The following is a 288,358-nucleotide window of genomic DNA, read 5'->3' on the forward strand; positions in this document are numbered from 1 at the left end:
TGATCCTATACATACATCTATCAGCATAATATTTGCAGAGTGTGCAAGCTAGTCCTCCAATGGAACCACAATGACCAGTGTGTAACCTGCAAGCGGGAGGCCACCCCAAGCAATGAAGCCTAAAGTGTGGAATATGCAGCAGTATTGGGTGCATGAGGCCTGGCTGAAACCAGACTTTGATATGTAGATGGGGATAGCAGCACAATGTTGGGGCATTACTAGGCTACACACGGTTTGTACAAGTTAAAACCTAAAAACGTCTGTACTTTTGTTTCCACTCCATCACCGTTCTGCTGAGCATTGTGCTGCTTATGTTTTCCCTGTTCTCTCATAGATACCGTATATGTCAAGCAATGCGAGCGTATCACGCAAGCAGGAATAAAAGCAGAATTCCCTGTAAGCACCAGAAAAACCCTGCTGTCGTTTGGAAAGCACAGGAAAAAACCCACCAGAATTCACAACAAAGAAACACTAAAAAACTAGACACCTTAAATACATTGAAACAGGCTAACAACTAAAGTAATTTATTGCAGGGAAGATATATTTCATTTTGGCAGCCTTTTCCCCCAGTAGGAGGAGAAAGAGGTGTAGCAGTTTGAAGGGGTGACGGAGTGTGGCGCGTTCCAGGTACCACATGAAGCAGCCTATCACGATCCTCCTGTCATTTTCATGGTCACTCCTGCATGCTCTCACAACTGGGCTCTCCGAGGCCACGGAACCAGATCTCGTTGTGGCGGTTGAAGAGTTTCATGGCACTGCGGAGAGAAAAGTAGACAGAGCGGAGCTCAGCGATCACTGGTGTCCGAACAGAAGAGGATTGGCCAACACACAGACACCGCCATCTTTACAGTCTAAGTGGTGGAAGTGGGTTAGAGTGAGTGAGTCAGATGTTACTGCTTCCTGATGCCTTTGACACTTGTAATCCTGTTCCTTTCTGTGAGTGATAACAATGAAACAAGAAATCCAGCCTGTGTGTAAAAAACTGTAAACTTCATACTTGTATAGCACACTTATACCCTGAGGCCTCTAGGCGCTGCACGCATACCGCTGTGGAATCCTTCCTGGCTTTTCCCTGTGAAATGCCCACTCCTGGGTGAAGCCAGGCATCCCAGCGCTGTTGGGGCCGTTGTTGAGATTAAGCAAGCTATTGCCCAGAGTTGCAGCGTGGGGCCCGTGATTAGAATAGGCAGGGAAGCGAGAATTATCAGGTCCGGGGAGATTGAGCCCAAGACCCGCCGAGGCGGGGAATTGAACCCTGGTCCCGGGCTAGACCTCTGCATCAGGGTCTGCCGCTCTAACCATTGAGCCACGCTTCTCCACTGTGTCTGAGAAAAACTGTTGCTCTGGTGGGCATCTTCCTCATGTAACATGAGTGATTCTATTGTAACGTTGTGCAAGTGATGGATATTTAAATACGTGTTTTCATCTGAATGATCATAACGTAACATTTAAGCCTGTCACCCTGTGTACGTTTTTATGATGTCACAGGTAAACATGTTTCCTGGTGCAAAATATCAGTGTTTTATGAAAACTCATAACTTTGGGTGAGTGTTACGAGTGTTAAATGTACATTCACTCCACTTTCATGGGTGTTGGAGGTGTAACGTGCTAATGAAGGACTCTTTTCAGTTTGAAGGGTGGACCACCGGTCTGCCAGGCCAGGGCCACCCCCACCATGGAGGGCCGCCCGTCATAGTGAGAGATTCTTTGCCTGCCGGGGGTGATCTCTGTACCTGTATGTTACTTTTCCAATGTTAAAAATGACGCAAAAGTGGTGCAAGAGGCTTGTAAATAAGCCACTAGATTTTATCTGTCTGCACGTCAGGGCTAGTGTTTGTTTTTCCTGCTATGCCTGGGACCTCTATGCCTTGTGTGGCTGCCCCTCGCCATGTGGCCAGCCTTTGGTGGTTGGGTCACCACCTTTGGCTCCAGTGGTGGTCCGTCAGTGTTTCCCTCACTGTATATGAGGCCCGAGACCGCGGCTTTAGCAAGATGGAGAGCATTCCATTTACAGTTGTTCTCTCATCTTCTTTAACTGTAAATGACTCACATACCTGAACAATGACCTCTCCTTCCACGTGCCCAAAAGACACCTCCAATCAGCCGATCTCTCTCTGGCCAGAGTCTCACGTATCTACAAGACCAGAACGGGAGGAAAGTCCGTCCCCTACCTCTCCGCCAAAGCCTGGGACGACCTGACCCTCCACCCCCCGGCAAGCTCCCACACTGCCCCATTTCAGGAAGAACCTCAAGACCTGGTTTTTCGAATAACCCCAGCACTCAACGGAGCCGCCACCCTGCCCCCCAGCGCCTTGAGACCCTCACGGGTGAATAGTTGCGCTGAGGATTGATAGTCCTCTGCAAGTGTGGCAACACAGAGCTCCGATGTCCATACCCATGACCAGGCGTGACGCTCCATGCTCTCACAAGGATCCTGTGCTTACCTGTTGTATCCCGCAGTGTAATAGTAGGTGGGGTTGAAGCTTTCAGCGTTCTGCTCAAGTGACGCAGCAAGGGCCTGAAAGTTTGAGTCTCGATTGCTGTTCATGATCCAGCCGCCAAAGGAACGAACGTAGAGCACCATATGAGGGAAGCTGGACAGGAAGACCTGGGGACGGAAAGGATGTGGCATATTACTCGCCAAGACACTGTCACAAACCCCTCCGCCGGCCATTAAAACATATCAGTCATTCCTGTTAATGGAGCCCATTCTCTGAAGTACACCACGATACAGACTAAGGGCCCAATTGAATTCTTGGAGGTAAGGATCCTCACCATCAAGAATGCGGTATGTCCATCGCATACAGGTGCGAGTGGATCTTCGGGTAAATTGCAGCGGCGACCACTCTGTCTCCGCTGTGTTTAATCCCCTCGGACAACCCTGAGGAGTAATGGCCGTCGGAGAAATGTATTCATGTCCACCCACCCAATCTGTATGGGCAGACATGTGGTCATTTATTACTGTTCCTTACTGTCAGGTAAAGCCTGACGGTATGGAACATTAAAAACATTTGAATGATCCCTGCCTCCCATGGTGAGGGAAGCATTATTTTTTTTCTTTACCAAAAGAAACTCCTGTTTCAGGATTTCCTTTTTGAAAAGAAAAGAAGATTAGTGCTTGTAACAGGGTGGCGACGCAGCCCGGCAGCAAAGAGTAAAATGCATTGGCAGGAACTGCTGTGACACTGATGCCTTTATAAAAGACTGCCTTCTATTTGGTGGATTGAGTAGGCACGGCCGGACGGATGTAAAAGCCCATGGTGACTACTCAGTCCGTCAAAAATTAAATGGGGCCCCAACACTTAAATGTAAATTGTGCAAAGTAAATTATCCAAATGATTGAGTGAGCAACCAGAACCAACCCTTATTACCTTCAATGAAATTGGCGCTACTAGGCCCACACTGTGGGGCGGTGAGGCGGGGGAGGGGCAGGGTGGGGGGTAGTAAACACGGACATACGACAGAACGGAGGAACGTAATAATTACTTTCCTCCGTTCCGTCTTATGTCCGAGTTTACTACCCCCTCCAACCTGACCCTCAGCAGCACGCCCTATACGAGCCGCCACGGCCCGCACATTGGGCTATCCATTCTTGATGCTGACATCCCCACCCCATTAGCTAAAACAGGATTGGAGGCACGGGGCATCTGTAGTGAAAGCTTATGTATATAATACAATACAATAGGATTCCTAAAGCATGCGGCTGCCTCCGAGGAGGTGTTACGACGCTTGCGGTTCTATGGTGCACTAAAGGATTGATCCAGAACCGATGCGGGGAGCCTACTGATCAAACAGGTATGTTTTCAAGAGTTTACGGAAAACTGATTCAGAGGGTGCAAAGCGGAGGGTTGAAGACCAAGAGTTACAAAGTTTGGCAGTTAAATAGGAAAATGAGTGACCGCCTCTTCTTGCCTTACTGACCCTCAGGACATTTGGAACTTTTTTTCCATTGGAGCGAAGTGCTGTCAGATAGACGAGCTTTTATTTATTTATTTATTAATTTATTATTTAGGCTTGTAGAGCGCGACAGCTACCTATAAGGGTCTCCCGGCGCTAAAATACTGCAGCTAACAAGGGATGGTTGGCCAAATAGTTATAGGTCGAAAAGCCAGGTCTTGACGGCTTTACGAAAACAAATAAGGCTGTCCTCAGACCGAATGGCCAAAGGAAGATAGTTCCATAACTTGGGCCCTAAATAAGAAAAGGAGCGACCTCCCATTCTGGAGAGCTTGATCCTAGGAACTGAGAAGAGGCATTGGGAGGAAGAGCGGAGAGAACGTGAAGGTGAATAGGATTTTACTAGGGTCTGTAAGTAACTAGGTGCCACCTTGTGCCTGATCTTGTGCATGTAGGTGAGAGCCTTAAACTTCACTCGGTTTTCCACCTTCAACCAGTGAAGATCACGGAGGCGGCTGGATATGTGGTCGGTTTTGCAGCAACCGCTGAGAAGACGCGCTGCAGCGTTTTGAACTAGCTGCAGGCGTCGCGTGACGGCCTTGGCCGCCCCCAGGTAGAGTATGTTGCCATAGTCCAACCGGGAGATGACCAAGGCACTCACCACCTTCCTCCTTGTGTCATCAGGCAACATCCACAGGATCTTTCTAAGCCAACGTATAATGGTGAAACACATGGCTGATACTTTACTGACTTGACATTGCATTGTCAGGCCCCTGTCAATGGCAACGCCCAAATTTCGTACCTGCTCCACTGGTACCGGAAGGGGACCTAGGTTTGCTGGCCAGTGTCTCGAAGTCCACAGGTTAGGCTTCTGTCCTAGGACAAGGACCTCCGTCTTCTCGCCATTCAGCTTGAGAAGATTGTAATTCATCCATTTTGCTATTTCTCCGAGACCCAACTGAAGGCGGGAGGAGGAGGCCTTGTCAGAGTTGGTAAGTGAAAAGATAACCTGGGAGTGGTCGGCGTATGTGAATAACGTGAGACCGACGTTATCAGCTATGTGAGCCAAAGGGGTAACATAAAGATTAAAGAGTAGGGGACTGAGGATAGAACCCTGAGGAACACCATGGGACTGTGAATAGGTAAAGGAAGTGGCGGAATGGGAAAACATTTGAAAGGTGCGCTTAGAAAGAAAGGAGGCCAGCCAGTCCAAAGCTAATCCTTCCACGCCCATGGTGGCTAAGGCGGCAAGAAGGATTTTGTGTGAGATGGTGTCAAACGCCGCGCGGAGATCAAGTAATATCCCCGCGGCCGTTTCGCCTTTGTCGAGCAGGGACAGTAGGTTGTCTGTGACGCCCAGGAGTGTGGTCTCCGTCGAGAAACCAGGCCGGAAACCAGACTGCGAGGGATGAAGTAAGTTGTTGGAGCTCACATACTGAGTAAGATGAAGATGGATGTGACGCCCGAGGACCTTGGAAAAAGCAGGCAACAGTGAAATGGGGCGGTAGTTGGCGAGAAGCTCCGGGTCAGCAGTTGGCTTTTTCAAAAGTGGCGTGACCATAGCATGTTTCCAGATGGCAGGGACCGTGGCAGTCTTTAGTGATAGATTCAGAATGGAACAGATTGTAGACAAATGCGGGGGATCGAGCGCCCTAAGTACAGAAATAGGGAGGGGATCCAAAGGGGAACCAGATTTTACATTGCAGAGCAATTCATGAAGACATTCAGGCTGTAGTACAGGCCAAGCTAGGAGCGGGTGGAGAAAGGAGGTCTCGGGCCGGGGTGCTTTCTCTACTAGAGTGGGTTGGACTATGGTCTTGTTATTAGAGTTGCAGGTGGAGATATTTCCTGTATGTCAGAGGAGGAGATTTAGCTAATGTGGAAGAGCCTGCGAGATTTTTCACTAAGCCGAACAAGGCTTTGGAATTGTCGACGGCATCTGTTACGGACTTCGTCACAAAGCTAGCTCTAGTAGAGGCACACGCTTTGTGGTAAGATTTTAAGGCGATTCTGTAGGTCAGAGCTGCATGCTGAGAACAATCTTTGTGCCAAATGCGCTCAAGCTTCTTACACCGAGACTTCTCAACTTTTAATGCCTCGGTGTACCAAGGAGCGGGCATCTTGTGAGATACATCCTGTTTTAGAGAAGCAGGGAGGACGGTGTCAATGGCGTTTTTTAGCCAGGAGTCGATCAGCATAGCAGAAATTTCCACATCAGCTGGTGTGGACAGTTCCAAAGGGAGGTGAGAGGCAAGAGCTTTATGCTCGCTTGCTCTGTAGGCAAGAGTTAGGGTGTTATATCTTATATCTATTCTGTGTCACTAATATGTTTTTTTATACACTGTTTCTTTAATCTCAATTTGCATACTTTCCAGCATGTGCTTTGCATAGTTTCATTTGGTATCCCACATTCCAATGCATTGTCAGTTTGCCTGCATTCTACCTTGTTGGTCAGTTGTTACTGAAGACCAACCTGAGCAGATGTGAGCCCTGCTGCTTTCAATAAACTCATTTATAATCATTTATTGGTTCAGCTTTACAACATAGGGCTTTAGATTTGATGTAGCTAACCTAGGGCAGCCATTGAAGCGCCAGGACACCTCCGGGTAACAGTGCACTCTAGAAATGTTATAAATAAAATAAATAAATAAAATAAGACTGCACAAGGGCGCAGTGACAGAGGCGCAAGCAGGTAACTTCAAGGCCCGCCGGGCTGACACCTTCTGGATGACCTGCAGGCGGTGGAGCAGAGAGGACGATAAACCTACCTACTGGCAATTCGCATAGTCTCGTTTCGATGTTACCAGAGCGCGAATGACAGATTTGAGGCTCTCCTCCGGGATCAAGTGAACCATCTTCCTAACCGATTTCAACATAAGAAAAAAGCTGTCGGAGCAGATCTAAACTGAGCTTCGAAGGGTAGATTGGGGTCAAATTTGACCCCAAGGTTTACACCACCGTGGCAGGGGAATCCGAGAACCAGAGGGGACCACCGAGCCTTCTGCCCTGAAAGGCCGGGAGCCACCATGAGATCGAGTTCCGCTCTAACACGGCCCTGCTAGCATTAACTTAGGGGCACATGCTCTAAATTGAAAATTGCAAATACCTAATTTCTGAGAATCGCAATTAGGTAATCGCAATTTACAGTCCATGAACTCAAAGAGGTCAGGATTGCGATTCCTACGGGGTCGCAAATCGCTCTACCTCATTAATAATAATGAGGTAGATCGCAATTTGCGACCCCCTAGGAATCGCAAAAATCACGGGGCTGGTGGCCTGCTGAGGTCATGTCCATGATTGCTTTTAAATAAAGCAATATTTTTTTTGTAAAGCAGCCCGTTTTTGTTAAAGGAAAACAAGATGCTTTACAAAAAGTAAAATAAAAAGTTCTCTTTTCATTTTTTAACACCGGCAGTGCTTTTACAACCATTCACAAAGGGGAAGGGGTCCCTGGGGAACCCCTTCCCATTTGCGAATGGGTTACCGCCTACTTGAAGTAGGGGGTAATATGCAAATGTTTTGCAACCGCATTCACGGTCACAAAAAATTCATGCATACTGTTATGATTCGGTATTTGAAAGGGACGCCCTAAACACGCCCTTCCAAATACCGAATCGCAAACTCATTTTGCATTTCGGTAACAGGTTACCGAATCGCAAACTCATTTTGCATTTCGGTAACAGGTTACCGAATCGCAAACTAATTTTGCATTTCGGTAACAGGTTACCGAATCGCAAACTCATTTTGCATTTCGGTAACAGGTTACCGAATCGCAAACTCATTTAGCATTTCGGTAACAGGTTACCGAATCGCAAATTGGGGTTTGCTGCATCTGTAAAGCATTTTTTGCGTTTGCGAACGGGCCGAATCCGCCCGTTTGGGAAGGCAAAAATGCTTTATGCATGTCATTAAGCTTCTCCTCTGTTCTGAAAGGAGAATAGATTATTGTGTTGAATTAGAGAGAAACCACAGGTTCCCTGTCATGTCCACATACAGTACCCTTTAATCGCACAATATACCCTCTGGGTATATCAGTAGCACAAAACCAATGTAGGAATCAGAAATACCCCCTTGCAGTTACCACAGACGTAGGAAGCAGGTGCATTATATCCTGTCCTCTGGCCTCCCCTCTGAAGAAGCTCCCACCCATCCCCCCCATCCCCCCCACCCCTGGGGAGAGGAGAAAGCTGAGTGTGACTCACATCAGAACTGGTGGGCACAGGCGGGGCTTGGTGAAAGGCCTGAGGAAGCAGGAAGTAGATGGTATATTCTTTTTCCACATCATGGCCCAGTGGCACCTTGGTGATGACTGGAGCTGTCATTTCAAGTTTCACACCTGTGCAGACAAAGAAGAGAGAGCCTCAAAAATAAAACATGATGAAGAAAGGAGAGAGATGCAGCCCTTCTCAGGCAAGGTACCGTTCACAACTCCCTGCTCAAATAGTGTCACTTCTCCTGGTCCTGCGTCTCTTCCCTCAGCCCAGCCTCTCTTCTCCAGTTCCTGCGCCTCTTCCCTCAGCCCAGCCTCTCTCCTCCTGGTCCTGCGTCTCTTCCATCAGCCCAAGCTCTGTTCTCCTGCCCTGCCTCTCTTCCATCAGCCCAAGCTCTGTTCTCCTGCCCTGCCTCTCTTCTACGGGTTCTATCTCTACCCTCAGCCCAACCTCTCTTCACCATGTCCTGTCTTTCTTCCCTTAGCCCTAGGGTGACCGACTGACATGGATGCAAATTCTGGACAGGACTTTAAACAATTCAGGACAAAGGGTCAAAATTCAGGACATAAACTCAGGACAAAAGATCCATTTTGCAGACACACCCAAGGAGAGGCCATGCCCCACTATTCTATCAATGCATTTATGTACTATTTTCCACATAGCACTATATATTCACTATGGTCTTTATGTGATTGCCTCTGGGTATGATGCATTCAGGTGGCACATTAAGTCCTTGTTCAGTAGTGAATTAATGCCCTTGAGCATGGTGTCACGTACATCTCTCATATCCAGATTTACCCAAACTTTCTTGGAGAGAAAGCAACAGCAACATTCTGATTTTGTTTCTAAGCATTTTAAAACTTATGGCCAACAGTGTGGGAAACATTAAGGTAAGTGGCTGTCGGCTAGTTTAGACAAGTTGAACAAAAGCATCTGCCTCACCTCAACCTCCAGACAACGTTAAACCTAAAAAAACAATTAACGAGGCTGAGCAGATGGTGTGTGCGATAGTCTCACACCTAATGCCAGATGTGAGGTACCCGCAGCTTGTCTGTCGTCTCACAGCACTAAGACTAGAGTCCCGGACTGTACATTTATCTCAGAACTGGGAGCCCGGACTACCAATCAAAGAGAATTAAAGAGCAGGATGAAATCGAGATCAGAGGAAGATCAAAGGTTTCTTGCTTAGAACCGGACAAATAAGGAAGATAAGAACAAGGTGGGACAATTCCTAAAATCAGACAAGATGGGTCCCCCACGAGCACTGGAATGCATTGCGTACCTGGGGTGTTGTCTCAGCAGAGAGGAGAGAAACAGAAGAGGCGCAGTCAAGTGGGTGAACAAGCAGCACCCCTCACCCTGGCAAACTCCACTGGTGCAATGGTCTGCTGGTCGTGCTTGTGAAGGGTGAGCAGGGTCCAGACCCCTTTGACGGTTGTGCCCGGGGCAATTGCCCTCTCTGTGCTGCACCTCTGAATGTGTTTTTATGCGCCATGTGCCTTGTTCTTACACCGCTGAATATATGTTATGCATCATGTGTTTTCCTTCCCTACACCTCTGAATGTGTTGTGATGCATCATGTGTAATGTGCCTATACCCCTACATGTATTGTTATACTTAGGTGGTTGTTCTTGCTAGTACAGGTGTTGCTAGTGAGGTCCTGGTTCCCTGCGTGACATTTTCCTAAGGTGGTTAGGGTTGCATAGGTGGTACTTACAGGTTACCAGTGATTACTGGTTGTGTGCTTTGTATCCTATTTTGTGCTAAAGTGATTATTATTCTATGTACCAAGTGCTATTTTCAAAAAGTATCCTAAATCTAAAAGTGCATATTCCTGACAGTGGTCCAGGTGGCCCTGTCTTGTACATATCCCCTGTAAATTCTGCCTATGCCTGTTGGCACATTGTAAGTGTGTGTTTTTATCTAATGTGTTTGGTATAATACAATGGCTATTTTTATACATAACCTTGTGTGGAGTTTCCTTTGTTGTGGGCCTTGGGTGTTGTTGCTGGGTGCGCGCGCAAACACTTAACTCACATTGCCTCTGAGTTTAGCCAAGCTGCTCGCGTCACGTTACCAAGGGGGTGAGCAGGGGTTATCTTGGTGTGTAACTCCCTTGCCCTGACATGGAAGTGGTGGTCTCTGACTGACTTTGGCGCAAGCCCTGGCCAGCCAGGGATCCCATTTCTAACATATTGTAAGAAGTGTTTCTTTAACATATGATAGGGTTTTCCCCTTTCTGTATAATTAGGCCCCGGATTGAACAGGGAATCAGTTACCTTTCGATACGTAGCACAGTTTGCTTTTTGATCTTCTCTTCCATTTCAGTAATGAGCCACGTGTCGCTAGTGAAGATGGTGGTGCTACCCACGTTATTGTATTATTTTGAAAACCTTCACCTGCTCATCCTTCGGTTCTTCTTCAGACATCTCAACATGTCCCACGTCTGATTTGGGGATGAGGGAGCCACTGGGTAGCTGCTACCACTTTAAAGCTACCTGTGACTGCTGGTGGATTAGTCCATCTGGACTTAGGATGCTAATATTTAGCTACACAGCTCTTTTGATGGTTTGCTGGCTGTCTGGCCGCCCCCTGTATGAGAACAGGGTTTACCCGTAAAAAAACGTAAGGAGGGCTTACTGCACTTCTCATTGTTTCCTACTGATCATTCCACCCAACACCACCTAAGGTTGACCCACACAGATTTCTCTTGCCCTACTAGAACCCATAAACTCACTTACACAAAGAAACTCTACGCTCTTCCAATACCTTTGCTAGGCCTCTGTCGGTAGCATGCCGCAGGCCTCTCAAAAGTGGTGTATTTGTTTGTTGAGAGTGAGCTACCAGATTTTCAAACCCTTATGGCAGGGCTAAATCTTCACTCAGGTCAATTCCTTTCTTGCAAACACCTTAAACAATCATTAACTGTCCTTTTTCATGTCCACCCCTTAGCGCACCCCCACAAGTCTACCAGACGCTCTACACCACAGGGACTGGAACCAAACTGATAAGATGGGTGTACGAGCTTTCATGCAACATGGGGACCGCTGCAGGTCTTCTCTCCGTACTAAATGAGAGACCTACACGGGCAAACCTCTGCACGACATGGACTGGGTAAAATATGGAAGCAACCCACAAAGTATCCCACAGATCTCGTGTTAAGTACATTCAATTTCATATTCTGACCGAGCCTACTTTAAATCTGCCTGAATTAACAAAATATATACGAGAGCTGCAGCTGTATATACTCAAGGTATGTGATTAGATGCCAACTTGTTTCATATGCTTTGGTCTCGCCCACAATCCTTTCATACTTGCAGAGAGTTCCGACAGTGCTGTTGCCCGCGATGGGCCGTGTACTAACAAATTCTCCAGAAACAGTCTTATTGGGTGTATTCCCCTGCCTTAAGTTTGAGAAACCCTCGACCAAGTTCCTTGACCTGGCTCTTCTGCTACCAAAACGCAATATAACAGTTTCCTAGAAGGATTCACTTCCTCCGACTATCGTACGTTGGACCAAGGTCTCGCTCTCTTGGTTTCGATCACAGGCGTGGAAAAGTTTGGTGGAGGGCTTTAAAAACTGCACCAAGGATGATACTCTCCCTACGTAACCCACCCAACACACGCACTCCCGGTTTGTATACAGTAGTTGTTCTTGCCACATAAAGACGACTACTCAAGGCAGTGGATTAAGGACGCCTATCTCTGACACACTGTCATGATTTCCCCTCTACAACACTTTCTTCTAAGCAGCACAGGCGTCATTTCTCTGCTTCCCCACAGTAATAGTTGAAGCATCGGCAACTGGGCAGGGGAGTGGGGTCAGACAGTTTATTTGAGGTCCGTTTGTTACAAAGAAAAATGTAAAAATTGTATGCTCACTATTCATACACTTGGTAGTTTGGTCTGCCCTGTTCCCATGATGCACTGGGCCAGGGACAGACTAATTTGCAAATAGCCAGGTTCTGAGCTGGGATGGGGCAGTGAGATAAATAACGGTGATGGATCAAGCCCTGATCTTTGGACTGGGTAAGAGTGGTCTGCTTAATTCAGACACTGTTCATCACCACCCCCTTTTCTGAATCGTTTTTGGCCACTATAGGTGTGGCAGGGTATACTCAGACATGAGTCCCTTTCTCACTGCTCCATCAGGATTCAAGCAAGCCGGGCCGACGAGGCTGAAATGCCAGAAACCGGTCCCCGGTAGCTTGTCTCCTTTCTGGTGAAGAATTGGCTTGGTAGTTTGGTCTGCCCTGTTCCCATGATGCACCAGGCCAGGGACAGACTAATTTGCATATAGCCAGGTTCTGAGCTGGGATGGGGCAGTGAGATAAATAACGGCGATGGATCAAGCCCTGATCTTTGGACTGGGTAAGAGTGGTCTGCTTAATTCAGACACTCTGTTCATCACCACCCCCTTTTCTGAATCACTATTCATACACAGCACATCATGGTTTTTCTGTTTGTGCATGATGGAATCTATTGCTACTTACCCTGACAATTATCATGCTATGTAACCACAGGGGTGTGGAATTTAATAAAATATCTATTTGTCCATGGGGCCGGTTGTTTTATAAATCTACAAGACTTGTAAAAAAATCAACGTGTCCGTTTGGTGCCACGTACTGTAGCGACAAATTATGGCAGTAATGTTATGATCTAATGCACTAAACTGAAACACTGCCATATGTTTTTTAAAAAGATTTTATTATTGTATGTGAAAAGAGATTACTAACCATAGGGGTGTGGAATTCCTATAGCCCGACTCTCAGGACATATTGTTTGGGGCAGGGGCGGCTTCTCCATAGGTGCCAAAAGGGCGGCAACCCCCACGACAATCATGTTGCACTGTTACCTTATTACTCAAAATGTTTACAGCTTTTATATGTAACGTAACGATCTTACCGATCATTTCCTTACATGTAAAAGCTGTAATATCACCCTGCACTAGAAGAGGGCTCCCAGAGCTGTACTGTGCATGTGTCAGGCGTGAGCTGTTACAGCCTGCCCTTTCACAGATGCAATACATATCTTTTTTTTTTTTTAAACCTTTATTTTGAATTTTTCAATACAGTAAGGTACTACAAATGGGGCAACTCAGGTATATCATCATCATATCCAGGAAAATCAGTACATGGGTATAACAACAAATAATTAAGGTACAGAGCGAAGGGCATACTAAGTGACATCCTAGTAATGTATCATATCTCGTTATTTCTTCCATATACATATTAAACTGTATGTAGCATATCAACAGGCGCACATATGACACATAGAGCGACATTGTCCAGGGTTGGATACTTCAATGCCAATCTCCGTTGGCAACAGGTCTCATTCTTTGCAAACCCCTCAGTCCTATTTAACTGACTAATGTTTCGCACCGTCCTTAAGCGGGTATTACTGTTTGTCTGCTGGTACCGTGTCCATTGCGTGACTGTCTTCAGCAAGTGGGTCTCCCCCTCGCTCCCGTGGGTAATTAAATACGCGGTCAAAGGCCCCGTATGTCTCGAGGTCTATTGGATATCGGTTGTGTTTCAGCAAAAATAGCAGCTTGCTCCTGAGAGTAAATCGCATCTGTGAGCCAGTCCCTAAACTTTGGGGCCCTACCGCGACCCCACCTGCATGCTACACGTCTCTTCGCTAGTAGTAAAGCTATGTCTATGAGCTTTCTACAGGTCTTTGGAATGTGTGGCGTGTGTCCCAGGAGCATCATTAAAGGATCTGGGGGTGCAGGCTCACCGATCATCGCCACTATAGCATCATGCACCTGATGCCAGAAAGCCTGAACTGGAGGACATTTCCCAGAAGAGATGCAGGAAGCCTGGGTGTTCAGCAGCGTTCACATCTATCATCGTCAGCCAGATGAAATCTATATTTCTTCACCGGTGTATAGTATAGTCTTTGTAGAAACTTATAATGGAACATTATTAGTCTACAGCTAGCAGAGATTCTTGCCGTAATGTCGCAGCAGTATAACCACTGCTCGTCAGTAATTTCCACTGCTCGTCAGTAATTTCCACTGCTAAGTCAGTAGCCCATTGTACATGAGAGGCATTGGTCAGTCCGGATCTGGAGCCCCCAAGATGTCGATAAAGTCCGGACACCAAATGTGCACCGTCCTGTGAGCACAGCATAAAGTGCAATGGCGTAAGGGTTTCAGGTTCCTGGGGGAAGTCTGGTAGGATCTCCTTCATCCCTTGGCGCAGTCTAATATAATAGAAGGTATCAAGTGGTGTGGGGCCGTGCGTCTTAAAGAATTGATCGATTGACTGCAATCGGCCATCGGTAAAGAGGTCTCCCCAGGTATTCACCTGCAGCCGCTGGCAAAGTACCTGAAATCCCTTTTCTTGTAACAGTGTCAGTTTGGGGTGGTATGACAGCGGCATCCGCGCCGAATACAGCAGGGTATGATCTAGTATTTTGGCGATACGACGCCATGCATCTATGGTACACGTAACCGTGGAATCCGGTGTGTCTATGGAGGTTAAGGGACAAAGTATAAAACCATTCAGAGGGAGAGGATAAGCAATCTCAGATGCAATACATAGCTCACATGCTGCAGTAGCCTCAGGCTCTGCAGCATGTCAGATAGTGGTGAATTGGGGCCTGTCAGTCATGCGCCCTTATTCCCTATCAGAAGCCACGATAAACAAAAAAGGACAGCCTTCCGTCCTATCTGAGCTTCTGATTGGCGATAAGGGGGTGAGCCTCGTTCTGGCACCGTGTTTGTTCATTGTGAAAGTCAGGAATCGATGTGGAGAGGAAACTGCGCTGAGGACTTTCCCAGGTAAGTTTCCTTGTTGTGTGTATGAGTGAGAATATGTTTATGTGCCTGTCTGCAAGCATGTACCAGTGTGTGTGTTTATGTGAGCGTGTGTGTGACTGTTTGTATGTATGTTTCCTTACTAATTTTATATGACCTATCATTTGATTGATAGCCCCACTGGTTTGAGGTCAAGGGCAGCAGGTTTTCATGTTAATTTTGTCCTTGGGACAAGTAGGCCCAACACCCTGCAGCACAAACTCTTTGGCTGCCAGTTTACTGTACCACATTATGGCAGGGAAGGGCATTGTCTGCAGTTAAGGTAATATTGTTGTTCATATGTTAGTGCTGTTTGAACTTGTATTTATGGTTCATTAATACCAAGTCTTTCTTATTGGAGTGAGCGCTCTAAGGAAATGTAAGCTCGGACTGCACTTCTGACAGTGGTTCAAGTGTAAAAATATGTGCACACGTTGGCAAAGTTTAGCAATATGAGGCTACATACAATGCTCCCAGAATTCTCTCTGATTAGTTGCAAATATCCTCAGAAGCTTGAAAGCAAGATTGCTGATCCTTTGCTTTCAAAATAAAACGTTCACGAAAAAATACAACTCGGAAAATAAACTTTTTGCTTCACTACTGTGAAATTTTAGGTGACATTTCTTTGAAGCATCATTTAGTAAAATGTCTTGATGCATGCTAGTATTTCCCCAAAATATTCAGAATTGAAAATCAGTGCAACCAGTTTCAACAAGACAATGGAAAACATAAATACAAGCATTGGCAACGCCAATAGGTCTGATATTGGTGGTCAGACTTTTGGTTTTGTCAGTGCATGTCTTGTTTTGATATGCTTTTTGTAAAACTTTGTGGGAACTACCAGGCCCTCACCATTATAACAAACATTGTGCAAAAAGCAATAAAGACGTTTGATATCAAAAAGCGCACATTGCCATAGTAGTCCCTGGCACTTAACAAAACTGCTGTGTGTGCCGATATGTTCTTTTTGAAAGAGCTGCAGCCAGCCAATAGAAAGAGAGAGACAGACAGAGAGGGAGAGAACTTAAATAAAAACAAACTGTCTTGGTTAATTCCAGACCTAATTAGGGGCCCAATTCTTTAACCCCTTCCCTTGCGGGGCATATTCCCCTGCTGTGCTGGTGAGCGGGGGGCGCGCGCAGCGGGCCGGTGCTCATGACGAGGTCAGCTCATCATGAGCCACGGTGGTCGTGTGTTCATGACGAGCTGAGCTCGTCATGACCACACCCGTTTCTTTAGAACGCTCGCACAGCAGGGGAAGTTGCCCAGCATGCGAGCGTTCTAACGGTCATGACGAGCTCAGCTCGTCATGAGCACACGAGCACCGTGAGCATGGAAGGTGTTAAGCGAGTCACACAATTGCACCCATTGTATATGTCCTTGCATTAATGCAGATTAACAGCTTTCGTGAATTAACAGGAATTTACAGCAGTAGGCCAGGAAACTGTATTCTTACTAAGTATTTGTGAACTGTTTCTTAGCACGAGCAAATATGCAGGGGTAGATTCGCTCATGTGAAAATCTGCTGAGCGATTGCAAGTTCACTATCCCTCCAACCACTTTTTTCCCAACCCTGGAAGAAGTATTATTTCTGCCACTGTTGTCAGGAGTACATTCCCAACCTTTCTTAATATGGGAAAAGATTAGAGAAGAGCTGGTGAAAAAGCCTAAAACGTGAAATTTAGCAGGTTTGCACAGGCTCAAAAGGGCATTCCAACCAGGCCTAGGCATAGTTCGCAGAGTTCCGCTATGCGAAACTCGGCGAAGTGGGCCAATATTATTGTTATGGATGGTGGAACATTCCAGGCTTATAAAACATATAAGTGATTTTTTGTAGACAGTCTATCTAACTAATTTACTTGGAAGTGCTCTCAAATGTCACTATCAAGTACATTAGACACATGGAGTAAATTGATTTGACTAAGATCACACAACTTAGCTATGCAGTAAATCCGGGATTTGAACCCAGGTTTCCCTTAATACATAATGAATTTGCAACACTGACTAGATTAATGTGTTAATTAAATACAGTCCAGAGGTTAATCCAACACAATACCTAAAAGAAAAAGGTCCATAATATAGGTATGGAAGGTATGGGAAGGGAGGGCACAATAGGCTTGTATCATTGACTTTTTAGACATTTTAGACATTATAGAGCTATTCTAGATGTGACAAACCTTTGAAACGTCGAGCCAGACTTGAGCTTGGAGCCCGGCTCTAGCTCAGCTTAAGGTCCTGTTGGAACCTCGAGCCCATGACGAGCCGAGCTTTCATGTAGCGTCTTCCTGCCTCCTTCCCTCTACCTAGGATGTGGCGTTAGGGACAGGGCTGCTGATTTTGGAATCGAGGAACCAGGTTCAAATCTTGACATCGACTTAACATCCTGTGATTCTAGGCAAACTTAGGGGAGAGGGTGTGGCCTAACAGCTTCACCATGTCCACTCTCTGCTCCCTTCACCATGCCCAGCCTCTGCCCCTTTGCCATGCCCAGCCTCTGCCCCTTCGCCATGCCCAACCTCTGCCCCTTCACCATGCCCAGACTCAGCCCCTTCACCATGCCCAGCCTCTGCCCCTTTGCCATGCCCAGCCTCAGCCCCTTCACCATGCCTAGCCTCTGCCCCTTTGCCATGCCCAGCCTCTGCCCCTTTGCCATGCCCAGCCTCTGTCCCTTCACCATGCCCAGACTCAGCCCCTTCACCATGCCCAGACTCTGCCCCTTTGCCATGCCCAGCCTCTGCCCCTTCACAATGCCCAGCCTCTGACCCTTCATCATGCCCAGACTCTGCCCCTTCACCATGCCCAGCCTCTACCCCTTCACCATGCCCAGCGTCTGCCCCTTTGCCATGCCCAGCCTCTGCCCCTTCGTCATGCCCAGACTCTGCCCCTTCACCATGCCCAGCCTCTGCCCCTTCACAATGCCCAGCCTCTGCCCCTTCGTCATGCCCAGACTCTGCCCCTTCACCATGCCCAGCCTCTACCCCTTCACCATGCCCAGCGTCTGCCCCTTCGCCATGCCCAGCGTCTGCCCCTTCGCCATGCCCAGCCTGTGCCCCCTTCACCATGCCCAGGCTCTGCCCCTTTGACAAGCCAAGCATCTGCCCCTTCACCATGGCCAGCCTCTGCCCCTTCACCATGCCCAGCCTCTGCCCCTTCACCATGCCCAGCCTCTGCCCCTTTGCCATGCCCAGCCTCTGCCCCTTTGCCATGCCCAGCCTCTGCCCCTTCGCCATGTCCAGCCTCTGCCCCTTTGCCATGCCCAGCCTCTGCCCCTTCGCCATGCCCAGCCTCTGCCCCTTCGCCATGCCCAGCCTCTGCCCGTTCACCATGCCCAGACTCTGCCCCCTTCACGATGCCCATGCCCTGCCCCCTTCGCCATGCCCAGCCTCTGCCCCCTTCGCCATGCCCCGCCTTTGCCATGCGTCCTTACCGTCTTCATTTTGGCCCTGGATGTAGCTGAGGAGACGCCAGAAACCAGTCAGCCTGGCACGGGTGTACGAGGCTGTCACATGAGTGCCCACCCAGACGGAAGGTGGGTAGAGTCGAGCCTAGGAAGGGAAACAAGAGCACTTAAGTCCTCTGGGTCACACCTCTCTCTCTCGGGCAAAGAACTAGAACTGTCTCACAGGTCACAGCACCCACGGTGTCTCACAGGTCACACCACCCACGGTGTCTCACAGGTCACTGTACCACAGTGTCTCACAGGTCACAGAATCCACGGTGTCTCACAGGTCACAGCACCCACGGTGTCTCACAGGTCACAGCACCCACGGTGTCTCACAGGTCACAGCACCCGCGGTGTCTCACAGGTCACAGCACCCACGGTGTCTCACAGGTCACGGCACCCACGGTGTCTCACAGGTCACAGCACCCACGGTGTCTCACAGGTCACAGCACCCACGGTGTCTCACAGGTCAAAGCACTGACGGTATCTCACAGGTCACAGCACCCGTGGTGTCTCACAGGTCACAGCACCCACGGTGTCTCACAGGTCACAGCACCCACGGTGTCTCACAGGTCACAGCACCCACAGTGTCTCACAGGTCACAGCACCCACGGTGTCTCACAGGTCACAGCACCCGCGGTGTCTCACAGGTCACAGCACCCACGGTGTCTCACAGGTCACAGCACCCACGGTGTCTCACAGGTCACAGCACCCACGGTGTCTCACAGGTCACAGCACCCACGGTGTCTCACAGGTCACAGCACCCACGGTGTCTCACAGGTCACAGCACCCACGGTGTCTCACAGGTCACAGCACCACTGTGTTTCACAGGTCACAGCACCCACGGTGTCTCACAGGTCACAGCACCACTGTGTCTCACAGGTCACAGCACCCACGGTGTCTCACAGGTCACAGCACCCACAGTGTCTCACAGGTCACAGCACCCACGGTGTCTCACAGGTCACAGCACCACGGTGTCTCACAGGTCACAGCACCCACGGTGTCTCACTGGTCACAGCACCCACTGTGTCTCAAAGGTCACAGCACCCACGGTGTCTCACAGGTCACAGCACCCACGGTGTCTCAAAGGTCACAGCACCCACAGTGTCTCACAGGTCACAGCACTCGTGGTGTCTCACAGGTCACAGCACCCACGGTGTCTCAAAGGTCACAGCACCCATGTGTCTCAAAGGTCACAGCACCCACGGTGTCTCACAGGTCACAGCACCCACGGTGTCTCACAGGTCACAGCACCCACGGTGTCTCACAGGTCACAGCACCCGCGGTGTCTCACTGGTCACAGCACCCACGGTGTCTCACAGGTCACAGCATCCACGGTGTCTCAGAGGTCACAGCACCCACGGTATCTCACAGGTCACAGCACCTGCGGTGTCTCACAGGTCACAGCACCCACGGTGTGTCACAGGTCACAGTACCCACTGTGTCACAGGTCACAGCACCCATGGTGTCTCATAGGTCACAGCACCCACGGTGTCTCACAGGTTACAGCACCCACTGTGTCTCAAAGGTCACAGCACCCACGGTGTCTCACAGGTCACAGCACCCATGTGTCTCACAGGTCACAGCACCCGTGGTGTCTCACAGGTCACAGCACCCACGGTGTCCCACAGGTCACAGCACCCGTGGTGTCTCACAGGTCACAGCACCCACGGTGTCTCACAGGTCACAGCACCCACGGTGTCTCACAGGTCACAGCATCCACGGTGTCTCACAGGTCACAGCACCCACGGTGTCTCACAGGTCACAGCACCCACGGTGTCTCACAGGTCACAGCACCCACGGTGCCTCACAGGTCACAGCACCCACGGTGTCTCACAGGTCACAGCACCCACGGTGTCTCACAGGTCACAGCACCCACGGTGTCTCACAGGTCACAGCACCCACGGTGTCTCACAGGTCACAGCACCCACGGTGTCTCACAGGTCACAGCACCCACGGTGTCTCACAGGTCACAGCACCCACGGTGCCTCAGTACCCACGGTGTCTCACAGGTCACAGCACCCACGGTGTCTCACAGGTCACAGCACCCACTGTGTCTCAAAGGTCACAGCACCCACGGTGTCTCAAAGGTCACAACACCCACGGTGTCTCACAGGTCACAGCACCCACGGTGTCTCACAGGTCACAGCACCCACGGTGTCTCAAAGGTCACAGCACCCAAGGTGTCTCACAGGTCACAGCACCCGCGGTGTCTCAAAGGTCACAGCACCCACGGTGTCTCACAGGTCACAGCACCCACGGTGTCTCACAGGTCACAGCAACCACAGTGTCTCACAGGTCACAGCACCGGCGGTGTCTCACAGGTCACAGCACCGGCGGTGTCTCACAGGTCACAGCACCCAAGGTGTCTCACAGGTCACAACACCCACGGTGTCTCACAGGTCACAGCACCCACAGTGTCTCACAGGTCACAGCACCGGCGGTGTCTCACAGGTCACAGCACCCGCGGTGTCTCACAGGTCACAGCACCCACGGTGTCTCAAAGGTCACAACACCCACGGTGTCTCACAGGTCACAGCACCCACGGTGTCTCGAAGGTCACAGCACCCACGGTGTCTCACAGGTCACAGCACCCACGGTGTCTCACAGGTCACAGCACCCACTGTGTCTCACAGGTCACAGCACCCACGGTGTCTCACAGGTCACAGCACCCACGGTGCCTCACAGGTCACAGCACTCGTGGTGTCTCACAGGTCACAGCACCCACGGTGTCTCACAGGTCACAGCACCCACGGTGTCTCATAGGTCACAGCACCCACGGTGTCTCACAGGTCACAGCACCCACGGTGTGTCACAGGTCACAGCACCCACGGTGTCTCACAGGTCACAGCACCCACGGTGTCTCACAGGTCACAGCACCGGCGGTGTCTCACAGGTCACAGCACCCACGGTGTCTCACAGGTCACAGCACCCACGGTGTCTCATAGGTCACAGCACCCACGGTGTCTCACAGGTCACAGCACCCACGGTGTCTCACAGGTCACAGCACCCGCGGTGTCTCACAGGTCACATGTTGGAAATGGGATCCCCGGCTGGCCAGGGCTTTCGCCAAAGTCAGTCAGAGACCACCACCCCCAAGTCAGGGCAAGGGAGTTACACACCAAGATAACCCCTACTCACCCTCTAGGTAACGTGGCGCGAGCAGCAAGGCTAAACTTGGAGGCGATGTAGGCTAAGTATTTGCGCACGCACCCCAGCAACAACACCCAAAGGCCCACCACAAAGGAAACTCCACACAAGGTTATATAAAAATAGCCTTTGTATTACACCAAAAACACATTAGATAAAACACACACTTTACAATGTGCCAGAGGCACGGGCAGAATTTACAGGGGGATATTTACAAGACAGGGCCACCTGGACCACTGTCAGGAATCAGAAGTAGCACTTTCAGAAATAGCACTTAGAACATAGAATATAGCACAAAATAGCACACAACCAGTAATCACTGGTAACCAGGACCTCACTAGCACCACCTGTACTAGGGAGAAAACAACCACCTATGTATTACAATACCTGTAGGGGTGTAAGAGGAAAACACATGATGCAATGCATAACATTCATTCAGAGGTGTAAAGAGGAAAACACATGATGCATCACAATACATTCAGAGGTGTAAAGTCACATGACGCATAATCAATACATTCAGAGGTGCATAGAAAGTACAACTGCGCCAAACTCACGTAAGTCACCACCTGTGACTGTCCCTAGGCCAACTGGCCTCTCTGGGGCTAGGACGCCCTGTGTCCAATGTCAGGGGGGGCCTAAACGTAGCAGTTGCCCACAAAGTGCTGGGCAACTGGTGCAGGGAAATTAGGGCAACGTTGGAGCCTCTCTGGCTCAAGAACCACCACTGTGGCACTGCAGAGCCTCTCTGGGCTCACAAAACGAATGGCCCTCTCAGAGCCTCTCTGGGCTCTTAAAGCAAGAAAATGTCCCCTCTGAGCCTCTCAGGCTCAAACACAACTGTGGCACCTTTTTGTGGTAGTCCCCCCTCTGGGGGACTCGAGGACAATGGCCCACGCTAGCTAGGAGCCCCGCTCGGCAGACTCGCTGTGCCTAAAATGCCCCTGGAGCCTCGTGGCTCTACACAACTATAGCGCTTCGTTGGAATCCCTCACGGGGGACTCTGCACTTAAAGGACACTGCCCCCAGACTGGTGGAGCCTCGACAGGCTCAAAAACGATCTAGATGCCCCAGGAGCCTCTCAGGGGCTTTAGCACCCCAAGGCCATAAAGCTAGCACAGCACAGGGGGGGCGCGACCTCGCTCCCCCCTCCCGCTCCCCCAGCCGGTTTTCCACTCACCGGCTCTCTGTGGACAGGTGCTGCAGCTCCTCCTCGAGGGCTCCCGCTCCTCGGCTTCCTCAGAACGGGCGGGGCTCTCCTCTTCACACAGGAGCCTCGCTCCCTGCAGCACTTCTCCCGGGGCTCTCCCTTCACATGGGAGCCCCGGCAGGCAGCAGCTTCCGCCTGCCTCTCTGTCCTGCCCCCGGCCTGCCTGACTTCCGGGTCGCGGCTGTGGGGGCGGGACTTCCGTCGGCCTGCTTTCTGATTGGCCGGCCAGAGAGGTGCTTCCGGGTCGCCGTGGGCAGAGCGGCGGCCCGAGGGAAGCTCGTCTTGTAGTGGCAATCCGGGGGTGATAAATCACGCAAATATGCGGCGTGGGCAGCCGCTAGAGCAGCAAGAATGCAGGGTGGGCACCTGCCTTACGAAAGCGCTCCCAAGCGCCTCGGGGTCAATATAAAGCGCTCTCCAGCGCTAGTGGGCACAAACCCCAGCGCTCCCAGCGCTAGGACGAAACAAAGCGCTCTCAAGCGCTAGAGGGAAAAGCCAAGCGCTCCTAGCGCTATAAATCAGGAAAGGACCCAGCAAAAGTCCTTGTAGGCAGGTAAGGGGCAAGGCTGGGCCCAGAGCCAGCTCACTGGGTCTCCAGGCAGGGAGACACCCCAAGTGGCGGTCCTCTGGCCCAGCAGCAACAGCCCCCTCAGGATCCTGGCAGAGAACAACTTCAGTGGGGACACAGCCCCATTTTTATACAGTGCATTCCTTTGTTCAAGGGTGTAGAGTGGGGGCGGAACCAGTCGCAGCTGGTTCTTGAGTACTCTGTTTACCTCAACCACCCTCTCTAGTCACTGGCAGGGCTTGGGTCATTAGACACACCACAGGGGGGCGGAGCCAGCATTGTGTGGGGAAAACCCAGCCCATCCAGGACACAGGTACACTCCTCCCACACATCACTCATGCTAATCTCCCACTCACCACCGGGCAGACCCATCCAGACTTCCTGGAGCCTGGCATGCCAGCCAGCTCCAGCCAATCACACGCCAGCACCCTCACAGCACACGTACAGCCATGTCTAGAAATGGCGCTTCGCTACTAGACACATACATGCTGCATACACCGTTGCGCAGCATTCACTCTCACGAGTTCACACATACCAGACTCAAGCCTGTACACCCCACGCATCAGGAACTACCAGGGACACATACATTCCCCATGCATTCCTATGGGCGGGCAGGCCTAGCTCAGCACATGCACTCAGAGTGCGCACGCACTTTCCCCTGGGACACAGTGAAAGTGCGCAGAATCCCAAAATCACCATCTCCAGGTCACCCTTTTCCAGCAAAAAGTCTAGGGGTGAACCTGCCCTAAGGGCCAAAGTCCAACATAACCCCCTTCCAGCCAAAACGCAGGGGAGACCAATCACCACCGTGATGGACTTCCCTGCTTGGGGCGATAGAACACGGACGCGGGCCCACAACTGCAGGGACACCCTCCTGTTCTACGCCATGGTGAACCCAGGGTATTCCTTCTAAACACACTGTCTGGACCAACTGGGCTACCCCACTGGTACTCCCAAGTTGTCCGCGGCCAGGACCAGGCCCTGGGCCACCCAGGTGCCACTGGTCCATGCCAATTCGCAGAGCGGGGGGTAGTAACCCCTGGCACATAGGAGCCATTTTCCACTCTTCCTGTCTGCAAGACAGGACTAGACTGCCACTGGTACTCCAGCCTAGGGCCTACAACCTCAGGCGGACCAGGAGTCTCAGGGAAGGCTCTCCTCCCCCTACCTCTTCTCCTAGGGTTCCTCCTCCCTCTGCGAGGGGTACCCCTAGAACGCCATTCCAACCCAGGACTTATCCACTCAGGTTGCACCGTGGTCAGAGGTGGGCTCTCCCACCCTCTGCACCCCCTTCCAGAGGTCTGCCCTCTCCCACCTGGAGAAGTTCCTCTGGAAGAAGAACCGGTCAGGACACTGGTTACAGTCGTCCTACCCTTCAGGTCAGGCTGACCCTGAACCTGGCCTTCCAACCTCTGGTCTAAAACCTTCGGTGGAACAATTGCCTGGCACTCCAGGACTTCTGGGGACTTACACTCCATCCCCCTGAGGCTAACAAATGTCACATCTGTTGTGTGACTGTCTGTCTGGCGCAGATCTCCCGCCCTCTGTCCACCTGACAGTGCGTGACGATCCCCCAGACCAGAAGTGTTGTTACCATGGTCACTACACGGGAACCTAGCCCAACTGGGTAGTCCCTGACCCACTGGTCCTTCCACTGGGGAACTCCCCCAATCACTCCTCACTCTGGACTCCTGTACCCTCCCTACCGGAGCGGTACTGCCAGACTCTAGAACCATAGGAGCTCTGGTTACAGACGCTCCAGGTCCTCTACTCACTAGGAGATCTTCCTCAAGTGGACTAACAGGACAGCCTAGGTCCCCAACCTGGTGTTCCCTCAAGAAACCATCCAAGTCCTGAGGCAGGGCTTCGGGCGTCTGGGGAACCTCGGTCTCCCCCTCACTCCTGCTCCACTGAGCCAGGCAGTGAGCCCCTACACCCTCCTCGCTATCCTGGGACCTAGCTGGGCTACACTGAGCCTCTTCCACCACGCTGGGCTGGAAGATCCCTGAACCACTACTTTTGGAGTCACTCACCAATGACCCTAGAGAACCTCTGGCCCTTTCCCAGCGGTCGGCTTCCCTTGCCAGTAACTCTGTATCAGTAAATCCAACTTGCAACAGGTGTTGGCGCAACTCTGGCGAACAACCACTGAGCACCTGCTCTTTGACTATAAGATCAAACAAGACTTCAAAATCAGAGTCAGTGTGAACCTCTACCCAAGCCCACAGTGTTCCACAACAGTCATCCTCAAAGTCTACCCAAGACTGGTGAGACGGTTTCCTAAGGTTCCTAAACCTCAACCTATTCTCCTCCTCTGGGGAAACAGGAACCATACTCTGGGAACTGGGAATTTCTACACTGTGATTTAAATAGCTGCCACCACTGGACCCAACCCTCCCTGGGGGATCCAGACACTCAACACTGCGCGCAGGGGATAGTCTATCCTCCAGAGCTACTTTGCCTCTGGTGGCGGCCCTCTCAGCCTCCTCTATCCTGTCCTGCGCTAAGACCCTCTCGGTCTCCAGCTGTTGCTTCTTAACCTCCAGCTGTTGCTTTCTAATGCCCAGCTGTGCCATAGCCTGGGCATGCTCCAACCTGAGCTTCTCTAAAGCCAGCTGGTGCTCCCTTTCTCTCCTCCTATCTTCCAGCTCCTCTGGGGACAGGGAAAGGGATGAGGCGCTGCCTCCTAAACTGGACCCAGCAAGGGACTCCCTATCTATGGGGTCCTCACTCTCTGCTGGCGTCCCTGTGCTATCATCTTCTCCCTCCTCCTCAGACTCTTCAGGGCTCCCCTCTGACCCACCACCCTCATGGTGTGAGACCCGGGCCCTCTCCGCACTGTGCTCACGCTCCCAGTCATCCTTCTGCCATTGGATCAGGTTACCCCTAAGTTGGGACTGGGTGTCTGACTCATTCACTTCAATGTCTCTCTCTTCGCAAAACTCTCTCAGTTCATGCAAAAACAGACCCCAGACATTAAAAGCAGACTCCATCTTGGCAAGATGCTCACAGACACGTGCAACACAGGGGACTTAACAATCTGAAGTAAGAGGACACAATCCCAAAACTTCAACAATCTCCTTATCAAAGAGAACTCATACTCATGCGTCCAGGAAAACACACCATTCATCCACACACACCCTCCCCTCGGATCGGTAAGGCAGTTTCTACCACCCCTGACTTCTCAACCTGACCAAAAGCGACACAGGTACCAAACTCTGGAAGCAGGGTGGGGGACAAATGTACTGAACACAATCAAATGACACTCTTCAGGAGAAGAAACAATGGAATTTCAAAACAATACAATCCCCTAAAAATGTGGTCATCTAAAATGCAGAGTTTTGTGGTGCAGCCAGCTGCTACTAAGGTACAAGGCAAACACAAATCCTTATCCCACCGCTTGCCGCCAATGTTGGAAATGGGATCCCCGGCTGGCCAGGGCTTTCGCCAAAGTCAGTCAGAGACCACCACCCCCAAGTCAGGGCAAGGGAGTTACACACCAAGATAACCCCTACTCACCCTCTAGGTAACGTGGCGCGAGCAGCAAGGCTAAACTTGGAGGCGATGTAGGCTAAGTATTTGCGCACGCACCCCAGCAACAACACCCAAAGGCCCACCACAAAGGAAACTCCACACAAGGTTATATAAAAATAGCCTTTGTATTACACCAAAAACACATTAGATAAAACACACACTTTACAATGTGCCAGAGGCACGGGCAGAATTTACAGGGGGATATTTACAAGACAGGGCCACCTGGACCACTGTCAGGAATCAGAAGTAGCACTTTCAGAAATAGCACTTAGAACATAGAATATAGCACAAAATAGCACACAACCAGTAATCACTGGTAACCAGGACCTCACTAGCACCACCTGTACTAGGGAGAAAACAACCACCTATGTATTACAATACCTGTAGGGGTGTAAGAGGAAAACACATGATGCAATGCATAACATTCATTCAGAGGTGTAAAGAGGAAAACACATGATGCATCACAATACATTCAGAGGTGTAAAGTCACATGACGCATAATCAATACATTCAGAGGTGCATAGAAAGTACAACTGCGCCAAACTCACGTAAGTCACCACCTGTGACTGTCCCTAGGCCAACTGGCCTCTCTGGGGCTAGGACGCCCTGTGTCCAATGTCAGGGGGGGCCTAAACGTAGCAGTTGCCCACAAAGTGCTGGGCAACTGGTGCAGGGAAATTAGGGCAACGTTGGAGCCTCTCTGGCTCAAGAACCACCACTGTGGCACTGCAGAGCCTCTCTGGGCTCACAAAACGAATGGCCCTCTCAGAGCCTCTCTGGGCTCTTAAAGCAAGAAAATGTCCCCTCTGAGCCTCTCAGGCTCAAACACAACTGTGGCACCTTTTTGTGGTAGTCCCCCCTCTGGGGGACTCGAGGACAATGGCCCACGCTAGCTAGGAGCCCCGCTCGGCAGACTCGCTGTGCCTAAAATGCCCCTGGAGCCTCGTGGCTCTACACAACTATAGCGCTTCGTTGGAATCCCTCACGGGGGACTCTGCACTTAAAGGACACTGCCCCCAGACTGGTGGAGCCTCGACAGGCTCAAAAACGATCTAGATGCCCCAGGAGCCTCTCAGGGGCTTTAGCACCCCAAGGCCATAAAGCTAGCACAGCACAGGGGGGGCGCGACCTCGCTCCCCCCTCCCGCTCCCCCAGCCGGTTTTCCACTCACCGGCTCTCTGTGGACAGGTGCTGCAGCTCCTCCTCGAGGGCTCCCGCTCCTCGGCTTCCTCAGAACGGGCGGGGCTCTCCTCTTCACACAGGAGCCTCGCTCCCTGCAGCACTTCTCCCGGGGCTCTCCCTTCACATGGGAGCCCCGGCAGGCAGCAGCTTCCGCCTGCCTCTCTGTCCTGCCCCCGGCCTGCCTGACTTCCGGGTCGCGGCTGTGGGGGCGGGACTTCCGTCGGCCTGCTTTCTGATTGGCCGGCCAGAGAGGTGCTTCCGGGTCGCCGTGGGCAGAGCGGCGGCCCGAGGGAAGCTCGTCTTGTAGTGGCAATCCGGGGGTGATAAATCACGCAAATATGCGGCGTGGGCAGCCGCTAGAGCAGCAAGAATGCAGGGTGGGCACCTGCCTTACGAAAGCGCTCCCAAGCGCCTCGGGGTCAATATAAAGCGCTCTCCAGCGCTAGTGGGCACAAACCCCAGCGCTCCCAGCGCTAGGACGAAACAAAGCGCTCTCAAGCGCTAGAGGGAAAAGCCAAGCGCTCCTAGCGCTATAAATCAGGAAAGGACCCAGCAAAAGTCCTTGTAGGCAGGTAAGGGGCAAGGCTGGGCCCAGAGCCAGCTCACTGGGTCTCCAGGCAGGGAGACACCCCAAGTGGCGGTCCTCTGGCCCAGCAGCAACAGCCCCCTCAGGATCCTGGCAGAGAACAACTTCAGTGGGGACACAGCCCCATTTTTATACAGTGCATTCCTTTGTTCAAGGGTGTAGAGTGGGGGCGGAACCAGTCGCAGCTGGTTCTTGAGTACTCTGTTTACCTCAACCACCCTCTCTAGTCACTGGCAGGGCTTGGGTCATTAGACACACCACAGGGGGGCGGAGCCAGCATTGTGTGGGGAAAACCCAGCCCATCCAGGACACAGGTACACTCCTCCCACACATCACTCATGCTAATCTCCCACTCACCACCGGGCAGACCCATCCAGACTTCCTGGAGCCTGGCATGCCAGCCAGCTCCAGCCAATCACACGCCAGCACCCTCACAGCACACGTACAGCCATGTCTAGAAATGGCGCTTCGCTACTAGACACATACATGCTGCATACACCGTTGCGCAGCATTCACTCTCACGAGTTCACACATACCAGACTCAAGCCTGTACACCCCACGCATCAGGAACTACCAGGGACACATACATTCCCCATGCATTCCTATGGGCGGGCAGGCCTAGCTCAGCACATGCACTCAGAGTGCGCACGCACTTTCCCCTGGGACACAGTGAAAGTGCGCAGAATCCCAAAATCACCATCTCCAGGTCACCCTTTTCCAGCAAAAAGTCTAGGGGTGAACCTGCCCTAAGGGCCAAAGTCCAACATCACAGTACCCACGGAGTCTCACAGGTCACAGCACCCACGGTGTTTCACAGGTCACAGAACCCACGGTGTCTCACAGGTCACAGCACCCACGGTGTCTCACTGGTCACAGCACCCACGGTGTCTCACAGGTCACGGTACCCACTGTGTCTCAAAGGTCACAGCACCCACGGTGTCTCACAGGTCACGGTACCCGCGGTGTCTCAAAGGTCACAGCACCCACGGTGTCTCACAGGTCACAGCACCCACGGTGTCTCACAGGTCACCGCACCCACTGTGTCTCACAGGTCACAGCACCCACGGTGTCTCACAGGTCACAGCACCCACGGTGCCTCACAGGTCACAGCACTCGTGGTGTCTCACAGGTCACAGCACCCATGGTGTCTCACAGGTCACAGCACTCGTGGTGTCTCACAGGTCACAGCATCCATGTGTCTCACAGGTCACAGCACCCACGGTGTCTCATAGGTCACAGCACCCACGGTGTCTCACAGGTCACAGCACCCACGGTGCCTCACAGGTCACAGCACTCGTGGTGTCTCACAGGTCACAACACCCACGGTGTCTCACAGGTCACAGCACCCACGGTGCCTCACAGGTCACAGCACTCGTGGTGTCTCACAGGTCACAGCACCCACGGTGTGTCACAGGTCACAGCACCCACGGTGTCTCACAGGTCACAGCACCCACGGTGTCTCACAGGTCACAGCACCCACGGTGTCTCACAGGTCACAGCACCCACGGTGCCTCACAGGTCACAGCACTCGTGGTGTCTCACAGGTCACAGCACTCGTGGTGTCTCACAGGTCACGGTACCCACAGTGTCTCACAGGTCACAGCACCCACGGTGTGTCACAGGTCACAACACCCACGGTGCCTCACAGGTCACAGCACTCGTGGTGTCTCACAGGTCACGGTACCCACAGTGTCTCACAGGTCACAGCACCCACGGTGTGTCACAGGTCACAGCACCCACGGTGTCTCACAGGTCACAGCACCGGCGGTGTCTCACAGGTCACAGCACCGGCGGTGTCTCACAGGTCACAGCACCCACGGTGTCTCATAGGTCACAGCACCCACGGTGTGTCACAGGTCACAGCACCCACGGTGTCTCACAGGTCACAGCACCCACGTGTCTCAAAGGTCACAGCACCCGCGGTGTCTCACAGGTCACAGCACCCACGGTGTCTCAAAGGTCACAGCACCCACGGTGTCTCACAGGTCACAGCACCCACGGTGTCTCACAGGTCACAGCACCCACTGTGTCTCACAGGTCACAGCACCCACGGTGTCTCACAGGTCACAGCACCCACGGTGTCTCAAAGTTCACAGCACCCACGGTGTCTCACAGGTCACAGCACCCACGGTGTCTCACGGGTCACAGCACCCACTGTGTCTCACAGGTCACAGCACCCACGGTGTCTCACAGGTCACAGCACCCACGGTGCCTCACAGGTCACAGCACTCGTGGTGTCTCACAGGTCACAGCACCCACGGTGTCTCACAGGTCACAGCACCCACGGTGTCTCATAGGTCACAGCACCCACGGTGTCTCACAGGTCACAGCACCCACGGTGTGTCACAGGTCACAGCACCCACGGTGTCTCACAGGTCACAGCACCCACGGTGTCTCACAGGTCACAGCACCGGCGGTGTCTCACAGGTCACAGCACCCACGGTGTCTCACAGGTCACAGCACCCACGGTGTCTCATAGGTCACAGCACCCACGGTGTCTCACAGGTCACAGCACCCACGGTGTCTCACAGGTCACAGCACCCGCGGTGTCTCACAGGTCACAGTACCCACGGAGTCTCACAGGTCACAGCACCCACGGTGTTTCACAGGTCACAGAACCCACGGTGTCTCACAGGTCACAGCACCCACGGTGTCTCACTGGTCACAGCACCCACGGTGTCTCACAGGTCACGGTACCCACTGTGTCTCAAAGGTCACAGCACCCACGGTGTCTCACAGGTCACGGTACCCGCGGTGTCTCAAAGGTCACAGCACCCACGGTGTCTCACAGGTCACAGCACCCACGGTGTCTCACAGGTCACCGCACCCACTGTGTCTCACAGGTCACAGCACCCACGGTGTCTCACAGGTCACAGCACCCACGGTGCCTCACAGGTCACAGCACTCGTGGTGTCTCACAGGTCACAGCACCCACGGTGACTCACAGGTCACAGCACTCGTGGTGTCTCACAGGTCACAGCATCCATGTGTCTCACAGGTCACAGCACCCACGGTGTCTCATAGGTCACAGCACCCACGGTGTCTCACAGGTCACAGCACCCACGGTGCCTCACAGGTCACAGCACTCGTGGTGTCTCACAGGTCACAACACCCACGGTGTCTCACAGGTCACAGCACCCACGGTGCCTCACAGGTCACAGCACTCGTGGTGTCTCACAGGTCACAGCACCCACGGTGTGTCACAGGTCACAGCACCCACGGTGTCTCACAGGTCACAGCACCCACGGTGTCTCACAGGTCACAGCACCCACGGTGTCTCACAGGTCACAGCACCCACGGTGCCTCACAGGTCACAGCACTCGTGGTGTCTCACAGGTCACGGTACCCACAGTGTCTCACAGGTCACAGCACCCACGGTGTGTCACAGGTCACAACACCCACGGTGCCTCACAGGTCACAGCAGTCGTGGTGTCTCACAGGTCACGGTACCCACAGTGTCTCACAGGTCACAGCACCCACGGTGTGTCACAGGTCACAGCACCCACGGTGTCTCACAGGTCACAGCACCGGCGGTGTCTCACAGGTCACAGCACCGGCGGTGTCTCACAGGTCACAGCACCCACGGTGTCTCATAGGTCACAGCACCCACGGTGTGTCACAGGTCACAGCACCCACGGTGTCTCACAGGTCACAGCACCCACGTGTCTCAAAGGTCACAGCACCCGCGGTGTCTCACTGGTCACAGCACCCGCGGTGTCTCACAGGTCACAGCACCCACGGTGTCTCACAGGTCACAGCACCCACGGTGTCTCACAGGTCACGACATCCGTCATGTCTCACAGGTCACAGCACCCACGGTGTCTCACAGGTCACAGCACCCACGGTGTCTCACAGGTCACAGCACCCACGGTGTCTCACAGGTCACAGCACCCACGGTCTCACAGGTCACAGCACCCACGGTGTCTCACAGGTCACCGCACCCACGGTGTCTCACTGGTCACAGCACCCGCGGTGTCTCACTGGTCACAGCACCCACGGTGTCTCACTGGTCACAGCACCCACGGTGTCTCACAGGTCACAGCACCCGCGGTGTCTCACAGGTCACAGTACCCGCGGTGTCTCACAGGTCACAGCACCCGCGGTGTCACACAGGTCACAGCACCCACAGTGTCTCACAGGTCACAGCATCCACGGTGTCTCACAGGTCACAGCACCCACAGTGTCTCACAGGTCACAGCATCCACAGTGTCTCACAGGTCACAGCACCCACGGTGTCACACAGGTCACAGCACCCACAGTGTCTCACAGGTCACAGCATCCACGGTGTCTCACAGGTCACAGCACCCACGGTGTCTCACAGGTCACAGCACCCACGGTGTCTCACAGGTCACAGCACCCATGGTGTCTCACAGGTCACAGCACCCACGGTGTCTCACAGGTCACAGCACCCACGGTGTCTCACAGGTCACAGCACCCACGGTGTCTCACAGGTCACCGCACCCACTGTGTCTCACAGGTCACAGCACCAACGGTGTCTCACAGGTCACAGCATCCACGGTGTCTCAGAGGTCACAGCACCCACGGTGTCTCACAGGTCACAGCACCCAAGGTGTCTCACAGGTCACAGTACCCACGGTGTCTCACAGGTCACAGCACCCACGGTGTCTCACAGGTCACAGCACCCGCGGTGTCTCACAGGTCACAGCACCCACGGTGTCCCACAGGTAACAGCATCCACGGTGTCTCAGAGGTCACAGCACCCACGATGTCTCAAAGGTCACAGCACCCACGGTGTCTCACAGGTCACAGCACCCGCGGTGTCTCACAGGTCACAGCACCCGCGGTGTCTCACTGGTCACAGCACCCACGGTGTCTCACAGGTCACAGCACCCACTGTGTCTCACAGGTCACGGCACCCACGGTGTCTCTCAGGTCACAGCACCCACGGTGTCTCACCGGTCACAGCACCCACGGTGTCTCACAGGTCACGGCACCCGCGGTGTCTCACAGGTCACAGCACCCGTGATGTCTCACAGGTCACAGCACCCACGGTGTCTCACAGGTCACAGCACCCATGGTGTCTCACAGGTCACAGCACCCATGGTGTCTCACAGGTCACAGCACCCGTGGTGTCTCACAGGTCACAGCACCCATGGTGTCTCACAGGTCACAGCACCCACGGTGTCTCACAGGTCACAGCATCCACGGTGTATCACAGGTCACAGCACCCACGGTGTCTCAAAGGTCACAGCACCCACGGTGTCTCACCGGTCACAGCACCCACGGTGTCTCACAGGTCACAGCACCCACTGTGTCTCACAGGTCACAGCACCCACGGTGTCTCACAGGTCACAGCACCCACGGTGTCTCACAGGTCACAGCACCCACGGTGTCTCACAGGTCACAGCACCCACTGTGTCTCACAGGTCACAGCACCCGCGGTGTCTCACAGGTCACAGCACCCACGGTGTCTCACAGGTCAAAGTACCCACGGGGTCTCACAGGTCACAGCACCCACGGTGTCTCACAGGTCACTGCACCCACGGTGTCTCACAGGTCACAGCACCCACGGTGTCTCACAGGTCACAGTACCCACAGTGTCTCACAGGTCACAGCACCCACGGTGTCTCACAGGTCACAGCACCCACGGTGTCTCACAGGTCACAGCACCCACGGTGTCTCACAGGTCACAGCACCCACGGTGTCTCACAGGTCACAGCACCCACGGTGTCTCACAGGTCACAGCACCCACGGTGTCTCACAGGTCACAGCACCCACGGTGTCTCACAGGTCACAGCACCCACGGTGTCTCACAGGTCACAGCACCCACAGGTCACAGCACCCACGGTGTCTCACAGGTCACAGCACCCACGGTGTCTCACAGGTCACAGCACCCGTGGTTCTCACAGGTCACAGCACCCACGGTGTCTCACAGGTCACAGCACCCATGTGCCTCACAGGTCACAGCACCCACGGTATCTCACAGGTCACAGCACCCACGGTGTCTCACAGGTCACAGCACCCACGGTGTCTCACAGGTCAAAGTACCAACGGTGTCTCACAGGTCACAGCACCCACGGTGTCACACAGGTCACAGCTCCCACGGTGTCTCACTGGTCACAGCACCCACGGTGTCTCACAGGTCAAAGTACCCACGGTGTCTCACAGGTCACAGCACCCACGGTGTCTCACAGGTCACAGCACCGGCGGTGTCTCACAGGTCACAGCACCCGCGGTGTCTCACAGGTCACAGCAACCACGGTGTCTCACAGGTCACAGCACCCACGGTGCATCACAGGTCACAGCACCCACGGTGTCTCACAGGTCACAGCACCCGCGGTGTCTCACTGGTCACAGCACCCGCGGTGTCTCACAGGTCACAGCACCCACGGTGTCTCACAGGTCACAGCACCCACGGTGTCTCACAGGTCACAGCACCCACTGTGTCTCACAGGTCACAGCACCCACGGTGTCTCACTGGTCACAGCACCCACGGTGTCTCACAGGTCACAGCAGCCACTGTGTCACACAGGTCACAGCACCCACAGTGTCTCACAGGTCACAGCACCCACGGTGTCTCACAGGTCACAGCACCCACTGTGTCTCACAGGTCACAGCACCCGCGGTGTCTCACAGGTCAAAGTACCCACGGTGTCTCACAGGTCATAGCACCCACGGTGTCTCACAGGTCACTGCACCCACGGTGTCTCACAGGTCACAGCACCCACGGTGTCTCACAGGTCACAGCACCCACGGTGTCTCACAGGTCACAGCACCCACGGTGTCTCACAGGTCACAGCACCCACGGTGTCTCACAGGTCACAGCACCCATGTGCCTCACAGGTCACAGCACCCACGGTATCTCACAGGTCACAGCACCCACGGTGTCTCACAGGTCACAGCACCCACGGTGTCTCACAGGTCAAAGTACCAACGGTGTCTCACAGGTCACAGCACCCACGGTGTCACACAGGTCACAGCTCCCACGGTGTCTCACTGGTCACAGCACCCACGGTGTCTCACAGGTCAAAGTACCCACGGTGTCTCACAGGTCACAGCACCCACGGTGTCTCACAGGTCACAGCACCGGCGGTGTCTCACAGGTCACAGCACCCGCGGTGTCTCACAGGTCACAGCACCCGCGGTGTCTCACAGGTCACAGCACCCACGGTGTCTCACAGGTCACAGCACCGGCGGTGTCTCACAGGTCACAGCACCCACGGTGTCTCACAGGTCACAGCACCCACGGTGTCTCACAGGTCACAGCACCCACGGTGTCTCACAGGTCACAGCACCCACGGTGTCTCACAGGTCACAGCACCCACAGTGTCTCACAGGTCACAGCACCCACGGTGCCTCACAGGTCACAGCCCCCCAGTGTCTCAAAGGTCACAGCACCCACGGTGTCTCACAGGTCACAGCACCCACGGTGTCTCACAGGTCACGGTACCCGCGGTGTCTCACGGGTCACAGCACCCACGGTGTCTCACAGGTCACGGCACCCGCGGTGTCTCACAGGTCACAGCACCGGCGGTGTCTCACAGGTCACAGCACCCACGGTGTCTCAAAGGTCACAGCACCCACAGTGTCTCACAGGTCACAGCACCCACGGTGTCTCACAGGTCACAGCACCCACGGTGTCTCACAGGTCACAGCACCCACGGTGTCTCACAGGTCACAGCACCCGCGGTGTCTCACAGGTCACAGCACCCACGGTGTCTCACAGGTCACAGCACCCACGGTGTCTCACAGGTCACTGTACCACAGTGTCTCACAGGTCACAGCACCCACGGTGTCTCACAGGTCACGGCACCCGCGGTGTCTCACAGGTCACAGCACCCACGGTGTCTCACAGGTCACAGCACCCACGGTGTCTCACAGGTCACGGCACCCACGGTGTCTCACAGGTCACAGCACCCACGGTGTCTCACAGGTCACAGCACCCACGGTGTCTCACAGGTCACAGCACCCACTGTGTCTCACAGGTCACAGCACCCACGGTGTCTCACAGGTCACAGCACCCACTGTGTCTCACAGGTCACAGCACTCACGGTGTCTCACAGGTCACAGCACCCACGGTGTCTCACAGGTCACAGCACCCACGGTGTCTCACAGGTCACAGTACCCACGGTGTCTCACAGGTCACAGCACCCACGGTGTCTCACAGGTCACAGCACCCACGGTGTCTCACAGGTCACAGCACCCGCGGTGTCTCACAGGTCACAGCACCCACGGTGTCTCAAAGGTCACAGCACCCACTGTGTCTCACAGGTCACAGCACCCACGGTGTCTCACAGGTCACAGCACCCACGGTGTCTCACAGGTCACAGCACCCACGGTGTCTCAAAGGTCACAGCACCCGCGGTGTCTCACAGGTCACAGTACCCACAGTGTCTCACAGGTCACAGCACCCGCGGTGTCTCACAGGTCACAGCACCCAAGGTGTCTCAAAGGTCACAGCACCCACGGTGTCTCAAAGGTCACAGCACCCACTGTGTCTCACAGGTCACAGTACCACGGTGTCTCACAGGTCACAGCACCCGCGGTGTCTCACAGGTCACAGCACCCGCGGTGTCTCACAGGTCACAGCACCCGTGGTGTCTCACAGGTCACAGCACCCACGGTGTCTCACAGGTCACTGCACCCACGGTGTCTCACAGGTCACAGCACCCACGGTGTCTCACAGGTCACAGCACCCACGGTGTCTCACAGGTCACAGCACCCACGGTGTCTCACAGGTCACTGCACCCACGGTGTCTCACAGGTCACAGCAACCACGGTGTCTCACAGGTCACTGCACCCACGGTGTCTCACAGGTCACTGCACCCACGGTGTCTCACAGGTCACAGCACCCACGGTGTCTCACAGGTCACAGCACCCACGGTGTCTCACAGGTCACAGCACCCACGGTGTCTCACAGGTCACAGCACCCACGGTGTCTCACAGGTCACTGCACCCAAGGTGTCTCACAGGTCACAGCACCCACGGTGTCTCACAGGTCACAGCACCCTCGGTGTCTCACAGGTCACGGCATCCACGGTGTCTCATAGGTCACAGCACCCACGGTGTCTCACAGGTCACAGCACCCGTGGTGTCTCACAGGTCACAGCACCCATGGTGTCTCACAGGTCACAGCACCCGTGGTGTCTCACAGGTCACAGCACCCACGGTGTCTCACAGGTCACAGCACCCACGGTGTCTCACAGGTCACAGCACCCACGGTGTCTCACAGGTCACAGCACCCATGGTGTCTCACAGGTCACAGCACCGGCAGTGTCTCACAGGTCACAGCACCCACGGTATCTCACAGGTCACAGCACCCACGGGGTCTCACAGGTCACAGCACCCACTGTGTCTCAAAGGTCACAGCACCCACTGTGTCTCACAGGTCACAGCACCCACTGTGTCTCAAAGGTCACAGCACCCACTGTGTCTCACAGGTCACAGCACCCACGGTGTCTGTTGGAAATGGGATCCCCGGCTGGCCAGGGCTTTCGCCAAAGTCAGTCAGAGACCACCACTCCCAAGTCAGGGCAAGGGAGTTACACGCCAAGATAACCCCTGCTCACCCTCTAGGTAACGTGGCGCGAGCAGCAAGGCTAAACTTGGAGGCGATGTAAGTTAAGTATTTGCGCACGCACCCCCAGCAACACACCCAAGACCCACCACAAAGGAAACTCCACACAAGGTTATATAAAAATAGCCTTTGTATTACACCAAAACACATTTAGATAAAACACACGCTTTACAATGTGCCAGAGGCACGGGCAGAATTTACAGGGGATATGTACAAGACAGGGCCACCTGGACCACTGTCAGGAATCAGAAGTAGCACTTTCAGAAATAGCACTTAGAAGGTAAAATATAAATTTACTTTAGCACAAAATAACACACTACCAGTAACTACTGGTAACAGGACCTCACTAGCACCACCTGTACTAGGGAGAAAACGACCACCTACATATCACAATACCTGTAGGGGTGTAAGAACATAACACATGATGCAATGCATAACATTCATTCAAAGGTGTAAGGAACATGGCACATGACGCATAAATAACACATTCAGAGGTGCAGGGGAGGAAAACACATGATGCATCCACAATACATTCAGAGGTGTAAAAACAATAATAATTGCGCCAATCTCACAAGTCACCACCTGTGACTGTCCATGTGTCCCAATGTCAGGGGGCCTAAACGTGGCAGTTGCCCACAAAGTGCTGGGCAACTGGGAAGCACAATGATGGGGCCAACACGCTGGGGGAGCCTCACAGGCTCTGCAGAATGACTGTCCTCTTGGAGCCTCGCTGGGCTCTAAATACACAAATGGCCCCTGAGCCTCTTGGGGCTCTTAAACAACAATGGGGTCGCCTGAGCCTCTCGGGGCTCTTAACTCATGATGTGCCCCTCAAGAGCCTCTCTGGGCTCTAAAACCAAAAAGATGCAGCCTCACTGGGCTGTTGGGGTCCCTCACAGGGGACCCGGGAACACTGGGGGTGCCTCGAGCCTCTCCTAGGCTCTAAACACACATGGCCCCCAAAGAGCCTCTCTAGGCTCTAAAACAAAAGGGGGCACCTTGAGCCTTCTCTGGGCTCGTAAACCAAATGGGTCGGGGGGTCCCTCTCAGGGAACCCGGCGGAACAGGGAGGCACTAGAGCCCTCGTGGCTCTATGCACAAAGGTGCCGCCTGCAGGTTGGAGCCTCGACCGGCTCAACAGAAATGCCCTCAAGAGCCTCTCAGGCTCACATACGACATGAAGGGAGAAGAGGGCCCAGGTCACGGGGGCGGCACCGAAAGCGTGCCCGACACACCCCCCAACCGCCTCACTCAAAGCCCCACTCACCGGTCTGGCAGGCGGCTGCTTCACGAGAGCTCCCGCTCCTCGGGGCTCGCAGCAGACTTCTTCCCTCTCTCCTGGGCTCTCCCTCGCTTTGGGAGCCCGGGGGGGGGGGGGACAAGGGAAGACGCCGGCTTCTCTCCTCGCTTACCGGATCCCGGGGTCGGCTCCCGGCAGCTTCTGGCTTCCTCCTTCCTGTCCCGGGCCGGCAGCCAATCAGAGCGCGGCCCGGGGAACTACGTCCGCTTCCTGGTGTCCCGCTCGTCCCGCCCCCGGCCTGCCTGACTTCCGGCCGGGCGGCGGCGGCGATACTGGCAAAGGAAAGTACGGCAAGGTGCGGGGCAATGCCGGGTGGGCACCGGCTGAAGCACACAGAGCGCTACCAAGCGCCAAATACAGGCACAGCGCTTCCAGGCGCTCTCGGAAAGAAAGTAAGCGCTCTTAAGCGCTAGGGGGCACAAACCACAGCGCTCCCAGCGCTAGGACGAAATAAAGCGCTCTCAAGCGCTAGAGGGAAAAGCCAAGCGCTCCTAGCGCTATAAATCAGGAAAGGACCCAGCAAAGTCCTTGTAGGCAGGCAAGGGGCAAAGCTGGGCCCAGAGCCAGCACACTGGGTCTCCAGGCAGGGAGACACTCCAAGTGGCGGTCCTCTGGCCCAGCAGCAGCAACAGCCCCCTCTGGATCCTGGAAGAGAACAAACTCTGTGGGGACACAGCCCCATTTTTATACACCATTTTCCTTTGTCTGAAGGTGCAGGGTTGGGGGCGGAACCAGTCGCAGCTGGTTCTTGAGTACTCTGTTTACCTCAACCACCCTCTCTATTCACTGGCAGGGCTTGGGTCATTAGACACACCACAGGGGGGCGGAGCCAGCATTGTGTGGGGAAAACCCAGCCCATCCAGGACACAGGTACACTCCTCCCACACATCACTCATGCTAATCTCCCACTCACCACCGGGGCAGACCCATCCAGACTTCCTGGAGTCTGGCATGCCAGCCAGCTCCAGCCAATCACACGCCAGCACCCTCACAGCACACGTACAGCCATGTCTAGAAATGGCGCTTCCCTACTAGACACATACATGCTGCATACACCATCTCGCAGCATTCACTCTCACGAGTTCACACATACCAGACTCAAGCCTGTACACCCCACGCATCAGGAACTACCAGGGACACATACATTCCCCATGCATTCCTATGGGCGGGCAGGCCTAGCTCAGCACATGCACTCACAGTGCGCACGCACTTTCCACTGGGACACAGTGAAAGTGCGCAGAAACCAAAAATCACCATCACCAGGTCCCAATTTAAAGGCAAAAAGTCTAGGGGTGAACCTGCCCTAAGGGCCAAAGTCCAACACAACCCCCTTCCAGCCAAAACGCAGGGGAGACCAATCACCACCGTGATGGACTTCCCTGCTTGGGGCGATAGAACACGGACGCAGGCCCGCAACTGCAGGGACACCCTCCTGTTCTACGCCACGGTGAACCCATGGGATTCCTTCTAAACACACTGTCTGGACCAACTGGGCTATCCCACTGGTACTCCCAAGTTGTCCGCGGCCAGGACCAGGCCCTGGGCCACCCAGGTGCCACTGGTCCATGCCAATTCGCAGAGCGGGGGGTAGTAACCCCTGGCACATAGGAGCCATTCTCCACTCTTCCTGTCTGCCAGACAGGACTAGACTGCCACTGGTACTCCAGCCTAGGGCCTACAACCTCAGGCGGACCAGGAGTCTCAGGGAAGGCTCTCCTCCCCTTACCTCTTCTTCTAGGGTTCCTCCTCCTCCGGCGAGGGGTACACCTAGAACGCCATTCCAACCCAGGGCTTATCCACTCAGGTTGCACCGGGGTCAGATGTGGGCTCTCCCACCCTCTGCACCCCCTTCCAGAGGTCTGCCCTCTCCCACCTGGAGAAGTTCCTCTGGAAGAAGAACCGGTCAGGACACTGGTTACAGTCGTCCTACCCTTCAGGTCAGGCTGATCCTGAACCTGGCCTTCCAACCTCCGGTCTAAAACCTTTGGTGGAACAATTGCCTGGCACTCCAGGACTTCTGGGGACTCACACACAATCCCCCTGAGGCTAACAAATGACACATATGTTGCGTGACTGTCTGTCTGGCGCAGATCTCCCGCCCTCTGTCCACCTGACAGTGCGTGACGATCCCCCAGACCAGAAGTGGCGCCACCCGGGTCCCCCCAAGAAGATCTAGCCCAACTGGCTAGTCCCTGGTCCACTGGTGCATCCACTGGGAAACTCATCCCCCAATCACTCCTCACGCTGGACTCCTGTACCCTCCCTACCGGAGCGGTACTGCCAGCCTCTAGAACCACAGGAGCTCTGGTTACAGACGCTCCAGGTCCTCTACTCACTAGGAGATCCTCCTCAAGTGGACTAACAGGACAGCCTAGGTCCCCAACCTGGTGTTCCCTACAGAAACCATCCAAGTCCTGAGGCAGGGCTTCGGGCGTCTGGGGAACCTCGGTCTCCCCCTCACTCCTGCTCCACTGAGCCAGGCAGTGAGCCCCTACACCCTCCTCGCTATCCTGGGACCTAGCTGGGCTACACTGAACCTCTTCCACCACGCTGGGCTGGAAGATCCCTGAACCACTACTTTTGGAGTCACTCACCAATGACTCTAGAGAACCTCTGGCACTTTCCCAGCGGTCTGCTTCATCTGCAAGCTCACATGCGTCAGACAATCCACACCCCAACAGGTGTGTGCGCAACCCTGGTGAACAACAACTGAGCAGATGCTCTTTGACAATCAGATCAAACAATACGTCAAAATCATCTTTTGTGTGAACTTGCACCCAAGCCCACAGTGTATCACAACATTCATCCTCAAATTCCTCCCAAGACTGGTGAGACAGTTTCCTACTGTCCCTGAACTTCACCCTTAACTCCTCCTCTGGGGAAACAGGTTCCAGACTGGGGGAACTGGGACTGGGACTGCTCGCACTGGGCTCTATATAGCTGCCACCACTGGACTCAACCCTCCATGGGGAATCCAGACACTCAACACTGCGCGCAGGGGATAGTCTACCCTCCAGAGCTACTTTGCCTCTGGTGGAGGCCTTCTCAGCCTCCTCTATCCTTTCCTGCGCTAAGACCCTTTCGGTCTCTAGCTGTTGCTTTCTAACACCCAGCTGTGCCATAGCCTGGGCATGCTCCGACCTGAGCTTTTCTAAAGCCAGCTGGTGCTCCCTTTCTCTCCTCCTATCTTCCAGCACCTCTGGGGACAGGGAAAGAGATGAGGCACTGCCTCCTACGCTGGACCCAGCAAGGGACTCCCTATCTATGGGGTCCTCACTATCTGCTGGCGTCCCTGTGCTGTCATCTTCTTCCTCCTCTTCTGAATCTTCAGGGCTCCCCACAGACCCACCACCCTCCTGGTGTGAAGCCCGGGCCCTTTCCTCACTGCGCTCAAGATCCCATTGATCCTCTTGCCATTTGACCATGCATCTCCTAAGTGCATACCAGCCTGACTGATCCGCCCCTATGCCTCTCTCTTCACAGAACTTTCTCAGCTCCCACATACCGTATGTGGCTAGATCATTGAAATCAAAAACCAGCTCCATCTTGGCAAGACGGTCTAGAGACAAGATCACACAGGAAACCTTGGGGTCTGAGCTAACACAGGAGTACACAATTCACAAGGTATCAGCAAGCTCTCTACCCCAGAGAACTCACACTCACTTGCCTAGTGCCACACACCATTCATCCACACACAACCCTCCCCTCGGACTGGTAAGGCAGTTTCTACCACCACTGATTCCTCAACCTGACCACACGTGACACAGGTACCGACTCTGGGCGCAGGGTGGGGGACAAATGTACTGACACAATTACACAATGATACCTTCAGGAGAAGAAAATATGAAACTTCAAAAAAAACAATCCCCTAAAATGTGGTCATCTAAAATGCAGAGTTTTGTGGTGCAGCCAGCTGCTACTAAGGTACAAGGCAAACACAAATCCTTATCCTCACCGCTTGCCGCCAATGTTGGAAATGGGATCCCCTCCTGGCCAGGGCTTTCGCCAAAGTCAGTCAGAGACCACCACTCCCAAGTCAGGGCAAGGGAGTTACACGCCAAGATAACCCCTGCTCACCCTCTAGGTAACGTGGCGCGAGCAGCAAGGCTAAACTTGGAGGCGATGTAAGTTAAGTAATTGCGCACGCACCCCCAGCAACAACACCCAGGCCCACCACAAAGGAAACTCCACACAAGGTTATATAAAAATAGCCTTTGTATTACACCAAAACACATTTAGATAAAAAACACGCTTTACAATGTGCCAGAGGCACGGGCAGAATTTACAGGGGATATGTACAAGACAGGGCCACCTGGACCACTGTCAGGAATCAGAAGTAGCACTTTCAGAAATAGCACTTAGAAGGTAAAATATAAATTTACTTTAGCACAAAATAGCACACTACCAGTAACTACTGGTAACAGGACCTCACTAGCACCACCTGTACTAGGGAGAAAACGACCACCTACATATCACAATACCTGTAGGGGTGTAAGAACATAACACATGATGCAATGCATCACATTCATTCAAAGGTGTAAGGAACATGGCACATGACGCATAAATAACACATTCAGAGGTGCAGGGGAGGAAAACACATGATGCATCCACAATACATTCAGAGGTGTAAAAACAATAATAATTGCGCCAATCTCACAAGTCACCACCTGTGACTGTCCATGTGTCCCAATGTCAGGGGGCCTAAACGTGGCAGTTGCCCACAAAGTGCTGGGCAACTGGGAAGCACAATGATGGGGCCAACACGCTGGGGGAGCCTCACAGGCTCTGCAGAATGACTGTCCTCTTGGAGCCTCGCTGGGCTCTAAATACACAAATGGCCCCTGAGCCTCTCGGGGCTCTTAAACAACAATGGGGTCGCCTGAGCCTCTCGGGGCTCTTAACTCATGATGTGCCCCTCAAGAGCCTCTCTGGGCTCTAAAACCAAAAAGATGCAGCCTCACTGGGCTGTTGGGGTCCCTCACGGGGGACCCGGGAACACTGGGGGTGCCTCGAGCCTCTCCTAGGCTCTAAACACACATGGCCCCCAAAGAGCCTCTCTAGGCTCTAAAACGAAAGGGGGCACCTTGAGCCTTCTCTGGGCTCGTAAACCAAATGGGTCGGGGGGTCCCTCTCAGGGAACCCGGCGGAACAGGGAGGCACTAGAGCCCTCGTGGCTCTATGCACAACGGTGCCGCCTGCAGGTTGGAGCCTCGACCGGCTCAACAGAAATGCCCTTGAGAGCCTCTCAGGCTCACATACGACATGAAGGGAGAAGAGGGCCCAGGTCACGGGGCGGCACCGAAAGCGTGCCCGACACACCCCCCAACCGCCTCACTCAAAGCCCCACTCACCGGTCTGGCAGGCGGCTGCTTCACGAGAGCTCCCGCTCCTCGGGGCTCGCAGCAGACTTCTTCCCTCTCTCCTGGGCTCTCCCTCGCTTTGGGAGCCCGGGGGGGGGGGGGGGGGGACAAGGGAAGACGCCGGCTTCTCTCCTCGCTTACCGGATCCCGGGGTCGGCTCCCGGCAGCTTCTGGCTTCCTCCTTCCTGTCCCGGGCCGGCAGCCAATCAGAGCGTGGCCCGGGGAACTACGTCCGCTTCCTGGTGTCCCGCTCGTCCCGCCCCCAGCCTGCCTGACTTCCGGCCGGGCGGCGGCGGCGATACTGGCAAAGGAAAGTACGGCAAGGTGCGGGGCAATGCCGGGTGGGCACCGGCTGAAGCACACAGAGCGCTACCAAGCGCCAAATACAGGCACAGCGCTTCCAGGCGCTCTAGGAAAGAAAGTAAGCGCTCTTAAGCGCTAGGGGGCACAAACCACAGCGCTCCCAGCGCTAGGACGAAATAAAGCGCTCTCAAGCGCTAGAGGGAAAAGCCAAGCGCTCTTAGCGCTATAAATCAGGAAAGGACCCAGCAAAGTCCTTGTAGGCAGGCAAGGGGCAAAGCTGGGCCCAGAGCCAGCACACTGGGTCTCCAGGCAGGGAGACACTCCAAGTGGCGGTCCTCCGGCCCAGCAGCAGCAACAGCCCCCTCTGGATCCTGGAAGAGAACAAACTCTGTGGGGACACAGCCCCATTTTTATACACCATTTTCCTTTGTCTGAAGGTGCAGGGTGGGGGCGGAACCAGTCGCAGCTGGTTCTTGAGTACTCTGTTTACCTCAACCACCCTCTCTATTCACTGGCAGGGCTTGGGTCATTAGACACACCACAGGGGGGCGGAGCCAGCATTGTGTGGGGAAAACCCAGCCCATCCAGGACACAGGTACACTCCTCCCACACATCACTCATGCTAATCTCCCACTCACCACCGGGCAGACCCATCCAGACTTCCTGGAGCCTGGCATGCCAGCCAGCTCCAGCCAATCACACGCCAGCACCCTCACAGCACACGTACAGCCATGTCTAGAAATGGCACTTCCCTACTAGACACATACATGCTGCATACACCATCTCGCAGCATTCACTCTCACGAGTTCACACATACCAGACTCAAGCCTGTACACCTAACGCATCAGGAACTACCAGGGACACATACATTCCCCATGCATTCCTATGGGCGGGCAGGCCTAGCTCAGCACATGCACTCACAGTGCGCACGCACTTTCCACTGGGACACAGTGAAAGTGCGCAGAAATCAAAAATCACCATCACCAGTTCCCAATTTAAAGGCAAAAAGTCTAGGGGTGAACATGCCCTAAGGGCCAAAGTCCAACACAACCCCCTTCAAGCCAAAACGCAGGGGAGACCAATCACCACCGTGATGGACTTCCCTGCTTGGGGCGATAGAGCACGGACGCGGGCCCGCAACTGCAGGGACACCCTCCTGTTCTACGCCACGGTGAACCCATGGGATTCCTTCTAAACACACTGTCTGGACCAACTGGGCTACCCCACTGGTACTCCCAAGTTGTCCGCGGCCAGGACCAGGCCCTGGGCCACCCAGGTGCCACTGGTCCATGCCAATTCGCAGAGCGGGGGGTAGTAACCCCTGGCACATAGGAGCCATTCTCCACTCTTCCTGTCTGCCAGACAGGACTAGACTGCCACTGGTACTCCAGCCTAGGGCCTACAACCTCAGGCGGACCAGGAGTCTCAGGGAAGGCTCTCCTCCCCTTACCTCTTCTTCTAGGGTTCCTCCTCCTCCGGCGAGGGGTACACCTAGAACGCCATTCCAATCCAGGGCTTATCCACTCAGGTTGCACCGGGGTCAGATGTGGGCTCTCCCACCCTCTGCACCCCCTTCCAGAGGTCTGCCCTCTCCCACCTGGAGAAGTTCCTCTGGAAGAAGAACCGGTCAGGACACTGGTTACAGTCGTCCTACCCTTCAGGTCAGGCTGATCCTGAACCTGGCCTTCCAACCTCCGGTCTAAAACCTTTGGTGGAACAATTGCCTGGCACTCCAGGACTTCTGGGGACTCACACACAATCCCCCTGAGGCTAACAAATGACACATATGTTGCGTGACTGTCTGTCTGGCGCAGATCTCCCGCCCTCTGTCCACCTGACAGTGCGTGACGATCCCCCAGACCAGAAGTGGCGCCACCCGGGTCCCCCCAAGAAGATCTAGCCCAACTGGCTAGTCCCTGGTCCACTGGTGCATCCACTGGGAAACTCATCCCCCAATCACTCCTCACGCTGGACTCCTGTACCCTCCCTACCGGAGCGGTACTGCCAGCCTCTAGAACCACAGGAGCTCTGGTTACAGACGCTCCAGGTCCTCTACTCACTAGGAGATCCTCCTCAAGTGGACTAACAGGACAGCCTAGGTCCCCAACCTGGTGTTCCCTACAGAAACCATCCAAGTCCTGAGGCAGGGCTTCGGGCGTCTGGGGAACCTCGGTCTCCCCCTCACTCCTGCTCCACTGAGCCAGGCAGTGAGCCCCTACACCCTCCTCGCTATCCTGGGACCTAGCTGGGCTACACTGAACCTCTTCCACCACGCTGGGCTGGAAGATCCCTGAACCACTACTTTTGGAGTCACTCACCAATGACTCTAGAGAACCTCTGGCACTTTCCCAGCGGTCTGCTTCATCTGCAAGCTCACATGCGTCAGACAATCCACACCCCAACAGGTGTGTGCGCAACCCTGGTGAACAACAACTGAGCAGATGCTCTTTGACAATCAGACCAAACAATACGTCAAAATCATCTTTTGTGTGAACTTGCACCCAAGCCCACAGTGTATCACAACATTCATCCTCAAATTCCTCCCAAGACTGGTGAGACAGTTTCCTACTGTCCCTGAACTTCACCCTTAACTCCTCCTCTGGGGAAACAGGTTCCAGACTGGGGGAACTGGGACTGGGACTGCTCGCACTGGGCTCTATATAGCTGCCACCACTGGACTCAACCCTCCCTGGGGAATCCAGACACTCAACACTGCGCGCAGGGGATAGTCTACCCTCCAGAGCTACTTTGCCTCTGGTGGAGGCCTTCTCAGCCTCCTCTATCCTTTCCTGCGCTAAGACCCTTTCGGTCTCTAGCTGTTGCTTTCTAACACCCAGCTGTGCCATAGCCTGGGCATGCTCCGACCTGAGCTTTTCTAAAGCCAGCTGGTGCTCCCTTTCTCTCCTCCTATCTTCCAGCACCTCTGGGGACAGGGAAAGAGATGAGGCACTGCCTCCTACGCTGGACCCAGCAAGGGACTCCCTATCTATGGGGTCCTCACTATCTGCTGGCGTCCCTGTGCTGTCATCTTCTTCCTCCTCTTCTGAATCTTCAGGGCTCCCCACAGACCCACCACCCTCCTGGTGTGAAGCCCGGGCCCTTTCCTCACTGCGCTCAAGATCCCATTGATCCTCTTGCCATTTGACCATGCATCTCCTAAGTGCATACCAGCCTGACTGATCCGCCCCTATGCCTCTCTCTTCACAGAACTTTCTCAGCTCCCACATACCGTATGTGGCTAGATCATTGAAATCAAAAACCAGCTCCATCTTGGCAAGACGGTCTAGAGACAAGATCACACAGGAAACCTTGGGGTCTGAGCTAACACAGGAGTACACAATTCACAAGGTATCAGCAAGCTCTCTACCCCAGAGAACTCACACTCACTTGCCTAGTGCCACACACCATTCATCCACACACAACCCTCCCCTCGGACTGGTAAGGCAGTTTCTACCACCCCTGATTCCTCAACCTGACCACACGTGACACAGGTACCGACTCTGGGCGCAGGGTGGGGGACAAATGTACTGACACAATTACACAATGATACCTTCAGGAGAAGAAAATATGAAACTTCAAAAAAAACAATCCCCTAAAATGTGGTCATCTAAAATGCAGAGTTTTGTGGTGCAGCCAGCTGCTACTAAGGTACAAGGCAAACACAAATCCTTATCCTCACCGCTTGCCGCCAATGTTGGAAATGGGATCCCCTCCTGGCCAGGGCTTTCGCCAAAGTCAGTCAGAGACCACCACTCCCAAGTCAGGGCAAGGGAGTTACACGCCAAGATAACCCCTGCTCACCCTCTAGGTAACGTGGCGCGAGCAGCAAGGCTAAACTTGGAGGCGATGTAAGTTAAGTATTTGCGCACGCACCCCCAGCAACAACACCCAGGCCCACCACAAAGGAAACTCCACACAAGGTTATATAAAAATAGCCTTTGTATTACACCAAAACACATTTAGATAAAACACACGCTTTACAATGTGCCAGAGGCACGGGCAGAATTTACAGGGGATATGTACAAGACAGGGCCACCTGGACCACTGTCAGGAATCAGAAGTAGCACTTTCAGAAATAGCACTTAGAAGGTAAAATATAAATTTACTTTAGCACAAAATAGCACACTACCAGTAACTACTGGTAACAGGACCTCACTAGCACCACCTGTACTAGGGAGAAAACGACCACCTACATATCACAATACCTGTAGGGGTGTAAGAACATAACACATGATGCAATGCATAACATTCATTCAGAGGTGTAAGAAACATGGCACATGACGCATAAATAACACATTCAGAGGTGCAGGGGAGGAAAACACATGATGCATCCACAATACATTCAGAGGTGTAAAAACAATAATAATTGCGCCAATCTCACAAGTCACCACCTGTGACTGTCCATGTGTCCCAATGTCAGGGGGCCTAAACGTGGCAGTTGCCCACAAAGTGCTGGGCAACTGGGAAGCACAATGATGGGGCCAACACGCTGGGGGAGCCTCACAGGCTCTGCAGAATGACTGTCCTCTTGGAGCCTCGCTGGGCTCTAAATACACAAATGGCCCCTGAGCCTCTTGGGGCTCTTAAACAACAATGGGGTCGCCTGAGCCTCTCGGGGCTCTTAACTCATGATGTGCCCCTCAATAGCCTCTCTGGGCTCTAAAACCAAAAAGATGCAGCCTCACTGGGCTGTTGGGGTCCCTCACAGGGGACCCGGGAACACTGGGGGTGCCTCGAGCCTCTCCTAGGCTCTAAACACACATGGCCCCCAAAGAGCCTCTCTAGGCTCTAAAACAAAAGGGGGCACCTTGAGCCTTCTCTGGGCTTGTAAACCAAATGGGCCGGGGGGTCCCTCTCAGGGGACCCGGCGGAACAGGGAGGCACTAGAGCCCTCGTGGCTCTATGCACAACGGTGCCGCCTGCAGGTTGGAGCCTCGACCGGCTCAACAGAAATGCCCTCAAGAGCCTCTCAGGCTCACATACGACATGAAGGGAGAAGAGGGCCCAGGTCACGGGGGCGGCACCGAAAGCGTGCCCGACACACCCCCCAACCGCCTCACTCAAAGCCCCACTCACCGGTCTGGCAGGCGGCTGCTTCACGAGAGCTCCCGCTCCTCGGGGCTCGCAGCAGACTTCTTCCCTCTCTCCTGGGCTCTCCCTCGCTTTGGGAGCCCGGGGGGGGGGGGGACAAGGGAAGACGCCGGCTTCTCTCCTCGCTTACCGGATCCCGGGGTCGGCTCCCGGCAGCTTCTGGCTTCCTCCTTCCTGTCCCGGGCCGGCAGCCAATCAGAGCGCGGCCCGGGGAACTACGTCCGCTTCCTGGTGTCCCGCTCGTCCCGCCCCCGGCCTGCCTGACTTCCAGCCGGGCGGCGGCGGCGATACTGGCAAAGGAAAGTACGGCAAGGTGCGGGGCAATGCCGGGTGGGCACCGGCTGAAGCACACAGAGCGCTACCAAGCGCCAAATACAGGCACAGCGCTTCCAGGCGCTCTAGGAAAGAAAGTAAGCGCTCTTAAGCGCTAGGGGGCACAAACCACAGCGCTCCCAGCGCTAGGACGAAATAAAGCGCTCTCAAGCGCTAGAGGGAAAAGCCAAGCGCTCCTAGCGCTATAAATCAGGAAAGGACCCAGCAAAGTCCTTGTAGGCAGGCAAGGGGCAAAGCTGGGCCCAGAGCCAGCACACTGGGTCTCCAGGCAGGGAGACACTCCAAGTGGCGGTCCTCTGGCCCAGCAGCAGCAACAGCCCCCTCTGGATCCTGGAAGAGAACAAACTCTGTGGGGACACAGCCCCATTTTTATACACCATTTCCCTTTGTCTGAAGGTGCAGGGTGGGGGCGGAACCAGTCGCAGCTGGTTCTTGAGTACTCTGTTTACCTCAACCACCCTCTCTATTCACTGGCAGGGCTTGGGTCATTAGACACACCACAGGGGGGTGGAGCCAGCATTGTGTGGGGAAAACCCAGCCCATCCAGGACACAGGTACACTCCTCCCACACATCACTCATGCTAATCTCCCACTCACCACCGGGCAGACCCATCCAGACTTCCTGGAGCCTGGCATGCCAGCCAGCTCCAGCCAATCACACGCCAGCACCCTCACAGCACACGTACAGCCATGTCTAGAAATGGCGCTTCCCTACAAGACACATACATGCTGCATACACCATCTCGCAGCATTCACTCTCACGAGTTCACACATACCAGACTCAAGCCTGTACACCCCACGCATCAGGAACTACCAGGGACACATACATTCCCCATGCATTCCTATGGGCGGGCAGGCCTAGCTCAGCACATGCACTCACAGTGCGCACGCACTTTCCACTGGGACACAGTGAAAGTGCGCAGAAACCAAAAATCACCATCACCAGGTCCCAATTTAAAGGCAAAAAGTCTAGGGGTGAACCTGCCCTAAAGGCCAAAGTCCAACAGTGTCTCACAGGTCACAGCACCCACGGTGTCTCACAGGTCACAGTACCCACGGTGTCTCACAGGTCACAGCACCCGCGGTGTCTCACAGGTCACAGCACCCATGTGCCTCACAGGTCACAGCACCCACGGTGTCTCACAGGTCAAGACATCCGTCATGTCTCACAGGTCACAGCACCCACGGAGTCTCACAGGTCACAGCACCCGCGGTGTCTCACAGGTCACAGCACCTGTGGTGTCTCACAGGTCACAGCACCCACGGTGTCTCACAGGTCACAGCACCCACGGTGTCTCACAGGTCACAGCACCCACAGTGTCTCACAGGTCACAGCACCCACGGTGTCTCACAGGTCACAGCACCCACGGTGTCTCACTGGTCACAGCACCCACGGTGTCTCACAGGTCACAGCACCCACGGTGTCTCACAGGTCACAGCACCCACGGTGTCTCACAGGTCACAGCACCCACGGTGTCTCACAGGTCACAGCACCCGCGGTGTCTCACAGGTCACAGCACCCGCGGTGTCTCACAGGTCACAGCACCCACGGTGTCTCACAGGTCACAGCACCCACGGTGTCTCACAGGTCACAGCACCCACGGTGTCTCACAGGTCACAGCACCCGTGGTGTCTCACAGGTCACAGCACCCACGGTGTCTCACAGGTCACAGCACCCACGGTGTCTCACAGGTCACAGCACCCACGGTGCCTCACAGGTCACAGCACCCGCGGTGTCTCACAGGTCACAGCACCCACGGTGTCTCACAGGTCACAGCACCCACGGTGTCTCACAGGTCACAGCACCCACGGTGTCTCACTGGTCACAGCACCCACGGTGTCTCACAGGTCACAGCACCCACGGAGTCTCACAGGTCACAGCACCCGCGGTGTCTCACAGGTCACAGCACCCGCGGTGTCTCACAGGTCACAGTACCCACGGTGTCTCACAGGTCACAGCACCCGCGGTGTCTCACAGGTCACAGCACCCGCGGTGTCTCACAGGTCACAGCACCCACGGTGTCTCACAGGTCACAGCACCCACGGTGTCTCACAGGTCACAGCACCCACGGTGTCTCACAGGTCACAGGACCCGTGGTGTCTCACAGGTCACAGCACCCACGGTGTCTCACAGGTCACAGCACCCACAGTGTCTCACAGGTCACAGCACCCACAGTGTCTCACAGGTCACAGCACCCACGGTGTCTCACAGGTCACAGCACCCACGGTGTCTCACAGGTCACAGCACCCACGGTGTCTCACAGGTCACAGCACCCACGGTGTCTCATAGGTCACAGCACCCACGGTGTCTCACAGGTCACAGCACCCGCGGTGTCTCACAGGTCACAGCACCCGCGGTGTCTCACAGGTCACAGCACCCACGGTGTCTCACAGGTCACAGCACCCACGGTGTCTCACAGGTCACAGCACCCACGGTGTCTCACAGGTCACAGCACCCGTGGTGTCTCACAGGTCACAGCACCCACGGTGTCTCACAGGTCACAGCACCCACGGTGTCTCACAGGTCACAGCACCCGCGGTGTCTCACAGGTCACAGCACCTGTGGTGTCTCACAGGTCACAGCACCCACGGTGTCTCACAGGTCACAGCACCCACGGTGTCTCACAGGTCACAGCACCCACAGTGTCTCACAGGTCACAGCACCCACGGTGTCTCACAGGTCACAGCACCCACGGTGTCTCACTGGTCACAGCACCCACGGTGTCTCACAGGTCACAGCACCCACGGTGTCTCACAGGTCACAGCACCCACGGTGTCTCACAGGTCACAGCACCCACGGTGTCTCATAGGTCACAGCACCCACGTTGTCTCACAGGTCACAGCACCCGCGGTGTCTCACAGGTCACAGCACCCGCGGTGTCTCACAGGTCACAGCACCCACGGTGTCTCACAGGTCACAGCACCCACGGTGTCTCACAGGTCACAGCACCCACGGTGTCTCACAGGTCACAGCACCCGTGGTGTCTCACAGGTCACAGCACCCACGGTGTCTCACAGGTCACAGCACCCACGGTGTCTCACAGGTCACAGCACCCACGGTGCCTCACAGGTCACAGCACCCGCGGTGTCTCACAGGTCACAGCACCCACGGTGTCTCACAGGTCACAGCACCCACGGTGTCTCACAGGTCACAGCACCCACGGTGTCTCACTGGTCACAGCACCCACGGTGTCTCACAGGTCACAGCACCCACGGAGTCTCACAGGTCACAGCACCCGCGGTGTCTCACAGGTCACAGCACCCACGGTGTCTCATAGGTCACAGCACCCACGGTGTCTCACAGGTCACAGCACCCGCGGTGTCTCACAGGTCACAGCACCCGCGGTGTCTCACAGGTCACAGCACCCACGGTGTCTCACAGGTCACAGCACCCACGGTGTCTCACAGGTCACAGCACCCACGGTGTCTCACAGGTCACAGCACCCGTGGTGTCTCACAGGTCACAGCACCCACGGTGTCTCACAGGTCACAGCACCCACGGTGTCTCACAGGTCACAGCACCCGCGGTGTCTCACAGGTCACAGCACCTGTGGTGTCTCACAGGTCACAGCACCCACGGTGTCTCACAGGTCACAGCACCCACGGTGTCTCACAGGTCACAGCACCCACAGTGTCTCACAGGTCACAGCACCCACGGTGTCTCACAGGTCACAGCACCCACGGTGTCTCACTGGTCACAGCACCCACGGTGTCTCACAGGTCACAGCACCCACGGTGTCTCACAGGTCACAGCACCCACGGTGTCTCACAGGTCACAGCACCCACGGTGTCTCATAGGTCACAGCACCCACGTTGTCTCACAGGTCACAGCACCCGCGGTGTCTCACAGGTCACAGCACCCGCGGTGTCTCACAGGTCACAGCACCCGCGGTGTCTCACAGGTCACAGCACCCGCGGTGTCTCACAGGTCACAGCACCCACGGTGTCTCACAGGTCACAGCACCCACGGTGTCTCACAGGTCACAGCACCCACGGTGTCTCACAGGTCACAGCACCCGTGGTGTCTCACAGGTCACAGCACCCACGGTGTCTCACAGGTCACAGCACCCACGGTGTCTCACAGGTCACAGCACCCACGGTGCCTCACAGGTCACAGCACCCGCGGTGTCTCACAGGTCACAGCACCCACGGTGTCTCACAGGTCACAGCACCCACGGTGTCTCACAGGTCACAGCACCCACGGTGTCTCACTGGTCACAGCACCCACGGTGTCTCACAGGTCACAGCACCCACGGAGTCTCACAGGTCACAGCACCCGCGGTGTCTCACAGGTCACAGCACCCGCGGTGTCTCACAGGTCACAGTACCCACGGTGTCTCACAGGTCACAGCACCCGCGGTGTCTCACAGGTCACAGCACCCGCGGTGTCTCACAGGTCACAGCACCCACGGTGTCTCACAGGTCACAGCACCCACGGTGTCTCACAGGTCACAGCACCCACGGTGTCTCACAGGTCACAGGACCCGTGGTGTCTCACAGGTCACAGCACCCACGGTGTCTCACAGGTCACAGCACCCACAGTGTCTCACAGGTCACAGCACCCACAGTGTCTCACAGGTCACAGCACCCACGGTGTCTCACAGGTCACAGCACCCACGGTGTCTCACAGGTCACAGCACCCACGGTGTCTCACAGGTCACAGCACCCACGGTGTCTCATAGGTCACAGCACCCACGGTGTCTCACAGGTCACAGCACCCGCGGTGTCTCACAGGTCACAGCACCCGCGGTGTCTCACAGGTCACAGCACCCACGGTGTCTCACAGGTCACAGCACCCACGGTGTCTCACAGGTCACAGCACCCACGGTGTCTCACAGGTCACAGCACCCGTGGTGTCTCACAGGTCACAGCACCCACGGTGTCTCACAGGTCACAGCACCCACGGTGTCTCACAGGTCACAGCACCCGCGGTGTCTCACAGGTCACAGCACCTGTGGTGTCTCACAGGTCACAGCACCCACGGTGTCTCACAGGTCACAGCACCCACGGTGTCTCACAGGTCACAGCACCCACAGTGTCTCACAGGTCACAGCACCCACGGTGTCTCACAGGTCACAGCACCCACGGTGTCTCACTGGTCACAGCACCCACGGTGTCTCACAGGTCACAGCACCCACGGTGTCTCACAGGTCACAGCACCCACGGTGTCTCACAGGTCACAGCACCCACGGTGTCTCATAGGTCACAGCACCCACGTTGTCTCACAGGTCACAGCACCCGCGGTGTCTCACAGGTCACAGCACCCGCGGTGTCTCACAGGTCACAGCACCCACGGTGTCTCACAGGTCACAGCACCCACGGTGTCTCACAGGTCACAGCACCCACGGTGTCTCACAGGTCACAGCACCCGTGGTGTCTCACAGGTCACAGCACCCACGGTGTCTCACAGGTCACAGCACCCACGGTGTCTCACAGGTCACAGCACCCACGGTGCCTCACAGGTCACAGCACCCGCGGTGTCTCACAGGTCACAGCACCCACGGTGTCTCACAGGTCACAGCACCCACGGTGTCTCACAGGTCACAGCACCCACGGTGTCTCACTGGTCACAGCACCCACGGTGTCTCACAGGTCACAGCACCCACGGAGTCTCACAGGTCACAGCACCCGCGGTGTCTCACAGGTCACAGCACCCGCGGTGTCTCATAGGTCACAGTACCCACGGTGTCTCACAGGTCACAGCACCCGCGGTGTCTCACAGGTCACAGCACCCGCGGTGTCTCACAGGTCACAGCACCCACGGTGTCTCACAGGTCACAGCACCCACGGTGTCTCACAGGTCACAGCACCCACGGTGTCTCACAGGTCACAGGACCCGTGGTGTCTCACAGGTCACAGCACCCACGGTGTCTCACAGGTCACAGCACCCACAGTGTCTCACAGGTCACAGCACCCACAGTGTCTCACAGGTCACAGCACCCACGGTGTCTCACAGGTCACAGCACCCACGGTGTCTCACAGGTCACAGCACCCACGGTGTCTCACAGGTCACAGCACCCACGGTGTCTCATAGGTCACAGCACCCACGGTGTCTCACAGGTCACAGCACCCGCGGTGTCTCACAGGTCACAGCACCCGCGGTGTCTCACAGGTCACAGCACCCACGGTGTCTCACAGGTCACAGCACCCACGGTGTCTCACAGGTCACAGCACCCACGGTGTCTCACAGGTCACAGCACCCGTGGTGTCTCACAGGTCACAGCACCCACGGTGTCTCACAGGTCACAGCACCCACGGTGTCTCACAGGTCACAGCACCCGCGGTGCCTCACAGGTCACAGCACCCGCGGTGTCTCACCGGTCACAGCACCCACGGTGTCTCACAGGTCACAGCACCCGCGGTGTCTCACAGGTCACAGCACCCACGGTGTCTCACAGGTCACAGCACCCGTGGTGTCTCACAGGTCGCAGCACCCACGGTGTCTCACAGGTCACAGCACCCACGGTGTCTCACCGGTCACAGCACCCGCGGTGTCTCACAGGTCACAGCACCCGCGGTGTCTCACAGGTCACAGCACCCACGGTGTCTCACAGGTCACAGCACCCACGGTGTCTCACAGGTCACAGCACCCGCGGTGTCTCACAGGTCACAGCACCCGCGGTGTCTCTCAGGTCACGGCACCCGCGGTGTCTCACAGGTCACAGCACCCACGGTGTCTCACAGGTCACAGCACCCACGGTGTCTCACAGGTCACAGCACCCACGGTGTCTCACAGGTCACAGCACCCGTGGTGTCTCACAGGTCACAGCACCCACGGTGTCTCACAGGTCACATCACCCGCGGTGTCTCACAGGTCACAGCACCCACGGTGTCTCACAGGTCACAGCACCCACGGTGTCTCACAGGTCACAGCACCCACGGTATCTCACAGGTCACAGCACCCGCGGTGTCTCACAGGTCACAGCACCCAAGGTGTCTCACAGGTCACAGCACCCACGGTGTCTCACAGGTCACAGCACCCACGGTGTCTCTCAGGTCACGGCACCCACGGTATCCCACAGGTCACAGCACCCGCGGTGTCTCACAGGTCACAGTACCCGTGGTGTCTCACAGGTCACAGCACCCGCGGTGTCTCACAGGTCACAGCACCCACGGTGTCTCACAGGTCACAGCACCCACTGTGTCTCACAGGTCACAGCACCCACGGTGCCTCACAGGTCACAGCACCCACGGTGTCTCACAGGTCACAGCACCCACGGTGTCTCAAAGGTCACAGCACCCACGGTGTCTCAAAGGTCACAGCACCCACGGTGTCTCACAGGTCACAGCACCCATGGTGTCTCATAGGTCACAGCACCCACGGTGTCTCAAAGGTCACAGCACCCACGGTGTCTCACAGGTCACAGCACCCATGGTGTCTCATAGGTCACAGCACCCGCGGTGTCTCACAGGTCACAGCACCCACGGTGTCTCACAGGTCACAGCACCCGTGGTGTCTCACAGGTCACAGCACCCACGGTGTCTCACAAGTCACAGTACCCACGGTGTCTCACAGGTCACAGCACCCACGGTGTCTCACAGGTCACAGCACCCACGGTGTCTCACAGGTCACAGCACCCACGGTGTCTCACAGGTCACAGCACCCGCGGTGTCTCACAGGTCACAGTACCCACGGTGTCTCACAGGTCACAGTATCCACGGTTTCTCACAGGTCACAGCACCCACGGTGTCTCACAGGTCACGGCACCCACGGTGTCTCACAGGTCACAGCACCCACGGTGTCTCACAGGTCACAGCACCCACGGTGTCTCACAGGTCACAGCACCCACGGTGCCTCACAGGTCACAGCACCCACGGTGCCTCACAGGTCACAGCACCCACGGTGTCTCACAGGTCACAGTACCCAAGGTGTCTCACAGGTCACAGCACCCACGGTGCCTCACAGGTCACAGCACCCACGGTGTCTCACAGGTCACAACACCCGCGGTGTCTCACAGGTCACAGCACCCACAGTGTCTCTCAGGTCACGGCACCCGCGGTGTCTCACAGGTCACAGCACCCACGGTGTCTCACAGGTCACAGCACCCACGGTGTCTCACAGGTCACAGCACCCACGGTGTCTCACAGGTCACAGCACCCACGGTGCCTCACAGTTCACAGCACCCACGGTGTCTCACAGGTCACAGCACCCACGGTGTCTCACAGGTCACGGCACCCACAGTGTCTCTCAGGTCACGGCACCCGCGGTGTCTCACAGGTCACAGCACCCACGGTGTCTCACAGGTCACAGCACCCACGGTGTCTCACAGGTCACAGCACCCACGGTGTCTCACAGGTCACAGCACCCGTGGTGTCTCACAGGTCACAGCACCCACGGTGTCTCACAGGTCACAGCACCCAAGGTGTCTCACAGGTCACAGCACCCAAGGTGTCTCACAGGTCACAGCACCCACGGTGTCTCACAGGTCACAGCACCCGCGGTGTCTCACAGGTCACAGCACCCACGGTGTCTCACAGGTCACAGCACCCAAGGTGTCTCACAGGTCACAGCACCCGCGGTGTCTCACAGGTCACAGCACCCAAGGTGTCTCACAGGTCACAGCACCCACTTTGTCTCACAGGTCACAGCACCCATGTGTCTCAAAGGTCACAGCACCCGCGGTGTCTCACAGGTCACAGCACCCGTGGTGTCTCACAGGTCACGGCACCCGCGGTCTCACAGGTCACAGCACCCGTGGTGTCTCACAGGTCACAGTTTCCGCGGTGTCTCACAGGTCACAGCACCCGCGGTGTCTCACAGGTCACAGCACCCACGGTGTCTCACAGGTCACAGCACCCGCGGTGTCTCAAAGGTCACAGCACCCGTGGTGTCTCAAAGGTCACAGCACCCGCGGTGTCTCACAGGTCACAGCACCCGTGGTGTCTCACAGGTCACGGCACCCGCGGTCTCACAGGTCACAGCACCCGTGGTGTCTCACAGGTCACAGCACCCACGGTGTCTCACAGGTCACAGCACCCGCGGTGTCTCACAGGTCACAGCACCCACGGTGTCTCACAGGTCACAGCACCCACTGTGTCTCACAGGTCACAGCACCCACGGTGTCTCACAGGTCACAGCACCCACTGTGTCTCACAGGTCACAGCACCCACGGTGTCTCACAGGTCACAGCACCCACGGTGTCTCACAGGTCACAGCACCCGCGGTGTCTCACAGGTCACAGCACCCACGGTGTCTCACACGTCACAGCACCCACTGTGTCTCACAGGTCACAGCACCCACGGTGTCTCACAGGTCACAGCACCCACGGTGTCTCACAGGTCACAGCACCCACGGTGTCTCACAGGTCACAGCACCCACTGTGTCTCACAGGTCACAGCACCCACGGTGTCTCACAGGTCACAGCACCCACGGTATCTCACAGGTCACAGCACCCACGGTGTCTCACAGGTCACAGCACCTGCGGTGTCTCACAGGTCACAGCACCCGCGGTGTCTCACAGGTCACAGCACCCACGGTGCCTCACAGGTCACAGCACCCGCGGTGTCTCACAGGTCACAGCACCCGCGGTGTCTCACAGGTCACAGCACCCGCGGTGTCTCACAGGTCACAGCACCCGTGGTGTCTCACAGGTCACAGCACTCGTGGTGTCTCACAGGTCACAGCACCCACGGTGCCTCACAGGTCACAGTACCCACGGTGTTTCACAGGTCACAGCACCCGCGGTGTCTCACAGGTCACAGCACCCGCGGTGTCTCACAGGTCACAGCACCCACTGTGTCTCACAGGTCACAGCACCCACGGTGTCTCACAGGTCACAGCACCCACGGTATCTCACAGGTCACAGCACCCACGGTGTCTCACAGGTCACAGCACCCACGGTGTCTCACAGGTCACAGCACCCACGGTGTCTCACAGGTCACAGCACCCGTGGTGTCTCACAGGTCACAGCACCCACGGTGTCTCACAGGTCACAGCACCCACGGTGCCTCACAGGTCACAGTACCCACGGTGTTTCACAGGTCACAGCACCCGCGGTGTCTCACAGGTCACAGCACCCGCGGTGTCTCACAGGTCACAGCACCCACTGTGTCTCACAGGTCACAGCACCCACGGTGTCTCACAGGTCACAGCACCCACGGTATCTCACAGGTCACAGCACCCGTGGTGTCTCACAGGTCACAGCACCCACGGTGTCTCACAGGTCACAGCACCCACGGTGCCTCACAGGTCACAGCACCCACGGTGCCTCACAGGTCACAGCACCCACGGTGTCTCACAGGTCACAGCACCCACGGTGTCTCACAGGTCACAGTACCCGCGGTGTCTCACAGGTCACAGCACCCACGGTGTCTCACAGGTCACAGTACCCGCGGTGTCTCACAGGTCACAGCACCCACGGTGTCTCACAGGTCACAGTACCCACGGTGTCTCACAGGTCACAGTACCCACGGTGTCTCACAGGTCACAGCACCGGTGGTGTCTCACAGGTCACAGCACCCGTGGTGTCTCACAGGTCACAGCACCCACGGTGTCTCAAAGGTCACAGCACCCACGGTGTCTCACAGGTCACAGTACCCGCGGTGTCTCACAGGTCACAGCACCCACGGTGTCTCACAGGTCACAGTACCCACGGTGTCTCACAGGTCACAGCACCCACGGTGTCTCACAGGTCACAGCACCCACAGTGTCTCACAGGTCACAGCACCCACGGTGTCTCACAGGTCACAGCACCCACGGTGTCTCAAAGGTCACAGCACCCACGGTGTCTCACAGGTCACAGCACCCACGGTGTCTCACAGGTCACAGCACCCATGGGGTCTCACAGGTCACAGTACCCACGGTGTCTCACAGGTCACAGTACCCACGGTGTCTCACAGGTCACAGCACCCACGGTGTCTCACAGGTCACAGCACCCGCGGTGTCTCACAGGTCACAGCACCCACGGTGTCTCACAGGTCACAGCACCCGTGGTGTCTCACAGGTCACAGCACCCACGGTGTCTCACAGGTCACAGCACCCGCGGTGTCTCACAGGTCACAGCACCCAGGGTGTCTCACAGGTCACAGCACCCACGGTGTCTCACAGGTCACAGCACCCGTGGTGTCTCACAGGTCACGGTACCCGCGGTGTCTCACAGGTCACAGCACACGCAGTGTCTCACAGGTCACAGCACCCACGGTGTCTCACAGGTCACAGCACCCACGGTGTCTCACAGGTCACAGCACCCACGGAGTCTCACAGGTCACAGCACCCACGGTGTTTCACAGGTCACAGAACCCACGGTGTCTCACAGGTCAGAGCACCCACGGTGTCTCACTGGTCACAGCACCCACGGTGTCTCACAGGTCACGGTACCCACGGTGTCTCACAGGTCACAGCACCCACAGTGTCTCACAGGTCACAGCACCGGCGGTGTCTCACAGGTCACAGCACCCACGGTGTCTCACAGGTCACAGCACCCGCGGTGTCTCACAGGTCACAGCACCCACGGTGTCTCAAAGGTCACAGCACCCACGGTGTCTCACAGGTCACAGCACCCACGGTGTCTCACAGGTCACAGCACCCACGGTGTCTCACAGGTCACAGTACCCGTGGTGTCTCACAGGTCACAGCACCCGCGGTGTCTCACAGGTCACAGCACCCACGGTGTCTCACAGGTCACAGCACCCACTGTGTCTCACAGGTCACAGCACCCACGGTGCCTCACAGGTCACCGCACCCACGGTGTCTCACAGGTCACAGCACCCACGGTGTCTCAAAGGTCACAGCACCCACGGTGTCTCAAAGGTCACAGCACCCACGGTGTCTCACAGGTCACAGCACCCGTGGTGTCTCACAGGTCACAGCACCCGCGGTGTCTCACAGGTCACAGCACCCACTGTGTCTCACAGGTCACAGCACCCGCGGTGTCTCACAGGTCACAGCACCCACGGTGTCTCACAGGTCACAGCACCCGCGGTGTCTCACAGGTCACAGTACCCGCGGTGTCTCACAGGTCACAGCACCCACGGTGTCTCACAGGTCACAGCACCCGCGGTGTCTCACAGGTCACAGCACCCGCGGTGTCTCACAGGTCACAGCACCCACGGTGTCTCAAAGGTCACAGCACCCACGGTGTCTCACAGGTCACAGCACCCGCGGTGTCTCACAGGTCACAGTACCCACGGTGTCTCACAGGTCACAGCACCCACGGTGTCTCACAGGTCACAGCACCCGCGGTGTCTCACAGGTCACAGCACCCGCGGTGTCTCACAGGTCACAGCACCCACGGTGTCTCAAAGGTCACAGCACCCACGGTGTCTCACAGGTCACAGCACCCACGGTGTCTCACAGGTCACAGCACCCGCAGTGTCTCACTGGTCACAGCACCCATGGTGTCTCACAGGTCACAGCACCCACGGTGTCTCACAGGTCACAGTACCCACGGTGTCTCACAGGTCACGGCACCCACGGTGTCTCACAGGTTACAGCACCCACGGTGTCTCATAGTTCACAGCACCCGTGGTGTCTCACAGGTCACAGCACCCACGGTGTCTCACAGGTCACAGCAACCGTGGTGTCTCACAGGTCACAGCACCCAAGGTGTCTCACAGGTCACGGCACCCACAGTGTCTCACAGGTCACAGCACCCGCGGTGTCTCACAGGTCACGGCACCCACGGTGTCTCACAGGTCACAGCACCCGCGGTGTCTCACTGGTCACAGCACCCACGGTGTCTCACAGGTCACAGCACCCGCGGTGTCTCACAGGTCACAGCACCCAAGGTGTCTCACAGGTCACAGCACCCGCGGTGTCTCACAGGTCACGGTACCCCCTGTGTCTCAAAGGTCACAGCACCCACGGTGTCTCACAGGTCACAGCACCCACGGTGTCTCACAGGTCACAGCACCCACGGTGTCTCACAGGTCACAGCACCCGCGGTGTTTCACAGGTCACAGCACCCGTGGTGTCTCACAGGTCACGGTACCCGCGGTGTCTCACAGGTCACAGCACCCGCAGTGTCTCACAGGTCACAGCACCCACGGTGTCTCACAGGTCACAGCACCCACGGTGTCTCAAAGGTCACAGCACCCACGGTGTCTCACAGGTCACGGCACCCACGGTGTCTCACAGGTCACAGCACCCGCGGTGTCTCACTGGTCACAGCACCCACTGTGTCTCACAGGTCACAGCACCCACGGTGTCTCACAGGTCACAGCACCCACGGTGTCTCACAGGTCACAGCACCCACGGTGTCTCACAGGTCACAGCACCCGCGGTGTCTCACAGGTCACAGCACCCACGGTGTCTCAAAGGTCACAGCACCCACGGTGTCTCACAGGTCACAGCACCCACGGTGTCTCACAGGTCACAGCACCCGCGGTGTCTCACTGGTCACAGCACCCATGGTGTCTCACAGGTCACAGCACCCACGGTGTCTCACAGGTCACAGCACCCACAGTGTCTCACAGGTCACAGCACTCGCGGTGTCTCACAGGTCACAGCACCCGCGGTGTCTCACTGGTCACAGCACCCATGGTGTCTCACAGGTCACAGCACCCACGGTGTCTCACAGGTCACAGCACCCGCGGTGTCTCACAGGTCACAGCACCCGCGGTGTCTCACAGGTCACAGCACCCGCGGTGTCTCACAGGTCACAGCACCCACTGTGTCTCACAGGTCACAGCACCCACGGTGTCTCACAGGTCACAGCACCCACGGTGTCTCACAGGTCACAGCACCCACGGTGTCTCACAGGTCACAGCACCCACGGTGTCTCACAGGTCACAGCACCCACGGTGTCTCACAGGTCACAGCACCCGCGGTGTCTCACAGGTCACAGCACCCGCGGTGTCTCACAGGTCACAGCACCCGCGGTGTCTCACAGGTCACAGTACCCACAGTGTCTCACAGGTCACAGCACCCGCGGTGTCTCACAGGTCATAGCACCCACGGTGTCTCACTGGTCACAGCACCCACGGTGTCTCACAGGTCACAGCACCCACGGTGTCTCAAAGGTCACAGCACCCACGGTGTCTCACAGGTCACAGCACCCACGGTGTCTCACAGGTCACAGCACCGGCGGTGTCTCACAGGTCACAGCATCCACAGTGTCTCACAGGTCACAGCACCCAAGGTGTCTCACAGGTCACAGCACCCAAGGTGTCTCACAGGTCACAGCACCCGCGGTGTCTCACAGGTCACGGTACCCACTGTGTCTCAAAGGTCACAACACCCACGGTATCTCACAGGTCACAGCACCCACGGTGTCTCACAGGTCACAGCACCCACGGTGTCTCACAGGTCACAGCACCCACTGTGTCTCAAAGGTCACAGCACCCACGGTGTCTCACAGGTCACAGCACCCACGGTGTCTCACAGGTCACAGCACCCGCGGTGTCTCACAGGTCACAGCACCCAGGGTGTCTCACAGGTCACAGCACCCACGGTGTCTCACAGGTCACAGCACCCGTGGTGTCTCACAGGTCACGGTACCCGCGGTGTCTCACAGGTCACAGCACACGCAGTGTCTCACAGGTCACAGCACCCACGGTGTCTCACAGGTCACAGCACCCACGGTGTCTCACAGGTCACAGCACCCACGGAGTCTCACAGGTCACAGCACCCACGGTGTTTCACAGGTCACAGAACCCACGGTGTCTCACAGGTCAGAGCACCCACGGTGTCTCACTGGTCACAGCACCCACGGTGTCTCACAGGTCACGGTACCCACGGTGTCTCACAGGTCACAGCACCCACAGTGTCTCACAGGTCACAGCACCGGCGGTGTCTCACAGGTCACAGCACCCACGGTGTCTCACAGGTCACAGCACCCGCGGTGTCTCACAGGTCACAGCACCCACGGTGTCTCAAAGGTCACAGCACCCACGGTGTCTCACAGGTCACAGCACCCACGGTGTCTCACAGGTCACAGCACCCACGGTGTCTCACAGGTCACAGTACCCGTGGTGTCTCACAGGTCACAGCACCCGCGGTGTCTCACAGGTCACAGCACCCACGGTGTCTCACAGGTCACAGCACCCACTGTGTCTCACAGGTCACAGCACCCACGGTGCCTCACAGGTCACCGCACCCACGGTGTCTCACAGGTCACAGCACCCACGGTGTCTCAAAGGTCACAGCACCCACGGTGTCTCAAAGGTCACAGCACCCACGGTGTCTCACAGGTCACAGCACCCGTGGTGTCTCACAGGTCACAGCACCCGCGGTGTCTCACAGGTCACAGCACCCACTGTGTCTCACAGGTCACAGCACCCGCGGTGTCTCACAGGTCACAGCACCCACGGTGTCTCACAGGTCACAGCACCCGCGGTGTCTCACAGGTCACAGTACCCGCGGTGTCTCACAGGTCACAGCACCCACGGTGTCTCACAGGTCACAGCACCCGCGGTGTCTCACAGGTCACAGCACCCGCGGTGTCTCACAGGTCACAGCACCCACGGTGTCTCAAAGGTCACAGCACCCACGGTGTCTCACAGGTCACAGCACCCGCGGTGTCTCACAGGTCACAGTACCCACGGTGTCTCACAGGTCACAGCACCCACGGTGTCTCACAGGTCACAGCACCCGCGGTGTCTCACAGGTCACAGCACCCGCGGTGTCTCACAGGTCACAGCACCCACGGTGTCTCAAAGGTCACAGCACCCACGGTGTCTCACAGGTCACAGCACCCACGGTGTCTCACAGGTCACAGCACCCGCAGTGTCTCACTGGTCACAGCACCCATGGTGTCTCACAGGTCACAGCACCCACGGTGTCTCACAGGTCACAGTACCCACGGTGTCTCACAGGTCACGGCACCCACGGTGTCTCACAGGTTACAGCACCCACGGTGTCTCATAGTTCACAGCACCCGTGGTGTCTCACAGGTCACAGCACCCACGGTGTCTCACAGGTCACAGCAACCGTGGTGTCTCACAGGTCACAGCACCCAAGGTGTCTCACAGGTCACGGCACCCACAGTGTCTCACAGGTCACAGCACCCGCGGTGTCTCACAGGTCACGGCACCCACGGTGTCTCACAGGTCACAGCACCCGCGGTGTCTCACTGGTCACAGCACCCACGGTGTCTCACAGGTCACAGCACCCGCGGTGTCTCACAGGTCACAGCACCCAAGGTGTCTCACAGGTCACAGCACCCGCGGTGTCTCACAGGTCACGGTACCCCCTGTGTCTCAAAGGTCACAGCACCCACGGTGTCTCACAGGTCACAGCACCCACGGTGTCTCACAGGTCACAGCACCCACGGTGTCTCACAGGTCACAGCACCCGCGGTGTTTCACAGGTCACAGCACCCGTGGTGTCTCACAGGTCACGGTACCCGCGGTGTCTCACAGGTCACAGCACCCGCAGTGTCTCACAGGTCACAGCACCCACGGTGTCTCACAGGTCACAGCACCCACGGTGTCTCAAAGGTCACAGCACCCACGGTGTCTCACAGGTCACGGCACCCACGGTGTCTCACAGGTCACAGCACCCGCGGTGTCTCACTGGTCACAGCACCCACTGTGTCTCACAGGTCACAGCACCCACGGTGTCTCACAGGTCACAGCACCCACGGTGTCTCACAGGTCACAGCACCCACGGTGTCTCACAGGTCACAGCACCCGCGGTGTCTCACAGGTCACAGCACCCACGGTGTCTCAAAGGTCACAGCACCCACGGTGTCTCACAGGTCACAGCACCCACGGTGTCTCACAGGTCACAGCACCCGCGGTGTCTCACTGGTCACAGCACCCATGGTGTCTCACAGGTCACAGCACCCACGTTGTCTCACAGGTCACAGCACCCACAGTGTCTCACAGGTCACAGCACTCGCGGTGTCTCACAGGTCACAGCACCCGCGGTGTCTCACTGGTCACAGCACCCATGGTGTCTCACAGGTCACAGCACCCACGGTGTCTCACAGGTCACAGCACCCGCGGTGTCTCACAGGTCACAGCACCCGCGGTGTCTCACAGGTCACAGCACCCGCGGTGTCTCACAGGTCACAGCACCCACTGTGTCTCACAGGTCACAGCACCCACGGTGTCTCACAGGTCACAGCACCCACGGTGTCTCACAGGTCACAGCACCCACGGTGTCTCACAGGTCACAGCACCCACGGTGTCTCACAGGTCACAGCACCCACGGTGTCTCACAGGTCACAGCACCCGCGGTGTCTCACAGGTCACAGCACCCGCGGTGTCTCACAGGTCACAGCACCCGCGGTGTCTCACAGGTCACAGTACCCACAGTGTCTCACAGGTCACAGCACCCGCGGTGTCTCACAGGTCATAGCACCCACGGTGTCTCACTGGTCACAGCACCCACGGTGTCTCACAGGTCACAGCACCCACGGTGTCTCAAAGGTCACAGCACCCACGGTGTCTCACAGGTCACAGCACCCACGGTGTCTCACAGGTCACAGCACCGGCGGTGTCTCACAGGTCACAGCATCCACAGTGTCTCACAGGTCACAGCACCCAAGGTGTCTCACAGGTCACAGCACCCAAGGTGTCTCACAGGTCACAGCACCCGCGGTGTCTCACAGGTCACGGTACCCACTGTGTCTCAAAGGTCACAGCACCCACGGTATCTCACAGGTCACAGCACCCACGGTGTCTCACAGGTCACAGCACCCACGGTGTCTCACAGGTCACAGCACCCACTGTGTCTCAAAGGTCACAGCACCCACGGTGTCTCACAGGTCACAGCACCCACGGTGTCTCACAGGTCACAGCACCCACTGTGTCTCAAAGGTCACAGCACCCGCGGTGTCTCACAGGTCACAGCACCCATGGTGCCTCACAGGTTACAGCACCCATGTGTCTCAAAGGTCACAGCACCCACTGTGTCTCACAGGTCACAGCAACCACGGTGTCTCAAAGGTCACAGCACCCGCGGTGTCTCACAGGTCACAGCACCCACGGTGTCTCACAGGTCACAGCACCCATGTGTCTCAAAGGTCACAGCACCCATGTGTCTCAAAGGTCACAGCACCCATGTGTCTCACAGGTCTCAGCACCTGCGGTGTCTCACGGGTCACAGCACCCACGGGGTCATGGTGTCAGCACCTACCTCATACTCTGTGGTGTTGCACAAGGCTCTGAAGGTGAAACACTCCTCCACCTCGCTGCAGAAGTCCGGCTTGGGGCTGTAAAGAGTAAAGGGAGAGAGCTGGTGAGGGCCTGTGAGTGAGAGGGTGGGGCAGGTTCGAGGGGGTCCATCTTACCTCTGACCCCAAGTCCCTCCGACCCCCAGAGACAGGAGGATGAGGACTGCAGCCCCTGGAGCAGATGTAGGTGGAAACAGCACCATCCTCAGCTGTCAATCTGAGGAAAGAAACCACTGCTGGTTACACAGGCCAGGCCCTGCAGGTGCCCCTCCACCCTCATATCCTTAGCCCTAGTTCCCCCTCTCAGACCCCCCCAACACATATCCTCTCCCCGTGGTGCCCCTCCCACCTCCTCATATCCTTGTCGCTAGTTGCCCCTCTGAGCCGCCTCCATCCTCACCCCTCCAATCCTTACCCCTTGACCTCTCCATGACTGCATCACTCACCAGTATCTGACCCCAGTTGTCCTATTAGCTAAGTGTCCACCACTCTCTATCTTCCCCTGTGGGGCCTCCCCTACCTTCATCCTTCAGGGCCACAGTACCATGACACCCACCACTTCACCCGCACACACTTCACCATCGTCTTTGCTTCCTAGGGGCTTCCCTTCTCTGGTCAGGATCTCTTGCTTCTTGCTTGCACGGGCCTTACTCCCCAGCGCCACCATCTGTTTCTCCTGGTTACGGTCCCTACCTCCCCTCTGTTCACAATCTCATCTCTCTTCTTCTCTTCTCTCTCTCTTTATCCCTTCTCTCGGTCCGTCTCTGGTATCATCAGTTCACTGCCCATCCTCCGGGCTACATCCACTGCTACCCTGAGGATTCCACCTTTCACCTGTGGTCTTCTCACCCTCTCTCTTCTCCTCTCTTTCATGCTTTCTCCCAACTACTTCCCTCACCTCTCCTTCCTCCCAACCACTTCCTTCACCTCTCCTCCCAACCACTTCCCTCACCTCTCCTCCCAACCACTTCCTTCACCTCTCTTCCCAACCACTTCCCTCACCTCACCTCTCCTCCCAACCACTTCATTCACCTCTCCTCCCAACCACTTCCCTCACCTCTCCTCCCAACCACTTCCCTCACCTCTCCTCCCAACTACTTCCCTCACGTCTCCTCGCTCCCAACCACTTCCCTCAACTCTCCTTCCTTCCAACCACTTCCCTCAACTCTCCTCGCCCCCAACCACTTGCCTCACCTCTCCTCCAACCACTTCCCTCACCTCTCCTCCCTTCCAACCACTTCCCTCATCTCTCCTCCACCCACTTCCCTCACCTCTCTTCGCTCCCAACCCCTTCCCTCACCTCTTGTCTCTCCCTACCACTTCCCTCACCTCTCCTCCCTCCCAACCACTTCCCTCACCTCTCCTCCCTCCCAACCACTATCCTCGCCTCTCCTCCCTCCCAACCACTTCCATCACCTCACCTCTCCTCTCCAACTACTTCCCTCACCTCACCTCTCCTCCCTCCCAACCACTTCCCTCACCTCTCCTCACTCCCCATACCATCCCTCACCTATCCTCCCTCCCAACTACTTCCCTCACCTCTCCTTACTCCCAACCACTTCCCTCACCTCTTGTTGCTCCCAACCGTTTCCCTCACCTCTCCTTGCTCCCAACCACTTCCCTCACCTCTCTCCTCGCTACCAACCACTTCCCTCACCTCTCCTCGCTCCCAACCACTTCCCTCACCTCTCCTCCCTTCCAACCACTTCCCTCACCTCTCCTCGCTACAACCACTTCCCTCCCAACCACTTCCCTCTCTTCTCCGTTCTCCTCAATTTCTGTCACTGAAGTGCGAGTTCTGGTAAAGAAATGTTATTGACAAATGTGGGCGCTCAGGAAGGAAGGTGGTTTTAAGCCATTAATGTCCAGCAAGATCTTATAAACAAAGTTCATTGATGGCGTGGAAGCTCTAGTAAAGAAAGGTGACTTCAGGTCATTGATGGCGTGAAAGCTCTAGTAAAGAAAGGTGAGTACAGGTCATTGATGGCGTGAAAGCTCTAGTAAAGAAAGGTGAGTTCATGTAATAGATGGAGTTGTAGTGAAGACAGGGTTCTGCTTGCACACATTGCTATGTTAGCATAAGCGTATTAGAAGTTTAAATGCCATTCTGCCACTTTGCAGCTTTTGTACACAACACTATATGTAACTGTTGTTGTAATTAAACTGTTTGATTTTCTTCGCATGAGAACGGTCTGTTTTTTCACATCTCTAGACTTACACCGTGACCTTAGTCGGCACACTGCGTACAGAAGTCTTCAAGGTCATAATAACAATGTATGCTGTGATTCAGGTTGATCGGCTGACGCTCTAGACACAACACACACACAGCTACAACCAACTGAAATCCTAGTGCCTTTAATATTGCACTGCATGCATGATTCAGGCACTTGGAAAAATCACCTTTCCAGTGACAGAGAGCTTTGCTGCTCCTGTGATGTGATTCACCTCTGCTGATCTTGGAGTTATAGGGTTCCCCGTTTGAACCTAGAGACCTTCTATCATTATAAAACTAGCTATTAGCCAGGGGAGGGTGGTACACAAGGCGCTATACAACCTGTTTCCACTATCATTGTAACATGATTTCTCCCTTTGTGTTTTTTGGGATTGCAACAATGCTGATTGTTTTATTTCTAATCATATGCCTGTTTATGTTAGCCAAAATACCCCATCTTAGAGCACGTAGTTAAAAATAAACATTTTAAACTTTTCTGTGTCTCTGATTACTCACATTGTGGACTGGTATGAGAATATAAACGAGCGAGTGTTCTTGATTCCCACCATTCCCGAGAGTACCCTAAGTCGCTTGTTCTGGGTTGTCTAATCATTGGTAGCTTCGCTGTAGGACTGAGAGCTAATGAGACACTGATGCTAGTCGGATAGGGGCTCTGGGTACTAAGGTGAGTTCTTTGGTACACCACAGTTCACTGAGGTCCTGGTTTCCTGTGTATAGTTCTGTGCATGAGCAGAATCCCCGCAACAGAGTGAAAGCTCTAGTAAAGACAGGTGAGTTCAGGTCATTAATGCCGTGCAAGATCGGGTAAAGAAAGGTGTGTTCAGGTCATTGATGGAGTGAAAGCTCTAGTAAAGAAAGGTGAGTTCAGGTCATTGATGGAGTGAAAGCTCTAGTAAAGAAAGGTGAGTTCAGGTCATTGATGGCGTGCAAGCTCTAGTAAAAAAAGGTGAGTTCAGGTCATTGATGGCGTGCAAGCTCTAGTAAAGAAAGGTGAGTTCAGGTCATTGATGGCGTGCAAGCTGTAGTAAAGAAAGGTGAGTTCAGGTCATTGATGGCGTGCAAGCTGTAGTAAAGAAAGGTGAGTTCAGGTCATTGATGGTGTGCAAGCTCTAGTAAAGAAAGGTGAGTTCAGGTCATTGATGGCGTGCAAGCTGTAGTAAAGAAAGGTGAGTTCAGGTCATTGATGGTGTGCAAGCTCTAGTAAAGAAAGGTGAGTTCATGTCATTGATGACGTGCAAGCTCTAGTAAAGAAAGGTGAGTTCATGTCATTGATGGCGTGCAAGCTCTAGTAAAGAAAGGTGAGTTCAGATCATTGATGGCGTGAAAGCTCTAGTAAAGAAAGATGAGTTCACGTCATTGATGGTGTGCAAGCTCTAGTAAAGAAAGGTGAGTTCATGTCATTGATGTCGTGCAAGCTCTAGTAAAGAAAGGTGAGTTCATGTCATTGATGGCGTGCAAGCTCTAGTAAAGAAAGGTGAGTTCAGATCATTGATGGCGTGAAAGCTCTAGTAAAGAAAGATGAGTTCACGTCATTGATGGCGTACAAGCTCTAGTAAAGAAAGGTGAGTTTAAGTCTGTTGGACTTGGCCCTCTTGGCAGGGTCATCCCTGAACTTTTTGCCTTCCTCCAATATTCTCTCTGACCTGTTTTTGTTGGTTTAATGACTCTGGGCACTTTACCACTGCTGACCAGTGCTAAAGTGCATATGCTCTCCCTACTGTAAACTGCTACATGTGATTGGTTTCCATGATTGGTTTATTTGGTTTACTGTCAGTCCCCAGTAAAGTGCACCAGGAGTGCCAGGGCTTGTAAATACAAATGCTGCTGGTGGGCCTGCAGCACTGGTTGTGCCACCCACAGAAGCAACCTAGTAAAATGTGCCTAAGGTCTGCCATTGCAGAACCTGCGTGCAGTCTGGTACTGTCATGCTAACTGCGCAAGTACACCTATTTGCCAGTCCCTAAACCTTCCCTAACTTCATATTAGTCACCCCTATGGTAGGCGCAAGGGCAGGGTGCATTGTAAGCATAAGGTAGGACAAGCCCTGATGTGTGTGGCATGTCCTAATAGTGAATTACAGCCAATTTCGTTTTTCACTATTGTAAGGCTACCTGTTCTCATAGGTCAGAATGGGCTGCTGGAATTGTTACAATCTATAATCCCAGCAGGCTCAGGGAACATGGTAGAAAGTCAAGTTTAGTATGCCTGAACTCAGAATAATGAAATACTTCTTTTAGTAAAGTTTATTTTAATATCCTGTGTTTGCAAATGCTACTTTTAGAGAGTTAGCATTTGCTTGCCTGACCATTTCAGCCCGCCTCTGCTCTGATGTGTATCTGCTGTCTGGGTTGTGTGAGTGACAGGGCTGGGGATGACAGTTGGTGAATAGAGGGATTACACCAGAGTGGGTTGTGGGAGTGCCCCTTGACTCTGAATAGGGCTGTGCTCTGCCACCACAATGCTGGCTCCGCCCCCTGGGGAGCGACTGATGACTCTGTCCGGCACCTGGCCCAGGAAGAGGGAGGACGGTCAACAGAGTGCTCCTGGCTGTACTTGTCATCACAATGCTGGCTCCACCTCCTGCGGAGTGTCTGATGTCCCTGCCCTGCACCCTGAAAGGAGAAACCAGAGCCTGCAAAACAAAGTGCCCAGAGACTGATTGGATTAGGCAAAGGCCCCCCTGGCCTGCAAGAACAAAAGAAATGTCCTATAAAAGTATGAGCCCTGCTCCTAAGAAATCAGATCCTGTTTGCGCTAAGAAGAAACTCTGCCTGAAGAGAAGGACCTGGGAAAGCTGCATGGAGGAGTACTGTCTCTAATCCTGAGAGACTGGCCTGTGGTGGGTGCCTTGCTGCAAGAAGGAGAGGAGACACAGACTGAGAAAGACTTTATTTAATTCAACTTGTGCATTCTTTCAAGAAAGATCTCCAAGGGCTTGCGTGTGAGCCTACCCCCTGAACTGCGCCCCAGGAACATTGGGCACTACCCCCATAAAGAAGGAAGCAGCTGATGGTGTGATTCTCCCCTTCAGCGCTGACCCCAGAGACCTGAGTGCACCTGGGAAGTCTTCCCGCACTCTGAGAGCCTGTGCCCCCACCTGGTCCAAGCAACGTGAACCGGTGGCCCCCGAGCTGCAGGAACACACAGTAAAGACTGGTGGCCCCCGGACTCGTCCCTCCGTGGAAGAGGCCCTGTTCACAGCGTATCACCGCTGTGATTATCTCCAGCCACTGCCCCCTCTTCAGGACACGGACTCTGCTTGTGAGCCTGTGTCCCCCCGAGCACCGCCAACCAAAGGAAAAGTCATCCCGTGGCCCTCGCGCCGCAACACCCTTCTGGACGGCACCGCAATGTGGGACGTCAGCCTAGCATCGTCCGCATCGCACCCGCACATCAAGAAAAGGTATTGTGCGCTTCGCGTCCAAAATAGACTGTGCGCGGCGTACGGCTGCATTACTAAGGCCTGTACTCCTCGCCTTTGGCATTGAGACTGTGCACCTCGCATTTGACACCCGCCCGGTACGCAGCGCACCCTTGCTTTGAAGAGGGCCGTAGACGGAGTACAGTACGCTCCGTACCGCGAGATGCGTGAGCATCGGTAGGGCCTTTCACCTCGCATAGAACGAAGCGCTCAGAAGCGCTAGTAAGCACCGTACCTTACAGGAACTTGCCTAAAAGAACTGAATTTTGCCTATAAAGAACTGTGGTCTATTTTAAATGTTACTGAGACACATCCTAAAGCCTAATGACTTTATTTTTGAAGCCTGCTTGAAAGTTATATATAAAGGATAAATATATTACTATAAACCTACAGTCTTGTGTCCCTGTGTGGTGGGTTGATGGTCATTGTGGTGGATGCTTCAAATGCTTAACCGTATGTACTCCAGAGATTAGCTGTGACTGCTTGCGCCACCCTACCTAGAGGGTGAGCAGAGTTTATTTCCTGAGAGTAATCCTTTGCCCTGACTTAGAGGAGAGGGTCCCTGCTTGCCGCAAGTACATACCTGCGCCAACCAGAGACCCCCAATTCTGACTAAGTCATTGATGATGTCCAAGCTCTAGTAAAGAAAGGTGAGTTCAGGTCATTGATGGTGTGCAAGCTCTAGTAAAGAAAGGTGAGTTGAGGTCATTGATGGCGTGCAAGCTTTAGTAAAGAAAGGTGAGTTGAGGTCATTGATGGTGTGCAAGCTCTAGTAAAGAAAGGTGAGTTCAAGTCATTGATGGCGTGCAAGCTCTAGTAAAGAAAGGTGAGTTCAGGTCATTGATGACGTGCAAGCTCTAGTAAAGAAAGGTGAGTTCAAGTCATTGATGACGTGCAAGCTCTAGTAAACAAAGGTGAGTTCAGATCATTAATGGCGTGCAAGCTCTAGTAAACAAAGGTGAGTTCATGTCATTGATGGCGTGAACGCTCTAGTAAACAAAGGTGAGTTCAAGTCATTGATGAAGTGCAAGCTCTAGTAAAGAAAGGTGACTTCAGATCATTGATGGCGTGAAAGCGCTAGTAAAGAAAGGTGAGTTCAGGTCATTGATGGTGTGAAAGCTGTAGTAAAGAAAAGTGTGTTCAGGTTATTGATGACGTGCAAGCTCTAGTAAAGAAAGGTGAGTTGAGGTCATTGATGGCGTGAAAGCGCTAGTAAAGAAAGGTGAGTTCAGGTCATTGATGGTGTGAAAGCTGTAGTAAAGAAAAGTGTGTTCAGGTTATTGATGACGTGCAAGCTCTAGTAAAGAAAGGTGAGTTCAGATCATTGATGGCGTGAAAGATCTAGGGCCAGATGTAGGTAGGGTTTTACCGGTCGGTAACGGCCGAATTCGGCCGTTACCGACCGGTAAAAGGAATTTGAGATGTAGGGGGCAGAATCGGTAATTTTACCGTTCTGTAAATTTACCGATCTGTAATTTTACAGAATCTGTAAATATACCGGTCGGTAAATTTACAGAACGGTAAATTTACAGATTCTGTAAAATCGATATGTAGGTGGGACTCTGATGAGTCCCACAAGGCCTAAGAAATCGGTATTTTACCATCAAATTCAATTTGATGGTGAAATACCGATTCAGGTGAGCATGCAAATGTGTGCATGCACACCTGTGCCATATGGCAGGCAGACCTGCCCTTAGGGCAGGTCTGCCTGCCATATGGCCCCCGAACCTTTTTTGGGGGTGCTAGAGGGTGTCAAAGTGACACCCCCTGCACCCTTGCCAAAAATCTGTATTTACCGATCGGTAAATACCGACCTGTAATGCCCCATTCATTCCTATGGGCTTCAAAGCCCATAGGAATGAATGGAGCATTACAGGTCGGTATTTACCGAATCGGTAAATACCGACTTTTAAAGAATCGGTAAATCCACATCTGGATTTACCTACATCTCGGTACATCTATTTTACCGACTCTTAAATACCGAATCGGTAAAATTCGGTATTTAAGTGTCGGTAAAATAGATTTACCTACATCTGGCCCTTAGTAAAGAAAGGTGAGTTGAGGGCATTGATGGCGTGAAAGCTCTAGTAAAGAAAGGTGAGTTCAGGTCATTGATGGTGTGAAAGCTGTAGTAAAGAAAAGTGTGTTCAGGTTATTGATAACGTGCAAGCTCTAGTAAAGAAAGGTGAGTTAAGGTCATTGATGGCGTGCAAGATCTGGTAAATAAAGGGGAGTTTAGGTCATTGATGACGTGCAATCTCTAGTAAAGAAAATTGAGGTAGGTCATTGATGGCGTGAAAGCTCTAGTAAAGAAAGGGGGGTTCAGGTCATTGATGGCATGCAAGCTCGAGTAAAGAAAGGTGAGTTCAGGTCATTGATGGCGTGAAAGCTGTAGTAATGAAAGGTGAGTTCATGTCATTGATGGCGTGCAAACTCTAGTAAAGAAAGGTGAGTTCAGGTCATTGATGGCGTGCAAACTCTAGTAAAGAAAGGTGGGTTCAGGTCATTGATGGCGTGCAAACTCTAGTAAAGAAAGGTGAGTTCAGGTCATTGATGGCGTGCAAGCTCTAGTAAAGAAAGGTGAGTTCAGGTCATTGATGATGTGCAAGCTCTAGTAAAAAAAGGTGTGTTCAGGTGATTGATGGTGTGAAAGCTGAAGTAAAGAAAAGTGTGTTCAGGTTATTGATGACGTGCAAACTCTAGTAAAGAAAGGTGAGTTCAGGTCAATGATGGCGTGAAAGCTCTAGTAAAGAAAGGTGAGTTCATGTCATTGATGACGTGCAAGCGCTAGTAAAGAAAGGTGAGTTCAGGTCATTGATGACGTGCAAGCTATAGTAAAGAAAGGTGAGTTCATGTCATTGATGGAGTGAAAGCTGTAGTAAAGAAAAGTGTGTTCAGGTTATTGATGGCGTGGAAGCTCTAGTAAAGAAAGGTGTGTTCAGGTGATTGATGGCGTGAAAGCTGAAGTAAAGAAAAGTGTGTTCAGGTTATTGATGGCGTGAAAGCTCTAGTTAAGAAAGGTGAGTTCAGGTCATTGATGGAGTGAAAGCTCTAGTAAAGAAAGGTGAGTTCATGTCATTGATGGAGTGAAAGCTTTAGTAAAGAAAGGTGAGTTAAGGTCATTGATGGTGTGCAAGCTCTAGTAAAGAAAGGTGTGTTCAGATCATTGATGGCATGCAAGCTCTTGTAAACAAAGGTGAGTTCATGTCATTGATGACGTGCAAGCTCTAGTAAAGAAAGGTAAGTTCAGGTCATTGATGACGTGCAAGCTCTAGTAAAGAAAGGTAAGTTCAAGTCATTGATGACGTGCAAGCTCTAGTAAAGAAAGGTAAGTTCAGGTCATTGATGACGTGCAAGCTCTAGTAAAGAAAGGTGAGTTCAAGTCATTGATGCCGTGCAAGCTCTAGTTAAGAAAGGTGAGTTCAGGTCATTGATGGCATGCAAGCTGTAGTAAAGAAAGGTGAGTTCAAGTCATTGATGGTGTGCAAACTAGTAAAGAAAGGTGAGTTCATGTCATTGATGGTGTGCAAGCTCTAGTAAAGAAAGGTGAGTTCAGGTCATTGATGGAGTGAAAGCTCTAGTAAAGAAGGATGTGTTCAGGTCATTGATGAAGTGCAAACTCTAGTAAAGAAAGGTGAGTTCAGGTTATTGATGGCGTGAAAGCTCGAGTAAAGAAAGGTGAGTTCAGGTCATTGATGGCGTGCAAACTCTAGTAAAGAAAGATGAGTTCATGTCATTGATGGAGTGAAAGCTCTAGTAAAGAAAGGTGAGTTCAAGTCATTGATGGCGTGCAAGCTGTAGTAAAGAAAGGTGAGTTCAAGTCATTGATGATGTGCAAGCTCTAGTAAAGAAAGGTGAGTTCATGTCATTGATGGCGTGAAAGCTCTAGTAAAGAAAGGTGAGTTCAAATCATTGATGGCGTGCAAGCTGTAGTAAAGAAAGGTGAGTTCAGGTCATTGATGACGTGCAAGCTCTAGTAAAGAAAGGTGAGTTCAGATCATTGATGGCGTGCAAGCTTAGTAAAGAAAGGTAAGTTGAGGTGATTGATGGCGTGAAAGCTTTAGTAAAGAAACGTGAGTTCAGGTCATTGATGATGTGCAAGCTTTAGTAAAGAAAGGTGAGTTCAGGTCATTGATGATGTGCAAGCTTTAGTAAAGAAAGGTGAGTTCAGGTTATTGATGGCGTGAAAGCTCGAGTAAAGAAAGGTGAGTTCAGGTCATTGATGGCGTGAAAGCTCTAGTAAAGAAAGGTGAGTTCAGGTCATTGATGGAGTGAAAGCTCTAGTAAAGAAAGGTGTGTTCAGGTCATTGATGGAGTGAAAGCTCTAGTAAAGAAAAGTGTGTTCATGTCATTGATGGCATGCAAGCTCTAGTAAAGAAAGGTGAGTTCAAGTCATTGATGACGTGCAAACTCTAGTAAAGAAAGGTGAGTTCATGTCATTGATGGCGTGCAAGTTCTAGTAAAGAAAGGTGAGTTCATGTCATTGATGGAGTGAAAGCTCTAGTAAAGAAAGATGAGTTCAGGTCATTGATGGTGTGCAAGCTCTAGTAAAGAAAGGTGAGTTCAGGTCATTGATGGCGTGCAAGCTCTAGTAAACAAAGGTGAGTTCAGGTCATTGATGGCGTGCAAGCTCTAGTAAACAAAGGTGAGTTCAAGTCAATGATGGAGTGAAAGCTCTAGTAAAGAAAGGTGAGTTCATGTCATTGATGGAGTGAAAGCTGTAGTAAAGAAAGGTGAGTTCATGTCATTGATGGCGTGCAAGCTCTAGTAAACAAAGGTGAGTTCAAGTCATTGATGGAGTGAAAGCTGTAGTAAAGAAAGGTGAGTTCATGTCATTGATGGCGTGCAAGTTCGAGTAAAGAAAGGTGAGTTCATGTCATTGATGGTGTGCAAGCTCTAGTAAAGAAAGGTGAGTTCAGGTCATTGATGGCGTGCAAGCTCTAGTAAACAAAGGTGAGTTCAAGTCATTGATGGAGTGAAAGCTGTAGTAAAGAAAGGTGAGTTCATGTCATTGATGGCGTGCAAGTTCGAGTAAAGAAAGGTGAGTTCATGTCATTGATGGAGTGAAAGCTCTAGTAAAGAAAGGTGAGTTCAGGTCATTGATGACTTGCAAACTCTAGTAAACAAAGGTGAGTTCAAGTCATTGATGGAGTGAAAGCTCTAGTAAAGAAAGGTGCGTTCAGGTGATTGATGGCGTGACAGCTGTAGTAAAGAAAAGTGTGTTCAGGTTATTGATGACGTGCAGGCTCTAGTAAAGAAAGGTGAGTTGAGGTCATTGATGGCGTGAAAGCTCTAGTAAACAAAGGTGAGTTCATGTCATTGATGGCGTGAAAGCTCTAGTAAACAAAGGTGAGTTCAAGTCATTGATGACGTGCAAGCTCTAGTTAAGCAAGGTGAGTTCATGTCATTGATGGAGTGAAAGGTCTAGTAAAGAAAGGTGAGTTCAGGTCATTGATGAAGTGCAAGCTCTAGTAAAGAAAAGTGTGTTCAGGTTATTGATGACGTGCAAGCTCTAGTAAAGAAAGGTGAGTTGAGGAGGAGCCAAGATGGCGATCGAGATGGCTGCGTAACCGCTCGGCTCCGTGAGCCTCCTCACCCCGCACATACATCCTGGCACTTATCCTGAGCTGCAACGGCATCTACATGTAGGCGAAGAGTCACTTTCACTTACCGCTTGCTCCTGAGGCTTCTGTTTGCTGCAGACCCGTTGGAGTGTCCCCGACTGTTTTGAGGCCTTCACGGAGCTGGGACCGGGGTCTCGAGTGCGGAGAGTGGCCGGCCGCGACTTCAACAACAGCGGCCTCTGGTGATGGTGAGGACTCGGCCGGAGGGAACTGAAGACCTGATTGCTGATTGCCGCAGTGCCGACCCAGCCCAACTGGCGGAGACCCATGTGGGGAGTGTGATGCAGCTGGGTCGAGGGAGGTGCATGATCCTTAGCCCCCCATTCCGGTGTTGTATCCGGGCCCATTACCGACTTTGCCCGGAGTCAGCGTGCTGCCCCTAGGGTGCGGCGGAGTTTTTAGCCTTTTGGTGACTCTCCGCTGAGAAACCTGCCTTGGCTTGTGAGATTCCCGTTGTGAATCCTGTTCCTCCCTGATGTGAGACCCGGTCCCGAGGTGAGGTGGAGAAGGACGAGGCCGGAGCAGCTAAGATGGCGGAGAGCACCCTCGTACGCACACCTCACCCGGGCAGAGAAGCCGCTATGCGAGAGAGTCCTGGGGTCTGGCGACACGAGAGAGAGCCCACGTCCAGAGATGTTTTGGCTGCGTTAACAACTCTGCATAAGACCTTGATCCGGGACGCCCGGGATCTGGGAAGGAGGATGGCCGCCATTGTTGTCCCACCGCTCCACATGGGTAGGGATGAATCGCAAGGAAGCGCCGATGTGCCCGCCTTTGCGTCAGTGATGGACGTTCCAGCTGCGCCTACGTTTGTGGAGACGCCGATAGACCCGGTCCGTGACATCGCTTTGGATTGCTCTGTTGTGTTTGGGAGTGACTCGTCGGGGCCCTTATCTGTACGGCGGCGGAAGAAACAACATCGATCCATAGTTTGGGTTGCCCCGGCGGCTTTTCAACAATTGTCGGATTGTGTGTCTTTCTCCTCCTGGCTGGTGAGACTGTGTTCTGCCTGGGGGATGTTTCCGGTATCGGTACTGCCACAGACGAAGTTCCGCCATGCGTACTTGACTGGGACTTGGGGGCTACAGTCCCATGGAGTATTGGCGCTTCCCGGACCGCCCGGTTCGGTTGGACCCACCAAACTGTACTGTATGCCGATTGATGACTGGCCGTATGTGGGTACTATTGATAGAGAAGGCCAGGGATGATATCGTTTAGGATATGATGGAACACATTGTTGGCTGACGGTGTTTTGGAGGGACACTCCACGGGGATGTTACCGATTGACTTTATGATTCTTGCTTACTGTGGCTCTTATGACTTTGCTTCTGATGTATATTGTGCGTGATAGGTGAGGGGGGGGGCCGGGTGGTCTGATCGATGGCCCTTCTTCATATTCTTTTCCTTTCCTTTTTCTTCCCTTTTTTTATTCTATATTTCGGGTCTCTTCTTTAGGGCGATAGGCACGCTGCTGGGGGGGGGTAGGCCGTAGCCTTCTGCAGGGGTGCAGGGTGGGGGGTAGGGGGAAGAGGGTTGTTTATTTGTCCTTCCTTTGTCTCTATGGCCCTTTGCTTTTTCTTTTTCTAGGTGTCGTCGTCTTCATGTTTCCTACAATCTGTTTTGTTTTTAAGGGCTGGGTTGCTGATTCGACATGACGTGTATGTGTTGTTTACATTTATCCTGACTCGTATGCCTTGCCCCCGTGTCCTCAAGTGTATTCGCACTCATTGCGGATTTCTGTTTCATGTTGCTATTGTAGGATCATGTGTGACCGTCTGGCACTTCTTCTGATATTTTTTCTGTTTTATTTTCTTCATTGCAAAATTAACCTTCATAAATCCTGCTTATTACGCTGTACGCTTAAATACGAGTCGTATCCTGGATACTTACCTGACCCCGGCTTATGGACCGCTGTTTCTTTTTATATTGCTTTGCTTACCTTACGAATTGATTAGCGGCCGGCCGGGATGGTTGTAGGCCCATGCTTGTATTTATGTGAAGTGATAATAAAGGTTTAACAAAAAAAAAAAAAAAAGAAAGGTGAGTTAAGGCCATGGATGGCGTGCAAGATCTGCTAAAGAAAGGTGAGTTCAGGTCATTGATGGCGTGCAAGCTCTAGTAAAGAAAGGAGAGTTCAGGTCATTGATGTGTGAAAGCTGTGGTAAAGAAAGATGTGTTCAGGTCATTGATGGCGTGCAAACTCTAGTAAAGAAAGGTGAGTTCAGGTTATTGATGGCGTGCAAACTCTAGTAAAGAAAGGTGAGTTCAGGTCATTGATGGTGTGCAAGCTCTAGTAAAGAAAGGTAAGTTCAGGTCATTGATGACGTGCAAGCTCTAGTAAAGAAAGGTGAGTTCAAGTCATTGATGACGTGCAAGCTCTAGTAAAGAAAGGTGAGTTCAGGTCATTGATGGCGTGCAAGCTGTAGTAAAGAAAGGTGAGTTCAAGTCATTGATGGCGTGCAAACTAAAGTAAAGAAAGGTGAGTTCATGTCATTGATGGTGTGCAAGCTCTAGTAAAGAAAGGTGAGTTCAGGTCATTGATGGCGTGCAAGCTCTAGTAAACAAAGGTGAGTTCATGTCATTGATGGAGTGAAAGCTGTAGTAAAGAAAAGTGTGTTCAGGTTATTGATGACGGGCAAGCTCTAGTAAAGAAAGGTGCGTTCAGGTCATTGATGGTGTGCAAGCTGTAGTAAAGAAAGGTGAGTTGAGGTCATTGATGGCGTGAAAGCTATAGTAAAGAAAGGTGAGTTCAGGTCATTGATGGAGTGAAAGCTCTAGTAAAGAAAGATGTGTTCAGGTCATTGATGACGTGCAAACTCTAGTAAAGAAAGGTGAGTTCAGGTTATTGATGGCGTGCAAACTCTATTAAAGAAAGGTGAGTTCAGGTCATTGATGGCGTACAAGCTGTAGTAAAGAAAGGTGAGTTCAAGTCATTGATGACGTGCAAGCTCTAGTAAAGAAAGGTGAGTTCAGATCATTGATGGCGTGCAAGCTCTAGTAAAGAAAGGTGAGTTGAGGTCATTGAGGGCGTGAAAGCTCTAGTTAAGAAAGGTGAGTTCATGTCATTGATCGAGTGAAAGCTCTAGTAAAGAAAGGTGAGTTCAGATCATTGATGGAGTGAAAGCTCTAGTAAAGAAAGGTGTGTTCATGTCATTGATGGCGTGCAAGCTCTAGTAAAGAAAGGTGAGTTCATGTCATTGATGGAGTGAAAGCTCTAGTAAAGAAAGGTCAGTTCAGGTCATTGATGGTGTGCAAGCTCTAGTAAAGAAAGGTGAGTTCAGGTCATTGTTGGCGTGCAAGCTCTAGTAAAGAAAGGTGAGTTCAGGTCATTGATGGTGTGCAAGCTCTAGTAAAGAAAGGTGAGTTCAGGTCATTGTTGGCGTGCAAGCTCTAGTAAAGAAAGGTGAGTTCAGGTCATTGATGATGTGCAAGCTCTAGTAAAGAAAGGTGAGTTGAGGAGGAGCCAAGATGGCGATCGAGATGGCTGCGTAACCGCTCGGCTCCGTGAGCCTCCTCACCCCGCACATACATCCTGGCACTTATCCTGAGCTGCAACGGCATCTACATGTAGGCGAAGAGTCACTTTCACTTACCGCTTGCTCCTGAGGCTTCTGCTTGCTGCAGACCCGTTGGAGTGTCCCCGACTGTTTTGAGGCCTTCACGGAGCTGGGACCGGGGTCTCGAGTGCGGAGAGTGGCCGGCCGCGACTTCAACAACAGCGGCCTCTGGTGATGGTGAGGACTCGGCCGGAGGGAACTGAAGACCTGATTGCTGATTGCCGCAGTGCCGACCCAGCCCAACTGGCGGAGACCCATGTGGGGAGTGTGATGCAGCTGGGTCGAGGGAGGTGCATGATCCTTAGCCCCCCATTCCGGTGTTGTATCCGGGCCCATTACCGACTTTGCCCGGAGTCAGCGTGCTGCCCCTAGGGTGCGGCGGAGTTTTTAGCCTTTTGGTGACTCTCCGCTGAGAAACCTGCCTTGGCTTGTGAGAATCCCGTTGTGAATCCTGTTCCTCCCTGATGTGAGACCCGGTCCCGAGGTGAGGTGGAGAAGGACGAGGCCGGAGCAGCTAAGATGGCGGAGAGCACCCTCGTACGCACACCTCACCCGGGCAGAGAAGCCGCTATGCGAGAGAGTCCTGGGGTCTGGCGACACGAGAGAGAGCCCACGTCCAGAGATGTTTTGGCTGCGTTAACAACTCTGCATAAGACCTTGATCCGGGACGCCCGGGATCTGGGAAGGAGGATGGCCGCCATTGTTGTCCCACCGCTCCACATGGGTAGGGATGAATCGCAAGGAAGCGCCGATGTGCCCGCCTTTGCGTCAGTGATGGACGTTCCAGCTGCGCCTACGTTTGTGGAGACGCCGATAGACCCGGTCCGTGACATCGCTTTGGATTGCTCTGTTGTGTTTGGGAGTGACTCGTCAGGGCCCTTATCTGTACGGCGGCGGAAGAAACAACATCGATCCATAGTTTGGGTTGCCCCGGCGGCTTTTCAACAATTGTCGGATTGTGTGTCTTTCTCCTCCTGGCTGGTGAGACTGTGTTCTGCCTGGGGGATGTTTCCGGTATCGGTACTGCCACAGACGGAGTTCCGCCATGCGTACTTGACTGGGACTTGGGGGCTACAGTACCATGGAGTATTGGCGCTTCCCGGACCGCCCGGTTCGGTTGGACCCACCAAACTGTACTGTATGCCGATTGATGACTGGCCGTATGTGGGTACTATTGATAGAGAAGGCCAGGGATGATATCGTTTAGGATATGATGGAACACATTGTTGGCTGACGGTGTTTTGGAGGGACACTCCACGGGGATGTTACCGATTGACTTTATGATTCTTGCTTACTGTGGCTCTTCTGACTTTGCTTCTGATGTATATTGTGCGTGATAGGTGAGGGGGGGGGCCGGGTGGTCTGATCGATGGCCCTTCTTCATATTCTTTTCCTTTCCTTTTTCTTCCCTTTTTTTATTCTATATTTCGGGTCTCGTCTTTAGGGCGATAGGCACGCTGCTGGGGGGGGGTAGGCCGTAGCCTTCTGCAGGGGTGCAGGGTGGGGGGTAGGGGGAAGAGGGTTGTTTATTTGTCCTTCCTTTGTCTCTATGGCCCTTTGCTTTTTCTTTTTCTAGGTGTCGTCGTCTTCATGTTTCCTACAATCTGTTTTGTTTTTAAGGGCTGGGTTGCTGATTCGACATGACGTGTATGTGTTGTTTACATTTATCCTGACTCGTATGCCTTCCCCCCGTGTCCTCAAGTGTATTCGCACTCATTGCGGATTTCTGTTTCATGTTGCTATTGTAGGATCATGGGTGACCGTCTGGCACTTCTTCTGATATTTTTTCTGTTTTATTTTCTTCATTGTAAAATTAACCTTCATAAATCCTGCTTATTACGCTGCACGCTTAAATACGAGTCGTATCCTGGATACTTACCTGACCCCGGCTTATGGACCGCTGTTTCTTTTTATATTGCTTTGCTTACCTTACGAATTGATTAGCGGCCGGCCGGGATGGTTGTAGGCCCATGCTTGTATTTATGTGAAGTGATAATAAAGGTTTAAAAAAAAAAAAAGAAAGGTGAGTTAAGGCCATGGATGGCGTGCAAGATCTGGTAAAGAAAGGTGAGTTCAGGTCATTGATGGCGTGCAAGCTCTAGTAAAGAAAGGAGAGTTCAGGTCATTGATGTGTGAAAGCTGTGGTAAAGAAAGATGTGTTCAGGTCATTGATGGCGTGCAAACTCTAGTAAAGAAAGGTGAGTTCAGGTTATTGATGGCGTGCAAACTCTAGTAAAGAAAGGTGAGTTCAGGTCATTGATGGTGTGCAAGCTCTAGTAAAGAAAGGTAAGTTCAGGTCATTGATGACGTGCAAGCTCTAGTAAAGAAAGGTGAGTTCAAGTCATTGATGACGTGCAAGCTCTAGTAAAGAAAGGTGAGTTCAGGTCATTGATGGCGTGCAAGCTGTAGTAAAGAAAGGTGAGTTCAAGTCATTAATGGCGTGCAAACTAAAGTAAAGAAAGGTGAGTTCATGTCATTGATGGTGTGCAAGCTCTAGTAAAGAAAGGTGAGTTCAGGTCATTGATGACGTGCAAGCTCTAGTAAACAAAGGTGAGTTCATGTCATTGATGGAGTGAAAGCTGTAGTAAAGAAAAGTGTGTTCAGGTTATTGATGACGGGCAAGCTCTAGTAAAGAAAGGTGCGTTCAGGTCATTGATGGCGTGCAAGCTGTAGTAAAGAAAGGTGAGTTGAGGTCATTGATGGCGTGAAAGCTATAGTAAAGAAAGGTGAGTTCAGGTCATTGATGGAGTGAAAGCTCTAGTAAAGAAAGATGTGTTCAGGTCATTGATGACGTGCAAACTCTAGTAAAGAAAGGTGAGTTCAGGTTATTGATGGCGTGCAAACTCTATTAAAGAAAGGTGAGTTCAGGTCATTGATGGCGTGCAAGCTGTAGTAAAGAAAGGTGAGTTCAAGTCATTGATGACGTGCAAGCTCTAGTAAAGAAAGGTGAGTTCAGGTCATTGATGACGTGCAAGCTCTAGTAAAGAAAGGTGAGTTCAGATCATTGATGGCGTGCAAGCTCTAGTAAAGAAAGGTGAGTTGAGGTCATTGAGGGCGTGAAAGCTCTAGTTAAGAAAGGTGAGTTCATGTCATTGATCGAGTGAAAGCTCTAGTAAAGAAAGGTGAGTTCAGATCATTGATGGAGTGAAAGCTCTAGTAAAGAAAGGTGTGTTTATGTCATTGATGGCATGCAAGCTCTAGTAAAGAAAGGTGAGTTCATGTCATTGATGGCGTGCAAGCTCTAGTAAAGAAAGGTGAGTTCATGTCATTGATGGAGTGAAAGCTCTAGTAAAGAACGGTGAGTTCATGTCATTGATGGCGTGCAAGCTCTAGTAAAGAAAGGTGAGTTCATGTCATTGATGGAGTGAAAGCTCTAGTAAAGAAAGGTCAGTTCAGGTCATTGATGGTGTGCAAGCTCTAGTAAAGAAAGGTGAGTTCAGGTCATTGTTGGCGTGCAAGCTCTAGTAAAGAAAGGTGAGTTCAGGTCATTGATGATGTGCAAGCTCTAGTAAAGAAAGGTGAGTTCAGGTCATTGATGACGTGCAAACTCTAGTAAACAAAGGTGAGTTCAAGTCATTGATGGAGTGAAAGCTCTAGTAAAGAACGGTGAGTTCATGTCATTGATGGCGTGCAAGCTCTAGTAAAGAAAGGTGAGTTCATGTCATTGATGGAGTGAAAGCTCTAGTAAAGAAAGGTCAGTTCAGGTCATTGATGGTGTGCAAGCTCTAGTAAAGAAAGGTGAGTTCAGGTCATTGTTGGCGTGCAAGCTCTAGTAAAGAAAGGTGAGTTCAGGTCATTGATGGTGTGCAAGCTCTAGTAAAGAAAGGTAAGTTCAGGTCATTGATGACGTGCAAGCTCTAGTAAAGAAAGGTGAGTTCAAGTCATTGATGACGTGCAAGCTCTAGTAAAGAAAGGTGAGTTCAGGTCATTGATGGCGTGCAAGCTGTAGTAAAGAAAGGTGAGTTCAAGTCATTAATGGCGTGCAAACTAAAGTAAAGAAAGGTGAGTTCATGTCATTGATGGTGTGCAAGCTCTAGTAAAGAAAGGTGAGTTCAGGTCATTGATGACGTGCAAGCTCTAGTAAACAAAGGTGAGTTCATGTCATTGATGGAGTGAAAGCTGTAGTAAAGAAAAGTGTGTTCAGGTTATTGATGACGGGCAAGCTCTAGTAAAGAAAGGTGCGTTCAGGTCATTGATGGCGTGCAAGCTGTAGTAAAGAAAGGTGAGTTGAGGTCATTGATGGCGTGAAAGCTATAGTAAAGAAAGGTGAGTTCAGGTCATTGATGGAGTGAAAGCTCTAGTAAAGAAAGATGTGTTCAGGTCATTGATGACGTGCAAACTCTAGTAAAGAAAGGTGAGTTCAGGTTATTGATGGCGTGCAAACTCTATTAAAGAAAGGTGAGTTCAGGTCATTGATGGCGTGCAAGCTGTAGTAAAGAAAGGTGAGTTCAAGTCATTGATGACGTGCAAGCTCTAGTAAAGAAAGGTGAGTTCAGGTCATTGATGACGTGCAAGCTCTAGTAAAGAAAGGTGAGTTCAGATCATTGATGGCGTGCAAGCTCTAGTAAAGAAAGGTGAGTTGAGGTCATTGAGGGCGTGAAAGCTCTAGTTAAGAAAGGTGAGTTCATGTCATTGATCGAGTGAAAGCTCTAGTAAAGAAAGGTGAGTTCAGATCATTGATGGAGTGAAAGCTCTAGTAAAGAAAGGTGTGTTTATGTCATTGATGGCATGCAAGCTCTAGTAAAGAAAGGTGAGTTCATGTCATTGATGGCGTGCAAGCTCTAGTAAAGAAAGGTGAGTTCATGTCATTGATGGAGTGAAAGCTCTAGTAAAGAACGGTGAGTTCATGTCATTGATGGCGTGCAAGCTCTAGTAAAGAAAGGTGAGTTCATGTCATTGATGGAGTGAAAGCTCTAGTAAAGAAAGGTCAGTTCAGGTCATTGATGGTGTGCAAGCTCTAGTAAAGAAAGGTGAGTTCAGGTCATTGTTGGCGTGCAAGCTCTAGTAAAGAAAGGTGAGTTCAGGTCATTGATGATGTGCAAGCTCTAGTAAAGAAAGGTGAGTTCAGGTCATTGATGACGTGCAAACTCTAGTAAACAAAGGTGAGTTCAAGTCATTGATGGAGTGAAAACTCTAGTAAAGAAAGGTGCGTTCAGGTGATTGATGGCGTGACAGCTGTAGTAAAGAAAAGTGTGTTCAGGTTATTGATGACGTGCAGGCTCTAGTAAAGAAAGGTGAGTTGAGGTCATTGATGGCGTGAAAGCTCTAGTAAACAAAGGTGAGTTCATGTCATTGATGGCGTGAAAGCTCTAGTAAACAAAGGTGAGTTCAAGTCATTGATGACGTGCAAGCTCTAGTTAAGCAAGGTGAGTTCATGTCATTGATGGAGTGAAAGCTCTAGTAAAGAAAGGTGAGTTCAGGTCATTGATGAAGTGCAAGCTCTAGTAAAGAAAAGTGTGTTCAGGTTATTGATTACGTGCAAGCTCTAGTAAAGAAAGGTGAGTTAAGGCCATTGATGGCGTGCAAGATCTGGTAAAGAAAGGTGAGTTCAGGTCATTGATGGCGTGCAAACTCTAGTAAAGAAAGGTGAGTTCAGGTTATTGATGGCGTGCAAACTCTAGTAAAGAAAGGTGAGTTCAGGTCATTGATGGCGTGCAAGCTCTAGTAAAGAAAGGTGAGTTCAGGTCATTGATGGCGAGCAAGCTCTAGTAAAGAAAGGTGAGTTCAGGTCATTGATAGCGTGCAAGCTCTAGTAAAGAAAGGTGAGTTCAGGTCATTGATGGCGAGCAAGCTCTAGTAAAGAAAGGTGAGTTCAGGTCATTGATAGCGTGCAAGCTCTAGTAAAGAAAGGTGAGTTCAGGTCATTGATGGCGTGCAAGCTCTAGTAAAGAAAGGTGAGTTCAGGTCATTGATGGCGTGCAAGCTCTAGTAAAGAAAGGTGAGTTCAGGTCATTGATGACGTGCAAACTCTAGTAAAGAAAGGTGAGTTCAGGTCATTGATGACATGCAAACTCTAGTAAAGAAAGGTGAGTTCAGGTCATTGATGGCGTGCAAACTCTAGTAAAGAAAGGTGAGTTCAGGTCATTGATGGCGTGCAAACTCTAGTAAAGAAAGGTGAGTTCAGGTCATTGATGGCGTGCAAACTCTAGTAAAGAAAGGTGAGTGCAGGTCATTGATGGCGTGCAAACTCTAGTAAAGAAAGGTGAGTTCAGGTCATTGATGGCGTGCAAACTCTAGTAAAGAAAGGTGAGTTCAGGTCATTGATGACGTGCAAACTCTAGTAAAGAAAGGTGAGTTCAGGTCATTGATGGCGTGAAAGCTCTAGTAAATAAAGGTGAGTTCAGGTCATTGATGATGTGCAATCTCTAGTAAAGAAAGGTGAGTTCAGGTCATTGATGACGTGCAAACTCTAGTGAAGAAAGGTGAGTTCAGGTCATTGATGGCGTGCAAACTCTCGTAAAGAAAAGTGAGTTCAGGTTATTGATGGCGTGCAAACTCTAGTAAAGAAAGGTGAGTTCAGGTCATTGATGGCGTGCAAGCTCTAGTAAAGAAAGGTGAGTTCAGGTCATTGATGGCGTGCAAGCTCCAGTAAGGAAAGGTGAGTTCAGGTCATTGATGGCGTGCAAGCTCTAGTAAAGAAAGGTGAGTTCAGGTCATTGATGGCGTGCAAGCTCTAGTAAAGAAAGGTGAGTTCAGGTCATTGATGGCGTGCAAGCTCTAGTAAAGAAAGGTGAGTTCAGGTCATTGATGACGTGCAAACTCTAGTAAAGAAAGGTGAGTTCAGGTCATTGATGACGTGCAAACTCTAGTAAAGAAAGGTGAGTTCAGGTCATTGATGGGGTGAAAGCTCTAGTAAATAAAGGTGAGTTCAGGTCATTGATGATGTGCAATCTCTAGTAAAGAAAGGTGAGTTCAGGTCATTGATGACATGCAAACTCTAGTAAAGAAAGGTGAGTTCAGGTCATTGATGGCGTGCAAACTCTAGTAAAGAAAGGTGAGTTCAGGTCATTGATGGCGTGCAAACTCTAGTAAAGAAAGGTGAGTTTAGGTCATTGATGGCGTGCAAACTCTAGTAAAGAAAGGTGAGTGCAGGTCATTGATGGCGTGCAAACTCTAGTAAAGAAAGTTGAGTTCAGGTCATTGATGGCGTGCAAACTCTAGTAAAGAAAGGTGAGTTCAGGTCATTGATGGCGTGCAAACTCTAGTAAAGAAAGGTGAGTTCAGGTCATTGATGACGTGCAAACTCTAGTAAAGAAAGGTGAGTTCAGGTCATTGATGGCGTGAAAGCTCTAGTAAATAAAGGTGAGTTCAGGTCATTGATGATGTGCAATCTCTAGTAAAGAAAGGTGAGTTCAGGTCATTGATGACGTGCAAACTCTAGTGAAGAAAGGTGAGTTCAGGTCATTGATGGCGTGAAAGCTCTAGTAAATAAAGGTGAGTTCAGGTCATTGATGATGTGCAATCTCTAGTAAAGAAAGGTGAGTTCAGGTCATTGATGACGTGCAAACTCTAGTGAAGAAAGGTGAGTTCAGGTCATTGATGGCGTGCAAACTCTCGTAAAGAAAGGTGAGTTCAGGTCATTGATGACGTGCAAACTCTAGTAAAGAAAGGTGAGTTCAGGTCATTGATGGCGTGAAAGCTCTAGTAAATAAAGGTGAGTTCAGGTCATTGATGATGTGCAATCTCTAGTAAAGAAAGGTGAGTTCAGGTCATTGATGACGTGCAAACTCTAGTGAAGAAAGGTGAGTTCAGGTCATTGATGGCGTGCAAACTCTCGTAAAGAAAAGTGAGTTCAGGTCATTGATGGCGTGCAAACTCTAGTAAAGAAAGGTGAACTTCAGGTCATTCATGGCGTGCAAACTCTAGTAAAGAAAGGTGAGTTCAGGTCATTGATGGCGTGCAAACTCTAGTAAAGAAAGGTTAGTTCAGGTCATTGATGGCGTGCAAACTCTAGAAAAGAATGGTGAGTTCAGGTTATTGATGACGTGCAAGCTCTAGTAAAGAAAGGTGAGTTCAGGTCATTGATGGCGTTCAAGCTCTGGTAAAGAACGGTGAGTCCAAGTCATTTATGACGTGCAAGCTCTAGTATAGAAAGGTGAGTTAAGGCCATTGATGGCGTGCAAGATCTGGTAAAGAAAGGTGAGTTCAGGTCATTGATGGCGTGCAAGCTCTAGTAAAGAAAGGTGAGTTCAGGTCATTGATGGCGTGCAAGCTCTAGTAAGGAAAGGTGAGTTCAGGTCATTGATGGCGTGCAAGCTCTAGTAAAGAAAGGTGAGTTCAGGTCATTGATGGCGTGCAAGCTCTAGTAAAGAAAGGTGAGTTCAGGTCATTGATGGCGTGCAAGCTCTAGTAAAGAAAGGTGAGTTCAGGTCATTGATGACGTGCAAACTCTAGTAAAGAAAGGTGAGTTCAGGTCATTGATGACGTGCAAACTCTAGTAAAGAAAGGTGAGTTCAGGTCATTGATGGGGTGAAAGCTCTATTAAATAAAGGTGAGTTCAGGTCATTGATTATGTGCAATCTCTAGTAAAGAAAGGTGAGTTCAGGTCATTGATGACATGCAAACTCTAGTAAAGAAAGGTGAGTTCAGGTCATTGATGGCGTGCAAACTCTAGTAAAGAAAGGTGAGTTCAGGTCATTGATGGCGTGCAAACTCTAGTAAAGAAAGGTGAGTTTAGGTCATTGATGGCGTGCAAACTCTAGTAGAGAAAGGTGAGTGCAGGTCATTGATGGCGTGCAAACTCTAGTAAAGAAAGTTGAGTTCAGGTCATTGATGGCGTGCAAACTCTAGTAAAGAAAGGTGAGTTCAGGTCATTGATGGCGTGCAAACTCTAGTAAAGAAAGGTGAGTTCAGGTCATTGATGACGTGCAAACTCTAGTAAAGAAAGGTGAGTTCAGGTCATTGATGGCGTGAAAGCTCTAGTAAATAAAGGTGAGTTCAGGTCATTGATGATGTGCAATCTCTAGTAAAGAAAGGTGAGTTCAGGTCATTGATGACGTGCAAACTCTAGTGAAGAAAGGTGAGTTCAGGTCATTGATGGCGTGAAAGCTCTAGTAAATAAAGGTGAGTTCAGGTCATTGATGATGTGCAATCTCTAGTAAAGAAAGGTGAGTTCAGGTCATTGATGACGTGCAAACTCTAGTGAAGAAAGGTGAGTTCAGGTCATTGATGGCGTGCAAACTCTCGTAAAGAAAGGTGAGTTCAGGTCATTGATGACGTGCAAACTCTAGTAAAGAAAGGTGAGTTCAGGTCATTGATGGCGTGAAAGCTCTAGTAAATAATGGTGAGTTCAGGTCATTGATGATGTGCAATCTCTAGTAAAGAAAGGTGAGTTCAGGTCATTGATGACGTGCAAGATCTAGTGAAGAAAGGTGAGTTGAGGTCATTGATGGCGTGCAAACTCTCGTAAAGAAAAGTGAGTTCAGGTCATTGATGGCGTGCAAACTCTAGTAAAGAAAGGTGAACTTCAGGTCATTCATGGCGTGCAAACTCTAGTAAAGAAAGGTGAGTTCAGGTCATTGATGGCGTGCAAACTCTAGTAAAGAAAGGTTAGTTCAGGTCATTGATGGCGTGCAAACTCTAGAAAAGAAAGGTGAGTTCAGGTTATTAATGACGTGCAAGCTCTAGTAAAGAAAGGTGAGTTCAGGTCATTGATGGAGTGAAAGCTCTAGTAAAGAAAGGTGAGTTAAGGTCGTTGATGGTATGCAAGCTCTAGTAAAGAAAGGTGAGTTCAGGTCATTGATGGCGTGCAAGCTCTAGTAAAGAAAGGTGAGTTCATGTCATAGATGGAGTGAAAGCTGTAGTAAAGAAAAGTGTGTTCAGGTTATTGATGACGTGCAAGCTCTAGTAAAGAAAGGTGAGTTCAGGTCATTGATGGCGTGCAAGGTCTAGTAAAGAAAGGTGAGTTCATGTCATTGATGGCGTGCAAGCTCTAGTAAAGAAAGGTGAGTTCAGGTCATTGATGGCGTTCAAGCTCTGGTAAAGAACGGTGAGTCCAGGTCATTTATGACGTGCAAGCTCTAGTATAGAAAGGTGAGTTAAGGCCATTGATGGCGTGCAAGATCTGGTAAAGAAAGGTGAGTTGAGGTCATTGATGGCGTGCAAGCTCTAGTAAAGAAAGGAGAGTTCAGGTCATTGATGGCGTGCAAGCTCTAGTAAAGACAGGTGAGTTCAGGTCATTATTGGCGTGCAAGCTCTAGTAAAGAAAGGTGAGTTCAGGTCATTGATGGCGTGCAAGCTCTAGTAAAGAAAGGTGAGTTCAGGTCATTGATGGCGTGAAAGCTCTAGTAAATAAAGGTGAGTTCAGGTCATTGATGATGTGCAATCTCTAGTAAAGAAAGGTGAGTTCAGGTCATTGATGACGTGCAAACTCTAGTGAAGAAAGGTGAGTTCAGCTCATTGATGGCGTGCAAACTCTCGTAAAGAAAAGTGAGTTCAGGTCATTGATGACGTGCAAACTCTAGTGAAGAAAGGTGAGTTCAGCTCATTGATGGCGTGCAAACTCTAGAAAAGAAAGGTGAGTTCAGGTTATTGATGACGTGCAAGCTCTAGTAAAGAAAGGTGAGTTCAGGTCATTGATGGAGTGAAAGCTCTAGTAAAGAAAGGTGAGTTAAGGTCGTTGATGGTGTGCAAGCTCTAGTAAAGAAAGGTGAGTTCAGGTCATTGATGGCGTGCAAGCTCTAGTAAAGAAAGGTGAGTTCATGTCATAGATGGAGTGAAAGCTGTAGTAAAGAAAAGTGTGTTCAGGTTATTGATGACGTGCAAGGTCTAGTAAAGAAAGGTGAGTTCATGTCATTGATGGCGTGCAAGTGCTTGTAAATAAAGGTGAGTTCATGTCATTGATGGCGTGCAAGCTCTGGTAAAGAACGGTGAGTCCAGGTCATTTATGACGTGCAAGCTCTAGTATAGAAAGGTGAGTTAAGGCCATTGATGGCGTGCAAGATCTGGTAAAGAAAGGTGAGTTCAGGTCATTGATGGCGTGCAAGCTCTAGTAAAGAAAGGAGAGTTCAGGTCATTGATGGTGTGCAAGCTCTAGTAAAGAAAGGTGAGTTCAGGTCATTGATGGCGTGCAAACTCTAGTAAAGAAAGGTGAGTTCAGGTCATTGATGGCGTGCAAGCTCTAGTAAAGAAAGGTGAGTTCAGGTCATTGATGGCGTGCAAGCTCTAGTAAAGAAAGGTGAGTTCAGGTCATTGATGACGTGCAAACTCTAGTATAGAAAGGTGAGTTAAGGCCATTGATGGCGTGCAAGATCTGGTAAAGAAAGGTGAGTTCAGGTCATTGATGGCGTGCAAGCTCTAGTAAAGAAAGGTGAGTTCAGGTCATTGATGGCGTGCAAGCTCTAGTAAAGAAAAGAGTGTTCAGGTTATTGATTACGTGCAAGCTCTAGTAAAGAAAGGTGAGTTAAGGCCATTGATGGCGTGCAAGATCTGGTAAAGAAAGGTGAGTTCAGGTCATTGATGGCGTGCAAGCTCTAGTAAAGAAAGGAGAGTTCAGGTCATTGATGTGTGAAAGCTGTGGTAAAGAAAGATGTATTCAGGTCATTGATGGCGTGCAAACTCTAGTAAAGAAAGGTGAGTTCAGGTTATTGATGGCGTGCAAACTCTAGTAAAGAAAGGTGAGTTCAGGTCATTGATGGTGTGCAAGCTCTAGTAAAGAAAGGTGAGTTCAGGTCATTGATGGCGTGCAAGCTCTAGTAAAGAAAGGTGAGTTCAGGTCATTGATGGCGTGCAAGCTCTAGTAAAGAAAGGTGAGTTCAGGTCATTGATGGCGTGCAAGCTCTAGTAAAGAAAGGTGAATTCAGGTCATTGATGACGTGCAAACTCTAGTAAAGAAAGGTGAGTTCAGGTCATTGATGACGTGCAAACTCTAGTAAAGAAAGGTGAGTTCAGGTCATTGATGGCGTGCAAGCTCTAGTAAAGAAAGGTGAGTTCAGGTCATTGATGGCGTGCAAGCTCTAGTAAAGAAAGGTGAGTTCAGGTCATTGATGACGTGCAAACTCTAGTATAGAAAGGTGAGTTAAGGCCATTGATGGCGTGCAAGATCTGGTAAAGAAAGGTGAGTTCAGGTCATTGATGGCGTGCAAGCTCTAGTAAAGAAAGGTGAGTTCAGGTCATTGATGGCGTGCAAGCTCTAGTAAAGAAAAGAGTGTTCAGGTTATTGATTACGTGCAAGCTCTAGTAAAGAAAGGTGAGTTAAGGCCATTGATGGCGTGCAAGATCTGGTAAAGAAAGGTGAGTTCAGGTCATTGATGGCGTGCAAGCTCTAGTAAAGAAAGGTGAGTTCAGGTCATTGATGGCGTGCAAACTCTAGTAAAGAAAGGTGAGTTCAGGTCATTGATGACGTGCAAACTCTAGTAAAGAAAGGTGAGTTCAGGTCATTGATGACGTGCAAACTCTAGTAAAGAAAGGTGAGTTCAGGTCATTGATGGCGTGAAAGCTCTAGTAAATAAAGGTGAGTTCAGGTCATTGATGATGTGCAATCTCTAGTAAAGAAAGGTGAGTTCAGGTCATTGATGACGTGCAAACTCTAGTGAAGAAAGGTGAGTTCAGGTCATTGATGGCGTGCAAACTCTTGTAAAGAAAAGTGAGTTCAGGTTATTGATGGCGTGCAAACTCTAGTAAAGAAAGGTGAGTTCAGGTCATTGATAGCGTGCAAGCTCTAGTAAAGAAAGGTGAGTTCAGGTCATTGATGGCGTGCAAGCTCTAGTAAGGAAAGGTGAGTTCAGGTCATTGATGGCGTGCAAGCTCTAGTAAAGAAAGGTGAGTTCAGGTCATTGATGGCGTGCAAGCTCTAGTAAAGAAAGGAGAGTTCAGGTCATTGATGTGTGAAAGCTGTGGTAAAGAAAGATGTATTCAGGTCATTGATGGCGTGCAAACTCTAGTAAAGAAAGGTGAGTTCAGGTTATTGATGGCGTGCAAACTCTAGTAAAGAAAGGTGAGTTCAGGTCATTGATGGTGTGCAAGCTCTAGTAAAGAAAGGTGAGTTCAGGTCATTGATGGCGTGCAAGCTCTAGTAAAGAAAGGTGAGTTCAGGTCATTGATGGCGTGCAAGCTCTAGTAAAGAAAGGTGAGTTCAGGTCATTGATGGCGTGCAAGCTCTAGTAAAGAAAGGTGAATTCAGGTCATTGATGACGTGCAAACTCTAGTAAAGAAAGGTGAGTTCAGGTCATTGATGACGTGCAAACTCTAGTAAAGAAAGGTGAGTTCAGGTCATTGATGGCGTGCAAGCTCTAGTAAAGAAAGGTGAGTTCAGGTCATTGATGGCGTGCAAGCTCTAGTAAAGAAAGGTGAGTTCAGGTCATTGATGACGTGCAAACTCTAGTATAGAAAGGTGAGTTAAGGCCATTGATGGCGTGCAAGATCTGGTAAAGAAAGGTGAGTTCAGGTCATTGATGGCGTGCAAGCTCTAGTAAAGAAAGGTGAGTTCAGGTCATTGATGGCGTGCAAGCTCTAGTAAAGAAAAGAGTGTTCAGGTTATTGATTACGTGCAAGCTCTAGTAAAGAAAGGTGAGTTAAGGCCATTGATGGCGTGCAAGATCTGGTAAAGAAAGGTGAGTTCAGGTCATTGATGGCGTGCAAGCTCTAGTAAAGAAAGGTGAGTTCAGGTCATTGATGGCGTGCAAACTCTAGTAAAGAAAGGTGAGTTCAGGTCATTGATGACGTGCAAACTCTAGTAAAGAAAGGTGAGTTCAGGTCATTGATGACGTGCAAACTCTAGTAAAGAAAGGTGAGTTCAGGTCATTGATGGCGTGAAAGCTCTAGTAAATAAAGGTGAGTTCAGGTCATTGATGATGTGCAATCTCTAGTAAAGAAAGGTGAGTTCAGGTCATTGATGACGTGCAAACTCTAGTGAAGAAAGGTGAGTTCAGGTCATTGATGGCGTGCAAACTCTTGTAAAGAAAAGTGAGTTCAGGTTATTGATGGCGTGCAAACTCTAGTAAAGAAAGGTGAGTTCAGGTCATTGATAGCGTGCAAGCTCTAGTAAAGAAAGGTGAGTTCAGGTCATTGATGGCGTGCAAGCTCTAGTAAGGAAAGGTGAGTTCAGGTCATTGATGGCGTGCAAGCTCTAGTAAAGAAAGGTGAGTTCAGGTCATTGATGGCGTGCAAGCTCTAGTAAAGAAAGGTGAGTTCAGGTCATTGATGGCGTGCAAGCTCTAGTAAAGAAAGGTGAGTTCAGGTCATTGATGACGTGCAAACTCTAGTAAAGAAAGGTGAGTTCAGGTCATTGATGACGTGCAAACTCTAGTAAAGAAAGGTGAGTTCAGGTCATTGATGGGGTGAAAGCTCTAGTAAATAAAGGTGAGTTCAGGTCATTGATGATGTGCAATCTCTAGTAAAGAAAGGTGAGTTCAGGTCATTGATGACATGCAAACTCTAGTAAAGAAAGGTGAGTTCAGGTCATTGATGGCTTGCAAACTCTAGTAAAGAAAGGTGAGTTCAGGTCATTGATGGCGTGCAAACTCTAGTAAAGAAAGGCGAGTTTAGGTCATTGATGGCGTGCAAACTCTAGTAAAGAAAGGTGAGTGCAGGTCATTGATGGCGTGCAAACTCTAGTAAAGAAAGTTGAGTTCAGGTCATTGATGGCGTGCAAACTCTAGTAAAGAAAGGTGAGTTCAGGTCATTGATGACGTGCAAACTCTAGTAAAGAAAGGTGAGTTCAGGTCATTGATGGCGTGAAAGCTCTAGTAAATAAAGGTGAGTTCAGGTCATTGATGATGTGCAATCTCTAGTAAAGAAAGGTGAGTTCAGGTCATTGATGACGTGCAAACTCTAGAGAAGAAAGGTGAGTTCAGGTCATTGATGGCGTGCAAACTCTCGTAAAGAAAAGTGAGTTCAGGTCATTGATGGCGTGCAAACTCTAGTAAAGAAAGGGGAACTTCAGGTCATTCATGGCGTGCAAACTCTAGTAAAGAAAGGTGAGTTCAGGTCATTGATGGCGTGCAAACTCTAGTAAAGAAAGGTTAGTTCAGGTCATTGATGGCGTGCAAACTCTAGAAAAGAAAGGTGAGTTAAGGCCATTGATGGCGTGCAAGATCTGGTAAAGAAAGGTGAGTTCAGGTCATTGATGGCGTGCAAGCTCTAGTAAAGAAAGGAGAGTTCAGGTCATTGATGGTGTGCAAGCTCTAGTAAAGAAAGGTGAGTTCAGGTCATTGATGGCGTGCAAGCTCTAGTAAAGAAAGGTGAGTTCAGGTCATTGATGGCGTGCAAGCTCTAGTAAAGAAAGGTGAGTTCAGGTCATTGATGGCGTGCAAGATCTGGTAAAGAAAGGTGAGTTCAGGTCATTGATGGCGTGCAAGCTCTAGTAAAGAAAGGTGAGTTCAGGTCATTGATGGCGTGCAAACTCTAGTAAAGAAAGGTGAGTTCAGGTCATTGATGACGTGCAAACTCTAGTAAAGAAAGGTGAGTTCAGGTCATTGATGACGTGCAAACTCTAATAAAGAAAGGTGAGTTCAGGTCATTGATGGCGTGAAAGCTCTAGTAAATAAAGGTGAGTTCAGGTCATTGATGATGTGCAATCTCTAGTAAAGAAAGGTGAGTTCAGGTCATTGATGACGTGCAAACTCTAGTGAAGAAAGGTGAGTTCAGGTCATTGATGGCGTGCAAACTCTTGTAAAGAAAAGTGAGTTCAGGTTATTGATGGCGTGCAAACTCTAGTAAAGAAAGGTGAGTTCAGGTCATTGATAGCGTGCAAGCTCTAGTAAAGAAAGGTGAGTTCAGGTCATTGATGGCGTGCAAGCTCTAGTAAGGAAAGGTGAGTTCAGGTCATTGATGGCGTGCAAGCTCTAGTAAAGAAAGGTGAGTTCAGGTCATTGATGGCGTGCAAGCTCTAGTAAAGAAAGGTGAGTTCAGGTCATTGATGGCGTGCAAGCTCTAGTAAAGAAAGGTGAGTTCAGGTCATTGATGACGTGCAAACTCTAGTAAAGAAAGGTGAGTTCAGGTCATTGATGACGTGCAAACTCTAGTAAAGAAAGGTGAGTTCAGGTCATTGATGGGGTGAAAGCTCTAGTAAATAAAGGTGAGTTCAGGTCATTGATGATGTGCAATCTCTAGTAAAGAAAGGTGAGTTCAGGTCATTGATGACATGCAAACTCTAGTAAAGAAAGGTGAGTTCAGGTCATTGATGGCGTGCAAACTCTAGTAAAGAAAGGTGAGTTCAGGTCATTGATGGCGTGCAAACTCTAGTAAAGAAAGGTGAGTTTAGGTCATTGATGGCGTGCAAACTCTAGTAAAGAAAGGTGAGTGCAGGTCATTGATGGCGTGCAAACTCTAGTAAAGAAAGTTGAGTTCAGGTCATTGATGGCGTGCAAACTCTAGTAAAGAAAGGTGAGTTCAGGTCATTGATGATGTGCAAACTCTAGTAAAGAAAGGTGAGTTCAGGTCATTGATGGCGTGAAAGCTCTAGTAAATAAAGGTGAGTTCAGGTCATTGATGATGTGCAATCTCTAGTAAAGAAAGGTGAGTTCAGGTCATTGATGACGTGCAAACTCTAGAGAAGAAAGGTGAGTTCAGGTCATTGATGGCGTGCAAACTCTCGTAAAGAAAAGTGAGTTCAGGTCATTGATGGCGTGCAAACTCTAGTAAAGAAAGGTGAACTTCAGGTCATTCATGGCGTGCAAACTCTAGTAAAGAAAGGTGAGTTCAGGTCATTGATGGCGTGCAAACTCTAGTAAAGAAAGGTTAGTTCAGGTCATTGATGGCGTGCAAACTCTAGAAAAGAAAGGTGAGTTAAGGCTATTGATGGCGTGCAAGATCTGGTAAAGAAAGGTGAGTTCAGGTCATTGATGGCGTGCAAGCTCTAGTAAAGAAAGGAGAGTTCAGGTCATTGATGGTGTGCAAGCTCTAGTAAAGAAAGGTGAGTTCAGGTCATTGATGGCGTGCAAGCTCTAGTAAAGAAAGGTGAGTTCAGGTCATTGATGGCGTGCAAGCTCTAGTAAAGAAAGGTGAGTTCAGGTCATTGATGGCGTGCAAGCTCTAGTAAAGAAAGGTGAGTTCAGGTCATTGATGACGTGCAAACTCTAGTATAGAAAGGTGAGTTAAGGCCATTGATGGCGTGCAAGATCTGGTAAAGAAAGGTGAGTTCAGGTCATTGATGGCGTGCAAGCTCTAGTAAAGAAAGGTGAGTTCAGGTCATTGATGGCGTGCAAGCTCTAGTAAAGAAAAGAGTGTTCAGGTTATTGATTACGTGCAAGCTCTAGTAAAGAAAGGTGAGTTAAGGCCATTGATGGCGTGCAAGATCTGGTAAAGAAAGGTGAGTTCAGGTCATTGATGGCGTGCAAGCTCTAGTAAAGAAAGGAGAGTTCAGGTCATTGATGTGTGAAAGCTGTGGTAAAGAAAGATGTATTCAGGTCATTGATGGCGTGCAAACTCTAGTAAAGAAAGGTGAGTTCAGGTTATTGATGGCGTGCAAACTCTAGTAAAGAAAGGTGAGTTCAGGTCATTGATGGTGTGCAAGCTCTAGTAAAGAAAGGTGAGTTCAGGTCATTGATGGCGTGCAAGCTCTAGTAAAGAAAGGTGAGTTCAGGTCATTGATGGCGTGCAAGCTCTAGTAAAGAAAGGTGAGTTCAGGTCATTGATGGCGTGCAAGCTCTAGTAAAGAAAGGTGAATTCAGGTCATTGATGACGTGCAAACTCTAGTAAAGAAAGGTGAGTTCAGGTCATTGATGACGTGGAAACTCTAGTAAAGAAAGGTGAGTTCAGGTCATTGATGGCGTGCAAGCTCTAGTAAAGAAAGGTGAGTTCAGGTCATTGATGGCGTGCAAGCTCTAGTAAAGAAAGGTGAGTTCAGGTCATTGATGACGTGCAAACTCTAGTATAGAAAGGTGAGTTAAGGCCATTGATGGCGTGCAAGATCTGGTAAAGAAAGGTGAGTTCAGGTCATTGATGGCGTGCAAGCTCTAGTAAAGAAAGGTGAGTTCAGGTCATTGATGGCGTGCAAGCTCTAGTAAAGAAAAGAGTGTTCAGGTTATTGATTACGTGCAAGCTCTAGTAAAGAAAGGTGAATTAAGGCCATTGATGGCGTGCAAGATCTGGTAAAGAAAGGTGAGTTCAGGTCATTGATGGCGTGCAAGCTCTAGTAAAGAAAGGTGAGTTCAGGTCATTGATGGCGTGCAAACTCTAGTAAAGAAAGGTGAGTTCAGGTCATTGATGACGTGCAAACTCTAGTAAAGAAAGGTGAGTTCAGGTCATTGATGACGTGCAAACTCTAGTAAAGAAAGGTGAGTTCAGGTCATTGATGGCGTGAAAGCTCTAGTAAATAAAGGTGAGTTCAGGTCATTGATGATGTGCAATCTCTAGTAAAGAAAGGTGAGTTCAGGTCATTGATGACGTGCAAACTCTAGTGAAGAAAGGTGAGTTCAGGTCATTGATGGCGTGCAAACTCTTGTAAAGAAAAGTGAGTTCAGGTTATTGATGGCGTGCAAACTCTAGTAAAGAAAGGTGAGTTCAGGTCATTGATAGCGTGCAAGCTCTAGTAAAGAAAGGTGAGTTCAGGTCATTGATGGCGTGCAAGCTCTAGTAAGGAAAGGTGAGTTCAGGTCATTGATGGCGTGCAAGCTCTAGTAAAGAAAGGTGAGTTCAGGTCATTGATGGCGTGCAAGCTCTAGTAAAGAAAGGTGAGTTCAGGTCATTGATGGCGTGCAAGCTCTAGTAAAGAAAGGTGAGTTCAGGTCATTGATGACGTGCAAACTCTAGTAAAGAAAGGTGAGTTCAGGTCATTGATGATGTGCAATCTCTAGTAAAGAAAGGTGAGTTCAGGTCATTGATGACATGCAAACTCTAGTAAAGAAAGGTGAGTTCAGGTCATTGATGGCTTGCAAACTCTAGTAAAGAAAGGTGAGTTCAGGTCATTGATGGCGTGCAAACTCTAGTAAAGAAAGGTGAGTTTAGGTCATTGATGGCGTGCAAACTCTAGTAAAGAAAGGTGAGTGCAGGTCATTGATGGCGTGCAAACTCTAGTAAAGAAAGTTGAGTTCAGGTCATTGATGGCGTGCAAACTCTAGTAAAGAAAGGTGAGTTCAGGTCATTGATGACGTGCAAACTCTAGTAAAGAAAGGTGAGTTCAGGTCATTGATGGCGTGAAAGCTCTAGTAAATAAAGGTGAGTTCAGGTCATTGATGATGTGCAATCTCTAGTAAAAAAAAGGTGAGTTCAGGTCATTGATGACGTGCAAACTCTAGAGAAGAAAGGTGAGTTCAGGTCATTGATGGCGTGCAAACTCTCGTAAAGAAAAGTGAGTTCAGGTCATTGATGGCGTGCAAACTCTAGTAAAGAAAGGTGAACTTCAGGTCATTCATGGCGTGCAAACTCTAGTAAAGAAAGGTGAGTTCAGGTCATTGATGGCGTGCAAACTCTAGTAAAGAAAGGTTAGTTCAGGTCATTGATGGCGTGCAAACTCTAGAAAAGAAAGGTGAGTTCAGGTTATTGATGACGTGCAAGCTCTAGTAAAGAAAGGTGAGTTCAGGTCATTGATGGAGTGAAAGCTCTAGTAAAGAAAGGTGAGTTAAGGTCGTTGATGGTATGCAAGCTCTAGTAAAGAAAGGTGAGTTCAGGTCATTGATGGCGTGCAAGCTCTAGTAAAGAAAGGTGAGTTCATGTCATAGATGGAGTGAAAGCTGTAGTAAAGAAAAGTGTGTTCAGGTTATTGATGACGTGCAAGCTCTAGTAAAGAAAGGTGAGTTCAGGTCATTGATGGCGTGCAAGGTCTAGTAAAGAAAGGTGAGTTCATGTCATTGATGGCGTGCAAGCGCTTGTAAATAAAGGTGAGTTCATGTCATTGATGGCGTTCAAGCTCTGGTAAAGAACGGTGAGTCCAGGTCATTTATGACGTGCAAGCTCTAGTAGAGAAAGGTGAGTTAAGGCCATTGATGGCGTGCAAGATCTGGTAAAGAAAGGTGAGTTCAGGTCATTGATGGCGTGCAAGCTCTAGTAAAGAAAGGAGAGTTCAGGTCATTGATGGCGTGCAAGCTCTAGTAAAGACAGGTGAGTTCAGGTCATTGATGGCGTGCAAGCTCTAGTAAAGAAAGGTGAGTTCAGGTCATTGATGGCGTGCAAGCTCTAGTAAAGAAAGGTGAGTTCAGGTCATTGATGGCGTGAAAGCTCTAGTAAATAAAGGTGAGTTCAGGTCATTGATGATGTGCAATCTCTAGTAAAGAAAGGTGAGTTCAGGTCATTGATGACGTGCAAACTCTAGTGAAGAAAGGTGAGTTCAGCTCATTGATGGCGTGCAAACTCTCGTAAAGAAAAGTGAGTTCAGGTCATTGATGGCGTGCAAACTCTAGTAAAGAAAGGTGAGTTCAGGTCATTCAAGGCGTGCAAACTCTAGTAAAGAAAGGTGAGTTCAGGTCATTGATGGCGTGCAAACTCTAGAAAAGAAAGGTGAGTTCAGGTTATTGATGACGTGCAAGCTCTAGTAAAGAAAGGTGAGTTCAGGTCATTGATGGAGTGAAAGCTCTAGTAAAGAAAGGTGAGTTAAGGTCGTTGATGGTGTGCAAGCTCTAGTAAAGAAAGGTGAGTTCAGGTCATTGATGGCGTGCAAGCTCTAGTAAAGAAAGGTGAGTTCATGTCATAGATGGAGTGAAAGCTGTAGTAAAGAAAAGTGTGTTCAGGTTATTGATGACGTGCAAGGTCTAGTAAAGAAAGGTGAGTTCATGTCATTGATGGCGTGCAAGTGCTTGTAAATAAAGGTGAGTTCATGTCATTGATGGCGTGCAAGCTCTGGTAAAGAACGGTGAGTCCAGGTCATTTATGACGTGCAAGCTCTAGTATAGAAAGGTGAGTTAAGGCCATTGATGGCGTGCAAGATCTGGTAAAGAAAGGTGAGTTCAGGTCATTGATGGCGTGCAAGCTCTAGTAAAGAAAGGAGAGTTCAGGTCATTGATGGTGTGCAAGCTCTAGTAAAGAAAGGTGAGTTCAGGTCATTGATGGCGTGCAAGCTCTAGTAAAGAAAGGTGAGTTCAGGTCATTGATGGCGTGCAAGCTCTAGTAAAGAAAGGTGAGTTCAGGTCATTGATGGCGTGCAAGCTCTAGTAAAGAAAGGTGAGTTCAGGTCATTGATGACGTGCAAACTCTAGTATAGAAAGGTGAGTTAAGGCCATTGATGGCGTGCAAGATCTGGTAAAGAAAGGTGAGTTCAGGTCATTGATGGCGTGCAAGCTCTAGTAAAGAAAGGTGAGTTCAGGTCATTGATGGCGTGCAAGCTCTAGTAAAGAAAAGAGTGTTCAGGTTATTGATTACGTGCAAGCTCTAGTAAAGAAAGGTGAGTTAAGGCCATTGATGGCGTGCAAGATCTGGTAAAGAAAGGTGAGTTCAGGTCATTGATGGCGTGCAAGCTCTAGTAAAGAAAGGAGAGTTCATGTCATTGATGTGTGAAAGCTGTGGTAAAGAAAGATGTATTCAGGTCATTGATGGCGTGCAAACTCTAGTAAAGAAAGGTGAGTTCAGGTTATTGATGGCGTGCAAACTCTAGTAAAGAAAGGTGAGTTCAGGTCATTGATGGTGTGCAAGCTCTAGTAAAGAAAGGTGAGTTTAGGTCATTGATGGCGTGCAAGCTCTAGTAAAGAAAGGTGAGTTCAGGTCATTGATGGCGTGCAAGCTCTAGTAAAGAAAGGTGAGTTCAGGTCATTGATGGCGTGCAAGCTCTAGTAAAGAAAGGTGAGTTCAGGTCATTGATGACGTGCAAACTCTAGTAAAGAAAGGTGAGTTCAGGTCATTGATGACGTGCAAACTCTAGTAAAGAAAGGTGAGTTCAGGTTATTGATGGCGTGCAAACTCTAGTAAAGAAAGGTGAGTTCAGGTCATTGATGGCGTGCAAGCTCTAGTAAAGAAAGGTGAGTTCAGGTCATTGATGACGTGCAAACTCTAGTATAGAAAGGTGAGTTAAGGCCATTGATGGCGTGCAAGATCTGGTAAAGAAAGGTGAGTTCAGGTCATTGATGGCGTGCAAGCTCTAGTAAAGAAAGGAAAGTTCAGGTCATTGATGTGTGAAAGCTGTGGTAAAGAAAGGTGAGTTCAGGTCAATGATGGCGTGCAAGCTCTAGTAAAGAAAGGTGAGTTCAGGTCATTGATGGCGTGCAAGCTCTAGTAAAGAAAGGTGAGTTCAGGTCATTGATGATGTGCAAACTCTAGTAAAGAAAGGTGAGTTCAGGTCATTGATGACGTGCAAACTCTAGTAAAGAAAGGTGAGTTCAGGTCATTGATGGCGTGAAAGGTCTAGTAAATAAAGGTGAGTTCAGGTCATTTATGATGTGCAATCTCTAGTAAAGAAAGGTGAGTTCAGGTCATTGATGACGTGCAAACTCTAGTAAAGAAAGGTGAGTTCAGGTCATTGATGGCGTGCAAACTCTAGTAAAGAAAGGTGAGTTCAGGTCATTGATGGCGTGCAAACTCTAGTAAAGAAAGGTGAGTTCAGGTCATTGATGGCGTGCAAACTCTAGTAAAGAAAGGTGAGTTCAGGTCATTGATGACGTGCAAACTCTAGTAAAGAAAGGTGAGTTCAGGTCATTGATGGCGTGAAAGCTCTAGTAAATAAAGGTGAGTTCAGGTCATTGATGATGTGCAATCTCTAGTAAAGAAAGGTGAGTTCAGGTCATTGATGACGTGCAAACTCTAGTAAAGAAAGGTGAGTTCAGGTCATTGATGGCGTGCAAACTCTAGTAAAGAAAGGTGAGTTCAGGTCATTGATGGCGTGCAAACTCTAGTAAAGAAAGGTGAGTTCAGGTCATTGATGGCGTGCAAACTCTAGTAAAGAAAGGTGAGTTCAGGTCATTGATGACGTGCAAACTCTAGTAAAGAAAGGTGAGTTCAGGTCATTGATGACGTGCAAACTCTAGTAAAGAAAGGTGAGTTCAGGTCATTGATGACGTGCAAACTCTAGTAAAGAAAGGTGAGTTCAGGTCATTGATGACGTGCAAACTCTAGTGAAGAAAGGTGAGTTCAGGTCATTGATGGCGTGCAAACTCTTGTAAAGAAAAGTGAGTTCAGGTTATTGATTACGTGCAAGCTCTAGTAAAGAAAGGTGAGTTAAGGCCATTGATGGTGTGCAAGATCTGGTAAAGAAAGGTGATTTCAGGTCATTGATGGCGTGCAAGCTCTAGTAAAGAAAGGTGAGTTCAGGTCATTGATGACGTGCAAACTCTAGTAAAGAAAGGTGAGTTCAGGTCATTGATGACGTGCAAACTCTAGTAAAGAAAGGTGAGTTCAGGTCATTGATGGCGTGAAAGCTCTAGTAAATAAAGGTGAGTTCAGGTCATTGATGATGTGCAATCTCTAGTAAAGAAAGGTGAGTTCAGGTCATTGATGACGTGCAAACTCTAGTGAAGAAAGGTGAGTTCAGGTCATTGATGGCGTGCAAACTCTTGTAAAGAAAAGTGAGTTCAGGTTATTGATGGCGTGCAAACTCTAGTAAAGAAAGGTGAGTTCAGGTCATTGATAGCGTGCAAGCTCTAGTAAAGAAAGGTGAGTTCAGGTCATTGATGGCGTGCAAGCTCTAGTAAGGAAAGGTGAGTTCAGGTCATTGATGGCGTGCAAGCTCTAGTATAGAAAGGTGAGTTAAGGCCATTGATGGCGTGCAAGATCTGGTAAAGAAAGGTGAGTTCAGGTCATTGATGGCGTGCAAGCTCTAGTAAAGAAAGGTGAGTTCAGGTCATTGATGGCGTGCAAGCTCTAGTAAAGAAAAGAGTGTTCAGGTTATTGATTACGTGCAAGCTCTAGTAAAGAAAGGTGAGTTAAGGCCATTGATGGCGTGCAAGATCTGGTAAAGAAAGGTGAGTTCAGGTCATTGATGGCGTGCAAGCTCTAGTAAAGAAAGGAGAGTTCAGGTCATTGATGTGTGAAAGCTGTGGTAAAGAAAGATGTATTCAGGTCATTGATGGCGTGCAAACTCTAGTAAAGAAAGGTGAGTTCAGGTTATTGATGGCGTGCAAACTCTAGTAAAGAAAGGTGAGTTCAGGTCATTGATGGTGTGCAAGCTCTAGTAAAGAAAGGTGAGTTCAGGTCATTGATGGCGTGCAAGCTCTAGTAAAGAAAGGTGAGTTCAGGTCATTGATGGCGTGCAAGCTCTAGTAAAGAAAGGTGAGTTCAGGTCATTGATGGCGTGCAAGCTCTAGTAAAGAAAGGTGAATTCAGGTCATTGATGACGTGCAAACTCTAGTAAAGAAAGGTGAGTTCAGGTCATTGATGACGTGCAAACTCTAGTAAAGAAAGGTGAGTTCAGGTCATTGATGGCGTGCAAGCTCTAGTAAAGAAAGGTGAGTTCAGGTCATTGATGGCGTGCAAGCTCTAGTAAAGAAAGGTGAGTTCAGGTCATTGATGACGTGCAAACTCTAGTATAGAAAGGTGAGTTAAGGCCATTGATGGCGTGCAAGATCTGGTAAAGAAAGGTGAGTTCAGGTCATTGATGGCGTGCAAGCTCTAGTAAAGAAAGGTGAGTTCAGGTCATTGATGGCGTGCAAGCTCTAGTAAAGAAAAGAGTGTTCAGGTTATTGATTACGTGCAAGCTCTAGTAAAGAAAGGTGAATTAAGGCCATTGATGGCGTGCAAGATCTGGTAAAGAAAGGTGAGTTTAGGTCATTGATGGCGTGCAAGCTCTAGTAAAGAAAGGTGAGTTCAGGTCATTGATGGCGTGCAAACTCTAGTAAAGAAAGGTGAGTTCAGGTCATTGATGACGTGCAAACTCTAGTAAAGAAAGGTGAGTTCAGGTCATTGATGACGTGCAAACTCTAGTAAAGAAAGGTGAGTTCAGGTCATTGATGGCGTGAAAGCTCTAGTAAATAAAGGTGAGTTCAGGTCATTGATGATGTGCAATCTCTAGTAAAGAAAGGTGAGTTCAGGTCATTGATGACGTGCAAACTCTAGTGAAGAAAGGTGAGTTCAGGTCATTGATGGCGTGCAAACTCTTGTAAAGAAAAGTGAGTTCAGGTTATTGATGGCGTGCAAACTCTAGTAAAGAAAGGTGAGTTCAGGTCATTGATAGCGTGCAAGCTCTAGTAAAGAAAGGTGAGTTCAGGTCATTGATGGCGTGCAAGCTCTAGTAAGGAAAGGTGAGTTCAGGTCATTGATGGCGTGCAAGCTCTAGTAAAGAAAGGTGAGTTCAGGTCATTGATGGCGTGCAAGCTCTAGTAAAGAAAGGTGAGTTCAGGTCATTGATGGCGTGCAAGCTCTAGTAAAGAAAGGTGAGTTCAGGTCATTGATGACGTGCAAACTCTAGTAAAGAAAGGTGAGTTCAGGTCATTGATGACGTGCAAACTCTAGTAAAGAAAGGTGAGTTCAGGTCATTGATGGGGTGAAAGCTCTAGTAAATAAAGGTGAGTTCAGGTCATTGATGATGTGCAATCTCTAGTAAAGAAAGGTGAGTTCAGGTCATTGATGACATGCAAACTCTAGTAAAGAAAGGTGAGTTCAGGTCATTGATGGCTTGCAAACTCTAGTAAAGAAAGGTGAGTTCAGGTCATTGATGGCGTGCAAACTCTAGTAAAGAAAGGTGAGTTTAGGTCATTGATGGCGTGCAAACTCTAGTAAAGAAAGGTGAGTGCAGGTCATTGATGGCGTGCAAACTCTAGTAAAGAAAGTTGAGTTCAGGTCATTGATGGCGTGCAAACTCTAGTAAAGAAAGGTGAGTTCAGGTCATTGATGACGTGCAAACTCTAGTAAAGAAAGGTGAGTTCAGGTCATTGATGGCGTGAAAGCTCTAGTAAATAAAGGTGAGTTCAGGTCATTGATGATGTGCAATCTCTAGTAAAGAAAGGTGAGTTCAGGTCATTGATGACGTGCAAACTCTAGAGAAGAAAGGTGAGTTCAGGTCATTGATGGCGTGCAAACTCTCGTAAAGAAAAGTGAGTTCAGGTCATTGATGGCGTGCAAACTCTAGTAAAGAAAGGTGAACTTCAGGTCATTCATGGCGTGCAAACTCTAGTAAAGAAAGGTGAGTTCAGGTCATTGATGGCGTGCAAACTCTAGTAAAGAAAGGTTAGTTCAGGTCATTGATGGCGTGCAAACTCTAGAAAAGAAAGGTGAGTTCAGGTTATTGATGACGTGCAAGCTCTAGTAAAGAAAGGTGAGTTCAGGTCATTGATGGAGTGAAAGCTCTAGTAAAGAAAGGTGAGTTAAGGTCGTTGATGGTATGCAAGCTCTAGTAAAGAAAGGTGAGTTCAGGTCATTGATGGCGTGCAAGCTCTAGTAAAGAAAGGTGAGTTCATGTCATAGATGGAGTGAAAGCTGTAGTAAAGAAAAGTGTGTTCAGGTTATTGATGACGTGCAAGCTCTAGTAAAGAAAGGTGAGTTCAGGTCATTGATGGCGTGCAAGGTCTAGTAAAGAAAGGTGAGTTCATGTCATTGATGGCGTGCAAGCGCTTGTAAATAAAGGTGAGTTCATGTCATTGATGGCGTTCAAGCTCTGGTAAAGAACGGTGAGTCCAGGTCATTTATGACGTGCAAGCTCTAGTAGAGAAAGGTGAGTTAAGGCCATTGATGGCGTGCAAGATCTGGTAAAGAAAGGTGAGTTCAGGTCATTGATGGCGTGCAAGCTCTAGTAAAGAAAGGAGAGTTCAGGTCATTGATGGCGTGCAAGCTCTAGTAAAGACAGGTGAGTTCAGGTCATTGATGGCGTGCAAGCTCTAGTAAAGAAAGGTGAGTTCAGGTCATTGATGGCGTGCAAGCTCTAGTAAAGAAAGGTGAGTTCAGGTCATTGATGGCGTGAAAGCTCTAGTAAATAAAGGTGAGTTCAGGTCATTGATGATGTGCAATCTCTAGTAAAGAAAGGTGAGTTCAGGTCATTGATGACGTGCAAACTCTAGTGAAGAAAGGTGAGTTCAGCTCATTGATGGCGTGCAAACTCTCGTAAAGAAAAGTGAGTTCAGGTCATTGATGGCGTGCAAACTCTAGTAAAGAAAGGTGAGTTCAGGTCATTCAAGGCGTGCAAACTCTAGGAAAGAAAGGTGAGTTCAGGTCATTGATGGCGTGCAAACTCTAGAAAAGAAAGGTGAGTTCAGGTTATTGATGACGTGCAAGCTCTAGTAAAGAAAGGTGAGTTCAGGTCATTGATGGAGTGAAAGCTCTAGTAAAGAAAGGTGAGTTAAGGTCGTTGATGGTGTGCAAGCTCTAGTAAAGAAAGGTGAGTTCAGGTCATTGATGGCGTGCAAGCTCTAGTAAAGAAAGGTGAGTTCATGTCATAGATGGAGTGAAAGCTGTAGTAAAGAAAAGTGTGTTCAGGTTATTGATGACGTGCAAGGTCTAGTAAAGAAAGGTGAGTTCATGTCATTGATGGCGTGCAAGTGCTTGTAAATAAAGGTGAGTTCATGTCATTGATGGCGTGCAAGCTCTGGTAAAGAACGGTGAGTCCAGGTCATTTATGACGTGCAAGCTCTAGTATAGAAAGGTGAGTTAAGGCCATTGATGGCGTGCAAGATCTGGTAAAGAAAGGTGAGTTCAGGTCATTGATGGCGTGCAAGCTCTAGTAAAGAAAGGAGAGTTCAGGTCATTGATGGTGTGCAAGCTCTAGTAAAGAAAGGTGAGTTCAGGTCATTGATGGCGTGCAAGCTCTAGTAAAGAAAGGTGAGTTCAGGTCATTGATGGCGTGCAAGCTCTATTAAAGAAAGGTGAGTTCAGGTCATTGATGGCGTGCAAGCTCTAGTAAAGAAAGGTGAGTTCAGGTCATTGATGACGTGCAAACTCTAGTATAGAAAGGTGAGTTAAGGCCATTGATGGCGTGCAAGATCTGGTAAAGAAAGGTGAGTTCAGGTCATTGATGGCGTGCAAGCTCTAGTAAAGAAAGGTGAGTTCAGGTCATTGATGGCGTGCAAGCTCTAGTAAAGAAAAGAGTGTTCAGGTTATTGATTACGTGCAAGCTCTAGTAAAGAAAGGTGAGTTAAGGCCATTGATGGCGTGCAAGATCTGGTAAAGAAAGGTGAGTTCAGGTCATTGATGGCGTGCAAGCTCTAGTAAAGAAAGGAGAGTTCATGTCATTGATGTGTGAAAGCTGTGGTAAAGAAAGATGTATTCAGGTCATTGATGGCGTGCAAACTCTAGTAAAGAAAGGTGAGTTCAGGTTATTGATGGCGTGCAAACTCTAGTAAAGAAAGGTGAGTTCAGGTCATTGATGGTGTGCAAGCTCTAGTAAAGAAAGGTGAGTTTAGGTCATTGATGGCGTGCAAGCTCTAGTAAAGAAAGGTGAGTTCAGGTCATTGATGGCGTGCAAGCTCTAGTAAAGAAAGGTGAGTTCAGGTCATTGATGGCGTGCAAGCTCTAGTAAAGAAAGGTGAGTTCAGGTCATTGATGACGTGCAAACTCTAGTAAAGAAAGGTGAGTTCAGGTCATTGATGACGTGCAAACTCTAGTAAAGAAAGGTGAGTTCAGGTTATTGATGGCGTGCAAACTCTAGTAAAGAAAGGTGAGTTCAGGTCATTGATGGCGTGCAAGCTCTAGTAAAGAAAGGTGAGTTCAGGTCATTGATGACGTGCAAACTCTAGTATAGAAAGGTGAGTTAAGGCCATTGATGGCGTGCAAGATCTGGTAAAGAAAGGTGAGTTCAGGTCATTGATGGCGTGCAAGCTCTAGTAAAGAAAGGAAAGTTCAGGTCATTGATGTGTGAAAGCTGTGGTAAAGAAAGGTGAGTTCAGGTCAATGATGGCGTGCAAGCTCTAGTAAAGAAAGGTGAGTTCAGGTCATTGATGGCGTGCAAGCTCTAGTAAAGAAAGGTGAGTTCAGGTCATTGATGATGTGCAAACTCTAGTAAAGAAAGGTGAGTTCAGGTCATTGATGACGTGCAAACTCTAGTAAAGAAAGGTGAGTTCAGGTCATTGATGGCGTGAAAGGTCTAGTAAATAAAGGTGAGTTCAGGTCATTTATGATGTGCAATCTCTAGTAAAGAAAGGTGAGTTCAGGTCATTGATGACGTGCAAACTCTAGTAAAGAAAGGTGAGTTCAGGTCATTGATGGCGTGCAAACTCTAGTAAAGAAAGGTGAGTTCAGGTCATTGATGGCGTGCAAACTCTAGTAAAGAAAGGTGAGTTCAGGTCATTGATGGCGTGCAAACTCTAGTAAAGAAAGGTGAGTTCAGGTCATTGATGACGTGCAAACTCTAGTAAAGAAAGGTGAGTTCAGGTCATTGATGGCGTGAAAGCTCTAGTAAATAAAGGTGAGTTCAGGTCATTGATGATGTGCAATCTCTAGTAAAGAAAGGTGAGTTCAGGTCATTGATGACGTGCAAACTCTAGTAAAGAAAGGTGAGTTCAGGTCATTGATGGCGTGCAAACTCTAGTAAAGAAAGGTGAGTTCAGGTCATTGATGGCGTGCAAACTCTAGTAAAGAAAGGTGAGTTCAGGTCATTGATGGCGTGCAAACTCTAGTAAAGAAAGGTGAGTTCAGGTCATTGATGACGTGCAAACTCTAGTAAAGAAAGGTGAGTTCAGGTCATTGATGACGTGCAAACTCTAGTAAAGAAAGGTGAGTTCAGGTCATTGATGACGTGCAAACTCTAGTAAAGAAAGGTGAGTTCAGGTCATTGATGACGTGCAAACTCTAGTGAAGAAAGGTGAGTTCAGGTCATTGATGGCGTGCAAACTCTTGTAAAGAAAAGTGAGTTCAGGTTATTGATTACGTGCAAGCTCTAGTAAAGAAAGGTGAGTTAAGGCCATTGATGGTGTGCAAGATCTGGTAAAGAAAGGTGAGTTCAGGTCATTGATGGCGTGCAAGCTCTAGTAAAGAAAGGTGAGTTCAGGTCATTGATGACGTGCAAACTCTAGTAAAGAAAGGTGAGTTCAGGTCATTGATGACGTGCAAACTCTAGTAAAGAAAGGTGAGTTCAGGTCATTGATGGCGTGAAAGCTCTAGTAAATAAAGGTGAGTTCAGGTCATTGATGATGTGCAATCTCTAGTAAAGAAAGGTGAGTTCAGGTCATTGATGACGTGCAAACTCTAGTGAAGAAAGGTGAGTTCAGGTCATTGATGGCGTGCAAACTCTTGTAAAGAAAAGTGAGTTCAGGTTATTGATGGCGTGCAAACTCTAGTAAAGAAAGGTGAGTTCAGGTCATTGATAGCGTGCAAGCTCTAGTAAAGAAAGGTGAGTTCAGGTCATTGATGGCGTGCAAGCTCTAGTAAGGAAAGGTGAGTTCAGGTCATTGATGGCGTGCAAGCTCTAGTAAAGAAAGGTGAGTTCAGGTCATTGATGGCGTGCAAGCTCTAGTAAAGAAAGGTGAGTTCAGGTCATTGATGGCGTGCAAGCTCTAGTAAAGAAAGGTGAGTTCAGGTCATTGATGACGTGCAAACTCTAGTAAAGAAAGGTGAGTTCAGGTCATTGATGACGTGCAAACTCTAGTAAAGAAAGGTGAGTTCAGGTCATTGATGGGGTGAAAGCTCTAGTAAATAAAGGTGAGTTCAGGTCATTGATGATGTGCAATCTCTAGTAAAGAAAGGTGAGTTCAGGTCATTGATGACATGCAAACTCTAGTAAAGAAAGGTGAGTTCAGGTCATTGATGGCGTGCAAACTCTAGTAAAGAAAGGTGAGTTCAGGTCATTGATGGCGTGCAAACTCTAGTAAAGAAAGGTGAGTTTAGGTCATTGATGGGGTGCAAACTCTAGTAAAGAAAGGTGAGTGCAGGTCATTGATGGCGTGCAAACTCTAGTAAAGAAAGTTGAGTTCAGGTCATTGATGGCATGCAAACTCTAGTAAAGAAAGGTGAGTTCAGGTCATTGATGACGTGCAAACTCTAGTAAAGAAAGGTGAGTTCAGGACATTGATGGCGTGAAAGCTCTAGTAAATAAAGGTGAGTTCAGGTCATTGATGATGTGCAATCTCTAGTAAAGAAAGGTGAGTTCAGGTCATTGATGACGTGCAAACTCTAGAGAAGAAAGGTGAGTTCAGGTCATTGATGGCGTGCAAACTCTCGTAAAGAAAAGTGAGTTCAGGTCATTGATGGCGTGCAAACTCTAGTAAAGAAAGGTGAACTTCAGGTCATTCATGGCATGCAAACTCTAGTAAAGAAAGGTGAGTTCAGGTCATTGATGGCGTGCAAACTCTAGTAAAGAAAGGTTAGTTCAGGTCATTGATGGCGTGCAAACTCTAGAAAAGAAAGGTGAGTTCAGGTTATTGATGACGTGCAAGCTCTAGTAAAGAAAGGTGAGTTCAGGTCATTGATGGAGTGAAAGCTCTAGTAAAGAAAGGTGAGTTAAGGTCGTTGATGGTATGCAAGCTCTAGTAAAGAAAGGTGAGTTCAGGTCATTGATGGCGTGCAAGCTCTAGTAAAGAAAGGTGAGTTCATGTCATAGATGGAGTGAAAGCTGTAGTAAAGAAAAGTGTGTTCAGGTTATTGATGACGTGCAAGCTCTAGTAAAGAAAGGTGAGTTCAGGTCATTGATGGCGTGCAAGGTCTAGTAAAGAAAGGTGAGTTCATGTCATTGATGGCGTGCAAGCGCTTGTAAATAAAGGTGAGTTCATGTCATTGATGGCGTTCAAGCTCTGGTAAAGAACGGTGAGTCCAGGTCATTTATGACGTGCAAGCTCTAGTAGAGAAAGGTGAGTTAAGGCCATTGATGGCGTGCAAGATCTGGTAAAGAAAGGTGAGTTCAGGTCATTGATAGCGTGCAAGCTCTAGTAAAGAAAGGAGAGTTCAGGTCATTGATGGCGTGCAAGCTCTAGTAAAGACAGGTGAGTTCAGGTCATTGATGGCGTGCAAGCTCTAGTAAAGAAAGGTGAGTTCAGGTCATTGATGGCGTGCAAGCTCTAGTAAAGAAAGGTGAGTTCAGGTCATTGATGGCGTGAAAGCTCTAGTAAATAAAGGTGAGTTCAGGTCATTGATGATGTGCAATCTCTAGTAAAGAAAGGTGAGTTCAGGTCATTGATGACGTGCAAACTCTAGTGAAGAAAGGTGAGTTCAGCTCATTGATGGCGTGCAAACTCTCGTAAAGAAAAGTGAGTTCAGGTCATTGATGGCGTGCAAACTCTAGTAAAGAAAGGTGAGTTCAGGTCATTCAAGGCGTGCAAACTCTAGTAAAGAAAGGTGAGTTCAGGTCATTGATGGCGTGCAAACTCTAGAAAAGAAAGGTGAGTTCAGGTTATTAATGACGTGCAAGCTCTAGTAAAGAAAGGTGAGTTCAGGTCATTGATGGAGTGAAAGCTCTAGTAAAGAAAGGTGAGTTAAGGTCGTTGATGGTGTGCAAGCTCTAGTAAAGAAAGGTGAGTTCAGGTCATTGATGGCGTGCAAGCTCTAGTAAAGAAAGGTGAGTTCATGTCATAGATGGAGTGAAAGCTGTAGTAAAGAAAAGTGTGTTCAGGTTATTGATGACGTGCAAGGTCTAGTAAAGAAAGGTGAGTTCATGTCATTGATGGCGTGCAAGTGCTTGTAAATAAAGGTGAGTTCATGTCATTGATGGCGTGCAAGCTCTGGTAAAGAACGGTGAATCCAGGTCATTTATGACGTGCAAGCTCTAGTATAGAAAGGTGAGTTAAGGCCATTGATGGCGTGCAAGATCTGGTAAAGAAAGGTGAGTTCAGGTCATTGATGGCGTGCAAGCTCTAGTAAAGAAAGGAGAGTTCAGGTCATTGATGGTGTGCAAGCTCTAGTAAAGAAAGGTGAGTTCAGGTCATTGATGGCGTGCAAGCTCTAGTAAAGAAAGGTGAGTTCAGGTCATTGATGGCGTGCAAGCTCTAGTAAAGAAAGGTGAGTTCAGGTCATTGATGGCGTGCAAGCTCTAGTAAAGAAAGGTGAGTTCAGGTCATTGATGACGTGCAAACTCTAGTATAGAAAGGTGAGTTAAGGCCATTGATGGCGTGCAAGATCTGGTAAAGAAAGGTGAGTTCAGGTCATTGATGGCGTGCAAGCTCTAGTAAAGAAAGGAGAGTTCAGGTCATTGATGGCGTGCAAGCTCTAGTAAAGAAAAGAGTGTTCAGGTTATTGATTACGTGCAAGCTCTAGTAAAGAAAGGTGAGTTAAGGCCATTGATGGCGTGCAAGATCTGGTAAAGAAAGGTGAGTTCAGGTCATTGATGGCGTGCAAGCTCTAGTAAAGAAAGGAGAGTTCATGTCATTGATGTGTGAAAGCTGTGGTAAAGAAAGATGTATTCAGGTCATTGATGGCGTGCAAACTCTAGTAAAGAAAGGTGAGTTCAGGTTATTGATGGCGTGCAAACTCTAGTAAAGAAAGGTGAGTTCAGGTCATTGATGGTGTGCAAGCTCTAGTAAAGAAAGGTGAGTTCAGGTCATTGATGGCGTGCAAGCTCTAGTAAAGAAAGGTGAGTTCAGGTCATTAATGGCGTGCAAGCTCTAGTAAAGAAAGGTGAGTTCAGGTCATTGATGGCATGCAAGCTCTAGTAAAGAAAGGTGAGTTCAGGTCATTGATGACGTGCAAACTCTAGTAAAGAAAGGTGAGTTCAGGTCATTGATGACGTGCAAACTCTAGTAAAGAAAGGTGAGTTCAGGTCATTGATGGCGTGCAAGCTCTAGTAAAGAAAGGTGAGTTCAGGTCATTGATGGCGTGCAAGCTCTAGTAAAGAAAGGTGAGTTCAGGTCATTGATGACGTGCAAACTCTAGTATAGAAAGGTGAGTTAAGGCCATTGATGGCGTGCAAGATCTGGTAAAGAAAGGTGAGTTCAGGTCATTGATGGCGTGCAAGCTCTAGTAAAGAAAGGTGAGTTCAGGTCATTGATGGCGTGCAAGCTCTAGTAAAGAAAAGAGTGTTCAGGTTATTGATTACGTGCAAGCTCTAGTAAAGAAAGGTGAGTTAAGGCCATTGATGGCGTGCAAGATCTGGTAAAGAAAGGTGAGTTCAGGTCATTGATGGCGTGCAAGCTCTAGTAAAGAAAGGAAAGTTCAGGTCATTGATGTGTGAAAGCTGTGGTAAAGAAAGATGTATTCAGGTCATTGATGGCGTGCAAACTCTAGTAAAGAAAGGTGAGTTCAGGTTATTGATGGCGTGCAAACTCTAGTAAAGAAAGGTGAGTTCAGGTCATTGATGGTGTGCAAGCTCTAGTAAAGAAAGGTGAGTTCAGGTCATTGATGGCGTGCAAGCTCTAGTAAAGAAAGGTGAGTTCAGGTCATTGATGGCGTGCAAGCTCTAGTAAAGAAAGGTGAGTTCAGGTCATTGATGGCGTGCAAGCTCTAGTAAAGAAAGGTGAGTTCAGGTCATTGATGATGTGCAAACTCTAGTAAAGAAAGGTGAGTTCAGGTCATTGATGACGTGCAAACTCTAGTAAAGAAAGGTGAGTTCAGGTCATTGATGGCGTGAAAGGTCTAGTAAATAAAGGTGAGTTCAGGTCATTTATGATGTGCAATCTCTAGTAAAGAAAGGTGAGTTCAGGTCATTGATGACGTGCAAACTCTAGTAAAGAAAGGTGAGTTCAGGTCATTGATGGCGTGCAAACTCTAGTAAAGAAAGGTGAGTTCAGGTCATTGATGGCGTGCAAACTCTAGTAAAGAAAGGTGAGTTCAGGTCATTGATGGCGTGCAAACTCTAGTAAAGAAAGGTGAGTTCAGGTCATTGATGGCGTGCAAGCTCTAGTAAAGAAAGGTGAGTTCAGGTCATTGATGGCGTGCAAGCTCTAGTGAAGAAAAGAGTGTTCAGGTTATTGATTACGTGCAAGCTCTAGTAAAGAAAGGTGAGTTAAGGCCATTGATGGCGTGCAAGATCTGGTAAAGAAAGGTGAGTTCAGGTCATTGATGGCGTGCAAGCTCTAGTAAAGAAAGGAAAGTTCAGGTCATTGATGTGTGAAAGCTGTGGTAAAGAAAGATGTATTCAGGTCATTGATGGCGTGCAAACTCTAGTAAAGAAAGGTGAGTTCAGGTTATTGATGGCGTGCAAACTCTAGTAAAGAAAGGTGAGTTCAGGTCATTGATGGTGTGCAAGCTCTAGTAAAGAAAGGTGAGTTCAGGTCATTGATGGCGTGCAAGCTCTAGTAAAGAAAGGTGAGTTCAGGTCATTGATGGCGTGCAAGCTCTAGTAAAGAAAGGTGAGTTCAGGTCATTGATGGCGTGCAAGCTCTAGTAAAGAAAGGTGAGTTCAGGTCATTGATGATGTGCAAACTCTAGTAAAGAAAGGTGAGTTCAGGTCATTGATGACGTGCAAACTCTAGTAAAGAAAGGTGAGTTCAGGTCATTGATGGCGTGAAAGGTCTAGTAAATAAAGGTGAGTTCAGGTCATTTATGATGTGCAATCTCTAGTAAAGAAAGGTGAGTTCAGGTCATTGATGACGTGCAAACTCTAGTAAAGAAAGGTGAGTTCAGGTCATTGATGGCGTGCAAACTCTAGTAAAGAAAGGTGAGTTCAGGTCATTGATGGCGTGCAAACTCTAGTAAAGAAAGGTGAGTTCAGGTCATTGATGGCGTGCAAACTCTAGTAAAGAAAGGTGAGTTCAGGTCATTGATGACGTGCAAACTCTAGTAAAGAAAGGTGAGTTCAGGTCATTGATGGCGTGAAAGCTCTAGTAAATAAAGGTGAGTTCAGGTCATTGATGATGTGCAATCTCTAGTAAAGAAAGGTGAGTTCAGGTCATTGATGACGTGCAAACTCTAGTAAAGAAAGGTGAGTTCAGGTCATTGATGGCGTGCAAACTCTAGTAAAGAAAGGTGAGTTCAGGTCATTGATGGCGTGCAAACTCTAGTAAAGAAAGGTGAGTTCAGGTCATTGATGGCGTGCAAACTCTAGTAAAGAAAGGTGAGTTCAGGTCATTGATGACGTGCAAACTCTAGTAAAGAAAGGTGAGTTCAGGTCATTGATGACGTGCAAACTCTAGTAAAGAAAGGTGAGTTCAGGTCATTGATGACGTGCAAACTCTAGTAAAGAAAGGTGAGTTCAGGTCATTGATGGCGTGCAAGCTCTAGTAAAGAAAGGTGAGTTCAGGTCATTGATGGCGTGCAAGCTCTAGTAAAGAAAGGTGAGTTCAGGTCATTGATGACGTGCAAACTCTAGTATAGAAAGGTGAGTTAAGGCCATTGATGGCGTGCAATATCTGGTAAAGAAAGGTGAGTTCAGGTCATTGATGGCGTGCAAGCTCTAGTAAAGAAAGGTGAGTTCAGGTCATTGATGGCGTGCAAGCTCTAGTAAAGAAAACAGTGTTCAGGTTATTGATTACGTGCAAGCTCTAGTAAAGAAAGGTGAGTTAAGGCCATTGATGGCGTGCAAGATCTGGTAAAGAAAGGTGAGTTCAGGTCATTGATGGCGTGCAAGCTCTAGTAAAGAAAGGTGAGTTCAGGTCATTGATGGCGTGCAAACTCTAGTAAAGAAAGGTGAGTTCAGGTCATTGATGACGTGCAAACTCTAGTAAAGAAAGGTGAGTTCAGGTCATTGATGACGTGCAAACTCTAGTAAAGAAAGGTGAGTTCAGGTCATTGATGGCGTGAAAGCTCTAGTAAATAAAGGTGAGTTCAGGTCATTGATGATGTGCAATCTCTAGTAAAGAAAGGTGAGTTCAGGTCATTGATGACGTGCAAACTCTAGTGAAGAAAGGTGAGTTCAGGTCATTGATGGCGTGCAAACACTTGTAAAGAAAAGTGAGTTCAGGTTATTGATGGCGTGCAAACTCTAGTAAAGAAAGGTGAGTTCAGGTCATTGATAGCGTGCAAGCTCTAGTAAAGAAAGGTGAGTTCAGGTCATTGATGGCGTGCAAGCTCTAGTAAGGAAAGGTGAGTTCAGGTCATTGATGGCGTGCAAGATCTAGTAAAGAAAGGTGAGTTCAGGTCATTGATGGCGTGCAAGCTCTAGTAAAGAAAGGTGAGTTCAGGTCATTGATGGCGTGCAAGCTCTAGTAAAGAAAGGTGAGTTCAGGTCATTGATGGCGTGCAAGCTCTAGTAAAGAAAGGTGAGTTCAGGTCATTGATGACGTGCAAACTCTAGTAAAGAAAGGTGAGTTCAGGTCATTGATGATGTGCAAACTCTAGTAAAGAAAGGTGAGTTCAGGTCATTGATGGGGTGAAAGCTCTAGTAAATAAAGGTGAGTTCAGGGCATTGATGATGTGCAATCTCTAGTAAAGAAAGGTGAGTTCAGGTCATTGATGACATGCAAACTCTAGTAAAGAAAGGTGAGTTCAGGTCATTGATGGCTTGCAAACTCTAGTAAAGAAAGGTGAGTTCAGGTCATTGATGGCGTGCAAACTCTAGTAAAGAAAGGTGAGTTTAGGTCATTGATGGCGTGCAAACTCTAGTAAAGAAAGGTGAGTGCAGGTCATTGATGGCGTGCAAACTCTAGTAAAGAAAGTTGAGTTCAGGTCATTGATGGCGTGCAAACTCTAGTAAAGAAAGGTGAGTTCAGGTCATTGATGACGTGCAAACTCTAGTAAAGAAAGGTGAGTTCAGGTCATTGATGGCGTGAAAGCTCTAGTAAATAAAGGTGAGTTCAGGTCATTGATGATGTGCAATCTCTAGTAAAGAAAGGTGAGTTCAGGTCATTGATGACGTGCAAACTCTAGAGAAGAAAGGTGAGTTCAGGTCATTGATGGCGTGCAAACTCTCGTAAAGAAAAGTGAGTTCAGGTCATTGATGGCGTGCAAACTCTAGTAAAGAAAGGTGAACTTCAGGTCATTCATGGCGTGCAAACTCTAGTAAAGAAAGGTGAGTTCAGGTCATTGATGGCGTGCAAACTCTAGTAAAGAAAGGTTAGTTCAGGTCATTGATGGCGTGCAAACTCTAGAAAAGAAAGGTGAGTTCAGGTTATTGATGACGTGCAAGCTCTAGTAAAGAAAGGTGAGTTCAGGTCATTGATGGAGTGAAAGCTCTAGTAAAGAAAGGTGAGTTAAGGTCGTTGATGGTATGCAAGCTCTAGTAAAGAAAGGTGAGTTCAGGTCATTGATGGCGTGCAAGCTCTAGTAAAGAAAGCTGAGTTCATGTCATAGATGGAGTGAAAGCTGTAGTAAAGAAAAGTGTGTTCAGGTTATTGATGACGTGCAAGCTCTAGTAAAGAAAGGTGAGTTCAGGTCATTGATGGCGTGCAAGGTCTAGTAAAGAAAGGTGAGTTCATGTCATTGATGGCGTGCAAGCGCTTGTAAATAAAGGTGAGTTCATGTCATTGATGGCGTTCAAGCTCTGGTAAAGAACGGTGAGTCCAGGTCATTTATGACGTGCAAGCTCTAGTAGAGAAAGGTGAGTTAAGGCCATTGATGGCGTGCAAGATCTGGTAAAGAAAGGTGAGTTCAGGTCATTGATGGCGTGCAAGCTCTAGTAAAGAAAGGAGAGTTCAGGTCATTGATGGCGTGCAAGCTCTAGTAAAGACAGGTGAGTTCAGGTCATTGATGGCGTGCAAGCTCTAGTAAAGAAAGGTGAGTTCAGGTCATTGATGGCGTGCAAGCTCTAGTAAAGAAAGGTGAGTTCAGGTCATTGATGGCGTGAAAGCTCTAGTGAATAAAGGTGAGTTCAGGTCATTGATGATGTGCAATCTCTAGTAAAGAAAGGTGAGTTCAGGTCATTGATGACGTGCAAACTCTAGTGAAGAAAGGTGAGTTCAGCTCATTGATGGCGTGCAAACTCTCGTAAAGAAAAGTGAGTTCAGGTCATTGATGGCGTGCAAACTCTAGTAAAGAAAGGTGAGTTCAGGTCATTCAAGGCGTGCAAACTCTAGTAAAGAAAGGTGAGTTCAGGTCATTGATGGCGTGCAAACTCTAGAAAAGAAAGGTGAGTTCAGGTTATTGATGACGTGCAAGCTCTAGTAAAGAAAGGTGAGTTCAGGTCATTGATGGAGTGAAAGCTCTAGTAAAGAAAGGTGAGTTAAGGTCGTTGATGGTGTGCAAGCTCTAGTAAAGAAAGGTGAGTTCAGGTCATTGATGGCGTGCAAGCTCTAGTAAAGAAAGGTGAGTTCATGTCATAGATGGAGTGAAAGCTGTAGTAAAGAAAAGTGTGTTCAGGTTATTGATGACGTGCAAGGTCTAGTAAAGAAAGGTGAGTTCATGTCATTGATGGCGTGCAAGTGCTTGTAAATAAAGGTGAGTTCATGTCATTGATGGCGTGCAAGCTCTGGTAAAGAACGGTGAGTCCAGGTCATTTATGACGTGCAAGCTCTAGTATAGAAAGGTGAGTTAAGGCCATTGATGGCGTGCAAGATCTGGTAAAGAAAGGTGAGTTCAGGTCATTGATGGCGTGCAAGCTCTAGTAAAGAAAGGAGAGTTCAGGTCATTGATGGTGTGCAAGCTCTAGTAAAGAAAGGTGAGTTCAGGTCATTGATGGCGTGCAAGCTCTAGTAAAGAAAGGTGAGTTCAGGTCATTGATGGCGTGCAAGCTCTAGTAAAGAAAGGTGAGTTCAGGTCATTGATGGCGTGCAAGCTCTAGTAAAGAAAGGTGAGTTCAGGTCATTGATGACGTGCAAACTCTAGTATAGAAAGGTGAGTTAAGGCCATTGATGGCGTGCAAGATCTGGTAAAGAAAGGTGAGTTCAGGTCATTGATGGCGTGCAAGCTCTAGTAAAGAAAGGTGAGTTCAGGTCATTGATGGCGTGCAAGCTCTAGTAAAGAAAAGAGTGTTCAGGTTATTGATTACGTGCAAGCTCTAGTAAAGAAAGGTGAGTTAAGGCCATTGATGGCGTGCAAGATCTGGTAAAGAAAGGTGAGTTCAGGTCATTGATGGCGTGCAAGCTCTAGTAAAGAAAGGAGAGTTCATGTCATTGATGTGTGAAAGCTGTGGTAAAGAAAGATGTATTCAGGTCATTGATGGCGTGCAAACTCTAGTAAAGAAAGGTGAGTTCAGGTTATTGATGGCGTGCAAACTCTAGTAAAGAAAGGTGAGTTCAGGTCATTGATGGTGTGCAAGCTCTAGTAAAGAAAGGTGAGTTCAGGTCATTGATGGCGTGCAAGCTCTAGTAAAGAAAGGTGAGTTCAGGTCATTGATGGCGTGCAAGCTCTAGTAAAGAAAGGTGAGTTCAGGTCATTGATGGCGTGCAAGCTCTAGTAAAGAAAGGTGAGTTCAGGTCATTGATGACGTGCAAACTCTAGTAAAGAAAGGTGAGTTCAGGTCATTGATGACGTGCAAACTCTAGTAAAGAAAGGTGAGTTCAGGTCATTGATGGCGTGCAAGCTCTAGTAAAGAAAGGTGAGATCAGGTCATTGATGGCGTGCAAGCTCTAGTAAAGAAAGGTGAGTTCAGGTCATTGATGACGTGCAAACTCTAGTATAGAAAGGTGAGTTAAGGCCATTGATGGCGTGCAAGATCTGGTAAAGAAAGGTGAGTTCAGGTCATTGATGGCGTGCAAGCTCTAGTAAAGAAAGGTGAGTTCAGGTCATTGATGGCGTGCAAGCTCTAGTAAAGAAAAGAGTGTTCAGGTTATTGATTACGTGCAAGCTCTAGTAAAGAAAGGTGAGTTAAGGCCATTGATGGCGTGCAAGATCTGGTAAAGAAGGTGAGTTCAGGTCATTGATGGCGTGCAAGCTCTAGTAAAGAAAGGAAAGTTCAGGTCATTGATGTGTGAAAGCTGTGGTAAAGAAAGATGTATTCAGGTCATTGATGGCGTGCAAACTCTAGTAAAGAAAGGTGAGTTCAGGTTATTGATGGCGTGCAAACTCTAGTAAAGAAAGGTGAGTTCAGGTCATTGATGGTGTGCAAGCTCTAGTAAAGAAAGGTGAGTTCAGGTCATTGATGGCGTGCAAGCTCTAGTAAAGAAAGGTGAGTTCAGGTCATTGATGGCGTGCAAGCTCTAGTAAAGAAAGGTGAGTTCAGGTCATTGATGGCGTGCAAGCTCTAGTAAAGAAAGGTGAGTTCAGGTCATTGATGATGTGCAAACTCTAGTAAAGAAAGGTGAGTTCAGGTCATTGATGACGTGCAAACTCTAGTAAAGAAAGGTGAGTTCAGGTCATTGATGGCGTGAAAGGTCTAGTAAATAAAGGTGAGTTCAGGTCATTTATGATGTGCAATCTCCAGTAAAGAAAGGTGAGTTCAGGTCATTGATGACGTGCAAACTCTAGTAAAGAAAGGTGAGTTCAGGTCATTGATGGCGTGCAAACTCTAGTAAAGAAAGGTGAGTTCAGGTCATTGATGGCGTGCAAACTCTGGTAAAGAAAGGTGAGTTCAGTCATTGATGGCGTGCAAACTCTAGTAAAGAAAGGTGAGTTCAGGTCATTGATCACGTGCAAACTCTAGTATAGAAAGGTGAGTTAAGGCCATTGATGGCGTGCAAGATCTGGTAAAGAAAGGTGAGTTCAGGTCATTGATGGCGTGCAAGCTCTAGTAAAGAAAGGTGAGTTCAGGTCATTGATGGCGTGCAAGCTCTAGTGAAGAAAAGAGTGTTCAGGTTATTGATTACGTGCAAGCTCTAGTAAAGAAAGGTGAGTTAAGGCCATTGATGGCGTGCAAGATCTGGTAAAGAAAGGTGAGTTCAGGTCATTGATGGCGTGCAAGCTCTAGTAAAGAAAGGAAAGTTCAGGTCATTGATGTGTGAAAGCTGTGGTAAAGAAAGATGTATTCAGGTCATTGATGGCGTGCAAACTCTAGTAAAGAAAGGTGAGTTCAGGTTATTGATGGCGTGCAAACTCTAGTAAAGAAAGGTGAGTTCAGGTCATTGATGGTGTGCAAGCTCTAGTAAAGAAAGGTGAGTTCAGGTCATTGATGGTGTGCAAGCTCTAGTAAAGAAAGGTGAGTTCAGGTCATTGATGGCGTGCAAGCTCTAGTAAAGAAAGGTGAGTTCAGGTCATTGATGGCGTGCAAGCTCTAGTAAAGAAAGGTGAGTTCAGGTCATTGATGATGTGCAAACTCTAGTAAAGAAAGGTGAGTTCAGGTCATTGATGACGTGCAAACTCTAGTAAAGAAAGGTGAGTTCAGGTCATTGATGGCGTGAAAGGTCTAGTAAATAAAGGTGAGTTCAGGTCATGTATGATGTGCAATCTCTAGTAAAGAAAGGTGAGTTCAGGTCATTGATGACGTGCAAACTCTAGTAAAGAAAGGTGAGTTCAGGTCATTGATGGCGTGCAAACTCTAGTAAAGAAAGGTGAGTTCAGGTCATTGATGGCGTGCAAACTCTAGTAAAGAAAGGTGAGTTCAGGTCATTGATGGCGTGCAAACTCTAGTAAAGAAAGTGAGTTCAGGTCATTGATGACGTGCAAACTCTAGTAAAGAAAGGTGAGTTCAGGTCATTGATGGCGTGAAAGCTCTAGTAAATAAAGGTGAGTTCAGGTCATTGATGATGTGCAATCTCTAGTAAAGAAAGGTGAGTTCAGGTCATTGATGACGTGCAAACTCTAGTAAAGAAAGGTGAGTTCAGGTCATTGATGGCGTGCAAACTCTAGTAAAGAAAGGTGAGTTCAGGTCATTGATGGCGTGCAAACTCTAGTAAAGAAAGGTGAGTTCAGGTCATTGATGGCATGCAAACTCTAGTAAAGAAAGGTGAGTTCAGGTCATTGATGACCTGCAAACTCTAGTAAAGAAAGGTGAGTTCAGGTCATTGATGACGTGCAAACTCTAGTAAAGAAAGGTGAGTTCAGGTCATTGATGACGTGCAAACTCTAGTAAAGAAAGGTGAGTTCAGGTCATTGATGACGTGCAAACTCTAGTGAAGAAAGGTGAGTTCAGGTCATTGATGGCGTGCAAACTCTTGTAAAGAAAAGTGAGTTCAGGTTATTGATTATGTGCAAGCTCTAGTAAAGAAAGGTGAGTTAAGGCCATTGATGGTGTGCAAGATCTGGTAAAGAAAGGTGAGTTCAGGTCATTGATGGCGTGCAAGCTCTAGTAAAGAAAGGTGAGTTCAGGTCATTGATGACGTGCAAACTCTAGTAAAGAAAGGTGAGTTCAGGTCATTGATGACGTGCAAACTCTAGTAAAGAAAGGTGAGTTCAGGTCATTGATGGCGTGAAAGCTCTAGTAAATAAAGGTGAGTTCAGGTCATTGATGATGTGCAATCTCTAGTAAAGAAAGGTGAGTTCAGGTCATTGATGACGTGCAAACTCTAGTGAAGAAAGGTGAGTTCAGGTCATTGATGGCGTGCAAACTCTTGTAAAGAAAAGTGAGTTCAGGTTATTGATGGCGTGCAAACTCTAGTAAAGAAAGGTGAGTTCAGGTCATTGATAGCGTGCAAGCTCTAGTAAAGAAAGGTGAGTTCAGGTCATTGATGGCGTGCAAGCTCTAGTAAGGAAAGGTGAGTTCAGGTCATTGATGGCGTGCAAGCTCTAGTAAAGAAAGGTGAGTTCAGGTCATTGATGGCGTGCAAACTCTAGTAAAGAAAGGTGAGTTCAGGTCATTGATGGCGTGCAAGCTCTAGTAAGGAAAGGTGAGTTCAGGTCATTGATGGCGTGCAAGCTCTAGTAAAGAAAGGTGAGTTCAGGTCATTGATGGCGTGCAAGCTCTAGTAAAGAAAGGTGAGTTCAGGTCATTGATGACGTGCAAACTCTAGTAAAGAAAGGTGAGTTCAGGTCATTGATGACGTGCAAACTCTAGTAAAGAAAGGTGAGTTCAGGTCATTGATGGGGTGAAAGCTCTAGTAAATAAAGGTGAGTTCAGGTCATTGATGATGTGCAATCTCTAGTAAAGAAAGGTGAGTTCAGGTCATTGATGACATGCAAACTCTAGTAAAGAAAGGTGAGTTCAGGTCATTGATGGCGTGCAAACTCTAGTAAAGAAAGGTGAGTTCAGGTCATTGATGGCGTGCAAACTCTAGTAAAGAAAGGTGAGTTTAGGTCATTGATGGGGTGCAAACTCTAGTAAAGAAAGGTGAGTGCAGGTCATTGATGGCGTGCAAACTCTAGTAAAGAAAGTTGAGTTCAGGTCATTGATGGCGTGCAAACTCTAGTAAAGAAAGGTGAGTTCAGGTCATTGATGACGTGCAAACTCTAGTAAAGAAAGGTGAGTTCAGGTCATTGATGGCGTGAAAGCTCTAGTAAATAAAGGTGAGTTCAGGTCATTGATGATGTGCAATCTCTAGTAAAGAAAGGTGAGTTCAGGTCATTGATGACGTGCAAACTCTAGAGAAGAAAGGTGAGTTCAGGTCATTGATGGCGTGCAAACTCTCGTAAAGAAAAGTGAGTTCAGGTCATTGATGGCGTGCAAACTCTAGTAAAGAAAGGTGAACTTCAGGTCATTCATGGCGTGCAAACTCTAGTAAAGAAAGGTGAGTTCAGGTCATTGATGGCGTGCAAACTCTAGTGAAGAAAGGTGAGTTCAGGTCATTGATGGCGTGCAAACTCTTGTAAAGAAAAGTGAGTTCAGGTTATTGATTACGTGCAAGCTCTAGTAAAGAAAGGTGAGTTAAGGCCATTGATGGTGTGCAAGATCTGGTAAAGAAAGGTGAGTTCAGGTCATTGATGGCGTGCAAGCTCTAGTAAAGAAAGGTGAGTTCAGGTCATTGATGACGTGCAAACTCTAGTAAGGAAGGTGAGTTCAGGTCATTGATGGCGTGCAAACTCTAGTAAAGAAAGGTGAGTTTAGGTCATTGATGGGGTGCAAACTCTAGTAAAGAAAGGTGAGTGCAGGTCATTGATGGCGTGCAAACTCTAGTAAAGAAAGTTGAGTTCAGGTCATTGATGGCGTGCAAACTCTAGTAAAGAAAGGTGAGTTCAGGTCATTGATGACGTGCAAACTCTAGTAAAGAAAGGTGAGTTCAGGTCATTGATGGCGTGAAAGCTCTAGTAAATAAAGGTGAGTTCAGGTCATTGATGATGTGCAATCTCTAGTAAAGAAAGGTGAGTTCAGGTCATTGATGACGTGCAAACTCTAGAGAAGAAAGGTGAGTTCAGGTCATTGATGGCGTGCAAACTCTCGTAAAGAAAAGTGAGTTCAGGTCATTGATGGCGTGCAAACTCTAGTAAAGAAAGGTGAACTTCAGGTCATTCATGGCGTGCAAACTCTAGTAAAGAAAGGTGAGTTCAGGTCATTGATGGCGTGCAAACTCTAGTAAAGAAAGGTTAGTTCAGGTCATTGATGGCGTGCAAACTCTAGAAAAGAAAGGTGAGTTCAGGTTATTGATGACGTGCAAGCTCTAGTAAAGAAAGGTGAGTTCAGGTCATTGATGGAGTGAAAGCTCTAGTAAAGAAAGGTGAGTTAAGGTCGTTGATGGGATGCAAGCTCTAGTAAAGAAAGGTGAGTTCAGGTCATTGATGGCGTGCAAGCTCTAGTAAAGAAAGGTGAGTTCATGTCATAGATGGAGTGAAAGCTGTAGTAAAGAAAAGTGTGTTCAGGTTATTGATGACGTGCAAGCTCTAGTAAAGAAAGGTGAGTTCAGGTCATTGATGGCGTGCAAGGTCTAGTAAAGAAAGGTGAGTTCATGTCATTGATGGCGTGCAAGCGCTTGTAAATAAAGGTGAGTTCATGTCATTGATGGCGTTCAAGCTCTGGTAAAGAACGGTGAGTCCAGGTCATTTATGACGTGCAAGCTCTAGTAGAGAAAGGTGAGTTAAGGCCATTGATGGCGTGCAAGATCTGGTAAAGAAAGGTGAGTTCAGGTCATTGATAGCGTGCAAGCTCTAGTAAAGAAAGGAGAGTTCAGGTCATTGATGGCGTGCAAGCTCTAGTAAAGACAGGTGAGTTCAGGTCATTGATGGCGTGCAAGCTCTAGTAAAGAAAGGTGAGTTCAGGTCATTGATGGCGTGCAAGCTCTAGTAAAGAAAGGTGAGTTCAGGTCATTGATGGCGTGAAAGCTCTAGTAAATAAAGGTGAGTTCAGGTCATTGATGATGTGCAATCTCTAGTAAAGAAAGGTGAGTTCAGGTCATTGATGACGTGCAAACTCTAGTGAAGAAAGGTGAGTTCAGCTCATTGATGGCGTGCAAACTCTCGTAAAGAAAAGTGAGTTCAGGTCATTGATGGCGTGCAAACTCTAGTAAAGAAAGGTGAGTTCAGGTCATTCAAGGCGTGCAAACTCTAGTAAAGAAAGGTGAGTTCAGGTCATTGATGGCGTGCAAACTCTAGAAAAGAAAGGTGAGTTCAGGTTATTGATGACGTGCAAGCTCTAGTAAAGAAAGGTGAGTTCAGGTCATTGATGGAGTGAAAGCTCTAGTAAAGAAAGGTGAGTTAAGGTCGTTGATGGTGTGCAAGCTCTAGTAAAGAAAGGTGAGTTCAGGTCATTGATGGCGTGCAAGCTCTAGTAAAGAAAGGTGAGTTCATGTCATAGATGGAGTGAAAGCTGTAGTAAAGAAAAGTGTGTTCAGGTTATTGATGACGTGCAAGGTCTAGTAAAGAAAGGTGAATTCATGTCATTGATGGCGTGCAAGTGCTTGTAAATAAAGGTGAGTTCATGTCATTGATGGCGTGCAAGCTCTGGTAAAGAACGGTGAGTCCAGGTCATTTATGACGTGCAAGCTCTAGTATAGAAAGGTGAGTTAAGGCCATTGATGGCGTGCAAGATCTGGTAAAGAAAGGTGAGTTCAGGTCATTGATGGCGTGCAAGCTCTAGTAAAGAAAGGAGAGTTCAGGTCATTGATGGTGTGCAAGCTCTAGTAAAGAAAGGTGAGTTCAGGTCATTGATGGCGTGCAAGCTCTAGTAAAGAAAGGTGAGTTCAGGTCATTGATGGCGTGCAAGCTCTAGTAAAGAAAGGTGAGTTCAGGTCATTGATGGCGTGCAAGCTCTAGTAAAGAAAGGTGAGTTCAGGTCATTGATGACGTGCAAACTCTAGTATAGAAAGGTGAGTTAAGGCCATTGATGGCGTGCAAGATCTGGTAAAGAAAGGTGAGTTCAGGTCATTGATGGCGTGCAAGCTCTAGTAAAGAAAGGTGAGTTCAGGTCATTGATGGCGTGCAAGCTCTAGTAAAGAAAAGAGTGTTCAGGTTATTGATTACGTGCAAGCTCTAGTAAAGAAAGGTGAGTTAAGGCCATTGATGGCGTGCAAGATCTGGTAAAGAAAGGTGAGTTCAGGTCATTGATGGCGTGCAAGCTCTAGTAAAGAAAGGAGAGTTCATGTCATTGATGTGTGAAAGCTGTGGTAAAGAAAGATGTATTCAGGTCATTGATGGCGTGCAAACTCTAGTAAAGAAAGGTGAGTTCAGGTTATTGATGGCGTGCAAACTCTAGTAAAGAAAGGTGAGTTCAGGTCATTGATGGTGTGCAAGCTCTAGTAAAGAAAGGTGAGTTCAGGTCATTGATGGCGTGCAAGCTCTAGTAAAGAAAGGTGAGTTCAGGTCATTGATGGCGTGCAAGCTCTAGTAAAGAAAGGTGAGTTCAGGTCATTGATGGCGTGCAAGCTCTAGTAAAGAAAGGTGAGTTCAGGTCATTGATGACGTGCAAACTCTAGTAAAGAAAGGTGAGTTCAGGTCATTGATGACGTGCAAACTCTAGTAAAGAAAGGTGAGTTCAGGTCATTGATGGCGTGCAAGCTCTAGTAAAGAAAGGTGAGTTCAGGTCATTGATGGCGTGCAAGCTCTAGTAAAGAAAGGTGAGTTCAGGTCATTGATGACGTGCAAACTCTAGTATAGAAAGGTGAGTTAAGGCCATTGATGGCGTGCAAGATCTGGTAAAGAAAGGTGAGTTCAGGTCATTGATGGCGTGCAAGCTCTAGTAAAGAAAGGTGAGTTCAGGTCATTGATGGCGTGCAAGCTCTAGTAAAGAAAAGAGTGTTCAGGTTATTGATTACGTGCAAGCTCTAGTAAAGAAAGGTGAGTTAAGGCCATTGATGGCGTGCAAGATCTGGTAAAGAAAGGTGAGTTCGGGTCATTGATGGCGTGCAAGCTCTAGTAAAGAAAGGAAAGTTCAGGTCATTGATGTGTGAAAGCTGTGGTAAAGAAAGATGTATTCAGGTCATTGATGGCGTGCAAACTCTAGTAAAGAAAGGTGAGTTCAGGTTATTGATGGCGTGCAAACTCTAGTAAAGAAAGGTGAGTTCAGGTCATTGATGGTGTGCAAGCTCTAGTAAAGAAAGGTGAGTTCAGGTCATTGATGGCGTGCAAGCTCTAGTAAAGAAAGGTGAGTTCAGGTCATTGATGGCGTGCAAGCTCTAGTAAAGAAAGGTGAGTTCAGGTCATTGATGGCGTGCAAGCTCTAGTAAAGAAAGGTGAGTTCAGGTCATTGATGATGTGCAAACTCTAGTAAAGAAAGGTGAGTTCAGGTCATTGATGACGTGCAAACTCTAGTAAAGAAAGGTGAGTTCAGGTCATTGATGGCGTGAAAGGTCTAGTAAATAAAGGTGAGTTCAGGTCATTTATGATGTGCAATCTCTAGTAAAGAAAGGTGAGTTCAGGTCATTGATGACGTGCAAACTCTAGTAAAGAAAGGTGAGTTCAGGTCATTGATGGCGTGCGAACTCTAGTAAAGAAAGGTGAGTTCAGGTCATTGATGGCGTGCAAACTCTAGTAAAGAAAGGTGAGTTCAGGTCATTGATGGCGTGCAAACTCTAGTAAAGAAAGGTGAGTTCAGGTCATTGATGGCGTGCAAGCTCTAGTAAAGAAAGGTGAGTTCAGGTCATTGATGGCGTACAAGCTCTAGTGAAGAAAAGAGTGTTCAGGTTATTGATTACGTGCAAGCTCTAGTAAAGAAAGGTGAGTTAAGGCCATTGATGGCGTGCAAGATCTGGTAAAGAAAGGTGAGTTCAGGTCATTGATGGCGTGCAAGCTCTAGTAAAGAAAGGAAAGTTCAGGTCATTGATGTGTGAAAGCTGTGGTAAAGAAAGATGTATTCAGGTCATTGATGGCGTGCAAACTCTAGTAAAGAAAGGTGAGTTCAGGTTATTGATGGCGTGCAAACTCTAGTAAAGAAAGGTGAGTTCAGGTCATTGATGGTGTGCAAGCTCTAGTAAAGAAAGGTGAGTTCAGGTCATTGATGGCGTGCAAGCTCTAGTAAAGAAAGGTGAGTTCAGGTCATTGATGGCGTGCAAGCTCTAGTAAAGAAAGGTGAGTTCAGGTCATTGATGGCGTGCAAACTCTAGTAAAGAAAGGTGAGTTCAGGTCATTGATGGGGTGAAAGCTCTAGTAAATAAAGGTGAGTTCAGGTCATTGATGATGTGCAATCTCTAGTAAAGAAAGGTGAGTTCAGGTCATTGATGACATGCAAACTCTAGTAAAGAAAGGTGAGTTCAGGTCATTGATGGCGTGCAAACTCTAGTAAAGAAAGGTGAGTTCAGGTCATTGATGGCGTGCAAACTCTAGTAAAGAAAGGTGAGTTTAGGTCATTGATGGGGTGCAAACTCTAGTAAAGAAAGGTGAGTGCAGGTCATTGATGGCGTGCAAACTCTAGTAAAGAAAGTTGAGTTCAGGTCATTGATGGCGTGCAAACTCTAGTAAAGAAAGGTGAGTTCAGGTCATTGATGACGTGCAAACTCTAGTAAAGAAAGGTGAGTTCAGGTCATTGATGGCGTGAAAGGTCTAGTAAATAAAGGTGAGTTCAGGTCATGTATGATGTGCAATCTCTAGTAAAGAAAGGTGAGTTCAGGTCATTGATGACGTGCAAACTCTAGTAAAGAAAGGTGAGTTCAGGTCATTGATGGCGTGCAAACTCTAGTAAAGAAAGGTGAGTTCAGGTCATTGATGGCGTGCAAACTCTAGTAAAGAAAGGTGAGTTCAGGTCATTGATGGCGTGCAAACTCTAGTAAAGAAAGTGAGTTCAGGTCATTGATGACGTGCAAACTCTAGTAAAGAAAGGTGAGTTCAGGTCATTGATGGCGTGAAAGCTCTAGTAAATAAAGGTGAGTTCAGGTCATTGATGATGTGCAATCTCTAGTAAAGAAAGGTGAGTTCAGGTCATTGATGACGTGCAAACTCTAGTAAAGAAAGGTGAGTTCAGGTCATTGATGGCGTGCAAACTCTAGTAAAGAAAGGTGAGTTCAGGTCATTGATGGCGTGCAAACTCTAGTAAAGAAAGGTGAGTTCAGGTCATTGATGGCATGCAAACTCTAGTAAAGAAAGGTGAGTTCAGGTCATTGATGACCTGCAAACTCTAGTAAAGAAAGGTGAGTTCAGGTCATTGATGACGTGCAAACTCTAGTAAAGAAAGGTGAGTTCAGGTCATTGATGACGTGCAAACTCTAGTAAAGAAAGGTGAGTTCAGGTCATTGATGACGTGCAAACTCTAGTGAAGAAAGGTGAGTTCAGGTCATTGATGGCGTGCAAACTCTTGTAAAGAAAAGTGAGTTCAGGTTATTGATTATGTGCAAGCTCTAGTAAAGAAAGGTGAGTTAAGGCCATTGATGGTGTGCAAGATCTGGTAAAGAAAGGTGAGTTCAGGTCATTGATGGCGTGCAAGCTCTAGTAAAGAAAGGTGAGTTCAGGTCATTGATGACGTGCAAACTCTAGTAAAGAAAGGTGAGTTCAGGTCATTGATGACGTGCAAACTCTAGTAAAGAAAGGTGAGTTCAGGTCATTGATGGCGTGAAAGCTCTAGTAAATAAAGGTGAGTTCAGGTCATTGATGATGTGCAATCTCTAGTAAAGAAAGGTGAGTTCAGGTCATTGATGACGTGCAAACTCTAGTGAAGAAAGGTGAGTTCAGGTCATTGATGGCGTGCAAACTCTTGTAAAGAAAAGTGAGTTCAGGTTATTGATGGCGTGCAAACTCTAGTAAAGAAAGGTGAGTTCAGGTCATTGATAGCGTGCAAGCTCTAGTAAAGAAAGGTGAGTTCAGGTCATTGATGGCGTGCAAGCTCTAGTAAGGAAAGGTGAGTTCAGGTCATTGATGGCGTGCAAGCTCTAGTAAAGAAAGGTGAGTTCAGGTCATTGATGGCGTGCAAGCTCTAGTAAAGAAAGGTGAGTTCAGGTCATTGATGGCGTGCAAGCTCTAGTAAAGAAAGGTGAGTTCAGGTCATTGATGACGTGCAAACTCTAGTAAAGAAAGGTGAGTTCAGGTCATTGATGACGTGCAAACTCTAGTAAAGAAAGGTGAGTTCAGGTCATTGATGGGGTGAAAGCTCTAGTAAATAAAGGTGAGTTCAGGTCATTGATGATGTGCAATCTCTAGTAAAGAAAGGTGAGTTCAGGTCATTGATGACATGCAAACTCTAGTAAAGAAAGGTGAGTTCAGGTCATTGATGGCGTGCAAACTCTAGTAAAGAAAGGTGAGTTCAGGTCATTGATGGCGTGCAAACTCTAGTAAAGAAAGGTGAGTTTAGGTCATTGATGGGGTGCAAACTCTAGTAAAGAAAGGTGAGTGCAGGTCATTGATGGCGTGCAAACTCTAGTAAAGAAAGTTGAGTTCAGGTCATTGATGGCGTGCAAACTCTAGTAAAGAAAGGTGAGTTCAGGTCATTGATGACGTGCAAACTCTAGTAAAGAAAGGTGAGTTCAGGTCATTGATGGCGTGAAAGCTCTAGTAAATAAAGGTGAGTTCAGGTCATTGATGATGTGCAATCTCTAGTAAAGAAAGGTGAGTTCAGGTCATTGATGACGTGCAAACTCTAGAGAAGAAAGGTGAGTTCAGGTCATTGATGGCGTGCAAACTCTCGTAAAGAAAAGTGAGTTCAGGTCATTGATGGCGTGCAAACTCTAGTAAAGAAAGGTGAACTTCAGGTCATTCATGGCGTGCAAACTCTAGTAAAGAAAGGTGAGTTCAGGTCATTGATGGCGTGCAAACTCTAGTGAAGAAAGGTGAGTTCAGGTCATTGATGGCGTGCAAACTCTTGTAAAGAAAAGTGAGTTCAGGTTATTGATTACGTGCAAGCTCTAGTAAAGAAAGGTGAGTTAAGGCCATTGATGGTGTGCAAGATCTGGTAAAGAAAGGTGAGTTCAGGTCATTGATGGCGTGCAAGCTCTAGTAAAGAAAGGTGAGTTCAGGTCATTGATGACGTGCAAACTCTAGTAAGGAAGGTGAGTTCAGGTCATTGATGGCGTGCAAACTCTAGTAAAGAAAGGTGAGTTTAGGTCATTGATGGGGTGCAAACTCTAGTAAAGAAAGGTGAGTGCAGGTCATTGATGGCGTGCAAACTCTAGTAAAGAAAGTTGAGTTCAGGTCATTGATGGCGTGCAAACTCTAGTAAAGAAAGGTGAGTTCAGGTCATTGATGACGTGCAAACTCTAGTAAAGAAAGGTGAGTTCAGGTCATTGATGGCGTGAAAGCTCTAGTAAATAAAGGTGAGTTCAGGTCATTGATGATGTGCAATCTCTAGTAAAGAAAGGTGAGTTCAGGTCATTGATGACGTGCAAACTCTAGAGAAGAAAGGTGAGTTCAGGTCATTGATGGCGTGCAAACTCTCGTAAAGAAAAGTGAGTTCAGGTCATTGATGGCGTGCAAACTCTAGTAAAGAAAGGTGAACTTCAGGTCATTCATGGCGTGCAAACTCTAGTAAAGAAAGGTGAGTTCAGGTCATTGATGGCGTGCAAACTCTAGTAAAGAAAGGTTAGTTCAGGTCATTGATGGCGTGCAAACTCTAGAAAAGAAAGGTGAGTTCAGGTTATTGATGACGTGCAAGCTCTAGTAAAGAAAGGTGAGTTCAGGTCATTGATGGAGTGAAAGCTCTAGTAAAGAAAGGTGAGTTAAGGTCGTTGATGGGATGCAAGCTCTAGTAAAGAAAGGTGAGTTCAGGTCATTGATGGCGTGCAAGCTCTAGTAAAGAAAGGTGAGTTCATGTCATAGATGGAGTGAAAGCTGTAGTAAAGAAAAGTGTGTTCAGGTTATTGATGACGTGCAAGCTCTAGTAAAGAAAGGTGAGTTCAGGTCATTGATGGCGTGCAAGGTCTAGTAAAGAAAGGTGAGTTCATGTCATTGATGGCGTGCAAGCGCTTGTAAATAAAGGTGAGTTCATGTCATTGATGGCGTTCAAGCTCTGGTAAAGAACGGTGAGTCCAGGTCATTTATGACGTGCAAGCTCTAGTAGAGAAAGGTGAGTTAAGGCCATTGATGGCGTGCAAGATCTGGTAAAGAAAGGTGAGTTCAGGTCATTGATAGCGTGCAAGCTCTAGTAAAGAAAGGAGAGTTCAGGTCATTGATGGCGTGCAAGCTCTAGTAAAGACAGGTGAGTTCAGGTCATTGATGGCGTGCAAGCTCTAGTAAAGAAAGGTGAGTTCAGGTCATTGATGGCGTGCAAGCTCTAGTAAAGAAAGGTGAGTTCAGGTCATTGATGGCGTGAAAGCTCTAGTAAATAAAGGTGAGTTCAGGTCATTGATGATGTGCAATCTCTAGTAAAGAAAGGTGAGTTCAGGTCATTGATGACGTGCAAACTCTAGTGAAGAAAGGTGAGTTCAGCTCATTGATGGCGTGCAAACTCTCGTAAAGAAAAGTGAGTTCAGGTCATTGATGGCGTGCAAACTCTAGTAAAGAAAGGTGAGTTCAGGTCATTCAAGGCGTGCAAACTCTAGTAAAGAAAGGTGAGTTCAGGTCATTGATGGCGTGCAAACTCTAGAAAAGAAAGGTGAGTTCAGGTTATTGATGACGTGCAAGCTCTAGTAAAGAAAGGTGAGTTCAGGTCATTGATGGAGTGAAAGCTCTAGTAAAGAAAGGTGAGTTAAGGTCGTTGATGGTGTGCAAGCTCTAGTAAAGAAAGGTGAGTTCAGGTCATTGATGGCGTGCAAGCTCTAGTAAAGAAAGGTGAGTTCATGTCATAGATGGAGTGAAAGCTGTAGTAAAGAAAAGTGTGTTCAGGTTATTGATGACGTGCAAGGTCTAGTAAAGAAAGGTGAATTCATGTCATTGATGGCGTGCAAGTGCTTGTAAATAAAGGTGAGTTCATGTCATTGATGGCGTGCAAGCTCTGGTAAAGAACGGTGAGTCCAGGTCATTTATGACGTGCAAGCTCTAGTATAGAAAGGTGAGTTAAGGCCATTGATGGCGTGCAAGATCTGGTAAAGAAAGGTGAGTTCAGGTCATTGATGGCGTGCAAGCTCTAGTAAAGAAAGGAGAGTTCAGGTCATTGATGGTGTGCAAGCTCTAGTAAAGAAAGGTGAGTTCAGGTCATTGATGGCGTGCAAGCTCTAGTAAAGAAAGGTGAGTTCAGGTCATTGATGGCGTGCAAGCTCTAGTAAAGAAAGGTGAGTTCAGGTCATTGATGGCGTGCAAGCTCTAGTAAAGAAAGGTGAGTTCAGGTCATTGATGACGTGCAAACTCTAGTATAGAAAGGTGAGTTAAGGCCATTGATGGCGTGCAAGATCTGGTAAAGAAAGGTGAGTTCAGGTCATTGATGGCGTGCAAGCTCTAGTAAAGAAAGGTGAGTTCAGGTCATTGATGGCGTGCAAGCTCTAGTAAAGAAAAGAGTGTTCAGGTTATTGATTACGTGCAAGCTCTAGTAAAGAAAGGTGAGTTAAGGCCATTGATGGCGTGCAAGATCTGGTAAAGAAAGGTGAGTTCAGGTCATTGATGGCGTGCAAGCTCTAGTAAAGAAAGGAGAGTTCATGTCATTGATGTGTGAAAGCTGTGGTAAAGAAAGATGTATTCAGGTCATTGATGGCGTGCAAACTCTAGTAAAGAAAGGTGAGTTCAGGTTATTGATGGCGTGCAAACTCTAGTAAAGAAAGGTGAGTTCAGGTCATTGATGGTGTGCAAGCTCTAGTAAAGAAAGGTGAGTTCAGGTCATTGATGGCGTGCAAGCTCTAGTAAAGAAAGGTGAGTTCAGGTCATTGATGGCGTGCAAGCTCTAGTAAAGAAAGGTGAGTTCAGGTCATTGATGGCGTGCAAGCTCTAGTAAAGAAAGGTGAGTTCAGGTCATTGATGACGTGCAAACTCTAGTAAAGAAAGGTGAGTTCAGGTCATTGATGACGTGCAAACTCTAGTAAAGAAAGGTGAGTTCAGGTCATTGATGGCGTGCAAGCTCTAGTAAAGAAAGGTGAGTTCAGGTCATTGATGGCGTGCAAGCTCTAGTAAAGAAAGGTGAGTTCAGGTCATTGATGACGTGCAAACTCTAGTATAGAAAGGTGAGTTAAGGCCATTGATGGCGTGCAAGATCTGGTAAAGAAAGGTGAGTTCAGGTCATTGATGGCGTGCAAGCTCTAGTAAAGAAAGGTGAGTTCAGGTCATTGATGGCGTGCAAGCTCTAGTAAAGAAAAGAGTGTTCAGGTTATTGATTACGTGCAAGCTCTAGTAAAGAAAGGTGAGTTAAGGCCATTGATGGCGTGCAAGATCTGGTAAAGAAAGGTGAGTTCGGGTCATTGATGGCGTGCAAGCTCTAGTAAAGAAAGGAAAGTTCAGGTCATTGATGTGTGAAAGCTGTGGTAAAGAAAGATGTATTCAGGTCATTGATGGCGTGCAAACTCTAGTAAAGAAAGGTGAGTTCAGGTTATTGATGGCGTGCAAACTCTAGTAAAGAAAGGTGAGTTCAGGTCATTGATGGTGTGCAAGCTCTAGTAAAGAAAGGTGAGTTCAGGTCATTGATGGCGTGCAAGCTCTAGTAAAGAAAGGTGAGTTCAGGTCATTGATGGCGTGCAAGCTCTAGTAAAGAAAGGTGAGTTCAGGTCATTGATGGCGTGCAAGCTCTAGTAAAGAAAGGTGAGTTCAGGTCATTGATGATGTGCAAACTCTAGTAAAGAAAGGTGAGTTCAGGTCATTGATGACGTGCAAACTCTAGTAAAGAAAGGTGAGTTCAGGTCATTGATGGCGTGAAAGGTCTAGTAAATAAAGGTGAGTTCAGGTCATTTATGATGTGCAATCTCTAGTAAAGAAAGGTGAGTTCAGGTCATTGATGACGTGCAAACTCTAGTAAAGAAAGGTGAGTTCAGGTCATTGATGGCGTGCGAACTCTAGTAAAGAAAGGTGAGTTCAGGTCATTGATGGCGTGCAAACTCTAGTAAAGAAAGGTGAGTTCAGGTCATTGATGGCGTGCAAACTCTAGTAAAGAAAGGTGAGTTCAGGTCATTGATGGCGTGCAAGCTCTAGTAAAGAAAGGTGAGTTCAGGTCATTGATGGCGTACAAGCTCTAGTGAAGAAAAGAGTGTTCAGGTTATTGATTACGTGCAAGCTCTAGTAAAGAAAGGTGAGTTAAGGCCATTGATGGCGTGCAAGATCTGGTAAAGAAAGGTGAGTTCAGGTCATTGATGGCGTGCAAGCTCTAGTAAAGAAAGGAAAGTTCAGGTCATTGATGTGTGAAAGCTGTGGTAAAGAAAGATGTATTCAGGTCATTGATGGCGTGCAAACTCTAGTAAAGAAAGGTGAGTTCAGGTTATTGATGGCGTGCAAACTCTAGTAAAGAAAGGTGAGTTCAGGTCATTGATGGTGTGCAAGCTCTAGTAAAGAAAGGTGAGTTCAGGTCATTGATGGCGTGCAAGCTCTAGTAAAGAAAGGTGAGTTCAGGTCATTGATGGCGTGCAAGCTCTAGTAAAGAAAGGTGAGTTCAGGTCATTGATGGCGTGCAAGCTCTAGTAAAGAAAGGTGAGTTCAGGTCATTGATGATGTGCAAACTCTAGTAAAGAAAGGTGAGTTCAGGTCATTGATGACGTGCAAACTCTAGTAAAGAAAGGTGAGTTCAGGTCCTTGATGGCGTGAAAGGTCAGGTAAATAAAGGTGAGTTCAGGTCATTTATGATGTGCAATCTCTAGTAAAGAAAGGTGAGTTCAGGTCATTGATGACGTGCAAACTCTAGTAAAGAAAGGTGAGTTCAGGTCATTGATGGCGTGCAAACTCTAGTAAAGAAAGGTGAGTTCAGGTCATTGATGGCGTGCAAACTCTAGTAAAGAAAGGTGAGTTCAGGTCATTGATGACGTGCAAACTCTAGTAAAGAAAGGTGAGTTCAGGTCATTGATGGCGTGAAAGCTCTAGTAAATAAAGGTGAGTTCAGGTCATTGATGATGTGCAATCTCTAGTAAAGAAAGGTGAGTTCAGGTCATTGATGACGTGCAAACTCTAGTAAAGAAAGGTGAGTTCAGGTCATTGATGGCGTGCAAACTCTAGTAAAGAAAGGTGAGTTCAGGTCATTGATGGCGTGCAAACTCTAGTAAAGAAAGGTGAGTTCAGGTCATTGATGGCGTGCAAACTCTAGTAAAGAAAGGTGAGTTCAGGTCATTGATGACGTGCAAACTCTAGTACAGAAAGGTGAGTTCAGGTCATTGATGACGTGCAAACTCTAGTAAAGAAAGGTGAGTTCAGGTCATTGATGACGTGCAAACTCTAGTAAAGAAAGGTGAGTTCAGGTCATTGATGGCGTGCAAGCTCTAGTAAAGAAAGGTGAGTTCAGGTCATTGATGGCGTGCAAGCTCTAGTAAAGAAAGGTGAGTTCAGGTCATTGATGACGTGCAAACTCTAGTATAGAAAGGTGAGTTAAGGCCATTGATGGCGTGCAAGATCTGGTAAAGAAAGGTGAGTTCAGGTCATTGATGGCGTGCAAGCTCTAGTAAAGAAAGGTGAGTTCAGGTCATTGATGGCGTGCAAGCTCTAGTAAAGAAAACAGTGTTCAGGTTATTGATTACGTGCAAGCTCTAGTAAAGAAAGGTGAGTTAAGGCCATTGATGGCGTGCAAGATCTGGTAAAGAAAGGTGAGTTCAGGTCATTGATGGCGTGCAAGCTCTAGTAAAGAAAGGAAAGTTCAGGTCATTGATGTGTGAAAGCTGTGGTAAAGAAAGATGTATTCAGGTCATTGATGGCGTGCAAACTCTAGTAAAGAAAGGTGAGTTCAGGTTATTGATGGTGTGCAAACTCTAGTAAAGAAAGGTGAGTTCAGGTCATTGATGGTGTGCAAGCTCTAGTAAAGAAAGGTGAGTTCAGGTCATTGATGGCGTGCAAGCTCTAGTAAAGAAAGGTGAGTTCAGGTCATTGATTTTTTTGTTTAAATATCCTTTATTAGGGGTATAGGAGAAGAGATTACGAGAGCAAACCGCTTGAACAGCCATGAACGAGCGGGTATTGACAAAATCTCTCAAACGACAGAGATTACCAGTCCTCACCGCTATACCTACATGCAACAGACTTAGCCAAAGCTATCCTCACACATGACATTGACGTTGCGTTCCTCACTGAGACCTCGCTAAATAAGACCTCTCCTCCCTGCCTAGACATGCTGGTACCACCTGGTTTCTCCCTCATCTCCAAAGAGAGGATAGAAAAACGAGGAGGTGGGTTCGCTATCATCCACAAGGACAGCTGGAGCATCACAGAAACCTCCTCCTTCGAGTACGACTCATTTGAATGTCTATCCACTGTCATCAAGACCAAAGACAACGACTCTACTGTGCCATCTACTCTATCACCCCCCGGGCAGAAACAACGAGTTTGGAGAACAACTATCCAACCTGATTGCACAAGACGCTCTCGGCGATTCCAAAAACCTAATTCTTGGTGACCTGAATCTCCGATGGAACGAAACTCATAACCCTCTAATCAGATCGCTATCCAGCCTCCTCGCTGACAACAACCTTACTCAACACTGTACTGAGGAGACACATTACAAAGGAGCCATACTGGACGCCATCATTGCACAAAAGAATTCAATCACGGTCAACCACATACTTCCCGTTGACTGGTCAGATCATCATATGATCTTATTTCACATCAATCACCCCATCATCCCGCTTAAACCTCCTCAAGACACCCCCAAATGGCCGAGAAACCTCTCCCAAGTACCCCAAGACATCATAGAAGGTCAGCTAAGTTCACTTCTTCCAGACAACTCTCTGCACCTTTCGATCAATGATCTCATCTACCACTATAACTCCGAGCTAGTCTCCATTCTCGATAATCTAGCTCCTCTAAAGCTCAAAAGAAGCCGTGCCACCCCATCTAGAACCTGGTTCAATGCGGACCTCAACGCAGAAAGAAGAACCCTGAGAGCCAAAGAAAGAAAGTGGAGAAACAACCCAACAGCCATCCTTTGCTTACAACTAAAAACAGCCCGCAGGAAGTATAACAACCATATCAAAAACAAGAAATCCAGCTTCTTCCGAGAGGCACTAGCCAATTCCAAAAACAGACCTAAGGAGCTCTACAACATAATCAGACATCAAACATCCAAGCCTCTGCCCACACCCCTGCAGGCGTCCAAAGAACTATGCGATAACTTTGCCAGCTTCTTCAACGATAAGGTCTTAAAAATAGAATTATCTCTAGACATCAACAACTTACACCTCCAGAAGAGCAACGCGGCTATCCCACAGGCCCTCCCATCCGGCTCCTCTCCCCTCCTTTGGCTAAGCTTTCGCCCCGTGCAGGAAACTGAGATAATCTCGTTGATCTCGACCTCAAAACCATCAGCACACATCTCAGACCCCATTCCTCCCTCACTAATCAAAAAAATGAAGCTCACCTTAGCACCTATCTGGGGCAAAATCATAAACAGCTCCCTACAAAGCGGAGTGGTCCCCAACTGTCTAAAAATGGGACAAGTCACCCCTCTGCTGAAAAAACCCGGTCTTGACTCAACTGACTTGAACAATTTCAGACCGATATCTAACCTCCCTCTGCTCGCTAAAACACTGGAACGCTGCATACTCCTGCAATTGACGCATCATCTGGACAACATCAATCTCCTGGACCCCCTCCAATCCGGCATCAGACAAGGCCGCAGCACAGAAACCGCAATGCTGAACATCATAGACGACATTCACGGTTCTCTTGACGCAGACAAGTGCTGCCTCCTCATACTCCTTAATCTATCCGCAGCTTTCCACACGGTGGACCATAAGCTCCTCATCAAGACTCTGCAAGTAAGAGATGGCCTCGGCGAGGTAGTTCTCGAGTGGTTTTCCTCCTTTCTACATAACCGCTCGCAAATAATAAAAATGAAGAACTTCACCTCCGAAACTCAGCAAGTCAACAAGGGTGTCCCCCAAGGATCAGTACTTTCTCCTCAGCTCTTCAACATCTATATGGAACCGCTCGCCAAACTACTCAGGAATGCCAACATCCACTTCCACCTCTACGCGGATGACACGCAGATCTACCTGGAAACCTCTTCTCTTAATGACATCCACAGACTAAATGCTGTCCTAAATGATGTTCAAGATTGGCTGACAAAGAATCACCTGAAACTCAATCCCGACAAGACCGAAACTCTTCTCATCTCAAACAAAGAAGACAACCCTCAAATCATCGAGTGGCTGAAGTCGATCGATGCTCTTAAAGGTACTCTCACGCTAGCTGACTCCGTAAAATCTCTGGGTTTCACCCTAGACCCCAAACTAACCTTGACAAACCACATTAAGAACTCGGCAAAAAGTGCATTCTTTAACCTCAGACTTCTGAACAAAATCAAACCTTTCATTCCCAACAAGGACCTTAAACTAGCCACGCAATCTCTAGTCCTATCTAGACTAGACTATGGGAACTCAATCCTAACAGGCATCCCAAAATCGCACCTGGCCCCATTAAAAACAACACTGCATGCGGCAGCGAGAATGATCACAGGATGCAAAAAATCTGACCACATCTCCCCAGCACTCAAAGAACTTGAATGGCTCCCGGTGGAAATGCGTAGCACCTTCAGAACGGCCTGCCTAACCCACAAGGCCCTCCACACCGGAAAACCAGAATACTTGGCAAACAAGCTCAAAAAAGCTGGCCAAGCTAGAAATTTGAGAAGCTCTAACTCCCTGCTGCTCATCCTACCAAACACCAGAAAGAAGAGAACTGCGGACTGCTCCTTCACAGGAAATTCCCCCAAAATATGGAACTCTATCCCCCCGCACATCAGAACCATACCGTCCTATGCGGAATTCAAGAGCCAACTCAAATCCTTGTTCCTTATCCGTTCCCTAGGTCATGGGTAACTAGGATCAGCAATCATCCCCAGAACTATTGTGTTATCTCTGTATCTTATTACCAAGAAGTCCTACTGTACGAACTTTTCCTCCTCCCAAATTGTCTTTCGTTGATCGCCTTTACTTGTTACGTGTCTTTTTGTTCACCTTTTCATTCCTTTTACTGTAAAGCGCTCTGCTACCTTCCGGTCTTGTTAGCGCTATAGAAAACTTCTAAATAAAAAAAATAAAAAAAAATTGTAAAAACGTTAATAGAACGAAAAGAAACGGAGGAATATATTTCGGACATGTGCAACTCATATACCAGCAGCCATAGGCATCACTTTGTCGTACGTTTTTGCTACCACACCCTCACAGCCTATGAGGAGAGATACCAGAACAAAAGGCCTGAACGCCTTGCGAACTTGTACAGAAAGGTAGACGTAGGAGATGAGAGCGAGTGTGATGTGACGGAACTCTTCGCGCATACGCTGGAAGTCTTCCGCCACCTCACTGAACACGAACCGATAGCTAGGAACACGACTCCTGTAACGACCGAACCCCCAATAGAGAAAGTTGACACCATGATGCCAATAAAGGAGGCCGCTCCCTACTGGGTCCCCCCACGAGGTCAGGGAACTAATGACGACATTAACCATCAGGACGCAAAGGGAAGGGTGGTTTATAACTGGGTATACCAACCCTGGGACCGACAGGACATCCTGACATTCCGAAAAACCTTACCGGACTTGCGAAAGAACCCCACAGCCTTTTATACAGAGCTAAGTACGGCCCTAGGTTCGACAATCATGACCTTAGCAGACATCGACTTATTTTTCGGGTTATGTCTACCAGCTGATGTGTGGAAGCAAATCCGGAAAGTCGACCACCTTGAGCTGTTCGGACATACCTGGATACAACTCGATGGCATAGATAAACAACGAGATCCCGGACAGAAACCCTTAAAGGCTATCTTAGAACTCCCAGACAAAATTGTTCAAAAACTAAAGACACTGATCCCTGAGAAAAAGGTAGACTGGTCGATCGTAACGGCTTGCCGTCAGAAACCCCAAGAAGATGTCTCCGAATACTTTTCTCGATTCGAGGCGGTGTTTTCTGACTATAGTGGTCAGGACATGACCACTGCAACCGGACATCACCTGTTTGTCTAAAATTATGTTAAAGGTCTGTTACAGGAAGTCTCACAGAAACTGCAGACTAGCGAGAGTAGTTGGGCGGCCTCAAAACCCGCGGCTATCCTTCAGATGGCCCAGTACTATAAGCATCAAAAGAACGAAAATGATAGGGCATCAGAGAAAAATAAGAAAGACCTCAAAGAAAGGGTTATGATTGCACAGTTCCAGGGAGTGACTATAGGAAAGGAACCATACAAAGGGAATTACCAACCAAATGCCCCTAGAAACCCGCCTCCTAGAGATAATGCACCCACATCCTACGCTGGTCGTAGAGATTTGAGTGAAAACCAGTGTGCGTTCTTTAAAGGACTCGGACATTGGAAATTCCAGTACCCGATTCTGCTAGAAATTATCAGGAATAAGGAGACGAGGGACTCCACGAACGAACCGAGAAATAGAGAACGTGGGCGAGGGTACACGAATGATAATAGCGACGAAAGGCCCGGCAAAACGAACACATTTGACCGTCCCCGACAGAACCAGTGCCAACAGTCTGATCACGACAACACGTACGACTTTGCATAGGACTGCCAAAGGCAAGGGAGGGATCCAGTCGAGCTCTATGTTGACCAGCAAGGCCCTTATGTCACCGCTAAGGTCCAAGGCACGAAGTCTCCATTTTTGGTAGACACAGGAGCAACACGTAGTGCTTTATCTAAACGACTGATTCCATGGGCACCCTTGTCTGGCTCACATGTAACATCGATAGGTTTTGATGGAACGCCCTCCACTAATCCCTTGTCCACACCAATCCCTTTTGCTTTGGAAAACCACGCTACTGACACGACATTCCTACTCTCCTCCAACACCCCCGATACCATTATGGGTTTTGACTTGTTGAAGCATTTCTGAGCCACCATTAGATGCTCAATGGACGGAGTCCGAGTCATTTTATACGATATTGCCCTGAGAAGACGAGAAGCGGGTTGGATATGTAGACTACGCTGTATTGAACTCGGTCACAATACCGAGGACGAGTTACACCACTTCCTTGAATAGTTCTGCATCGTACCTCTGTTCTCTAGACCCCTTGAAATACATATTGCATTACTGTATATCCAACTGCATGTTATACAAGTGAGGTCCACTGCGGAGGGAGCACTCTGCAAATACCATTTCTCCTGGATAGGACTCGGTACACCTTAGCACAATAACACTATACTAACAAAATGATATTGGATAAGAGGAGTCCATTAATTTAAAAGTATGTGAAATTGTGCAAGAATAACCCGGGCTGGCTTTGTACACATGTGCACTCTTTCACACTCCTTTACACACACACCCCCCTCCCCACCTCACACCTCCCTTCCTAACTTTTTAAGGGTCAAGATTGGTTAATATGCCGTAAACATCTATCTTGGAGGACTGCCACTATGCAATTTGCAAGCGCTGTCCCTTGGTTCTCATTCCACGCAAATAATAATTTTCTTCGTATGGAATATGCAACATAATAACAATAACACAGGCCAAGATGGCTGCCGTTTTTGCCCCGTCCCCATGTAATGACATTCTGGTGCTTTCCAGCTCTTTCGTAGTAATCGGCCGTTTTATAGATTTGACTCGGTTTTCGTTATTATTCGCTTGATTATTTATAATGTACACACCCAAATGTGCTTGTTTTAATTCAGCGTATCGGTTGGATTAAAAGTGAAATATATTTTACTTTCACTGCTGTTGGGTAAACAATGTTTATTAAACAAACTCTTTGTAGAATTGCCCCAGAAGTCAATAAATGTTGTGATTATCGACACATTGCCCTAGGCTTCGGTTTTATTCTAAGCATCTGTTTCAAAAACATAGGCTAAGATGGCCGCCGTTTTTGACTACACTTATTGCGGTCTTTTTATGACGCCCTCCGCCTTGTACTCCGGGATTCTGCCAAAAAATACACCACGCTTGGGTAAACAATGATTATTAAACAAACTTTTTGTAGAATTGCCCCACAAGTCAATAAATGCAGTGATTATCGACACATTGCCCTAGGCTTCGGTTTTACTTAAAGCATCTGTTTCAAAAACATAGGCTAAGATGGCCGCCGTTTTTGACTACACTTATTGCGGTCCTTTTATGACGTCGTCCGCCTTGTACTCCGGGATTCCGCAAAAAAATACACCTTGCTCGGGTTTTTACTATTATCAGTCTTTACCTTGCCCAAAATATAAACTCTAGAGTGTAGGGGTTATTATTACATGTCAACAGGTTTGAATCGGACAATTGGCTGGTAAATCGGTAAAATTTATTTCTTCTTCACTCGATTTTGGTTCATCTGGGTAAATTTCATAAACTGTCTGGAATGATCTCTTCAAAATGAAATTTCTATCAGGAGTGACGATCCATTGCATTTAATCAATAGTGCATACCAAGCACAGGGTCTTGTAGCCACTTGAAACGCACTACAAGATGGCCGCCGCTTTCCCTCCAGGAAGCAATAGCGCAATAGCTCAGTTTTCAAGTCGGCATTCTGGCGCGAAAAACACAGCTGTGACCATTTGAAACGAATTAATACCTGTATATAAGCCTGTGTTGTAATCAGAATGGTTGAACACAGCGACCTTGCGGGTGTTTCGGCGGGACGTAGGTTTGGTGGATGGGCGCCGGCTGCTTTGAACACAAACGGTAAGACTGTGAGGCCAAAGCCTACTTTTGGCTTTTGACTCTGCCCAAGGCCTACTCTGCCCATGTATCCAACCTTTTGTTTAGTAGCCTTTTTTTAAATTAATGGCACTAGGTTTATCACTATAATTAAGCATTCTTACTACTAAAAACCTATGAGAGGTATTGCTTAGTGTGATGAGCCTTATATTCAAGGCCATATTCCTAATTTGGGCAAGATGGCCTTTAAGGCCTTCGCTTTCAATCTCCCACATATGTAAATTACGATTTGGTCAATGCGGATGGGCATGTTTACATAAGTCTTTGGGGACGGATATAATGTAGATATCTGATCACATATCCTTGATCTCCCACATATGTAAATTACGAATTGGTCAATGCGGTTGGGCATATTTACATAAGCCTATGGGGACGGATATAATGTAGATACCTGATCACATATCCATGATCTCTAAATTATTTACTGAATTACAACAAACATCCTCTATATTTATTCTTCACTTGGCAGGCCTACTGGAATACAGTGCCCACCTCCTTCTTCTGGGGACCTATAGGACATCCTTGTCCCCTGATATTTTGTCAATATTACAGGTAAACTTTCTTGCGACAGAGTTTTTTTCTTACATCCCAACTGCAGGCTTTGCTTATTTATGCCATTTATTTATATATATCCTTTATATGTTTTTCAGAACATGTATAAGATGTTCAAACATATGAATCTTTGAAGAGTTTTCACTGTCTATATTCAGGAATCCAACCTGACCTAGTCCAGACCCAATACATAAATACATAGTAAGTCAAGTTAATGCCCTGACCAGACATGTTAAAGTGTAGGAATCTCCTATTCTGTCTCTCATTTCGCATCTTACCGAATCTGACTCTGTTTTTACTTTCCCTTCTGTTCCCTGGAGGTACAACCCAGCTTGTTCCATACTGATTGAGAAAAGGAAACATCAGAAATTTAATACACCAATAAGTGCACAATGGATGATTGAATCTGGGAACACGTGGTCCAGACTCTCCAATTTCGGCATACTCTCACTCCTTATGGGACAGCTTACATTTACATAAGGTAATTAAGTCAACTGCTTATATTTTCTGGTGAACAAAGGGTTTATAATATGACCGACCCTGTCTCCCTGACTATCCTTGATGTGAGCACATCCTTCTGGGTTTTTCTCAATAACATTAGATTTCAGACATACTCTAACATCAGATTGCTTTCTGCCTTTTGGTACGACCCCTGGGGGGGGGGGCCCCTACTCTTCTCAGTTTTTCCGCGCCATGAATCACTTGGTCATATATGAAGAAATTTGCTTATAGCCAAGTAATTTCCAAAATGATATTGCGAATATCCATCAAGTTTTTCCCTATCAACGTGTTATGTCCTATACTCAGTGTCTAATTGAGGTTCTTTTCCTCTATAAATGTTTATATTGTATATAGATTCACTTGTACATAATAGTTCATTTACACATAGGCACTCAATTGTTCATTTACATATAGGCATTCTTCCTTCGCCTAATTCTTTTTGTTTAGAAATAAATGTAAAGCACTGATTGCCTGATCAAAGATTTATACCTTTATATATGTAAATATTGTATATACAAACTTTAGTGTACATAGATGTTGATGTCAAAGATAGAGGCCTTTTTTCATCATGGTTTCTGAGGATTGATGCTGTTTGTTCGTACAAGCTCCTATGCCCATGTTTTAACATGTGTTTTAAAAAATGTTTTGTAAACTGTGTATGTTGTTGAAATGTTTGTCATTTTATGTAGCTAGTAGAGTAATCATCTGTTTGTATGTTTTTACCGACAGCCCTGAAGAAGTCCCAGCTTGGGACGAAACGCGTCGGCTGTACATTGTTTATGAATACATTGAAAATAAAGATCACTTGAAGATTAACAACATCCCGTTAATGCAAAACTTCCTTTTTTCTTGCTTATTAATAGCATTGGAATCTGTTCATTGTCTTTTGTGGTGCACCTTTGCAGTTGTTTAACTTGTATATAATTCCATAAGGAATCAGCACAGTAACGATGGGTGCCAGTCAGTGTGCACACACTTCCCTTTAGTCATCTTGGGGTCAATTATCATTTGGGGTGAAAAATAGTCAGGTGCTGACATTAGGAAGGGTCCGTCGTTATACCTTTGGTATTCATTTCAGTTCACCCTTAAAAGCACTGCTATACCCCGTATTGGGCGTATACGATTGTCTCATTGAGATCCCTATATAAACAAAGTGATCTCAAATATGCTGAGTTTTAAAGATAGACGGCAGGAGCTTGCCCAGGAACTCTTTACACCTGGGGCCAAACCAATTGGCACAACAACTCCAAAGGAGGATGGTTTAAAAGCCAAATTCCAAAAATTAGAAAAACTAAAAAAGAATGAGATGTCCCGTTGGTGGGATGGCACCACCTTGGGGAAGTACATAGAGAATGAGAAAGTCCCACGAGGGTTGAGGATACTCATCTTCCCCACGTTTGAAGACTTAGACACTGACCAATTAGAGGATTGGGAAAACAACTTGCGGAACGCTTCATTTACAATGATGCGTATACTTATAAAGAATGCTGAAAAAAAGGGAGCAAAAGCTCAGGAGGAAATAGAGGAGTTGGAAAAGGAGATAGCACTTTCAGAACTGAAAGAGGTAATTAAGAAGAACTATGCCATACTAGATGGTGTGCTAGAAAAACATCAGACTTACCTGAGGGATAAGAAACTAAAGAAAATAAGAAGGGATGACAAGGACTATAGTGACGGCAGAGTTTATACCTTCTCTCACAAATATGACAAGGTGAAAGTCCCGGGAGAAGACAAAAGAAAGAGAGCAGAGACTCCGGAAATGAGCTCTGCGAGCAGTTTTACATCACTCTCCTCAGTTGCAAGCTCTGTCTCCTCTACTGAACCCTTGAGCTCCAATCCAACTAACACTAGGCCTAATAATTTTTTATTAGAAATGGAGAGGTTGAGGCTCGGGGCACGTCCCACGCACAAAGAATCCCAAGGACAAGAAGGGGAGGGAGGAGGTGGCAGAAACACAAACAGAAACTTGAAAAAATCAGGTCAGGAAACAGAGGGGAGAGTAACAAGATCCAAAAAGAGGGGGAACCAGCAACAATAGTTGGTACAGATACTAATACTCCAGTCAGATCAATTGTAGTGAACCTGTCCAAGAGAGAGTTAAACCATGAAGAAATTTCGGTCCTTAGTAAGGGTCTGGGCTTTTGTCCTAACCAGACAGGAGGGGATGTTGACTTATTTGTTGATTTGATGAAGTTTTGTAGACTGTTAAAATTGAAGGATCATTTCTCACGTAATCCAACCAGTAATGTTAATTTGAATGTTGCTAATCATGTCTCGGACTATACTGTAAATGAAATAAATACCATACAAGCAATGATGTCTGTGGAATTTGATACACCCATTAATATTGAGACTGTAAGAGATGAACTAAATATAATGGAAGATGTACACATTGAAAGTGGACTAAAACCCAGATCTAAATTCATTCCAACAGGCACTCATCCTAACATTGAGATCTTCCGTGATAAGGTTAGCAAAGCATTCTACCAAATGCTCGAAAATCCGAAACAAACTTCTCCTCCCAAATATAATCTGTCCCGGTCTGAGTCTGAAGCTTTAAAAGAACTAAAGTCGGATATCAATATCGTTATCCGAGAAGCAGATAAGGGTGGGAACGTGATTGTTATGAATAAAGAGGATTATATGAATGAAATTGTCCGACAATTATCCGACTCCACCTGCTATACCAGACTTAGTAATAATCCAACGGAGGCCCTTACGTCCCATATTAACATGAGACTGGTTGAATGGTGTGAGACAGGCTTGCTTAGCGCTGAGGAATGCAGGTACCTTACAGTTACAGCTCCATCGTATCCATGTATTTACATACTCCCTAAAATTCATAAGGGGGGCCCCTTTCCACCGGGCCGCCCCATCATATCTGGGGTTAATTCACCAACGGAAAAACTGTCAGAGTACGTGGATACATTTATCCAGCCCATGGTACAGAATCTCCCGGCATACTTAAGGGACACTAAGGACATACTTGCCAAATTGGAGGGTTTCGTGTGGACAGACACCCTCCAGCTTGTCACACTTGACGTGGTTGGGCTCTACACCTGTATAAAGAAGGAGTTTGGGTTGAGGGCTCTAGAGTCTTTTTTGGAGAAAAGAACAGCAGACCATCTGTTGCATAACGGTGTTCTTCTTGAAATGACTGAGATCATACTATCAAAAAAAAATTTCCTCCACGATTCCAAATGGTACCATCAAACGCAAGGGACTGCGATGGCTTCCAAGTTTGCTCCCGCTTATGCCGGCCTTTTTATGGGCTGGTTTGAGCGGGAGCATGCTTGGGGTCGTCACTCGGCAAAATGGATGAACAACATAATTTTCTGGGGTAGGTACATCGATGATGTGATAATGATCTGGGATGGACCTACCCCAGACTTAATGGATTACTTTGGTTATCTTAATGATAATCCATTTAATGTCCGCTTCACCATGACACATAGTCAGGATGCCATTGAGTTTTTGGATGTAAAACTTTTTATAGAAGATAATAAGATTCAAAGCTGTACTCACCGTAAGGCGACTGCCTGCAACAGTATCTTGCACTATGACAGTGCCCACCCCCGACATGTAATCGAGAATATCCCCTACGGGGAAATGATCCGAATGCGCCGCAATTGCAGCACGGAGGACATGTTCAAGAAAAACATTCATGAAACAGAACAAAGGTTCCTGGAAAGGGGCTATCCAAAGGTCACCCTTGGGAGAGCCAACAAAAAAGTTCTAAACACAACTAGGCAGAGCACGCTAGCAATCAAAATCAAATGCACGGACTATAGCAGACCCCCCGCATTTAGCACTTAGTACTCAGACCAAAGTGGTAAAATTTTCAACATTCTAAGGAAAAATTTGCATTATATAGCTGATATACCGAGCCTACAGGGATTGATATCTAGGACACCCAAAATATGCTACAGGAGAGGTAAAAACCTCCGCAACATACTGTGTCCAAGCTATATAGAATCTAACAAACGGCCAAATTGGCTGCTGCCCTCTACCAAGGGTTTCTATACATGCAGTGACTGCAACATGTGCGCATTAGGGAGAAACAGGACCAAGAATTTCTGCTTTAACAGCAACAAAAACTATACAATAGATTCCCTGATCAATTGCAACACCAAATATGTGGTTTACATATTGGGGTGTGGCTGCAATAAAATATATGTTGGCAGTACCAAGAGAGCTCTTAAGATCCGTATTCAGGAACACGTCCGTGCGAGACGCAATGGGGATATGAGACACCCCATGACCTTCCATATGCAGCAACATCATAAAGACACAGAAGACATGTGGTTTATAGGTATTGATCACCAACCCGTCCACCCAAGAGGGGGTGATAGGGAACTTGCCCTGAGAAGACGAGAAGCGGGTTGGATATGTAGACTACGCTGTATTGAACTCGGTCACAATATCGAGGACGAGTTACACCACTTCCTTGAATAGTTCTGCATCGTACCTCTGTTCTCTGGACCCCTTGAAATACACATTGCATTACTGTATATCCAACTGCATGTTATACAAGTGAGGTCCACTGCGGAGGGAGCACTCTGCAAATACCATTTCTCCTGGATAGGACTCGGTACACCTTAGCACAATAACACTATACTAACAAAATGATATTGGATAAGAGGAGTCCATTAATTTAAAAGTATGTGAAATTGTGCAAGAATAACCCGGGCTGGCTTTGTACACATGTGCACTCTTTCACACTCCTTTACACACACACCCCCCTCCCCACCTCACACCTCCCTTCCTAACTTTTTAAGGGTCAAGATTGGTTAATATGCCGCAAACATCTATCTTGGAGGACTGCCACTATGCAATTTGCAAGCGCTGTTCCTTGGTTCTCATTCCACGCAAATAATAATTTTCTTCGTATGGAATATGCAACATAATAACAATAACACAGGCCAAGATGGCTGCCGTTTTTGCCCCGTCCCCATGTAATGACATTCTGGTGCTTTCCAGCTCTTTCGTAGTAATCGGCCGTTTTATAGATTTGACTCGGTTTTCGTTATTATTCGCTTGATTATTTATAATGTACACACCCAAATGTGCTGGTTTTAATTCAGCGTATCGGTTGGATTAAAAGTGAAATATATTTTACTTTCACTGCTGTTGGGTAAACAATGTTTATTAAACAAACTCTTTGTAGAATTGCCCCAGAAGTCAATAAATGTTGTGATTATCGACACATTGCCCTAGGCTTCGGTTTTATTCTAAGCATCTGTTTCAAAAACATAGGCTAAGATGGCCGCCGTTTTTGACTACACTTATTGCGGTCTTTTTATGACGCCCTCCGCCTTGTACTCCGGGATTCTGCCAAAAAATACACCACGCTTGGGTAAACAATGATTATTAAACAAACTTTTTGTAGAATTGCCCCACAAGTCAATAAATGCAGTGATTATCGACACATTGCCCTAGGCTTCGGTTTTACTTAAAGCATCTGTTTCAAAAACATAGGCTAAGATGGCCGCCGTTTTTGACTACACTTATTGCGGTCCTTTTATGACGTCGTCCGCCTTGTACTCCGGGATTCCGCAAAAAAATACACCTTGCTCGGGTTTTTACTATTATCAGTCTTTACCTTGCCCAAAATATAAACTCTAGAGTGTAGGGGTTATTATTACATGTCAACAGGTTTGAATCGGACAATTGGCTGGTAAATCGGTAAAATTTATTTCTTCTTCACTCGATTTTGGTTCATCTGGGTAAATTTCATAAACTGTCTGGAATGATCTCTTCAAAATGAAATTTCTATCAGGAGTGACGATCCATTGCATTTAATCAATAGTGCATACCAAGCACAGGGTCTTGTAGCCACTTGAAACGCACTACAAGATGGCCGCCGCTTTCCCTCCAGGAAGCAATAGCGCAATAGCTCAGTTTTCAAGTCGGCATTCTGGCGCGAAAAACACAGCTGTGACCATTTGAAACGAATTAATACCTGTATATAAGCCTGTGTTGTAATCAGAATGGTTGAACACAGCGACCTTGCGGGTGTTTCGGCGGGACGTAGGTTTGGTGGATGGGCGCCGGCTGCTTTGAACACAAACGGTAAGACTGTGAGGCCAAAGCCTACTTTTGGCTTTTGACTCTGCCCAAGGCCTACTCTGCCCATGTATCCAACCTTTTGTTTAGTAGCCTTTTTTTAAATTAATGGCACTAGGTTTATCACTATAATTAAGCATTCTTACTACTAAAAACCTATGAGAGGTATTGCTTAGTGTGATGAGCCTTATATTCAAGGCCATATTCCTAATTTGGGCAAGATGGCCTTTAAGGCCTTCGCTTTCAATCTCCCACATATGTAAATTACGATTTGGTCAATGCGGATGGGCATGTTTACATAAGTCTTTGGGGACGGATATAATGTAGATATCTGATCACATATCCTTGATCTCCCACATATGTAAATTACGAATTGGTCAATGCGGTTGGGCATATTTACATAAGCCTATGGGGACGGATATAATGTAGATACCTGATCACATATCCATGATCTCTAAATTATTTACTGAATTACAACAAACATCCTCTATATTTATTCTTCACTTGGCAGGCCTACTGGAATACAGTGCCCACCTCCTTCTTCTGGGGACCTATAGGACATCCTTGTCCCCTGATATTTTGTCAATATTACAGGTAAACTTTCTTGCGACAGAGTTTTTTTCTTACATCCCAACTGCAGGCTTTGCTTATTTATGCCATTTATTTATATATATCCTTTATATGTTTTTCAGAACATGTATAAGATGTTCAAACATATGAATCTTTGAAGAGTTTTCACTGTCTATATTCAGGAATCCAACCTGACCTAGTCCAGACCCAATACATAAATACATAGTAAGTCAAGTTAATGCCCTGACCAGACATGTTAAAGTGTAGGAATCTCCTATTCTGTCTCTCATTTCGCATCTTACCGAATCTGACTCTGTTTTTACTTTCCCTTCTGTTCCCTGGAGGTACAACCCAGCTTGTTCCATACTGATTGAGAAAAGGAAACATCAGAAATTTAATACACCAATAAGTGCACAATGGATGATTGAATCTGGGAACACGTGGTCCAGACTCTCCAATTTCGGCATACTCTCACTCCTTATGGGACAGCTTACATTTACATAAGGTAATTAAGTCAACTGCTTATATTTTCTGGTGAACAAAGGGTTTATAATATGACCGACCCTGTCTCCCTGACTATCCTTGATGTGAGCACATCCTTCTGGGTTTTTCTCAATAACATTAGATTTCAGACATACTCTAACATCAGATTGCTTTCTGCCTTTTGGTACGACCCCTGGGGGGGGGGGCCCCTACTCTTCTCAGTTTTTCCGCGCCATGAATCACTTGGTCATATATGAAGAAATTTGCTTATAGCCAAGTAATTTCCAAAATGATATTGCGAATATCCATCAAGTTTTTCCCTATCAACGTGTTATGTCCTATACTCAGTGTCTAATTGAGGTTCTTTTCCTCTATAAATGTTTATATTGTATATAGATTCACTTGTACATAATAGTTCATTTACACATAGGCACTCAATTGTTCATTTACATATAGGCATTCTTCCTTCGCCTAATTCTTTTTGTTTAGAAATAAATGTAAAGCACTGATTGCCTGATCAAAGATTTATACCTTTATATATGTAAATATTGTATATACAAACTTTAGTGTACATAGATGTTGATGTCAAAGATAGAGGCCTTTTTTCATCATGGTTTCTGAGGATTGATGCTGTTTGTTCGTACAAGCTCCTATGCCCATGTTTTAACATGTGTTTTAAAAAATGTTTTGTAAACTGTGTATGTTGTTGAAATGTTTGTCATTTTATGTAGCTAGTAGAGTAATCATCTGTTTGTATGTTTTTACCGACAGCCCTGAAGAAGTCCCAGCTTGGGACGAAACGCGTCGGCTGTACATTGTTTATGAATACATTGAAAATAAAGATCACTTGAAGATTAACAACATCCCGTTAATGCAAAACTTCCTTTTTTCTTGCTTATTAATAGCATTGGAATCTGTTCATTGTCTTTTGTGGTGCACCTTTGCAGTTGTTTAACTTGTATATAATTCCATAAGGAATCAGCACAGTAACGATGGGTGCCAGTCAGTGTGCACACACTTCCCTTTAGTCATCTTGGGGTCAATTATCATTTGGGGTGAAAAATAGTCAGGTGCTGACATTAGGAAGGGTCCGTCGTTATACCTTTGGTATTCATTTCAGTTCACCCTTAAAAGCACTGCTATACCCCGTATTGGGCGTATACGATTGTCTCATTGAGATCCCTATATAAACAAAGTGATCTCAAATATGCTGAGTTTTAAAGATAGACGGCAGGAGCTTGCCCAGGAACTCTTTACACCTGGGGCCAAACCAATTGGCACAACAACTCCAAAGGAGGATGGTTTAAAAGCCAAATTCCAAAAATTAGAAAAACTAAAAAAGAATGAGATGTCCCGTTGGTGGGATGGCACCACCTTGGGGAAGTACATAGAGAATGAGAAAGTCCCACGAGGGTTGAGGATACTCATCTTCCCCACGTTTGAAGACTTAGACACTGACCAATTAGAGGATTGGGAAAACAACTTGCGGAACGCTTCATTTACAATGATGCGTATACTTATAAAGAATGCTGAAAAAAAGGGAGCAAAAGCTCAGGAGGAAATAGAGGAGTTGGAAAAGGAGATAGCACTTTCAGAACTGAAAGAGGTAATTAAGAAGAACTATGCCATACTAGATGGTGTGCTAGAAAAACATCAGACTTACCTGAGGGATAAGAAACTAAAGAAAATAAGAAGGGATGACAAGGACTATAGTGACGGCAGAGTTTATACCTTCTCTCACAAATATGACAAGGTGAAAGTCCCGGGAGAAGACAAAAGAAAGAGAGCAGAGACTCCGGAAATGAGCTCTGCGAGCAGTTTTACATCACTCTCCTCAGTTGCAAGCTCTGTCTCCTCTACTGAACCCTTGAGCTCCAATCCAACTAACACTAGGCCTAATAATTTTTTATTAGAAATGGAGAGGTTGAGGCTCGGGGCACGTCCCACGCACAAAGAATCCCAAGGACAAGAAGGGGAGGGAGGAGGTGGCAGAAACACAAACAGAAACTTGAAAAAATCAGGTCAGGAAACAGAGGGGAGAGTAACAAGATCCAAAAAGAGGGGGAACCAGCAACAATAGTTGGTACAGATACTAATACTCCAGTCAGATCAATTGTAGTGAACCTGTCCAAGAGAGAGTTAAACCATGAAGAAATTTCGGTCCTTAGTAAGGGTCTGGGCTTTTGTCCTAACCAGACAGGAGGGGATGTTGACTTATTTGTTGATTTGATGAAGTTTTGTAGACTGTTAAAATTGAAGGATCATTTCTCACGTAATCCAACCAGTAATGTTAATTTGAATGTTGCTAATCATGTCTCGGACTATACTGTAAATGAAATAAATACCATACAAGCAATGATGTCTGTGGAATTTGATACACCCATTAATATTGAGACTGTAAGAGATGAACTAAATATAATGGAAGATGTACACATTGAAAGTGGACTAAAACCCAGATCTAAATTCATTCCAACAGGCACTCATCCTAACATTGAGATCTTCCGTGATAAGGTTAGCAAAGCATTCTACCAAATGCTCGAAAATCCGAAACAAACTTCTCCTCCCAAATATAATCTGTCCCGGTCTGAGTCTGAAGCTTTAAAAGAACTAAAGTCGGATATCAATATCGTTATCCGAGAAGCAGATAAGGGTGGGAACGTGATTGTTATGAATAAAGAGGATTATATGAATGATATTGTCCGACAATTATCCGACTCCACCTGCTATACCAGACTTAGTAATAATCCAACGGAGGCCCTTACGTCCCATATTAACATGAGACTGGTTGAATGGTGTGAGACAGGCTTGCTTAGCGCTGAGGAATGCAGGTACCTTACAGTTACAGCTCCATCGTATCCATGTATTTACATACTCCCTAAAATTCATAAGGGGGGCCCCTTTCCACCGGGCCGCCCCATCATATCTGGGGTTAATTCACCAACGGAAAAACTGTCAGAGTACGTGGATACATTTATCCAGCCCATGGTACAGAATCTCCCGGCATACTTAAGGGACACTAAGGACATACTTGCCAAATTGGAGGGTTTCGTGTGGACAGACACCCTCCAGCTTGTCACACTTGACGTGGTTGGGCTCTACACCTGTATAAAGAAGGAGTTTGGGTTGAGGGCTCTAGAGTCTTTTTTGGAGAAAAGAACAGCAGACCATCTGTTGCATAACGGTGTTCTTCTTGAAATGACTGAGATCATACTATCAAAAAAAAATTTCCTCCACGATTCCAAATGGTACCATCAAACGCAAGGGACTGCGATGGCTTCCAAGTTTGCTCCCGCTTATGCCGGCCTTTTTATGGGCTGGTTTGAGCGGGAGCATGCTTGGGGTCGTCACTCGGCAAAATGGATGAACAACATAATTTTCTGGGGTAGGTACATCGATGATGTGATAATGATCTGGGATGGACCTACCCCAGACTTAATGGATTACTTTGGTTATCTTAATGATAATCCATTTAATGTCCGCTTCACCATGACACATAGTCAGGATGCCATTGAGTTTTTGGATGTAAAACTTTTTATAGAAGATAATAAGATTCAAAGCTGTACTCACCGTAAGGCGACTGCCTGCAACAGTATCTTGCACTATGACAGTGCCCACCCCCGACATGTAATCGAGAATATCCCCTACGGGGAAATGATCCGAATGCGCCGCAATTGCAGCACGGAGGACATGTTCAAGAAAAACATTCATGAAACAGAACAAAGGTTCCTGGAAAGGGGCTATCCAAAGGTCACCCTTGGGAGAGCCAACAAAAAAGTTCTAAACACAACTAGGCAGAGCACGCTAGCAATCAAAATCAAATGCACGGACTATAGCAGACCCCCCGCATTTAGCACTTAGTACTCAGACCAAAGTGGTAAAATTTTCAACATTCTAAGGAAAAATTTGCATTATATAGCTGATATACCGAGCCTACAGGGATTGATATCTAGGACACCCAAAATATGCTACAGGAGAGGTAAAAACCTCCGCAACATACTGTGTCCAAGCTATATAGAATCTAACAAACGGCCAAATTGGCTGCTGCCCTCTACCAAGGGTTTCTATACATGCAGTGACTGCAACATGTGCGCATTAGGGAGAAACAGGACCAAGAATTTCTGCTTTAACAGCAACAAAAACTATACAATAGATTCCCTGATCAATTGCAACACCAAATATGTGGTTTACATATTGGGGTGTGGCTGCAATAAAATATATGTTGGCAGTACCAAGAGAGCTCTTAAGATCCGTATTCAGGAACACGTCCGTGCGAGACGCAATGGGGATATGAGACACCCCATGACCTTCCATATGCAGCAACATCATAAAGACACAGAAGACATGTGGTTTATAGGTATTGATCACCAACCCGTCCACCCAAGAGGGGGTGATAGGGAACTTGCCCTGAGAAGACGAGAAGCGGGTTGGATATGTAGACTACGCTGTATTGAACTCGGTCACAATATCGAGGACGAGTTACACCACTTCCTTGAATAGTTCTGCATCGTACCTCTGTTCTCTGGACCCCTTGAAATACACATTGCATTACTGTATATCCAACTGCATGTTATACAAGTGAGGTCCACTGCGGAGGGAGCACTCTGCAAATACCATTTCTCCTGGATAGGACTCGGTACACCTTAGCACAATAACACTATACTAACAAAATGATATTGGATAAGAGGAGTCCATTAATTTAAAAGTATGTGAAATTGTGCAAGAATAACCCGGGCTGGCTTTGTACACATGTGCACTCTTTCACACTCCTTTACACACACACCCCCCTCCCCACCTCACACCTCCCTTCCTAACTTTTTAAGGGTCAAGATTGGTTAATATGCCGCAAACATCTATCTTGGAGGACTGCCACTATGCAATTTGCAAGCGCTGTTCCTTGGTTCTCATTCCACGCAAATAATAATTTTCTTCGTATGGAATATGCAACATAATAACAATAACACAGGCCAAGATGGCTGCCGTTTTTGCCCCGTCCCCATGTAATGACATTCTGGTGCTTTCCAGCTCTTTCGTAGTAATCGGCCGTTTTATAGATTTGACTCGGTTTTCGTTATTATTCGCTTGATTATTTATAATGTACACACCCAAATGTGCTGGTTTTAATTCAGCGTATCGGTTGGATTAAAAGTGAAATATATTTTACTTTCACTGCTGTTGGGTAAACAATGTTTATTAAACAAACTCTTTGTAGAATTGCCCCAGAAGTCAATAAATGTTGTGATTATCGACACATTGCCCTAGGCTTCGGTTTTATTCTAAGCATCTGTTTCAAAAACATAGGCTAAGATGGCCGCCGTTTTTGACTACACTTATTGCGGTCTTTTTATGACGCCCTCCGCCTTGTACTCCGGGATTCTGCCAAAAAATACACCACGCTTGGGTAAACAATGATTATTAAACAAACTTTTTGTAGAATTGCCCCACAAGTCAATAAATGCAGTGATTATCGACACATTGCCCTAGGCTTCGGTTTTACTTAAAGCATCTGTTTCAAAAACATAGGCTAAGATGGCCGCCGTTTTTGACTACACTTATTGCGGTCCTTTTATGACGTCGTCCGCCTTGTACTCCGGGATTCCGCCAAAAAATACACCTTGCTCGGGTTTTTACTATTATCAGTCTTTACCTTGCCCAAAATATAAACTCTAGAGTGTAGGGGTTATTATTACATGTCAACAGGTTTGAATCGGACAATTGGCTGGTAAATCGGTAAAATGTATTTCTTCTTCACTCGATTTTGGTTCATCTGGGTAAATTTCATAAACTGTCTGGAATGATCTCTTCAAAATGAAATTTCTATCAGGAGTGACGATCCATTGCATTTAATCAATAGTGCATACCAAGCACAGGGTCTTGTAGCCACTTGAAACGCACTACAAGATGGCCGCCGCTTTCCCTCCAGGAAGCAATAGCGCAATAGCTCCGTTTTCAAGTCGGCATTCTGGCGCGAAAAACACAGCTGTGACCATTTGAAACTAATTAATACCTGTATATAAGCCTGTGTTGTAATCAGAATGGTTGAACACAGCGACCTTGCGGGTGTTTCGGTAGGACGTAGGTTTGGTGGATGGGCGCCGGCTGCTTTGAACACAAACGGTAAGACTGTTAGGCCAAAGCCTACTTTTGGCTTTTGACTCTGCCCAAGGCCTACTCTGCCCATGTATCCAACCTTTTGTTTAGTAGCCTTTTTTTAAATTAATGGCACTAGGTTTATCACTATAATTAAGCATTCTTACTACTAAAAACCTATGAGAGGTATTGCTTAATGTGATGAGCCTTATATTCAAGGCCATATTCCTAATTTGGGCAAGATGGCCTTTAAGGCCTTCGCTTTCAATCTTCCACATATGTAAATTACGATTTGGTCAATGCGGATGGGCATGTTTACATAAGTCTTTGGGGACGGATATAATGTAGATATCTGATCACATATCCTTGATCTCCCACATATGTAAATTACGAATTGGTCAATGCGGTTGGGCATATTTACATAAGCCTATGGGGACGGATATAATGTAGATACCTGATCACATATCCATGATCTCTAAATTATTTACTGAATTACAACAAACATCCTCTATATTTATTCTTCACTTGGCAGGCCTACTGGAATACAGTGCCCACCTCCTTCTTCTGGGGACCTATAGGACATCCTTGTCCCCTGATATTTTGTCAATATTACAGGTAAACTTTCTTGCGACAGAGTTTTTTTCTTACATCCCAACTGCAGGCTTTGCTTATTTATGCCATTTATTTATATATATCCTTTATATGTTTTTCAGAACATGTATAAGATGTTCAAACATATGAATCTTTGAAGAGTTTTCACTGTCTATATTCAGGAATCCAACCTGACCTAGTCCAGACCCAATACATAAATACATAGTAAGTCAAGTTAATGCCCTGACCAGACATGTTAAAGTGTAGGAATCTCCTATTCTGTCTCTCATTTCGCATCTTACCGAATCTGACTCTGTTTTTACTTTCCCTTCTGTTCCCTGGAGGTACAACCCAGCTTGTTCCATACTGATTGAGAAAAGGAAACATCAGAAATTTAATACACCAATAAGTGCACAATGGATGATTGAATCTGGGAACACGTGGTCCAGACTCTCCAATTTCGGCATACTCTCACTCCTTATGGGACAGCTTACATTTACATAAGGTAATTAAGTCAACTGCTTATATTTTCTGGTGAACAAAGGGTTTATAATATGACCGACCCTGTCTCCCTGACTATCCTTGATGTGAGCACATCCTTCTGGGTTTTTCTCAATAACATTAGATTTCAGACATACTCTAACATCAGATTGCTTTCTGCCTTTTGGTACGACCCCTGGGGGTGGGGGGCCCTACTCTTCTCAGTTTTTCCGCGCCATGAATCACTTGGTCATATATGAAGAAATTTGCTTATAGCCAAGTAATTTCCAAAATGATATTGCGAATATCCATCAAGTTTTTCCCTATCAACGTGTTATGTCCTATACTCAGTGTCTAATTGAGGTTCTTTTCCTCTATATAAATGTTTATATTGTATATAGATTCACTTGTACATAATAGTTCATTTACACATAGGCACTCAATTGTTCATTTACATATAGGCATTCTTCCTTCGCCTAATTCTTTTTGTTTAGAAATAAATGTAAAGCACTGATTGCCTGATCTTAGATTTATACCTTTATATATGTAAATATTGTATATACAAACTTTAGTGTACATAGATGTTGATGTCAAAGATAGAGGCCTTTTTTCATCATGGTTTCTGAGGATTGATGCTGTTTGTTCGTACAAGCTCCTATGCCCATGTTTTAACATGTTTTAAAAAATGTTTTGTAAACTGTGTATGTTGTTGAAATGTTTGTCATTTTATGTAGCTAGTAGAGTAATCATCTGTTTGTATGTTTTTACCGACAGCCCTGAAGAAGTCCCAGCTTGGGACGAAACGCGTCGGCTGTACATTGTTTAGGAATACATTGAAAATAAAGATCACTTGAAGATTAACAACATCCCGTTAATGCAAAACGTCCTTTTTTCTTGCTTATTAATAGCATTGGAATCTGTTCATTGTCTTTTGTGGTGCACCTTTGCAGTTGTTTAACTTGTATATAATTCCATAAGGAATCAGCACAGTAACGATGGGTGCCAGTCAGTGTGCACACACTTCCCTTTAGTCATCTTGGGGTCAATTATCATTTGGGGTGAAAAATAGTCAGGTGCTGACATTAGGAAGGGTCCGTCGTTATACCTTTGGTATTCATTTTATACGACAACCCCAATCAGCTCAGACCTTGTCCCACACTACACATGTTCTCTGTGACTGACGCCGACATATCATTGCTCGACACCTCACCCCCGTACTTATGGGCAAAGACCGACTCAGACGTAGGACGGATGATGATTGACCCTGTGCATATAACTGTACGACAGGACGCAACACTCCCAACACTCCCACAATATAGGATATCTCCCGAAGGCGAGAATTCATTGGTAGAGATTATTCAATCCTTAGTGGATGCAGGAGTAGTAGAGGAGGTGGTCAGCAACGTTTGTAACAGCCCTATCTTACCGATCATCAAGAAGCAAGGAGAGGGAGATGAAAAAGCGTACCGCTTCATCATCGACCTGCGGGAGGTTAATAAAGTAGTTGTGCCACAATACCCCGTGGTCTCCGACATCACCACCATTTTGACCCTGATCCCGTCCACTGCCACCACTTTCACTGTCATTGATCTCAAAAATGCCTTCTTCTCTATCCCTATCCACCCAGACAGTTGCTACCTTTTCGGATTTACCCTAAAATCCCGCTCGTCAGATTTTGTCGAGCACCCCAAGGCTACACTGAAAGTCCCAGCATCTATGGCCAGGCCCTCAAGAGACAGCTAGACGCAGTCCAGTTGCCGGATGGAGTGGTGTTGATACAATATGTAGATGACATCCTCCTAGCAGCCGACACCACTCCGCTTGCAGTCACAGCCACCATCCAGCTCCTACATTTCCTTGCAGAGAATGGTCACAAGGTCTCCAAGAAGAAATTACAGTTCTGCCAGCCCCAAGTAACCTACCTAGGCCACCTCTTGTCCAAAGAAGGGAGGAAACTTACGCCCGACAGAATTCAGACCATTTTGGAAACTCCCGTCCCTAAGACCCAGAAGCAAGTCCGCTCTCTGGTAGGCCTCACCTCCTTCTGTCGACAGTGGTTGCCAAACTTCAGCCTCATTGTTAAGCCATTACTTTCCCTCCTGGCCAAAGATGTCCCCTACCCACTCCCTTGGACCCCCGAATGCCAATCTTCCTTCAAAGAATTACGAGATGCCCTCTGTTCAGCTCCCGTTCTAGGAACCCCAGTCTATTCCAAGCCTTTTTCCCTTTATACTCACGAAAGGGAGGGATGCGCTTTATCTGTCCTAACACAATCCATTGGCTTCAAACAACGCCCTTGCGCTTACTTCTCTGCCACTCTTGACCCTGTAGCCAGAGGTTTGCCTGCCTGCCTTCGAGCCGTAGCTGCCGCTGCGGTCTCCATACGACAGAGTGAAGGAATTGTACTCTCTAATTCCCTCACCGTGCTAGTACCCCATTCCATTGACACCCTTCTGAACCAAACCAGAACTCAACATCTGACTAGCGCACGACTGACTGGGTATGAACTGACTTTACTGGCACCCCACATAACTTTGAAAAGGTGCACCACTCTGAATCCAGCAACCTTGCTACCCTTACCCGAGAATGACCCCAATGTCGCTCCCCTCCATGACTGTGTGACCCTCACTGACGAACGGACTAGGAGCAGAGTAGACCTCCGAGATACTGCTTTCCCAGAACCTGACAGTGAACTGTGGGTGGATGGTTCATGCATTAAACTCCCCGACGGTACCACTTCCGCTGCATACGCTGTTACCACAGCCCGAACTGTTGTTGAGACAGCTCGCATCACACAACGATCCGCACAAGCAGCAGAACTGATTGCCCTTACACGAACATGCGTCCTAGCAGCAGGGACGACCGCTAACATATACACGGACAGCCAGTATGCCTTTGGGGTGGTTCATCACTTTGGGCTCCTTTGGAAGGAGAGGGGATTCCTGACCTCACATGGCACACCGATCCTACATGGAGACCTAGTCTCTGCCCTGACCGAAGCAGTTCTCCTCCCCAAACAACTAGCGGTAATCAAGTGCCAGGCACACAAGAAAGTCACAGACATTGTAGGACAAGGGAATGCACTAGCCGACATCACTGCTCGAACTACAGCTGAGAATAGGATGACAACCCGCATGTACGTAACCAGGTCTCAAGCAGAAAAATTGAAAGACGCTAGAGAGACTATAAAGGACATTCAAATGACTAGCACACCACAGGAACTGACTGAATGGGCGTGGGTGGGACTAAAAGACGACGAAGGCTGCTGGCGGACGAAAGATACAAACAAATGGCTGCTACCCAATTCCTATCTGATCCCTATACTGACCATGGCACACTCCCCTGCACACATAGGATCTGCCCCCATGACTGAGCTCGTTTCTAAAGTTTGGCACAATGACAAGATAGCTGACGCAGCGAAACGCCTGGTTCAAAAATGCCTGATATGCCTACAACACAACCCGGGGAAAGGGACTGTAGTACCCCAGGGAGGCTTTGGGGTCCCTGACCATCCCTTCGAAGTCCTTCAAATGGACTACATTCAGCTAGAAAGGTGCCATGGTCTGAAATACGTGCTTGTCATTGTGTGTGCATTCAGCAAATGGGTGGAAGCTTACCCCACTCGAGACAACACCGCCATCACTACTGCTAAGGTGTTGTTGAAAGAATTCTTCCCACGCTACGGCCTTTGTCGAATTTTGTGGAGCGACAACGGCCCCCACTTCGTAGCCAAAGTTATCCAACTCATACTGAAAGGGTTGGGTGTAAAACAGAAATTCCACGCGGTCTTCCACCCCCAATCTGCAGGCCTAGTGGAACGACATAACGCCACACTGAAACTCAAACTAGCAAAAATAGTTGCCACCACAGGGCTGAAATGGCCAGACGCTCTCCCACTGGCATTACTGTCTATGCGCTCCACTCCTACCAAGCACCACCTAACCCCTTATGAAGTCGTTTTTGGCCGACCCATGAATATCTGGGCTGCGCCGAAGCCAGCATCTATCCATGATGTCCCAGACATCCTAATGTCTGATTACCTGCATAACTTAACGAAAACCCTAACTGTTATTCACCAACAGGTGCAGTAAGCCATTCCAGACGCATCCAGGGGCCCCGGACACAACATCCAACCCGGCGACTTCATCCTGACCAAAAAGTTTCAAAGGACGAAGAGTCTGGAACCCAGGTGGACGGGCCCCTGGCAAGTCTTGATCACCACCCGAACTGCACTCCAAGTGGAAGGAAAACGGAATTGGCTTCACGCACATCATTGCCGGAAAATCTCACTGACACTGACAACGAGTGAAGACGTGGACACCCAAGAAGAGCTCCTGAACAGAGACAGACCAGCCCTGAGTTGCTACCCTGACACAGAGACACTTGAATTGGCAAAGTTTCCCGATCCCACTGTGCCATCCAGGGAAGGGTACAACTTGCGATGAAAGGAGAAGGCTCCAGCAAAGCAGGCCACTAACTGAGTCAACAGTCTCAGAACTGTAGCTAACACTACAAAGGCTACCAGGAGAGACGCCAGACAAAGTGTGTGGTTCTGCCCGCTACCGGGCCCTCTTGAAGGTGATGGAAGCTCCCGACATGAAGATGATGGAAGCAACCGGATATCCGAAGATCAACTACAAAAATCCAGAGACTGAAAAGCTACACAAAACAAAGACAATTGCCCTCTTCATTTCTTTTCTCTTCTGCCTCCTCCTCATGGTCACCTTCTGGGTCGTGGAAGAAAGTGTACCGGCCCATGAGACTTTGATACCCACTGTACAACCCACCACCAAAAGAGAACACTATCTCATTTCACTTCCACCCCAGCTCCGAGAAAGGCGCAAGGAGTTCTGGAACAATTCTTTTGTACAATTGCTACACCAGCACAACCTTGCTGCCAATGCCACCAACTGCTGGATCTGTGGGCTGCTGCCACATGCAACTGAACATTCTATCCTCTTCATCCCTTCGCCTTTTTCCGTTCATGGGTCCTGCCTTGCCTGGCTGATGCTCTTGCAAGAGAGTTACAAGGACAATACAACTTCTGGCGAAACCATTTCACACTTCTACGATGGGTTCTGGCTGGGCAAAACCGAAAAAGCTTCCACTCCCTTTTGCCCTCAGACCTCAAACGCAACGCTTCAACTGGACATTCCGGAGAAAGAACGACTCGAGATGCAGGTTTTCAACAACCCAGCCAGACCCACTTTTTCATACCTGCGCAAATGGACTGCTGCACCTCTGACTGTGGCCCTATCTGTGGTAAATGTCTCCGGCCTTGTTTGCATTGAGGGCCATGGGACAAAAATCGTGGGCCACAGCTCCTGCTCCATAAAAAGGACCTTGAACACTGCTGACCCCCCTTCATTTGTAGCATCTTCCAACATGTATTTCGTCTGAGGCACCAAAGCCTACACCTGGCTCCCTAAAGGCTGGGGAGGCACTTGCTACATCTCCTTTGTCCTTCCCCCCACTTATGTGGCACCGGCAGCATACCACAGGCAGAAGCGCTCATTGGACACAGAACAAGCAGATTCCACCTCTTCGCAGTTTCTCGATGCTGAGAAGGGACTCATTCCTTTTTTTTTTTTTTTTTCATTCCTTTCTGGGGCCCGATGTCAAACAGTCGAGCCATCCGTCATTTGACCCAAGCAGTCGAAACAGCATTGAACGTCACAGCCGGCATCCTTGCTAACAACACAGCTGAGCTGCAGGTGGTCCGCCTCGTGGCTTTGCAGAACCGCCTTGTGCTCGACGTGGTTCTGGCGGATCGCGGAGGAGCATGCCGCATCATCGGTGCCAGCTGTTGCACCTTTGTCCCAGACTATTCACCTTCTGTCTACAAAGCAATAGAACACCTCCACAGACTATCTTCAGAAATCCACCAGGAACAAGACGGCTGGACACTCGGAGGCTGGTTTTGGACCACTTTGAAAGACTGGGGCTGGAAATTATTGATAATTGTATTGGTGCCAGTTCTTGTATTATGTGGGTGTTGCCTGGGGATACAATGCATACCGCCCTTGTGCTCTCTGTTTGCAAATTCGATATGCACTAAGACTTTGGACAATAAGTTTGTACACATGAAAGCATTGTACGAGACAGAGATCCACCACATAATGAACATTGACATAAATTAGCAAGATGTCGTGGTATGTTCAAAGGGTATACTGTTAAATATTAGATTATGGCAGCCATTTTAAGACTATGGCCACTCTTGTAACATTGCCGATCACCTGCATGTCTCCCCGACCTTGCGATCATCCCCCGCGCTCTGGCAACCCCCACGCACATGTTGGAACCATAAAACCGCCTCAGTGCGATCCAACCCCGGAGCCACATCCCGTGCGGAACCCACATACCCTTTCATCTCTTTCACGCAAACGGGCCCTTTGATAACCCCTTTCCTCCTTGCCCGATTGTCCGAGCTGATCCCAGGCTATCACCTAGCCCTGCGGATGCAGTTTTTTGCCCCCTACAGTAGAAAATCGCCTCTCTTCAAAGGGGCTGAGATTAATCAATGTCTTCACACCATAAGATCCAACCGATCACACATATTTCTGTTCCCAGCGGAATGTCCAGCTGCGCCATAGCCATCACATGCTGAGATTGGGGTGAGGACTTCTACTGTAGATATGTGTGGGAACGGGCCTGGAGCGGGTATTCCGAGGATGTCTTTCCGAACATCAAAGCATTACCAAGAATGTGTTGTATGTAATAAAGCAATAAACCTGTGAATAGGAGGCCAGGCCTCAGAGATGCTGTTAGAGCACCTCGAGACGATACCCCGTTTGTCCGATCTAACGTGTTCTGCTCCGGAGAGAATTAAACTCTGTTTCCTGCTTTCCAATTTCCAGCGCCTGCCTCTTTATTTGATAATCGTCGAATGCTTTAGAGGTAACTAACGCCAAAGCAGTGTTAGAAAAGGTTATCCAAAGTAGCTGCTTTTCCACAATGTCATTGATGGCGTGCAAACTCTAGTAAAGAAAGGTGAGTTCAGGTCATTGATGGCGTGCAAACTCGAGTAAAGAAAGGTGAGTTCAGGTCATTGATGGTGTGCAAGCTCTAGTAAAGAAAGGTGAGTTGAGGTCATTGATGGCGTGAAAGGTCTGGTAAAGAAAGGTGCGTTCATGTCATTGATGGAGTGGAAGCTCTAGTAAAGAAAGGTGACTTGAGGTCATTGATGGCGTGCAAGCTCTACTAAACAAAGGTGAGTTCAGGTCATTGATGACGTGCAAGCTCTAGTAAAGAAAGTGAGTTAAAGTCATTGATGACGTGCAAGCTCTAGTAAAGTAGGGTGAGTTCAGGTCATTGATGACGTGCAAGCTCTAGTAAAGAAAGGTGAGTTCAAGTCATTGATGACGTGCAAGCTCTAGTAAAGAAAGGTGAGTTCAGGTCATTGATGGCGTGCAAACTCTAGTAAAGAAAGGTGAGTTCAGGTCATTGATGGTGTGCAAGCTCTAGTAAAGAAAGGTGAGTTGAGGTCATTGATGGCGTGCAAGCTCTAGTAAAGAAAGGTGCGTTCATGTCATTGATGGAGTGAAAGCTCTAGTAAAGAAAGGTGAGTTGAGGTCATTGATGGCGTGCAAGCTCTAGTAAAGAAAGGTGCGTTCATGTCATTGATGGAGTGAAAGCTCTAGTAAAGAAAGGTGAGTTCAGGTCATTGATGACGTGTAAGCTCTAGTAAAGAAAGGTGAGTTCAGATCATTGATGGCGTGAAAGCTCTAGTAAAGAAAGGTGAGTTCAGGTCATTGATGGTGTGAAAGCTGTAGTAAAGAAAAGTGTGTTCAGGTTATTGATGACGTGCAAGCTCTAGTAAAGAAAGGTGAGTTCAGATCATTGATGGCGTGAAAGCTCTAGTAAAGAAAGGTGAGTTGAGGTCATTGATGGTGTGAAAGCTCTAGTAAAGAAAGGGGGGTTCAAGTCATTGATGGCGTGCAAGATCTGGTAAATAAAGGGGAGTTTAGGTCATTGAGGACGTGCAATCTCTAGTAAAGAAAGGTGAGTTCAGGTTATTGATGGCGTGAAAGCTCTAGTAAAGAAAGGGGGGTTCAAGTCATTGATGGCGTGCAAGCTCTAGTAAAGAAAGGTGAGTTCAAGTCATTGATGACGTGCAAGCTCTAGTAAAGAAAGGTGAGTTCAGGTTATTGATGGCGTGAAAGCTCTAGTAAAGAAAGGTGAGTTCAGGTCATTGATGGCGTGCAAGCTCTAGTAAAGAAAGGTGAGTTTAAGTCATTGATGACGTGCAAGCTCTATTAAAGAAAGGTGAGTTAAGGTCATTGATGACGTGCAAGCTCTAGTAAAGAAAATTGAGGTAGGTCATTGATGGCGTGAAAGCTCGAGTAAAGAAAGGTGCGTTCAGGTCATTGATGGCGTGCAAGCTCTAGTTAAGAAAGGTGAGTTCAGGTCATTGATGGAGTGAAAGCTCTAATAAAGAAAGGTGAGTTCAGGTCATTGATGGCGTGCAAGCTCTAGTTAAGAAAGGTGAGTTCAGGTCATTGATGGAGTGAAAGCTCTAGTAAAGAAAGGTGAGTTCAGGTTATTGATGGCGTGAAAGCTCTAGTAAAGAAAGGTGAGTTCAGGTCATTGATGGCGTGCAAGCTCTAGTAAAGAAAGGTGAGTTCAAGTCATTGATGACGTGCAAGCTCTAGTAAAGAAAGGTGTGTTCAGGTCATTGATGACGTGCAAGCTCTAGTAAAGAAAGGTGAGTTCAGGTCATTGATGACGTGCAAGCTCTAGTAAAGAAAGGTGAGTTGAGGTCATTGATGGCGTGCAAGCTCTAGTAAAGAAAGGTGAGTTCAGGTCCTTGATGGCATGAAAGCTCTAGTAAAGAAAGGTGAGTTCAGGTCATTGATGACGTGCAGGCTCTAGTAAAGAAAGGTGAGTTCAGGTTATTGATGACGTGCAAGCTCTAGTAAAGAAAGGTGAGTTAAGGTCATTGATGGCGTGCAAGATCTGGTAAATAAAGGTGAGTTCAGATCATTGATGGCGTGCAAGCTCTAGTAAACAAAGGTGAGTTCATGTCATTGATGGCGTGAAAGCTTTAGTAAAGAAAGGTGAGTTTAAGTCATTGATGAAGTGCAAGCTCTAGTAAAGAAAGGTGAGTTCAGATCATTGATGGCGTGAAAGCTCTAGTAAAGAAAGGTGAGTTCAGGTCATTGATGGCGTGAAAGCTGTAGTAAAGAAAAGTGTGTTCAGGTTATTGATGACGTGCAAGCTCTAGTAAAGAAAGGTGAGTTCAGATCATTGATGGCGTGAAAGCTCTAGTAAAGAAAGGTGAGTTGAGGTCATTGATGGTGTGAAAGCTCTAGTAAAGAAAGGGGGGTTCAAGTCATTGATGGCGTGCAAGATCTGGTAAATAAAGGGGAGTTTAGGTCATTGAGGACGTGCAATCTCTAGTAAAGAAAGGTGAGTTCAGGTTATTGATGGCGTGAAAGCTCTAGTAAAGAAAGGTGAGTTTAAGTCATTGATGAAGTGCAAGCTCTAGTAAAGAAAGGTGAGTTCAGATCATTGATGGCGTGAAAGCTCTAGTAAAGAAAGGTGAGTTCAGGTCATTGATGGCGTGAAAGCTGTAGTAAAGAAAAGTGTGTTCAGGTTATTGATGACGTGCAAGCTCTAGTAAAGAAAGGTGAGTTCAGGTCAATGATGGAGTGAAAGCTCTAGTAAAGAAAGGTGAGTTCAGGTCATTGATGGCGTGCAAGCTCGAGTAAAGAAAGGTGAGTTCAGTTCATTGATGGCGTGAAAGCTCTAGTAAAGAAAGGTGAGTTCAGGTTATTGATGACGTGCAAGCTCTAGTAAAGAAAGGTGAGTTCAGGTCAGTGATGGCCTGCAAGCTCTAGTAAAGAAAGGTGAGCTCAGGTCATTGATGACGGGCAAGCTCTAGTAAAAAAAGGTGAGTTCAGGTCATTGATGGCGTGAAAGCTCTAGTAAAGAAAGGTGAGTTCAGGTTATTGATGGCGCGCAAGCTCGAGTAAAGAAAGGTGAGTTGAGGTCATTGATGGCGTGAAAGCTCTAGTAAAGAAAGGTGAGTTGAGGTCATTGATGGCGTGCAAGCTGGAGTAAAGAAAGGTTAGTTGAGGTCATTGATGGCGTGCAAGCTCTAGTAAAGAAAAGTGTGTTCAGGTTATTGATGACGTGCAAGCTCTAGTAAAGAAAGGTGAGTTCATGTCATTGATGGAGTGAAAGCTCTAGTAAAGAAAGGTGAGTTCAGGTCATTGATGGCGTGCAAGCTCTAGTAAAGAAAGGTGAGTTGAGGTCATTGATGGCGTGAAAGCTGTAGTAAAGAAAAGTGTGTTCAGGTTATTGATGGCGTGCAAGCTCTAGTAAAGAAAGGTGAGTTCAGGTTATTGATGGCGTGCAAGCTCGAGTAAAGAAAGGTGAGTTGAGGTCATTGATGGCGTGCAAGCTCTAGTAAAGAAAGGTGAGTTTAGGTCATTGATGGCATGCAAAACCTTTTTTTAATTAAGTTTATTTGTTATATTTCTTTAAATGTATAAACAACTTAATTATTATTTTACAAATAATCTTATTACTTAAGATATTTATGACTGATATATGTTTTTTCGATATTTCTGTACTTACCATAATAAATATAGGATGTCGATATTTTTAACTCGATATTGTGTTATGGGGATATTTTAGGCGCCGATATTCTGTCAGTGAACCCTTTAGTGGAGGATGCACTGATTCCCTTTAGCTCCCTGCAGTGGGAATACAGTTTGCAGACTCCTCAATATTTTAAATATCTGCAATTAAAACATGCCCGGCAGGTGGAAAGCATAGTGATAGAGGACCTCCAGGAATATGCCCACTTGAAGAGAGGCTCCTCCAGGGGGCATTAATTGAGAAGGCAATAGCATGGACCTGTAAGACTATCCCAAATAATGTCCCTGACACTCTGACGCAACTGAATGAGGTGGCTGAATTACACTCCACAGACTGGGAAGCGGCACTGATGCACCCAAGAGAGGTGGCTCTCAAATCCCGCCTGCAACTAGTTCAATTTAACGTCCTCCACAGAGTCTACTATGCTAGGGCCCACCTGCATAGGTTTGGCTGGGCTGACACTCAACTGTATGAGATGTGGAGAGTAACCCTGGGCGGAGTATGCGGAGTGGTGCTCTGCGTAGTTCCACAGAGTTTTAAAAAGACTCCGTGGAACTCCACTCCGCCCCATCCCATGCCCACAGAATTTTTTTTATTTAATTTTCAAAACCCACTTACCTTCTCTGCAGGCAGGCCCTCCTCCTCGCGACGGGGATTTCTTCTTTCTGTCATCCTCCGAGTTGCTGGCCTCGGCTGAGGGGCGTATCCCACTCCGCCACGGAGTCAGAGTTTTGCCGCAACTTCACGTTCACAGCAGAGCGCGACGTTGGTAAAACTCCACAAACTCTGCTGGCAGAGTGTAGTACTCGGCGCCGGGTTAGTGGAGAGGAGACAGGGTGCTTCTTACACACATTATGGTCATGCCCTGAGATAAGTGTCTACTGGCACAAGATAGTTGAGGAACTTACGAAGATACTAGAAGTCATCCTACCGATAGACCCCCAAACTCATCCTACTAGCAATACCCACAGAAGTGAATGTACCCAGAAGCAAGGTCCTCTTTGGAATTCTGGGCATGGTAGTTGTGGAATGAGATGTGGCACAATACTGGGGAGCCCCTGCACCCCCTACCCTTCCAGAATGGAAGCGGGGAATGGCCCTCTACATGGCTGCTGAGAGGGTTATCTATCAGGCAAGAGGCTGTCCCAGGAGGTTTGGCAAAGCGTGGGGCCATGGTTTAATACTATAACCTCAATATGAATGGAAGCGATGCAGAATTTCCATCGGCCAGGGCCCCTGAAGGATAAGGTTATAGCCTGGTGGGACTTGTACTTGCAGAAGATAGAATACTTGGATATACCCTGACAATGTACAGTATCACTGAACTTCTGAAGGCTCTGTATGCTCTACCCTATGTAGCTCTGTTGATGGATATGTTGTTTTGTGACATGTCGTGCTTGAAGAGAAAACTGAATGAAAACGCTTTTTTTTTAAAGCATAATTATTTTTGAGAAAAAAGAGACATTCTATGAATAGGTTTCTATGAAATAGTAAATGCCATTCATCCTGCAGTTTCCATTAAAAAATGTTGGTGAATTGTTTTCTCAGGTAGGGTATTCCATGAAATGGTTTCTCGATGAAATCACATCCAACCTAAGTGCACTGCACACCCATCTCCTCAGGGAGCCATCACTTACTTTATGGGACTCCCTGCTTCATCCACGCCCGGGGGGCCTACAGGTCGGGCGGATGACCCCTCCACACTCCAGGGCAGGGTCCACTTCAGGACACTGTGACACAGTTAGTGCGACATCCTCCTGCTGCCCCTTACCTCCTCCCCAAGGCTCTCTGGTTCTCAAATACATTCCTCCCTTCCATTCTCAACTCTTCTTCTTTACCTCTCTCTCAGCAGCCTATCGCCCCTCCCCTCCGAGGCACTGGCTTGTCCCTTTCACCATGTTAAAAGCAAAACGACAATCATAAACATTACCTGCGCCATCTTGTCTGTTGGAAGTTCCTACGTGCACATAAGCTGCAGTCATTCTGACCGACCGCAGCCATTTTGTATTCTGTTGGTCCCCTTTGTTTCACCCTGCCCTTACTAGCATCCCTCTGACCAACCTGGTATGTGAGTTGGGGGCTATAAACTATTGCCACGACAAACATCAACACCACTTGCTGCCACAAACTCGTTTTTCCTCTCATCTCTGTTTACAAGCAAACCCATGGACACTCTTACACAAACAGGTTCCAAATACCAAACAGACTCTTGCAAACATGGTTTATTGCACTGCACACAGCAAGACTTGTTTTTGCTAACAATGGGACCTGTTTTTATCAACAGAACAGACTCTTAGATTTGGCCAGTCTCACATGTTTTAGACCCTGAAGCAAGGTCCAGCTGCAATATTAGATTGTCTGTTTCGACCTGGGTTGGAGGAGAATTAAGGTTGGGCTTGTGTAACCATGTTGATGAAACAATGTTGGGCTTGTATAATCATGTTGATGAAACAATGTTGGGCTTGTGTAACCATGATAATGAAACAAATGCATTGTGTCAAACCTGTATAAAAGGAAGAGCTAAAGGAGTTGCCAGCAGAACACCTCCCTGAGACATCCCGGTGTCTGCAGTTGACGTGGTCTCCTCTTAAGAGTAATAAACCTTTTTCTTGCCTTCCAGTTTCCAGCACCTGTCTCGTTATTTTGATAGCGAATCCAAAGTGAATTAAAGGTGACCCTGCGCTGGGCAGCATTGGGGGTCTTAGGAGACTCGCTGCTTTTCACAAATTGGTGACCCAACGTTGGAGCCCATAAGAGACACGTGGGTCCGGTAGAGAGGTCCTAACGACGGAGTGAACGACTAAATGATTGGAGTGCACCTGCCTGAAAGAGACCCTCGTCTGGCTGCCGATCGACTGAACTTCACCGGTTCCGAATGGACCTCTCTCGAGTGACCTGCGGTCCTGACTGGGACCTTACAGGAACACCGCATTGATTGTTGGAGTAAGAGGACAACCAGGCGCTGGAAGGGGAAGACGAAGAACTGTCCATACGGTCCGGGTAAGGTCGTCAAAAAATGACTTAAATTGATTGATAGAAATACTAGTATTCCTTTTTTGAGTTATTTGAGACATTCCCTGCTTGCAAACAACGTAGAATACGAATATTCTCTCTTTGCAGACAGCGAAGGACAGGTAGTGCAGACTTTTTGTCTAAAATGAATTGAGATATTCATTTTGACCGATAAATACGTCATGCCTGTTTTCTTTAGATTGTTTGATTGTTTTGGACCGGACCGTTTGTTAGAGGTCAGTCATCCGGCACCGCCGAAAGGCACCCCTAACAAGGACATATACGCAAAATATGGATTAGCCACCGTAGCTTATAGCAAACTATGGCAAAAGTACACTAGGAAGGACTGGGTAAATCAGTGGCCACTGACGTGATCTTTCGATCCCGCTAAAATAGAAACGTTAGAATTAGCTCTCCACAAAAAATAAGCTAGACCAGCCATGTTTGACAGTTTTGGTTTATGGCGAAAAGAGGCAGCTCAACGAAAGGAAAGAGACGAAGCTAGACAAGATAAAGAAACGCGAAAATCAGCTTACCAAGCCTGTAAAAAGTTAGAAGAAGAACTAAAAGAAAAGGAAATCGATACAAAGGAACAGGAATCAAAAACATCAGGTCAATGCCCTGTTAGAACGCCCTCAATTCTTTACCCCGAGTTACCAGCAAAACAGAGGGTAGATAATGATTTATTGTTAGGTCCCACAATGATATACATGCCACACTCTTATGCCCCTTCTTATCCCGTAGTACAACGCCAGGACCCCCAAAGTATAGCTGGAGATGGCACGATCGCCTCAGTCTCCACTGCCTCTGTTCCCACCGAGTCACCCACACCAAATGCCTCATCAAAGGCTGCAGTAGTAGAGGTAGGAACAAAAGAAATAGGAGCGCCCAGGGTCCCGCGATTAAGTAAAAATGAGCGAGCAGGCATTGATAAAATAGTTAAAACCCTCATAGATAGGAAAGAAACAGATGAATATGTAACTGACATGTGCGACTCCTATGTTGAAAACCACAAACGATACTTTATTGTATGTCTCTGTTACCACACCCTTACTGCATATGAAGAGAAGTACCAAGACGTAGGGCCCGAGCGACTAGTGGCTCTCTATAGGAAGGTAGACATCGGAGATGAAGGCAACAACGATGTTGCAGAACTATTTTCATCCACACTAGAAGTATTGCGTCACCTCGAAGAACAAGGACAGATAGATAGGGACAGGACAACTAAGATAGCAGGACCCCGGGTGGAAAAACCAGATAGCATGATGCCAATAAAAGAAGCTGCCCCTTACTGGGTACCTCCTCGAGGACAAGACTAATGACGATATAAACCATCAAGACGCTAGAGGAAGGATGGTCTACAATTGGGTGTATCAGCCATGGGACAGACAGGACATCTTGACATTCCGTAAATCTTTGCCGGATTTACGAAAGAACCCCACCGCCTTTTACACCGAGCTAGGTACCGCTCTGGGATCAACAATAATGACACTTGCCGACATAGACTTGTTCTTCGGGTTATGTTTGCCAGCAGATGAGTAGAAACAGATTGGGAAAGTAGACCATACCGAACTTTTTGGTCATACCTGGGAACAACTCGACACACTAGATAAACAGAGGAACCCTGGTCAAAAACCAGTTAAAGCAATATTAGACCCCCCCTGACAAAATAGTGCAGACAGTGAAAACGCTGATCCCAGAGAAAAAGATAGACTGGTCCATAGTAACCGCATGTCGCCAGAAACCACACGAGGATGTCTCAGAGTACTTCTCCAGATTTGAAACTGTGTTCTCGGATTACAGTGGACAAGACATGTCCACCGCAACCGGACACCACTTATTTGTGCAGAACTACGTCAAAGGACTACTGCCAGATGTATCCCAGAAACTACAAGCCAGCGAAAGTAGTTGGGCAGCATCTAAACCGTTGGCCATTCTCCAAATGGCCCAGTACTACGAGCATCAGAGAAACGAAAATGAAAGTGCTACAGAAAAGAAAAAGAAGGACTTGAAGGAAAGGGTAATGATAGCACAACTCCAGGGGGCGAATACAGGAAGGGAGCAATATAGGGGAGGAAACCAGCAGAATACCCCTAGAGTACAGCCACCTAGGAACAATCCATCGACATCATATGTAGGACGCCAAGACCTAGGACAGGATCAATGTGCATTTTGCAAAGAATATGGACACTGGAAATCCCAATGCCCGGCTTTGTTAGGAGCTGGTAGGGGCAGAGGGGCGAGGGAAATAGCAAGTGGACAGAGAGGAAGAGGACGTGGGAGAGGGTATGCGAGTGTAGCAAGCGAGGAAAGGCCAGGAAGAGTGAACACATTTGACCATCACAGACAGAACCAGTACCAACAGACAGATTACGACAACACGTACGACTTTGCCTAGGACAGCCAAGGGCAAGGGAGGGATCCAGTCGAGCTCTATGTTGATCAGCAAGGCCCTTATGTTACCGCTGAGACCTGGACACAAAGTCGCCATTTTTGGTACACACGGGAGCAACACGTAGTGCACTATCCAAACGACTGATTCCAAGGGCACCCTTGTCAGGCTCACATGTGACCTCAATAGTATTTGACGGTTCGCCCTCCACCAACCCTTTGTCCCGACCAATCCCTTTTAATCTTGACAGCAATGGCATCAAAACGACATTCCTCCTCTCATCTAACACCCCAGACGCCATATAGGGTCTCGACCATTTGAAACACTTCCATGCGACTATCAGATGCTCACCAGAAGGAGTGCGTGTCATCCTGTATGACAACCCCCTACGCCATAGAGAGAACCCTTTTCAGCACATGTTTTCCATCTCCGAGACTGACGCATCCCTACTAGACACTTTGCCATCACACTTATGGGCTAGGGCTGATTCAGACGTAGGACGAATGATGATTGACCCAGTACACGTAACAATACGACAGGACGCAACCCTACCGAAGGTACCGCAGAACAAAATATCGCCAGAGGGTGAGAAAGCACTGACAGAGATCATACACTCTTTGGTAGAGGCAGGGGTGGTAGAGGAAGTAGTGAGCAACATTTGTAACAGTCCCATACTACCAATTGTAAAGAGACAGGGAGCGGGAGACGGGAAAGCCTACCGCTTCATCATTGACCTGCGGGGGGTAAACAAAATCGTAGTGCCACAATACCCAGTAGTTTCCGACATCACGACAATTTTGACTTTAATCCCCTCCACTGCCACCACCTTCACTGTGATCGACCTCAAGAGCGCCTTCTTTTCCATACTTATACACGAGGGCAGCCGCTATCTTTTTGGATTTACCTTAAATTCCAGTTCGTATAGATTTTGTAGAGCACCTCAGGGGTACACTTAGAGCCCAAGCATCTATAGCCAGGCACTTAAAAGACAGTTGGACGCCATGCAATTGCCAGATGGAGTGGCACTAATACAATATGTAGACAACATCCTTCTAGCAGCAGACACCATACCAATAGCCGTCACAGCCACCTTCAAACTACTCCATTTCCTTGCTGAGAATGGTCACAAGGTATCCCGAAAGAAATTGCAGTTCTGTAAATCACAAGTGACCTATTTGGGTCACCTTTTATCAAAAGAAGGGAGAAAACTCACGCCTGACAGGATCCAGACAGTTCTAGACACCCCTGTCCCCAAAAATCAGAAGCAAGTCTGCTCTTTGATAGGCCTCACCTCGTTTTGCAGACAATGGTTACCGAACTTTAGCCTCATTGTCAAACCCCTTCTCTCCCTCCTAGCTAAAGACATCCCCTCACCTCTCACCTGGCCCCCCGAATGCCAGATAGCCTTTGAAGAACTACGCAATGCCCTTTGCTCAGCGCCAGTCCTAGGAACCCCAGATTACTCCAAACCATTCTCCCTCTACACACACGAAAGGGATGGATGTGTATTGTCTGTCCTAACACAATCAATTGGTCACAAACAACGCCCTTGTGCATATTTTTCTGCCACCCTCGATCCAGTAGCCAGAGCGCTGCCAGCATGCCTGCGCACTGTGGCAGCTGCAGCAGTATCAATACGCCAGAGCGAAGGAATAGTGCTCTCCCATCCAGACACTGGTTTAGTATCCCATGCAGTCGACACACTACTGAACCAGACCAAAACTCAACACTTAACTAGCGCCCGACTGACAGGATATGAGTTGACCCTGCTAGCACCGCACATTACCCTAAAGCGATGCACCACCCTCAATCCAGCCACACTCTTACCCCTACCCGAAAATGATCGTAACGTGGCTCCACTACACGACTGTGTGACACTAACTGATGAACAAACAAAGAGAAGAGTAGACCTCAGAGACACCGCCTTTCTAGATCCAGATGGAGAACTATGGGTGGATGGTTCGTGCATCAAACTCCCTGACGGCACCACCTCAGCTGCATACGCTGTCACCACTCCTCGAACCATTCTAGAAACAGCCGGTATTGCCCAACATTCCGCCCAGGCAGCAGAACTTATTGCCCTCACACGAGCATGTATTTTAGCAGCTGGCACGACAGTTAACATATACACCGACAGCCTATACGCCTTCGGGGTGGTTCACCATTTTGGGATCTTATTGAAAGAAAGAGGGTTCCTGACTTCACACGGTACACCCATCCTGCATGGAGATTTAGTCTCCGCCTTGATGCAAGCAGTCCTCCTCCCTAAAAAGTTAGCAGTGATAAAATGCCAAGCACATAGGAAAGTGACTGATCTCATTGGACAGGGAAATGCACTAGCAGACGTTACTGCCCGAGCCACGGCAGGAGACAGAACTACGACACAAATGTATGTGACCAGGTCACAAGCTGAACAATGGACTGATGCTAGGACCATTGTAAGGGACATACAGACTATAGGCACACAAGACAAGTTGACCGAGTGGCAAAACGTGGGACTAAAAGACGAGGAAGATTGCTGGAGAACTAAAGACGGAAATAAATGGCTGTTACCCGATGCCTACCTCATCCCCATATTGACCATGGCACATTTACCAGCACACATAGGCTCCACCCCCATGATTGAACTAAGCACCTGAGTATGGCATAATGTCAAGATAACAGAATCTGCAAAGCGCCTAGTACAACATTGTATAGTCTGCCTACAACACAACCCAGGGAAGGGGACAGTAGTACCACGGGGAGGGTTTGGAGTCCCTGACCACCCCTTTGAAGCCCTTCAAATGGATTACATCCAACTAGAGAGATGTCATGGTCTAAAATATGTCCTGGTGGTTGTGTGCGCTTTTAGCAAATGGGTGGTGGCATATCCCACCCGCGACAATACTGCCATAGCCATTGCAAAAGTATTGTTGAAAGAATTATTCCCTTTGCAGAATTTTATGGAGCGACAACGGCCCACACTTCGTAGCCGAAGTGATACAGAACATACTGAAAGGGTTGGGGGTAAAACAAAAGTTCCATGCCGTCTTCCACCCCCAATCAGCGGGCCTGGTAGAGAGACACAATGCAACATTGAAACTAAAGCTAGCCAAAATGGAAGAGGTGTGGCGCCGCGGCCAGGGCGACTGATGCTGGAATCTGGGGACCACGGTTCGATCCCCGGCTCCGGCGGCAGGTTAGCCCAGCACCATGTGACTCTGGGCAATAGCTCGCTTAATCTTCCCGACGGCCCCCCAGCGCCTAGAGACCCTTACGGGTGATTGTGCGCTTTACAAATGTGGACTTTAAAATAGTTGCCATGACCGGGTTGAAATGGCCAGACGCCCTTCCATTGGTATTGCTATCAATGCACTCCACCCCAACCAAACACAGACTGACCCCATATGAAGTGGTCTTCGGCAGGCCTATGAGCATTTGGGCGGCACCAAGACCCACCTCCATTAACGGTACAGCAAGCCTTGCCTGACGTATCCAGGGGCCCAGGACATGTGATAAAGCCTGGGGACTTCATCCTAGTTTGCAACTTCCAAAGAACGAAGAACCTGGAGACCAGGTGGACGGGCCCCTGGCAAGTCCTTATCACCACTCGAACTGCCCTCCGAGTGGAAGAAAAACTAAACTGGCTGCACGCCCATCACTGCAAGAAAGTCCCTCCAACGCTGGCAACCTGTGAAGAGGTGGAGGTGCAAGAGGAAGTACTCGCGAAGGACCGACCAGATCTGAGTTGCTACCCACAAGAAGACACCCTCCAACTGTCTGAATTTCACGACCCCACGGTGCCATCCAAGGAAGGGTACAACCTAAGATCGACGAAAGGGGAGAGCTCCAACAACCAGGCCACTAACTGAATCAGAGTCTTAAATCGGTAGCACAGCCAAACAACGCTACCAGGAAAAGCGCCAGTCAAAAGTCTGTGGTCCTAACAGTTGGTGAGCTCCTCGAAGCTGATGGAAGAGACGGAACACCTGCAAAGCCACCACAAAGACACCAAGACTGTTGAACTGCACAGTACAAAGACAATTGCACTTGTAGCCGCATTTCTCACCTGCCTCCTGCTAATGGTCACACTCTGGATCATTGAAGAGAATGCACCTGCATACAGAACATTTTCACCAACCATGCAAACAATCACCAAGAAAGAACACTACCTGGTATCACTGTCGCCACATCTCCGAGAATGACGCAAAGAATTCTGGAATAATTCTTTTGTACAGATGCTGCACCAGCACAATCTTGCCACCAATGCCACTAACTGTTGGGTCTGTGGGCTGCTACAACATGCCACTGAACATTCCATCCTTTTCATCCCTTCACCCTTTTCTGTTCACGGATCTTGCCTTGCCTGGATGATGCTCCTACAAGAAAGTTACAAAGACAACGCCACTTCCGATGGGACAATCGCTCAGTTCTACAACGAGTTCTGGCTAAACAAAACAGGAAGAACAGCCGCTCCCTTTTGCCCTCACACCTCCAATGCAACATTCCCAATGAATGTCCCCTCCAAAGAACGAGTGGAAATACAAGTGTTCAATAATCCTGTCAGAGCCACATTTTCCTACCTGAAGAAAAGAACTGCTGCAACACTGACTGTGGCCCTATCTGTGGTGAACGTCTCTGGACTTGTTTGCATTGAAGGCCGTGGGACTAAGAATGTGGGTCACAGCACTTGTGACATTGTAAGGACTTTGAACACTGCCAACCCTCCAGCATTTGTTGCATCACCCAACATGTACTTTGTCTGTGGAACCAAAGCTTACACCTGGCTCCCAAGAAACAGGGGGCACGTGCTACATCGCCTTTGTTTTGCCATCAACCTACACAGCCCCTGCATTGCATCATCGAGAAAAGCGTTCTAAAGACACTGATCAAGCAGACTCTGCCGCATCACAGTTCCTCGACGCAGCAAAAGGGCTCGTCCCGCTATGGGGTCCGATGGCAAACAGCCGAGCCATCAGACATCTGTCTCAAGAGGTAGAAACCACCCTGAACGTCACAGCTGGCATCCTCACCAACAACACTGCCGAGCTTCAATCGGTCCGTCTGGTGGCCCTACAAAACCACATGGTCCTGGATGTGGTACTAGCGGACCGTGGAGGAGCATGTCGCATCATCAGTGCCAGTTGCTGCATATACATCCCTGATAATTCACCTTCTGTCTATGAAGCAATCGAACATCTCCACAGACTGTCTTCAGAAATTCATCAAGGATCAGAGACTTGGACAATTGGAAGTTGGCTTTGGGGCATCTTGAAGAACTGGGGTTGGAAAATATCAATGATTCTCTTGGTCCCAGTATTGGCAATATGTGGTTGTTGTTTGGGTGTACACTGTATACCACCTTTGTGTTCTCTTTGCATAAGTACCTTGCGCCCTAAGACTATGGACACTCAGGTAACAAAAATGAGAGTAATGTATGAACAAGAGATACAGGACATTATGGAGATCGAAATAGACTGACAAGCTGGCTAGTTATGTTCAAAGGGGCGACTGTTAAAAGCAAAACGATAATCATAAACATTACCTGCGCCATCTTGTCTGGTGGAAGTTCCTACGTGCACATAAACTGCAGTCATTCTGACCGACCGCAGCCATTTTGTATTCTGTTGGTCACCTTTGTTTCACCCTGCCCTTACTAGCATCCCTCTGACCAACCTGGTATGTGAGTTGGGGGCTATAAACTATTGCCACGACAAACATCAACACCACTTGCTGCCACAAACTCGTTTTTCCTCTCATCTCTGTTTACAGGCAAACCCATGGACACTCTTACACAAACAGGTTCCAAATACCAAACAGACTCTTGCAAACATGGTTTATTGCACTGCACACAGCAAGACTTGTTTTTGCCAACAATGGGACCTGTTTTTATCAACAGAACAGACTCTTCGATCTGGCTGGTCTCACGTGTTTTAGAACCTGAAGCAAGGTCCAGCTGCAAGATTAGATTGTCTGTTTTGACCTGGATGGGAGGAGAATTAATGTTGGGCTTGTGTAACCATGTTGATGAAACAATGTTGGGCTTGTGTAACCATGATAATGAAACAAATGCATTGTGTCAAACCTGTATAAAAGGAAGAGCCAAAGGAGTTGCCAGCAAACCACCTCCCTGAGACATCCCGGTGTCTGCAGTTGACGTGGTCTCCTCTTAAGAATAATAAACCTTTTTCTTGCATTCCAGTTTCCAGTGCCTGTCTCGTTATTTTGATAGCGAATCCAAAGTGAATTAAAGGTGACCCTGCGCCGGGCAGCATTGGGGGTCTTAGGAGACTCCCTGCTTTTCACAACCATTCCCTCCATTCTCCCCCTTCTCTCCCTGGGCTGCAGCTGGCTTCACCTCCCCAGATCTAACTCTTCACTGTCCCCATCTCTCTACCCGAAATCTTACTTCCGCCCTGTAGGAGAGTGGGGTCTGCAATCCTATGGTCACCTCAGATTTTTGCTTCACTGGTTTACGACTTTCCCTGGCTGTGGGCCTGCTAATCAGACCCACAGCCTAGCTGTTCTCTCTCTAAATTGACAACCATGTACCTTAGGTGCATTTACCAATTGGTACTGGGCCACCTTATCAGTCCCTGTACAGTATACCTTAGGTATCCAGGGCATAGGTGTACCCAGGGCCTACCAGGGGCTGAAGCATGTATTATGCCACCCCTGGCTGGCCATCTAAACAGACACAACTGGCTGCACGACAGCTGGGGCAAGGTGGTGTAAACACCCTTTGCTGTAGATATAGTATACCTATATCTAAACCGAAAATGGACAGATATATTCCTATCAGTCACTCCTATGGAAGGCCTTATCAATCCTGAAGGCAGAGTGCTTGGAATTATGTGAGATGGTGCTCTGGCATGAGCTGAGCCCGTTTGCAGCTTGCGGAACCAAGTCCTTATAGCTGTTCCATGATAACGCTATATCATATACTCTTAAGTGCATTATAATCCTCGCGATTAAATGCTAACTCTGATATAACATTATCAAAACATGTCGAGTAAGGTGTCATACGAATTGGAATACTACCCCCTCGCCAATTCTGGCGACGGGGGTAGCATTCCACCCTTCTAGAGGGACACGACATGTATGTAACTGTGAACCCCGGTTAAAGTTAACTCGAGCCTTGGCATCACAAAATGGATGCCACCACCACAGACACAAGTCTGACCTCCTGCTGTTGAGAGTCCTTCCAGCGAGGAAGGCTTGGACAAAGGGTTTCCTGCCTTGGGAGGTGCTAGCACCACCCCAGACAGGATTTTGTGTATTGGGTAGGATAGGCCTGAAAGGAATGAGACATGCCCGGGGCACACAAGGTGTCCTGTGCATACACCGGTTCAAACCAGTTGCTGGGGCATCCCTGCCCCAGCTCTGGCGGGAAACCGGACAAAGGATAGGGGGTGTAGCCACCCCCCTTCCTGGTCCCACCCAGGGGAGGGACCTAGTCAGTAGTGCAGCCCCCTTTAGCAGGATAAAGGTAGGAGCTGGTCCCATTCCAAATTAGATTAATCCTGAACTACTCTACAAGAAGAAACTCTGGACTTCGACGTTCTGCTCCACAGAAGACTGAAGAAATCTCCCTTGTGGGCAAGGAGTGTCCACCCTGCACAAGCAGGCACCATCAAGCGTCCAGCGGCTTCCCTTTGTCGTCTTCCCTCGAGGATCCAGACTTCAGAGCCCGACGAGACCCAGATTCCCAGACCTCTCCGACCTCAACCTACATCTGCAGCACAGCTGAGACCCGTGGGTGCGACGAGACACGTGGGACCGGCCATCTTGGAAGAAACTGCACTTCGCTCCCAGCACGACTCCCGAGGTAAACTCGACCAAGTGCTTTGGGGACTGAGAAGCCCCAGCCCCGAGCAGCCCCTGCACCGAAGATCAGCCCTCCAGAATCCACGAGATCTGCGTGGGGCCCTTCTGCTTGTTTGCTGCTCGACGCGTTGTCTGGTCACTTGCCGGCTGGCTAGTGGCCTCCTAGACGACGAACCTTTGAATCTTTGCTGCTGGTCTGGTTGCTCCAGACTGGCCCTTGCTCCCTTCCAAAAGAGGGGCACCCCGGACTCTCCTAGTCCGCACCAGACGCTTTCTTCACTCACCGCGTGGGTTGCCTTTGCCAAGGCCTGTTGACGCCGATTCCGGATCCAACACCGCCGACAGCGAGAGCCTGTGTGGGACAGCTCGTGCCTCCATCCTGGTCGTCAAAGACACCTCCTGGTCCACGTGGCTGCAGAGTCAAGCGTCCACTCTTCACCTGATCGCGACGACACCATTTGGTTCCTTCCTGGTTCCACACCGGTCACTGGCTAGTGACTTTGAACATTGTCCCCTCTGCTTTCAGGTCCTCTTCTTCACCGATCTACACTTGGATCGCACCGGACATCTTCCTCCTGGTCGCCTGCAGCATCTTTTCTTTCAGGCTCCATTGACTTCAACGCGAGAACCCGACACACTTTGGCACCTATGCACCCGCAGCCCGTGGGTGAGGTAACGAGAGCATTTCGGTGCTCAAGGGTAGTTTAACTGTCCTAGTGTCCAGTTCCACAGTCGTTGTTGTCCTAACTAGTCAGGATTGTCCGTACTTACGTTTAACTTGAACTGTACTGTCCATAGACGTTGTTACGCATCTCGCGTGTGAGTTCACACTCTGCACACGCGTTCCGTGGGCCTCCTATTACTTACCTAGTGTTAGAGTAGCGTGGTCCCATCGCTCCTACAGCCTCTGGACAGCTCCATTCCTACTATCTACTTTCACATTCCACTTACTTAGTATATGGTTTGTCGTGCCCCTAGGGCACCATTGTAATTTTGTGCAACTTATCGTATTTTTCTTAAGAGATTGTCATGTGCTTAGCCCTCTGACCTCATAAAGAGTTCAGAGGTGTTTGTTATTAATAAATATACTGTTTATTTTCATAACAACCTGTGTGGTGTCCTTTCATCTGGTATTCAAGGGCTTATATTGTGGTAAAACAGCTGGCTTCACATGCCAAAAGAGTTTAGCCTAAGACTGCTTTGTCCATGCTACCATTAGGATAGCTGGTCTATAAGGTTGACTTACAACCAATCACCATAAGGGTTGTTTGGACTGATACAAGGTGATCACTAGAACTAGTGAGCATCATATATCAGGCCAACTTCTCACACGCCCCCTCCATTCTTCACTACCCCCTCTCTCTCCCAGATCTTACCTCCCCCTCCATTCTTCACTGACCCTTCTCTCCCGCAGATCTTACCTCCTCCCCTTCCAATCTTCACTGCCCCCCTCTCTCCCAGATCTTACCTCCTCCCCCTCCATTCTTCACTACCCCCTCTCCACCCCAGATCTTACCTCCGCCTCCATTCTTCACTGCCCCCTCTCTCCCCAGATCTTACCTCCCCCTCCATTCTTCACTGACCCTTCTCTCCCCCAGATCTTACCTCCTCCCCTTCCAATCTTCACTGCCCCCCTCTCTCCCAGATCTTACCTCCTCCCCCTCCATTCTTCACTACCCCCTCTCCACCCCAGATCTTACCTCCGCCTCCATTCTTCACTGCCCCCTCTCTCCCCAGATCTTACCTCCCCCTCCATTCTTCACTGCCCCCTCTCTCCCCAGATCTTACCTCCCCCTTCCAATCTTCAATGCCCCCTCTCTCCCCCAGACCTTACCTCCCCCTCCATTCTTCACCTCCCCCTCCATTCTTCACTGCCCCCTCTCTCCCCAGATCTTACCTCCTCCCCCTTCCAATCTTCAATGCCCCCTCTCTCCCCCAGACCTTACCTCCCCCTCCATTCTTCACCTCCCCCTCCATTCTTCACTGCCCCCTCTCTCCCCCAGATCTTACCTCCTCCCTGCTAAAAATCTTCACTGTCCACCTCTCTACCCCAGATCTTACCTCCCCCTCCATTCTTCACTGTCCACCTCTCTACCCCAGATCTTACGTCCTCCCCCTCCATTCTTCACTGCCCCCTCTCTCCCAGATCTTACCTCCTCCCTGCTAAAAATCTTCACTGCCCCCTCTCTCCCCCAGATCTTACCTCCTCCCCCTCCATTCTTCACTGCCCCCTCTCTCCCCAGATCTTACCTCCTCCCCCTTCCAATCTTCAATGCCCCCTCTCTCCCCCAGACCTTACCTCCCCCTCCATTCTTCACCTCCCCCTCCATTCTTCACTGCCCCCTCTCTCCCCCAGATCTTACCTCCTCCCTGCTAAAAATCTTCACTGTCCACCTCTCTACCCCAGATCTTACCTCCCCCTCCATTCTTCACTGTCCCCCTCTCTCCCCCAGATCTTACCTCCTCCCCCTCCTTCCTTCACTGTCCCCCTCTCTCCCCCAGATCTTACCTCCTCCCCCTCCATCCTTCACTGTCCCCCTCTCTCCCCCAGATCTTACCTCCTCCCCCTCCATCCTTCACTGTCCCCCTCTCTCCCCCAGATCATACCTCCTCCCCCTCCATCCTTCACTGTCCCCCTCTCTCCCCCAGATCTTACCTCCTCCCCCTCCATCCTTCACTGTCCCCCTCTCTCCCCCAGATCTTACCTCCCCCTCCATTCTTCACTGACCCTTCTCTCCCCCAGATCTTACCTCCTCCCCCTCCATCCTTCACTGTCCCCCTCTCTCCCCCAGATCTTACCTCCTCCGCCCCCATTCTTCACTGTCCCCCTCTCTCCCCTCCAGATCTTGCCCCCCTCCATTCTTCACTGTCCCCCTCTCTCCTCCAGATCTTTCTCCCCTCTCCATCCTTCACTGACCCCCTCTCTCCCCCTGATCTTACCTCCCCCCTGTCCCCCTCTCTCCTCCAGATCTTTCTCCCCTCTCCATCCTTCACTGCCCCCTCTCTCCCCCTGATCTTGCCTCCCCCCTCTATTCTTCACTGTCCCCCTCTCTCCCCCTGATCTTGCCTCCTCCCCTCCATTCTTCACTGCCCCCCTCTCCCCCCCTGATCTTGCCTCCTCCCCTCCATTCTTCACTGCCCCCCTCTCCCCCCCAGATCTTACCTTCTCTCCTCTGACTCTCTCTGGTCATGTACCTGTGATCACCACCTCTCTCCCTCCACTGCCTGCTCTTCCATCTCTCTGATGGTTCTTCCCTCTCTCCCTCTCCCCTGGCCCTGCTCCCCTGGTCACAGCCCCCCCTCCCCTCTAGATGTTGCTTCCTCTCCCCTGACGTTCCCTGCTGACCTCCATTCTTCACTTTTGCCTTCTCTCCTCTCACTGTTTGTGCTCCTGCTCTCCTTCTCACATTATCCCATCCCCCCACCCCCTTCTCTACTCCTCCCCACGCCTCTCACCGTCTCTGGTCCAGCCCGTTCATCACATCACCTCCCTTCCACCCCTCTATTCTCTCCTCAACTCTGGCCCTGTCCCCCTCGTTACACCGTCCACCCCTCTATTCTCTCCTCATCTCTGGCCCTGTCCCCCTCGTTACACCGTCCACCCCTCTATTCTCTCCTCATCTCTGGCCCTGTCCCCCTCGTTACACCGTCCACCCCTCTATTCTCTCCTCTTCCCCTCTCCCCCCAGTCCTCTCACCGTCTCTCCCCGGGCTCTGGTCTGTTCTCTTCTCTTCTCTTGTTTTATCTTCTCTTCTCTTGTTTTCTCTCCTCTCTTCGGTTCTCTTCTCTTGTTCTCTCTCCTCCTCTCTTCGGTTTTCTCCTCCTCTGCTCTCTTCCCTCTGTCTGTGGAGAGCAGGGTGCTGCTGAGCCCCTCAGGAATGCGCAGCTTATGAGGCTCTGCGGGGTCTAAGTCCGTAAGAGCCACTAAATCCAGGCCTGGGGCTGGGGGGGGGGGGCTCTGAGAGGGGAGGGGTGAAGGACAGCGGCCCCCACCCTGGTCCCTGCCGCATGCACGGACTGACACCCCCTGCTCCAGCCTAAGTGATGATAGATGCACGCACAGGACCCTCCGACGGTCTCCGTGCTGCAAGCGAGGGGCCCCGCCCCTGCCGAGCCCCGCGGTGCTCGTTATCGACCCCGTAAAGATTAAAGGTTGAGCCATCTGTTAGTCTACAAACTCTTGAGCTTCAGGCTGCAGCCGCCGCTGCGCCAGGCGCCTCGACGCAGGGACCAGCTGGTGGATTCGAGAGGAGCTGAGGCCCCTGCTGGCCCCCGCAGTGCGCACTTCAACTCCCTCACACCCCCCCCCCCCCCCCTCACCACCCCGTCCCAGGTGCCCGGCCTCTGGCCTGGCCTCAAGGGGGCCCGCAGTCAAGGTCCGGGGCTGGAAACACTGCCTTGGCCCCCGCAGGACGGCTCCTGCTCTGGGGCCCCTGCGCAGCAGGCCTTGCTGTTCATCCTCCCCACATCTCTCCACATTAGGGTACCTGGGGATGCTCTGCACCTGGCTCAGCTCTGTGCCGCGGGTCACAGTGGAGTCAGTGAGGCGCGGGCTGGGCACCGGTCCACACACAGCCTCGCCCTGAGCGATCATCTCCCCTAAAGCCCTGCACGGATTGCAGTGATCGGGGGCCCGGGGGGTGGAGGGGGTGGGCGTCTCCAGCTGTACTGGCATCAGTGAGAACAAGAGCAGGGCCCCCCTATGAAACGTCCACCCTGAGACTCTAACATCCCAGTTAAAGGCTATTGGGCATTGCTGGCGACATGTCTGGGTGCTGTGCCTTGCTGGAGGCCTGCCTGGATGCTGTGCCTTGCTGGAGACCTGCCTGGATGCTGTGCCTTGCTGGCGACATGTCTGGGTGCTGTGCCTTGCTGGAGGCCTGCCTGGATGCTGTGCCTTGCTGGGGACCTGCCTGGATGCTGTGCCTTGCAGCAGACCTCCTTGGGTGCTGTGCCTTGCTGGGGACCTGCCTGGACGCTGTGCCTTGCTGGAGGCCTGCCTGGATGCTGTGCCTTGCTGGAGGCCTGCCTGGATGCTGTGCCTTGCTGGATACCTGCCTGGGTGCTGTGCCTTGCTGGAGACCTGCCTGCCTGGATGCTGTGCCTTGCTGGAGGCCTGGCTGGATGCTGTGCCTTGCTGGAGACCTGCCTGGATGCTGTGCCTTGCTGGAGGCCTGCCTGGATGCTGTGTCTTGCTGGAGGCCTGCCTGGACGCTGTGCCTTGCTGGAGGCCTGCCTGGATGCTGTGCCTTGCTGGAGACCTGCCTGGACGCTGTGCCTTGCTGGAGGCCTGCCTGGATGCTGTGCCTTGCTGGAGATCCGCCTGGATGCTATGCCCTGTGGGAGACCTGCCCGGATGCTGTGCCTTGTTCGAGGCCTGCCTTGACACTGTGCCTTGCTGGAGACCTGCCTGGATACTGTGTCTTGTGGGAGACCTGCCTAGGTGCTGTGCGTTGTTTGAGGCCTGCCTGGATGCTGTGCCTTGCTGGATACCTGCTTGGACGCTGTGCCTTGCTGGATACCTGCCTGGATACTGTGCATTGTGGGAGACCTGCCTAGGTGCTGTGCCTTGTTTGAGGCCTGCCTGGACGCTGTGCCTTGTTTGAGGCCTGCCTGGACGCTGTGCCTTGCTGGAGGCCTGCCTGGATGCTGTGCCTTGCTGGATACCTGCGTGGACGCTGTGCCTTGCTGGAGACCTGCCTGGATGCTGTGCCTTGCTGGAGACCTGCCTGGATGCTGTGCCTTGCTGGAGATCCGCCTGGATGCTGTGCCTTGCTGGAGACCTGCCTGGATGCTGTGCCTTGCTGGAGACCTGCCCGGATGCTGTGCCTTTCTGGAGACATGCCCGGATGCTGTGCCTTGCTGGAGACCTGCCTGGATGCTGTGCCTTGCTGGAGACCTGCCCGGATGCTGTGCCTTTCTGGAGACATGCCCGGATACTGTGCCTTGCTGGAGACCTGCCTGGATGCTGTGCCTTGCTGGAGATCCGCCTGGATGCTGTGCCTTGCTGGAGACCTGCCTGGATGCTGTGCCTTGCTGGAGACCTGCATGGACGCTGTGTCTTGTTAAAAACCTGCCTGGATGCTGTGCCTTGCTGGAGACCTGTATGGATGCTGTGCTTTGTTCGAGCTTGCCTGGATGCTATGCCTTGCTGGAGACCTGCCTGGATGCTGTGCCTGTGCCTTGCTGGAGACCTGCCTGGATGCTGTGCCTTGCTGGAGATCCGCCTGGATGCTGTGCCTTGCTGGAGACCTGCCTGGACGCTGTGTCTTGTTAAACACCTGCCTGGATGCTGTGCCTTGCTGGAGACCTGTATGGATGCTGTGCCTTGTTCGAGCTTGCCTGGATGCTATGCCTTGCTGGAGACCTGCCTGGATGCTGTGCCTGTGCCTTGCTGGAGACCTGCCTGGATGCTGTGCCAGTGCCTTGCTGGAGACCTGCCTGGATGCTATGCCTTGCTGGAGACCTGCCTGGATGCTATGCCTTGCTGGAGACCTGCCTGGATGCTGTGCCTGTGCCTTGCTGGAGACCTGCCTGGACGCTGTGCCTTGCTGGAGACCTGCCTGGATGCTGTGCCTTGCAGCAGACCTCCTTGGGTGCTGTGTCTTGCTGGAGACCTGCCTGGATGCTATGCCTTGCTGGAGACCTGCCTGGATGCTGTGCCTTGCTGGAGACCTGCCTGGATGCTGTGCCTTGCAGCAGACCTCCTTGGGTGCTGTGTCTTGCTGGAGACATGCCTGGGTGCTGTGCCTTGCAGCAGACCTCCTTGGGTGCTGTGTCTTGCTGGAGACCTGCCTAGATGCTATGCCTTGCTGGAGACCTGCCTGGATGCTGTGTCTTGCTGGAGACCTGCCTGGATGCTGTGCCTGTGCCTTGCTGGAGACCTGCCTGGATGCTATGCCTTGCTGGAGACCTGCCTGGATGCTGTGCCTTGCTGGAGACCTGCCTGGATGCTGTGCCTTGCTGGATACCTGCCTGGATGCTGTGCCTTGCTAGAGACATGCCTGGGTGCTGTGCCTTGCTGGATACCTGCCTGGATGCTGTGCCTTGCTGGAGACCTGCCTGGATGCTGTGCCTGTGCCTTGCTGGAGACCTGCCTGGATGCTATGCCTTGCTGGAGACCTGCCTGGATGCTGTGCCTGTGCCTTGCTGGAGACCTGCATGGATGCTGTGCCTGTGCCTTGCTGGAGACCTGCCTGGATGCTGTGCCTGTGCCTTGCTGGAGACCTGCATGGATGCTGTGCCTGTGCCTTGCTGGAGACCTGCCTGGATGCTGTGCCTTGCTGGAGACATGCCTGGGTGCTGTGCCTTGAAGTAGACCTCCTTGGGTGCTGTGTCTTGCTGGAGACCTGCCTGGATGCTGTGCCTTGCTGGAGACCTACCTGGATGCTGTGCCTTGCTGGAGACCTGCCTGGATGCTGTGCCTGTGCCTTGCTGGAGACCTGCGTGGATGCTGTGCCTTGCTGGAGACATGCCTGGGTGCTGTGCCTTGCAGCAGACCTCCTTGGGTGCTGTGTCTTGCTGGAGACCTGCCTGGATGGTGTGCCTTGCTGGAGACCTGCCTGGATGCTGTGCCTTGCTGGAGACCTGCCTGGATGCTGTGCCTGTGCCTTGCTGGAGACCTGCCTGGATGCTGTGCCTTGCTGGAGACATGCCTGGGTGCTGTGCCTTGCAGCAGACCTCCTTGGGTGCTGTGTCTTGCTGGAGACCTGCCTGGGTGCTGTGCCTTGCAGAAGACCTCCTTGGGTGCTGTGTCTTGCTGGAGACCTGCCTGGATGCTGTGCCTTGCTGGAGACCTGCCTGGATGCTGTGCCTTGCAGCAGACCTCCTTGGGAGCTGTGTCTTGCTGGAGACCTGCCTGGATGCTGTGCCTTGCAGCAGACCTCCTTGGGAGCTGTGTCTTGCTGGAGACATACCTGGGTGCGGTGGCAGAAGTGAAGGGGTTCCACACTCTGAAATGTCCAGTTCCATCTCTTCCAGGAATGGTAACAGAAGGACGAGGATCCCCCACCTGTGCTTGTTGGTGTGGTGGTATGGTCTGTGGTCACGTGGTCTGCGCTGTTTGGAGAGCTAGAGCACCTCAGGTGTGTAGGGCAGGCCTCCCTGGCCTCCTTTACTTATTTCAGATATAAGAGGTTCAGGAGGCCTCCACTCTGTCCAAGGTCCTGTCTCACATATACAGGGCGGAGTCTTTATCGCCTCCAACCACCAGGATAGGGCATGGGGCACGTCACCCTTGGCTGTTCACTGTAGCGGGCTGGGAACCATGAAGTGGATGCCCTCAGCACAAACTCTCACCCATTCCTAGCTTTCATTTTTAGGTCTCGTGACCTTTCAATGCGCGCAAGCGCATTGAGGGAGCGAGAATTCAAGTGATCAAAATAATCGTGAAACCAAGGGTTTCGTTCGTGCGGTTTTCTTAAAGTTCATGTGAATCACGTGAGCAAACAAGCACGCGCATTCACGGCCGCACAGCACATCAAAGGGCTTCGCCCAGCGTGCGCTCTGCGGCTTCTCCTCCCCTAACACGCTGGCATTCACGGCCGTACAGCACATCAAAGGGCTTCTCCCAGCGTGTGCTGTGCGGCTTCTCCTCCCCTAATTATTCATGGCTGGCCGGTGGCCGGCCGTACTTTCAGTACACCATTTGCTCAGGACATTGCTTTTTTTTAATTATTTGCAGTGCCTTTAGAAATTTGTAAACTTGCTTGCTTGTTGCTTTCACATCATGCGCTTACAACGCTCGACTTTCATTTAACATGTTAGGTTTAAAAGCTGCAATAAATACGTGCACGTTCGCTTTGCTGCCTTGTCACATCCTGCGCTTACAGCGCTCGGCTTTCATTTAACATGTTAGGTTTAAAAGCTGCAATAAATACGTGCACGTTCGCTTTGCTGCCTTGTCACATCCTGCGCTTACAGCGCTCGGCTTTCATTTAACAGGTTAGGTTTAAAACCTGCAATAAATACGTGCACGTACGCTTTGCTGCCTTGCTCCCTCGCCCCCGCTCCTCTGTGGTGCGCGCGCACCACTGGTTTCGAATCCGTGCATTTATCTTTTTCGACTTTCGTATTAAATAATCAATGCGCAACAGCGACTGAAATTCTCTTTTTGTTTTGTTTCCTGCGTCGGCTCGTGTTCTGATGCACATGTTTTTGCCCTACGCATTCATTCAACAGATGGGAGTTTGTTTGCAGGCAGTTACCAGCAGCAATGTGTTTTAATTTGTATGCTATGAAAGTCCGCTTGCACGTCATGCTTTTGTAATGTATGCATATGTTTTTCCGCTTTGAAACAGTTTTTTTATTTTTTAACGGAGCCATGTTGGTTAATTGTTTTTCGAATTACTTTTCGGTCAGCTAGATTGTAATACCTGCTGACGTCAAGATCCCTTGCTTCTCACATAGAATTGTGTGATAGGCCCTCCGTGTTATCCAGCACAGACGAATAGTGCACTGCTCTTGAACCGTCGATGTTCTCCAGCACAGCTAGATCGGCAGGTCTCCTGAGCCATGATTGTTTCTATACATTGCAGGACGCCTATACAAGGGAAGCTATCTCTTCAGACAAATTATTCAGATGATTTTAGGGACAGTGTAAGACTGACCACAGTCAAACTACCTCCCCTGCGAGACTGCTGCTGTTCCCCACCCCGGATTACACACCATGGGCCATTCTCACCATACTCCATTCTCACCATACTCCATTCTCGCCATACTCCATTCTCACTATACTCCATTCTCACCATCCTCGCCATACTCCATTCTCACCATACTCCATTCTCACCATACTCCATTCTCACCATACTCCATTCTCGCCATACTCCAGCTCCTATAAAATCAGGCCAGGGTGAAATTCTGATCACACCACTGAAGTTAGCCAAATTCCCATTACTTGATTTGGTGTACTTTTTTAAGTAACACAGCACCTCATATGGATAGATTGAAACCCTTAGGATGGTATTACTTGACATATTTGTCCACAGGCTCGTTCGCTTAAAAAATATCCCCTTCGATACTGTTAAGCATAATGTTGCAATGTAGTCCGGGCCATTACTACAGTTTCTGTGTTAAATATTAAGGGACACCACCACATCACTCAGGGACACCATCACACCACTCAGCAACACCACCACACCAATCAGGGACATCACCACACCACTCAGGGACACCACCACATCAATCAGGGACACCACCACATCACTCAGGGACACCACCACATCATCACTCAGGGACACCTGAGTTGCCAATAGGTCTCGCAGTAGGAAAGTCGGAGCTATTGGTTTTGTAAATGACAAAGCCCTTTATGTTTTTAAAATGAAAACAAAAATAAAAGGCATTGTTATTTGCAATTGTAATAGCTCAAACTTTCCTACTGCGAGACCTATTGGCAACGCCAGTGCTTGTTATCTTGTGTGAACTTCTCCAAGTTATGCACGAGTTTCAGGTGTCCTTTTTTTTTTGGTTTGCCACAGTCCCACTTCCATCTGCTCGCTCTGACAGCTTGAGCTGTGACAACCTGTGCTCTCCTGAGTCTTTCCTTTATGCTTTTCCTCCAGGTCTCCTTATCTGAAGATTTATTGCATGGGTCCATGAGTTTCAAGCTTAGGCTTTGGGGGTCACCCCCCTTTTGGCCCAGAAGCCTTGGTTTCCTCTCTGCTGACAGAAGTCAGTCAAACAGGAAGAGTTCTCTTTGTGTTTGCATCCTCAGTGAGGAGGACTCCCCTTCAACCTTCACTCTCCAGGGCCTAGTGATGCCTCACCTGCACTCCAGAACTCTTGCAGAGAATCCACTCTAAGGGCTGGACCGCGGCCAGGACACTGTCCAGGCTGGTGTGAGGCCAGTGAAGGGCAGCCATGGGATTGGAAGTGGGGCTCATCTCGCGAGCTGCGGATGACTCTAACAAGAGTATGGATGTTTCAGCCTTGAGGGTCATTTGGTAGTGGTCCATGCATTGAAATCTCTGGAATTGAATGCCTTAAGGTTGCTTACAGGATAGTCAGCAGTGGGTCGCGGGTCTCCCCTTGGGATCTCCTTCTAGTTCTCCGACCACTACAACATCCTTTGGCGTTTCCGTCTCCCGTGCGGTCATGACCTGTGCTGAATGACTGGGTGAGTGTGGCTCTTTGCTTGATCTTCCTTCTCATCTCTTGTCTTCTGACAGAGTACTCTCCACATTTGGACCATGTTTTTACAGCACCTTCGAGGCAAAATTTAGGACAGGAAATTTATTTTCCTTCATTGTATCCATATTCAGAAGGAATAAAGTCTCCATTGCCTGGATTCACCTATGGTGGTCTCAGTCCACCTGGGAGGACTGCTGATTTTTGTCACGGTGAAGCCCTTTTTGTAAACTTCAGGTCCACCAGGAAGGGTCTTAGACCTACCTGCCAAACCCTCTCAGAGTGGGTCGATGGCGTCTGTCAATTCTTCGGCTTATGTCTTCAAGGGTTCTCTTCTTTCTACCAGCCTTCAGGTAAGGTCTTTGAGGGGAAGGCAGTAAACACCTCTGGGGATGAGGGATTCACTATGAACTTTTGCAAGCAGTTTGGGAGTCTCCTGGCACTTCAACTAGCAGACCTACTGAATGATATTTAGGAGGTAAAGGTGGGGGGTCAGGCCTGTTCTCACCAGCAATCCTGCAAGCCCTGGTCACTGTAATGCTGACAGGGAGGGAGCAGCATGGTGACTGAAGTGTATACCAGACCATTTCAATCTCAAACATGAATGCAAAGGTCATGGCCAAAAGACTGGTAAGAATTATCCCAGATAGTTCAAATGTTAGGGCGCGGAGCGGAAAATCTGCATAAGTCTGTGACCCTTACACAAATAGCTCAACGGGATGGTATAAACTGAGTCCTCATTTCAATTAACGCTGAAAAGGCTTTGGACTATATCATATAGCTGTCTGTGCTTCAGACACTGAAGAGGTTTGGGATGCGATCACATTATCAACAGCGCGTCGAAGCACTGTACGAGTCCTAACCAGCTGAGCCGTCCATCTCGAATGGAGCAAGTTCAGACTGATGCATTCTGATGAATAAAGCCAACATCACCCCATTCACCACTTCCATTTCACTAATTAACAACTACCATACAATATCCTGCATTCTTTGCCTAACGCTACTTGATCAGGTTTGAGATTTTTCAATTCATCGATGGCTACAGCAAGATAGTAAAAAAAAAGGCATGATAGTTTGTTGATGCTATTGATCATTACTGGTCAATATGGGGACACCTGGTCTCACGGAGCTGGAAGGGATTCAAGGCAGTTAAAAATAAGATTAAATATATAGGTGTCGAAAAAACCTGCCAATGTTACTGAATTTTAAGTGTATGACCGCCCATCCATTTACACATATATTTATGTGGATGAGATGTATGATCTCGGTAAAAATGAATTTTACAACGCAGTCAAGTGTTCCATCCACAGTTTTTAATTTAATTAAATAGAAGAATCATGAAATTTGGAGGACAGAGCTTGCCTGGTCCAAAGATGGCCGCACTTTGGGCGAGCTCCCGGTGCCATGGCCACAAAATCCTGCAATATCGCTGCTGGCTGCCACTAGAAATACTGGACGGGGTGCACTAAAGACTCGGAGTCCGTGATACGTCGATTCCAGTCTCTGGTGGCTGCTCCTGGGCCCCATGGTGCCTGGGCTGTGATGACCGACAGGTGCGGCCTAGTCAGCCCTCGGAAGCTGAGCAGAGAGCTGTACCAACAACTGTCTCCAAACCAGATGGTGTGCGCCCCCCCCTGCTGAGACCCTTCCTGGCTAACGTTGTTGATGGGAGACGTGGCTGCGGAAAGCTGACTGGTGCAGGGACGCTGGAGTTCGCATGGGGCTCTGACGTGCATGCCTGCAGAGATGGTGGGTGCGCACTTGCAGTGGAGTGCGGGCGCTGTGGAGGAGAGGGTGCTGATGGAGTACCGCTTGACCTAGAGGGAGGCCAGCTGTGCAGAGGATCAGCACTAGCTTCACCAATCCAGGCCTGGATCCACTGTGACCCGTGATGCGGCTGCCCCTTGACAAGCAAAATACAAGGGGGGTGGCGGCCCTGTGGACACCCAGAAACATAATAAGCTTTGTAAACAGCATGTGGAGTTACAACTGCAGCATAGACTTGGGTGGACATGGAGGACAAGGCCTGTGCTGGGTAAAATTGTGGCCTCGACACAGTGGTCTAACCGAGTGCCATAGTTGGTGCTGTTGAAACTGCTACCACGCACACGAGCAAGACAAGATGGAGAAACTGGACAGGAATCAACCAAAGCTAAATTTTGATCAACGCGAGTCCACGAGAGCTCGCAATGAAAGTACACCTACACAAGAGCAGGAGGAATGTGCAACAGGGGTGGAGTTCTGAGATTACATAAAAGAAATGCTGGTTACCATGCAACAAAGCCTGTCCAATATAGACGATGAGATTGACTCTCTCTCTTATCATATGGACCGTATGTAAGAAATTATTGACAAGTTAGACATAGTGGAAAGGCGCGTCTCAGATGCAGAAGACTCACAAAACCAAACATTGGAGGTGCACAAGAAAACAGAAAAACTAATAACGTCATTGCAAAACAAGATGGAAGATTTGGAGGCGCGCTCATGACGGAACAATCTGCTCATGGTGGGCCTGGTGGAGTCAACGCCTGTTGGAACATGGAAACCTTTGTTGGGAATTTACTGATTACACCACTAGGCCGTGATACCTTCCTAGCAGTTTTCATAGTTGAGCGGGCCCAGCGATCTGTAGCTCCGTGCCCAGTGCCGGGGGCACCGCCTTGTCCCATTATAGCCCAGGCTGCTTAATTACTGGGACAGAGATGCTGCTCTATGCCACACCAGGAAACTTGAGGCACTTCGATATGAGGGCTCTGACCTCTCCTTATATCTGTACATCACCCCACAAGTTCAAGAGGCATGACGGCAAATTGTTCCATCAAAACTGAAACTCCGTAAGATTAATCTGGAATATGCCATGCTCTATCCAATGCGATGTGGGTGCTGGTGGAAGGCAATCCAAAATCTTCGCTGACCATAAGCCTCCAACAGGCACTCAAGAAGCTGGAAACAGCAAAGAAAAACAAATGCTGAGTGCACGGCGGAACATCGCAAATCGTCCAACGACTTAGATCAGTAGGACTAACAGACATTTGCTAAGGGGATCACGACATCCACCTATAAACTTGCCAATGGAACAGAACTCTATTGGTGGCTGCTGGCAACATGACAACAAGGGCGATTAGGATTATTCAATGGGACCTTGAGGCACCAAGCTCCAATAATGGCAGACAGACGTCAATACTGAAAGGAGTCAACTTGGTGTACCTATCTAGCTTATTGGAATGCTGAATTAGAAATAAGACCAGTACACCCGACTTTAAACAAGGTGGAAAGTTAACAGAGAACTTTGGTTGTAGTCACCTGGTCCTTCAAGTTAGCTCTCATACAACATGCAAGATTTGTTACAGCAGCGATAAAGTAACACTGAGACGGCACAGATATACAGATCTTCCAAGTAGTGATAGCACTGCACTCTCTGCCCTAGTGTGCTACGCACAATGGTTGTTTGGGTACTTTGTTTAGAGTTTTCCTCTTTTTTTTTTTTGTCTTTAGTTATTTTAATGGAGTTAATGTGGGAGAGAATACGCAAGCTAGTCTTCTTCTTAGAGACATGGCGTGGGTGGGGGAGGAGGGATTGTATTGTTTTTCTATACTGGTGCACCATAATTGTTGGTACTTCCAATGTGGTTGGCGGAGTGTGTGCTTTGACTGGCAGATGTATGAAATGGGAGTTATACCCAGAATTGTTAATTCTATACCTACAAATGGGGCTACACTGAGATTCCTTACTTGGAACATAATGGGATTAAACGATCACTGTAAAATATGTAAGGTAGTGCAATATCTACAAATTGATAATATAGACATGGCCGTACTGCAAGAGACGCATCTAGCCCTGAGCTAGAGCACAGAGGGAAGGGATACTGTCTCGCAGCTGTGTTTACATCACCTGCGCGCGGGGCCATGGTGTGGGCTCGAGGCTCAGGTATTAAACTTACAGAAGGGCACCTTGATAAGGAAGGTAGATATGTGATTGCTCACTGCAGGCAGGGACACTTTGAGGTGCTACTGATAGGCATCTATGGCCCTAACTACAACGACCCACAATTCAACCATAAGCTACATAATAAAATAATAAAGTACAGCCACAGACCTCGTAAATGGGGAGGTGACTTCAACTGTGCCCTGCCCCCTGAAATGGATAGATCTAGAGGCCCGGTGTGGAAGCCTGTGGTGTTCGCCTGTGTTATCTCTGCATAGTCGAAATCGGAGGGATGGTAGACCCTTGGCGACATGGTAACCCGCAGGGCAGGGAGTACACGCACTCTTCATCCGTATATGATATTCACACACGTATAGACTAATGGCTGACATACATGAACCTTGTTAACAACAAGGACCCCCTGATACGGATAGTTATCCTGGGACAGGGTAAACAATATATGTAGAGAAAATTTAATTAAATTTTCTTGTGAATACACATGTATTAGTATAATATTTTTTATCAATTTTGATCAATGCACTGTTTTTTATTGAATCCTTTTTAATCAAATTAAAAATGTATATTTTCGGCAAATTGGCCGGGCGATGATGGCGGTCGCAGCGTTGTAGAGCTCCCGCCTGCCCTGACACAATCCTACCATTTATCCTGACCCCCGAGCCCGCTACCTGCCCTACCTGAGTGGCGATTGTCCCTGGCGGCATCTGGACCTGTCCGGTGAGGCGCGCTGTCCCCCCGGCTGCTCTGGTGAGCCGACATCGGATGTGGAGTGGTGCGGCCTGGGGCCGGCAGGCGGAGCCGGGACCTCAATTTTCGAGGCATCGGCTGGCGGCCGCTGGTCGGACCGGTGGGAAGCCTTCCTGATTGGTGCCTGCGACACCGGAGGTGAAAGGAGCTGCGGCGGTGACCAGTGGAGCGGACTCCCACGCCGGGGTGGCCCCTGGAAGCTCCGGTACCACTGCGGCCTATGCTGACCCCGAGAAGCCGGGGCCTCGATTTTGGAGACGCTGAGCTGACCCGCGCCTGGGAGGTGGTGAGTCGGCGCTGGGTGCCCCTGGGGTTGTTGGACCGAGCTCTTGCCACAGGACGCCATTCGTCGTGAGGAGGGGGTGCCACGGGAGACCCCCCGTGACTGCGGCCCATCTGCGTTGTGGGTTGGCCCCCCTTTTGGTGGCGTGGGTCCAGAGGTACAATTCCCTTGCCTGGGACTGAGGCTGCCTGGTTCCCGGGGACGTGACGGAGGGCTCCCCGGACTGCCTTTGCTGTGACGACTGGGGGACCTGGCCCCCGGGGACACCGGAGTGGTGCTGTGCTCTGCTGGGCCTCTGGACGCCGGGACCTTGAGGTTGGCGGTCCCCGCCTGGCGCAACCGTCTTTGGCTATCTGTCGGGGGAGCCGACGCTGTGGTCAGTGGCGCGTGGGGTCGAGGGCCCCTCTGCGACTGGACTGTTACGGATCCTGCGGCTGTGCTGGCTGGGCAGTGGATCGGTGGCAGGCAGTGTCCAGTGCAGCCTATCCCCGCCAGCCTGGGGATCGCGCCTGCTGCCCAGGAGTGGACTGTGGCCTGATCCGACTGCGACACGCAGAGAACTGTGAGTGCCCCCTGATTTGGTGTGTCCACCTGCGGTGTGCAGCTAAGCCCCCGAGTGCATTCTACGTCTACTTTACTGCGGGTGCGGAGGGGTTCGCCCGACTTCCCCTGATCATGACAAGAGGTGGGGGCGGCGCTGGACCCAACAAGCAAGGTCCAATCGACAAGTTTACCGGACCCAGCGGGGGGTCAGGAGCCTCGGGTGGCAGCCAGAACGCGGGACCTGACAACGCGGCCCTGATGGCGGCCATCACGCAATCCAGGGACTCACTGGACGCCAAGATCGGGGCCGTTGGGGCTGATGTCATGCTTCTGCGCCAGGACCTTCGAAACGCGGTTGCTCGCATCACGGAGGCTGAAACCAGGATCACGGGAGTGGAAGATGATGTTGGTGCCCTAAAGAAGAAAGTGGCGGAGATGGACAAGATTCAGAGGGGTCTGGCACTCCGAGTTGAGGATGCAGAAGGGCGAGCGCGCAGGAATAATCTACGCTTCATTGGCTTTCCGGAGGATTGCGAGAAGGGGCCCATAGATGCGTTCTTGACGCGTTGGCTAGAAGGTTGGCTCCCCCCGGATGTCCTCTCGAGCTGTTTTGTGATCGAACGGGCCCACAGAGCCCTGATGCAGAAACCGCCTGTGGGAGAACGACCGCGCCCAATCATCGCAAAAATCCTCAACTTTCACGATAGGGATACCATACTTCGAGAAGCAAGGGCCACGGACGCGTTGCTGTTCGATAATCATAAGATCATGATTTTCCCGGACTATACCAGACAAGTGCAGCAGCAGCGTCGCTCCTTCCAAGATGCGAAAGCCAAGCTCCGGGGTTTGAAGATTCCTTATTCACTGCTCTACCCGGCCCGTCTACGCGTCGTATTCCAGTCCAAGACTCACTTTTTCGATACTCCAGAGGCAGTGTATGGTTGGACGGATGAGACTATCCGGCTCCGGCCGAACGCCCAACCGGGCCTGAACCCAGGGCCATCACGTGGATCGTCGCAGGAGAGGAGTGACTCCTCCACTAGGGGTAAAAGACGCGGGAAATCTCGGTCGCGGAGACGCTCCCATTCCGGGAGCGCCCCGCGGGATGGTGTACAGTCCGACACTGATCAGTCCGGGAAAGGGCTTTGATGATCATGAGACCTCCATTTCCTAAGTCAGTTCTCTTTTCATCAGTGGACTATCCGAGAGGCCCGGAGCAACTGCCGCGATGGCCGAGGAACTAACGCCAGGGGTGGTGAGACCCGGACATTGGTTTGTCTCAGGTGGGGCGCTGTTGGTGAGGCCTGATTGCCTCGCCCTGACCGTGTTACAGGTCACTAGTGGTTCATTGGGGCTCGGGGTGTTGACATATGGGCAGCCTTGTCCTCTCACGTTGGGAGGCGGCCCCGAAGGGTAGTTCCCGTTAGTTTGGGGGGTGTAGTGGGATCCATTGGTATGGGTGGTTTTGGGCACTATGTTTTGGGCCCGAAGCTCCCCATGCCGCGACAGGTACTTCAAGGTTTCATGAGGTATAGGGGTGGGGGGAGGCGGAGTATTGGGTGTTGGGTGGTTTGTGGGGTTGTGTCAGTTGGGGGAGCTGGGAGGGCTGGGGGGGTGTTGGATGGGATGCACGTGATTTTGGCTACAGTGATTTGCATGCTACAGGGTGCCTGGGCCGGGTCCTGGGGCTTTCTGAGACTTTTTCGTCAGGACAATGGCTGATCCCGCACAATTGACACCTACTAGTGGATCTATGAGAATTTTAAGCTGGAATGTGAGGGGGATGTTGGACAAAATTAAGCGTGGGGCAGTGTTGCGCTGGGGCAAGAGAGACTCAGCTGATGTCATGCTATTGCAGGAGACACATATGTTGGGAACAAAGGCGCTAAGCTTACAGCGCTTTGGCTACACTCAAGTGTTTCATGCGGGATTTTCTAGAGGTTCGAGAGGGGTGGCCATCCTTATACACAGGAGACTGTCCTATACCCACGAGCGTCATTGGCTGGATCCCCAGGGTCGATATGTCTTTGTCAAAGGGGTGATAGGCGCGGAGCCGGTGGTGTTTGGCTGTGTGTATGCCCCTCCTCCTCTACAATGGTCCCTGGCTGAGCGCCTCTTTGCGTTGTGGGCTGAGATTCCGGACTCTTTGGCTGTGATAGGTGGTGACTGGAACGATGTGGTAGATGTGTGCCTGGATCGGCGAAGGCTGCAGGAAACTGCGGTGGCCACCTCCCCTACTCGCTTGAAGGCGATGGTTGATGGGCTGGGCTGGGTGGATGTCTGGAGGCATTTGCATGCCAGGTCGCGTGAGTACACATATGTCTCTGCTGTGCATGGCTCCTTCTCCCGACTAGACTGTGTGTTTGTGCCGGGGGCCTTTCTTGACAGAGTGAAGCAGGCCGTGATTCAGCCTCGTGGGCTGTCGGACCACTCCCCAGTCGTAGTACAGATCACGCTGCACAGGTCGCCCCAGCCGTTTCGGTGGCGGATGTCCTCGTGGCATCTCCAGCAACCAGACTATACTACTCACATGCGCGGAGCGATTGCCCACTACTGGCACGAGAACCTGACTGAGGAGATTGATGGGGTGATGGTCTGGGAGGCCATGAAGCCCACGTTGCGAGGCGTCGACATAGCTTGGTGTGCTGCAGCCCGTCGACGTCGTCGTGAGGCTATAGTGGCGGCGTCAGATAGAGTAGGGGTGTTGGAAGCTCGGTGTCGGACTGACGGTAATGGGGTAGCTCTCAGGCTGCTCCTGCAAGCGCAGCAATCTTACGCCTCAGTTTTACTTGACGAGGCGCGACTGGCCTGGCTGGCTACGAGGAGCAGGGTCTACCAATGGGGCGACAAATCTTGCACCATGCTCCATAGATTGTGCCAACAAACACTGCAGCCGATTACTGTGCCGGGCCTCGTGGACGAAGACGGGTTGGCCATGACGGATCCGGCTGCCATTGCGGCGAGCTTCGCTCGCTATTATGCGATACAATATGCCCCTCGGGACAGTCTCCCGCCGGAGGCTATTGACAAGTTCATCGCTGACCTTCCCCCTCGCGCGATTACAGACGAAGCCAAGACCGCCCTTGATCTCCCCTTGACGGCGGAGGAACTAGGCGATGCATTGGGTCAACTCAACACTGGCAAGGCGCCCGGACCGAGCGGATTTCCCAGCGAATTTTATAAGAAATTCCACTTGCAGCTGGGGCCGCATTATAGGCGGGCACTAGAGGCAGCGCGGGAATGTGGTAGCCTGCCGATTGACTGGCGTCAGGCAGAAATTGTGGTTTTTCAGAAACCAGGCAGACCACCCGACAGACACGAGTCATATCGTCCCATATCCTTGATCAACTTTGAGGCCAAATTGTTGGCCAAGGCGTTGGCGAACCGCCTCCTCCCGTATATGGCGGATTTAGTCCACCCGGATCAAGCGGGCTTTATGCCCGGTAGGGCGACGCGTCACAATATCAGGCGCGCGCAGGTGGCCGTCGATGCGATGGGAGCGACGGGAGAACAAGCGGCGCTTCTACTAGCGGACATCGATAGGGCATTCGATTCAGTCAGTTGGACTTATCTCTTCGCTCTTTTGCCGCGACTCAACCTCGGTCCAATTTTTGTCTCGTATGTCCGGCTTCTATACACAGACATCACCGCCTCGGTGCGTGTTTCGGGGGCTGTGTCGGAGAAGTTCCCAGTTGCCAGGGGGACTCGCCAGGGGTGCCCCCTCTCCCCGTACCTTTTTGCCTTGGTCATGGAACCTTTGGCCGCGTGGGTGCGCATTGATGCACAACTTCGGGGCTTTGTGTGGGGAGCTGGACTCTCGGACAGGATTGCGTTATACGCAGACGATGTCCTCTTCTTTCTGACAGACCTTCACCGTTCTGGCCCGCGGATCCTAGACATAATGCGTATTTTTGGTGAAGTGTCGGGACTCTTCCTTAACCCGCGTAAATCGACTTTATGGGTGCTGGGCGGGAGATCGGAGGTGTTCCCCTGGGCCTCGGCCTTGCAAGTCGCGGTTGGTGGTCTAAAATACCTGGGAGTTTTCCTGTCTGAATCTGCCGCGGTTGCGTGGGAGCGCAATGTGTTGCCGGTGTGGGACAGAGTTCAGTCGGACGTCAAGACCTGGTCTCGCATGCCCCTTAACATCTATGGCAGGTCGGCGATTTTTAAGATGGTCGCCCTCCCTAGACTCCTTTACCAGCTTCAGAACTTCCCATATAGGGTTGACCCACAATGGTTCCGTCGCGTGAATTCGGTACTGGGACGTTTCCTGTGGGCAGGGGGTGCCTCCAGAGTGGCACTGCGGACTTGTTTCCTGTCCACGTACTGTGGTGGTCTCGCTACATCAGACATACCATCCTACTACCAAGCCTCTCATCTGCTGGTTCTGAATGAGTGGTGGTACGGTGGGCGTGATGACCCGGCATACGCCCTGGAACGCTTTCTTATGGGGGATGCCACGCTCCACGCGCTGTTATACTCGGCCAGCCGGCGGCGGAAGCTGCCGCAGGCTACTCAGGTGGTTTTCATGCTTTGGAGACAGGTGCTACGTCGTATGGGCTGGTGGGGTCGCCTAACAGCGGAAACGCCACTCTGGAACAATGGCCGGCTCCCTGCACTTGCCTCACTGTCGGGGTTTAGTGGATGGGACTCTATTGGGATCTCGACGCTAGGCCATGTCCTTACTGGGACTACTCTTAAAACCTTTCAAGCCCTTAGCGCCGAATTCGACATGCCCAAGACCCAATTTTTTAAATACTTACAACTGCGTCACGCTCTCGCGCCGAGTCTAGTGGGGTTAGACCAACTCCCAGAATTTAGCCCCGTTGAAGCCAAGCTCTTCATGGGGGATCTGGGGGATAAAAAAGTCTCCAAAATTTATCAAACCTTAATTACTCACTGCTCCTCTTCCCTCTTGTCGTTGAAGGCCTCCTGGGAAGTAGATGTTGGCCCCTTGGATGAGGATGATTGGAGGGAGGCACTGGAGTCCCCCCGTGGGGCAGCCATCGCTGTGAGACTCCGATTTATACAGTTCAAGTACCTGCATCGGGCCTATTACACCAGAGAGAGACTGTGGAAGGCTGGCCTCATTGCCACCCCTGTATGCCTGCGTTGTGGGACGGAGAGCGGTACGCTGCTGCATACTGTGTGGTCGTGTGTGGGTCTGACTCGATTCTGGAGTGGGGTTTGGTCTTGCTTGTCAGAGGTGCTGCACTGGGACCTTCCTCGCACGCCCAGACTAGGTCTTTTACATATCATGGATCAAGTAGGGGGTAACATCTATAAGCGTCACCTCCTTCTGTTGGGCCTGACGGTCGCCAAACGGGATTTGGCAAAGGCGTGGAAGAGTGACCGCGCCCCCCCACTCAGCGCATGGAGGGCGGGACTAGATTTTCTTATGGGACTGGAATTGCCTGTGTTTGAGGCCAGGGGCTGCCCCCGCAAACATTACAAGATCTGGAAGCAGTGGGCAGAATACAGAGACTTGCCATTGGATCCTCCCGTTGACCTGGATGATGGACTGCCTACCGGCAGTGACCTCGGGGCCTAGGTGGCTCCAGGACGCCTATTGTGCTTTACACTATATGCTGCAGCTGATGGTGATCACGTGCACTGGGTTTGGGTGGGATAAGGGGAGGGTAGTCGGGGTTTTTTTTTTTTTTTTTTTTTTTTTTCTTTTTTTTTTTTTTTTCTTTTTGGGGTTGTTGGCTGGGGGCGGGACGGTGGGTGGGGGGGTAGTTGAATGTCTAGGCTGTTCATGCATTCTATTATGTGTTTTCCACTGGCAGTGTCCTCCTGGCTATGGAGTACTGTATGTATGATTTGCCTGAAACCCTTAATAAACACAGTTGTGAAAAAAAAAAAAAAAAAATGTATATTTTCTAAAACTGTACTAGTTTGTTTTGTTTAATCTATTGGTTATTGTTCTAATATATGCCTGGGATTGATACTCTACATATATGACATACATGAACCGCTGCAAACATTTGCCCAGAACTTACTCCAACCATTTTCCAGGGCAACTCACTCTGAAGGTTGAAGATATGCAACCTAAAACATTCACATGGCTCTTCCCACAATACTCACTTCTAGATGCAGTGTTCCGCAAAGACCACGCGCAGGCTATTGATGAATATTTCAGCACTAACATGGGCAGTGTCTCTAAAATGGCTACGCTTTGGGAAGCCTTCAAAGTGTACATGCATCGTATCACAATCTCAAACCATGCAGGGGGATTGCGATCTATCCGAGATCGGCTACATAAACTGGAAGGGGAACTGAACGTGCTGGAGCAGGCATCAATAGCGAGGTCTAGCCCGGGGCTCCTCGCGCAGATTAAAACTACACTGGAAGAAAATAACTAATTAGCCCAAAATTAGCTCTCACACCTAGGGAAGCATGCTATGGCTAGAATATAAGGGGAGGGTGAGAAACCGAGTGCGACACTAGCGGCCCTGACCCGACCAAATAGAGCAGAGAATGAGGTGCTAATGGTGCATAGAGATGCAGGAGAATCCATATGCAGAGCAGCGCAGGTTGTAGATAGGTTCTGCGCATACTACACCGAGCTATACGCATTGCGCCCTACTCACACAAACAAAGCTACCACTGGCTATTTATCCCACATAACTATGAAGTGGATTAAGAATGCTGATAGCGGAAAAGCTGATGGCCCCACTTCGCCCAATAGAAATAATAGCCGCACTCAAAGAAATGCCCAGAGAGAAGGTGCCTGGAATGGATGGCCTCAATGTGGCTTTTTATAAGGCATACCTGAATAATCTTATTCCCCATATGGTGAACCTCTTTGAAGAAATGGCCCGAGAGGGCACTCTGCCCCCAACTATGCAAGAAGCGATGCTAATAGCAATACCAAAACCAGGGAAGCCCTCGGAGCAATGCTCCTCTTACAGACCATTATCATCGTTGAATACAGACACAAAACTGTTTGCCAAGATTCTAGGGAACAGACTCGCCCCCCTACTCCCTGGCATGATAGGGCGAGAACAATCTGGATTTGTTCCCGGGAGATCACTGACTTTGGCACTATTGCACAAATAGACCATGAAGTCCAGGCCGCAGCAGTGTTTTCAGATGCCTAAAAGGCATATGATTAAGTAAAATGGCCTTTCATGGGGTGGTGCTGTGACCCGTGGGCAACATTTTTATAAAGCTAATACAAGTTTTGTATTCTAAATGTACGGAGCGAGTATACAAACGGTAAGATATCTGCTCCTATATCAATTTCACGAGGTACGCAGCAAGGATGCCCACTCTCCCCGCTGCTGTATGCACTGGTCGCGGAACCTCTAACCTGCGCTTTACGCGAATACCACGCACACCAGAGAATAATATTCCCAAACTATAAGTACAGAATCTAGCTCCGGTACTGGGGGAGGTTTGGTGGCCACTCAGGATTGAGGGTAAACTAGGAAAAATCACTGATATTCCCGCTAACAGCATCAACCATGTCCATACAAACAGAGTTCCCTCTAGTGTGGACCAGCGAGCCAGTGTAGTACCCTGGAATTCAGATTCACACTGACCCCGAGGTGGTAAAACGCGAAAACTATAGGAGAGCAGTACAACATTTAACAGAAGCAATAGAGAAATGGATACGGCTGCCCCTCTCATTGTTGGGCCGTGTAGCTCTTATTTAAATTATTGTCCTCGCCAAATTCCTTATCCTGTTTGCGAATATTCCAATTTAATTATCAAAAACAATGTTTTGCACTTTGCGCCCTCCCTTGACTCGCTTGGCCTGGGCTGGGGAAGCAACCACATGTAGGATGGTCCACACTAACCCTCCCCTATAGGATGGGCAGGCTGGATGCACCAGACTTTGAAATATACAGTGAAAAGCCAGACATGCACACTATGGGATTCATGGACCGCTGGAACTCCCACACTTGTACCTGGAAAGGAAGCTGCTGACCCTCTGACGCTCCCACGCTACCTGTTAGGCACAGCTTGACATACATTTCATACAACTGACCCTATAGGCGCTATGCATTACCTATTAAAAAAATGGCAGAAGCAAAGTAGATCCCACTACTATATTCGCCAAAACTGCCAATAGAGTGGTGCGCATGGTTCCCTTTGAGTGCAGATAAGGCCATAACACAGACGATGCACAGGTTGAAAATACACAACATGGGAGACTTTTTCACAGGTGGGACTCTTACTACTAGGGAAGTGATCCAAGACTCGCTACCTGAGGCAACACTGGTCACTAGATGTAACTGCCACAGGGCATATCAGTCGCTGCACGCACTGCTGCGGGCAGAACCACTTGAAAAAGTCCTCTGACATATTTACTCAAGACAGCCTCCCCCAGCCACAGGATTTCAACACTATACAAACTTATGCGACATAGGATTACTCCACCAAACATAAAGGTTCAACAGGAGTCTCAGGAGGATTTGGGCGTAATAATAATGGACAAAAAGTGGGCATATTGCTGCTCAATCACTAAGAACATATTTCAAAATGGTAGACATCGCTTGGTGCACTTAAAATACCTTAACAGAGTATACTATACCCCAGCACGCTTATTTAAGTATGCCTTGTGCAGCGATGACAAATGCATAAGATGCAGCACAGGGGGTGCTGGGTTTGGTCATCTAGCATGGTCCTGTCCTGACATCCATGAATTCTGGTTAAAAGTGGCGAATGAGCTCCAAGAAATGGTGGGGCAGCCACTCCCAGACTAACCAATGCTAGCCTTACTGGGCTTTGATGGCGATATACCTAAAAACATAGACGATTGTTGGCAATGGGCTTGCTATTGGCAAAAAAAAGGGTCGCAATGCGCTGGATGAGAGGCCCGGTGCAGACGATCCCGGAATGGCCTGCCGATATGATCTATTGTAATACCAATACAGACAGGTTCAAAGCTTTGATGTCGATCCGTAGCAGACCGCGTGACATATGGGGGCCATTTAAGGCATACTTGCATAGCAGGGCAAGTAGAGTATCCTTCCACGTACCCAAGAGGAATCTCCGTTCCGCCGACTTCGCCCTGGCAGAGGTCCCCCTCATCCGCAGGAACAGAACTGGCAGAATAGCTTTTTCCCACTTCGCAGCCAGAACCTGGAATGAGCTCCCGGTTAACATCAGACGCTCCCCGACCCTGCACCCGTTCAGGAAGGACCTCAAGACCTGGCTCTTCGACTGATCCGGAGCTGCCTCTCCCCCACCCCCCTACAGCGCCATTAGACCCTCACGGGGAGTAGCGTGCTATATAAACCCCTGATTGATTGAATGATTGAGGGCAGAAACTAAGAACCATGAGAATGTAAAACAAACAACAGAGCAGGTGTGTGATGTGGGAGACCAGGCTGCTGGGTGAGGGGGTTCGTGTATCCCCTTTGCTCCGGTTGTATAGTCATGTAACTAATAAGGCTAGAAGTTTTATCCTCTTTAATTGATTGTCTGAACGATAAAGTTATGCATTGATGATGTTAAGTACCTGATATAAGAACGTGACTTATAAGTGACGGTTACAGTTGTAGCCCTAATAATAAAATCTCCCGTGGATACATGTCTGCGATCTTATAGGAAGGTGCACTATCTTTTCACCACACATAAATGCTTGTTTTATGCTCACACTGTAAATGGTGCTAATTGCAATGGATTGTACTTTATTTGGAAAATGATAAAGATTAAAAAAAATAATAATAATAATGAAATTTGACTAATGAAGAAGAGAGGCAACTTGCCCCATAGGACACTGAGCCTTTCCTACGAGACAGGATTGCTTCCCAGATCTGGTAAAAGTCTAAAGGGCAGCCCAACGTAAGAGTTTTGGAGGAAACCTACACGTCAATATTGGTAGGTAGTGGACATACCTTGAGGAGTCTGCAGCCTCCTGATATCAAGTGAAATATCTAATGTGGGCTCCTGAGAAAAACAAAATATCAAGCAAGGTGAGAAACCACACCCCTCTGGAGGTCCTTAGTTTTGACTAAATCAAAGAATGTAAAAAGATCCACTTGGCCCTCCTTAATAAGATCATTGTGGTAATCCTGCTTCCATTTTATAGGAGAGCCTCTAGGATTGGATGGACGCTGGCTTACAAGGGTGGACCAAATGTTTTAGGAAGGAGAGATGACTGATATAGAAATGCATTGGACAGAACTAGGTTAGGGCCGGATGGACATCTTTCCTTTTCTGAGAAAGAAGGGCAAACTGCGAGCGGATTAATGGGCAAAGAAGGTCTGCCTACTCCAAGGTAAAGGTCTTAAGTATCTCCTACGGGCATAAGGTTTTAATCTCCAAGTTATATAAAAGAATTATGACTAAATAATATTAACACTGTCTCTACGTTTAGGGACCATGGGGGAAGGAGATAGGCTGAACCCTAGAATATTGTACATGTCAACCATCTTGTCCATAGCTTTTAACTTATGTATGCCATTAAAAATCATAATTGTGCCCATCCCACAGGATTCAAAGGTAAGGAATCAGGCACAGCTTGCGTCCCTACAGCTCAACAAGCTTGGGATTTACATCTGGCCAAACCCACACAATACAGATTACCTCATTTAGAAGGTAAAATATTGATGGGTGGAATACGTCAATTAAAATAATTTAAATCAGTCTTCCCATTAGTTCCAATCTGCAGTCTTTTCTCGCTCTCTACCATTGGCGGTACAGCTAAAACTTGTTTACATCGATACAGTTTCTGGACCTTTTTACTGCTGCTTTTAAATTAACTTTATTGCTTAATTACAGACTAGCTTGCGGCTGAAATCTATCCTTTTTTGTTGCTTAGTTTTTTTAAGTCTGGCTAGTTGTCACCAAAGTAACCAGGTCCTGGGCTTTAGTGGACGGTTTTTCTGAGGTTCTTGCTGGGAGGTTGGTTGCAATGTTCTACTGAACTATTGACTGCCTAAATCCCTAGCTTTACCAAGGCAGTGGATAAACATTCAGCTCCATTTCCTAATCTGATCAAACTAGTGGATTTCAGCATCTAGGCTCCGTGCCCTTTGCTACCACCCTATGACAAACATGATCATCGGCTGCACTCAAACAAGGGTTGTAATCTTCAATTTTTTGCGCCAGAATGAATGATTTCTGTGAAATCTCCTCTAGCCTCACCTGACAACACGTCCATTCCCTTGTCCTTCTAAATCAACCTTTCAAGTCCATCTATAATCCTAATCCTCGCCAGAAACGAACCCCAAAATATTGCTGAAATCCTAAGTAATAATTAAGCTCTCCAATTTACCATCCCCTTTGGCTATCTTGGATTTGCCTGTTTGAAAAAAATTAACCTGTGTTTTTCGATGCTATACTCCTCTCTAAAACAGTGAGACCGTAATCAGCTACTGTTTCTTTTCCTGTTTTTTTTGTTTAGTTGAAGGGGCGTCACAGGCTTGTAAACAGCTACTTAGGATAGGTGAACGCGCATTTGTTAACTATCTATACAGATCATTCTGGAATTGAGATCTATGGCCACTCCTTCTTCGGGGTCTACCTCGGCCCCCTGCCTAGCGGCGCTGGACCAGTGGATGGAAGTGAAGTTTAAACCTCAGCCCATCAGAGAGGGGACTCCTGATTGTTAGGAGCACTACTTTCTGCATCTAATATTCAACCTTCTGGCCTGCGATTTCTGTCAGAATGGATGGATTCCTGCAAGCTCTCCCATTCTCCTAGGAAAGTGCAATTAGGTTACTAAGGGTGTGCCCCGGTTGCTCATGCAGCCCCCCCCCCCCAAACACTCACCAAAGAACTGGGAGTGCAGCAAATTCTCCTGTGGCACTGGAGTGTATATCTAAGGAAGATAAGTGCAGGGCTGTGAGTAATGTGATCCAAATGGCTTTGCCGGCCTAGAGGGCATAGAAGTCCACGTGAATGAGCAGGACCACGAAGGCTGAAAACTTGGGGGCAGCATGGAACTCCTCATTTAGCATCATTTGGGCAGCAGGGCAGACTGGCACCAGAGACTGACTAAACGGCTCCTCTTGCGGTGGGAGAAGCTTCTGAAGCACCAATGGAACCGGGTCAAGCTATTTTGTTAAGAAACTTAGTTGGTATCATCCAAGTAGATCACTTAGATCTAGTACTAAATGTCTCCTCACCCCGTGACGAATCCGCACGCAAGGAACGGCGGTCGATCCTTTTCTTTTCTTGCACCTGCCCTCTGGAACAAGCTTCCGTCGCATCTTCTTTCCACCTCTGATCATAAACTCTTCTGCAAGGAATTAAAAATCTGGCTATTTGACCATCAATAATGCCGTCATATCAGATTGTCAGTTCGCAAGTAGTCTTCGCAAGCACCATGAGACCTTCTGTTGATATGTGCGCTTAATAAGTTCCTTTGACTTTGACAAGGAATCCCCGCTGGAACTCATGGACAATATTCACTGAGACTGAAGGCAGAGTAGCTGCTTCAACACAGATTTAAGTGAAGGCACAACAATCAAGTGAGGTACCTTTGACTTGGCATACTAGGCACTCCATGCCATGGACACAAGAGGGCAATGAGTGAGCAGGAGGACAGCAGCAACATGGTGGACAGAATAAAGAGCACGTCATCATGGAGACACATAAATATTGATGATCACAATGTCCTTTACACTCCAAGGTAGATGACTGCTGCCTGACGCATGGTAGCGCGTGGCTGCAGAAGAGGAGGGCTGAGGAAACGTAGTAGTCTGGAGTCCGAGGCTTTCGGGGTAGCACCTTCTGGGCACAAGTGGATTGAGATCTACTGCAACACAACACCAGTGAACATGATGGAGGTGCATCAACCGCATACGTTCTACAGGGAGGCCAAGTACACGATTAGTGGTGCCGATGCCTGACACAGTCAAACACTACACTTAACAGCCAGAAACAGAGGTCACGCACAATGGAAGGTTAGGAATATAAAGAAACCTATTGCACATCTAGTTTAGGAACACACTCTTGTTTGTCAATCAAGCAACTAATATTGGAGCTGAACAAGGACAAACATTGGAGCACAACTGTACTGTGGCACCACCTGGTGAAGATGAAACTGTAAGACAAGACTGGCTTTGTCAGCAAGATTATTGTGAAAAGATTTGAAGATGATGAAATCATTTGACAGAGGTGGAGAAAAAGTATCAGGCGCTGAAGAAAGGAGAGCAGAGCAGATGTCCACCCAGGTGGAGATGAGCACCAAGATAAAGAACTAAGAATCCAAGTTAGCAGATTTGGAAAATAGAGTGAGAAGAAATAATGTAAACTTGTTTGGCCTTTCGGAAGGAACAGAAATATATCAAATGGAGACGCTTCTGGAGGTGATAAAGGACACCAATGCTGGATCACCTCATAACATCCTCTTCTTCTGTTCTTGTTGTTCTATGGTCTCCATCTGGTTCAGCTGCTGCTAGGTACCACATCTCTTTAGCGCCAGGATACCCGTTGTGTCACAGTGCGCTTTATAAGTAGCCATTACATTACAGTCCCCACTGCATGTGCCTCAGGGGACAACATCCAGCACCCACACTCACTATTGGACTGCCCCACAAGTTCCACCATCCCAGGTCAGCAAGCGGACAAGGGGCATTCCCAATGGGATCTTCAAATGCAGACCTCTATGGAAACAAGATGGCGCACACTGGGCTGACCTCAGCACCCAGGCAGTAACAGGAGTCCGACAGCAGATCTCCGTCCTGCAACAGTCAGTGGTCACCAAAAGGACCATGCCAGCGAACCACAAGATGGTGGTCCACCTCCACTGCAGCAGGTCAACAGGTTTCCAGTCCAGCAAAGTGAAGACGGGCCACCGAAGAACATGAACAACTCTTGACAAGTGGAGCGAGCCACTCCCACCTACTAAACCAGACTGATATGGCAGCCCAGGCACGTAACACAGCCACAGCTCGCAAAGGCTCGTGTCACTGATGATTTTGATGTTCAAGCTTATAGGGCCACACGTACATAGATTTCATTTAGCGATTTCCTAATAGAATATTTTTGTAAACACTTATGTACTAATGAGTCTTTGACACATTTAGCGATTCCTAATGGGTTTGCAAATGACCTACCTCATTAATATTCATAAGGTAGGTTCCAATTTGTGACCCATTGGGAATCACTAAAACCACAACAATGGTGGCCTGCTGGGGACAGAAGATCACCATGTCAGTGTGTGCTTTTAAATAAAGCAACAGCTTTTTTTTTAATGCAGCCCAGTTTTCATTTCTTAAGAGCAGGCAGTGGTCCGTGGCATTCACAAAGGGGCTGGGGTCCCCAGGAGACCAATTCCCGTTTGCGAATGGGTTACCACCTATTTTAAATAGGAAGTAAAATGCAAATGTTTTGCGACTGCATTTCGGTTGCAAAACATTCATGCATATCACTGTGAGTTACTATTAGGAAGTAACGCCCAACACGTCCCTTCCTAATACAGAATCACTAACCTATTTTGTGATTCGGTAATTGGCTACCAAATCACAAAATGGGTTTGGTACATAGAAAAATACCTTTTACCAGTCGCAAATTCTGTGAATCAGGCCATTTGTGACCGAGAAAAAGCTATGTGCATGTGGCCCTTAATTTGGTATACGAAAATTTCTAATAAAAAAGGCTTCAACAGCTACAGAATGCAGCTGATGGAGGGTTATGAAGCTCACACTTCAGAGGTATTTACACTGCTGCCAGTGAAGAAATGGATGAAAGTAAAGATCCTACACAAGCTGCATGGAGCACTCAATAGCTCTGGTCCCGGCTTTTTTTTAAACAAAAACTCCAGCACGTCTGACATTGTTGGCCTCCAAAGACCAACCTCCTGTAACTCTCTCAATTCTAGCACTGTAAGAGAGGCAGATCTCAGAACTACCACAAACATTGTATGTTTTGATGAAAAGACCTACCTTATCTACCCATGATTACAGTCAGTTACAAGAGATCTTTGGGTGCATAACCGATTGTGCGGTTAATCCTCAACTTAGTAAGGATGGCGGGCTCCTTATTAGCTGAAGAAATACTGACAATGTCACCAGTCGATAAACACTTGCTATGCAATAACTGAAATGTATAAAAAGTGTACTAAAAATAAATCAAGATCAAGTTACTCATGTTGTAACTAGAGTGCCTCTACATGTAAAGCAATGTCAAGAAAACAAAACGACTCTCCAAACCCTCTGCTCCCTCCAAACCATGGAAACATATCCAAGTGGGTGGACTGATAGGCCTAATATGCAAGTGGTTATGGCTGGGACTTAGAAGTACTTAATTTGAGTTGGTAATTGCAGATGGGGCCCACCGGCACGCTTTTTTGGGGAACGGGCTCTTATTCTTCGTCAACAGACTTTAACCCAGAGCAAGGGAGGGAAAAAAGGGGAAAGATGAATAACTGTGTATAGGAAGCTCACTCTTTATCTGATACTAGCAGCCCGCCCCAGCGTTGCCTGGGGCAGAAAGGGGCTGGGGGCAGTACACCCGCTCCCGCCCCGACCCCCTCCCGCACCGACTCCCTCCCGCCCCAACTCACTCGCGCCCCCCTCCCGCCCCGACTCACTCCCGCTCCGACATTTTCATTTACTGCTGCCTCCTTCTTGCCTCCCCCTGCATCACACAGTCTCACTTTCCCTTTCCTTACCTGTGCCGCCGCTCCTCACTGCACAGCCGCTCGTCACTGCACCGCCCTCCTCCTTCGTCGTCATCACGCACGTCGCGTCGCGGCGCGGCCAGCGCTAGGTCCCGGCCGGCGCTACTTTCAGGGGACTACTTTGTTTACAAACTAAATTTTTTTAATTTACTTTTTTTAAATTTATTTATATAGCCTATGTCCATCTACACACCCTGACATTTTCATAGATGTATCGGGTGTGTAGATTGGCGCTGTGGTTCCAGAGTTTATCTGGCCAAAAGGTGCAAGTTCTCTCTTTATAATAGTTGTATAGATATCAATAATCTGATATATCATGTAACAAGTCCAGGGACTCCCTTTTCTGGGGCTTGCTATGCAATCCCAAAGTGCTCTGTTAGGGGGTAGTGTGGCAGAACAGCCGGAGGCTTAACACAGAGGAGTGCAAGACATTTGCAAAAGACTCCCAATGATTAATAAATGACAACACGACTCAAGAAGGAGATCCACACTAATTTATAGAAACAGCAAGTATCTTTATATGTTTAGGCAGAAGAGAAAAATTGTTCAGGTAAGTACGTTTTTATATATAAATTATTTTCAGTTTGAAAAGTGGACAGTGCAGTGTCTGAGTTCTGCAATGTTATCCTATAGAAGGAAGAACAAGTTCTGCAAACAGGTACAGGACAGCGACTTACAAGACCAACCTCCAGGAGTTAGGGTGAGGGGTGGGTAAGGTTCAAGGCAGCATCAAAAGAGCACCAGAAGTGGCACAAAGGTGGCCAGGAGCAAAACAGGGTCGGGAGGCCAATGCATTTCGATGGAGATCCGTCACTGTGTAAAGAGGCTGCAGGCCTGTCAGGCTGAACCAACAGCTGGGCTCTGGCCTCCCGATGCTCAGGTATGGGAGGGCACCCTTGGTCCTCTTCTCCAAGGCTCAGGGGCAACGGGTGCAGAGGTGTCTTTAGGCATCTGGGTTTTCTTACCTGAGCAGTCGCGGTTGAGTGGGTTGACGTCTAGAGGCTGCCGACGACATCGGGAAGTCCATAAGAATTGAACCCACGCTGAACTGGGGCTCCGGAGGGCTGGGGAACCATGTTTGCACCGTTGGCCCACTTCAACTTGGGTTGGATATGACGGGTGCAGTGGCCTTAGAGTTTCTTCTTTGGAGTTTCTTTTGAACAGGTAAGCTGTTCACAGGAGTTATTAGTCTTTATTGAAGGCTGGCAGCTCTCCCAAGGTTTCGGAGGATTAACAGCTGCAGGACGAGACGTCTTTGGTGCAAAGTAGACAGGGAACAGCTGACAGGTAAGCTGAGCTGGGGCCAAGTCAGGATCTCTTCAGTCTTCTCATCTTTCGTAGCTCTTCATGTCCTCCTTCGTAGGTCGTCAGGATCTGCTTCTCTGGTGCCAGGGTCTCCCCCAAATACTTAATTTAGGTGTGTTAGGAGACTGTAGGGTAGTAGCCAATCGGCTACTGACCATTGGGGTCACTACGCTCCCTATATGACCACTTCCTGTGGGAAGTGGGTATAACTCTGCCCCAGAATTCCTAGGCATGCCATCACCAAGATGGCTACCTCTAAAGATTTGTGTCCACTTTACAGTTTAAACCCCCACCCCCTCCCCCCCTTAGGGGTGGTCTTAGTCTGGGGGTGGCACGGCTACCAGACCAGCTAATTCTCTTGCTTCTCCAGGAGCCACGTTGGATCTGGACAGGGGAAAGGGGAGTGGCTTCCTCTCCTGTGAGTGGAGCCAGATTCACTTTCCAGAGGTGGCAGCTCCTTTGAAGTTTGCCAGTCCAAGGAGGCTAATCAGCAGGTCATTCTGTGGGAGGGGGTGTTACACCTTCTTCCCAGACAGGCTTTTGTTCCTGACCTCCTGAAAGTAAAAGGCTCTCACCATAGGTTAGAAACTGGTCTTGGGTGGCAGGCTGGCAGAATCCAGTCTGCAAGCACACCAGAGGCTGGTAGGCTTTCAGGGGGCACGTTTAACGTGCCCTCTGAGTTCATGTTTTGATAAATCGAACACTGGCATCAGTGTGGGATTACCAAGATGATAGGGTTGGTACCAAACATTCCTATTTGCAGTGAGGCCATCATGTATCTGGATTACTCATTTTCACCTGTGTCCAGTACATGGTTTAAGATGTCTTCCCTGGTCACATGATGTGCAGCAATAGGAATGATCAGCAAAGGGACATGCAGATATGTCCTCACATATAATATTAAACACCCTGTCTAAGAGCTGTCAGGCCTGCTGTAGGGGAGACTTACAAATGTCATATGCAGTTGTAGGGGACATGGCACACAGGGATGTGTGACATGTCGTGTTTTCACTTTTGTCTGCACCAAGTCAGGCTGATTGCAATGGCATGTGCTTGGTGAGGGGTCCCTTAGGGTGGCACAATTCGGGCTGCAGCCCCCGAGGACGCTCTTTAGTACCTCAGGCCATGGGTACCATTTACTAGGGACATACAGAAGGTGCCAAAGGTTTTACCAACTGGGGGAACAATTGTACAGTTCTGGGAGAGAGCTCTGACACTGGGGACCTGGTTGGCCGAACCCTGTGCACTCAGTTGAAATCACATCATGTACCAGGCAAAACGTAGGGGCAACCATGTCAAAAAAGGGGCACAGTGACAAGAGGAGAAATGATGGGTGTAAAAGAACCTGCAAGAAAGAGATAAAGGGACAGGGAGTGTCTGGTGATGGATTAAAGAGATATGAGGTGGATCCAAGACGAGCAGCCTTAGTATTCGGCGCCCCCAACATTCAATAGCACCAGCTGTGAGCTTCTGAGCAAAACTTGGTCAACAGCACTTATTCTTTTACAATTAAGCACACAGACTGGAGCTTGAGTGTGAGTAACCTACCTGTGCGTTAAAGTGATGTGCATACACCTTGGCATCATCAAGGATGGCGTGCTGTTCCAGGCATTGGACAGAAGTGTAACAGTTCCCTCTATGATGAGTTATTTGATCTTTCTACAGTGCAGATACCTTCCTTAGGTTAATAAAGTAAAATGTTACCCAATTTTATAAATCGTCTTGCAGCTTCTTCCGTTGAAGAGTCACACCGCAGTTGTAATCCCAGTTCCGGTGCTCTACTGCTCCTTGGCGAGGGTCGCCGTCATCATTGGTTTCACCAGTCCTTGCGGCTTCTCTCTCCTGGGTGTGGAGTGAAGGAGGCTTCGGGGGGATTCTCTTGGATCATCTTAAAAGTGAGCGGACAAGCTATGCCCAGTACTGGTTGGAATTTCAAATCCAATTCAGATTTTTGGTTTCTCTCTTTAGACCATTCCATGATGGACGCAGCTTTATTTTGGGTTATGAAACAAATCACTATTATCACTCTTCGTGCTGACAACATCCTGTTTCCTGACTAGCCCTAAAAAAGCAGTACTTTACAGCACTTCTCTGCATCACAGCACAGTCGACTGGTCCATCAACCCTAATGATCTCTTTTGGGCACTTTTTTCCCCCAGTGGCTTCAGCCTGGAACCCTCTCATCGACTCTGAGGTCAATGTTACCAGCCTGAACTCACTTCTGATCGTGAGCACCTCAAAGTTTTTTCTCCAGCTACCAGTCTTTTCAGAAGTTCTTTCATGCTGCAAGACTTTTTACTCCTACCAAAGTCACCATTCGCTCACAAGACCTATTTCTTACATCTTTATGTACAATGTGGGAGTGCAGGGGCTACTGGAAGACCTTGCCATTAACTCAGCAAGCCAGAGACAAGCTTCCAAAGAATTACTCACATTTAGCCACTGACAAATATAACCTACTGTTACATTGCGCCCAGTTGGAGGGTGGGGGACTGTTGGTGCAAATGTCCTATTTGCGGCATGTGTTTATTTTAGCGTCCCATGCTATGCATAGACTGTAAAGCAGTATCCCCGCTGTGAGGTGGAGGATTCATTAAATGTTTGGAAAATCATGCGGCGGCCTAGTGCCGCCTCATCTGACATGCAGTGTTTCGGGGATGTGAGTACAATATCGCAAATGTCTGCTATAAGGTTTACCAAATTCGCCACAGCTGCTTCTGTGTGGTGGCCAGAGGGCGCTTGACATAGAATACATGGTATGATTGGTCCATATGTAACAGGTTGATATGCACTCTACAGTTCATCTCAACTAATAACATTGATTTCCTCTTCTGTGGTGGTGCAAATAAGTGGTTTGTGGTACAGATTGCTTTTGTGCGACAACCCGACAGCTTGTCTAACTTCTATTGCGAGAAGGAAATGCTATTATTGAACGGGGACACCGTCCCCAACAAGTTTGGATGTGTTAACAAATGTATATACTTGCAAACAGTGTCAGTGTATCACAAGAGCCAGTAATGCACTAACTCCAAGTCGGGAGGTCACAGTGGCCAGAAAGGCCACTTTTTCAAGAACTCCTGGAGAACACAAGAGTACATATGAGTGAAACATTGAATACATGACAGTGCATGTGTAAGATACATGTAAGGGCTTTCTTACAGGCCCTAATATCTGGTAGCTCCACTATAGACATATCTTCTGTTTTGTAGATGGTTATCACCGCTGCTAGATGAACACATCTCAAAGTGTTTCTGAACTTGAAATCTTTCAGCAGCTTATGCAGGAACTGGTCAATGCTTTGTACAATGCGGTCCTCGATTTCGATCTATCTACCACCAAAGTCTGCACTATGCCTGCTTCAATACACTTACACAGTCTTTAGGCAGGCTAACATTATTAAACTGCTGAACTGAGCGAGCGCGGATTGAGATGCAGACCTCTGCTTGCTTGCTGGCTGAGGCCAAGCTAGTTTTCTGCGCAGTTGAAGAATTTCCATCAGCTGGAAAAACCATGGGTGTGGCAAAAGAAGCCCCGTCACCGGTGCCTTCAGCATGTTTGTCACACATATGGAGGAAGAAGTGGCACGTGACAGTCTCTGGACAATATATCCACCAAGCAGACTCCAGAAGACCAAAGTAATGGGGACCGGGAGGCAAAGTTCTGGCATTGGCTGTTTTGACTTGTGTCAAACAGTGCTAGATCTCATGTGCCCCTTTCCTTGAAGGACCACTGTAGAAACGTGGGACCTATCCGCCTTGGAGTCTCTTGTGGAGTTTGCCAGTGTTCACTGGTTCATTCTAAATGATATCTGACACGTGTTCTCTTACCTCCCAGCGCCACGTCTCGTGTTCACACTGCGTGGATAAGGGTGTCCTCCTTGCTTTTGGTGTTGAGACACGGCCTATATGTTGTATTATTGAGAACCACCTGCTGTCAGAGGGATGCTGCAGGTGAGCTCGCCATCCCATGCGAGAGGAGTCTAGTGAAAACAATCCACCCAACTATAGGGTCCGCCTCTTCCACTCGATAAACTAGTGCTGAAGCCAACACTCGATCCTCCGAAGACCAGTCACTTGTGGCCACTCCCGGAGTATCCTTAGGTATGGAACCAGTGCTCTGCAGGGACCTCCATTCCTAACAGGTGCATTACCTTCCGCCCTGTCACACTGTGACATCTACAAAAGAAGATACAAGGGATACGTTTTTGCTACCTTGATATTAGTGGTTGCTTTCAGAAGATAGTGACATACTGAACTGGAATCCTAGGTGTGAGCAAGCTAGGTTCACGTGCTGTGTAGGAAATATGCCTTTAAAGCACGGTCACCCTGAATGTTTCACCTGTTGCTGAACGCTATATTTTTGCTGGTTTTAGAACTCTGTGCACCTTACCCCTCCCAACTAGTAGTAAAGTAACCGTGCTCCCCTTTAAACATGATCAATTTGACATATTCCTGAATGGTAAATGTAACTTACCTATAAGCCCCTGGTATATGAGACAAAAGGTACCCAGGGCCTATACGTTAGGTGTCCCTAGTATACTCCAGCACCTATTGTGCCATCCACTATAGTGAGAGTGTACAACATGGCTTCAGGCCTACCAGTGTAACAGCTACAGTAGAGTAAAAAATGCAATGCGACCTGTTAAAATAAACCCTTTTGGCAGGTCAAAACCTCCCTTTTAAATATGAAACAGTCATCCCTAAGTGGCATTATCACCCACAAGGCATGGTGCTTGTATTTAAAAGTAGGACATGGAGACATTGTGTGTCCTTACAGTAACTAAAACCAAAAGCTATTTTTCACTGTGGCAGGCCAAGCTGTTTTATGTAGAAAACCAGAGTACAGATTAAAAATCCTAATACTGTATCTCGACAATGGAACTAGCAAGAAAAATAATTAAGCAACTATTTTTAAAACGTATTACAAATCCAATTCAATGGAGAAGTCGCATTTAATAAATATTAATGTTCAACCTGCACGACTTGCTTGTGGTTAAAGTTGGCCATACTTTATATTGTACACTGTTAACCTATCTAATGCTATTTGACCATTGTACTGTAATGTTGACTGTCAAGCGATGTTAATAAAAAGAGTTTTATAAAAAAAAAAGAAGTGCACTGTTGTGGTGGATTGGGACTTAAAGGACTACGTCGGAAGATAAAATCTGTGAGGGGGACAAACCTGGTTGGTGTACCCGACCCATGCTCCAATTGTGGTCAGTGTCAAAAGCGCCAGCCCTGATCTAATGCGACCATTGACTATCATTGGCACTTTGTGTTTCCTGGAGCTATCCCTACTTAAAACTTAAAAAATTCAAATCTCCCATTCCGCTTATTTTTTGGTCATTTAGTTTATTGACATTTACTCTATTTTTCTAATTCGATTTGGGATTTTTATTTGTTAGCCCTTTGACTTTATTACTGTTTCGGTACTGCATAAATACTTTACACATTGTCTCCAATCTAAGCCTGTTTGCGCTGTGCCATAGTTACATGGGGACTGAGCTCAAGTTAATTTGGTGACTTTACGGGTTAACTCTGTCAAGGGTTGTGATTTTCCCTTGAGGTGGGTAGTCACTTGCCTCAATTAAGAATATAATTTATTATACTAGGTTATGTAACAAATGTATGGTTTGCTACGTGTGAGTTTGGCAACGATAAAACGGTTTTGTCTTTACGAGTCAATCGTTGAAATATAGATACACGTCAACAAATTAGCGTAGTAAATGGGCTTTCTACAATAGACACTTGATACGTTTTTCCTCCCAACACGGTGCAGTAAGCTGGGCACTATTCCTTTCTTGATGTAATGGTGAGAAGGCCTGACACGACTGATCGTTAAGGTTTGTTGCGATATCTGCACACAGATTACAGACCTCATAAAGCATTTCCTGGTCTATCACGTGCTGTAGTGAAGACGAAACTTAAAAGTGGTATTCTCCACTACTAACCATTCCGCTCATTCTTATAGGACTTGAATCCAAAGTGTGATGAACTGGTATGGCTTTCATTGGTCCTGATGATGTTTTCATGGTCATAAGAGCGAATAAAAAAAGTCTGTCAATATCTTAAACTCATGGCATACGAGTACACTTCCAAGCCCGAAGGTGAAAATAAATCATCCGAGGTGGAGACTGTATCCCACTGCTTTGTGGACTTCATAGTCATGAGCCATTTAAGTCATGTGTGAAGCTCAAAGAATTTGAGAAAAACATTCAGAATACCAGGGCCCAACAGTTGATGGGAGGGGACTGCATAGTATGTGGATCACCAAGAGAAAGTGCTACAAGCACCTTCTGAGGAAGATCCTCTGATGAAGAAGCTGGTTTGAGACCGCAACATTGACAATTCACACATCGGAAAAAAGAAATGCCCCTCACCCTGAAAAGATTCCAGCAGTGCACAGATGAGACAGACACAAATAGAGGGAAGAAACCAGGATCTTCATTCTGACTTCAGTCACACAATATATAGGCGCAAGAGTCTGACAAGAGCATAACAGTACATAGCAAAGACTGATCGTCTGATCAGGATAAATACACAACAACAGGTCTAATACACTGACAAGACATACCCCACCCCATCACATCCTATCCACTTAGAGAACCTAATGGTGGATTCTGGACAAAGACAGCTTCCCCTCCCACCCTGCCCATCCCCCCTATTTGCGGTAACATCCAGTAACCTACTAACTGTACCTGCCCCGCTCACAGTAACTAGCTCCTATTCCAAGAAGGCAATGCTTCCATGTCTCCCTCCTCCACTGTCCTGGCCACTGTCCTATCTCCTAGACTTATCCTAGGATGTCGAGGAACATAAAGGCAGATTTTATTTCTGTAGATCAATGATATCCCATCAAGTTTAGCAAGACAGGTCATTTCTATAGATTGATACTTTTGATTTGGCACTTTTATGTGTATTTAACAGTCCCTGGAAGGAGTTTCACATGTTCATATGTTTACAAGCCTCTTTGCTGGCACCTCATCATGCTAAATTCTCAACTAGACAAATGTATGATTTAAATGAGTACAAATTCAAGGAAGACTTTTAGAGTTACTATAACATTGGAGTATTAAGGAACATTTCTATCTATGGTTTGGGGAAAAGGGAAACAGAATAAAACGTTTCATACCCAGCACTGCAACAAGTGGTGGCTATTTTGCAAGTTTATTAAGACAGCCCTATTGTCCTTCCCTTTCGTTCATTGTAACTGGGTGAGGGAGTCCACTCACATGTACCTCTGTGGTTTTCCACTTAGACAACCACAGTGGTAGTAGTTACATAAAGCTTGTCAATCTACAACAGACCCATGCTGTAAAAGAAATCACTTACCTTTAACATGGGTTGTGCGGCTCTTGAGTAATTCTTCTCACCCAAAGTAAAACATACTTTGGTACTTCAATCTCATCATCACGCTGTAACCAAACAAGTAGACTACAGCAGGATGCCTTTAACAACAGCACAGGCCCTCTCCTACACATCAGCTGTAGCTTCCACCGCTGTGCCCTTCTTATCCCACTGCTCCGTGTGAGATAGCGAAGCGTCTCCCTCACGTAAAATATTCATTAAATATTTTACTCTTCCCTTCACCAGTTATTTTTCTTGTTAGCTACAAATAGCTAAGTATGTTCTTATAACACTGCTCTTTTAACGGAATATCTTTTCATGTACATTCAAGGATTTGTAGAGGGCAGGAATTGAAACATGTGAATGTATGGAAGAGGCATGCTGGTAGATACTCAGCTCCCTAATCCTACGCGTTTTACTAGATGCTCGCTGAGCCACAACAGAAAGGGGTTAAACTGGTGAAACTGAAGAGAAGCCTCTGTTTCTCCTTAGTTCGCCGTAGTGCATTCTCTAGTTAGTGTAAATCAGTGTGCAATTACCCATTATGTCTAGCCTGCTTCTCAGAGTACTAAGAACACTTTTAAGGGGTAGCTGTGAAGATCACATCTTCAATTCGTATGTAGCCAGAAGTGCTTCCGATTTAGTGGCGGCTGCTCTGAAGCAGCTCACGTACTTTGGTCTTTACAAGACTAAGTGCTAGGTACTGTAAGGCATGAGGTCTACAGGTTGACTCCCCACAATCCTGAAGGTTAATGTGGGCGAATTTGCATCAGCACAGACATTCCAGGCTCCAGGCAGCTGCTTTAGACTTACAATAAAATTTAACTTTGACTTTCCTAACTGATTTTTCCCATTAAAACATACTTAGCACGAGGGGCGGAGGGAAGGCTTTACCAGCAAGCCTTATCCATATTTCACTACAACATAGTTGTATTGGCTTTTATGTAAATTGGACTATTAGGTTTCTTCCTTCTGGCCAAGTGACTTTTTTGATCCTTTGTCCTATGGCCCGCAGTCTTTCCACTCTTTGGCCAACATAAGTCTTTGGGGCGGGGGTGCCCATTCACAACACGTGGTGGAAATACTCCTTATATTCAGCCTGGATTCTGGTTTTATATATAAAGAAGTGGTTCTGTCGGGAATGTGACAATTTCTTTGTTCAAATGTCATTAATATATCCAAAACATTAAATTTTTTGTGGAAAACATTTACCAAATTAATGGAAGACAAAGGTTCAACATCATATTTAAAGAACCAATTAGGGATACGCGGAACACACCACAAGGACAAAATACTTTTTGGTCAAAAATGATAAATGTATTGTATGAGTATTATGCACACAAATTAATGCAAAAGACTGTCAATAAAACAACGCAATGCAAGGCGATAAAGTGATTGAAGTGCAGGAAAAGTAACTTGTGGTGATAAGTGAAAAAAGTGCTATACATATATTATACAAATAGATACGGACAAGAATAGTTATGTTGCACTGTCCATTTTTCAATGTATGAATGAATACACGACCCAAGGGAGACTTTGTGTTGGGGTCAGGGAAGCTGCATGGACTAGTGTGACTGCAACGTCGACGTTTTGACCCTAGGCGGTAGCGCAGCTTAATATGCGTCAAAGGCGGGTCATAAACAGGCAAACAGAATATGCCCATATGCCAAATGAGAAGCAGGCAGAATAGCTCACGTCTCTCCCCATTGTAACGATCGCTTGAGGGCGGCGTTGTCAAAATCGGTACTTAAAAATATTCTTTAACTCGTCTCCAACCGGCTGGTGGAGCCCGCACGAGCTAACTTCGCTTATTTCAGACAACAACCTCCTGGTGTGGGTCTTCCCAGTTCTTCAAAATCGGAATCTATTCGGATCCTACACTACTTACCTCATAGGATCTCCGGCATTCATTCATTGCAGTGGTCAACAATTGTTTTTCTACCCCCATGTCCTAACGAAGACCCGCCTTTGACGCATATTAAGCTACGCTACCGCCTAGGGTTGAAACGTCGATGTTGCAGTCACAATAGTCCATGCAGCTTCCCTGACACCAACACAAAGTCTCCCTTGGGTCATGTATTCATGCTTTGAAAAATGGACAGTACAACATAACTATTCTTGTCCTTACGTGTTATCTGTTTGTATAATATATGTACAGCACTTTTTTCACTTATCACCACGAGTCACTTTTCCTGCACTTCAATCACTTTATCGCCTTGCATTGTATTGTTTTATTGACAGCCTTTTGCATTAATTTGTGTGCATATTACTCATATAATACAATTGTCATTTTTGACCAAAAAGTATTTTGTCCTTGTGATGTGTTCCGCGTATCCCTAATTGGTTCTTTAAATGTGATGTTGAACCTTTGTCTTCCATTAACTTGGTAAATGTTTTCCACTAAAAATGTAATGTATTTGGATATATTAATTACATTTGAACAAAGAAATTGTCTCATTCCTGACAGAACCACTTCTTTCTATATCATACATACCCCTGTTCTGAGGGACACAGGGTCACCCCATTATTGCTAATGGATTCTGGTTTTGACACTTGCATGAGTGGACATAAAGGGAAGAGCATGTCTTTACAGCCCCACTATCTTGAGACCTTGGTGCACGTATAAATGAATGGCTAATAAAGTATGGGGGGTGCAGCAGTATTTCACTGTTGCCGATGCCTTTGAAGATTACACCAAGGACATCCAACCGTACCGCTTTACCATGGTCTTCCTCAGTGAACAATCACCAGATACACACCACAGCACATTGCAACTTTACTGCCTTCAAAACCAGCCATTCACTGTTGGTCCTCACAAGCCAAATCCAATCAACAAGTCACAGTGGCTACTAAACATCTCCATACAATGCTTCTGAGTGGCTGGCAGAGAAGTGGGGTTGGTTGTGAATTGCTTAAACTACAACACGGCACAACCTTCAAGTGCTTATACCCTGGAAAATCAAGCTCTGTCACCAGGTGCTATATACAAGAGGCACCGTTTCCACCAGCTCCAAGGCCTCAAGTATCCACAGGTGTCATCTCAGAAGCTTGGTAAGAAGCACTTTTCATTTGCATAGTTTGCAGTCTGTCCAGTGCTTCATTACGCCCTGCACCGATTTTAGCACCGGTCTTTTCCCGCTACTGGAGACAGGAGTAGCCTGGTTAAAGACAGCTCGATCAGTGTTTGCTGAGAAGGGATGGAGTCAGGGGTGTGGAACCTCTCCTTTAAATCATCTAGCTAAGTGCAGTCTTTCCGAAACAAAGACTTCAAAGAAAAACAAGTTGCAGTATTCTGAAGCCAACTTTAGAAGGCATGAGAGTGTAATGTGTGTGAATTACAACACATGCTGCAAAGAATATCTACTCCTGGTATGGAGTTCTCCTAGTAGATGGGAAGCAGGGCTCAGACAGACTGTTTGCTATAATTCAAGACATGCGAGTGTGAAAAAGTAGACTCCCCTAAACTTCCAGCCTTTTTTTCAGCGGACCCTTCCTTCCTCATGACACTAGGGATGTAAACTTTATAATGTGCTCCCAAAGGCCTCTCCTCCTATATTTGGAGATCATTGCTGGCTTCTAATGAACACGTACTACGGTAACACTGGTACAGGTGTAGGTGTACAGTACACCTACAGGTACAAAGTGCACATGCAGAATGTCCAGACTCCACCTGCATGATGTTAATTGAGTGCTGAACAAGCACAAACAAAATTGTAAACTGCTGAAGGATAAGAACGCTCAGTGGCAATAGCCACAGCTCGAATCGTCCTGCAGCAGCTGATGCACAGGCCCACACACTGCTTTAGCAACTGTCTAGGAGCAACTTATGCACGAGTACGCACACTGGACAGATTCATTCTGCAGCAGCTGATGCACAGGCTCCCACACTGCTTCAGAAACTGTCACGGAGCAAATTAAGCACAAGTAAGCACACTGCACCGATGATCATTCAGCAGCAGCTGATGTGCGGGCCCACACATGGCTTCAGCCACTTTCCCAGAGCAAATTATGCACGAGTACGCACACTGAACCGATATTCATTCTGCAGCAGCTGAGGCACAGGCCCCCACACAGCTTCAGCAACTTTCTCGGAGCAACTTATGAACAAGTACGCACACTTAACTGATAATCATTCTGCAGCAGCTGATGCACAGGCCCACACACTGCTTCAGCAACTGTCCTGGAGCAACTTATGCACGAGTACGCACACTGAATAGATAATCATTCTGCAACGGCTGATATACAGGCCCCCACACGGCTTCAGCAACTTTCTCGGAGCAACTTATGCACAAGTACGCACACTTAACTGATAATCATTCTGCAGCAGCTGATGCACAGGCCCACACACTGCTTCAGCAACTGTCCTGGAGCAATTTATGCACGAGTACGCAAACTGAACAGATAATCATTCCGCAACAGCTGATATACAGGCCCACACACGGCTTCAGCAACTTTTTTTCGGAGCAACTTATGCACGCGTATATACACTGAACAGATAATGATTCTGCAGCAGCTGATGTACGGGCCCACACACAGCTTCAGCAACTTTCTCGGAGCAACTTATGCACAAGTATGCACACTGAACCGATAATCATTCTGCAACAGCTGATGTACAGGCCGACACACGGCTTCAGCAACTTTCTCGGAGCGACTTATGCACAAGTACGCACACTGAACCGATAATCATTCTGCAACAGCTGATGTGCGGGCCCACACACGGCTTCAGCAACTTTCTCGGAGCGACTTATGCACAAGTACGCACACTGAACCGATAATCATTCTGCAACAGCTGATGTACGGGCCCACACACGGCTTCAGCTACTTTCTCGGAGCGACTTATGCACAAGTACGCACACTGAACCGATAATCATTCTGCAACAGCTGATGTACGGGCCCACACACGGTTTCAGCAACTTTCTCGGAGCAACTTAAGCACAAGTACGCACACTGAACTGATAATCATTCTGCAACAGCTGATGTACGGGCCGACACACGGCGTCAGCAACTTTCTCGGAGCGACTTATGCACAAGTACGCACACTGAACCGATAATCATTCTGCAACAGTTGATGTACGGGCCCACACATTGCTTCAGCACCTGTCCCTCAGCAACTTATGCATGGAGTAGGCACACTGCACTGAATCATTCTGCAGCAGCTGATGCACCTGGCATGCTTACTGCATCTGCACATGCATACTGCCTCCACGGAAAGAGAACACATGGATCATACTTGGAACGCAGTGACAAAAACATAGAGGACCCCACAAGCTGCAAACAGGCGATTCCACCAACATGCAGAGAGAGAAGGCTTCAAGTGGGCACTAACATACCTCTGAATTCGATACTGGCTCATGGCGAAAACAACAAATTGATGTATGTGAATGATGTACGAATCAGGGCAGAGCAAAACATATTTTCGATGACCTCCACTTGAAATGGAAAGGACCTCCTTTCTAGCAGGTAATGTAGCATCTCCTCCACTCATGCAAAGTTACAGCAGAAAGAACTGAATTAAAACTTAGCATGCAAGAGATGCCAGGAGGCTGTAAACTGCAGGAAATAGAAAAACCTAAGACGGCCTGGCCCAATAACACTTCCGACATGAATACATTGAAATATAGGAATGTACCTTGTGGGTGAACTCGATTAGGGACATAGATGATGCTTTAGGTGATCTGCACAGACTACGTGAGAGTGGAGAATTGCTGGGCTTCAAAACGCCTTCAGCACTGCATATCCTGGAAGAAGCCGGGGAAAGTCATCAACAGACAAATTAGACGAGCCCTGGCAGTCAAGGACTGACACTACACTTCAGATTTCTGTTCTGACTGTCCAGATACAGAGCCGTTAGATCTAGAAAACAATGTGGGAGCAGCATCTGTTCCTCAATCCTAATTCTGTGCCCCGCACATTGTGAGCTACTTGACAGCGGCTCTTAAAAAAACATAAAATTCTACTTCAACAATAAAGCAATAGTGTACGATCTCATTTAAGGGAACGTTTCATAACATTAGTGTAAGTGATTTACTTCAGAGACAACATCTGAACACTGATGGGTGAGCGGGGACATGCCTTGGTGTGTGTGTGCGTGTGCGAGTGAAATGTGTAGGACTGTGTGTGCGCATGAAAGATGTGTGTAGGACAGGGCACGTATAACCCATGCTGTGAGGCCTAGATAGTTCCTTATAGCATGGGTAAACCCTAACAGAACCAGACAAACACTTTCTTTGTGAGGATCAGTGCATTAGGAGGACCGGTCCCCATAGTGTGTAGGTACTTTTGAGCGAGGGTATCAAAAAGAGTTCAGTTATAATTGCCTCGGTCTACATTTTAACCTACCCTACTATCAAAGCGCCCGTAGGGTTAGAATAGCAAATACACACTTCATTACGGCCCATGGCCGGTCCTCATAATAACAGGTATGTTATGCTGTGTGTGAGTGTTGGTCTGAGACTGCAAGTGCCTGTGAGACTGTGCTCAGGAGCTGGATCAAAAGGGCAGTGTACAGATCCACTGTCTGACAAGGCAGTGAGGACAGATTTGTGCAACATCTGCCAGTTCATAGAATAGGGGCATCAGCTTAAATGCAGTAAGATGCACAGCACAGATACGCATGCATGGTTGCTGAATACGGCATAGAAGGAAGTGTCACTGTATGGAGGGTGGAGGGTTGAATTACAGTCCCATTCCACAAATCCTTAATCCCTCCTCTAGTCGCCAAAACAGTTTTCTGCCCACTGCTAAGCAGGTGAACAGACCTAAGTCCTACCCTTCTGAAGCCGTGAGCCTGGAAGCACTGGCCACCTTCCAGCCTCCCCCCTAACACTGGAACATACGTGCTACGTAAAGAGACGATTCAGAGAGTCCAGCTGTTTTGTCCGTTCTAGAAACGAGTTTGACTAATGCTGTAGGAGATATGGTTCTCCCAAATCCAGACAGTCTGGCTCCGAAACTGCTACAAGAATAATAATTAAAAAGTCATGGCTGCCGCAGGCCACCCATCACATGTCCCGCTCATGCACCGCTGTGGCCGTCCGACCTGTCCCTTGCCCCGAGTGCAGCTGTTGCAGCCGGATGGCATCACCGCCGCAGGGCTCATCATTCTTGCAGGGATCGTCAGCACCCTCTTTCTTGCAGCTGCCGCTCATACGGTGCCGCCGCTCACAGTGGCCCTTGTGCCGCATGAAGCTGTCGCGCCACATGAACTTCTTGTTACAGAGACTGCACTCGTAGGGCTTCAGGCCAGTGTGCGTCTTCATGTGCTCCGTTAGGTGGTGCTTCATCTTGAACTTCTTGTTGCAGACCGGGCAGTCGAAGGGCCGCAGATTGAGGTGCATGTTCACATGCCGGTCCCGCATACTCTTGTGGGAGAAGGCCTTGCCACAGTGACACATAAAAATCTTGTTTCCGTCTGTAGTGCTGCTGTTGAGTTGCACAGCACCATGCTCCACTGGAGCCTGGGGAGGGTAGACCAGGATCTGGTTGCCTTGCATGTCCATGGGCATCAGAGAGCGCTGCGAGAACTGACCTGGCATGTCCTCAAGGGCTTCATAGCTGAAATCCTCGGAGGACTCGCAGAAGTTCACTTGCTCTTCTAACCTTTGGTCACCACTGCTTGGCAAGTCCCGGGATTGGAGGGTGCGCACATCAGTGATGCTCAGCGGTGCCTCGGGGAGGTCAGGCTGTCGGGAAGCAGCTGGAACAGTCTCTACGGGGTCCTCGTCCTCCTCGCAGGTCAGCACCAGGTCCTCCTGTGGCTTTTCCTTCTTGATATAAACCCACTGCTTCTGCGGCATGATACTAGGCTGAATGTAAGCGGGCCGCCTACTTGAGCACTCCCCGCTGCCACCACCATCACTCATTTCGTCATCTGTCTCCAGAATAAAGTGGCTAGCGTGGGAAAAAGGGTCACGACCCTTCTCGGCCAGTGTGTGCTGGAATATGACTTCACCATCATTGGCATCAGAGCCCTCTCTCTCTGATCGCAAATACTTGCCTGGCTCGTGGACCCCTGCAAATTCTGTAGCAGCTTCCCGCGGGCTAAAATAGTTGCTGCTGCTGGGCGACTGGTTCTCACTGGTGCGGCAGGAGTGGGCTCGGGAGGGAGCTCTGGATGGGCCACGGCCCTCCTTCAGCAGTTCGGAGCATTTGTCCACGATGTGCCACATCTGCAGCACACTGCCCACAGTCAGGTAATTCACAATCTCGTCTGAAACCATGCTCAGCTTCCCAGTATATGCAGACGACAGGACTGTCTCAAAGGCCAGAGGGTCCATGACGTTGGGTAGGGAGATCGAGGTCATGTTCTTCAGGAGAACCTGGTCATGGAAGTAGGGCGAGGAAGCTGCCAGCACAGCACGGTGAGCCTTGAAGATCTGGCCCTGGACATGAATGGTAATGTCGCAGAGCTTTCCCTCTCGCCGCTGCTGGTTCAGGTTCTCCAGCAAGGCACAGGTGATCTCCGGGAAGTCCAAGTGGACGATGGCGCTGGAAGAATCCATGTTGCCAAGCTGCTTTGGAAGACTTCTGGAAAACAAGAGGGAAAAGGTTAGGTCGGGTGAATGTTCCATGATCCAATCACAATAAAATGCCCGTCCCTAGTTTGTCTATCCTCCATCCTGCTCCGCTATTGCTTCCCTTCCTCTTTGTGTGTCCCCACCATGGCAGCTACTATCCATCTCTCATGAGTGAGGAAACTATTTAGGAAATAGATGAAAAGTGGACCTAGAAACATATAAATACACTATAGGACCAGAAAAGAGGAAGATTTGTTTCAAAAATATACATTTTTATTCTTTTTATAAATTATATTATAGTAGAGAAATGTATATTTTCATAAATATTGTAAGAAAAAAGAAATGACATACAATCTTTAGTCATATTAGTGGTACATCTATAATTCCATGTATGGCCTATGCATGATGTGCAAAGTACTTCTTGTTGCTGTTTTAGGGACTAATCATACATACTTGTCCATTCACACATAGCCTAAGTTAAATAAGTGAACAAATATCAAAAGATGATGTTATCGATATAAGACATGGATATGAGTACCAACAATAAAAGACTTAACAAAGGAAAAAAATGTATTCATCAGAAGTGAAGTACACAGACATGGTCATGGCTATCATAGTTCATGTCTACACGCGTTTCGGCTCGACCCCTTCATCAGGTAGCCATGATGGTCTAAAAAAGATCTGTAGAAAAAATGTGAAGGTATGAATTGATACTGGTCACATGAAGTTCAGGTCCTACTCTGGTCTCTCTTCCTCCCCCCGACGTGCGGGTAGGTTCTACGGGCAAGTCCGGACTGCGGACAGGTACCTCAACTTTAGGGTATCAAGCACACAGGAGATGACCGTTGAAGCCTTTCTTATTCCTAAGTAGGGTCCCACTTAGAGACTGCAGGACCACCTGGCCTGCTTTGAATTTACTAAGTGGAAGGTAGTATCTCCCCCTTCCCTTGCTGTGTAGCACCCACCACTTGATTTTTAGGTCCTGACGAATTGCTCTTCTGAGCATGAAACATGTTGACCTTCAGGTAGATGTAGACACCGCTGGATCATAGCACTAGCGTGTCACATTCTACTCACTGTTTTTAATAAAGTAGTGAACCACACCATTAAAAATGCCCGTGGATTTACTAACTTTTTTTAATTCCCACTATCACATACACGTCTACACTTTCCCTAAAACCCTCATACCCACATGCACCAATTGGCAGGAACAAAAGATCTCTGATAAAGAGCCCCTCTATGGGAGCCCGTCACACATTGCAGCGCCAGTTTGACGAGGAGCAAAACCCAAATGATGAAGCATGACACCTAGCTTGCTGGGTGTGTGAGGGTTTTAGTTCCGGAAGGGGTATTCCCCCTCCCCTTCCCCCCTTCGTGCCCTCCTGGTTTGGTTCGGCTTGGTTACGCCCTCTTTCTTTCTCCCCAGGGAACAGCGTATATCTTTTGTTGTTATGAATTGATACTGGTCACATGAAGTTCAGGTCCTACTCAAGTTCAAATACATTATTAATTAAAACGTTATACAAAAGTGTAAAACATGCCACAGACAAAGAACTGCTGTAAATTACTAAAGTTCTCACCATGAAATTAACAAAGAGAAAAAGGAAAAAAAAGAAGGTGGTTGAAGGTAAGGAGCAAGAAAAAAGTATTCTGATTCTAAATGCACCACTCCTAAGATATCTTTTAATATGTCAGACCACAACGTTTTAGAGAAACGGATAAGAACAGAAAAGAGCAGCAGACCCTTAGGTTAAGACACCAATGTGATGTATAAAAACAGCAGTGTGAGGAATAGTAGAACTAAGAGTGCCAATATTTCAGATACTATTGTTACACATACTATCCATCTCTCATATCATCTCCCTCCTTGTCTCTCTTGATAAAGGCCGCTATCTCGCCTCCAAGTCACTCCTTAGTATTTGCTTCTTCCTCCTTTCAGTTGGTTATGGCTCTTCTTTCTATTAATTTCTCTCCTATGCTAGCTTCCCCAGAAGGAATGAAGATGCAGAGAACGCCAGGGGTAACTAAGGCTTCTAAGAAAATGGTTACAGCCACTGCCTAAAGACCAATGTCCCATCTACTACTTGATACCGGTCCCTTGTGTACTGTTGCCTGGTAATACTCCTAAGCCAGCAACACTTCACAAGTCAGAGAAAGGGGGTCATGGTACAGTACAAGGCACAGATCTGCCGAAAGAACTGATGCAGCTATTTAAATAAAGCATACTCTAGAACAAAGGCTGCTTTTGTTCTACAGCTGTCTTTGTTTCTCAAGACTCAAGCTCAGGCCCGCTCTAGATACTAGCATCATTAATAAACTGGTAGAAGAGACCGTGGAAGCAACACGCCGAGGTTCCCACCAGCCAATCTGAGCTCAGTACACCAGCTACATTTAAAAAAACATGATCTACTAAAGGTTTCTAAAACATTTTTTCTTTTTTCTCTTGAGCTTTCAGGTTGAAAAAAGCCAGGTTAGAAAGAAGATGTAGACTACCAACTCAATACCTTCTTGTTCAGACAATTTCTGAGTGCTGTCAAAAAGTTCCAAACAGAGGAAAACACGTTAATAAAAGCTTAAATTAATAATAAGAATAGAGAGCACAACAATGATAAATGCTGCTGAAAGATTCTTGAGATAGCTTTCAAATTGTTAGTGCCAGTCCTAGATGTGTGCCCCTCGTGACATTTCTAGAACAGTTTGATTCGACAACAATGTCTTAAAACACCTGTTTACGGAACGGAAATGAATCCAACAAATGCATTTGCAAAGAGGCCCTGCAGTACCAGTGGCACATGCTTTAACAAAGTTTACAAACAAAAGCATTCAATATTTGCAAATTGTGAAATTAATAATTATTTCCCAAATGCTTTTTTGTTCTTTTACTAGGTAGGCACCAAGCAAAGAAGAATAGTAGAGTCTTGTGTAAGCTGCATTGTTTCTTACTGACACAAGACCAATGTTGAAACAATTCTTCATGTGTACGCTCTTGCTGCTATCCAAAGCCCTGGGGCTCACATTCCACTATTTTAGAAACTTTCTTTGGTTTTTGAAGGAGCTCCATGAAACTCAATGAAATGTCAACAATCTGCTTTCTGGACACCAGTGCTGGTGACAGACAGTGGTACTCAAAGTATGTCTTCATTTGGGAAAATAATTAATGAATTATGAAGAATTCAGATATTTCTGCACTGCATTCCATTCAGATGCATGGACAAAGAGGAAAACAACTAATAGGTTTAATAGTTACCATCATAATACCGGGACTCATTAACTGCTATTTCATGAGCTCGGCTATATTAAAGCCAGATATTTATCATGGGGGGGGGGGGGGGGGGGGGGGTGGGGGGCAGGATCTCCATGTTGATGGCTTTTAGGATTGCTGCTACAGGTGTGTCACAATGGCGGTGCCAGCATCCATATTTAGGAGATACATCAAGATGCACAAAATCAGTTCTTAAAGACACTCAAATGAATTTACAGACTTTCAGGCGCAGGTCTTTTGTGAGTAGAAAAGGTTTCAAATTTAAGATAAGTTAACATAGAATGCGACTTAAAGACTATAAAGTAAATTTAGGATGAAGAAAAAGCAGTGAGAAAACTACAAAGGCTTGGGGAAATGATGACATACCAGACAGTAGGATCGCAAAGGAAAAATAAATAAAAGACTTGATACAATTAAATATTCTTGAGATATGCTGAAAATGACCCATTCGTTATTTTAAGTGATGAATCGTCTGGTAATACAACCTCGCAACTCCGGGCGTGTTCGAAACGTTTGGTAAACCTTCCATGGGTCACAGTTTCAATCTACCCAAGCACTTGTAGGGTGGGGTGCAATGGGAAAAAGAGCCATCGACAATGGCTTTGAGGCTGAATAAGCCATGCCCCTTGCAGAGAAATCTGCGGCCCCTCACTGACTCGAAGGCGGTGAGGATGAGCAGAAACGTATGCTTTGCAACTGATCTTGCAATGTCAGACCGAATACCCACCTAGAAATTGCAAAGCAAGGGAGATCTCTCAGATATAGGCAAGAGAAGAGGTATTGGACAGAAGATTGCAACAAAGAGAATACCCATAACATAAAATGAAAGAACATCAGACCAAACGAGAGAGTCACTGCACTCGGGCTCGCAGAAAACCTCCGTGAGATAAACGTGGTGGTCATAACCCATGACAATACAAAACAGAAGTAGCTATGCTAAATGCTTGCACATTTAAATATTGTATAGAGTAGTGAAAAGAAGCGTCCAGTATCAAAAACAAAGAGAGAGAAGAAGTCCTATCCAGTGGCGCTCACATGGTGACCGCACCCAGCCACCTAGGGTGCAAAATACCGTCCTGTGTGACTGTCCAGAAACCTTGGCAATCTGACACTGAAGCACACACTCTTGTTCCTATTGAATCATTGATAAGAGAGTCAAATGGATGCACAGGTAATTTCAATTTCTTCTGTTTATTCACCACACAGTTCTGTACTTAGCGTGCATAATGTAACCACGGAAGTAGCTGACACTTGTTTCGTCCACAGGACTTTTTCAAGGCTAGAGCAGAGTTCAACTACAGAAATGCTGGACTAAAATATAAGCCAAATCTGTTGCGTTTGGTAGGTCCTTCCAACACCAAGACAATTCTAATAGTTGCCAAGCAATTAGACCAAGTTCTAAAAACCCGGCCCAGAAACAAACCTAAAAACAGTAACAACCGGAAAACGTCTGTAGGTAACTGTTAGTCAATCAGGAGATGTAAGAAATAGCATTTTATCCAAGCAGGAACATGATAAGCCCTACACCGGTAACGGCCTGACAACGCCAACCAACGATGGCTGGTTGATTTTTTACAGTGCATACTAATAGTTCCAAGATCTTCCTAGCGCTAACAGAGTAAAACAGCCTCAACTCCAGAAAGAGTAACAGGTTATGGCTTACTGCCAGCATCAGAAATAAGAAACACACTCTAGATCATTGGCAAAAGACATACCTCAGTTGTTTTTGTAAAGTTTGTAAATAAGCGGTTGATGATTTTCACTCATGGAGGGGTGTGTGCCACATTTTGGGCATAACCTAGCGGACACTCATTTAATCCAGAGAATCACCACAGGCCAATCGCTCGTGGATCTAAGATTCAGGGCAGAATGAAATCAATGTAATTTACAGACCTAGTCAGCTGATCCATTGTTAGACAGAGCAAAGTATTGCAAAAGAAATTACTTTCCCTAGCTGCACGCACGGATGATATTATATCTGATGGAAGCAGCACACTGACATTGCCCAGTGAGACTACACAAAGGTCGTGAATCCTGGATCACTAACATTTGTGGAGCAGGTTTGAAGCGATGGTGGCACACCTTGAACACAACATGGACGTTAACTGTTAAAGTTAAAAGATTATTGTTCTGACTGGTTATTGATCCTTCTCTCTCTGTCTGGTTATTGCTCCTTCTCTACTTCTCTGTCAGGTTATTGCACATTCTCTCTCGGGTCTGGTTACTGCTCCTTCTCTCTCTCTCAGTCTGGTTACTGCTCCTTCTATCGATCAGTTTGGTTATTGCTCTTTTTTTAGGTCTCGTGACCTATCAATGCGCATGCGCATTGAGAGAAGCGAGACTATAGGGCTTTAAACAAAGTTTAACTAACTGCGGCGATTTGGTGCTGTGCCCATGCGCTTTTAGGTCAATGCGCAAGCGCATTGACCTAAAATGCGCGTGCACATCACCAAATCGCCATCTGTTCCCAAAGCCACACTCCTCCCACACCTTTGAAGTGAAGCTTAGCTTCACTTCAAAGGCCCCGGCTGCTTCACACCCTCATGCCGCTCTCCCCGCTCCGCCCCCTCCCCTGCCCGCCGTGTGTCTCCCTTTCGGTGTCTTAAGTTGTTGTGTGCAATCTCAACAATGACCTGGACCTATTGTCTGTTTTAGTTATGTTTTTGTGGGTAACAAAGTTGCTGTTTCATAGATGAGTCTGTAAACATATAGTCTGTTCATTAGACCAGTTTTCATTCTTGTGAGAATCAGTACCGCTTCATATGCATCTCCAGTCTGGTTGCAAAGAGCACTGCCAGGAACCAATCATAGCAGCGTTAGTGTGATTTTAGTGCATCAAACTACTATAGCACTTTATTGCGTAAAAATGTTTATTTCTAAAGGTTTTTTTTGTTAACAGTTTTACATCCTAATATTGCACGTCATCTAATAACCCTCTTCACACTCTATTATGAATCCAGAGCAGGAGAGTCTGGCCTGGATTCCCTCTTGCCTTAACTTCTTTCCCTGCATGCCTCCTCTCTCTGGCTATAGCCTACTCTGTTTAACGTAATCATTTAATGTATTTATCCAAATTGCCAACGTGTAATTTCATGAGCCTCATCCTTGCCGCCTTTGAACCCCTATCCGTATGATCATTATTCTTGTTTGTCGCCCTGCCCTTTGCTTAGTCACTTTACCTGTCTTCTGTTTCATGCTCCCCCTCTGCCCTTTCTGTCCTGAGAGCAGTTTACTTGGCAGTGGAAGACGGTACTTGAAGGTAATCAGCAGAAGTCCTTCCCAAGCTGCCCTCGTGTCCTTGTCATTCCTCTCTCTACCTGTACTGGAGCTCGAAGCCATCTCCTCTGCGTTCGGCTCCGTTCTGATTACCTCTGAGTCCTCCACATCACCTGTTCTTTCACTTTCGCTTTCTCGTTATATGCCCATATACATCTCCCCTCACACTCACCCTCACTCACCCTCACCCTCGCTCACCCTCACCTTCGCTCACCCTCACCCTCACTCACCCTCAACCCCTCACCCTCACCCTCACTCACCCTCAACCCCTCACCCTCACTCACCCTCAACCCCTCACCCTCACTCACCCTCATTCACCCTCACCCTCACTCACCCTCACTCACCCTCACCCTCACTCACCCTCAACCCCTCACCCACCCTCAACCCCTCACCCTCACTCACCCTCACTCTCACTCACCCTCACTCTCACTCACCCTCACTCACCCTCACTCACCCTCACTCACCCTCACTCACCCTCACTCACCCTCACCCTCACTCACCCACCCTCAACCCCTCACCCTCACTCACCCTCAACCTCAACCCCTCACTCACCCTCAGTCTCACTCACCCTCACTCACCCTCACCCTCACTCACCCTCAACCCCTCACCCTCACTCACCCTCACCCTCACCCTCACTCACCCTCACTCACCCTCAACCCCTCACCCTCACTCACCCTCAACCCCTCACCCTCACCCTCACTCACCCTCAACCCCTCACCCTCAACCCCTCACCCTCACTCACCCTCAACCCCCACTCACCCTCAACCCCTCACCCTCACCCTCACTCACCCTCACTCACCCTCAACCCCTCACCCTCACTCACCCTCACCCTCACTCACCCTCACTCACCCTCAACCCCTCACCCTCACTCTCAACCCCTCACCCTCACTCACCCTCAACCCCTCACCCTCACTCACCCTCACCCTCACTCACCCTCGCTCACCCTCACCTTCACTCACCCTCAACCCCTCACCCTCACTCACCCTCAACCCCTAACCCTCACTCACCCTCACCCTCACTCACCCTCACTCACCCTCATTCACCCTCACCCTCACTCACCCTCACCCTCCCTCAACCCCTCACCCTCACTCACCCTCAACCCCTCACTCACCCTCACTCACCCTCAACCCCTCACCCTCACTCACCCTCAACCCCTCACCCTCACTCACCCTCACCCACCCTCACCCTCACTCACCCCCTCACCCTCACTCACCCTCAACCCCTCACCCCCTCACTCTCACTCACCCTCACTCACCCTCAACCCCTCACCCTCACTCACCCTCAACCCCTCACCCTCACTCACCCTCAACCCCTCACCCTCACTCACCCTCAACCTCACTCACCCTCACTCACCCCCTCACCCTCAACCCCTCACCCTCACTCACCCTCACCCTCAACCTCACTCACCCTCACTCACCCTCACCCTCACTCACCCACCCTCACCCTCACTCACCCTCACCCTCACTCACCCTCAACCCCTCACCCTCACTCACCCTCACTCACCCTCACTCACCCTCAACCCCTCACCCTCACTCACCCTCAACCACTCACCCTCACTCACCCTCAACCCCTCACCCTCAACCCCTCACTCACCCTCACTCTCACTCACCCTCAACCTCTCACCCTCACTCACCCTCAACCCCTCACCCTCAACCCCTCACCCTCACTCACCCTCACTCACCCTCAACCCCTCACCCTCACTCACCCTCAACCCCTCACCCTCACTCACCCTCAACCCCTCACTCACCCTCAACCCCTCACCCTCACCCTCACTCACCCTCAACCCCTAGCCCTCAACCCCTCACCCTCACTCACCCTCACCCTCTCTCACCCTCAACCCCTCGCCCTCACTCACCCTCAACCCCTCACCCTCACTCACCCTCAACCCCTCACCCTCAACCCCTCACCCTCACCCTCACTCACCCTCACAACACATATTGTGTTACAATAGGTGTCACATTTGCCAAAGATAAAACTATTGGCATTGTAAATAACAAAGCTATTAATTTCGCTATTTTCAAAACAAGCACATAAATAAAAAATGTGTCCTTTACAATACCAATAGCTCAAACTTTCCTAATGCGAGACCTATTGCATTGCTGTGCTTCTCTCCCCTGCTGCACTCTCCTGCTCTCTAGAGATGTGGCCTAACGACCAGAGCTGCCATCTAAGTCACGTAAATACAAAACATGTTGCATTCCAAATGCTATAGGTGTCACATTCGCGAAAGTTATAACTATTGGCATTGTAAATGACAAAGCCATCAATTTAGCAATTTTAAAAACCAACAAATAAATAAAATATGTCATTTACAAGACCAATAACTCCAACTTTTCTAATGCAAGACCTATTGCATTTCCAATGCTTGTTCTCTCTGTCTGGTTATTGCTCCTTCTCTCTGTCTCTGTGTGGTTGTTGCTCCTTCTCTACTTCTCTGTCAGGTTATTGCACATTCTCTCTCGGGTCTGGTTATTGCTCCTTCTCTCTCTCCTTCTGGTTATTGCTCCTTCTCTCGGGGTCTGGTTATTGCACCTTCTCTCTTAGTCTAGTTACTGCTCCTTCTCTCGCTCAGTTTGGTTACTGCTCTTTTTCTCTCTCTGTCTGGTTATTGCTTCTGCCATTGGCGTCACGAAAATTGAGGGGGCCTCCCTGCACGGTAAGAAGAGGGGCCCCCTCCAGGCTCAATCAGGAACTCTCTGGCCAGAGTGCAGTGCCGAGGGGGCCCCCTGGTGCTTGGCCTCCCCACCCGCGGGGGATTCAGGGGCCTGTGTTATGCCCCTGGCTCATTCTCTCTCTCCGTCTGGTTATTGTTCCTTCTCTGTCCTTTAGTCTAGTTGTTGCTTCTTTTCTCTCTCTGTCTGGTTATTGCACCTTCTCTCAGCCTGGTTATTGTTCTTTCTCTCTCTCTCGCTCTCTCCTAGTCTGGTTATTGTTCTTTCTCTCTCTGTCTGGTTATTGCTCCTTCTCGCTCAGCCTGGTTATTGTTCTTTATCTCTCTCTATGTCTGGTTATTGTTCCTCCTCTCTCTGTCTGGTTATTGTTCCTCCTCTCTCGGTCTGGTTATTGCTCCTTCTCTCTCTCTGTCTGGTTATTGTTCCTCCTCTCTTTGTCTGGTTATTTGTCTTTCTCTCTCTCTCTCTCTGTCTGGTTATTGCTCCTTCTCCCTCAGTCTGATTATTTATTTTTCTGTCTGGTAATTGTTCCTCCTCTCTCTGTCTGGTTATTTGTCTTTCTCTCTCTCTCTCTCTGTCTGGTTATTGCTCCTCCTCTCTCTCTGTCTGGTTATTGCTCCTTCTCTCTCTCAGTCTGGTTATTGCTCCTTCTCTCTCTCAGTCTGGTTATTGCTCCTTCTCTCTCTCGCTCTCTCTCTCTCTGTCTGGTTATTTGTCTTTCTCTCTTTCTCTCTGTCTGGTTATTGTTCCTCCTCTCTCTGTCTGGTTATTTGTCTTTCTCTCTCTCTCTCAGTCTGGTTATTACTCCTCTCTCTCTCTGTGTCTGGTTATTGCTCCTTCTCTCTCTCAGTCTGGTTATTGCTCCTTCTTTCTCTCTCTCAGTCTGGTTATTTGTCTTTCTCTCTTTCTCTCTGTCTGGTTATTGTTCCTCCTCTCTCTGTCTGGTTATTTGTCTTTCTCTCTCTCTCTGTATGTCTGGTTATTGCTCCTTCTCTCACTCAGTCTGGTTATTGCTCCTTCTCTCTCAGTCTGGTTATTGCTTCTCCTCTCTCCTAGTCTGGTTATTGCTCCTTCTCTCTCTCTCTGGTTATTGTTCCTCCTCTCTCTGTCTGGTTATTTGTCTTTCTCTCTCTCTCTCTCTGTCTGGTTATTGCTCCTTCTCCCTCAGTCTGGTTATTGCTCCTTCTCTCTCTTTCAGTCTGGTTATTGCCCCTCCTTTCTCCTAGCCTGGTTATTGCTACTTCTCTGTGTCTGGTTATTGTTCGTTCTCTCTCTCTCTGTCTGGTTACTGCGCCTGCTCTTTCTCTGTGTCTGGTTATTGCTCATTCTCTCTCTCTGTCTGGTTATTGTTCCTTCCCTTTCTCTGTGTCTGGTTATTGCTATTTCTCTCTGTCTGGTTATTGTTCTTTCTCTCTCTCTCTGTCTGGTTATTTCTCCATCTCTCTCTCTCTGTCTGGTTATTGTTCCTCCTCTCTCTGTCTGGTTATTGTTCCTCCTCTCTCGGTCTGGTTATTGTTCCTTCTCTCTCTCTGTCTGGTTATTGTTCCTCCTCTCTCTGTCTGGTTATTGCTCCTTCTCTCTCTCTATCTGGTTATTGTTCCTCCTCTCTCGGTCTGGTTATTGCTCCTTCTCTCTCTCGGTCTGGTTATTGTTCCTCCTCTCTCTGTCTGGTTATTTGTCTTTTTCTCTCTCTCTCTTTGTCTGGAAATTGTTCCTCCTCTCTCTGTCTGGTTATTTGTCTTTCTCTCTTTCTCTCTCAGTCTGGTTATTACTCCTCCTCTCTCTCTGTGTCTGGTTATTGCTCCTCCTCTCTCTCTCTCTGTCTGGTTATTGCTCCTTCTCTCTCTCAGTCTGGTTATTTCTCCTTCTCTCTCTCTCTGTCTGGTTATTTGTCTTTCTCTCTTTCTCTCTGTCTGGTTATTGTTCCTCCTCTCTCTGTCTGGTTATTTGTCTTTCTCTCTCTCTCTCTCTCTCAGTCTGGTTATTACTCCTCCTCTCTCTCTGTGTCTGGTTATTGCTCCTTCTCTCTCTCTCTCTCTCTCTCAGTCTGGTTATTTGTCTTTCTCTCTTTCTCTCTGTCTGGTTATTGTTCCTCCTCTCTCTGTCTGGTTATTTGTCTTTCTCTCTCTCTCTCTCTGTCTGGTTATTGCTCCTTCTCTCTCTCAGTCTGGTTATTGCTCCTTCTCTCTCAGTCTGGTTATTTCTCCTCCTCTCTCCTAGTCTGGTTATTGCTCCCTCTCTCTCTCTGTCTGGTTATTGTTCCTCCTCTCTCTGTCTGGTTATTTGTCTTTCTCTCTCTCTCTGTCTGGTTATTGTTCCTCCTCTCTCTGTCTGGTTATTTGTCTTTCTCTCTCTCTCTCTGTCTGGTTATTGCTCCTTCTCCCTCAGTCTGGTTATTGCTCCTTCTCTCTCTTTCAGTCTGGTTATTGCCCCTCCTTTCTCCTAGCCTGGTTATTGCTACTTCTCTCTGTGTCTGGTTATTGTTCGTTCTCTCTCTCTCTGTCTGGTTATTGCACCTGCTCTTTCTCTGTGTCTGGTTATTGCTCTTTCTCTCTGTCTGGTTATTGCTCCTTCTCTCTCTCTGTCTGGTTATTGCTCCTTCCCTTTCTCTGTATCTGGTTATTGCTATTTCTCTCTCTGTCTGGTTATTGTTCTTTCTCTCTCTCTCTCTGTCTGGTTATTGTTCCTCCTCTCTCGGTCTGGTTATTGCTCCTTCTCTCTCTCTGTCTGGTTATTGTTCCTCCTCTCTCTGTCTGGTTATTTGTCTTTCTCTCTCTCTGTCTGGTTATTGTTCCTCCTCTCTCTGTCTGGTTATTTGTCTTTCTCTCTCTCTCTCTCGGTCTGGTTACTGTTCCTCCTCTCTCTGTCTGGTTATTGCTCCTTCTCTCTCTCTGTCTGGTTATTGTTCCTCCTCTCTCTGTCTGGTTATTTGTCTTTCTCTCTCTCTCTCTCGGTCTGGTTATTGTTCCTCCTCTCTCTGTCTGGTTATTGCTCCTTCTCTCTCTCTGTCTGGTTATTGTTCCTCCTCTCTCTGTCTGGTTATTTGTCTTTCTCTCTCTCTCTCTCGGTCTGGTTATTGCTCCTCCTCTCTCTGTCTGGTTATTTGTCTTTCTCTCTCTCTCTCTGTCTGATAATTTTTCCTCCTCTCTCTATCTGGTTATTTGTCTTTCTCTCTCTCTCTCTCTCAGTCTGGTTATTGCTCCTCCTCTCTCTCTCTGTCTGGTTATTGCTCCTTCTCTCTCTCGCAGCCTGGTTATTGCTCCTTCTCTCTCTCTCTCTCTCTCTCTCTCTCAGTCCAGTTATTTGTCTTTCTCGCTGTCTGGTTATTGTTCCTCCTCTCTCTGTCTGGTTATTTGTCTTTCTCTCTCTCTCGCTCTCTCTCTTTCTCTCTCTCTCTCTCTCTCTCTCTCTCTCTGTCTGGTTATTGTTCCTCCTCTCTCTGTCTGGTTATTTGTCTTTCTCTCTCTCTCTGTCTGGTTATTGCTCCGTCTCCCTCAGTCTGGTTATTGCTCGTTCTCTCTCTTTCAGTCTGGTTATTGCCCCTCCTTTCTCCTAGCCTGGTTATTGCTACTTCTCTCTCTGTCTGGTTATTGTTCGTTCTCTCTCTCTCTGTCTGGTTATTGCGCCTGCTCTTTCTCTGTGTCTGGTTATTGCTCCTTCTCTCTGTCTGGTTATTGCTCCTTCTCTCTCTCTGTCTGGTTATTGCTCCTTCCCTTTCTCTGTGTCTGGTTATTGCTATTTCTCTCTGTCTGGTTATTGTTCTTTCTCTCTCTCTGTCTGGTTATTGCTCTTTCTCTCTCTGTCTGGTTATTGCTCCTTTTCTCTTGGTGTCTGGTTATTGCTACTTCTCTCTCTCTGTCTGGTTATTGTTCTTTCTCTCTCTGGTTATTGCTCCTTCTCTCTCTCTCTCTCTCACTGGTTATTGTTCTTTCTCTCTCTCTCTCTCTGTCTGGTTATTGTTCTTTCTCTCTCTCTCTCTCTCTCTGTCTGTCTGGTTATTGCTCCTTCTCTCTCTTTCTCTGTGTCTGGTTATTGCTACTTCTCTCTCTGTCTGGTTATTGGTCTTTCTCTCTCTCTCCTTGTCTGGGTTTTGCTCCTGCTCTTTCTCTGTGTCTGGTTATTGCTACTTCTCTCTCTGCCTGGTTATTGTTCTTTCTCTCTCTCTCTCTGTCTGGTTATTGCTTCGTCTCTCTTTCGGATTATTGCACATTCTCTCTTTCAGTCTGGTCATTGCTCCTTCTCTCTTTCAGTCTGGTCATTGCTCCTTCTCTCTCTCGGTCTGGTTATTGCTTCTTCTCTCTGTCTGGTTATTGCTCCTTCTCTGTTTCTCTATCAGGGTATTGCACATTCTCTCTCTGGGACTGGTTATTGATCCTTCTCTTTCTCAGCCTGGTTACTGCTCCTCAGCCCTCAGTCTTCTCATTGCACCTCCTCTCTCACATTCTGGTTATTTCTCCTCTTTCTCAGTCTGATTATTGTTCCTTCTCTCTCTCTCCCTCAGTCTGGTTATTGCTCCTGCTTTTTCTCCTTCTGGTTATTGCTCCTTCTCTCTCTCCGTCTGGTTATTGCTCCTTCTTTCTCCTTCTGTCTAGTTGTTGCTTCTTTTCTCTCTCAGTCTGGTTATTGCTCCTTCTCTCTCTCTGTCTGGTTGTTTCTCCTTCTCTCTCGCTCTGTCTGTTTTTGGCCCTGCTCTCTCTCTGTCTGGTTATTGCTTCTGCTCTCTCTCTGTCTGGTTATTGCTCCTTCTCTCTGTCTGGTTATTGCTCCTTCTCTCGGAGTCTGGTTATTGCTCCTTCTCCCTCGGTCTGGTTACTGCTCCTTCTCCCTCGGTCTGGTTATTGCTCCTTCTCTCTCTCAGTCTGGTTATTGCGTCTTCTCTCTTAGGGCCATATGTATCAAGGCCAAATGGGTTCGCAAACACCGAAATTCACAGAATTCCAGCGTTTGCGAACCCATTTTCGCTAAATGGTATGTATGAAACAATTTTGGTGCAAAATAAGGAATCGCAAAATTTGCCATTCCTTATTTTGCAATTGCATTTAAGGAATTGCAAATTTTGCGATTCCTTAAACGCAATGTATCAAGGAAAAAACAATACCAAAATGCCCTTAAGGAATCGCAAATTACCACCAACTTCTAGTTGGTGGTAAGTTGCGAATTCTTTTAAAAAAGCATTTTTTTTTTAAATCAAAAGGTGCCATGTGACGCTCATACATGCCCTTAGGGCATGTATGTGCGCCATATGCGCACACATGTCATTTTCAGGGGTGCAGCAGGGTGTCCTTTGGACACCCCTGCACCCTTGAAAATATTCTCAATTTGCGATTAGCAAATTGCTAATCGCACATTTCCCCTTCATTCCTATGGGCCTCCTGGCCCATAGAAATGAATGGGAAATTATTCCTTAATTGCGATTAGCAATTTGCTAATCGCAATTAAGGAATTTTAAGGAATCGCTAAAAAGAAGTGATTTTCTACGTACATACCATTTTGCGATTTCTAAATAGCGATTCCTTAAAAATCGCTATTTAGGAATCGCAAAACGGAATGTTGATACACATGGCCCTTAGTCTGGTTATTGCTCGTTCTCTATCTGGTTATTGCACATTATCTCTCTGGGTCTGGTTATTGCTCCTTCTCTCTCTGATGCTGGTTATTGCTCCCTCTCTCTCTCCTTCTGGTTATTGCTCCTTCCCTCTCATAGTCTGGTTATTGCTCATTCTCTCTCCTAGTCTGGTTATTGCTCCTTCTCTCTCTGATGCTGGTTATTGCTCCCTCTATCTCTCCTTCTGGTTATTGCTCCTTCCCTCTCATAGTCTGGTTACTGTTCCTTCTCTCTCTCAGTCTGACTACTATCCCTTCTCTGTCTGTCTGGTTACTGGTCCTTCTTCTCTCTCTCTGTCTGGTTATTGCTCCTGCTCTCTCTTTATCTGGTTATTGCTCCCTCTCTCTCTCCTTCTGGTTATTGCTCCTTCCCTCTCATAGTCTGGTTACTGTTCCTTCTCTCTCTCAGTCTGACTACTATCCCTTCTCTGTCTGTCTGGTTACTGGTCCTTCTTCTCTCTCTCTGTCTGGTTATTGCTCCTTCTCTCTCTCTGTCTGGTTATTGCTCCTTCCCTCTCACAGTCTAGTTACTGCTCCTTCTCTCTCTCAGTCTGGTTATTGCTTCTTCTCTCTTAGTCTGGTTATTGCTCGTTCTCTATCTGGTTATTGCACATTATCTCTCTGGGTCTGGTTATTGCTCCTTCTCTCTCTGAGGCTGGTTATTGCTCCCTCTCTCTCTCCTTCTGGTTATTGCTTCTTCTCTCTTAGTCTGGTTATTGCTCGTTCTCTATCTGGTTATTGCACATTATCTCTCTGGGCCTGGTTATTGCTCCTTCCCTCTCATAGTCTGGTTACTGTTCCTTCTCTCTCTCCGTCTGACTACTATCCCTTCTCTGTCTGTCTGGTTACTGGTCCTTCTTCTCTCTCTCTCTGTCTGGTTATTGCTCCTGCTCTCTCTTTATCTGGTAACTGCTCCTTTTCTCTCGGTGTCTGGTTATTGTTCTTTCTCTCTCTCTGTCTGGTTATTGTTCTTTCTCTCTCTCTCTCTCTGTCTGGTTATTGCTCCTGCTCTTTCTCTGTGTCTGGTTATTGCTACTTCTCTCTCTGTCTGGTTATTGCTCCTTCTCTCTCTCTCTGTATGGTTATTGCCCCTTCTCTCGCTCTGTCTGGTTACTGCTCCTTCTATCTCTCAGTCTGACTACTATCCCTTCTATGTCTGTCTGGTTACTGGTCCTTCTTCTCTCTCTCTGTCTGGTTATTGCTCCTGCTCTCTCTTTATCTGGTTACTGCTCCTTCTCTCTCTCTGTCTGGTTATTGCTTAATCTCCCTCTCTCAGTCTGGTTACTGTTCCTTCTCTCTCTCTCTGCCTGCTTTTTGCTCTCTCTTTCTCTCACTACCTGGTGATTACTCTCAGTTTATCGCTCCCAGAGTATGGTTATTGCTCCTTCTCTCTCTCTGTCTGGTTACTATCCCTTCTCTGTCTGGTTACTGGTCCTTTTCTCTATCTCAGTCTGGTTATTTCTCCTCCTCTCTCTCTGTCTGGTTATTGCTCCTGCTCTCTCTTTGTCTGTTTTTTTCTCATTCTCTCTGTCTGGTTATTGCTTCTGCTCTCTCTCTGTCTGGTTATTGCTACTTCTCTCTCTCTGTCTGGTTATTGTTCTTTCTCTCTCCGTCTGGTTACTGTTACAAGTAAATGGTCAACGTTGGACGATAAAATCTGTCCTGGGTGCAGCACGAATGTGGAGGATGATCTACATGTGCTGTTTTTCTGCCCTGCCTACAATAGACCGAGAAAGTACTGGCTAGTGCCACTGTGTAGGAATCTAGGCTTCAGAAACTATCTACAATCATATAGAATTCTGAAGACAAGCACCCTGCACCACATTGTATTTGCTGTAGCCAAGTATCTAATGGCTATGTGGCAGATTAGAAAAAAAACACTGAAAGGGTAATCTTTAACTTCTTAACACGAAATAAACTGTAAAGAACCGTAGTTAATTGTACCTTCAGTCTCCCAGATTCTTACATGTATTGATTTTAGTAGTCTTTGCTTCCTTGCACTGTTTTTATATTGTATGTTCGCATGTGGTTTTATATGTTTTTTATTGCATCTTTTATGGTCTCGAATGACCGAAATAAAGAATTTTTGGATTGGATTGGTTACTGCTCCTGCTCTCTCAGTGTCTCGTTGTTTCTCCTTCTCGCTCTTTCTGTCTGGTTATTGCTCCTGCTCTCGCAGTGTCTCGTTGTTTCTCCTTCTCGCTCTTTCTGTCTGGTTATTCCACCTGCTCTCACTCAGTCTGATTATTGCTCCTTCTCTCTGTCTGGTGTTTGCTCCTTCTCTCTCTCTGTCTGATTATTGCTTCTGCTCTCTCTCTGTCTGGTTATTGCTCCCGCTCTCTCTCTGTCTGGTTATTGCTCCTTCTCTCAGTCTGGTTATAGCTCCTTCTCCATTTCTCTGTCGGGTTATTGCCATTCTCTCTCTGGGTCTGGTTACTGTTCCTTCTCTCTCTCGGTCTGCCTATTGTTCTCTCTCTCGCTACCTGGTGATTTCTCTCTCGGTTTTTTTGCCCCCAGAGTATGGTTATTGCTCCTTCTCTCATTAGTACTCTCTTTCTCGCACTCTCTCTTTCAGATTACTGTTCTGACCGGTTATTGCTTCTTCTCTATCTCTCTCTGTCTGGATACTGTACCCTACCAAAGTCTGGTGGTTGTCCGTTTTTTCCAAGACTGATTATTGCTCCCTCTCAGTCTGATGAACGCGCTCTCTCTCTCTAGGGCAATTAGCCTTTGTCTGGTTGCTGATCCCATTCTAGCTATCTGGCTACTCAATCCACTTTATGTGTCTGGTCATTGCTCCCACTCATTCTGATTAGCGCTCTCTCTCTCTATTTACTGTTACCCTCTCAGTCGGATTATTATTACGCTTTCACCACGCCTGGGCATTGCTTGCTCTCTTAGTCTGGTTATTGTTCTTCCTGTGTCCCAGTTTGAGTATTGCTTCCTCTAAGTCTGATTAGTGCACTCCCTCTCTTAGTCTAAATATTACTCTCTCTGTAAACCTGGTTTCTGCTCCCTCTCTCTCAAGCTGGTTATTGCTTTTGCTCTCTGCCTGGACGTCACTCCCTCTCTGTGAGATAGGTCTCAGTCCCTCTCTCTCGCCAAGTCTGTTTACTGCTCCCTGAGTCTGGTTACAGCTTCTTCTCTCAATCTGGTCACTGCTCCCTCTCCTTGTCTGGCTCCTGCATGCTCTTTCTTTGTCTGGTTATTTCTGTCTTTCTGGTCATTGCTCCATCTCCCTTTATGCACTCTCTTTCCCTCTAAGTCTATAGGTCACCCCCACAGACTGGTTATTATTTCATCTTTAAAACTGTACCTGCCCCCCCCCCTCCCCTCCCCTCTGAATCTGGTTCTTGCTCCCTCTCTCTGCATCTATTGCCCCTTCTCTCGAAGGCTGTGTTTTTGTTACTACATTTCGGATACGCTCCCCAGGGGCCTGTGGCTGCTGCTTGCACTCTGGGTCATTTGCCCCTCAGCCTGGCTATGCCTCCTCCTAACAGTGCATTACTATTTCTTTCTCTCTTTATTGCCTCCTCTCTCCTAGGCCAACAATGCTAAGCCCCGCCCCCTTTGGACCAGCCCGCTAGCTGCCATTGGTCCACCTGGGCGGACCTCTCTCAGTTCACTGGTTCGGACACACGTCTGGCAAGCAAGAAGGCGTGACTTTGTCAAACGTCATAGCGTCAGCACGATTCTCTGCGCGGATTGGCTGCCTTACCTGTCGGTCATGTCGAGGCGGTTCTCTAGCTGCGATTGGTGGAGCTGCAGGAGCTGTAGCCACGGACCGCCGCCTACCTACTGCGGGACGGCGACTAGGGCGGGCCGGGCTGCCGGGACCCTATGGTTACAGGTGCTCGTGGAGCCGGGGAGAGTACACCAGACCGGCGCTGCTCGGCTCTGCGGCGCCGGGCTCTCCAGACGCTGCTCTGCCACAGCGCCGATTGGTCCGCCGGGACGAGGCCCGCCCCCAACCGCTGCCGGCTTTCAATTCTGATTGGGTGCGCGGGGCAGCAGGTGCTCTGCAATAGGAAGACTTTGCCGTCCGTCAGGCAGTAGGCGGAGCCCGCTCATCACACAATAAACCAGACAGGGTGACACCCAGCAGGCCATCGAAACAGAAGAAAGGCAAGCCCCTAATGAACTGGAGTCATGGGAATCGAGATAGGACTACACATTGTAGGGGGAAGGGGATGAGCACTCTCAGTCCCAGTCTAAAGAGGCAAGGCATCCTGGGGCCAGGGACCAGATCACATGTTAAATGCAGCAGATTTGATGTCAGGACCAAAGGCAAAAATTATTCTTCATCTTTCTTCACTTTCTTTTTTTTTGTTGCAGATTTTTCTATACCACAAACTTAGCCCAAAGGCATAAGAGTGCTTTACATGAGCACCCTATTATTTTTTTATTTTATTATTTATTTTATTTATGTGATTTTATATAGCGCGGACTTCACCCGAAGGTGTCAGAGTGCTTCACAATAGGAGCAGTAATGATACATGAGGAGAAAATTTCAAGTTAACAAATTACAAAAGCAAACGTTAAGTTACATGAATCAAAAGTGACAATAGTGAGCAACCAAAATACATGAGGTAGCAATCGGTACATTACAGGAGGAAAAAGTGATATGTGTGCAGGTTACAAAAGCGTACAAAGTACAAGTAGAGGTATAATGCTGCAGTAAATGGCAGACACTCCAGTACAAGAACAAACGTTATGTAGGCAATGGTGGAACTTGTACAAGTATCTAAAGCAGACAAAATGTGAGATTACATTCCACACACATTATACAAGGTCAGATTTTTTTTGCATAGAAAAATTGAGTTGACCCCAGATTCACAGGGCCATAATGTCAAGGGATGATGACACCCCCTAATAAAGGCTTCTGGGCTTTGTAATTGGGCCTGGGGGCACTGAGTCAGATCTGCTTTGTCTCTGCCAGATTTTGTTGTTGTGCACCAAGAATAAAAGACAAAACAGTTACCTTTGTTGGAAAACAGGAGCGATCTGGCAGAATTTTAAGTGTGACACCAGATAACCTGGAATCAATACCACATAATTACCAACAGACCTGATTCCGATGGGACGTTCCTGTTTTTTAAACCAAAAATTGTTTTATTTTAGCAGCTTTCTACCCCAAATTGCCTCTGCTTCAATTAAAGTTAATGGAGAAAATACAGTCCCCAGATTTTCTTTTTAAAATCTCCCTCTTACTAATTTCAAAATGTTGGCATGTGTGATACCGGCTTCCCGGATTGTCCAAATTGTGTGATCCCAGGCAAACATTTTATTTTACAGAGCCTCCTTTTTATTTATTATAACATATAAGAGCATTTCTAAAATACCCGGTTTGAGGATGCACGATGTTCAAATCACTGATCATTTTTTATTTGAGGCTATAATGTTGCTCCATCTATAAAAAGAATCTAGGCCATGTTTAGAGTTTAAACACCTAGAAAAAATCACACTCTCGTACACAAAGACAACTACATAAATGAAGCACTTCAGCAACTAGCAGACAAAAATTGTTAGAATAAACTACCCGGTATTCCAACAAAAGATAGACAGAAAAGCCTTAAGACCAAACTTGATGAATGGCATTCCTGTGAGTTACTTGGGATGAGAAAACCTATATTTTACTGAACACCCTATAATGACCACACTATATCTACAAAAATGGATTCCCAAAACCTAGACATTCGATCATTGCAGGCATTCAGTCTGCTCTCACCTTGAAGAATTTATTGACCATCATTTGCAACCATTTATAAAGAACCCTCCTTCCGATATATTAGATATCAAGGATATCCTGGGAAAATTGAATTACATCGTATGGAAACCAAACTTATATATTATTCACCATATATGTAGCAAGCCTCTATACTTCTGTTAGACATATGGAATGGAATAAATGCGGTACGCAAAGCCCTTGAAACCAAACCAGCACAGATCATGGAACTTAATAACATGATAATTGAAATGTTGTCTTTCTGTATATCAAACAATATTTTCAGCTTCAACAGAGAATTTTACAAACACAAGGTACGGCGATGGTGCCCAATTCGTGCCACCCTTTGCATGTATAGTAATGGGAGACATCAAGAGATTCTGTCTGTGGGACAACCAATTTGTTAAATATACCTAACACATAAACATTTGGGGCAGGTACATTGATGTTATACTATGCATTTGGCAAGGCCCAGAAGCAACTTTAATGACCTGTCTTGAGAAAATCAATACCAATCAATGGAATATTAAGACACCCTCAATTCTTTCCACCAAACATATTGACTACTTGGATATCACCATCTATATAATTGAGAGTAAAATCCATACTAAACTTTACAGGAAAAAAACAGCAGCTAACTCAACCCTACAATAAGACTGTTATCCACATATTACTATTAAAAACATCCTCAAAGGACAATTACAACACATCAACGAAACTTAAGTGACAAGGAAACATACATGACTGCATCAAAAGATCCCCATAAAAGTTTGAAACAGAGTTATTATGACAAACCACAGCAAGAGAAATTGACCAAACATCAGGCCATACACTATTACAAACAAAACCCTATCAACCTATGGAAACCCAAAATAATATTCGGTTCCTAATGAATTTTCACAATGGAGACTTCATAATAAGAAAGGTCCTAAAATGTCACTGATACCTTTTGACCAACAATCCATCCATTAACAACATTCAAAACTACTCAGAAACTAAGTCTTGTCAGGTGGATACCGTAAGACAACTATTATGCAAATCAGAATTCACTGACAATAGGAAAACACATGAACCTTTTCTAGATAAACCAGAAGACTTCCACAATTGCAACATCTACAAGATAGGCATCAACAAAACCAAGGCATTTGAACCTGGACCAGGAATTAAACTTTAGGCGAGAGAATAGATCAATTGTAATAGAATATTCATAAGACCCACGGAACCCTATGCTACCGGAGATGAACGCGTTCTGTAAAAATAATTCATGCCCTGCAGGAAGACAGCTTTCTGCATCTGAGTGTGCCCCTGTGGCATAATGGACCCATTACTGTCAACCACTCACCATTGTCTTGAATGGATTGGATCCACATTAGGATGCTGGAGATATGACATTGACTGTCTGAGGATGCTCGTGAATCCTTCAAGAGTCCCGCTGTAGAATTCCACCTTCCACGCTCCCACTTCTGGAGGTATCCCCAGCACAGGCATTGCCTCAACTCACAATGACGCTTGGGGGATTGGTCTCCTCCTCCATCTACAATCCACGCATATTTGGTGCAATGGGGCAGCTACAAAAAGCGGATCTTTTGAATTTATAGTCTCTTGTTGTCTAGATTATTTTCCGAGCTACTGGAACACCTTTTACAAGCTCGGTAACAGACCTGAGTACAAATTGATTACTCGCCAGCACACAGGTCGCAGCTCATTGCCTCTCATAGCAGGGGTTTGAGAGAAGCTCAAATGAAGGTCTCCTACTTTAAGATTTTACAAGACTGGCACTGGTCTCCATCTAAATTACACAGAGCATGGCTGACACCCACATTGGATTGATGGCGATGTCAGCATCCTGACTGCAACATACTACAAATTCTCTAGTCCTGCCCCGCACGCAAGACTTTCTGAGATGGGATCACTCGCCTTCTACTAGACTCACATGGCCATACCGCTCCCCACCAAACTCCACTAGCAATCCTGAATGACCCCCAGGGCTTGCCGACTTTTACAGCCAAACTATACATACTCCATCGGTAGTCTACGCCAAATGTCCCAAATCAGGAAGGCTGGCTGGAGTGTGGAAACATCCCATTCCAAACTTCGGTCATCCCACCCCTTCACCCTGCAGACAACTGATTTTTTCAGTTCGGAAATTTGAGAATCACACCCCCTGAACCACACTGTCTAAGCCACGCCCCTGAGAATCAGGTTGTTGAGCCAAAGCCATGACTCATACCTGGCTCTCCAGTTCCGAAGCTGGCAGCTCTTGCAGCCTCTATTACTCAGCAGAAGTTCCCAAGTTCTTTTTCTGACATTAACAAAATTACATTTCCCATACAACAAAAGCAAACATTAACAAAATATAACAACAAAGTCCACCAGCTCCATAACTCCATCCACAATATACCCTCCATTTTCTTTGCTGCTCATCAGCAAAGCTAAGTAATTGCCTAATGTTTTGAACTGATATGGTGATTCCATACAGTAGTATTAGTTTTGTTGGATAGTTTCTGGGCTGGACTATTTTTTACCCCCTCAATGAATCTACTCAAATGGGAGATCCCCAGCGTTCAACTGGAGCAGCTCCCCTCTGCTTATCCACATGGAAGATAAGTGGTGCCAAGCAAAGACAGTAGCCGAAGTTTCAGTCCTGTTTCTGTTTTGACATCAGTCCCATTTCGCTTGGAGAAGCGCAAGCACCTATCAATGAGGGCCACTGGCACGCTGTGTGGCGCTACAATGTCACCACTCTGCTTGCTGAGATCACGTTTCCTGCCTTAGGCCTGGAGAGCCAGTGTCTGCCAGTTTGCCTGACTTTATAGAGCTCAGAGAAGCTTGTGTTTTGCATTATTTAAGTGGTAAAGGCTGAAGACTAAAAAAAAAAAAAAAAAAAAAAAAAAAAAAACTGAGCCTCGTCCGGTCCCCAGTCAAGCTGCACAGCCATGTACATGCATGAATCAAATGAGTCCACAATTCTTTTTTTTCTTTTTTGTGTTAACATACCATAGAATACTGTCCATAACAAAATACATGACTTAAACATTGGTAAATGCACAAAGGAATAAATAAACTAGCACACTGAAGTATATCACAATTTTTTAACCAGTTTATCACAATTTAATCTTCTTTTTAACAACGTTTTCTCCATTTTTTTCTCAAAGTTTTCATAATTCTTCAATTTGTCTTGCACATTATTTACAAGATTGCAGCAAGGAACCTATCAGCGTCATTAGTATGACCTTCACTGGACTAAAGAGACTGGTGCACCTACCAACTCTGTTAACATTATCCCTAGTACAATGAGATTCTTAAATGCCACATGCAACCTGTGACGTGCTATATCCAACCAGAAACCTGTGACTTACCAATCCCTTCATCCCAGAATAAATCCTCATGAAACTAAACAAAACAGTGATCGTAAGACCCATCTTTATGTGATAAAATAAGACCTCTACAACATACAAGCTTAACCAGAGCGTGAACACCGCCTACAACTGCATATTTATAAGTGAAACCCATAGTGCCAATTTGGCAACTCACCCCAACATGGAGACATAGCATGCACAGCAATAAGTAACCACATGAGAATTGTTATTGGGAAAACATTTTGCTGCAGGTGTATTTCATACAAGAATTATGCCAACGTGGTGGGTTAACTTAAGGGAGATGCAAGCCTACAAGTGCATATTTACAAGTGAAACCCTTTCACTCAGACAAAACAGCCCATTATAACAATGTCCTATAACGTGCTTACCAACTCTTGTGCTTCACTACACTTGTGACTCAAACTGGACCAATACAACAAAGTCCAGTCTTATGTGAACGGTGGGGGTATATTTAAATCAACAGTTATCATTTTGTTCTCCAGTCCCCTGCTGGAGAATCAGCCCATTTCCAATTGTGTTCCACTGGACAATAGTGAAAACGATCAGTGTTCATCTCCCCTACCACTAATAACCTCCAGATGCCCAACCGCTTGTGTCACCAAAATAAAATAATCAGCAGACTTCATTGCCACGCACGGCGTGCTAAACCTCCCCAATAACACTACATCTCCCAGCATGCCAATATTACCAACCCACACGGTGTGTGTGGTTTCCCCGCTCCTGAACCAGCTGTGCAAATAACTGCATGATGAGGATCATAAAAAAGATACAGTGCTTCTACATGAAAAAACATATGTGCATAACACTCTTACATTGTCATATCAATTGACAGAGCATATAAAATAACATATTGAATTCCAAAACATAAATAGAGTCATATAACGTGCAAATTCTTTTGTGCTGCTAGGTCGGTGTTCTCTCAAATTATAACTCCTGACCAGAATACACCTACCGGGCTACTGATATTTAATTTGACTTTAAATTTTTAGCACATTTTCATCCTCCTTGTGTTCAAGGGTTTAACTGTTTGAGATTGGTGCAATCTAACCTGTGGACGGAAAAATATTTGTATGCAAACCAGGAATGGTAGAATGCACTTTAATGTACTCCAACTCTTGAAATTGCTCAACGGCGTAAGGGGCGTGTAAACTCGCGCTCCGCCCGTGCGCATTAGCTGAACATGAAAAAACCGATAACTGCCATTAAATTCTGCAAAAAGAACAATTGGTGGACAGAACGTTGAACAATGTCAAACATTCACCCCAGTGCAGAGATCTGGGCCTAAATCTATTGTTTTATTGCTCCCCATGCCATTCCAGTTTAAACCCAGCGATATGCAAATTAGTCTTGACCCTGCTCCCTATTGGAACAGTCCAGCCTGAACTGCCAGGCCAGGTCTTCTCTTAACCGAAAACAAGCATCCTGGGACCGGTTTCGGGTTTTCACCGCTCATCAGCAAGGCTAGCTTGACTCTAGTGGCATGGGACCCATGTCAGGGCATACCTGTCCCACTCAGGGTGACGAACGCAAAAAGAACAATCGATGGACAGAATGTTGAACAATGTCAAACATTCACCCCAGTACAGAGATCAGGGCCTAAATCCATAGTTTTTTCGCTCCCCATGGCATTTCAGTTTAAACACAGCCATATGCAAATCAGTCTTGACCCTGCTTCCTATGGGAACAGTCCAGCCCGAACAGCCAGTCCTGATCCTCCCTGGACCAGAAACAGGCATCCTAGGACCGGTTTCAGGGTTTCACCTATTATCAGCCAGGTTAGCTAGACTCCAGTGGCATGGAGAGCAGGGGACCCAAGTCTGGGCAAACCCAAAGGGTGTAATATCCAGACTGAGAAAGAGAGTAAGGCAATAACCAGATGTATGGAGAGAGCGCAGAAGCAGTAACCTGATGGAGAGTGGAAATAAACAGATTTTAAAAGGGTATAGTAACCAGACTGGGAAAGAGAGGGCGCAATAACCAGACAGGGCACTAATCAGAGATAGAGGGTACACTAATTAGACTGAGAGCGTGGGAGCAACACATCAGATTCTGAAGGACAGAGGACAGGAAAAGGAACAATAACCAGACTGAGAGAGAGCAGTAGTAAAACAGAGAGAGGGAAATCTTTCCAGGCTGAGAAGTTAATTTTGCTTTTGTCACACTGAGTGGGAAGGGTATGACCAGATGTGGTTCCTGTGTGCACTGCGCCACTGGATTCAAGCTACCCTGGCTGATATGGGGAGATGCCCCAAAACCGATCCCAGGATGCTTGTTTCCAGTCCAGGGAAGACCTGGCCTGGCAGTTCGGGCTGGACTGCTTCCATGAGGAGCAGGGTCCAGACTTATTTGCATATGGCTGGGTCTGAACAGGGGTGGTGTGGTGAGCAAAAGAACAATGGATTAAATCCAAATATTTGTGACTGGGGTGAATGTTTTCAAAGCTCAGCATTCTGCCCATCAATTGTTGCTTTTGCCATAAACCTCTGGCACTGAAAGGAGTGCGTTATTTTGACATATCTTAACTGGTGCCTGCCTGCCCTGTACTTATAGGATGGTTGCTATGAGTCATCATGAGTGCTCTCACTGTATGAAGAAGGCAAGTTTTGTCTTGATGAACAGTATCTTCCTGAAGAGTTTGTGTATTCACTATATAGGACAGGAAGTGGTTCAATGAAACTAAATAATGAACAACTCCTTATGTTGGTAACAAGATTGCTGGAATCCATAGCAAGGGCAGAAGAACGTGCAGGCCAATAGGTCACTATCAATATGTATATGGTACTTCAGGACCTAAAAAGGTCGCATGAAAGCACGATGGGACACATTTAAGAGTTTGAAAAACCTTCTGTAAGAGTGCAGATACAAGCCCACACCGATGCCTGAGAACTAGAAAACACAAGACAAAATGACAACATGGTTGTCTCAAACACCTTCCACGTGGAGGCATCCCAACCGAAGGTGAGGGTACGACAGATGACGGTGATACGTCTAATGAGGAACCAGGGTGATGCACCTTGGTGGCCAGAATCTTCTCCTTTGGGAGGGGCACAAGGAGTGCATGCTCCTTTGCTAATGTTTGTAACTGGTGACTTAACCACCAAAGATCATGTCTTCAAAGTAGCAGTCTAGGTAGCAAAAAAAGATTTGTCACCCTCCTGAGAAAGTTAGGGTTTGGCAGAGAGCTGAACGCGCATGCTGTACACCAGAGGACAAGGGCACTTTGACACCTGAGATAGACAAGGAAATGTCTACTTTTTAGGAGAAGTAGATGAAAATTTCCAAAAAGAGGATAGACCGTTCCTGGAAGGTCTGCCAGGTCAAACTAATGGATGTAGTGGCACCTCTTACAAACATATTGGACATACCAGAAGAGATACTAATGAAATTCTCTTGGACTCAAAAGGATGCTTTAAATTTCAAACAACTATCACCAATCATCCGTCAAACCTCTCAAGTGTCTAATAATAATCACAGATACAGACCAACAAAACAATTATAAGCACATAGATAGAGACTAATCCTAATATCAAAATATCATTTTATTAACAATTTCCCATTGTCCTTAAAGGATCATATATAAAGCAGAGACACAAAGACAATTGTTTGCAATATATGTTAACAAATCATTGTACTAAAATACATGAGAGACAAAAAACATTTGAAACATAAAAACATCATAAATTGGTTATTTCAAATTAATCAATCAATTCGCTTGGAGTCCATCGATACTTATTTGATTGGACTTAAGAAAGGTCCTTGAATATAACCCTAAAAACAAAGAGCGTTGACGCGTTTCGATGGTTATGAATTATTTGAAAACCACCTTCATCAGGACAAGAGTGATAATTGCCTCTCCTATTAATGATACAAGTTCACGTGGGCCTTTGAGGCAAATATAAAAAGTCGGGCCACACTTCTAACACGATAGGGAGTTGCATCAATATTAAAAATCTCTAAAAACAGTGAGATAGGATGATCCACTAGTTCTGCTTTTCCGTAAGAAGACTGAGTCTTGCTAGGAGGCTAATACGTCATTCACCTCAATCCTGGTCCAGACTTAATCCCATGTTATATCAGTAGGATCCTTCCGTTATGCGAAGTTATCCACCCATCCTCAAGATTTAATGTGTTCCAATTTGTCATAAAATATGGGAAAACGATGTTTGTCTTAGTAACCGTGGCAGGTTTCCTCTATGCATGAAAATTCTGTATAAGAGGTTAATGGGTTCCTTAGTTTCATATCGCTCCACAATAGGACAGCCCGTGGAGCGATACGAAACGACGGAACCCGATCATCATACCTCACTGTTTTTAGAGATTTTTAATATTGACGCGACTCCATATCCTGTTAGAAGTGTGGCCTACCTTTTTATATTTGTCTCAAAGGCACACATGAACTTGTATCATTAGTAGGAGAGGCAATTATCACTCTTGTCCTAATGAAGGTGGTTTTCAAATAATTCATAACCACCGAAACGCGTCGACACTCTTTGTTTTTAGGATTATATTCAAGGAACTTTCTTTAGTCCAATCAAATAAGTATCGATGGATTCCAACCAAATTGATTGATTCATTTGAAATAACCAATTTATTATGTTTTTATGTTTCACATGTTTTTTGTCACTCATGTATTTTAGTACAATGATTTGTTAACATGTATTGCAAGCAATTGTCTCTGTGTCTCTGCTTTATATATGATCCTTTAAGAACAATGGGACATTTTTAATAAAATTATCTTTTTGATATTAGGATTAGTCTCTTTGTATGTGCTTATAATTGTTTTGTGGGTCTGTATCTGTGATTATTAATAGACACTTGAGTGGTTTGACGGATGATTTGGTGATAGTTGATGCATGGTTGATTGAAATTTAAAGAATCCTTTTGAGTCCAAGAGAATTTGATTTGTATTGATTACCTCTGGTACCCTGTCTCTTTGTCAGTGGGGTAACTCCCTTTTTCTTTACACATACCAGAAGAGACGAAAGACACACAGGAAGTCTTGTCCCCAGAGATAGTTTCTCGATGGGCACAAAGCACTGTCTGCCAACCGTGCCTTATTAACAGATTGATGCTGGTCCTATTTAATAAAGGTGGACCCAGGGAGGCGCTAGGGGGCGCACGGCGGAATGGCTGCTTGATCGAGCAGCTCCGCCGGGAGGATCATGTAACCGCGATTAAAGGTTGTTAAAACTGCACGCCTACCACCTTGAAGTATATGGTGAGGTGTGTGAGCTTCGTGGGAACACTCGGCGCAACTTTTGTGATTGCGGCAAGCACTCCCCTCGGCAATAACAGCGCCGGTAGGGACGGGAGCCCAGCGCTAACATGGCGCTCGATCACATCATCCGACAGTAACCCCTGCGCTGAAGCTGGCTACCGGGCACTTGCACGACCAACGGCACAGGCAGTGCCTTGCACCGGGAAAATGTGCGGTAAGAGACGCCAACGGATCGGCAGGCGCTGACCGTCACCCTAGATTGGGTCGCTTCATGTCTGCAGGGGGACAATATTAACGTGTAACTGCACGCAAAATGGCGGCGCCGAGGGGGTCGTAACGGAGATCACCGAGGGACACCATCGGGGAACCGAGATCCCACGGGTGAGGGTACGGCACCTGGTTTTTTCCACTGTAAGCTACATAAGGGAACGCATCCTGCCCCAGCGAATCTACCACGCCTGAGACTGTCTCCTAATTAATTGCGAAATTTAGGTGTGCACACACAAGATGGCGGCGCCCTTTATCCAAGAAGCGAATTGGAGATAGACGTGTTTACACCGGATTCTATGCGCAACTAATTCCAGGCACTTCGAACAATCGTGAACTGTCACTGCACCTACAAGCTGCCAACACTGCTGATGTCGCGCCGCTGACCATTCCCCATGACACCAGGGGGAGTTGAATACCGTGAGCTGTGATCAGTGGCTCGCGACGCCACCGTCGAGGACCTGACGCCCCCGCTGCTCGCCTTGCGACCCTGTCCACCCTCGCATCCAAGCACTGGACGCCCCGGCCTGTCTGCCTCCAGGGACCCGTGTGAAGACCCCGGTAAGCCCGTACTTACGAGTTAGCCGCTCCACCGCCATCACGCTTCAACGTCCCACTGCCCGTCTGGGTGTTCACTAAGGCAGATACGGCCCGAGCAGGCACGTTGCCCAGCCACCCCTGTGGACCAACTTGTGACCTGATCCACGCACGGCGAGGCGCGACCTGCTGTTGCACGCGTGCTGACCTCTGCACTTACATTCCTGCCCAGGTGGTGAAATCCGGCCATCTGCCCTGCATCGTCCCAGAACACCAACACACCACCCGGCTGGATCATTACTTATAACGTTCCCAGGAAATTCCGAGTGGGTAACTCTCGACCACTCTCTTCACTGAACAAGCCCGCACACCTCACGAAGCATCGCAGGTGATATCCAGAATCCACCATAACCACGACCCTTGCGAGTGGCGCTTCCGAACTCAACCATCATGGGCAAACCTGACAGACAGCAATCCAAACTCACCTTTGAGGCGGGTAAGGCCCCGAAGGGTCAAACGGAGACGGTGGACGAAGACGCGGCGAATGGTAATTTGGAAGAAAGCAACATGGTGGACATTCTCACGGCCATTAAAACCAACCTCCAAGATATTAATGGTAAACTTGACAGTCTGACAGGTCGCATGGACAGAATGCATGCAAAAATGGAACAACATGGGGAGAGACTGGACGACGCGGAGAAACGCATATCCACGGTGGAAGATGACATTCACACCACCACCACTAAATGTACAGGCATGGAGAAAGTACTGGAGGTAATCAAAGGAAAGGCGGAGGAATTGGAAGCGCGTTCGCGTCGAAACAACATACGCATCGCGGGCCTTCCCGAGACGACCATCACGGGACGCATGGAGCCTTATGTCGAACAGTTATGCAAAGATATCTTTGGTGAAAGTTCTATGTCCTCTGTGTTTATCGTCGAAAGGGCGCACAGGTCTTTGGCACCAAAACCACCGACTGGCGCAACTCCTCGGCCCATAATTGCTCGTGTCCTAAACTACAGAGACAGAGATACCATCCTACGACTAGCGAGGGAAAACGGTACCATCACCTATCAAGGTAACAAACTGGACTTTTACCCGGATCAGACGTACGCAGTGCAACAGGCGAGAAAGGAATTCAGCACCGCCAAGGCCAAGCTGCGGGACCTGCAGATACCATATGCCATGCTGTATCCGGCGCGACTTAAAGTCACATGGGAGGAGAAACCGATCTTCCTGACGACCCCTAAAGCGGCCATGGACTTCATAAAAAAGGTGGCGACCAAGAGTAAAAAGGTGAACCGCAAAGAGAACTCACCAGAATCGGAGTAAGGTAAGGTAGCGACCTACTGCACTAGAAAATGTGATATACAATATATCTGTCACTAGATACCTTACGGCATGCCCTCCTCCCAGACTGAATCCGGCTGCCTGCGAGCCTCTGCACATTCAGAGACCACGGACACACAGACAATGTCAGACCAGCTGTGACCTATGGGGCACGTCATCACGCCACGCCGAACTAATGGCCCAGTTCATGTCACCAGAATCACGGTTATCCTGCTATGAGACAACGGCTGAATTGACTCGCCGCAAAGGTGTGGTAACGTTGACATGGACTGGGGAACTCTGCATACACTCCCTGTTGAAGACTTAGTAATTAACATTGTGCAGACAAAACCCTATCCACTTGTGGATGGATAATTTGCTACACTTTCAACCTACACTCTGCATTCCTAGATTATGATCTGACCCCATCCTTTTAGTAGGATGGTGTAAGTGCACCTCCGGCGGACCTCCACATGGGAGATCCCCAAAAAGTTATGGTTGTTGGAGAAGTTACTAAGGGGACATGGCTTCGGCAAATTTGGGTTGCTGATGTGGGTGGGTGTGGGTCCAGTTGGGGTTTAGTTAAACCGACAATGCCAGTATGTTTGAGATGCATTGCTGATTCCCGAAGTAAGTTCAAAATGTGTACCGTCAATCCTCATCAATGTCTGGTGATGAGTTATGCACCTTCTGCTTTTCAGTCGAAACGTCTATGGTTATGTATCATTTCACTGTTGAGTAATGGCTAATAATATTGTGCTGAACCTGTTGACCTGGAACGTGCGGGGAATCGTTAACCCAAAAAAAACTAGACAAATATTCGCAAGTCTGGATAGACACCACATAGACATTGCATTACTGCAAGAGACTCATGTAGCCCCAACTATGTACAGAAAGATTGGGTCACGGTGGGCTGAATCATGCCACTCCTCCTCATACTCGTCCTACTCAAGGGGGGTTATGACACTGGTCAGGAAAGGTGTTAACTACAGAATTGAAAGATCCATCTCGGACTCCAACGGTAGATACGTCATCGTATCTGGGCTATTGTGTGGACAACCCCTCACATTAGTGAATGTTTACGGACCTAATGTGGACTCCCCCGAATTTTTTCAGGAGCTATGGAATAGAATAGCGGAATTCACTAACACATACATCATATGGGGGGGGATCTAAATGTCGCACTGAATGACACCATAGACCGTTCAGGCACCACCGTAGAACCACACAGACAAGCTAGAGCTAAGATTCAAGACATGATGTCCACTTTCCCATTGCATGATATCTGGAGGGCCAGGAATCCGGATATGACTGCTGCCACTCATATTAATGCAATGTACGGCAGCTGGTCCAGGATAGACTACTGGTTGGGGTCTGATGGGGTACTGCTGTGGACTGACAACATCTCTATACTCCCCAGGACTGTATCAGATCACAATCCAATCAAGTTGCAGGTCCGGATCCCACACTACACACCCCCGCCATTCAGTTGGCGCTTTAATGCCAAAGCACTTTTAGACCCCCTATACGCGGACAAAATAGCGACAGCTGTCACAGAATACTTCCAATTCAATGTGGCATCGGTCGAAGACCCAGGCATACTTTGGGAGGCTTTTAAGGTGACACTGAGAGGGGTTTTTTATTAGCACCAAAGTGGGGATACTGCGAGACATAAGAGACCAAATTAAGAAATGTGAAGCAAAGATAAGAACGCTTGAAATGGAATATGATAGGACGCAGGATGTTGCTGTACTGGGGGAATTGAGGAGGGCATTTACTGAACATCAAACATATGCCACTGACTAGCTGAAATATGTCACTAAACGACCTTTGGCCAAACAATATGGTGAGGGTGGAAGACCTGGCCGCATACTTGCATCGAAAATTTGTGAAGGGAAACCCCCTCAATCCATAACACAGATGAGGGACACCGCGGGCATCCCTCTGACACAACCCGAAGACATACTACAAAACTTTGTAGATAGCTACAGCACACTGTACACCTCCAAACCCACACCGCCCCAGGAAGAAACACGGGATTACTTGAACGATACGGCCATTGCCTGGTTATCAGATAGACAACGTGAATACCTAGCAATGCCAATTACGGTAGAGGAGGTTAAAGACGTCATTCGCTCCTTGCCTAATGGCAAAGCACCCGGCCCAGACGGGTTTCACTGCGAATTGTATAAAACATACGCAGACACCTTGGCGCCTCACCTAGTTGCCATGCATGGGACTGCATTTGATCAGGCCACACTCCCACCATCACTACGAGAAGCAGTACTCATAACACTACTGAAACCCAACAAAGATCCGGAATGCTGTGACTCCTACCGCCCTCTATCACTACTGAACGTAGACTCGAAGATACTGGCCAAATTGCTGGCGGTCAGATTACAGCCCCTGATGACTAATTTGATACTGCCGGACCAAGCGGGGTTCATACCCACAAGAGCGACCTCCCACAATACTAGGACATTGTTCGCGCTATCCCACTATTTAACCCCTGACACTAAAGCGGTGGCAGTTATGCTTGATGCTGCCAAAGCATTTGATTCAATTGAATGGCCGTATCTGATTGTAATACTCCAACGCATTGGCTTTCCACCACGGTTTAGAACATGGGTAACGCTCCTGTACACCAACCCTGTAGCCAGGGTCCGGGTGAATGGTTACATTTCAAGCCCCTTCCACATCGGCCGAGGAACACGGCAGGGTTGTCCTCTGTCCCCATTATTATTCGCGCTCGCGTTGGAACCACTAGCATGCATTATCAGACAATCATATAACCACTCAGCTCTACATTTCCCGGGTCGTCCGTTGCATATTTCTATGAATATATCAAATTTGGCGGACACTCTGGTTTGCAGATCAATTGGGACAAATCAGTAATTATCCCTCTTACAGACACCACAACACGACACTCCATAGATTTCCCGTTGGATTAGCAGACAGACCCGGTCCGATATTTAGGGGTTTGGTACAGCAGAGACCCTGAAGAAGTTATCCGCACAAACTATGGCAGAGTACTGGATAAACTGAATGGGCAAATTGACCGATGGATACAGCTGCCACTATCATTAGCTGACCGTATTGCCATAATCAAGATGAATGTCCTCCCCAAGCTCCTGTATCTGTTTAACAACATACCGATCACACCCCCAAAAGCGGTGTTCAAAAATATCACCTCGATGGTTCTCAGACTCATCTGGGCGGGTAAACAGGCACGCATAGATTTACGAACTTTGACTTTGCCCTATGAAAATGGTGGCTTCTGTGTTCCTGACTTTTACTTGTACTACCTCTGTGCCCAAGCGCGGTATGTAACATACTGGTATCACACAGTCCCATATCTAACACACACGGCGGTGGAGGAAGGGGACGCCTTTCCGACACCGCTTACCGCGGTGATCACACATAAACGCCCACCAGTGCACGCAGCGGATATTAACACAGTGGACACAGCGGTAGCCGCTTGGAGCTCAATTGGCCGCCTAACGCACAAGACACCACTCTACGCACCAGCGTTGCCGTTACACCACCACCCCCAGATTTCTGTCACTAATGAACAAGTGGGTATGGGTCTCCTAAAGCAGGCCGGTATTGACACGTTTGGAGATCTCTATCAGGATGGCGTATTCAGAAATATAGACGATTTGTCTTATATCAGCAATCAAACCGCCCTGTTCCGCTTCACGTATTATAGATTACTAAGAGCAGTACGTGATTTATACCCGAACTACCCGACAGAACCCCCCTGCTTAGACACACTGCAGTACGTCCTCACCTCTTCAAATTCAGCTCACCTAGTTTCTCGCCTTTACAAACTGGCCCAGAGCGAGATCCCTTTCACATCCACCAAAGCATGGGCACGCTGGAATGAATCCCTATCAGACCCGCTAACTGAGAAAGAATGGTACACCACATGCACACTGATCAAGCTACTCACTCCTAATGGCAATTTGCGCATTCTACACCTAAAGTACCTCCATCAATCATACCACACCCCATCACGTCTACACAAGTTTGGGCTGCGGGAAGATGCTAAATGTAAACGATGTGGGGAGCATAACGCAGACTTCATCCACCTGGCCTGGTCATGCCCGAAAATACAGGACTATTGGGGGCAAGTGATTGCAATTCTTCGGAAAATGGTGGGAATAGAGTTTGATTGCACTATAAAGTTGTGTCTACTGGGCCTGCAAACTGGGGTCAAAGCAGGGAAACGTAAATACTGTGCAATCTCCCTGTTGTTAGCCAAAAGGCAAATATCACAATGTTGGGGCGGCACAAGAGTACCGAACACGAAACAGTGGCTAAAAGATCTGGCGCACTGCGAGACTCAATTGCTAACTTATGAAGAAGAGCTACCAGAAAGGTCTAGGCCGAAAGACTATTGGTCTTATTTAACGAACTATTTGCAAAGTGTGGGCTCCTCGGAAACTCCGTGAACCTAATGTTACCAGCACCATTTTATCTCAGGTTTAACTCGTGACATTTGTGCACTAACTCAAGCTTACCTGGTACACTGAACAGATTATAATGATGTCTAATTTTTATCATGCATGTTGGGATGACGGATGCGGGAATGTACTGGTATTTGTTGTATTGTCATTTCTGATGGTTATACTTTCTTGTTTTGAAAATCAATAAACAGATTAAAAAAAAATAATAAATAAATAAATAAAGGTGGACCCAGAATTGGGGGAATATTCCATTTCAGAGATTGGAGTTATAGAGCAGGATCTGTGGGAGCCTGACTAGGTTGGCTTATGTTTGACAAAACATTAGTCTCCCTTTCCAAAAACATCTGCTGTCCTTTGCCTAATGATAGCAAAAGAAGTGGTTTTCTCCATGGAAGGACCAGGGTGATCAGGGGTAGGGTGAGCACAAGGCCAGTATTTGGTGAAGTATCCAACCCACTGCCATCTTAAAGTTCTTCATACCAGTGTTCTCTGTCTTATTGGAAAATACAGTTGTTCCCTTCGTCAGTTATCACTGTTCAAGTCCCTGTCGAAAAGATTGTGCAAAGCCCTAACATGTCATAAGGTCAAAAAATCTGATGGTCACCCAATGAGTGTGTGCTAGTCTAAGATGGGTGCAGTCAGCGTCAAGATGGAACCAGTGGCACTATGGACTGTACGTCCCCCTCAAGCGTCAATGCAAAAGGCATCGATGCAGATGTGCCGGAACTAAAGTCCACATCGGAGCCGGTGCTGAACCCGATGTAGGTCCAAGGGGTGCAGATGGCACAGAGTGGACCTGTAGGCAGAAGTCCGACTGGGGGCTCCTGCAGATCCTTGGTGCTCCAAGGCACACCAGTGGGAGGAGGTAAGGTGACAAATATGGGAAGCATAGCCTCTCAGAAGATCTCTACTTGCTGCAATGTTGCTGAAGGACTTGGGAAATCAGAGTACGCTGGGACCAAACTCTGAATCGTCTCCAAAGGAAATCGGGAACAAGACTGGAAGGCACATTGACGCCCTCTCAAGGGTCCAAGAGTGGCGGGAAGTGGCCAATTACCACTTTAACTTCTTGTGTTTTTACTTGGGCTAACCTGAAGACTTCAACTGTGACTATAACTACTGTGGGAACAAAACCTTCCTTTTTACTTGTTCTCATGGAATGCGATGCTATCGCTCCCCCCGCGGTGCAGAACGCAGCCCCACTGTTAGTAAGGAAATGGCCTAATATTTCCGTTAGTCAGTCATCCGCCTCATTAACTGCTTCCATTCCGTTGTCTGTCTCTGACCCGGGAAAGGCTAACAGTAATTTTGACGCTTGGATACAGACTTCATTAGATTCATTAATCCCTAGGGAAATATCATATAAAAAATTAAACTCAAACTGGCTCCTTGGTATACGCCCAAACTAAGGGAATTGAAACAAATGTGCAGGAAACTAGAAAGAAGTTGGAGACAGGCCCCAGATGCTGACACTAGAAACGCCTATAGAGACGCAATTAGGAACTATAAAGATGAAATTAAAAATGCGCAAGCTGAATTCTATGAGGGCAGGATCAGCGCGGTGGCTAATTCCCCGCGGGAGATCTTTCGGATTGCCAAATCTCTTATCAGCGTTCCTCAAAAACTTCCTAACCCGAAGGAAGCCCTAGCTCGGTGTGATAAGCAGGCCGAATATTTCCATCAAAAAATTCAGCTTATCTCTCACTCTTTTACTTTCTCTCAGGACAAATCTGCCCCCCCCCCCCCTGGTCCTGATTGCACTCTTGTGAATCCACAGTGTCCTTTATGTGAGTTTCCTCCGCTTGATGAGTCACTACTGTCCACACTAATGGCCAGAGTAACATCTGGTTCTCCCATCGATCCAGCCTCTCCGCGCCACCTTATGCTAGTGGGGATGTAATTCTGCCAGTGATCCTGAAGGTTCTAAACGCTTCCATCACTTCAGGAAAGGTGCCATTCGCTTGGAAGTGTGACCAAGTTAGAGCCTTACTAAAGAAACCCAATCTGGATCCTTCCATCATGGCCAATTATCGCCGTATCTCTCTCCTCCCCTGGTTGGGTAAGCTGCTTGAGAAGCATATTAACACCATTTTGGTCCACCATCTGGAATCTAACAATCTTCTCCATGATTCCCAAGTGACTGAGGGCGCTCGGAGGCACCTGGACCAAGGCGGCACAGCAGCAATTATATTGCTGGTCCTTAGTGCCGCCTTCGACACTGTGGATCACAACATCTTTGTTGGACCTGGGCCTCTTGGCAGGGTCATCCCTAAACTTTTTGCCTTCCTTCAATACTCTCTCTGACCTGTTTTTGTTGGTTTAATGACTCTGGGCACTTTACCACTGCTGACCAGTGCTAAAGTGCATATGCTCTCCCTGTGAAAAGTATACATGTGATTGATATACCTGATTGGTTCATTGGATTTACTGTCAGTCCCCAGTAAAGTGCACCAGGAGTGCCAGGGCTTGTGAATGCCAATACTGCTAGTGGGCCTGCAGCGCTGATTGCGCCACCCACAGAAGCAGCCTTAAAATGTGTCTAGGGTCTGCCATTGCAGAACCTGCGTGCAGTCTGGTACTGTCATGCTGGCTGGGCAAGTGCACACACTTGCCAGCCCCTAAACCTTCCCTTAACTTCATATTAGTCACCCCTATGGTAGGCCTGAGGGCAGGGTGCATTGTAAATGTAAGGTAGGACAAGCCCTGATGTGTGTGGCATGTTCTAATAGTGAATTACTGCCAAATTCGTTTTTCACTATTGTAAGGCTACCAGTTCCCTTCTAGGCCAGGTGGGCTGCTGGAATTATTACACTCTATAATCCCAGCAGGCTCAGGGAACATGGTAGAAATTAATGTTTAGTATGCCTGAACTCAGAATAATAAAATACTTCTTTTAGTAAAGTTTATTTTAATATCCTGTGTTTGCAAATGCTACTTTTAGAAAGCTAGCATTTGCTTGTCTAACCATTTCAGCCCGCCTCTGCTTTTGTGTGTATCTGACTGTCTGAGTTGTGTGAGTGACAGGGCTGGGAGTTGACAGGTAGTGAATAGCCAGATGACACCTTAGTGGGTGGTGGGAGTTTCCCCTGAATGATGCATCAGGCTGTGCTCTGCCACCACAATGCTGGCTCCGCCCTCATGGGGAGCGACTGATGACTCAGCCTGCACCTGGCCCAGGAAGGACCGAAGCTTGTCAACAGAGTGCTCAGGCTGCCCCTGTCTTCACAATGCCGGCTCCGCCCCCCTGGGGAGCGGCTGATGTGCCTGCCCTCACACTGAATACAGAAGTCATAAGTACCCACAACAAGTACTCAGAGACTGAAGCAGTTATGCAGAGGCCCCCCTGGCCAGTGAGAACAAAAGAAACTGTGTATAAAAGTAGGAGCCCTGCTCCTTGTAAATTAGAATCCTGTTTCACCACGAAGGACCTCTGCCCGACTAGAAGGAGAAGAGACGCTGGGAGAACTGGCCTGCTGCTTGCCTTGCTGAGAAAGGAGAGGAAAAGACTTGATAAGAAAAGACTTTGCTGCTTTGTGCTTAAACATTCTCCAAGGGCTTGACTGAGCTTGCCCCCTGACCTGAGCCACAGGACCATCTGGCTCAACCTGCCTCTGCTCGTCTGCCGGTAATTAACCGGGATATCTACTACTGCCGGAGCTGTGACTTTGGTGCCCCCCAGCCCCTCCCTGAGGCCGTGACCGACTGTGTCTCCTCGTCCCCGCCGAGGAAGAGCTCCGCTCCGTTGAGCCGCTCTTCCCCCGCTGAAGAGATCGCTGAGTTGACCGCCTGGAAGGCTCGCTGCTGTGGTGCCCCCCAGCCCTTTCCTCAGGCCGTGACCGACTGTGTCCTCTCGTCCCCGCCGAGGAAGAGCTCCGCTCCGTTGAGCCGCTCTTCCCCCGCTGAGGGGATCGCTGTGTCGACCGCCTAAGAAGGCCCGCTGCGGTGCCTCACCCTCCCGCCAGAAATCCCTACCGGACGCAAACAGACCCAGGGGACAGACCTCCGCTGGACGGACGCCTCGGGTGCCAGCCTCGCTCTGCTTGAGCCGCTGGGCACCTCGCCTTTGTCCCCGGAGGAAAGCCGCCACCGAGACCGTCAACGGGCTCGGGGCCCGCAACGTTTGTTTTTGCCCTTTTTGTTGTGCCAGCCGCCCTGCCTACGAGTGCCCCCGGCCTCCAGATCAGCTGTGGTGCGAGCCGCCCTTTCGCAGCTTACTCGCACCGCTCTCTGTCCCTGCTCGCGGCGCCGCTCCGCTCTGTGCGAGCGCTTCAGCCCCTCCCGCTGGAATCCGATCCAGGCGGGCAGGAGAAGTCCCCGGCTGCATCCCGCGCCCCGGCCGCAGTGACAGAAGCGGCCCCGGGTCCTTTGGCCCTTGCCTCCCGTGGGCCGCCCCGAGGCCAACACTCACCCCTGCCTGAGCCCCCCAGACCCGTGGGGGCCGCCCGCATCAACAGCCCCGGCAGGGCCGAACGCGTCCCACGCGGGAAGCGTGAGCTTTGGGCGGTCGGGCCCCGATCTCGGCCCGGAACAGGCCAAGAGTATCCCGGAGCCCCTGGGCAGGCTGCAACAAGTTGGAAAGGAGCAGTGTGACCCCCAATATTCCCCAGGACTCAAGAGAACCCTCCTGGAAGGTACACTGCAGGGAAACATCCGTTTTAAAGACTAAAAGTACATTTTGAATTACAACGAAGAAAGCTTGCCTATTTACAACCTGTGGGCACCCCAAAAACGTTATTTGATCTTGTGATAAGTCTGACCTAAGAGATATATATATTTTACATAAAGAAGCGTATTTTTATATACTCACAGCCTGGTGTCCATTTGTGGGGGGATTGGTATATTTTACTGTGTGTGTGCCTACAAATGCTTAACTGACTAACGCCTGGAGAATCGCCTTGGCTGCTCACGCCACGCACCTAGAGGGTGAGCAAGGGTAATTCTGAAGGGTCATCCTTTGCCCTGACTTAGAGGAGAGGGTCCCTGCTTGTCACAAGTACTTACTTGCGCCAACCAGAGACCCCCAATTCTAACATTGGTGGCAGCGGTGGGATTTGCGAATTTGCATTTGTAGTTTACATACAGTGAATTACTGATCACCACATAGTGAGAGCAGATCTATAACGTAGCCACAGGTTTCCATTTTTTATTTTTGCTGGGAGATCTCCATGTGCTTGTGAAACGTCATGCCTGGTTCGGTGAGGATGGAAAAGGCAGCAACCAGATGCCTGTCGCCAGAGGAGTTGGCAGACAGGGCAGCAACCAGGGCGCATGAAATAGAGATGGCGAGATTAAAAGGACAAATGGAAATGGACAAGCACAAATTGGCAATGGAAAGCCAAAAATTAGCCATGGAGGCGCTAAAACGCCAAAGAGATCACTACTTTAGGATGAAAGAACTTGATTTGGAGCTTGAAGCCAGAAGGGCTTCCGCCCAACATCCAGAGATTTGTGTAGCTCGCAGATTGAGCTTTGCTGAGTTGGAGGTGGAGTCCAGCTCAGATGGTGGCAGCAACATTCAGGTATCTAGTGCTGACAGCATAGCGCGCGCACCTAGAGATATGGCACCTGACTTGGAGGGGGTTAACATACACCAGGAGGTTCAAGGGCATGAGGTAGCTCCAGTAGTGCGCAGCGTCCCTGAAGGGAATAGGGTGGCTGGCGTAGGAGTTCATGGTCCTAGTGGTGGGAGGGATTCCCCCATGGTTGAGGTCCTGGTGGGTGAGTGTAAGGACCGCCCAGAAGAGTGTGGGTTGTGTGACAGAGACAGTTCGCTACTGTCTGGCCAGTCTCAGAAGGATGGTGTGGAGTATGTGTGGGAGGCGCTGGATGGTGAGGTGAAGGATAATTTGGTTAACCCTGCTAGGGGGCTGTGTAATCCAATTGTGGGAGAGCATACTTTAAGTCCCAGTTTTCCAGAGCTATGCCAACACCTGTTTGAGAGTGAGTTCTCTGACCCCAGGGAGCTCACATTGGAGGCAGACCTTGTGGTGGATTCCAAGGGGTCTGGAGAGGCATTGGGGTGTGATCCTGTAGGGAGTGGCTCAGGTATCTTCCAGCCCAGAGTGGTGGAAGTGGCGCAGAGTAGCCCAGCTAGGTCCTGTAGTAGTGAGAGGGGTGTAGGGCCTCACGTCCTGTCCTTAAGGGGAAGGAGTGAGAATGGGTGTTGTCCCGGTAGTGCCCAACCTCAGTCTCAGAGCCTGGATGGTTCTTTAAGGGAACACCAGGTGGGGAGCCTAGGCTGTCCGGATGAGTCACCCTTTAAGGGGGATCCCCCAGTGGCTAGAGAACGTGGAGGCTCTGTAAACAGGGCTCCAGTAGTTCTGGTGTCTGGCAGTACCGCTCCAGTTGGGAGGGTGCAGAAGTCCAGAAAGAGGGGCGAGAGGGGGAAAGAGTCCCCAGTGGAAGAACCATTGGGTCAGGGGCCAGCCAGCAGGGCTGCGTCCCCAGTGAATGACCAGGGGGACACCACTTCTGTCCTGGGGGATCTTCCCACACTGTCAGAGGGACAGGGGCAGGGAGATCTGCGCCAGGCAGACTGTTGCACGGCACAGGAGCTATGTGCCACCCTCAGGGGGGGCATGTGTGCTCCCCGAGAAGTCCTGGTGCGCCAGGCAATTGTTCAACTGCAGGGTTGGGTCCCTGAGTTGGAGAGCCAGGTTCAGGTGTTGTCTGACCTGGAGGGTGGGACCACTGTAATCAGTGTCCTGACCCATGTCACTTCTAGGGGTACCACTCCAGTTGGGAGTGGGCAGTACTCTGGAAGGGGGTGCAGAGGGAGGGAGTCCTCGCCCCTGACCCCGGTGCGACTTGAGGGTTTAGACCCTAGGTTTAAGGGCCAGGTGCAGGGTGTCCCCCCTGACCTGGTGCCCCAGTTGCAGGATAGCACCCCTGAACTGGTGGGAGAATTGTGCAGATCACCTGCCACAGGTGCCCTGACAATTCTGGATGGGGGTACCACTCCAGGTGGGAGGGTACAGAGCCCCAAGGAAGCGGACCGGGTGTGGGAGAGGCCACCCCAGTGTTTGGCCCAGCCGCCAGGTACAGGCCTGGGGCTGGTGGGTCAGTGCCAGGATAGCATACCTGGACTAACAGAAGAGAGAAGGGACAAAGGGTGCCAAGCACCTGGGGCTACTGCCCCCCGCTCTCTGAGGCCACAGAGGTTTGAGAGCCCTGAGAGGCATGAGGCCTGGGTCTCAGCCCTGACTACCGTCAGTGGCCACTGTGATTTGATGACTGCCTGTTGGGACACACCTGTGAGCCAGTTAAGGTTAGAGGCTGCACAGGTGGTGTCCCCAGAGGAAGAAAAGGGTGCCCCAGGGATTGGCTTGGTGGACCCTGAGAGTATGGACAGAGGATTTGAAATAGGTTCAGATTGGCGTAGAACTGGAATGTGCCCCTGCTGTTGCGGGCCAGGTCCAGGTTCTATCGCCCAAAGCAGGGAAGCCCATCACAGTGGTGATTGGTCTACCCTGCGTTTTGGCTGGAAGGGGGTTGTGTTGGACCTGGGCCTCTTGGCAGGGTCATCCCTAAACTTTTTGCCTTCCTTCAATACTCTCTCTGACCTGTTTTTGTTGGTTTAATGACTCTGGGCACTTTACCACTGCTGACCAGTGCTAAAGTGCATATGCTCTCCCTGTGAAAAGTATACATGTGATTGATATACCTGATTGGTTCATTGGATTTACTGTCAGTCCCCAGTAAAGTGCACCAGGAGTGCCAGGGCTTGTGAATGCCAATACTGCTAGTGGGCCTGCAGCGCTGATTGCGCCACCCACAGAAGCAGCCTTAAAATGTGTCTAGGGTCTGCCATTGCAGAACCTGCGTGCAGTCTGGTACTGTCATGCTGGCTGGGCAAGTGCACACACTTGCCAGCCCCTAAACCTTCCCTTAACTTCATATTAGTCACCCCTATGGTAGGCCTGAGGGCAGGGTGCATTGTAAATGTAAGGTAGGACAAGCCCTGATGTGTGTGGCATGTTCTAATAGTGAATTACTGCCAAATTCGTTTTTCACTATTGTAAGGCTACCAGTTCCCTTCTAGGCCAGGTGGGCTGCTGGAATTATTACACTCTATAATCCCAGCAGGCTCAGGGAACATGGTAGAAATTAATGTTTAGTATGCCTGAACTCAGAATAATAAAATACTTCTTTTAGTAAAGTTTATTTTAATATCCTGTGTTTGCAAATGCTACTTTTAGAAAGCTAGCATTTGCTTGTCTAACCATTTCAGCCCGCCTCTGCTTTTGTGTGTATCTGACTGTCTGAGTTGTGTGAGTGACAGGGCTGGGAGTTGACAGGTAGTGAATAGCCAGATGACACCTTAGTGGGTGGTGGGAGTTTCCCCTGAATGATGCATCAGGCTGTGCTCTGCCACCACAATGCTGGCTCCGCCCTCATGGGGAGCGACTGATGACTCAGCCTGCACCTGGCCCAGGAAGGACCGAAGCTTGTCAACAGAGTGCTCAGGCTGCCCCTGTCTTCACAATGCCGGCTCCGCCCCCCTGGGGAGCGGCTGATGTGCCTGCCCTCACACTGAATACAGAAGTCATAAGTACCCACAACAAGTACTCAGAGACTGAAGCAGTTATGCAGAGGCCCCCCTGGCCAGTGAGAACAAAAGAAACTGTGTATAAAAGTAGGAGCCCTGCTCCTTGTAAATTAGAATCCTGTTTCACCACGAAGGACCTCTGCCCGACTAGAAGGAGAAGAGACGCTGGGAGAACTGGCCTGCTGCTTGCCTTGCTGAGAAAGGAGAGGAAAAGACTTGATAAGAAAAGACTTTGCTGCTTTGTGCTTAAACATTCTCCAAGGGCTTGACTGAGCTTGCCCCCTGACCTGAGCCACAGGACCATCTGGCTCAACCTGCCTCTGCTCGTCTGCCGGTAATTAACCGGGATATCTACTACTGCCGGAGCTGTGACTTTGGTGCCCCCCAGCCCCTCCCTGAGGCCGTGACCGACTGTGTCTCCTCGTCCCCGCCGAGGAAGAGCTCCGCTCCGTTGAGCCGCTCTTCCCCCGCTGAAGAGATCGCTGAGTTGACCGCCTGGAAGGCTCGCTGCTGTGGTGCCCCCCAGCCCTTTCCTCAGGCCGTGACCGACTGTGTCCTCTCGTCCCCGCCGAGGAAGAGCTCCGCTCCGTTGAGCCGCTCTTCCCCCGCTGAGGGGATCGCTGTGTCGACCGCCTAAGAAGGCCCGCTGCGGTGCCTCACCCTCCCGCCAGAAATCCCTACCGGACGCAAACAGACCCAGGGGACAGACCTCCGCTGGACGGACGCCTCGGGTGCCAGCCTCGCTCTGCTTGAGCCGCTGGGCACCTCGCCTTTGTCCCCGGAGGAAAGCCGCCACCGAGACCGTCAACGGGCTCGGGGCCCGCAACGTTTGTTTTTGCCCTTTTTGTTGTGCCAGCCGCCCTGCCTACGAGTGCCCCCGGCCTCCAGATCAGCTGTGGTGCGAGCCGCCCTTTCGCAGCTGACTCGCACCGCTCTCTGTCCCTGCTCGCGGCGCCGCTCCGCTCTGTGCGAGCGCTTCAGCCCCTCCCGCTGGAATCCGATCCAGGCGGGCAGGAGAAGTCCCCGGCTGCATCCCGCGCCCCGGCCGCAGTGACAGAAGCGGCCCCGGGTCCTTTGGCCCTTGCCTCCCGTGGGCCGCCCCGAGGCCAACACTCACCCCTGCCTGAGCCCCCCAGACCCGTGGGGGCCGCCCGCATCAACAGCCCCGGCAGGGCCGAACGCGTCCCACGCGGGAAGCGTGAGCTTTGGGCGGTCGGGCCCCGATCTCGGCCCGGAACAGGCCAAGAGTATCCCGGAGCCCCTGGGCAGGCTGCAACAAGTTGGAAAGGAGCAGTGTGACCCCCAATATTCCCCAGGACTCAAGAGAACCCTCCTGGAAGGTACACTGCAGGGAAACATCCGTTTTAAAGACTAAAAGTACATTTTGAATTACAACGAAGAAAGCTTGCCTATTTACAACCTGTGGGCACCCCAAAAACGTTATTTGATCTTGTGATAAGTCTGACCTAAGAGATATATATATTTTACATAAAGAAGCGTATTTTTATATACTCACAGCCTGGTGTCCATTTGTGGGGGGATTGGTATATTTTACTGTGTGTGTGCCTACAAATGCTTAACTGACTAACGCCTGGAGAATCGCCTTGGCTGCTCACGCCACGCACCTAGAGGGTGAGCAAGGGTAATTCTGAAGGGTCATCCTTTGCCCTGACTTAGAGGAGAGGGTCCCTGCTTGTCACAAGTACTTACTTGCGCCAACCAGAGACCCCCAATTCTAACAATCTTGCTTTCTCGATTGGAACATCTTGGGGTGAGAGGCTCGGCTTTTGCCTGGCTGCAATCTTTTTTGGAAGATCGTTTTTTTCAGGTTTCAGAGGGTGTTACTCTATCTAAACTCTGGCCCCTTAGCTGTGGGGTTCCGCAGGGATCTTCCCTGAGCCCCATGCTTTTTAATGTCTATATGGAGCCATTAGCTGGGATTGTGCTTCCCTTTGGCATCGAAATGGGCACTTATTCAGATGATACCCAGCTGGTGGTTGGTTTTAACCACCCTGAGGGATCATCTAGCACTCTGGGCAGGTGCCTAGAAGCAGTAGCCGACTGGATGGCACTATCTCATCTTAAGTTAAATGGGGACAAGTCAGAACTGATGTTCCTGGGTAAGTCCCATTCTCCCAGAGCAGTGTTGGTGTGGCCTACCTACCTCTGCACTATGCCGATGCCTAAAGAGCAGATCAAGAGTCTGGGAGTGTGGCTGAATAGGACTTTGTGCTTTAATCACCAAGCCACCAAGCTTTCCGCCACCTGCTTCGGCCTGATGAGTTTACTGAGGAAAATTCTACCCCTTCTCTCTTTCCAGGCTCGTAGGATCATTGTGCAGGCTCTCATACTGTCCCGTCTAGATTACGGGAATGCTCTGTATCTGGGTGCACCACAGGCCACCATCAAAAAATTGCAGGTGACCCAGAATTGCGCATTCGTTTACTTCTGGAGCTTCCTCGAAGGCAGTCTGTTTCTTCTGCCTTGAAGAAGCTACACTGGCTGCCAATTCAGGCCAGAATTCGGTTTAAGGCGATGTATATTGCTCATAGAGCCATGTGGAAATCAGGCCCTGCTGTGACTTGTTCTTTAGTGACCCCCTACCTTCCCTCTAGAAGCTTGCGCTCTAGTACAGCCTTTCTTGCAGCTCCACGGAAAGTACGGCGAGCCAGATGGGGAGGACGCTCCTTCTCGCGAAACGCTGCTACTTTTTGGAACTCTCTGCCATCCACTCTGCTCAGTGAATCCAACTTACAAACTTTTCGCAAACTCTTGAAAACTTTTCTCTTCCACTAATCTGTATACTCTAGTCTCATTTTCTTGCCCGCCCGGTCATAGCGCCACGAGGCCTCAGGGTAGAAGTGCGCTATATAAATCAACTTTCATTCATTCACTGCAGAGCAAACCAACTCAGCACATTTTCATAAGGCCGCTTATACGTCATTATAGTTTGACAGGTTTAACTCCTTGTGTCTAGGTAGATAAATACCTTCGTTTAGAACAGCTAAATATGAACAAACAGTAGGACATAATAGTCAAAAGCATAGATTTGCTATTGATCAGCAGTGTTGAGAGCCGAGGGACTTCGTGGGCCACTCAATCCTTCGTATCCCACCAGTTCTGGTTATTACCACACTGAGCCATGGCAATAAATAAATCCTAAATACCTTCCCCACACAACTGTGTGGCGCACTTTCACCCAAGGGTATCTTGCCGTTGAATAACATGTTTATTGTTACCCAACTCAATGGTACTCATTTCATCGACTTCAGAAGGATGAAAGGCTGAGTACATGCAGGGGCCTGCATCCATAAGCACATGCGCACGTGTGTGTATACAAAGCACCCATGGGGGTCTGTACAGTTAGCTATAGGTTATATGCCAATTAAAAGTTAGAGAACTGAGTGGGGTAGAGACACTCCACACATCATTGGACACAGTTTTTAGTCACAGCCCCGCCCGGGCCGGTGCTGACATGAAGCCCGCCTCCAGGCACGCCATGTGAACACTGTAACGGTGCAGGGCAGCTCACCCATCGCATGTCGAGCAGGCTCAAAGGGTGATTCCCCCACTAATGCGGAGTCCTACACGTCAGAGAGACACTAACCCTCCCCACAGCTGAGCGGGGCGACAGCCAGCTGTCATTTGTCCCTTTGCATCTCAAGTCTCAGATTTTATGCATGACACGGAGGCCAACATTATGCAAATTCTCCTTTATTGCCACAGCTCAGCAGTAACAATGAAGAGAACATAGAACTTGTTAACATTCTAGATTATGTATATAGCTCATGAACACACAGCCATCATCCTTCGTTGCTGCTGCTCAACAAGATAAGTACCCTCATTTGTTTCGTCTCTTATTCGTGTCTCTACTATATACTATTCATATGTGTACTGCCCTATATTTGTTTATCACATGACTGGGTCCTATTGACCCTACTATGTGATATCTCTTTTCTATTACGTGTCTTTTAAGACCTTTTTAGTCGTTTTATTTGTGTATTTTCATTGTCTTAACTTTGATTTGGGTCTCTTACACCCTTCAGATCCCGCCCTCTTGGCCGCTATTCCCGTATGTATCTCGCTTTTTTCCTGAACCTTACCACTCATTTTAGCAACCCTGTGCGCCCTTGGAAATGACCGCGAGCGCTTCACATTACTTGGTAACGCTTGGGCGCGAGCGGGGACTCTGGTCTCTACGCTCCTAGCAACCCATTTGCCGCATACCGGGCCTGTGTCCCATTTTTATTTACCCCGACCCTACCGGCATACCGCGCTCAACTCTTTTGACCGCCTCCTCAGCCGCTCGGTTCAGGGCCCCTGTCTTCCTTCTCCGACGCGATGCGCATTTCAATTGCGCATTGCAGGGAGATCGACTTTAGAGGAATGCACATAGGCAAAAACAGCGCACGTAAGAAACGTGCGTGGTTGTGTTACAAACAGCAGTACATTTTGACAGTTACTGCTGTTCTGACAACACCATCGTCTGCAACTTCTTATCGGCCTTTTATTACTAGGATAATAGATTTGTTTTGTACGGCCCTAACAAAATGTAACCCTTTCCCTCCCTATATATTTTTCATGACTTCTAATAGATAATAAAAAAAAAAGATATTATTATAAATAAAGGGGACTATTACAGATAAGGACATTTATACCTAAATCATGTCTTTCAACCCTGATGCCTCACTAGAGGGAAAGTTAGAACTGCTGGTTTCAAAAGCCATGGATTAAGCCATGAGCTCTTTTAATGAAACCATCAATAAAAAATGTAATGACACCATCAATAAAAATTTTGAAATGTTCACGAAGGCAGGCCTTCTACTAGTAGTGCTCACACCTGAGGCACTAAGGAAGGGGCAGTTAAGGCCCCAAAGAAAAGAGCCGCAGGTGAACAACCTATTTTATCTTCCAAAAAACACAAGGTGTCATCAAAATCGGCTCCATCTCGCCATCAGGGCGGAGACCAGAACGGTGCCTCGGGCATCACAGAGGGACAAGAGATAGCTCCAGAATCACCTATACGTATTGATAGTGACGAACAAAACGATGTGGAGATAGACCTCTCCTGCTCGTCACCTTTTGATTCGGATATTGAGATTCGAGGAGACAACTCGATAGAGGACTCCGAGGAGGCAAGCAAAGCATCGGGATCCAAAATGGGTATCACTGACCCTTTTGGAGACAATGGGCCAGATGTAGGTAAAATTTATTTACCGACCTCTTAAATACCGAGTCATACCGACTCGGTATTTAAGAGGTCGGTAAATAAAAATACCGAGATGTAGGTAATTGCAGATGTGCAATTACCGAATCGGAAACAGTCGGTAATTTCCGATGTGGTAAATACCGACCAGTTAATGCCCATGCATTCCTATGGGCTTTGAAGCCCATAGGATTGATTGGGCATATACCGGTCGGTATTTACCACATCGGAAAATACCGACTGTCACAAGGGTGCAGGGGGTGTCACTTTGACACCCTCTGGCACCCCCAAAAGAGGCTCGGGTGCCATGTGGCAGGCATACCTGCCCTAAGGGCAGGTCTGCCTGTCATATGGCATAGGTGTGCATGCACACATGTGCATGCACACCAGAAACGGTATTTTACCATCAAGTAGTATTTGATGGTAAAATACCGATGTGGTACTGCTTGTGGGACTCAGAAGAGTCCCACCTACATACCAATTGTCCGGAATCAGTAATGATACCGACTCGGTATTTTACATACTCGGTAAATTTACCTACCGGTAAATTTACAGAGTCTGTAAATTACAGGGACCTACATGTCAAATTGCTTTTACCGGGTGGTAACGGACGAATTCGGCCGTTACCACCCGGTAAAAGCCTACCTACACCTAGCCCAATATGTTCAATCCCTTATTAATCAAACATCCCCTTTCTCCTGAATGGCTACCGTCCCAACACGTCGCAAAATACATGAGCTTTTGGCTAAGAAGGGAGATCCCCAAAGAAGTGAGATCCAGATTGAGATCAGAATGCCCTCGTCCATCCCTTCCAGACAAAATCGCTTTCACCCCCGAGCTCGACCCTAAGGTTGTTGCATTTATAGCTAAGGATGCAAAAGACCCAAGGAAGGGCATAGACAAGGGACTCAGGTCATGTCAGGACCGTCTACTTGATATAATTGGTCCCCTAACCAAAATCTTTGATATGACCGAAAATGCCTATATCGGTGGCATCCCTATTGATCCCAAAGAGCTACGTGAATGTGTTCAAAGATCTATCTGCCTTCTCGGCAATGCAAACACTGCCATATCTAATGAACGTAGAAAAGGGATACTACTTAAAATAGACCCTAAGCTAATAGAGTTGGCAAATAAAGAGGCAGGACCCAAATCGCAAGAACTCCTATTCGGAGAAGACTTCATCCGTGATATGGCGAAATACGTTTGGGCGTTCAGCTCGATTCAAAAGTCCCAACGCGAAATTAAGAAGGTGTTCCAGGACAGGATTTTTGGACGGGCCGGGAGAATGCGGGGTCGGTTTGTGGTTCTGAAAATCTGGACCCTGTTGTTGTCCCGATATCGAGGTCCAATACCCGTGTCACAAAATATCAACGTACCATGACGAATTTGGTATCGACGAACCGATAATGATTAGGACATCATTCCCATACATTTACATCATGATCGAGACATGCTAACACCCCCGAATCGTAGTTTCCGTCCCGACCTTAGACTCCATTTTGTGAACGACATCCATCTTGTGTCTTGCCCTCATGATAAGTCAATTAAAGGTCGAGCTTGATCTAAAAGGACACGTCCACCTTCCCTGACTTCCCCCTGACCTGTCCCAACTGACTCCATTGCCTTTAGCCAAACCTGTTTGGGCAGCCCCTCGCCCAGTGGCCAAATACGATAGCATCAATACATAACATTCCTCAAACCATTCACTACATACAGACCATGCTGTCTACAAACATGCACCTGTCCATACTCCTTGTTTATGGCCAGTTTTATGACTGGGTGGTACCTTCCTTTATTGATGTTTCATCGATATCTGATGGGAGTTCCGGGTCTGGCTGGGTAATCTATCACGAACTGGACATCTATAATGTGGGCTTGCTTACATGACTTCGCTCTTTGTATTATTATAGAAATATGTTTACAGCCGTATCATAAACTCAAGAATTCTTGCTTGCAGCTATTATTTCTGTATATAAGGAGAAGGCTGGTTCTGTAAAAACGAACAGTCTCCTGAGAACACATGACCCGTGCTTGTCGTGCTTCTAGGACACCTGTTACTTGGTAGCTATCAATAAAACTTGATCTCTGACTGCGACTAGAAGACTCCGTGTTTCTGTGGTCCGAAACAAGGGGGAACTCAGAGGTCTTCGGGTGTTATTCCCTGGCACCACAGGGTTCCTAAAAACCCGGCACCTCAGTTGGCGCCCAACGTGGGCGGTATCAAGCGGTGACGGTCCAAGCCAGATGTTCGTGAGGAGCTTCGTGTGAAAATTCCGGAGGACGGCCAGCCACTTCAGCGACCCCTGTATGTCGACGTGGTTCCGAAGGTGTTTGCTGCGAGGTTCCCCGCGTCCCGACGGCTACGAAGGACTGCTGCCCTGACTATCGCCTTGTTTTGGACCCAGTGATCCTTGGTAGAGCGAAACGATAGACGAGTCTTCTAGCGACGTCACAGATCTTCAAATACTTCAGTTAAGTATAAGTGGAGCGTCTCCCAGTCCTTAGTTTGTCCTTAGTTTTTGGTATCCTTGAGATACGACTTGATTTGGTACTTGCAAGCCCCAAAGCCGAAGGACTCGTGTTTTCACGAGAAATATCGTAATAGATAATCTTTTGAAGTTTGAAGCTAGACTAGTGAGCGAAGATGCCTGGTTTTAGCAGACTTGGAAACTTGTTTTGTCTTGGTTATAGTAAGGAC

General features: G+C 48.3%; 2 protein-coding genes across 2 annotated transcripts; both read right to left on the reverse strand.

Moving 5' to 3' along the window:
* Positions 1–539: 539 nt before the first annotated feature.
* On the reverse strand, positions 540–190,503 carry LOC144752902 (heme-binding protein 2-like). The gene is made up of 7 exons (XM_078640727.1): positions 190,469–190,503; positions 68,681–68,780; positions 68,527–68,602; positions 18,338–18,455; positions 8,100–8,233; positions 2,445–2,608; positions 540–755 (listed from the first exon to the last, which is right to left on the reverse strand). The coding sequence occupies exons 2-7, from the start codon at positions 68,764–68,766 to the stop codon at positions 674–676; spliced, it is 660 nt and encodes a 219-aa protein (XP_078496853.1). The 5' UTR covers positions 68,767–68,780; positions 190,469–190,503; the 3' UTR covers positions 540–673.
* A 40,037-nt stretch (positions 190,504–230,540) lies between these two features.
* Positions 230,541–254,901, reverse strand: ZBTB22 (zinc finger and BTB domain containing 22). The gene is made up of 2 exons (XM_078641629.1): positions 254,697–254,901; positions 230,541–236,174 (listed from the first exon to the last, which is right to left on the reverse strand). Exons 1-2 carry the CDS (start codon positions 254,705–254,707, stop codon positions 234,650–234,652), a joined length of 1,536 nt encoding a protein of 511 aa, XP_078497755.1. The 5' UTR covers positions 254,708–254,901; the 3' UTR covers positions 230,541–234,649.
* Between the last annotated feature and the right edge of the window lie 33,457 nt (positions 254,902–288,358).

Source organism: Lissotriton helveticus, chromosome 5_1, assembly GCF_964261635.1.
Source record: "Lissotriton helveticus chromosome 5_1, aLisHel1.1, whole genome shotgun sequence".
NCBI classification, from domain to species: Eukaryota; Metazoa; Chordata; class Amphibia; order Caudata; family Salamandridae; genus Lissotriton; species Lissotriton helveticus.

What these genes read in the sequence shown, in the direction of transcription:
- LOC144752902 (XM_078640727.1), bottom strand. Translation starts at nt 68,766, where the DNA reads ATGGTGCTGTTTCCACCTACATCTGCTCCAGGGGCTGCAGTCCTCATC. An exon ending in GGAGGGACTTGGGGTCAGAG is followed by an intron (nt 68,603 to 68,680) that starts GTAAGATGGACC and finishes TACTCTTTACAG; the next exon opens with CCCCAAGCCGGACTTCTGCA. An exon ending in CCAGGGCCAAAATGAAGACG is followed by an intron (nt 8,234 to 18,337) that starts GTAAGGACGCAT and finishes TTGTCTGCACAG; the next exon opens with GTGTGAAACTTGAAATGACA.